Source organism: Leucoraja erinacea, chromosome 1 (assembly GCF_028641065.1).
Source record: "Leucoraja erinacea ecotype New England chromosome 1, Leri_hhj_1, whole genome shotgun sequence".
In the NCBI taxonomy this organism is placed as follows: Eukaryota; Metazoa; Chordata; class Chondrichthyes; order Rajiformes; family Rajidae; genus Leucoraja; species Leucoraja erinaceus.
In genome coordinates, this window is record NC_073377.1 from 98,937,981 (window position 1) to 99,226,338 (window position 288,358).

Here is a 288,358-nt window from a genome sequence, read left to right on the forward strand (position 1 = left end):
AACCATTATAAAATTGCTGTACTTGCATTGCCTCATGTTTTCCTATTATATGTCCCTTAATTCTGAAAATTTATGTGGTGACCTAAATGAGATGTACAAGATGGTCAAGGGAGTTAATATGGCAGTGAAAAACTATTTCTTAGAAAGTAAGTCCAGAACAAAAGCAGCATATGGTGATGTCAGACGCACATCCTCACAATGGTAACAGAAATCTTGAACCTCAACCCACAAAAGATTACAGCCAGATTTGGGTAGTAAATGATTGAAGAAAAATAAAGCAATAGCGAAATTAAAATACACATTGATTCTAATTAATCATCAGGGTTCTACGGCCCACGTAGAACTGGCCCCTGTTAATGCATATTAGTGGAAATGCACACTGTCAGTTAGATCCTCTCTTAAGCAAAATCTTCAAGTGTTGATTATAGTGTTTCAATCTTTTTAAAAGTGGTATGAAACTATCTTAAATTGTTCTGGATAATTACACACTCATACAAAAATAATTGTTTTTTTCTTTATTTTGAAAATGAGATCTGAAATCATGAGATCTGCAATACAGCATTCGCATCTCATCAGACAGACGAGTGGTTGGGTCCAAGCTAAATGTCTTAATGATAGAAACTTGCATTTCTGCTTGCAGTAATAACCTTAATACTATGCACACAATATAGAAAACCTGCAAAATGCAACAGATTACACAGATAAAGCAAACAATTGAGAAAATCTGCAATGATGCAACACTATAAAACTAAAAAAGGAACTTTCGAAAAACAGTTGTCTTCATAATTCAAACAGGATTAGTAATTAACAGGAATTTTACATTATACAATGAATGTATTCTGCACTTTTATTATGCAGTCAAGGTAGATCAATGAAAAATTATATTGCCTTGTTAAAGTATATAAACCAAACGGTCAATGATGCTCCAAATATACATTTCACAGTCTATTCTGCCATAAATTTTAATAGGGGAGGTAAAATACTATTGTTATTATTTCCGCAGTTCACTATAGGGTGACTGTGGTTCCATGCGGCCAATGGGTATTCACAAATCAGAAATAGGACTATTTTCCTGAAGCTCTTTCTGTAACACATGTACCCGGTAAGCACAGTTTCTCCTGTGGTTACACCCATTACAGAATAATTCCTTATATACATGCAATATAAAACTAAAAATCCTCATTTTTAAAGCACAATCTAAATTTAAATTGATCGTCAATTACTTAGGACATTCAAGCTTATAAATGATTATAAATGTTTATACTCTTGCATTTACATACTTACATATTATATACATGTTGTGCATGCCATCTACCATAAGGTTATTCCTCAGAGCTTTACTAAACTCAATGTTGCAAATTAACACATTTTTTTATATATAAAAGCTGTGCTCATTCTAAAACACAAATAACAGATTCCTCACATTTTGCAGAACTAGAGATAAAAAAAAATGCTATTTTGCAGCCATTAAAATCATATTCTAAAATTACCCAATGTCAATTCAATTTCATATACAAATCCGATGCAGTTACATTACCAGACCCATAGATTATTTACACCCTTCACAGTAGAATTCATGCTCAAAAAGGGAGTGTAAATATCTGCATCATGTAATCTTGAAATTAGTATATCCCTATGTCAATGCATTTTAGTTGCCCTGGTGTCATACTAAAAGATATAGATTCAGCAATATTCCTTCAACAATAAAGAATTTACCTTGGATCCTAATATTTAAAAGAATGTTTAATTTAATTCACATATGGTATATCAAAATCAAAAGACTGCCAATCACATGACAATACCCGCTTACTTGTTGAAATATTAAAGTATTTCAGAGTATTAAATAGTGTCAACAACAAAGTGCTGGGCAATGGGATTAGTAATGAACAACCTTAAAGTGTCCCAACTTGGTTTCAGGAAGCTTTCACCACTCTGATGGAGGAAAGTTGCTCAAGTGCGACAGTCCATTTATTGCTCAAATGCTCCTTTCTCTTCTAGATGAGATTTCAACATGTTGTAAATAAGAAGCTGTTGTTCTGGTTGAAGTACCAAGAGTTGCTGCAAGACCTTACTTGGATTTGGTCCTCTGCAAAAGATTAGAATGAAACAAAAAATACATTAGATGCAGATACTGCTACATTTACAATTAGATTATAGATTTCAAAAACTGCATAATGGTTGACAACTGCAGGTTCCTCTGCACTGATCAAGAAAGTACATCAGCATACTTACTTTCTTAGGCATCCGAGAAGATCCACAAGTCCATGAGGATTCTCTTAATTTTCTACAGATGTGCTATAAAGAATATTCTGACTGGATGCATCTCAGCCACATATGGCAACTGCCCTGCTCTTGACTGTTCTGCGCGACTGCTTGAACCCAGAGTGGTGAACATCCCAATTCATCACAGACTCGTCACTTCCTTCCATCCAAACCATCTTCACAATGCGTTGCATTAGAAAGGCTGAAAGTGTTGTCAAAGATGCCTGCATTTCTGGCCATTTTGTTCTTTCTCTTCTACCATATGGGAGGAGAATCAGAAGCTTGAAAGTCCTGACGACCAGAATTAAGAACAGTTTCTGCCCCATCTACCCAGAGGTTATGAGGTTATGGTACTTCAGACTGCACTATAATCTTCTCATCATACTGCTGCTTTGCATTCATCATTCTATATATACTGTCAGGTTATCATGCATACATCATGATACATGGATACAAAAGCATGTACCACCAGGTTCTGGCACTGCCTCTTCCTCTAATATCAGGCTACTGAATGGTTCCCCCCTCACAGCTTGGATGTTATCCTGATTTCTCAACCTACCTCATTGCAGTCTTTACACTTTTTAAAAATATCTGCACTCTCTGTAATTGTAAGACTAAAATGCTATAACACTATATTCTACATCCTGGTAATTTTCTCTTTGCACAGTTGTACTTAACGTTTTTTCAGGTACTTGACACTCTCTGGATATTGGTCATACCTTATATCCCCTCAAAATCTCTTCCGCCATGCCGTAAATATTTGTCCTCTAGTTTTATCTCCTACTAATATGGGGGAAAAGTTTCCCCCAGTCTATCATATCTTTCATTAAATACTTCATTCATGTTGCCCCGTAACCTCCTCCACTCCAAGGAGAACAGACCTAGCTTCCCCAGTCTCTTTACACAACTGAGCTACTCCATCTCAGGCAACACTTGGCGAATTGCCTCCGTATCCATTTCAGCGCGACTACATCCTTCTCGAACTATGACTTGAAATGCACACAGCATTACCAATGTGGTCTGATTCAGATTTTATAAAGTTAGTGCATAATGCCCCTGCTGTTGTATTAATTTCCCAGCATAAAGACAGCTAGAATCCCATATACCTTCCTTTTTTTTTTTTTTTTTTTTTTTTTAATTTATTTTTTATTAGAAGTACGGTAAATTACAATCCTACACAACACATATATCTTAATACATTTTTTGTACCGCTTCATTTTTTTTGAGCTTTAAGAAAAAGGTAGAAGTAAGGAAAGTAAAGAAAGTGCAAGAGAGTCGTGCAGTGCAAGAGTGTTGGGAAAAGAAAGCCCCTTAGGAAAGAAGTTAGAGAAGGAAGTAAAGTGAGAAAATAGACCCTAGAAAAGAAAGAGAGAGAAAATAGAAACAATCGCTCTATTATAACATTAAACTCCGCAGAAAGGAGACTACCAACCAAGTCTGTTTTTGTTATTTTACCTCCCGTTACCAGGTCCTGATACCACTTATTTATATATATATATATATTTTTTTTAATTACTATTGCACCTCATACTTGTAATAGGTCCAGAAACATAGACCACGTCTTTTGGAATTGGTCTGCTTTACCTGCTAGGAGGAATCTCATCTCTTCCAGATGTAATGTTTCAAACATATTTGATATCCACATTTTTATTGTTGGTGTCGGCGCATTTTTCCAGAATTTAAGTATAAGCTTTTTTCCCATTATTAGCCCGTAATTAAATAAATTCCTCTGAAACACGTTTAATTCAGGGTTATCTTCCGATATTCCGAAGATAATCCATTCTGGTTTTGGTACCAGTTTTATTTTGATCAATTTTGAAAAAATATCAAATATTTCATACCAGAATTTTTGGATTTTTGTACAAAAAACAAAAGAGTGCGCTATGGTAGCTTCTTGACACGGGCATTTATCACAGATTGGTGAAACATTAGGGAAGATTTTATTTAATTTAGTTTTTGAATAATATAATCTATGTAATGTTTTAAATTGGATGAGCGTATGTCGTACGTTGATCGAACATTTATGCACCTGTAGTAAATGATTATCCCAGGTCTCTTTTGAGATTTTTATAGCTAATTCTTGTTCCCAATCTTTTCTAATTCCATCTGTTGTGGGTATTTCTATGTTTAAAATGATATTATATAGGTACGATATTAAATTAGCTGATTCCGCCTTGGTCTTCATTGCTTCATCCAATAAGTCGGAAGGCATATCATGATAGTCTTTTGTGTGTTTTTTCAGATAATCACAAATTTGAAGATATTTAAAATATTGGTTATTTTTCAAATTATATTTCAGTTGTAGTTGTTGAAATGATAGTAAATTCCCCAATTCATACAGATCTTCGAGCGTTTTAATTCCCATTCTTTCCCATTGTATAAATGATTTGTCTATGATTGATGGTTTAAACGATGGATTATTGACTATTGGTATTAAAAGAGATAGGTTTCTTAATTTTAAATTCTGTTTTATTTGTTTCCATGTTCTTATTGTGTTATGTATAATTGGATTTTTATTATAATTTTTATTATTCAAATTTATACAAAAGTGAAATTATGTCGATAAAAACCAAAAGACTCAACACATCTTCGGAAATTTCCCTTTAAAATAGCTACAGAAAAATTCAAATATTTGGGAATTGAAATTACTAGAAATTACCAGGATATGTTTAAAGCCAATTATAATCCCTTACTCAAGAAATTGAATAATTTGATTAAATTCTGGAAAACACTTCCGATGTCCTTAATAGGCAGAATAAATGCTATTAAAATGGTTTTCTTACCACAAATTCTATACCTATTTCAATCAATACCTATATATCTCCCAAAAAAGTTTTTTAAAAAATTGGACTCAGACATTACAAATTTTATATGGGATTATAAATCCCATAGAATACAAATAGCACACCTTAATAAACGAAAAGAGCTGGGGGGTCTAGCGCTCCCTAATTTTATGTATTATAATTGGGCAGTAAATATTAAAAATATGATTCACCTGCTGGATAATTCTGCACAGCAGGCAGACTGGATGGTAATGGAAAAAGGGGACTGCTCCCCGAGTAATATAGGAGCGACCATCCTCTCACCCATATACCTTCCTAACCATCTAATCAGCTTTACCACCTTAAAGGAGCTAGAATTGCACGTGATCTCTTTCATCTGGAAGGACTGCTGCAGTCCCTGGACAGAAGTGAGGGAGAAGATATAGGGACAGGTGTTACATCTCCTGTGGTTGCAGGGGAAAGTACCTGGGGAGGGAGTGGTTTTGGTGGGAAGGAGTTGCTGCGGAGTGGCGGAAAGGGGAGGAGATGGGAAGATGTGACAGATGGTGCGATAACATTGGAGGTGATGGAACTGTGGGAGGATGATGTGCAGGATGCAGAGGCTGGTGGGGTGAACGGCGAGGACTGGAGGATTGCTGGGGTCTCTGGATGGAGGTGAGGGAAGAGGTAAGGTAGCCCCTGTACATCAGCAAGACAAAACGTAGACTCAGCAACTGTTTTGCCGAAGAAGCGCTTGATCTTCCAAGGCCCATTACCAGAGTGTGGCCACACGCAAACTGGAGGAACAACACCTCATATTACACTTGGGTAGCTTACAACCCAACGGTGTGAACATTAAATTCTTCAGTTTTAGGTAATTACAACACCCGTCCCTTCTACCGCCACTCTTCCTTTCTTACCTCCCATCTTTCCCTTGTGCTCCCCCAAGACTTGCACCTATTTCTCCTCTCCCCTTACCCTTCCACCTGCACTCCTTCCTCTATCTAGCTTCACTATTCGTCACTCTTCAATCCTTTTGTCTTTTCATCTCTTTCTTTCAACCATCTGCGTATCAAAAATCCCCCTCGTCTGTATCCATCTATGACCTGCCAGGCTTCGTCCTGCTCCTCCTCTCCTCCAGCCTTCTTCCCACTCCCCTCCCCCACAGCTATCCTCCCAATTGAGAATGAAGGGTTCCGACCCAAAACGTCTCCGATCCACGTTCTCCAGCAATGCTTCCTGAGTTACACCGTGTGTCTTTGTTTTTTTTAAGCCGCCTTCAAAGATCATTGGTCTCATACTGCAAGGAACGTCTTTTTCTTAATATTCCCCAACACTCAACCATTCCCAGTATATATTCCAGCGTCATTAGCATTCCCAAAATTTATCACCTCAGAGTTGTCTAGATTAATACATCTGACATTTTCACCATAACATTGACACCTCTCTGCCACCCACGATCACTTTCCATACCACAATCTCCACCAATCTTTGTAAAATTCACAATCCCATGTCCACATCAAGGCATTCACATATATTACAAATAGCAAGGGTTCCAGCACCAATCAATAGACAATAGGTGCAGGAGGAGGCCATTCGACCCTTCGAGCCAGCACCGCCATTCAATGTGAACATGGCTGATCATCCCCAATCAGTACCGATTCCTGCCTTCTCCGCAAATCCCCTGACTCCGCTATTTATAAGAGCCCTATCTAGCTCTCTATTGAAAGCATCCAGAGAACCCGCCTCCACTGCCCTCTGAGGCAGAGAAAATCCACAGACTCACCACTCTCTGTGAGAAAAAGTGTTTCCTCGTCTCCGTTCTAAATGGCTTACTCCTTATTCTTAAACTGTGGACCCTGGTTCTTGACTCCCCCAATATCGGGAACATGTTTCCTGCCTCTAGCGTGTCCAAACCCTTAACAATCTTATATGTTTCAATGAGAAACCCTCTCATCCTTCTAAACTCCAGAGTGTAGAAGCCCAGCTGCTCCATTCTCTCAGCATATGACAGTCCCGCCATCCCGGGAATTAACATTGTAAACCTACACTGCACTCCCTCAATAGCAAGAATGTCCTTCCTCAAATTAGGGGACCAAAACTGTACACAATACTCCAGGTGTGGTCTCACTAGGGCTCTGTACAACTGCAGAAGGACCTCTTTGCTCCTATATTCGATTCCTCTTGTTATAAAGACCAACATGCCATTCACTTTCTTCACTGCCTGCTGTACCTGCATGCTTACTTTCATAGACTGATGTACAAGGATCCCAGATCTTGTTGTACTTCCCCTTTTCCCAACTTGATGCCATTTAGATAGTAATCTGCCTTCCTGTTTTTGTTACCAAAGTGGATAACCTCACATTTATCTGCATTAAACTTCATCTGCCATGCATCTGCCCATTCCCCCAACCTGTCCAAGTCACCTACACTCTCATAGCATCCTCCTCACAGTTCACACTGCCACCCAGCTTTGTGTCATCTGCAAATTTGCTAATGTTGCTTTGAATCCCTTCATCCAAATCATTGATGTATATTGTAAATAGCTGCGGTCCCAGCACCGAGCCTTGCGGTACCCCACTAGTCACTGCCTGCCATTCTGAAAGGGACCCGTTAATCCCTACTCTTTGTTTCCTTGTCTGCCAACCACTTCTCTATCCATGTCAGCACTCTACCCCCAATACCGTGCCTATTTTTTCCCACTAATCTCATATGTGGGACCTTATCAAATGCTTTCTGAAACTCCAGGTACACTACATCCACTGGCTCTCCCATGCCCATTTTCCTAGTTACATCTTCAAAAAATTCCAGAAGATTAGTCAAGCATGATTTCCCCTTCGTAAATCCATGCTGACTCGGACCGATCCTGTTACTGCTAACCAAATGTTCGGCTATCTCATCTTTTATAATTGACTCCAGCATCTTCCCCACCACCGATTTCTGGCTAACTGGTCTATAATTCCATGTTTTCTCTCTCCGGCCTTTCTTAAAAAGTGGGATAACATTAGCTACCCTCCAATCCACAGGAACTGATCCCGAGTCAATAGAACATTGGAAAATTATCACCAATGCATCCACAATTTCTAGAGCCACTTCCTTAAGTACCCAGGGATGCAGACCATCGAGGCCCTGGGGATTTAGCAGCCTTCAGTCCCATCAGTCTATCCAACACCATTTCCTGCCTAATGTGGATTTCCTTCAGTTCCTCCGTCACCCCAGATCCTCTGGCCACTACTATATCAGGAAGATTGTTTGTGTCCTCCTTAGTGAAGACAGATCTAAAGTACCTGTTGAACTCATCTGCCATTTCCTTGTTCCCCATAATAAATTCACCTATTTCAGTCTTCAAGGCTCCAACTTTGGTCATAACTAATTTTTTCCTCTTCACATACTTAAAGAAGCTTTTACTATCCTGCTTTATATTCTTGGCTAGCTTACCTTCGTACCTCATCTTTTCTCCCCGTATTGTATTTTTATTTATCTTCTGTTGTTCTTTAAATATTGGCCAATCCTCTTGCTTCCCGCTCATCTTTGCTACGTTGTACTTCTTCGCTTTAATTTTTATACTGTCCCTGACGTCCCTTGTCAGCCACAGTCGACCTTTACTCCCCTTGGAATCTTTCTTCCTCCTAGGAATGAACTGATCCTGCACCTTCTGTATTATTCCTAGAAACACCTGCCACTATTGTTCCACTGTCATCCCTGCTAGTGTATCTTTCCAGTCAACTTTGGCCAGCTCCTCCCTCATGGCCCCATAGTCGCCTTTATTCAACTGCAACACTGAGACCCCCCCGATCTAACCTTCTTCCTCTCCAATTGTATATTAAACCTGACCATGTTATGGTCACTGCCTCCTAATGGCTCATTAACGTCGAGGTCCTTTATCAAATCCGGTTCATTACATAACACTAAATCCAGAATTGCCTTCTCCCTGGTAGGCTCCAATACAAGTTGTTCTAAGAATCCATCACAAAGGCACTCTACAAAGTCCCTTTCTTGGGGTCCAGTACCAACCTGATTTTCCCAATCTACCTGCATATTGAAATCTCCCATAACAACCACAGCATTACCTTTACTACATGCCAATTTTAACTCCTGATTCAACTTGCGCCCTATGTCCAGGCTGCTGTTTGGGGGCCTGTAGATTAGTCCCATTAGGGTATTTTTACCCGTACAATTCCTTAGTTCTATCCATACTGACTCCACATCACCTGTTTCAATGTCACCCATTGCAACGGACTGAATTTCATTTCTCACCAACAGGGCAACCCCACCCCCTCTGCCCACCTGTCTGTCTTTTCAATAGGAGGTATACCCTTGAATATTTAGTTCCCAGCCCCTGGCCCTCTTGCAGCCATGTCTCAGTAATTCCCACATCATACTTGCCAGTTTCTAACTGAGCCTCAAGCTCGTCCACTTTATTCCTGATACTTCGCGCATTCATATACAGCACTTTGACCTTGTATTCACTTCCCCTCTTGCACCGCTCGCAATTGGCCCTGACCTTACTCTGTTGTCCCTTCTCGAGCTTTCCTTCCCATTAATTCGAGAATCTTTTGTAATTTTTCCTGTAGTCACTTCCCCTTCAACTCCATCTTTATACTCCCAATTTGTCAATCCCTCCCCCCCACTATTTAGTTTAAACCCTTGTGGAACACACTAGTCACATGCATCTAATTGCATTAACAATCCTCTACCATCACCATGTCTCACATTGCCAAGCCCGCTTTGGATCCAGTTTGCCAACTTGCCCTTGGACTCATGAGCCCCAACCTTTTGAACCAGTTTCCCACCTGGGGCCGTGTCAAAGGCCTTGCTAAAATCTAGGTAAATCAATCCAGTCCTTGTTCTTGTTACCTGTTCAAAAAATTCCATCAGATTGGGGATACAGGATCTGCCCAACAAAGCTATGCTGGCAGTCTCTGATTAGCCTTTGCTAAGTGATATTAAACCCCGTCTTCAGAGATTTTATCAGTATCTGCCCTACCACTGATGTTAGGCTCACAGTTCTATGATTGTCAGGCTTTTCCTTGCTGCCTTTCTTGAAAAAGGAGGACCTATATGCTTCGGAAACTCGGACTACCTAGAGTTGGTACCTCAAGTTGTTGAAAAGATACCAAGAATATCTCCACAAAATTCACCAAATTCACTGAAAAGATAAATCAAACCAATATCAATGTTCTCTTCCTTGTATCATCCCCAGTTTTGAGACCGCAGTTACATTCACTAGGCTACACCAAGTTAGTTATTCACATGCCCAATACTAGATCCCTGAAATAGACTATCAAAACACTGTCACTGGACAGATTAACAGACTGGCAGATGAAAAAGGTTGGCCCGTTGAAATACTCCAGCACTTTGTGTCTATCTTAGATGAAAAAGGTTCATATAATCTTAATATGGAGATATCAACTGAGCACAGCATTGTGATTATGTCTTTACACCCAACTTCTTTACTCACAAAATCCTTTAACATAACATAACATGTCTTCAGTAAAGAAGTTATCTTTTACTTGGATTCTTTCAAGGACATTTTATCATATTACTCTTTTCTACAAGTGAGAACCTCCAAAGAGACATCCATGTGTATTGATACTGGTTCTTTCATGCATTTGGAATGTTCCAACATTTACAGGCAACAATACTGTTGTAATATAGGCAAAATGGAAGCTAATTTACACACAGCAACGATATACAGAGGCAATGGAATACATGACAGTGAATTTAGTAAAGAGATAAACATTAGCTGGGGGGTCAGAAAAAAAATCTATTGCTCTTCAAACTGGTACCATGGGTCTTTATTGCTCATTGACAGGAAACCACAAGCCTCAGTTTAGCATCTCAATTAAAAGTTGCCATGCAAATGTTACCTGTCACTTTCAGCCTATTCATGGTGGAATCAGCAGTAAACAAACACAGCTTATGATGGAAAGAAGGCTTGGCTGGGATATTTCCACAAGGAACTTCAATAGTAATCGCCAGAGACCACCAGCAATCGTCTCAGTGAAACTAACATCATCTTTCATTGGAACATGCTGCCAGGAGTACTGATGGAGCCAATTATGACAGTGGCGTCTAAGAGGCTGTTAGATAGGGACATGTATATGCAGGGAATGGAGGGGCATGGACAATGTGCAGGCAGCTGAGATTTGTTTAACTTGGCATCATTTCCAGCACAAACTTTGGGCTGAATGACTTGATCTTGTGCTATGCTGTTCTACATTCTAATTCAGCTACGAGAAGGAATTATCCTCAAACTATTTATATTAGTCTTACTTAGACCCTTAATACCCCAAACTGTAAAACAAAATGCACTTGTGACTTTGGATTTGTGAAACTCTTTGTGAGTACCATGGTCAGAGGGCATATAGTTAATATAGGAATTATTGATATAAACAATCAAAATTAACCACAAATACTAGCCTTCAAATTTCTTCCAAATGCACCTTAGAAGCAGTTAATATATTTTCAATTATAAGGTGCAAATGTATAAACAAAGTATATTGTGTCATGATAGATTAGTTCAAAACTGGGACATGCCAATAGGGGCATTCTGCTATGGGTTGGCCAAATGTGCAGGGAAAAAAATAAGCCACAACGAGAAAGCAGACACAAAGGGCCATTAGATTCAAATCCTCCTTGAGAGGAGTTGAGAGGATCAAGAGAACTGGAATACAAAAATAGAGATATAATGTTGAGGCTCCATAAGGCGCTGGTCAGGCTGCATTTGGAGTACTGTGAACAAATATCTGAGGAAGGATGTGCTGTCTCTGGAGAGAGTCCAGAGGAGGTTTAAAAGAATGATTCCAGGAATGTGGTTTAGCATACGATGAGCGTTTGACAGCACTGAGCCTCTACTCGCTGGAGTTTAGAAGGTTGAGGGGGGACCTCATTGAAACACAAAATAATGAAAGGCATTGGATGTGGAAAGGATGTTTCCACTGGTGGGAGAGTCTAGGACCAGAGATCATAGCCTAAGAATTAAAGGGTGCTCTTTTAAAAAGGTAAGGAGGAACTTCTTTAGTCAGAGGGCAGGTAATCAGTGGAACTCATTGCCACAGAGAGCTGTGGAGGCCAGTTAGTGGTTATTTTTAAGGCAGAGATATACAAATTCTTGATTAGAACAGGTGTTAAGGGTTATGGGGAGAAGGCAGGAAAATGGCATTAGGAGGCAGAGATCAGCCATGATTGAATGGCGGAGTAGACTCGATGGGCCGAATAGCCTAATTATACTCCTATAACGTGAACTTGAGAGACATTAAACCTCCAAGCTACAATACAATATCAGTATGAAGGAGAGAACACAAAAATATGTTGGTGTTGGAAATCTGAAATAAAAAATACAGAAATGTTTGAAACACTCAAGAAGTCAGCCATTACAAGTTGGAGCCCTTTCATCAGATATCAATGTACCATATAGACAGGTGAATTGTACTGGTTAGTTGTTAACAGTCATTGGTGTGGGAAAACCATGGATGGATGTTCTAGACATTAGAACCATAAATTATTTAATGTAAAGGTGTTTTGTATCATTGCATCAGGCATTAACATTTGACAGCTTGGAGCGGAGGCATTTTCACCAATTAAATAAATGGAAATACAATAGATGAAAAAGTTGTGTCTCTGACTCAAGCATGGACAATTGGATGTTCAAGACTGCCTTATTTCTCACCTGGTCATATAAAACTTGGTCATGGTCATATCTAATGGCTGTTAATAACCTGTCATTATACCTACAAGGAACAAACTTGGTGTATTTGAATTTTTGAGTGATTTTTCCACTTGTTTGCGTGTACTAAGTAATGGTAAGTTATATCTGCCCTCCAGTATCCAAGTGACTTTTCAACCACAACACATTTCCCTGCAGACAATGAAAACACATTGGGAAAAAATGGTACTATTATCCTAAAAAAGGTAGATTCTAATTTAGTTTGATCATTTCAAATGATAAATATTCTGTGTGTGATTTGGAATGTAAACCTGCAGTTTTACTGCAGGAATCCCACATAATACTCCTGCTCTATCTGACATTCGTATAATTCCAACAGCTTTTGTTAAAGTGTTTCAAGAGAGTAGTCATACATTTAGTTAAACCCTTGGCCAAAATGATCAGACTGGGTTAAATTTAACCTGTGCCAAAGGAATTTTTGTTCATGAACACATTATCACACTTAGCAATTGTAGATAACCCCATTATGACTGAAAATATAGATTTACCTGATAAAACTGGTGATATAAACATGCACAAAGGTAGCCATGAGGTATTGACAGTCAAAGCGGTCCATGATCCCACCATGTCCTGGAATTGTATCAGCAAAATCCTTTAGGAGATACAAGAATTGTATTTATCAGGCAGAGATAGGTAATGTTTTGAGTTTTCAAATTTGTCAGTAAAGTCTAACAATATATCTCTTATTTTATAGATATATCTGTAGGAAAAATATAACTTTTATAGACCATGCTCCTCTCTCCTATCTACCCAACACCTTCTCTGCATTCCCCACTTCCTCCCTCAAACAACATGTTGAGATTAAAGAGGGAAATGCACAGGCACAAAGCTACTTTCAATTGTGTGCACAGACTAGCTTCAGTGTTCCTTTATTTCTCTTCATTCAGAATTCTATCACAGGAGCAAGTTTATTGGAACTTTGCAACATACCAGTTAATTAATACACATCAAGACACCACCATTATTAAAATCTGCAAACTCAACTTAAAATACTTTTTTTGTTAAATGAACAGTTAAGACATTTTTTAAACAACACAAGAAAATAAAGACAACCAGCCAACGGGATTTTAGCCAGGACAGGTTTAATTGCTGATTGCCACACAATATCTACACCACACTGGACTTTATGAAGAACTGATGAAGTGATATATACATTACAGCCCAGTTAATAACACTTTGCAGATAGATTAATTGAATATGCAGTTAACTAAATTACTGCAATCTTCAATGTAATTATCTGTAAATGACGTGTACATAATAGAGCAGTTGATACTTCACTTCTGAGCAGTTGATACTTCACTTCTGCTCATGAAATTATGAGTTGTAAAATGTACATTATTCATGAGCTAAACAAACTACAAATCTAATACTTACTTTAATTTTGAAAGCCCTCTTAAATCCACTTGCAAAAAAGCCTCCAAAAGGCCCTATTAAAGATGCAAACGTGGAGAGAGCAATGCTGTGTATCTGGAATGGGAATAAGTGCACCGTTTTCTGTGTGGAACAAGGTAAGAACAATTAGGCTTTTTAAGACCAACAAGCTTTTAAACTTTGAATCTTAAGATTAAAATTTCTTCCCACTCAATAGAATATGTATCCTCTTTAGTTCCTGCTTCCACGACATGCCTCTGAGCTTCACTGCATTATTCTTCTACATGCTTGGACAGGATACATTTGGTGGCAGTCCAATCTGGACTATTTGTTTATTACTTTTTAAGCTGTTTATTCTCATTTTCTACAGACAATTGTTTATATCCAATTTTTGCATTTACACCCTGATTTTCTCACCTTTACATCAGGATGCTATTAATTTTACTACAGGTCAACCTTCACCACCACGAAACTGAATAAGTTCATCTCAGTGGTGCCACCTCGATCAATAGCACTGTTGTTAGCCGGATCAACAACAATGATGAGGCAGAATACAGGAAAGAATTGGGAACCTTATATCATGGTGTCAAGACAACCTGGAATGTCAGCAAGGTGAAAGAGTTGGTTGTTAAACTAAGGAAACAACGCAGTAACACAACCCTGCAATCATCCACAGAGCAACTGTAGGAGTGGTTGCCAGCTTCAACTTCCGAAGCTTCCATTTCAGCAACCTGGTCCCTTCACATTAATGCAGTGATCAAAAAAGCACATCATCATTATTACTTTAAACATCTTGAGAAGATTCAGCATGAACACAAGATTTTATTGAATGTCTACAGCTTTGGTATACTACATATTCTGATAGGATGCATGGTCTGTCTCAGCTTGGTCTGGCATCTGCTCTGCCCTTGACTGCCTGAAACTGCAGAGAGTGGTGAACACAGCCCACTCCATCACATAGGAGAAACAAGGAATGCTGGTTTACACACAAAAAAAGGCACAAAGTGCTGGAATAACTCAGCAGGCAGCAACCCTGGAAAAAATGGATAGGTGATGATTTGGAACATGATCCTTCATAAGCTCATCACTTCCTTCCATCCAATCCATCTTCATGGCGAATGCATCAGAAAAGATGGAAGTATCATTAAGGATGTCTGCTATCTTGGCCACTCCTTTTTCTCTCTTCTTATTTCTGGGAGAAAATACAGGACCTTAAAAGTTCGGCCATCCAGACTTAAGAACATCTTCTTCCCAACTGATATCAAAACTCCTCAACTCTTTCTCACTATCTTTTCTTGGAGTTTCTGCCATGTACCCTCACTCTCAACTCTATCTTATTTGGTTATTCCTTTATCGCACATTAGCATTTTAGTTTGCACTATTTCAGATTGCACAACGATCTTTGCACCATTCTGCTGTTTTTGCAGTTGTTGTATTTATTGTTGTACCTGTCATTATTGTGCATACTGTATACACCATGAGCTTCATGCAAACAAGGAATTTAATCGCACCCTGCGTAAACTAATGTAAACTTAACTTGAATGCCCACATTTCATGCCTTCAGTTCTTTTAAAAGTACTTGAATTACACCTCTTTGTGAAGGAGTCTGCAATGTTTACTAGCACTGCTGAATAAATTTCATTTGTTTGTGTTTGTGTGTGTGTGTGTGTGTGTGTGTACATGCATTATATATATATATACACACACACACACACATATATATATACACGTACATATGCACACACACATATGTATATATACACATACATATGCGCACACACACACATACAATATATGCATACATACATATATATACATACACACAAATATATATAAATATACACAGATAAACATATAAATATACACATATACTTACTGAACTTTCTTTTGTTATTTATTATGTTAAAGTAAAATTTTCATTATTCCCTTTCAGTTATGTGACAATAAACACTTTTGACGCGACTAATGTTTAAGAAAAACACATCATCTTACCCATCCAAGGATAGATTGCAGTAAAGATGGAAGTGTATATTCCTGGAGGTGGAACAGGATCGAAGGCTCACAGTCAATAATGAAGCTATTGGTTTCACTGCTGTAATCGACCGGACAGACAAAGTAATTGTAGTTCGATAATGCGTACGCAAACTAGAAAAGGATAAATATGAGCTTGAAATAACAAAATCTTTTTAAATGTGCATAAGTTCATAAGTGATAGGAGCAGAATTAAGCCATTTGGCCCATCATTACCTCTGCCATTCAATCATGGCTGATCTAACTCTTCCCCTTTAACCCCATTCTCCTGCCTTCTCCCCATAACCCCTAACACCCGTACTAATCAAGAATCTGTCAATCTCTGCCTTTAAAATATCCATGGACTTGGCAATGAATTCTACAGATTCACCACCCTCTGACTAAAGATATTCCTCCTCATCTCCTTCCTAAAGGAATCTCCTTTTATTTTGAGGCTATGGCCTCTGGTATTGACTCTCCCACTAGTGAAAACATCCTCTCCACCTCCACTCTATCCAAGTCTTTCACTATTCAATGAGGTCCCCCCTCATTCTTCTAAACTTCAGCGAGTAGAGGCCCAGCGCCGGAAAACGCTCATCATATGTTAACGCACTCATTCCTGGGATCATTCTCGCAAACCTCCTCTGGACCCCCTCCACGCCAGCATATCCTTCCTCAGATATACGGACCAAAATTGATCATAATACTCAAAATGCAGTCTGACCAGCACCTTATAAAGCCTCAGCATTACATCCCTGTTTTTGTATTCTAATCCTCTCAAAATCAATGTAAATATTGCATTTGCCTTCCTTACTACCGATTCAACTTGCAAATTAACTTTTTTCCGAATCCTGCACCAGCACTCCTAAGTCCCTTTGCACCTCTGAGTTCTGAATTATCTTCCCATTTAGAAAATAGTCTACGCCTTTATTCCTACTACCAAAATGTATGACTCCACACTTTACTATGCTGTATTCCACCGGACACTTCTTTGCCCACTCTCGTAACCTGCCCACGTCCTTTCTCTAAACTCATTGACCTATCTTCGTATCATCTGCAAACTTGGCCACAAAACCTTCAATCCCCTCATCCAAATCATTGATATATACCGTGATGAGTAGCGGCCCCAGCACCACCCCCTGCGGAACTCTGCTAGTAATTGTGTCAACCAGAATAAGCCACTTTTGCCACTCTTTGTCTCCATCCAACCTGCTATCCATGCTAGTATCTTCTCTTTGATACCACCTCACCTTGGGGCTCTCACCTTCTTTCGCAGTCTCATGAGTGACATCTTATCAAAGGCTTTCTGAAAATCGAGGTAATTAAAATCCACTAACTACCCTTTGTCCTACAAAATCATATTGACTTCGGCCAATTTTATCATGAACTTCTAAGTACTCAGAAAGCTCATTCTTTACAATGGACTGAAATCTTACCAACCACTGAAGTCAGGTTAACCAGCCTATAGTTTACACTCTTCTGCTTTGCTCCCATCTTGCATAAAAACTGCCTTGCAACAAATTTATCTCTATTCAAATATTAAATGCATTTAACCGGTTAGGTTTTGGCAAGATTTTTTTTTTTTAATTTCCTCTTTAGAATTATTTTTAAAAAATCAATTTGAGAGATAAACTTATCCCTAAATAAAATCTGTGGCAAACTTGTAGTCACACAAAGTCAAAAGGCATTTGTGCGCAGAGAAACAAAACAAAAATATTACTACTTTCTTTTACGAGTTGGTGATCAATAAATTGTTTGTCAAATCACTAAATCTTTAATCTTCTTTTGCTTGGAAAAATACCAGCCACATTATTTACTTAAAGGAAAGTATGGACAAAAGAAAATCAACACAGACTATACTGCTAAAACCAAGTAAAGAAACCCCCAGATTTGGCAGTTGAGCTGAAGAATCACCATTTAATGGGAAGCATAGATTATATGTAAATTACAGAATTCAAAAGGTGCCTGAATGATCATAAATTCTTTAGATTTGATATAGGTATGACAATGATCAGTGGTATTATGCTCATCCATATTAGAGTTTATAGTTCAATTTAGATAAAAGAAAGGAACAAACTGGAATTCTTCTGGTACTGATTTTGAACAGTTTGCAGATCAACACTATATCTCAGTGGAAAACATATGCTGACATTTAGTGACGAAACATCAGTCAATAGGCATGCAAAGCCGCTAATAGGTGTACTAGAACACCCTTATTGGGCTTTTCAACATAATAAAGTATTTACGGTCATCCGGGTATTTAAAAAAAACTGATAACATGGGAGATTCTGATGCAATTCTATGATCTTCCCAATCAGCTATTAAACACATGATAGAACACGTGATCAAATATTGATTAATAAGACATTTTTTAATATATGAAAAGGAAACAGGCTGATGGTCATGGGAGGACCAAGTTCACAGAAATTATGTGAACTCGTTCTGGTCATAAATTAAAATATATTCAACCTACCAGAAATCCAAACACAACAGTTGCAAAGAAACCACCAATGAAACCCTCCCAGGTCTTCTTTGGAGACAGCTGTAAAGCAGTATAAATTAAGATATTAGTCAACTGCTACAAATACATTATTTCATTTGAAGTGATCATAGAGTGTCTGTATTACAGATGTCATTTTAACTTTTGATCAGTCGATCCAAGCAATTCTTGTTAATCATTCCTCATTCTCCTGGTTTATTAATGCACATTAAGCACTAATGATAACTACGATCAGGCATAAAACGTCAATATTCCCCATATGACTCAAGTCGGTGTGTAGCCTACTGATGTGTAGTTACAATTAGATATCATCTCAACAAATCTGTAGTTTGGAATAAAGCCTTCAAATTCCTAAACAGATTTCAAAAGAATAGTCAAATTAATTCAACGTCAAATCATAGCACTAATATGAGAGCCTAGTTTTTCAAACGATTTCAAGAAAGCTCCCAAATGACTAGTGAGATTGTTACATTCTATTGAATGAACTCCATGTGCTCCTGAAACTATTAACTCTTTGGAATTTAGTACCACCAGTACATATTGGTACCCCCAGTGCCCATTATTAACACATCACCTTGGTTATGAATATCAATAGGTATTTGACCATAGAAGATGCATGTTCAATTCACCTCTGTGCTTCTGTATCAAGGAGGGAAATCTAGCAACCATAGCCAAAAATCAGACAATTCAGCACCAAAGAGGAAATCAGAACGTTCTGAACTTAGAACATTCATGCTCCAGGATACACTGAAAAGGACACTAATCCCTGAAAATATTGTTATGGCAATGAAATAGACAGAATAATACAGTAGAATTTTTTTAGAATTTCAATAATGTTCAACATTAGAGTTGTTCAGGTCTCGTAGTATTAGGCCTGTCCATTAAGTATCTCAAGGTCTTGAAATTAAAGGAGAAAACTTGCATCTACTTGTATGAATAACATAACAGTGGCAAGATTTAAAAACAATTCAGATTCAGATTCAAACTTTATTGTCATTGTGCAGTGTACAGTACAGAGACAACGAACTGCATGAGACATAAAGCATGTCCCAATGTGTCTCCTGTGCATACGGCTTTGAACTTTGAACATTATACAAACAAAATGATTGATGCACAGGTGGATACAAGTGATCAAATGGTTATATGAGTCTTTTTACAATACTGAAGAGATTTTGAGGAACGAGATTATTATTCAGGTTTTTACACCAATACACTGTTCTCAACAAAAATCTACCCATCATGTGAAACCTTACAAATAACAGATATAAATTAGATAACTTCAAGCGAAAGACAAAAACTTTTTTCATATCAGACATTTGTTTGATCTTTTTGATCGATTTGTTTTTCATCGTTTTACCACCATTTTGAACATCAAAAATGTGACAATAAAAACTCTACCACATTTAGTCATGAATATTTAATTCATAAATAAACTTCATATGGCCCCTAGTACATATACGTTTTGATAATGATCTAGAGAAATATCTTCAATACCAGGAGAAAAATACAGTAACATGTCTGGTATTCCGCCTAGCAAAGATCCCGTAATGGTCGATGTGCTTAGTGTCCATTGTCACAACGACCGTTATCAGGGTCAGTACCTCTAGTTTAATCACGGAGGCTTCTTCTTCTTCTGTCATATGTCTTTTAGACCTGCAGCTCCGTTGAGGCGAGCCAGGCCAACGTACCATCGTCCAGGTCAATCAGACCCCGTTCACCATTCGGTGGCAGGTGTTTGGGGCAACTGGTGACTATGTGCTCCACTGTCTGTGTTGGGTCCCCACCTGTCTTGACCCAGGCAGCCTTAGAAGCGTCAGCCGGAGTTGTGCAGAGCAGCTCTTGGGCTTGCGTGGCAAAGGGGTACCGTGATTTGAGGCGCACTCGTCGTGGTGTCTCTGTGACGATCTGATGGAGGAGGTGGGATTCACTGGTCTGCGCCTTTCGAGAGAGGGCCAGCATGACTGCTTCTCGTCCGATGTTGGCTGGGGCGATGCCGGTGAGGACGGGCAGTTGGTTTACTGGGGTGGTTCGTAGGCATCTGGAGACAGTCCGCAGGGTGCTGTTGAGGGCAGCATCCAGCTTCTTGGCGTGAGGGCTACGGCACCAGACCGGGGCGCAGTACTCGGAGGCTGAGAACACCAGGGCCACTGTGGACATGCGCAGTGTCTTCGTCGTGGCTCCCCATGTGGAGCCGGCTAGGCGGCGTATCAGTGTGGCACGGGCGCTTGTCTTTGCCTTGGCACCTTCCAGGTGTTGTTTGAATGACAACGTTCTGTCCAGCTTCACACCGAGGTACGTGGGTACGGGCTGGGACTGTAACTGGGCATTATCCACCATGACGTTCATCTCGCGGGTCGCTTCCCTGTTTTTGAGGTGGAACATTGAAGATGTTGTCTTACCCATGCTGAGCTTAAGGCGCCAGTTCCTCAGGTATGAAGACAGGATGTTCATGTCTTCAGAGAGGCCCTATTCTGCTGCTTCCCAGGATGGCTGACTGAGTAGGATGGCCAGGTCATCAGCATAGCCATACTTCTTTGACTGGGTTGCAGGCAGGTCATGGATGTAGATGTTGAACAACAGCACTGACCCTTGTGGGACGCCGTTCTTAAGTTTCCTCACCCTGCTGCATTGCCCGTTGCTGGTGTGTAGCCTGAAGCTGCGGTTGCTTAGCATCTCCATGATGAAGCTCACCATGTGCTTGGCTGGGATGGTTTCCAGGAGCTTCATATGTAGTCCACGCAGCCAGACAGTATCATATGCAGCTGTGAGGTCCAAGAAGACAGCGCCAGATTTCTCCCCTGCTTGGAAGCTGTCCTCTATGTCTTGGCACAGGAGGGTCACCAGGTCCACCGTTGACCTACCGCTTCGGAAGCCAGCCTGTTCTTTAGGCAGCTGGGGGTCGATCACTGGATTGAGACGTGTGTGGAGGAGACGTTCCAGGAGCTTGTATGGAACACACAGCAATGAGATGGGTCGGTATCCCTTGGGGTCATCGCTAGGCTTGTTTGGCTTCGGCAGAGCGATCACATTGGCACGGCGCCAGGTCTTTGGCTGCTTCAGGCAGAGTAAACACGTGGAGAGGAAGGAGCACAGCCATTCATTTGCCTTCTTGCCTTGGTGTTTTATGTATTCCGGGTGGATGCCGTCGGTGCCTGGTGCCTTACCGGTTTTCAGCCGTCGGATGGCCTGCTCAATTTCTTGTGTTGTGAAATCGTGGGATAGGTTGGAGTCGCAGCTTGGGGCCCTGTGTGGCTCGTGGACTCTTGTTGATGTTGTTCTGGTGAAGTCCTTGTCTGCATTGGGGAAGCGGCCATTGCTCAGCAGTAACGACGCGATGGAATTTGCAGTGATGGGGCACTATGCTGGGGTTGTCGCTTATTCATGGATTGCCACGTCTGACGGCTGGAGTGTGTGAAATCAATTGATCCCACTGTCTCCGTCCATCTTTGCCTACATTTCTCATTTAGTCTGCAGATTAGGTCATTCGCTGCTTTGTCCCTGTCTTCGCTGGTTTGTGATACTGTGTGGGCACAAAGTAGGTCTTCACAGTTGTCATCCCAGCAGGGAATCACGGAGGCTCCAAACCTCTACTGCTTTTCACTAACCCCAACGATGTATCCTATGGTAGTAGTGATTTTTGAGCGCGTTAATTATTTTTCTTATATTCACATTTAATATATCAAAAACATTGTGGTGTCAAAAATACAACGACCGTTTATGATATATTTTCCGACTTTTTAAAGTCAATAAAAAACAATTGGGGGCATAAATTGGACATCAAAACTAAGAAACTGAGCCAATCTTCAATTTGGAAACACACGGTCTCTTGTTTACCTTTCGTACGGACCAAAACGCTAACTTCATTCCTTTGTGTCAACCTCCGGAAGCTCCACAACGACCGTTACGGAGACATTTAACTTGCTAAAAAATCAGCCCAAATTAAACCTTCCGACGAATCATCGGCCATTGATATAACTCAAATTCATAAGGTAATGTACCGTTTAAATCACATTGGTGAAAATGTTTGGTTTTCTCTAATAATGTAACTTTTCGGTTTCTGAGACACCAAACCTTTGAGCGTCCGCCACAACGTACGTTTGTGTGTATGATCGTGTAACGCACGTTGCTATACATCACGATGATTCATGACTCAGGTGGATGTAATATTCTACTACATGATCAGGTGAATGAAGTGGAAACGGTGTTTGCAATTTTATTGTTCCATGTGGTATTCATAAACATATAAAGGAATAAGAAATACGTGCACTTACTGTGCCACCCAGGTCACTGGTGGACACCACGCGACAACCGTTACACAAAATGTATTTATGTATTCTGATGTCATTTTCGGAAACCTGCCATCAATTTGCTATCTTTTCATATATTTTTTGTTGATACTAAGTTAATCATGTACCCAATAAAGTGCTTGTCAACTTTGTTTGAAGGAATTTGAAATTTGACCCCCTTTGCACATTTTTGTGTGCAATTTTGTAAAAAGACATATATTACATCCATTTAAAAAAAAGTTATCTGGAGGACCCCTGTGAAGCAGGTAACAAATGAACACAATGAATGAATAAATACATGGACCTGTCCTCAACAATCAATCTTTTATAGATGTATCTTTTCATAATAACCTAGTACAAGTTCTTTGTGGAGATACTTATAGCAAAAACATGCTTGAATCTCAAGGTTCAGTGCATCAATCTACCATAACAATCATACATAAGAGTAGACATACAAATGAGATGCCAAAGCTTTTACATAGTACATCTATGCTAACCAGTATAAATTACATGCAACGGAAAGAGCTAAAGAATGAGATTAAAACATCTTTTGTCCTGTTAAATCTAATTATGAATGATGTTGTAAATTAAACAACCAAGCGCGCGCGGCACATGGCTCCAAGAGCATCCCCATCCTCAATATTTATCGAGTCAGATATGAACGTCAAGGACAAGACGGAAGCACTTGCAGCCAAATATTCGGCCAGAAGTGCCAAGGAACAAGTTCCTAGGAATAAATTATCGCCAACAAATTGTCCTGGACAAACCAAACTGAAGCTATGGCCAATAAAGCACATCAACACCTCTACTTCCTGACAAAGCTAAGGATGTTCGGCTTCTCTCTGACAACATTCACAAGTATGGCATAGGGGTAGAGTAGAGTTACTGCCTCATAGCCCCAGAAACCTGGGTTCGATCTAGACTACAGGTGCTGCCTGTGTGGTTTACATTTTATCCCTGTGACCACCTGGGTTTTCTGCAGGTGCTTTGGTTCCCAAAGATTTGCAGGATCGAAGGTTAAATGGCTTCTGTAAAATAGCCCCATAGTGTGTAGGGTCATGGAACTAGTGTACAGGTGATCGATGGTTGGCATGGATTTGAACAGGCCGAAAGGCTTGATTCCCCTCTGCATCTCTAAACTCTACAAGTCCTTACTAACTTCTACAGATGCGCTATAGAAAGCATCATATCGGGATGCATCGCCGCTTGTTTGGGAACAGCTCGATCCAAGACTGCATGAAATTGCAGAGTTGTGGACATAGCCCAGACCATCACACAAACTGCCTACCGCAAGAACAGGAGTACGGAGGATGCCATCTCAACGGCACTTCACTCCACCCTCTCCCACCTCGACAACAGAGACACTTACGTAAGAATGCTGTTCATCGATTACAGCTCAGCATTCAACACCATTATACCATCAAAACTGATCACCAAACTCGGTAACCTGGGCATCGACCCCTCCCTCTGCAACTGGATACTGGACTTTCTAACCAACAGACCCCAGTCTGTGAGGTTAGACAAGCACACCTCTTCAACCCTCACCCTGAACACCGGCGTTCCACAGGGCTGTGTGCTGAGCCCCCTCCTCTACTCCCTCTTCACCTATGACTGCACACCTGTACATGGTACTAACACCATCATCAAGTATGCAGATGATACAACGGTGATTGGCCTCATCAGCAACAACGATGAGCTGGCCTACAGGGAGGAGGTCCAGCACTTAGCAGCATGGTGCGCTGACAACAACCTGGCCCTTAACTCCAAGAAGACCAAGGAGCTCATTGTAGACTTCAGGAAGTCCAGAGGCGGCACGCACACCCCCATCCACATTAACGGGATGGAGGTGGAACGTGTTTCTAGCTTCATGTTTCTGGGAGTCAACATCTCCGATGACCTCTCTTGGACCCACAATACCTCTACTCTGATCAAGAAGGCTCATCAGCGTCTCTTCTTCCTGAGGAGACTGAAGAAGGTCCATCTGTCTCCTCAGATCCTGGTGAACTTCTACCGCTGCACCATCGAGAGCATCCTTACCAACTGCATCACAGTATGGTATGGCAACTGCTCTGTCTCCGACCGGAAGGCATTGCAGAGGGTGGTGAAAATTGCCCAACGCATCACCGGTTCCTCGCTCCCCTCCATTGAGTCTGTCCAAAGCAAGCGCTGTCTGCGGAGGGCGCTCAGCATCGCCAAGGACTGCTCTCACCCCAACCATGGACTGTTTACCCTCCTACCATCCGGGAGGCGCTACAGGTCTCTCCGTTGCCAAACCAGCAGGTCGAGGAACAGCTTCTTTCCGGCGGCTGTCACTCTACTCAACAACGTACCTCGGTGACTGCCAATCACCCCCCCCCCCCCCTCCCCCCCCCCGGACACTTATTATTATTTATGCAAATCGTTTGCTATGTCGCACTTCCAGGGAGATGCTAAATGCATTTTGTTGTCTCTGTACTGTACACTGACAATGACAATTAAAATTGAATCTGAATCTGAATCTGAATCTGAAACTCCATCTACACTTTACGCTGCCTCAGTATGGCCACCAGCATAATCAAGGACTAGTCTCACTCCCTTTTCTACCCTAACCCATCAGGCAGGAGATACAGAAGTTTGAAAACACATACATCAAGATTCAGGAAGTTCCAAGCTGTTAACAGGCAACTGAACCATTGGAAACATGTAACTTTCTTTAATTGGACTTTATCAACTTCAATATTCTATCTTTGCACTAAACGTTGTACTCTTATCCTTTAATTTTGCATTGTGGACAGCTTGATTGTATCCATGTATAGTCCTTTTTCTTGACTAGATAGCCAAGAAGCTTCTCACTGTATGTCAGTACATGTGACAATGTTGAACCAAACTAAATTAAATTCTCTAACCACATCAGCATATTATTTCTAATTCAATGTGCTCTAAACTTGTCCAATCTCCTCTGTGGGAACATGAAGGCCTTCCAATCATCCAAATAGACAACATCCACTGATTCCATTTTATCTATCCTTTTAGCCACATCCTTAAAATAACAAGTGTTTCATCCCAGCTGTTATGAGGCAATTGAATGGTCGTCTATCAGCTGGAGTGTGATCCTGACATCTCATCTACCTCATTGGAAGCCGTTGGACTTTCTCTAATTGGACTTTATAGGATTTCAATGTTATATCTTTGCACAATATGTTGTGCCCTTTATCCTTTACCTATAACTGTGCACAGTGGCCGGCTTGATTTTATTCATGCTGTGCATTCTTGGCCATAGCTTCGATGTGGCTGGTTCAAGACAAAATGCTGGTGATATTTATTCCTTGAAACTTGAAACTTTCGGCCATCTCTACCTTGGCACCATCAATGTACAATGTATCGATGTAGGAGGTATAAATAACAAGTTTAAAGATGACACACAAATTGTGGCATTCGCAATAGCGAGAAGGATTGTATTAAACAATATCTAATATTGATCAGCTGGAGAGTAGGGCAGAAGGGATTTAATCCAGCAAAATGTGAAACCATGCTTTATGAAAGGTTAAATAAGGTTGTGAGAGGTACAGTAAATGATAGGCCCCCATGGGAGTGTTATGAGCAGAGGTGCACGTCCACAGATCCTGAAAATGGCAGCACAGTAGATAGGGTGGTGAAGGTATATTCAATGCTTGCTTCATCAGCTGAGAATAGAATACAAGAGTTGGGATGATATGATACAATTTTATGAAACATTGGTTAGACCACACATAGAATAGTGTGCGCAGTTCTGGCTGCCATGCTATCAGATGTGACAGCACCAGAGCAGAGGAGATCTGCCGGGACATGGCCTTATTTGCAATATTTATAAACAGAGATTGGATAGGTAGAGTTTTCTTTTCCTGGCGGAGAGGAGGTCGAGGGAGGGGTAGGCAACTGATAGAGGTATACAAATTATGAGCGTGATTGAATGGGTATATAATAAGAATCTTTTCCCCTTGGTGGGAGTATCTAATATGAGGGTAGAGGTATTTGCCAGAGACAGGAGGTTTAGAGGGGATGTAAGGGGGAAGTTTTTCACACAGTGATAGGAATCTGAAACATTATTTATTTAACATGTTAAAATTGTATAAGGCATTGGTGAGGCCAATTCTAGAATATGGTGTACAATTTTGGTCGCCAAATTATAGGAATGTCAACAAAATAGAGAGAGTACAGAGGAGATGTACTAGAATGTTGCCTGGGTTACAGCACCTAAGTTACAGAGAAAGGTTGAACAAGATGGGTCTTTATTCTTTGGAGCGCAGAAGGTTAAGGGGGGACTTGATAGAGGTCTTTAAAATGATGAGAGGGATAGAGTTGATGTGGATAAGCTTTTTCCATTGAGAGTAGGGAAGGTTCAAACAAGAGGACATGATTTGAGAATTAAGGGACAAAAGTTTAGGGGTAACATGAGGGGGAACTCTTTACTCAGAGAGTGGTAGCTGTGTGGAATGAGCTTCCAGTGGAAGTGGTGGAGGCAGGTTCGATTTTATCATTTAAAAATAAATTGGATAGGTATATGGACGGGAAAAGAATGGAGGGTTATGGTCTGAGTGCAGGTAGATGGGACTAAGTGAGAGTAAGTGTCCAGCACGGACTAGAAGGGCCGAGATGGCCTGTTTCCGTGCTGTAATTATTATATGGTTATATGTTACCTGAGGTGCCGGTGGAGGCAGATACTTTCACAACATTCAAGAACTGAGACTAACATTGTAACTGCTAAGACATGGAAGGCTACATACCAAATGTGGGTAAATGGGTTTAGTTCAGACAGGTATTTGATGGTCAACAAGGACTTAATGGGCTTGTTTGTGTGCTGCATGACTGACAACAAAGTCTTTGTAGTTGTTGGCCGTTCATCCTACCTCCAGAACTATGCTGCAGCATTCTTAGGGCAGCATCCTACGCGAGACCCTGTTCAGCTGCTTTCATCGATGATCAAAAGTGGGATATTTGCCAATCACTGCACAATTTCTATGTTTCATTCACAATTACATAGCAAACGGGACAGCCATGCCTGCAGGCAGCAAAACCCTCACCACATTCAGGCGTGCACTGGCAGGTTGCAAGTAAGTGTTAGACAGTCTAATAATTACAGTAAAACTCTAATAATCTTGGCATCCAAATGTTCAGAAATCCAGGTAATCTGGTATCTGGTTCACTCTTTAGTCCAGAATGTGAACCAGGTATCCAGAGTGTGAGCAGGAAGCAAGATCATGCTGGAATTGAAGTCCAGAGCATCAGAAAGTGTGGTTCTACTTTGGATGACCACGCTACAAGACTGTGTCTCGGAAATGGTAATGAACAACACAGGGGACGGTCCTCTCTCCCTTCCTGTTCACCTACACCTTGGACTTCGGATACAACTCGGACTCTTGCCACCTGCAGATGTTTTCGGATGACTCTACAATTATGGGTTGCATCAGGGAGGGGAGGGAAGCTGAATAGAGAGGTGTAGTCAATGACTTTGTTGAGTGGTGTGGGCTGAATCATCTGCATCTCAACACCGACAAGACTAAATGGTTAGTGGTGGATTTAGTAGGAGAGAAACACCCCCGTCTCCATCAATGGTGTGGGTGTGCAGTTTACCAAGGAGTACAAGTACCTTGGAGTCTACATGAACAGTAAACTGGACAGGTCCAGGAACACTGAGGCACAGTACAAGAAATGACAGAACCAGATGTACATTTTGAAAAGGCTCCACTCCTTCAAAATCTGCAGTAAGATGCTGCAGATGTTCTACCATCCGGTGGTGGCCAGAGCCATCCTCTTCGCTGTTGTGTGCTGGGGCAGCAGCGCGAAGGTCGTGGACGCCAACAGGATTAACAAGCTCATCAGGAAGGCTGGCTCCATCCTGGAGGCAGAGATGGATTCATGGAAGGTGGTCAAGGAGGGGAGGATGTTCCTCAAACTGTGGAGCATCCTAGACAATATAACTCACCCCCTCCATGGCACACTGGTCAACCTGAGGAGTATATTCAGCAACAGACTGGTTCCACCAAGGAAACAATTTGTTCATACAATACATGATTACAATTGAGGAGATTTCGGGTTTCGGCCCGAAACGTTGCCTATTTCCTTCACTCCATAGATGCTGCCTCATCCGCTGAGTTTCTCCAGCATTTTTGTTTACCACATGATTACAATTGATCCATTTACAGTGTATAGATACATAAGGGAATAACGTTTAGTGCAAGGTAAAGTCAGCAAAGTCCGGTCAGCAAAGTCCGATCACACAATACCTTGATATTCAGGCACTGTCTTTGAGGTTAATGTAGACAAATATACTTTGATTGACAGTGACATTAAAAATCATACTATGGTTCCCCAGTGGTAAATGGTCATTAATCTCATTACCTAATAGTTAACCATGATTTAATATATTTTAAATTGAAATATTTATCAATGCCCTCCAGAAAGATTTGAACTTCAGCCTTTATTGTGCATTTGAGCAAAACCTGAATAGTATATTTAATGTCAAATCATAAAATGCCACAATTTCATGTATAAATGCTTCTAGGCATATTGCCTTATCCACACCCAAGATTACAAAAATCATGTTAAACAATGTGGACTTGCGTAAATAACACCCTCTGCTATTAGTTCAATCGAGCATGCAATCAGGCAGTCATAAAATTATCAGATTACATTGGGCAATTAAAAGTATAATTTACCTTAATTAACGGAGTTCGTCCAAAGAAGAAACCAAATAGGTATGCCATGATATCGTTGCAAATTACAATTGAAATTGGTACTATAAACCTGAAAATAATTGTTTTCATGGATTAATTCACTGAATGTAATGTAACTTGAAAATCTTTACAATTTTCATTTAATCAACCATAACAAATATTGCACAATTTGTCTAACAGGTTTAGGACATAGAAACATAGAAAATAGGCGCAGGAGTAGGCCATTCGGCACTTCGAGCCTGCACCGCCATTCAATATGATCATGGCTGATCAGGACACAAGAGAGAAATGTCCATTTCCTCTGGTGGTGGCCCGTCGGTAACGACGATGGCGGGTTGTGCAGTCTCAACTCTGGTGAGTTCTGTAGAGAAGAGGGCTGCACAAAAACCTGTGCGTGAATGAGTTTAAGGTGGAGAAGCTGTTGCACTGTAACAACCCCAGTGGTATGAAAAATAATCACAGCTGGAGACTTCTTGGCTGCAGTGGATGGCCATATCGTCTTTAGTGCTTTGACTAGCCTTTTGCATTCTACAGTGCATTGCTGCATCACCTTTCATAAAGATCTCTTCCGGCTGGTCCGCCAAAGCAGACTTTCCATGAAGGATGAGCATGTCCCACTGGTTGAACTGGACTACTTGGAACCAGTTGCAAGGCTACACCTTGACCTGACAGTAATTATATTGCTAAAGATACATTTCGAAAACCAATCAACTATTTCATGAACAACTTGGAAAAGACAGTAAACATAGACAACCTTACCTGCCATAAGATCAGCTGAATTCAATGATTCAATAAATTATGGGGGTAGTGGGAGGAAGATGGGTGCAGAGAAAGGAATGGATGGAAGTCAGGAAAGAAAAAAACACAAACCAATATTGTTTTCTATAAAAATAGCATTATTTCTTCAGGAAAACAAAAAGAACAAAATCAACACAATTCACTTACCAAATCATGCCTTCAAATAAATTTTGGATCACCAGATGAGACTGAGTAACAATGATTAGTAGCGTTACATGAGTCCAGCCAAACTGTTAAGTATAATCAAACCACAATTACTTATTTTGTAAATTATACCTTTAATCAATTATATTTCAGCTTACTAATCACATTTGTGTTTCCAATGTAAGGCAACAAATGCCTGTTTGAAATTTACCACATAATCTCATTACATTTGAATTTATAATTTAGAAACTCATTTATCTCTACTAAAAATCTTTTTTTATTTAGTTTCTTGTTTCTTACTCAAAACCAAGTTACGTCCCCATTGTTTTGATAAGGAAAGTGATATGGACATAAGTAGAGATTGTCACCAAAGTTTATAATATTGAGGGTATGGAAAACTGAATCAAGTTCTTCCTGATGAAAGGTCACTAATCTGATATTGTAATTTTCTCTCCACATATACTCTGACAGTTTCCAACATATTCAAAGGAGACTGAACAAGTATGTGACGTTCAGCTAGATATAGTTTAGTAGAAAAGGGTACAGTTTAAGAAACACAGATTAGATTTCTAAGTTAGACATCATCTGCCTCCAAAGCCTGTCATAACGTACAAAATTCTTAAGGGGTTGGACAGGCTAGATGTAGGAAGATTGTTCCCGATGTTGGGGAAGTCCAGTACAAGGGGTCACAGTCTGAGTTGAGGATAAAGGGGAAATACTTTAGGACCGAGATGAGGAAAAAAAAAATTCACACAGAGATTGGTAGATCTCTGGAACTCTCTGCCATAGAAGGTAGTTGAGGCCAGTTCATTGGCTATATTTAAGAGGGAGTTAGATGTGGCCCTTGTGGCTAAAGGGATCAGGGGGTATGGAGAGAAGGCAGGTACAGGAAACCGAGTTGGATGATCAGCTATGATCATATTGAATGGCAGTGCAGGCTCGAAGGGCCGAATGGCCTACTCCTGGACCTATTTTCTATGTCTATATTTCTATAAAAGTTCACTGTTTTACCAATGATTCCCTTCTACCTCCCCAGTCAATTGCAAGATTAAATAAAATATTCTGTTGAACTACAAGTAGAATTTCCAATTCCATATCCTCATCACAAGAACCACCAACGTCCATCGCTCGCATTATACAAATCATGATTACCCAGTTAAAATAGTACTCATACATCTTTCTTAACTGTAAAGAGAATTGTTTCAGTATTCTGTATAGTATGCTTTGCATTTCATTGTCTTCTATGCAAGAGATCATCCAAATACTGTTCATTTCCTAGCTGTATAAATCACTACCTCAAACATATTTTTAATTAAAACTGATTCAAATGAGCATTTGATTCTTCAATACCTCAAATTTGAAATTCATGCAACCCAATTTAAAATCACTGCATTACTTCCACGAATCTTTCTCCTGTCACACCCATTTGTTTGACCCAGTCTCTTCTGTAACAATTTTTACTCCACAATGGGGAAATGTATCTTTAATTGCCTAGATTCCAGTCTCTAAAAATGCCTTTAAACCCAAAATACAGATCTCTTTAGCTTGCAGCCTTAAGGGGCTGTCCCACTGCGGCGACCTAATCTGCGAGTTTAGAAGAGTTTGCCCTTGACTCGAACTCGCAACATGGTCGATACATGGTTCTAGGAGGTCCTATGAGGTCACTGGAACTGTCATGCTTGAGGGAAGTTCTCGCCTACTCGCGGCCTCAGTTAGGTCGCGGAACATTTTTCAGTATGTTGAAACATTTTCTGCGAGTAAAAATTGGTCGGCTTGGTTCTTTTGAACTCGTAGTGCAGTGGAGTTGGGTCGCTATGTAGTTACAGGCAGTCGAGGGCAGCCGTAGACAATCTCTTTCGCTGACCAGGCATTTGAATTGGCTCATTGGAGTTTTCAGGACCAAGGAAAAAACGATCGGTAATGTAAAATGCCAGCTAAACTTTATTATAAGTTGTCTGGCTTCTTAGTGTCTCCACCCATTCTCCCTGCCGTCTCTCCCCTTCTCTCCCTTTCTCTCCCCCCCCCACCCCCCCTCCCCGCTCTCTAAAGGACTTACCATACACTGTGCAGCCGGCCTTCTGTTCATTGCGGGTGTGAATTTCAGACAGCGCTCCCCCGCTTTCCCTGGCCCCTACCTTTGTGATGTGTTTGCATGTGTGCGGTCAGTCGATCCAGCTCGCGGTTTCATCGCTGGCGGTCGATTCAGCACGAGGTTTTTCAGGCGAGTGCCCTCGAGCTTGAAAGTCGAAGACAGTCGCTGAAAGGTCGCGTCAGTGGGACAGGCCCTTTATCACCCACAAAAGGGACTGAAAGCTTATTTTCTCCAAGAAAGACAAAAAAAAATCAATTTCAATAATTTTCCTATATTCTTTCCATTCCCATAGTCTTAGCAGAGTGTCTCCGCTGGCACTCATGGTCTTATCCGCGTATTTAATTATTCATGTTAAATATGAATATTAAATCTAATCACTTCTTGTAAATAAAGGATGTTTTGATAAAAGTCCATTGAATATTGAAAGCACTTCAATGCGTTACAAAGATGATCTAAAACAAAGAAAACATTTCATCCACATACAGGGACTGTCACAGGTTTTATTTAGATAGCTGCATCCAGTTTAGTGCGAAAAGTACTGGAGAAAGGATCATGATAGATAGATAAAGGAATGAATATGAATATCCAATTTAAGTCTTTAGTGTTAAATTTCTAAAGTTGGTCCACCAATTCTTTGGGGGAGAAATGTAGCCTTTTAACAAGATGATTAAGGTACAGAAAAATACTCATGGTGTTCGACTGAGAGAGAAATTTAGAAAGACAAAGCAAAAAATTGCTAATGGCTGCAAATACAATATACATTTGTTTGTTTATAATCAATTGTACAATTCAGTGACAGGTCATTTGGGGATACTTGCCATTAACAATAAAATTCTCATGGAGAGAGCAGGAGGATTTAATATTGCAGATGGTTTAATTTCTAAGTACAAGACATGTTAAAAGTATGCCATAGTGCACAAATCCAAGAGTAATGGACAACAGTCTCAAGACGTTAAGAGTATCAGCAGTTGGATAGATGTTCACATTACGAAAAAGTATAATGTGGAATCAATGTAATGATGCGTGTATTAAGTCCAGTACTAACAAGTCTTGTAGAATTAGGACTATTTTCACTGAAGCAGATAGCATGATAATTCAGTGGCAGTGTTTAAAAATAGTTTGGCAAAGAAGAACATAAATGCCTGGCCTTGATTTTGCTAAGTTTTGATGACAACTCTAAACAAAACTTTTCTCAGTAAAAAGACCATTACATTCTATTTGCGCAAGATTCCACTATCTGCCAAGTGTTGACGGAATTCAGCGTGTCAGGCATCTATATAGGGAAATACACAAACATTTCAGGTCGGGATCCATCATCAGACTGATCCCAACTCAAAGCATCTGTCCATTTTCCTCCACAGATGCTGCCTGACCTGCCAAGTTCCTCCAGCACTTTGTTTCTGTTCATTACGTTGCAAGATTCTCATCCAGAGGTCCCAAACTTACTGAGCAAGACTATCAGTTCCATTGATAGTTTTCTCAGCTCCACTCTATGTTTGGATTCTCCACTGAAGTGGTTTGATGAGATTCTTCCGCCCTTATGCCGAGTGCATCTGCCCGTCCATACATTTGATTGGTGATTGTAGGAGAGTAAAGAAAAATATTTTTCTTTTGATTCAGCATTTTTTAGGGTTTAAGAATAATATTGATGTTTAATAATTAATGTTAATTTTATTTCATGTTTTTATAACACTCCGAACACCACAGTGTTGATATTAGGAAAAGGTTTCCCTGAGGTTTGAGGATAGATCTTGATCTAACTCATCTACGTCACCCTTTACCTTGTTGAGACCCAGCAGCTACTCAGCTCTGACAATCTGCAGCACAAGATCAGTCTTCAGAATCACAAGGTACCAATTTCAGAAAAATGTAGAACACAGAAAAAATGTATTCATAAAGAGTAAAAGAAGATAAGCAAATGAATTAAATTAGGCAGAAGCACATACAAAACGTTCTGATATTTCTGACTTATTTCCATATGAAGCAACCTCACTAAGCACACGCCAAACAATTACTGAATATATATTAAAATGCAGAATGTTTGATAACTTTACTTATGTTTGAAGCAACCTCATTAAGCACACTCCAATTACTGAAAATATATTAAAATGTAGGATGTTTGATTACTAGAAACTAGAAAAAACAAACCATAATAGATAAATACATCTCACAAACATGATTTACACATCAGAACTACCTACTGAAAATTATGGTACCATAACACACTTTTTACTAAATAAATATTTTGTGCCAGATGCATCAAATTGTAAGATGCGTGATAGATTTATTGGAAAACTTGTGTCTTCTGTCATTCAGGTAGCCCTATAATTATGTAACTCAGCTATTGGCTCTCTGCCACTTTAATTCCCCATCCACCTCACACCTCTGAATGGGGCTTCTCACATTGTTACTTTGAGGCCCAACACAACCTCAAGAAACAACACCCCCAATTTCATCTAAGCATGTTACAGAGTGCAATATTGAAACTCGCCAGCTTGGATACCATGCTTTTTTTCTCTTTGTATCAGGACTGGTCATTTGTGCCTCCTTTTTCTTTTCATTTCTACATTCTGGTCTGCTGGGCACAGCCCAGTTAGCCAGACAATATAACATTACTTAGGCATCATAACATAAGCAACAAATTCCACAGACATAAGAACATTTCACAACAAAACGACCCAATGTTCATGGCTATATTATTTTAGCTTGTCACAGGAATTGCCTTTGGTCACAGAAATAGGCTATTCGGCCCTTTGAGCCAGCACCGCCATTCAATATGATCATGGCCGATCATCCAAATCAGTACCCAGTTCCGGCTTTTTCCCCATATCCCTTGATTCCCTTAGCCCTAAGAGCTAAATCTAACTCTCTCTTGAAAACATCGAGTGAATTGGCCACCACTGCCTTCTGTGGTGGATAATTCTACATATTCACAACTCTCTGAGTGAAACGGTTTTCCCTCATCTCAGTCCTAAATGGCCTACCCCTTATTCTTAAATTGTGACCCCCTGGTTCTGGGCTCCCCCAACATTGGGAACATTTTTCCTGCATCTACCCTGTCCAATCCCCCAAGAATTTTATCTGTTTCTATAAGATCCCCTCTCATCCTTCTAAATTCCAGCGAATACAAGCCCAGTCGACACATTCTTTCATCATACGTCAGTCCCGCCATCCCGGGAATTAATCTGAACCTACGCTCCTCAAATTAGGTCCATCCATTACTCTCAACACCTTCCCTGCTACCTAGACGAACTGTTTTTTTCTCTTTTCAGTTCTGATGAAGTCTTCAATCCAATCCATCAACTCTTTCCACAGATGTTGCCTGGCCTGCAGAGTTTTTCCAGCATTTTGTTTTTATAATGCAAACAAATTGTTGAGTGATTTTGGTTAATTCATCTCCACACATCCAAATAAAAAATGAGTAAATGTCCTTTTGTGAAAAGTTGTGTATCAAGTCCTAAGGCGCTGTCTCCTCTTAAAACTGTGTTCAAAGTTAAACATAAATTGTTTGGAAAGTGTTAGAGTATCCCACCTCTGTAAAAAAATTATCAGTATGATTATGCTATAAACCCCATATCTGAGGAGAACTGGATTCAGTGTTCAAATGTAGAATTCTTAGCATGGTACAATGAAACATCTCTATGGTAATCTTAGACCAAAGTCTGTCTTCTTCCATGGAATATTGCCAATTATATTTTAAAATAAAGGATCAGAACATTATTGGCAATGCCACATTTTATAGACCAACACTAAAAAGGGTCCCCAAAGGCCAAGTTAAAAAATACACAATACTGGATCAGAAGAGGTAAGGATGGCAGCTTCCCTACCTTAAAAAAGGTGCTAGAGAGCCAGATGGGATTTTCAGACATTCCAGCAGTTTCATTGCCACCATTACTGACACTTGTCCTTTAATTCTTACTTCATGGAAGTAAGAATTCCACAGTTACTGAGATTTGAATGTCTCTCATTTATTTGTCCATTTATTTTATTCAGAACTGATAGTCCAGCAACAGAACCAATCTGACACCACAAACACTAAATCTAAATATGGTCAATAATAAACTGCAATAAATATTTATAAAACTGGTAGCAATGTGGAAAGTCCCTCCACTTATATTAATAACTACAAAGGAAATATGGATACACACCATGTAAAACTGCAGTCGGTAATGTTTCTTCACTAAACTCAGTACAAACATGCAGAAGCCTGAAAAGTGACAGCAGGAAGTTTATTAGCCTTCTTAACACAAAATACAAACGAGTTATGGTGAAAGCCATTCTAATGTACTGGCTCATGCATCCTCCCTGCATACTTGCAAAATCCCATAAAGTAGTTATTATAAGCAATTGCCATACAATGATGACTTGAAAGTCTTCAAATCAAAACTAATAACTTGACAATATCATATATCTTGCAGAACATACTGCAGCATAATATGCTGACTAACGGCAGTCTCCCGTATCACACACATTTGAATATTAACGGAGGAAAGATTATGTGTTCATTTTTGATAAAAAAACTAGGAACTTCTCTCTTCCCTAGAAATTCTAGAATCAATATTTTTTTAATTATATGGAGGAACAAATTGTTGTTTCAGCAAAATGATTCAATGTTCATACATCTTATAGAGAAATACAACCAAAATCACTAAATTTGTAAATGTATTTTTTTATATTTTTCTGGACTGTCACGTCAGTTCAGGAATTCATGCCTGTAATTCCTTACATGGCATATCTACAATCTCAGCTGTGCCTTCATGTGAAGGTGGTCATAAGGAGCTTATTGCATTCTTTACAGTGAAGGAGGTAGGGAAGAGGAAAAATAAACTTTCAGAAAGCAACTTTAAAGCAAGACGGCTGATTTAGCTGCTCAATCAAAACACTGGAAGTTTATTTAACTTTCTCCTGGCGACCACGCTAATCAAACCAAAATGAAATGGCGGAAACATTATTTAAAACCTGTAAGATTAAACGATTGGCCCAGAAGATTATTTGATGAATTTGAGTGCCCAATTGATAACAGGAGTGTAGGAACATGTTCCTGCCTCCAAATTAAAGGCAAACACAAGTTACCTTCAAATTAAACTGTAGCTCTCCCTTGCTACACAATATTTACCGTTTTGAATAATGTTCATATAAGTATTTTGAAAACTCATTTTAAAACAGCCAATGGTAATAATAAACATGTACGAAGGTGTCCCAAATAAAGTGAAATGATTGGACATTCAGAAGAAATCTATTAGTTATCATTTGTGTCACTTTAATGATCATATGGATTTACAATGTTTATTCCAATCTCCTCTTACATTTACCTTCTGGAAAATGTACAACCGCATTGTGTCTTAAACTTTTAAACATTTGCAGCATTGGGTAAAATCACAAATTAAATCAGTGTACCATTTTAGGATTCCACAGAGAGGTTAACGTAAATTCAAATTTTCGGTACCTTTGAAATTTCAATCACAAACATATGCACACTAATTTCAACACAAATGACGTCAGTTTTTAACTGAATTTATCAATTACATATCAAAATACAATCTTTAAATATATTAACAAAAACAAACAACAATACATTACTTGATAATCAGATGTTCATGCACACATGCCAAACACCTAGGTAGATTAATTTCAGTTGATTGATTTAATTCAAGATTGAACAAAATCATTGAACTGGTCAAGAAATAAGCAAATTAAGCATGAAATCTTAGATCAAAGAAAATGCTATTTGCTGATATCAATTAAGTAACAAACATCTAATTCTTGCATAATATTACAAGTAATAACATCAATAAGAATGTTCCAAGTTCCCATATTTAAACCAAATATGTATTTTGACAAATAGGCAAAACAACTTAGTTGTGATTTTGGAATTTACAGTTACAATGCTATGTATTTTGAAAATATCAAATAAAATAAAAATAGAGTGCTATCCAATTATTTCATGTTTTGAATAAATAGTTTTCATCCCCAAAATACTCAAAAACAAAAAGGATTATCTTCCTTTTCCCTAAAATAATAGTGCAAATTAGTAACATTGTAATTCAAATAATCTGAAAATGTAGGGACATGCTATTTTTTTTAACATGTACCATTTCAAGAGCAGCATCTGATACTTTTTTTCTACAATTACATTTGTACATGATTTTCTATTTGGTGTGTTTAACACTATTGCATCCTTTATTAAACAGGTATAAAAATAATGGTATGAGAACATACATGGACTTATCTTGGAGTAAATGCTATCAGGGTCAGTTCTGCTTTGCTAGCAAGGATCTGATTCAGACACAATAGGGGACATGGCTTCTATTTGTATTTTAACTCAAATCACTATTTCCAAAAGACCAAAAGCCTCATGAATTTTCCTTTCCGTCCATGGATTTCTTTCTGCTATTAACATATCAACTAAATCATGGAACCAAGTAAATGTCTATTCTATTCTATGTCTATTCTATCGAGCAGAGCTGCTTCAAGAATAAAAATATTGAATTGGAAGAAAAATCATTGTGCACAGCACAATTTAAAATTCTCTTTGCATTTACAACCAACCGTCTTGCTACATATTTCAGCAATCCAGTGTATTATTGCCATTTTTTGATAGTGTGCAATCGATGTACATGAAAAACACCAAAAGGATGCCGAACAATGTTGCATTTTTGCACTGCCAAGAGTACACATTCCAAAGATGTGCAAGTTTGTTAATTGTCTATTGCAAATTTGGCTATTGTCTAATTGTCTAGTGTAGGTTCTTGGCAAATAGGAACAGAAAGGCAGTAGATAATCATTTTTGAGTGAAAACAAATTGCAGAGATACACGGATTCACAAAGAAAAATGACACTAATGGATTGCTCTTCTGGATGATAAAAACTTGAATGAGCAACATATTTTCCGCCTGTGTCATGTGAGCGTTGATAGATGACTGCAAGCACTTGGATAATTCGAAGAAAATACACTTACAACTGTAGTAACACCTCAGACTTGCATCACAAGAACCAGTTCCAGCAATAAAATAAGTAAATTAAAAACCTAAAACTGTTCGTAAATATATGCTGAACATTTACTCACCTGCTAGGTACATGGCAAAAGAGATGAAGCGGTGATAACGGGCTAGGAATTGAAGAGGCACTTCCTTTCGCACTAGACCACCAAAGTAATCAGCAACAGTTTCCCCGTAAAAGAAATAATTTACACCTAGTAGAATGTACCTGCCAGAAAGAATTTACATTAGGCATCAGACCTGCAAATAATATACTCAAAAGAAAAATCAAAGTGGCATTTGATAATTTCAGTATGGCAATATTATCAACTATCAATTTCTATAATTTCAAGTAACTATTAAAAAAAAATTAAACTAGTGCAATGTATATACAGTTATAATGGGTGAGTTCAATCTACATATAGATTGGGTGAATCAAATTGGCAAGGGTGCTGAGGAAGAGGATTTCTTGGAATGTATGTGGGATAGTTTTCTAAACCAACATGTAGAGGAACCAACGAGAGAGCAGGCTATTCTAGACTGGGTATTGAGTAATGAGGAAGGGTTAGTTAGCAGTCTTGTTGTGCGTGGCCCCTTGGGCAAGAGTGACCATAATATGGATGAGTTCTTCATTAGGATGGAGAGTGACATAATTAATTCAGAAACAAGGGTTCTGAACTTAAAGAAAGGTAACTTTGAGGATATGAGACGTGAATTGGCCAAGATTGACTGGCAATTGATTCTTAAAGGGTTGACGGTGGATATGCAATGGAAGGCATTTAAAGGCTGCATGGATGAACTACAACAATTGTTCATCCCAGTTTGGCAAAATAATAAATCAGGGAAGGTAGTGCATCTTTGGATAACATGGGAAATCAGGGATAGTATGAAAACAAAAGATGAAGCATACAAATTAGCCAGAAAAAGCAGCCTACCAGAGGACTGGGAGAAATTCAGAGTCCAGCAGAGGAGGACAAAGGGCTTAATTAGGAAAGGGAAAATAGATTATCAAAGAAAACTGGCAGGGAACATAAAAATTGACTGCAAAAGTTTTTATAGATATGTGAAGCGAAAAAGATTAGTTAAAACAAATGTAGGTCCCTTGCAGTCAGAAACAGGTGAATTGATCATGGGGAACAAGGACATGGCTTACCAATTGACTAACTACTTTGGTTCTGTCTTCACTAAGGAAGACTTAAATAATCCGCCGGAAATAGCAAGAGACCGGGGGTCAAATGAGATGGAGGAACTGAGTGAAATTCAGGTTAGCCGGGAAGTGGTGTTAGGTAAATTGAATGGATTAAAGGCCGATAAATCCCCAGGGCCAGATAGGCTGCATCCCAGAGTACTTAAGGGAGTAGCCCCAGAAATAGTGGATGCATTAGTGATAATTTTTCAAAACTCTTTAGATTCTGGAGTAGTTCCTGAGGGTTGGAGGATAGCTATTGTAACCCCACTTTTTAAAAAGGGAGGGAGAGAGAAAACGGGGAATTACAGACCAGTTAGTCTAACATCGGTAATGGGGAAACTGCTTCTAACAGAATCAGTTATTAAAGATGGGATAGCAGCACATTTGGAAAGTGGTGAAATCATTGGACAAAGTCAGCATGGATTTATGAAAGGTAAATCATGTCTGACAAATCTTACAGAATTTTTCGAGGATTTAACTAGTAGAGTGGATAAGGGAGAACCAGTGGATGTGTTATATCTGGACTTTCAGAAGGCTTTCGACAAGGTCTCACATAACAGATTAGTATACAAACTTAAAGCATACGGTATTGGGGGTTCAGTATTGATGTGGATAGAGAACTGGCTGGCAGACAGGAGACAAAGAGTAGTAAACGGGTCCTTTTCACAATGGCAGGCAGTGACTAGTGGGGTACCGCAAGGCTCAGTGCTGGGACCCCAGCTATTTACAATATATATTAATGATTTGGACGAGGGAAGTGAATGCAACATCTCCAAGTTTGCGGATGGGTGGCAGTGTTAGCTGTAAGGAGGATGCTAGGAGGCTGCAAGGTGACTTGGATAGGTTGGGTGAGTGGGCAAATGCATGGCAGATGCAGTATAATGCGGATAAATGTGAGGTTATCCACTTTGGGGGCAAAAACAGGAAAGTAGACTATTATCTGAATGGTGGCCGATTAGGAAAAGGGGTGATGCAACGAGACCTGGGTGTCATGGTACACCAGTCATTGAAAGTAGGCATGCAGGTGCAGCAGGCAGTGAAGAAAGCGAATTGTTTGTTAGCATTCATAGCAAAAGGATTTGAGTATAGGAGCAGGGAGGTTCTACTGCAGTTGTACAGGGTCTTGGTGAGACCACACCTGGAGCATTGCGTACAGTTTTGGTCTCCTAATCTGAGGAAGGACATTCTTGCCAAAGAGGGAGTGCCAAGAAGGTTCACCAGACTGATTCCTGGACTTTCATATGAAGAAAGACTGGATAGACTCGGCTTGTACTCGCTAGAATTTAGAAGATTGAGGGGGGATCTTATAGAAACTTACACAATTCTTAAGGGTTGGACAGGCTAGATGCAGGAAGATTGTTCCCGATGTTGGGGAAGTCCAGAACAAGGGGTCACAGTTTAAGGATAAAGGGGAAATCTTTTAGGACTGAGATGAGAAAAACATTTTTTACAGAGAGTGGTGAATCTCTGGAATTCTCTGCCACAGAATGTAGTTGAGGCCAGTTCATTGGCTATATTTAAGAGGGAGTTAGATGTGGCCCTTGTGGCTAAAGGGATCAGGGGGTATGGAGAGAAGGCAGGTACATGATACTGAGTTGGATGACCAGCCATGATGATATTGAATGGCGGTGCAGGCTTGAAGGGCCGAATGGCCTACTCCTGAACCTATTTTCTATGTTTATATGTTTCTATATCATACTGACATATGTATTTTGGGAAAAAACACTCCCATCAAATGTGACCGAGCAAAATTTTGACAAAGTTTTGCAACCATCAGAGTGCATTTCAGAAAGTTGCCAGGGTCAAGAGAGTGGAGATTCTGATGATGACTGAGTGCGAAATGGAGAACATTTTTGTTGATTTACTATTATTGTTGGAAAACGAGTCTAAGAATTGAGAGAGATCAGGATAATTGGTAGAAAGGTTAAATTATGTGCTTCCAGTGTACTTCATAGGAATATTATCAAATAAATATTGATGACATTGCACACAAGATGATAATAATGGCAATGGTCATATAGATGCATTCTACAGAGCCCAAAAGAAGGAGGAGTTAGGGAAAGATATGGAGAAGAGGCCTGGAGAGAAATATGGAGCATAGGACTTAGTAGCCGTAGGCATCACCATATGGGTGGAATCTAACTGCAGTGCCCTCCATAATGTTTGGGACAAAGATCCATAATTTATTTATTTGCCTCTGTACTCCACAATTTGAGATTTGTAACAGAGAAAAAATCACATGTGCTTAAAGTGCACATGGTCAGATTTTAATAAAGGCCATTTTTATACATTTTGGTTTCACCATGTAGAGATTACAGCAGTGTTTATAGTCCCCCCAATTTAGGGCACCATAATGTTTGGGACACATGGCTTCATGGGTGTTTGTAATTGCTCAGGTGTATTTACGTTGAGGGATTACGTGCTCTCCACACCCACCCTCTATCATAAAGGTCAACTGGTATTCTAGTTTCTCTTATCTTACTATGTTTAGTTCAATAACTGTTGTCTGTGATTTCACACCGCTGCTTTGAAGATTGACACGCATGTGTACTGGCAGGCTCTTCACGTAATCCCTCAACGTTACTCCTCATAAAATAAAGATCAAACTTCAAACTGGTAAGTTCTCGTTTAATCTTACAATTCTCTGTAACAACTAAGTTTCAGTGAACATACAGAACTTAATAGCAGTGTTTAAGAAGGAACTGCAGGTGCTGGAGAATCGAAGGTAGACAAAAATGCTGGAGAAACTCATCAGGTGAGAAAGCATCTATGGAGCGAAGGAAATAGGTGACGTTTCGGGTCGAGACCCTTCGAACTTAATAGCAGTATTATTTTTCAATATGGTTAACAGAAGCATAGAAAATTTACAACTTGAAAGACTGCTTGGCCCATGTTACCAATGACATTTGAAAAGAAAATTACCCAGCCTGGCCTCACCTTCTATCTCTGGGTCTGTATCTCTGCAGGTGAAGTTCCCATCCAAGTTCTGCCTCTATCAGCTTCTCAAGCAGTGAGTTCCAAACTCCTACTATCCTCCTCACAGAAACCATTTCCTCTCCACTATAATACTTCTAATAATTACTTTAAATCCACAATCTTTCGTTCTCCAAGAAATAAGTCCCTCTTATTTTTGATATGAAAGCATCTCTTAAAATGTTAAAAAGTCTCCTGTTCCACAGAAAACCTAGCTTATTCCGTCTTCCCTGATTGCTGCAATATTTAGGTGCTGGCAATGTCTTCATAACTCTTCTGCATCTTCCGTGGTGTCATGAAAACTTCTGTTATGCGACAACCAAAACTGCATGATGTACTCGAGCAGTCATCCACTAACAATGTTGCCAGTAGTAACAATACCTATCTATTCTATGCCTTCACAAATAAAAGGGACCGTTCTTAACCACTTCATTGACCTATGTTCTACTTTAAAAAAGTAAAGTGGACATGTATTTTAACTTTTTTTTGTTCCACCACACCTCCCATTTATTGCGCATTTTCTTATTACATTGTACCTACCCAAATGTATGATCTCACATTTGTCAACATTAACTTCCATTTGCCATTTTACCTCCCAACTGACTATATGATCTCAAATCACCCTGCAGTTTTGTGCTTTACTGCAAACTACATAATAAATGTTTGAATCATCTGCAAACTTCCTTCTCCAGCTCCCTTTATTCAAGGGAAAGTCATGAATATGCAATTACTAAAATTTGCTGAAGGTGCAGAAGAGTTATGAAGACATTGCCAGCACCAAAAAATTGCGGCAATCAAGGAAGATGGAATAAACTAAGTTTTCTGTAGAACAGGAGACTTTTTAACATTTAAGGAGATTTTTTGTGAAAAGCTTGAAATTAATTGATTAATGGCTTTACATATTCTGACAACTGCATGGAGAGGATTTTATATTTATCCATTCAAAAATACGACTTTGTATTGGTGCAAATCAATGGTCACCATGAAAGGATTTAAATTTGAAAGTGCAATTTAAAAAAATGCTGCCAATTACAAAATAACAACATCTGTCTATTCAAACCAACTCCTATTGCAAGGCTGAGATTTTACCCAACTTTACAGTGAAGCTCCAAATTAAACGAGAACAAAGTTTTTCCTGGAAATGAACTGCACACTGATACAAGAGATCCACATACTGGACTACATACATAAAGACCCCCCCCCCCCTTTTACCCTGTAAAATAGTTTAAACTCAAACTCACCAGCTCAAGGTTCTGAACCACGGTAATTCATAAGAACGATAAACTCTGTAACCAATTGTGATGATCTCATGAAAACACTTGATTTGAACATAGAGAACCTGAAAGAAATGTAGATAATGTTACTGGCCAAGGTAAAACTTCAGTCAATGAACATCAAAGTGCAAAAAAGAAAACACTCCAGTGATTGGAGTCATATCCTTCACATGTCATGATATACATTGTCACAACTCAGTCAACCCTGATCGATTTGACCAGAAGCACAACTGGACCAACCATATCCATGTTGTGATTACAAGTGTAGGTCAGAGGTAGTATCCTATGACATAGTATCCTATGACACCACTTGACACCTCGTGCCCATTCCACCATCTATAAGGCACAAATTATTCTTCATCAGCATGGACGAGTACAGCAACAACTTTTAAGCTCAACACAAATATAATATTCATCTTGCTTGGTACCCCATTAACCGCCTTAAACATTAATTCCCTCCGCCACTGACTCACAGTGGCTGCAGTGTGCACTTTTTACAAAAGCACACTGCAGGTATTCTCCAGGCTACTCTGACAGTACTCCTCATACATTATGCCTTTACCATCAAGAACAAAGCTAGCGGGTGCATGAGAAAATCATCACCTGCAGATTTTCCTCCATGTCACATTATCTTAACCTGGAAATGTATCACATGTCCTTCACTGTCATTGGGCACCCACCACCCAAACGATTAACCAGAAGTACTGCAGCAGTTCCAGACAGTACTTCATCACCATCTTCTCAATAGCATTAGGGATGGAACACAAACGCTGCTCAAACGTAACAGCTCAAACAGATACCGATTCTCTCTTAAACCACCATAAATTAGTTTGATGAAGATACAGTGTTGTTGGCTGGGACGATCTTGGCTATTAACCCCCAGCAACTTTTCAGAAATGGCAATTACAGTCATCTCAAAACAATGCGATATATGGACAGACACTTGTAAATATTGTACACACATGCAGGTTCAGCACCCAAATGTTACAAAGCAGAATTCCAAAACTAAAGAGATTGATGATACAACTTTTTGCTTTTTCCAGTGAAGCTGACCCAAAGTCAACACAAACGCCTAGAAAATGGCCTGACTTACACAATTGTAAGTTTTGGACAAAGTTATGGAAACAGTCATTCTATAAGGTGCAAGTAGTTTCCAAAATTCACACCAACATTTCTATAAAACTGTAATTTGTGCATTTCTAGCTGAAATTGGGCAACATTTTTGGCTCTTGGAAAATTGGTCTTCCACAGCAAAGTACATTTTGAGAATTGTAATGGACAGTCTTGAGATTTAGTAATCGACTCATCCACTGATGTGCATGTCGGCAGTTGGCTACAATCTGAAGATAGCCTTCAGACAGAGACTGCCTCCGTTTTTTTTATATACCTTTTTGTCATGTGATGATGTTGTGCTGCACAAGCAGGAAGCTATCAACTATCACAACTAGTGGTTGACAGGAAGAGACTCATTTCTGTGTTCTCTGTGACACTTTCTATAGCTCTACAAAAAGCATTGTATCCGGAGATTAAACATTTCTAAATCAGTGGTGAAAGAAATCTGTAACCCTGTCACACAGAAGTCAGGAGGTCTGGCAACATCTTTGGAGAACATGTTTAGGTGATATTTGGGTCAGGACCCTTCTTCAGACTGATTTGTAAGGGGGTGGGAAGGGAGAGAAGAAACCTGGATGAGAGGAGTGACAGGACAAAGCACTCCCCTAACCTACTCTAACACATCAACTATCTCAACATTTCCACTCCGCTTACCAACTCTAACCTCACCCCCTCTGAACGTACTGCCCTCCGCACACTCTGCAGCAACCCCAACATTATCATCAAACCTGCCAACAAGGGCGAGGTAGTCTTGCGCGCTGACCTCTACCGGGTTGAGGCCAGGCGACAACCCTCAGACACCTCCTCCTACTTATCCTTGGACCCTGATCCCACAGAGCATCAGGCCTTAATCCCACACACCATTTCAAATGTCATCACTTCTGGCTGTCTGCCTTCCACAGCTGCCAACCTTATCGTTTCCCAGCCCCGCACAGCCCAGTTTTACCTTCTCCCCAAAATCCACAAATACAACTGCCCTGGAAGACCCATTGTTTCTGCCTGCTCCTGTCCCACGGAAATGGTTTCCATGTAACTTGACTCTATCCTATCCCTCCGGGCCCGATCTCCCGACCTATGTCCAAGATACCTTACAAGTCCTTTGTCTCTTTAATGAGTTCCGCTTTCCGAGCCCTCATTCCCTCATCTTTACTATGGACGTTCGTCACTCTCCACCTCCATCCCCCACCAGGAAGGCCTTAAAGTCCTCTGTTACTTCTTCCCCGCAAAATCATCCAATTTCCCATTGCTAACACTCTACTCCGCCTAGCGGAGCTGATCCTCACATTCAACAACTTCTTCTTTGACTGCTCCCACGTCCTCTAAGCCCAAGGTGTTGTATGGGCACCCGCATGGGCCCCAGCTATGCATGCCTCTTTGTCGAGCACATTGAACAATCCCTGTTCCAGGCGTACACTGGCCCAATCCCCGAACTCTATCTCCGTTACATTGATGACTGCATCGGTGCTACCTCCTGCACCCATGCAGAACTCTTGGACTTCATCAACTTCACCACCAATTTTCATCCTGCACTCAAACTTACTTGGAACTTCTCACTCCTCCCTCCTCTTTCTTGATCTCAGTCACCATCACAGGAAATAGACTATTGACTGACGTCTATCACAAACACACTGACTCCCATAACTATCTCGACTACACTTCTTCACACCCTGCTTCCTGCAAAGACTCTATCCCCTACTCCCAATTCCTCCGTCTATGCCGCATCTGCGCCCAAGATAAGGTGTTCCATACTAGGACATCCTAGGATGTCCTTATTCTTTAGGGAACGGGGGTTCCTCTCTCCCATCATAGATGACACCATCACTCGTGTCTCCTCGGTACCCCACAGCTCCGCCCTTGCTCCCCTTCCCCTAGTCACAACAGAGACAGAGTCCCCCTACCTTCCACCCCATCAGCTGTTGCATACAACACATATTCCTCCAAAATTTTCGCCACCTCCAACGGGATCCCACCACTAGCCACATTTTCCCATCTCCACCCCTTTCCACCTTCAGCAGAGACCGTTCCCTCCGCACCTCCTTGGTTAACTCATCCCTTTCCACCCAAACCACACCATCCCCAGGTACCTTCCTCTGCAACTGCAGAAGATGCAACACCTGTTGCTATACCTCCTCCTTCGACTCTGTTCAGGGACCCCGACAGTCCTTTCAGGTTAGGCAGAGGTTCACTTGCATCTCCTCCAAACTCATCTACTGTATCCGTTGTTCAAAATGTGGACGTGCATAGGCGAGACCAAACGCAGAGTGGGCGATTGTTTTGTGGAACACGTTCCATCAACCTGCCTGAACCCACCTGATCTCCTGGTTTACTTTAACTCTTCTTCCCATTCCTACACAGATCTTTCTGTCCTAGACCTCCTCCATTGTCAGAGTGAGGTTAAACACAAAGACGTTGTACGCCGCGTCGTGTGTGTGTGACGCCTCAGGCCGCCCCCTCCCCTCGCAACCGCGGGAACAGACCCAACGGCTCTGTACTTGGTCTAGTATATATTATTATACTAAAACTCTTCCCTTTGATTTCGTGTCTGTGTGGACCAGGGTTGTGTCAGCTTTCTTTTAATCCCCTTAATTTCTATCTTCTTTCAAACACTAGGCCACAGCCTTCCCATTTTCACACATGCTACTCACATTTTTTCCGCGGACCGGATAAATAGCTTCCCGTCGCATTTCAACCTATATTTCGCAAGTTACAAACTAACCTTTAAAAAACAGCTTCAAAATATTAAAGTTTTCCAAGCTCTCATTTTGAAGAAACAATCAACTCACAAGGCAGGACAGGACACAGCGCGACGCCTCAGCCCAGCTGGGATCCCTCGCCCTCTCCATCTCTACCCGCCTCTCACTAACCCCCTCCCTCTCTGCCCCTCTCCCTCTCTAACCCCCTCACCTCCCCCTCCCTCTCTACCCCCCTACGGCACTCCAACCGGCTCGGCCCCGCTGGGACCCGTTTGGCCCCACACACTGCGCTCCACTCGGCCGCTGGGAGCTGTTCGGCCCCGCACGCTCGGTCACGCCGGTACCCGTTCGGCCCAGCTGGGACCCGTTCAGCCCTGCACGCTCCGCTTGGTCCCGCTGGGACCAGATCGGCTACGTTGGGACCCGCTCGGCCCCGCACGCTCAGCCTCGCTCAGAACAGCTACATCGACTCCGCTTGAGGGATTGGGGGAGTGGAGGAGAGGAAAAAAATCCTGGGGAATTGAGCAGGGAGAATGGGGGGGGGATTTAGGGAGAGGAGGGGGTAGGGAGAGGAGGGGGTAGGGAGAGGTGTTCAAACGTCTACACTCCCTCACGCCCCCCCCCTCTCCACCCTCCCTCCCCCCTTTCTTCCCCCACTATACCCCCCCTCCCCCGACTCTACCTCCCTCTCTCTAACCCCCTCCCTCTCTGCCACTCTCCCTCTCTACCCCCTCCCCCTCCCTACTACCCCCCCTCACCCTCTCCCTCACTCTACCCATCTACCCCCTACCTCTCACTCTCTACCCCCACCCCCCTCCCTTCCTCTCTAGCCGCTCATGAGCAGTTAGGGGCTATGCGTGAGTGGATAGGGCGGGGATGGGGGAAATGGAGCGAATGAAAGTGTTACGAAATTAAAGAAATCAACGTTCAAATCTTGGCTTGTAAGCTGCCCAAGAGAAATCAAAGGTGCTGTTCCTCCAATTTGCATTTGGCCTCACACTGACAGCGGAGCAGGCCCGGGACAAAAAGGTCAGTTTTGGAATGGGAAGGGGAGTTATAACCTGCTCCATGATAATACATTTGACATCAGCACTACATTTGTAAAGGTCCCAGAACCTGACTGCCGTTAAGGCAACACTCCCAGGTTTAATATATTTAGATGAAGTCTGAAGACTTCAATTTGAATTTGTGTTCTGATTATGAAGTAAACAATGGAAAATCAGTTTGAAGAGAACCATAGACAAGGTTCCAGAATGTGAATGGAAGCAAGCAGATGGGGAACTGATATCTTATAGTACAAACCTTGCAGCACCATCCACCTTTGACGCTGAGGATTCCATGCTCATTTTGTGACAAAGCCACTAATTTACTTCAACATTGAATATTTTCCAAATTGGAATTATCAGAATTACTCCACAGGTCAATGTTCCTGATCTGTAAACTATGCTTGATAGTGCAGGGAACCAGAGAGAGGTGTTCAAATCCATCTAAGGCATCTGTGGGATTTAAATCTAACTAACTAAATAAATCTGAAGAAGGGTCTTGATCGAAAATGTCACATCCATGTCATCCAGAGATGCTGTCTGACCCACTGAGTTGCAACACCTTGTGTCTTTTTTGATAAACCAGCATCTGCAGTTCCTTCTGTCTCTCTCTTGATTAAATATTAATTATAATATAATATAATATCAAGGGGGGGGGGGGGTTAGGGGTGTGTGTGGGGGAGAGTGGGGGAGGAGAGGGGGGGGGGAGAGAGGGGGGGGGGGGGGGAGGGGGGGGGGAGAGGGGGGGGGGGGAGGAGGGGGGGGGAGAGGGGGAGGGAGAGGAAGAGGGAGATGGTGGGGAGAGGAGGGAGAGGAGAGGGGGAGAGAGAGGGGGGGGGAGAGAGGGAGGAGGGGGGAGAGAGAGGGGGGGGAGAGAAAGAGGGGGGAGGGGGGGGGGGGGGGGAGAGGGGGGGAGAGAGAGAAGGGGGGAGAGAGAGGGGGGGGGGAGAGGAGGAGGGGGGGAGAGAGGAGGGGGGAGAGGGCTGGCCCTGGTGCGGACCAGCAGTCTGGGAGAGACAGGGAGAGAGCTGGAGGTGAGGGGGGAGAGAGGAGGGGGAGAGAGGAGGGGGGGAGAGAGGGGGGGGGGGGGAGAGAGAGGAGGGGGGGGGGAGAGAGGAGGGGAGGAGAGAGGAGGGGGGAGAGAGGAGGGGGGAGAGAGGAGGGGGGAGAGGAGGAGAGGGGGGGGGGAGAGGAGGGGGGAGAGGAGGGGGGGAGGGGGGGGGGGAGAGGGGGAGAGGAGGGGGGAGGGGGAGGGGGGAGAGGGAGGGAGGGAGAGGGAGGGGGAGGAAGAGAGGGAGGGATAGGGATAGAGAGGAGGGGAAGAGAGGAGGGGAAGAGAGAAGGGGAGAGAGAGAAGGGGAAGTGAAGGGGAAGAGAAGGGGAAGAGAGAAGGGGAAGAGAGAAGGGGGAAGAGAGAAGGGGGAAGAGAGAAGGATGGCGAGCGGGCGGCGGAGACTCGATGGAGGCCGCGGGCGGGCGCAATCTGGGGACGGTCAGAAGTAGTGGAGGGTCGGCCAAACGTGGCTTCCGCGAGGGGAAGCCCACCCACCCGCGTGACAGACAATCAAGCGGGGGAGACGGAGAGGAGGTTGTCTCCCATGACTGCCAGAGATCGCTAGGTGGGATCAGGATCACCAGCGAGGAAAAGGTGTCACGAATCTCCGAGTCCCTGCGATCGACAGAGGCATCATAGCCGGCCTCTCCCAGAGGGAGTAATGGCCGCCACGGCCATCTTCCCATCGCGCTGCCCCGCACCCTCTCCCGCGCGCCGATAACGGCTGCCGCCACGTTCTAGAATTTCAAGGAGCCCAGCGGAGCGCGCAGCACGACCTGAGGAGCAGTTTAAAAACGCTAAGTGACGAATTTAAAGAAGTAAAAGTTAAGACGTTAAGAAGTCAAGAAGTACAGAAGACAGAACAGGAGTGACGTCACTCGCAGCGCGAGCAGAGGCGGGCAGTCAGATCCAGTGACGTCATCAGCGAGACCATCTCGTTTATAATCTAAATTATTTGAGATTTGTGAAAATTTTCATAAATAACTCGAGAAATAATGCATGAAATTTTTAGATAAGGCGGTTTTTGACATCATGGCGTAAATCTCTATTGGAATATGTAAAAATGTCACTGTTAGCATGTCGTGTTTTCGAGATGTGAAACGCATACGAACATCATACACACACACACAAATGCACACACATCCAAGAACAGAGTTTTATAAGTATTGAGATATTAAAGATTTTGATCTGTGCAGAGTTAAGCATGAGTATGCTCCCGTTTGGCATACGGTCTGTTATGTTTTAATTTAAAAATGTAACAACAGTATTAAAAAAAAAGATACCAAAGTTATTTTAGTGTGCTCTCTTTAATAAATTTTTTTAAAAGGCGCTTTCTTTGATTCTAGTGTGCTGTTTAAAAAAATATGGTGTTTTCTTTCAATGTATGTGTGCTTTTATTGAAATGGTAGATTAATAGTTTATTTGAAGTATAAACTATATGCCAAAGGTACATCAAATGTGAGCTGTTGAGGTAAACTGTACTTTCTTTCCAGTGTGTGAAAAAAATGACAAACTGTCAATTGATATAAATATGTGTGCTTTCGATGAAAAATGGGAGAAAAAATGCTTTATTTCAAGTGTGCTTGTTGATGTCAACATTGTCAAGGCAAATTGAGGTTTTTTTCCAGGCCTTGGAGTGAACATAAAAGAGACAAAGGAGATGATGAAACAATTTAAATGAATATGAATTGAATTTGGTTATCATCTTAAAATCACAGAGTGTTCTTTTACTTCTGTGTTTGTGATTCAATGATTCAGCAAAAATGACATCTCCGGGGAGCAGATGGTCAAAAAAGTTGGATGAAAGTGTGATTGTTTTATCTGTGCCTCTGCCTCCCTCATGCAGCAGATAAAAATGAGATAACTCCACATTATTTTACTCCTATCAAAACTTTGATGGTGTTATGGTGTTTATGGCGCACACCTCTAAACTCGTAGGTCTATTACAAAACACTTCGAAACAATCTATAATCACTGCCACACGCTTTCCAAATGTCCGCTGAAATTGCATGGGCATGGTGTTTTTAACAGCACACAAACTGACCATTTTGATGGTATTTTCTTGGTAAGAACGTACGGGTTGCGTGTGTGACGAGTGTATGCCGGAGGCTTGCCTGTCCTCCAGTACGCTTAAGAGACTCCATGGGTCACACACTTTGACCTTTTGACCCACCATGCAATCAATCTATAGTCTTGGCAAACTGCGTTGCTGGTTATATTTCAGCTGCTGATCTGCAATAGGATCTTAAATTCTATGGGATAAGGGCAATATTTTTGCTTCGCCTCTCACCGCTTTACATAGTCTGGCAACTAAAGCTAGGATTACAATTGTCAATGGATCACCAAAAAGCAATGAGTCACCAAAATACAGCCTACTAGAAAAATGCCACGAGGGTCCACGATGAGATTCCAATGGCTACAATGATAAGGCATGGGAGGAGGAGGTGGTAGAGAGGCCAGTGTAGGGGAAAAAGGAATCGGTGGATGAAATGGAGGACAACCCACACCTCACTGAAGATCCTCTCTGAACATTCTAACCTCATGATATAAGTTAGGTGCAAGGAGTTGGTGAGGTAAAATGACTGGTCACCCTACCTACATTAGTATTGTGCAGACACATTAAACTTGTGTTCTGGCACGTTTTCCCTCGACTACTTCTTTCGTGTGGCGTGCACAGCCTAAAGTTGTAAGGCAACTTGTTCTATTTGATCTTCCGTTTGTGCACGTTGAGTTGATTGCATTAGTCGAAACAGGGTGGACCACATGAAGGTTGCAATCTTCCACCCCTGCCCTCGACTCATACTTACAGCATGGTCGACACGAGGTCGTAGGTCTTTGTAACTCCCCTTCATGCTCGAGAGTAATCAAGAGTAGTCCCCGTGTACTCGAGGCCTCAGCTAGGTCGCAGCATATTTTTCAAAATGCCCACGAGTTAAAAAAAGGTCGCCATGGAAAAAATCAATACATTTTTACTCGTAGGTTTAGTCGTAGTAGGTCGTAGAAGGTCGTAGTAGGCTGGCATGTTAGTCGTAGGTAATCGAGTGTAGTCGAAGGTAATTGACGATAGTCACAGATAGTCTTCATCATAGTCGAAGGGAGGTCGAAGTAGGTCGTATTCACTCTCCACTATTTGGTGTCCAATTTTCCCGAAGTTAGTTGTATCTAATCGAAGCTAGTCTTCAACATAGTCGAAGGAGGTCTTCTACATAGTCGAAGATGGTCTTCAACATGACATCTTTTCAAACTCTCCTAAACTCTTCTAAACTCGCCAATTAGGTCGCCCAACTGGGACAGCCCCTTTAAGGGCCTGTCCCACTTGGGCGACCTAATCTGCGAGTTTAGACGAGTTTGCCCTGGACTCAAACTCACAGCATGGTTGACACAAGGAGGTCCTATGAGGTTGTTGGAACTCTCCTGCATGCTCGAGGGAAGTTCCCGCCTACTCGCGGCCTCAGATAGGTTGCAGAAAAATTGTCAGGATATTGAAAACTTTTCCGCAAGTAAAATTTGGTCGGCATGGGTCTTTTTCACTCGTAGTGCAGTGGAGTGGGGTCACTATTTACTTACAGGCAGTCGAGGGAAGCCGTAGGCAATCTTCTTCGCTGACCGGGCATTTTGATTGGCTCATTGGTGTTTTCAGGAACTAGGAAGACCTACCAGTCTTCCTAGGTCCTGAACTGAAAAATGTAACACATTTGCACAAAGCTTGCATCATGGTTAACCAGCCTCTGCTGAGGGAAACAACATTGCTTGGTCATCTATATTGCAGTAACTCAAAAAGAGTCTCAACTCAAACAACTTGTTCAGAAGGAGAATTTCACGAGCAGCTGGGCTCACGAGAATTTTTCAGCCAACACAATTTATTCTGCTCAAATTGTTTCATTGAGGACCCTTACATAAGTGTACTGTGACTAAAGTTTCTATATCCCACAAAGAAATAATACCCATTCAAGTTCCAAACAATGCTAGCCAACTCCGGAAGGTTTCAAATCTAAGATTCTTAGCTCAATCATGGGCTCAAAAGATCCAATGTCATTATATTTAACTGGCTATCAGAGTGCAGCACCAAAACCTGACGAATTCCTTATGTGGGTACTCAAATGAACCCCTCTGCAAGTCACAAGAAAATCATGTTGCTGAGAAGGGAAAGCCAGCAAATAAAAGAGTAATCAGAAAAATCAAGTCTACCTTGAAGAATTCAATACTAGAATTTGGGCGGCTACTATGTGTCTGAACAGAAAGTAAAGTGTTGTTCCTCAAACTTGTCAGTTCTGATGAAAGGTATGTGAAACAACAACAATTTTTCTCTTTCCACAGTTGTTAACTTGCGTACCAAGTGTTTACAGCATTTTCTGGTTTTACTTTCTTGATATAACTGAAAATAAGCTTCTGTTAATCATGACCCAGGGCAATGCTTTGCACTATATCCCCATTTTGATAATATGGGGAATGCATATCTCAGATTTATGGACCTTCAATAGGTCCCAATGCGAATTCATAATCTGATTCATTAACTGTTTTCCTCTCCACATTCTGTGCCTGACACGCTACCTGTGTATTTTATGTTTTTATTTCAGATTATAGTACAGGTGCACAACCTTTTATCCGAAGATCCAAATAACGAAAAGCTACGAATAGCGGACATTTTTTCAGTCCTTGAAGAAAGGTCCTTGAAGACGTTCACCGGGGGCGGCCCGCAGAGGTGACAGCGGAACCTCCGGTCGGTCCTCGAAGAAAGGGGAATTAAATCCCCATTCATAAAAGAGGTGAGGGTATATTGCGCGGGAGGGTTAATAATTGACAATCTGCTGCTGCCTGCGCGCTGAGTTAAAAAGTTCCCACGGTAGACTCACAATACACAGTGTATCGTGAGTCTTGCGTGGGAACGTTTTAACGGGCAGGCAGTAGCAGATTGTCGCTCCCTTCAGTTTCACCCCACCTACACCCCTCTGCTTCCCGGCCATGTGTGTGACCCCTTCCCTCCCCTCTCCAGTTCCCCGCCCATTGCACCGGCGCGGGGGCTTTGCACTGTCTTCACGTCGGCGATCCAGCCAGCAGGTCAGTACCAGTCACCGGAGACGTCAGGACCAACGGGACACCGACCCCCAGGCCCACTACAAGCACGGAGATCCCAGAGACCTACAGCCAGCAGCAGCCCAGTCCCGTTCCAACTCCAGAGGAACACGCTTCCCGTAGGGACAGAAGCTGATGGTGTGCAAGGTACGTCTTGTTCTTGGGGTTGCAGATGAGGGGGCGCAGCTCGGGCTGTGACGTCTCCGGCCCCCCCCCCGTACAGGAGCTGAGACTGGGAACTGTACCGCCCTTGCAGGTGAGCAGGAGAGTGGGGTTGTTTGCAGTTGCAGAGGGAGGGGGCAAGGGCGGTACAGTTCAGTCTCAGCTCCTGTCCAGGGGGGTGGCCAGAGACGTCAGGACCAACGGGACGCCGACTGCAAGCACGGAGATCCCAGAGACTCACAGCCAGCAGCAACTCTAGCCCAGCCCCGTTCCAACTCCAGAGGAACCCGGGTTGCGGATGAGGGGGCGCAGCTCGGGCTGTGGGCGAACTGCCACTTGTCGCTGTAGCGGCCCATCGGGGAGTGGGTTCCTGTTGGTCCTGACGTCTCCGGCCACCCCCCTGGACAGGAGCTGAGACTGGGAGCTGTACCGCCCTTGCCCCCTCCCTCTGCAACGGCAAACAACCCCACTCTCCTGCCCTACGGAGACCACCAGAAGCCGCTCCCCGATGGGCCGCCCTACGGCGACAAGTGGCAGCCCGAGCTGCGCCCCCTCATCGGGACACCGAACCCCAGGCCCACTGCAAGCACGGAGATCCCAGATCAACAACTCCAGCCCAGCCCCGCTCCAACTCCAGAGGAACACGCTCCCCGTAGGGGCAGAAGCTGATGGTGTGCAAGGTACGTCTTGTTCTTGGGGTGGTGCAGCTCGGGCTGTGGGCGAACTGCCACTTGTCTCTGTAGCGGCCCATCGGGGAGTGGATTCCTCTGGAGTTGGAGGGACAGGGAGACACAGCGGCTTTTGAGAATGGTGGGCAATCACTTCCAAAGTTCTGCCCACACAGTCAGTACACCTTTCCTATACTTGTCTCCCGCACTGAGATCATCTCACAGAGAATGATCCCAGCCTAACCCTCCCTATTCTCTCCTATTCTGCAAGAAAAAACTACATTGAACTCAAACTCGCGATCGAGTAACTGCCGGGATCGAGGCGCAAATTCGCGACCTTGCGGATATGAGCCGAGCACTCTACCACTGAGCCAGCCGTTAAAATCTACGCTAAAAATCTTCCAATCCGAAAGCCGAAAAATTCCGAATTACGAAAAGTGTCTGGTCCCAAGGCTTTCGGATAAAAGGTTGTGCACCTGTATCTGCAGTTTCTTTACCATTCAAGTCAAATACTTTTTCAATTTAAAAGTATTTAAAATTTCTAATAAAGAAAATTAACAGTTCTAAAATTATTTACTAACCACAAGCATGAGTACAATGGGTCCCAAGTAGATGATGAGAAAGAAAAATGAAATCATGGCAAGTGACAAGATCCCTCGAATCCACCAGTTCTTCCATCTGTAAAACAAAACATCATGACATCAATAATTGAATTGAAGTAAGCCAAATTTCACAAAATAAAAAATCTTGCAAAAATGATTTTACAAATTTCTACTTTACAGTAAAGTCTTGCTCATAACAAAGTTGTTAAAAGCATAATGTCATAAAGAAAGTTATCAACCTAAAAAACTAATATTCATAACAAAAATAGATTGGAATAGAAACTGTAGTACAGAGGCTTAAGGAAACATAAGGATAATAGAACAGTAAAACATTTCACCCATTTGTAACAGTGAGATTTTCAGGCACAAAAGGGAATAGAAATACAGAGAAATTACAAGACATTTGGACAACATGTTGATATTTATCATCATGTGACAAAAAATTTATACTTCTTCACCGTATTTCCAAACCTTCAAGTCCATACATCCACAATTGTATTAAACTTTGAACTGTATTTTTTGCCTCAACTCAATACAAGAGGTAAGCCCAAGAAATAGTCATTAGGCAAGTAGTTGACTGTTTTTCAAAATCTACTACCCTGACCTTTATAACCATGCTCCCTCAATTGAGTCAAAGTGGAATTAGACCATTTCTCTGCACTCAATGCCATCCTTTCATAATTTAAACAATCTTCAATATCAAACCTATTTTGTTGCATATCCTTTGCATGCAATGACTGCTTGAAGTCTGCAATTCATGGACATCACCAGCTGCTGGGTGTCTTCTCTGGTAAATTCTAAAGCCACACATTGCATTGTATATCATCACATCAAGTAGGACTGTATCAAAATTATCACACCTAAATAAAGCTTCAACATCTCTCAAGAGATTTATGCTGCAATAAAAGTCAGGGGCTCAAGGTTTCCTATCAATTGAATATTATCCTTTACTTTCTATAACCTTTAACTCTGAAATCCAAAACGAGTTAACTCTTAAATACATACATAAAAAATACAAATATAACAGATGTTTGGAGGATCGCGAATCCGGCTGGAAGGGAATACTCGTTTTATTCAATGGTACACAAAACATACTCACGTATAGATTATTTCCTAGTGAATACAAAATTAATCCCCTATACTATGAACCCAAAATATCACAACAACATTATTTCAGACCATTCCCCGCTAATTTTCTTTTTAAAACTGGAAGGAATGTCTAACAATAAATCGTTCTGGAGGTTTAATCCTCAAATTTTAAACGACCCACAAGGGAGTATATATTTAAAACAACAAATAGACTTTTTTTTCCCCCGAGACTAATGACACACCAGATATTTTGCCCACTTTATTATGGGAATCTTTCAAAGCATTTATTAGAGGAGTTATAATTTCATATCAAGCTTTTCAAAATAAAAAGAATAAGAACGAACAAAGACAGAAGAACAAATCAGACAATTGGATATAGATAACGCTAAAGACCCAACTATGGATAAACATAATAAAATATCAATATTGAAATTTAAATTAAATAAATTACTATCAGCAAAAGTTATAAAACTATTCCAAATTACAAAACAAGAACATTTTGAATTCGGGGATAAACCGCACAAACTTTTGGCATGCCAAAAAAGCGGGAAAAAGAACACGCAATTTTAAAGATTAAATCAGATAGAAGGGAATTGTTAACATTACCTAATGATATCAATAAAAGATTTGCTCAATTTTATCAGAATTTGTATACATCTAAAACGTTACAGACAATAATAAATGTACAGAGTTCTTGGATAATTGTAATCTTCCAAAACTAGAGTTGAAGGAACAAGTGGAATTGGGAGCACAAATTTCAATCAAGGAAATAGAAGAAACAATAAACTCATTAAAGAATGGAAAAACCCCAGGACCAGACGGACTCAGTAATGAATTATATAAAAGTTTTTATGATATAATTACACCACATTTACATAAAATGTATACATATGCTTTTAAAGAACAAATTTTACCAGAAACACTAGCTGAATCAACGATTACATTAATACATAAAAAAGATAAAGATATAGAAGAACACGGATCATACAGGGCCGTTGCACTGTTAAATACAGATCAAAAAATACTAGCGAAAACATTAGCTAGAAGACTAAATAAATATGTTAGTAAATTAATAAATGCGGATCAAACGGGGTTCATACCCAAGAGACAATCATGTAATAATCTGAGACGTCTGCTCAATATAATGCATTCACATAAAACTGAAGAACAAGACTTATCAATTATCTCATTGGACGCAGAAAAAGCATTCGATCAAGTGGAATGGGACTACCTTGTTAAAGTATTGCAAAAATTTCAAATGGGAGAGAATTTCATCTCATGGATAAAACTATTGTATAATAAGCCTACTGCTAGAATATTAACCAACAATATATTGTCTACGAAATTTCAATTATCAAGGGGCAATAGACAAGGATGCTCACTATCACCGCTGCTATTTGCTCCTGTAATTGAACCTTTAGCTGAAAGAATCAGAACACATCCGAACATCCATGGTTATAATATAAAATATTCAAATAATAAAATATCTTTATACGCAGATGATGTACTATTGTACATCACAAAACCCCAAATTAGTATACCAAACATATTACCTAATAAACCTAATAGAGGATTTTGGATCTTTTTCAGGATACAGAATAAATTGGAATAAAAGTGAAATTATGTCGATAAAGCCCAGAGACTCAACACACCTCTTAAAATTCCCTTTTAAAATAGCTACAGAAAATTTTAAATATTTGGGAATTGAAATCACTAGAAAATATCAAGCTATGTTTAATGCAAATTATAGTCCCCTACTCAAGAAATTAAAAGCTTTAATCAAATTCTGGAAAACGCTTCCGATGTCTTTAATAGGTCGAATAAATGCTATAAAAATGATTTTCCTACCACAAATTCTATACCTATTCCAGTCAATTCCAATATTTTTTTTAAACTGGACTCGGACAGTACAAATTTTATATGGGACTATAAATCCTATAAATACAAAGAACACACTTGAGTAAACCAAAATAATTTGGTGGTTTAGCACTTCCTAACTTTATGTACTATTACTGGGCAGTAAATAACAAAAATATGATTCACCTGCTGGACAACTCTGCCCAGCAGGTGGATTGGATTGTAATGGAGAGAGAGGACTACTCCCCTTTTAATATACGAGTGATCCTCCTCTCACCAATGAACCTGAATAACACAAAATACAATAAAAATCCAATTATACACAGTACAATTAGAACTTGGAAACAAATAAAACATACCCTAAAATGAAGAGATCTATCCCTTTTATCTTCAATAGTTAATAACCCATCGTTTAAACTTATTATAGATAAATCATTTACACAATGGGAAAGAATAGGAATTAAAACGCTCGGAGACATGTATGAAACTGGAAAATTATCATGCTTCCAACAATTACAATTAAAATACAATTTGAGAAATATCATTATTTTAAATATTTTCAAATATGTGACTATTTGTAAAAATATACACAAGATTATTATAATTTGCCACACTTACTGGACGAAGCAATGAATACAAAGGCCGAATCAGCTAATTTAATATCATACTTGTATAACATCATTCTAAATATAGAAATACCATCATCCGACGGAATTAAAAGAGACTGGGAACAAGAACGAGCTATAAAAATTTCGAAAGAGAGGTGGGATAAACATTTGCTATATGTGCATAAATGCTCGATTAACATAAGACACACTCTAATTCAATTTAAAATCTTACATAGATTATATTACTCAAAAATTAAAATAAGTAAACTTTTTCCTAACGTCTCCCCTATCTGTCTATATTACTAAAAGTCTGATCTTGACCGCTTTTGTTTTACTATGCTGCGATTTCCGAGAGAACGCCGCCACCTACGTCCGTCATTTTTGGTCACCTCGCTCAGAGTCCCCCTCCACATTCCTGGACCAGAGGATTTTTCCCATTGATGAAAAATCAGAGAGATATTAATGTTTTTTTTTAAAATCACCATTCTCTCTGCTGCCCCTGCTGGAGGGAGGGGGAGGGGGTATGAAACCAGGAAGTGGTGTGCCTCACTCAGTCTCTGCAAGATGGAGGAAGCCAGAGGGTCACATCTCTCTGAGATCCGAATAACACTGAACATATGTCTACTCAACTGTGAGTGTCCTTAATGTGGTTTGAAAATGAAAATATGGTTGGTTTGAAGTAAAAATTCACTGTAAATGGTTGTTTGGGTTGAAGTAAAAATGCACTGTAAATGGTTGTTTGGGTTGAAGTAAAAATGCACTTCAAATGGTTGTTTGGGTTGAAGTAAAAATGCACTGCTAATGGTTGTTGAAGTAAAAAATGTTTGGGTTGAAGTAAAAATGCACTGCAAATGGTTGTTTGGGTTGAAGTAATAATGCACTGGGTTGAAGTACAAATGCACTGCAAAGGGTTGTTTGGGGGGTTTGGGTTGAAGTAAAAAGGCACTGCAAAGGGTTGTTTGGGGGGGGGGTGGGTTGGGGTGGGTTTTTGAAGTGAAAAGGCACTGCAAAAGGGGTTGTTTGGGAATGGGGGGTTGAAGTGAAAATGCACTGCAAATGGTTGTTGGGAAGGTTTTGGGTTGAAGTGAAAATGCACTGCAAATGGTTGTTTGGGTTGAAGTGAAAATGCACTGCAAATGGTTGTTTGGGGGTTGGGGGGTTGGGTTGAAGTAAAAATGCACTGCAAATGGTTGTTTGTGTTGAAGCGAAAATGCACTGCAAATGGTTGTTTGGGTTGAAGTAAAAATGCACTGCAAATGGTTGTTTGGGTTGAAGTGAAAATGCACTGCAAATGGTTGTTTGGGTTGAAGTGAAAAGGCACTGCAAAAGGTTGTTTGGGCTGGTTTTGGGTTGAAGTGAAAAGGCACTGCAAAGGGTTGTTTGTCTAAGCTTGACAACTTCCTGTTTTGGTTTTAGGTATATTGATTATATATTGATTTTAGGTAAAACGCCAACACTTACGGCTGTGATTTTTGCCCATCTTACTCAGTCCCCCTCCGCTGATCAGGTGCAGAGGATTCTTCCCATCAATGAAAAATAAAAGTGTTATTAGTGTTTAAAAAATGTTGAGAATCTCTCCCCTGTCAATCACGTCATGAAAGCCACACCTTTCCTGATGGAAGGAGGAGGGATTATAAACCCAGAAGTGTGGGTGTGGCTCAGTCTCTGCTGATGGGGGAAGGGAGAGGTCACAACTCTGTCTGAGCTGTGAATCAACTGAACACACTGAATGTCTACTGAACTGTTTTATTAAGTTGTGTATGTGTGTGGGTGGGGTGGGAGAAACATGCTTTGGTCTCTTCCATCGGGGGATGCGACCGTTTCTTCAGCCGTATTCCCCGTCCCCTTCTCCGTTTGCGCCGAGGCCTAATGGCGGAGCTGGCGGGATCAGAGCTGTAGCAGTGGCAGCAGCAGCGGAGACCCAACTCGGCACCGAAGCTGTGGCGGAGGCAGCGGAGACCTGACTCGGCCCCGAAGCTGTGGTGGAGGCAGTGGAGACCTGACTCGGCCCTGAAGCTGTGGTGGTGGCGGCAGCGGCAGCAGCAGCGGAGACCTGACTCGGCCCTGGAGCAGTGGCGGCGGCAGCAGCAGCGGAGACCTGTGTCGGTCCTGGACCTTTGGCGGCGGCATCGGAGCTGTAGCAGCGGCAGCAGCGGCGGAGACCCAACTCGGCACCGAAGCTGTGGCGGCGGCAGCGGAGACTCGACTCGGCCCTGGAGCTGTGGCGGCGGCAGCAGCAGCGGAGACCCGACTAGGTCCTGGAGCTGTGGCGGCGGCAGCAGCAGCAGTAGAGGAGACCCGTCTCGGCCCCGAAGCTGTGGCGGAGGCGGCGGAGACCTGACTCGGCCCCGAAGCTGTGGCGGCGGCAGCGGTAGCGGAAACCCGACTTGGCCTCGGAGCTGTGGCAGTGATCACCCGCGGAGTTTTGAACCGTCGCCTCAGCGCAGAGGGAGAACAAAGAGGGAAGAGACAGAGACTTTAAGATTTTACCTTCCACCACAGTGAGGAGGTGTTTGGTGAACTCACTGTGGTGGATGTTAAATTTGTGTTGATTGTGTGTTTTTGTCATTTTTTAAATTATATGTATGAGTGCAGGGAAACAAAATTTCGTTCAGACCAAAAGGTCTGAATGACAATAAATGAATCTAATCTAATCTAATCTAATCTATGTGTGTGGTGTTTTGTGTGGTTTTATGGTGGTTTCACCTTGCTTGAAATGGTATGAAACTGCATTTGAATGTGGTGGCCTTACACCCTGCATGAAATGGTATGAAACTGCATTATAACGTGGTGTCGTTGCACCCTGCATTAAATGGTATGAAACTGCATTTGAATTTGGTGGCCTTGCACCCTCCTTGAATGGTATGAAACTGCACTTGAATTTTGTGGCCTTGCACCCTGCTTGAAGAGGTAAGGTAAGAAACTGCAGTTGAATTTGGTGACCTTGCACCCTGCTTGAAATGGTAGGAAAATGGATTTGAATTTGGTGGCCTTGCACTCTGCTTGAAATGGAGGAAATAGCCATGAGTCAACTGCCAGCCCACCAGCCGTGAGTGAGCTGCCAGCACATCAGGCTTGAGGGACTGAGCTGCCACCCCAAGAATCCATTTGACCCACAATGTCCATACTAGCCCTCTAGAGACCAGTAGTCCCTGCAGCCAACAGCACCCATACCAGAGCACCAGAAACCCCCCCCCAATATTGGAATTGGAGAAGTGGAATATTGCATCGGGGACCAGCCCTCCCTGTGAACATGGGACCCAACGGGTCCCACTTAGTCTAGTTTGTGATAAATGTCTATCCCAAGAAGCTACTATAGCGCAATCATTTGTTTTTTGTATAAAAATTCAAAAGTTCTGGACTGAAATTTTTGAAATCTTCACAAAATTATTTAAAATAAAATTGATACCAAAAGCAGAATTGATTATTTTTGGAACAATGGAAGGCAGCGCTAAACCAACTGTGTTTCAAAATAATCTATTTAATTATGGGTTAATAACGGGAAAAAAGCTTATACTTAAATTCTGGAAAAACGCCCCTATAACAACAATAAATATGTGGATTTCAAATATGTTCGAAACATTACACCTGGAAGATATGAAACTCCTTCTTGCAGGCAAATTAGATCATTTCCAAAAGACGTGACCCGCATTTATCGACTTACTACAAGTATAAGGTGCAACAGTACTCTGAAAAGAAATGGTTTCAGGATCTGGTAAGGGGGGTGATGAAAAATACGAAGTTGGTCTATCCCTTTCTGCTCGGTCTTCATAATAGAGCTTTTATTTCTTTTTCTCCTCTTTCTTTTCTATGGCCTATTTCTTAACATTTCTCACTAACTCTTTGCGTAATGGGTTTTTCTTTTCGATCACTTTTTCACACAATCACGAGTCTTTCTCACTTTCTTTACTTTTTTCTCTTTTTAAAGCTTAAAAAATGAAGTGGTACAATAAATGTAATGTTATATTTGGCATGTATTATTGTAATGTACTTTACTTCTAATAAATAAAATTATATTAAAAAAAAACCCAAAAAACTCTGATAACCTTTAAGCTCAATATTACTCAAGGTCTGAACGAGGTGCATGGTCCACGTGAGCTTTTGTTAGTGTACTAAGACATACAGTGCCCTCCATAATGTTTGGCATAAAGACCCATCATTTATTTAATTGCCTCTGTATTACACAATTTGAGATTTGTAATAGTAAAAATCACATGTGGTTAAAGTGCACATTGTCAGATTTTAATAAAGGCCATTTTTATACATTTTGGTTTCACCATGTGAAAATTACAGCAGTGTTTATACATAGTCCCCCCATTTCAGGGCACCATAATGTTTGGTAAACAACAATGTCATGTAAATGAAAGTAGTCATTTTTAGTATTTTGTTGCATGTCCTTTGCATGCAATGACTGCTTGAAGTCAGCAATTCATGGACATCACCAGCTGCTGGGTGTCTTCTCTGGTGATGCTCTGCTAGGCCTGTATTGTTACCTGGACTGGACCTCTGATGGTGGAACCACCTGTGGGGTCAATGCCTGCGTTGGTTTTCAGCGGTCGTGGCGAGGCGGCGACCGGACAGCAATGGCGACCAGAATGCAAAGGTAGGGAGAAAGTAGCCGACGCAGGGTGGCACATGCGCACAACCACGGCCGATGATGTGCTGTCTGTGGTTGTGCATGTGCAGGGGGAGGATGTGCAGGCCGCGGCAGTGCGCATGTGTAAGGCGGACGGCCGTGCCGGTGGAGAACGGACACGGATGGGGAGGGGGAGGGGGAGGGGGAGGGGGAAGAGATTCCCGCTGAGAGTTGAACGCCAGTTGTCCCGGTTGCTTGCCAAGCTGGGCAAAATGGCATGGCATTTAGGTTGCCCTGCGGCACTTTAGGTCGACAATGGTACCCGGGCAACCGCTAATTTCGAGCCCTGATACATGCCCAGGCCATAACAACCCCACCACCATGTTTCACAGATGAGGTAGTTTCCTTTGGATCTTGGGCAGTTCCTTATTGCCATCACTCTGATATGTTCATCTTTGTTGAGATCTGCCCACAAGACCTATTTCCAGAACTGTGGTTGCTGTTTTAAGTTCTTATTGGCAAATTGTAACCTGGCCATCCTATTTTTGCAGCTAACCAGTGTTTTGCATCTTGCTGTGTAGCCTCTGTATTTCTGTTCATGAAATCTGCAGACAGTGATCATTGACAAATCCAAACCCGATTCCTGAAGAGTGTTTCTGATCTGTCGGACAGGTGTTTGAGATTTTGTCTTTATTATAGAGAGAATTCTTCTATTATCAGTTGTGGATGTCTTCCTTGGCCTGCCAGTCCCTTTGCAATTAGTAAGCTCACCAGTGCTCTCTTTCTTCTTAATGATGTTCCAAACAGTTGATTTTGCTAAGTGTAAGGCTTGACTGATGTCTCAAACAGTTTTGTTTCTCAGTCTCATAATGGCTTCTCTGACTTTCATTGGCACAACTTTGGTAGTCCTCATGTTGATAAACAGCAATAAAAGTTTCCAAAGGTGATGGAAAGACTGAAGAAAAGACTAGGTGTTAAGAGCTCCTATGTATCTGCATTAAGGAGGCAATTAAACACACCTGAGCAATTACAAACACCGTGAAGCCATGTGTCCCAAACATTATGGTGCCCTGACATGGGGGTGACTATGTATAAACACAGCTGTAATTTCTATTTGGTGAAACCAAAATGTATAAAAATACCCTTTAATAAAATCTGACAATGTGCACTTTAACCACATGTGATTTTTTCCATTACAAATCTCAAATTGTGGAGTACCGAGGCAAATAAATAAATGATAGGTCTTTGTCCCTGTAGTTACAAACTCAGCAAACAAAATGATGCTTAAAAATAAAATGGGATTTTATGATTATGTATCCTATTTTCTTCATAATATATTTAAATAAGAGATTTTACAGTTAAACAAACAATATTTCAGCCTCTGCTTGATAAGTTTGATGCCATTACATTTTAATACTTCAAGCATTAATCCAAATCAACGTCCTGCTTGCACATTTGATTTGGGAATTGTTTAATATAATGGACTGCTCAGCCACCCTGACCGTCAGGGGGTATTAAGAATCCAACTAAAAAACACTGCAGCAGGAAACATTGGAAAATGGGAAATCTTCAGCGTGGATATCATTACATCCTTGAACTCGTTTTGTTAATGTCATTGGCAAGTGTTGCTTCACTTCAGAATTTGTGGTCAGCAAGTTTGCAGTGATAAATTTTATACCCTTTTAGACAGAACCTAAAATTCAATTTCTTGAAAAACAGCCTCACCAAACAGAGGTATTGTAATTAAAGAGTACAACTAATGCACATTAAAAAAATATAGCAAATCACATTTATTCAAACTGAATTCAAACCATTATTTTTTTTCCTCCACTCCATCAATATTATTTGTCAGTTATACAGCATCTTTACAGTTAAATATGGCTTAAATAATTCAGACGGTTATCAAGCAAGATTCCATCTTTGAAATGCGTTGCTGCTTCTAACTTTTAGCTAAATTTCAAAGAACGTGACATTTTCCTATCAAAGATGAGCTAACTGCCTTGTAACTGTAGATCCGTGTCACTCATGTTATGAGTCATACTTTGTAGCTACGCCCACTAGTTTAACAGAAAGCTTCTCTGCCCGTCTCCCTCAATTTTGAGTTATGTGCTAAGATGAAGTTACCTATGCTGTAACATGAATAAAGTCTTTGGATCTTAATCACTGTGCATGACTTAAGTTATTCCAACTGCAGAAGCTCAACATAATGTCAGAGTGTACGGATTCACTCCTTGCTTAATTATCTTGCTTTTATTTTAGTTTGTTGTTTTCTCTGGTATGTATTACTATGGCTTCTGCTCTCAGAAAACCAGAGATCCTGGTGTTTGACGAGGACCTCGCAGAACGGTGGCACGCATTTGAAGAAGACTTCTCAATTCACTTTGAAGCGGCTCACCCTACATTCTTCTTAATCTAGCAGACACAGAAGCTGCTCGATGTGCCAGAAGATTTCATTGTGAACCGGTTAGATTTGACCCGGCTGGTGTCCAGATCGCTCCCGCTGAGTCTATCCGAGACCCTGACTGCCTACTACGCAAATTCCGACAGTTATGTGAGTTACGTACGAACTTGGTCATGGAGAGGCATTTGTTCTTTTCAAAAAGCTAGAAACAGGGTGAACCTGTGGAGATGTATGTCAGTGCGTTGAAGCACATAGCCAATCGATGCAATTTCAGGGATATATGTGACAGCCTAGTCCGTGACTGCAATGATAAATTACGCAACGAGTTACTGCAGGATGCTGAGCTTACTGTAGAGACTGCTGAACACCGCTGTCGCATTCCTGAAATGGCTGATGCTCATACAAAAGTTTTAGGCCATTCTGCTGGTCGTGAAATTAATGTTGTCGGCATGTCTTATCAAATCTATTGCCGTTCTCCTCAAGTGCCCGACTACTCTATCGTGAGACTAATAAACAATTGTTATAACTGTGGCGGTTCGCATGCTGCTGCTAATGACCGTTGCCCTGCGTATGGAAACTTATGTCGGTTTTGTAACAAACGGAATCACTTCATCAGATGCTGTCTTTCGCGTAGCATCAGATTTCAAACAAGGCAATCTGTTCATTCACTTGGCCACGAGAACTTGCTCTCGGAATGCTCTCAACCAGCTCCCACGGATTTGCAGGCTACTAGCGAAGGTTTTGACTTTGATGTGCATTCCTTGTCTGATTTAATGCACAAACAACTAGACCCAAGGTCGCTTTGCTCGTTAATGGCAAGAACTTTTATTTGAAAGTTGACACAGGGGCCAGGAGCAACATGATCTGTCTAGTTGTGTTGAAAAAGTTACAAAAAACAGAGACTGTCACTCCTACGGCTGCCTCCCTTCTCCCATTTGCAGGAGGTCCAGTGCACCCTATCGGCCAAGTCGAGCTACGCTGCTGTCTTAACTCACGTGTCCACAACCTGAGTTTCTATGTTGTTCGTGAGGATGTGCCGTCTCTGCTGGGTGCCGACACATGTCAAGACCTGGGACTTGTCTCTTTCAGCCCTTCTGTTTGTCATCTGTGACCTGTGACTTTAGCCAACAAATCCTGACACAATACAAAGCTTTGTTTGACGACAAGCCGGGCAGGTTGCCTGTAAAGTACATAATTACCATTAACCCCGAGGTAATTCCAGTTGTCCGTCCAGCTCACAAGATTCCCCATGCTATGCGGGACCATGTTCAAAGTGAACTCAACAGAATGTTGTCTCTAGGTTTGATTGCTCTCGTCGCTGACCCCTCGGATTGGGTTTTCACCATGGTTGTGGCAACGAAGAAGAATAAGGACCAAATACGGATTTGTATCACAGCCATTAAACAACCTCACTATCCCATGCGCACTGAGGACGAGATTGCAGCGCAGATGGCTGAGGCAACTGTATTCACTGTTCTAGATGCCAAGAGTTCATTCTGGCAGATTCTGCTGGAACACAACTCCTCCAAGTTAACCACCTTCAGCAAACCGTTCGGACGTTACAGATTTCTTTGCATGCCTTTTGGCATAAGCTCTGCTAGTGAAGTATTTCAACAAGCTATGGAGCAGTTGTTTGCAGGTTACCCATGCTCCATTGTAGTGGATGACATCCTCGTTGCTGGACGAACTGTCGAAGAGCACGATGCTAATCTGACAAAGGTCCTGGATCGTGCCAAGGCCATTAACCTCAAGCTAAACCCTCAAAAATGCAAATTCAGGGTAAGTGAGGTGAAAAACACAAGCCATGTGTTCACTCAGGACGGCCTAAAAACTGATCCGGAGAAAAACAGTGCCATCAATGAGCACCCACAAATATCAGCCCCGTTGCACCAGCTTACACACAAAGACACTGCTTGGACCCGGCACGGGCAACAGCGGAGGGCATTCGACACTCTTAAGCAGCAGATGCCTTGTGCTCCTACTCTCGCTTATTTCGATCCCAAACGACCGGTCACACTGACACACACGCGTGCACCCCGGGAGACCTGTGAGGTTCCGTCCTCACCGGCGGATGATTTTACCGTAATGACTGTCTTTTATTCCCTCGTCCTGTGTGGAGGACACTGCTGCTGACAGTACTTTACAGTCGCTCGCCTTTGTCATTAAGCGCAGCTGGCCAGACAAACATTACAACGTTCCGCTGCCAGTTCGGCCTTTCTTTGCCGTCCGTGATGAGCTAGTGCTGCAGGATGGCATTATTGTGAAAGGACACAAGGCTATGGTCCCTGCTTCGCTGCACAGCAAGTATTTTGATGCTGTCCATGCAGGGCACCCAGGCTCTGAAGCCACCATCCTACGGGCAAGAAACATGTTTTACTGGCCTGGTATGTCCGAATACATCACCGAGAATGTGACATCCTGTGCAGTGTGTAACAGCCTGGCACCTCATGAACAAAAGCAACCACTTCTTTCACATCCGGCTCCTACCCTCCCGTGGTCTACAGTGGCAACCAACATATTTGCATGGCATGGCAAGCAGTACCTGGTACTTGTCGATTCGTATTCTGGATGGTTTGACTGATTTTCTTAGCAGCCCCACTTCTCGCGGGGTAGTTTCGAAGCTTGCTCGCCATTTTGCAGACCACGGAGCTCCGTGCATACTGTTATCTGATAACTGCAATCAATTTACCAGACAACATTTTAAGGAGTTTGCTGCAGGCTGGGGCTTTCGCCACATCACCAGCAGCCTTGAATATCCACCATCGAATGGGCTAGCTGAGCGGGCTGTCAAGAGTGCCAAACAGCTCATGGAACATTCTTACAGAGCTAATTCTGACGTGTTCCTGGATCTAGTCAACATGCAACATCTCCCACGACCACCATTTTGGGATCACCTGCTCAATGTTTATTGTTGAGGCAGACCCAAGCCACGGTGCCTGTGGTGGATCAGGCATTGATCCCACAGGTGGTTCCAACATCAGAGGTCCAGTCCAGGTAACAACAAAAGCGTGACATTCAAAAACAGTGGTATGACAAAACAGGTAGGCCGCTGCCACCATTAACCAAGGGGCAGGTGGTTCGTTTGCAAACTGACAAAGGCCATGACTGTATCGGTGTTATTTCTGGAACTGCTTCTGAGCCACACTCAAATCTGATCAGTGCCGATGGCGGCACCTACAGGTGTAACAGACAACATATCCTGCCTGTGAATGAGCCAGCTCCACCTCCGTATTATCCAGACTGTACAAGTGTACTTCCATCAGTGTCCAGAGGCATAGATCATTGATCATTGTCTACACCAGCACAACAACCCACTTCTGGAACGGCTGCTTTGCCAGTGGCGACTCCGCCTCTGCCTGTGCCACAGTCCCCGTTTCATCACCGGGCTTGCTGGTTCAATCTCCGTCACCTGTGAAGCCACCGGCTCTATCCCCGGTGGGGAAAAACGGAGGTGGTCTTTATCGCACACGTGCTGGTCGTGCTTGCAAGCCCATAGTGAAGTACCCGGGCTATGTTTGACTTTCCTCCAGCTTATTATCAACTGCTATGCATGCCATATTTAGTCAATGGCTTTGTACTGACATTTTATTCTTTAAGAGGGAGGATGTAGATCAGTGTCACTCATGTTATGTCATACTTTGTAGCTACGCCCACTAGTTTAACAGAAAGCTTCTCTGCCCTTTCTCCCTCACTTTTATGTGCATGACCAGTTATTCCAACAGCAGAAGCTCAACAGTAACTGCTCAACGGTCAACATAAACAAAATAGACATATCTTTGCAGACTGGAGTCAAGTTGTAAGTGGGTGTGAAGTGGACTCCAGTCTGCAAAGATTTCCGGCTTTTCTGTCTGCTGAATAGCTTTTCCACCTTCTCAATTGTTATTGTTAGTGATGGAGAAGTGGGCAGACTGATGGTGGGCAGAAAAGCCGGAAATCTTCAGGACTGGACAATGTTTCCCCCTCTATCCTGAAGCTCTGTGCCGAACAACTGGCACCAGTCTACACAGACATTTTCAATCGGTCCCCGCAAACCTGCACTGTCTCTGCCTGTTTCAAAGCCTCCACTATTGTTCCTATACCCAAAAAGTCAAGGATTACTGGTCTTAATGACTACAGGCCTGTCGCACTGACATCTGCAGTTATGAAGACCATTGAAAGACTGGTGCTGGCCCACCTGAAAAATATCACAAACCCCCTGCTGAACCTGCAGTTTGCATATCGGGCAAATCGATCAGTGGATGACGCTGTCAACCTAGGCCTGCACTTCATCCTCCAGCACCAAGACCGCCAGGGGACCTATGCAAGGATTTTAGCTCTGTATTCAACACCATTGTGCCAGAGATACAACACACCAAATTTTCCCAGTTGACTGTGCCTGAACCCCTCTGTCAGTGGATCACCAACTTCCTGACAGACAGGTAGCAGCATGTGAGGCTGGGACAGCACATCTCGGACCCATGGACCTTCAGCGTAGGAGCACCGCAAGGCTGCGTATTCTCCCCTATCCTTTAATAGACAATAGACAATAGGTGCAGGAATAGGCCATTTGGCCCTTCGAGCCAGCACCGCCATTCAATGTGATCATGGCTGATCATCCCCAATCAGTACCCCGTTCCTGCCTTCTCCCCATATCCCCTGACTCCGCTATTTTTAAGAACTTATTTTTAATCTCTCTACACCAACCACTGCACCTCTACAGACTCCTCTGTCAAGCTTCTCAAGTTTGTGGACGACACAACCCTGATTGGTCTGATCCAGGACGGGGAGGAATTCGCCTACAGACAGGAAGTGACACAGCTGGCGTCCTGGTACCATCGCAACAACCTGAAGTTCAATGCTCTTAAGACAGTGGAATTGATTGTAGACTTTAAGAGAGTTCCCCATCCCCTCCCCCACTCACCATCAACAACACCACAGTCATGTCTGCATAAAGAATCTTGACTCATTTAATTGTGCCTTGACTGTGTTAACTCATAAACAACTAAAGGAATGCATTTCAGTTGTTAAGAAATGCAAGCAAACAACAATTGATGCCAGATCATTAAAATTTAATGTCAGATTGAATGACCTTTTGTTAACTGAAGGTAATAAGATATATGGGTACAAGGCAGCTGTGTTGAGAGACGGATGAGTTTTAAGAAGCTGAATGGCCTACTAATAGTTTGAAGTTTCCTGACGAGAATTTCTTAAACTATGTGAACAGATTTTCTGGTATAGACAAGGGAAAAGTCTAGAGTTTAACAATAGCAATTGATATCATCTTGAAAACCAATGAGACATGCTGAGACTTACAGCCATTGAGACATAGGCTATTACAACAATGCACTGCAGTACTGATCATACTCAAGATGAACACAAGCAGTAGAAAATGACCTACAATGAAGGTAGGGCGATTTCATCAGCAAATTCCAAGTGCAGAAATCAATCCTCATCATTGCTGCAATGCAGTCTCCAGGCCTGATTGACAGGCCAAATATCTCAAGTTCTTCTGGCCACTTATGTTGGTGCAACTCCACCTCGTACAATCTGTTTTAAACACTCAAGCCATTGACAACATTTGAAGATCTTGCAGTTCCACAATTCACATATTTAAATTCTCTGTGATAATTGTACATAATTTTTAGGGTCCTGGAGGATAGATAGGCTTGACAAGAATTACTATTAACATCTTGAGTACATGTATTACAAGGAAAATATCTTATGCTCTCCATTTTTTTGCTGATATGGTTTTCTGACACCTGATATAACCAGGGAATAATAAAACAATTTATTCCTGTAATCATTGAACAAACTGTATGCATTAAATTGTGGCGGTCCCTGGGGGTTAGGCCACTCCTTGGATCATCCCACTCGGCTATTGTCAGACAGGGGCGTTGGTCTGCCACGGGGTTTCCCGAGGTCCCTCGGGGTGTGTACTCTCGTGATGTGATTAAAGACTACTGTTTGAACCTGCCTGACGTCTGGCCTTATTCACCACGTTTGGTGCCGCTACATTGGTGACCCCGACTATCCAAATTGAAATTTGGATCTCTCCCGACGCACGCAGCCTCGGGAAACCTGATGTCTGCAGCCGACTGCCCAGCCCAGCAGAACGACGCTGCCGCCAACCCGGCCCTATCCTAAGGTATGCCGCAGGCCGCCCAGGTCAAGGGGGGCGGTCCAGTGACAGTCCTTGTGTGACCGCCGCCAAGCTCTCCCGCATGACCTGCCCGGAGCCGAACAGCGGAGCGGAGAGGTTGTGGCTGCCGCTGCTTCCCCACCAGCTGCTGCTCACCGGAGCTGAGAAGCTGCGGCTGCCGTCGCATCCCCACCAGCCGTCGCTCTTTCACCAGCCTGCCGCTGCCCCACCAGCTGCTGCAGGAGCTGCGAGTGTAGCAGCCTCCTGCCCCCAGCATCACCGACGCACGCCCGACGGCCATGGGAGTGGGGAGAGAGTGGGCCCGCCCATTTACCCGCCGGCCGCTGCCCAGGGCCTACCACCCGATAGGGCAGGCTTACCTGGAGCGACTGCCGAAGACGCCCTTCTGCTCCTCACCGGCGCGGACCCCGAAGATCCCTGGGCGCTGGCTGTCTGTCTAGCCTAGCAGCGAGGTCTTGAATCTCTGGTTAAGGCCGCTTCAGCCGGCCAGCAAAATGGCCGCCGCGGTCTACTGAAACAAGCGGCCCCCCCGACTACAAAATTGGCCGCCGCGGCCGGCCGGAAGAGAAGTTCGACCTTCCCTGATTGCCGTCCACAGTGCCACCTTCCAGCCGAATGCCGTCCCTGCAGCCTGACCATCGGCAACAACGACACCCACAGGTCGCCACCCGCCGTCCGCATGTTCCCTCTGCTCTGGAGGGCTGCCAGTTCATCTTCCTGCACAGGGATGCTCATTGGACACCCTTCCAGCGGCCGTACGAGGGTCCCTTCCATGTCCTAGAGCATGGCTCATCTACATTCGTCCTGGACATGGGAGGGGGGGGTCGGCATGAGACTGTTTCGGTTGCGTGGCTGAAGCTAACGCATATTGACATTGATCGGCCAGTGCTGGTAGCGTGGCCCCGTAAGCGAGGGTGCCCTCAGTCTAGGGTACCTCCCCCTCTGGCTACTCCATCCGCTGCACCTGTTGGTCAGTTGCCTGTTCCTGTGCTGGGCATGCGCGCTGGCCGCCATGTACGCCCTCCTGTCCGTTTCATGCCTCTGGTACCGGGGGGGGGGGGGGGTTCCCTGTGGCGGTCCCTGGGTGTTAGGCCACTCCTTGGATCATCCCGCTCGGCTATTGACAAACAGGGGCGTTGGTCAGCCACGGGGTTTCCCGAGGTCCCTTGGGGTGTGTGCTCTCGCTGTGTGATTAAAGACTACTGTTTGAACCTGCCTGACGTCTGGCCTTATTCACCACGTTTGGTGCCGTTACAAAATGATTGTATAACAAAACACCATTGTCCTCACACCAGATGAACAATTATTCGTGTTTATTTAAAAGCTTTTTAAGAAAATCTATTCAATGCAGATTCATAGAATATGAAGACTGGCCTTTGGGCCAAACCCATCCACACAAACCAAGCCCATCAAATCTAATCCCATTAGCCTGCATTTCTCCCATATCCTTCCAAATCTTTCCTATCCAGGTACCTGTCCAAATAGCTTTTAAAATATTGTTATTGTACTTGCCTCAACCACTTTCTCTAGCAGTATGTTCCACAAATGGACCATTCTCTTGTGTTCAGCAGTTGCCTCTCAAGTCCTTTTTAAATCTTTCTTCTCATTCCTTATACCTATACCCTCTAAGTTTTGACTCTCGTTCCCTGGAGACTGTGGCTATTCACCTTATTTACGCCCTTCATGATTGTATACACCTTTACAAGTCACCCCTCAGTCTCCTGTGCTCCAATGAATAAAGCCTGCTAAACTTCGCCCTTTCACTGAGGCTTTAGAGTCCAGGCAACATTCTCATACATCATCTATTCAATCTTTCAACCTGAATGTCTTTCCCATATCAGGTTGCCCTGATTGATGATGACCAGCATGCTGAATTCCTTTTTCACCACTTATCCATCAGTAATACCACTTTCAAGAAATCATGTATGTGCGCTCTTAATTCGCTAGGTTCAACAAATCACCCCAGGGCCCTACTATTCACTGCATAAGTCCTGCCCTAGTTTTACCTCCAAAAATGCAAGACCTCATTTAGCTGAATTGTACACTATTTGCCCTTGCTCCTCCAACTTATCAGGACGATTAAGATTCTGCTATAATATACTGAAGATAATATTGTGTATGACGATAGACAAATCTCTGGGAACTGATCAGATATATCGGAGGACATTGGAAAACCAAAGGAAATTGCAGGAGCCCTGGTTGAAATTTACGAGTTGTCCTTCAATACAGGAGAGGTGCCAGAAGACTGGAGGGTGGCAAATGTTGTGCCTCGTTTCAAGAAGGGCTGCAGGGAACTATAGGCCGGTGAGCTTAACACCTGTAGTTGGAAAGTTACTAGAGAGTATTCTGAGGGATAAGTTATACAGGCATTTGGATAGGCAAGGACTGATTAGCACACGGTATTGGGGGTTCAGTATTGATGTGGATAGAGAACTGGCTGGCAGACAGGAAGCAAAGAGTAGGAGTAAACGGGTCCTTTTCACAATGGCAGGCAGTGACTAGTGGGGTACTGCAAGACTCAGTGCTGGGACCCCAGCTATTTACGATACATATTAATGATTTGGACGAGGGAATTGAATGCAACATCTCCAAGTTTACGGATGACACGAAGCTGGGGGGCAGTGTTAGCTGTGTGGAGGATGCTAGGAGGCTGCAAGGTGACTTGGATAGGCTGGGTGAGTGGGCAAATGCATGGAAGATGCAGTATAATGTGGATAAATGTGAGGTTATCCACTTTGGTGGCAAAAACAGGAAAGTAGACTATTATCTGAATGGTGGCCGATTAGGAAAGGGGGAGATGCAACGAGACCTGGGTGTCATGGTACACCAGTCATTAAAAGTAGGCATGCAGGTGCAGCAAGCAGTGAAGAAGGCGAATGGTATGTTAGCATTCATAGCAAAAGGATTTGAGTATAGGAGCAGGGAGGTTCTACTGCAGTTGTACAGGGTCTTGGTGAGACCACACCTGGAGTATTGCGTACAGTTTTGGTCTCCTAATCTGAGGAAATACATTCTTGCCATAGAGGGAGTACAGAAAAGGTTCACCAGACTGATTCCTGGGATGTCAGGACTTTCATATGAAGAAAGACTGGATAGACTCGGTTTGTACTCGCTAGAATTTAGAAGATTGAGGGGGATCTTATAGAAACTTACAAAATTCTTAAGGGGTTGGACAGGCTAGATGCAGGAAGATTGTTCCCGATGTTGGGGAAGTCCAGAACAAGGGGTCACAGTTTAAGGATAAGGGGGAAATCTTTTAGGACCGAGATGAGGAAAACATTTTTCACAGAGAGTGTTGAATCTCTGGAATTCTCTGCCACAGAAGGTAGTTGAGGCCAGTTCATTGGCTATATTTAAGAGGGAGTTAGATGTGGCCCTTGTCGCTAAAGGGATCAGGGGGTATGGAGAGAAGGCAGGTGCAGGATATTGAGTTGGATGATCAGCTATGATCATATTGACTGGCCTACTCCTGCACCTATTTTCTATGTTTCTATTAGGGATAGTCAGCATAGTTTTATACATGAGAGGTCATGTCTCACAAATTGGATTGATTTTTTTTGAAGACGTGACCAAAAGGGTCGATGAGGGCAGAGTTGTAGATGTTGTATACATGGATTTCAGTAAGGCATTTGACAAGATTCCACATGGTAGGCTGCTCTGGAAGGTTAGATTCCATGGGATCCAAGAACAGATAGCTGCATGGATAGCTAATTGGCTCCATGAAAAGAAGCAGAGGGTGATGGTGGAAGGATGCTTCTCGGACTGGAGGCCTGTGATTAGTGGTGTGCCTCGGGGTTCGGTGCTCGGCCCGTTACCGTTTGTTATCTACATCAATGATTTGGATGAGAACATACAGGACAAAATTAGCAAGTTTGCCGATGATACAAAAGTAGTTGGTTTTGCAGATAGAGAACATAAGTTCAAGGTGAAGCGGAAAAGATTTAATAGGAATCTGAGGGGTAACTTTTTCACACAAAGGGTAGTGGATTATGGAACAAGCTGCCAGATGAGGTACTTGAGGCAGGGACTATCCAAACGTTTAAGAAACAGTTAAGACAGGTACATGGATATGAACAGGTACATGGATATGACAGGTTTGGAGGGATATGGACCAAGCGCAGGCAGGTGGCAGGCATGCAGATGGTAGATGGGACAGTTTGGCCAATGTGGGCAAGTTGGGCCGAAGGGCCTGTTTCGACACTGTATCACTCTATGAATTGTTGATAACGTCCTGGACCGTCAACGATACTCCCCGTCATCTGCGAACTTACTAATCGCACCTTGTACATTCTCATCCAAACTGTTGATATAAATGCCGAGTAACAATGGGCCAAGCATCGATCCATGCAATCTTACCTTCCAGACTAGCCTACCATGCAAGACGTTGTGCAAGGCCTTGTTAGTGTTCATTTCGACAATGTTCACTGCCCTGCTCTTACCAATTCTCTTGGTAACTTCTACAAAAAAAAAATCAAACACAATTTCCCATGCAGAAAGCGTGCTGAATTTCCTTAATCAGTTATGTCTATCCAAATACTGATAGATACTGTCCCTCAGGATTTCCCACGGTAATTTATCTCCAACTGATGCAAGTCTCACTGGCGTGCAGTTCTTGGTTTGTCCATTCTGCTCTTCTTAAATGATAGTCCAACAATAATCATTCTCTTTTGGAACATTACATGTGGCTAGTGATGATGCAAGTATCTCTGCCAGGGCCTCTGCAATTTGTTCCCCATCGTTCCACTTTCAAGCATGCACTTGGTCTAGCTATAGGGATTTATCCACTGTGGGTTGGGGATGTGGCTGAGTCAACAACCCAACACTCACAGTAGGGTAAGCTCACATTATATGGTTTATTCATAGTTAATGCCAATAGGAACAAGGTCACTGTGGGGGCGCAGTCATAGAGTCATACCGTGTGGAAACAGGCCCTTCAGCCCAACTTGCCCACACCGGCCAACATGTCCCAACTACACTAGTCCCACCTGCCAGCAATTAGTCCATATCCCTCCAAACCTGTCACATCCATATATCTGTCTAACTGCTTCTTAAATGTTGGGGTAGTCACTGCCTCAACTACCTCCTCTGGCAGCTTGTTCCATACATCCGCCACCCTTTGTGTGAAAAAGTTACCCCTCAGATTCCTATTTAATCGTTTCCCCTTCACCTTAAACCTATGTCCTCTGGTCCTTGATTCACCTACTCTGTGCAAGAGAATAGGAATACTATGTCACATGTGACTAGGCACAGTGACATTCTTTGCTTGCATACACAATGTATACAAACAGCAGACATCTACAGCACTGGCAAAGTTACAAAGCACGGCGGATCCTCCATTTGTCACCCTCCCCCCACGCCGGGTCCCCATTGTCCTTTGTTCCCCCCCCTATTGTCCTCTGTGCATCTACCCGATTTATTCCTCTTGTGATCTTATACACCTCTATAAAATCACCCCTCATCCTCCTGCACTCCAAGGAATAGACTACCACCCTGCTCAGCCTCTGTCTATAGCTCAGTCCCTCTGTAGTCCTGGGAGCATCCTCAAAACTCTTCTCTGTACCCGTCCAATTTGACAACATCTTGCCTATAACACAATGTCCAGAACTGAACACAATACTCAAAATGTGGCCTTACCAACATATTATACAACTGCAACATGACCTCGCAACTTCTATACTCAAGACTCTGGTTGATGAAGGCCAATGTGCCAAAAGCCTTTTTGTCCACCCGATCTACCTGTGACTCCACCTTCAGGGAGCTATGCATCTGCACTCCTCGATCTCTCTGCTCCACAACACTACCCAGAGCCATACCATTCACTGTGTAGGTCCTGCCCGTTAGACTTCCCAAAATGCAACACATCACATTTTTCTGCATTAAATTCCATCAACCATTCCTCTGCCCACAGCTAACTGATGAAGATCCTGCTGCAATTATTCACAACCATCTTCACTAGGTGCAAAACCAACCACTTTTGTATCATCTGCAAACTTGCTAATCTTGCCGTGTATGTTCTCATCCAAATCATTGATGTAGATGACAGACAGTAAAGGAGCCAGCACCAAACCCCGAGACACACCACTAGTCACAGGCCTCCAGTCCGAGAAGCAACGTTCCACCATCATCCTCTGGTTCCTTCCATGAAGCCAATTTCCTATCAATTCAGCTCTGTCTCTCCTTGGATCCCATGCGATCTAACCGTCCAGAGCAACATACCATGAGGAACCTTGTTGAATGCTTTACTGAAGTCCATATATACATTTACAACTCTGCCCTTATCGACCTTTTTGGTCGCATCTTCAAAAAGCTCAGATTTGTAAGACACGACCTCCCACGTACAAAACCATGTCAATCATCCATATTCAGCCCTTGTCTGTCCAAATGCCTGAATATCCTATCCTTCAGAATACCCTCCAGTAACTTTCCAACAACAGATGTTAAGCTCACGCCTATAGTTCCCAGCATTTTCCCTGCAGCCCTTCTTGAATAATGGCAACATTTGCCACCCTACAGTCTTCCGGCACCTCTCCTGTATTTAAAGATGGCTCGTAAATTTCAACCAGGGCTCACACAATTTCCTCTTTGGTTTCCCACAATGTCCCTCATTGTGCACGTGAGGAGGCTTTGGCAATCACGCTTGCCCGGCAGCTCAATATTGACCTTGAAGAGGAGGCGATGACAGTCTCAGGCGTGTACTGGCGGCTCGGACTTGGCTTCAAAAAGTACGCCGGCTGTCGCGGGCTTATCCAGCCGCTCAGTCCTGGTCTTGAAGGAGGCGATGCAGCGATCTCAGGTTGTCCTGGCGGCTCTGCCTTGGCCTTGAAGAGGAGTCACTGGGTTTCGGGTTTGTCCTGGTGGCTGTCTTTGCCTTAGGGGAAGTGCAGGTATTCTCAGTCTTGTCCTGGCGGCTCAGCCTACCCACTCCTGGGGGGTGGGGGGGGGGATGGGTTGGGAGAGGTGGAGGGGCAGGTGAGGAGGGATTACCGGTTTCAGACATGTGCTGCTGCTCAGTCTTGGTCTCAACAGAAGTGCTGTTGTTCTACTCTCACTGATTGACACCCCAAGAATATTTTCTCTGAGACTAATGTTTAAAACAACCCCACCCTACCTTTCCAACATACCTTTATCATAGCTGTAACATTTGTAACCTGGAACATTGCGCTGCCAGCCCTGCCCTTCTGTCAGCCACAGTTCTGTTATGGCTATGACATCTCCGTCCCCCAAACCAATCTACAGCCAGAGTTTATCCGCCTTACCCACAAACTGTCTTGCATTGAAACAAATACAGTTTGAACTACCAGTATCTTCCCTCTCTTTACCATGCTTCTCTGACCGTCATATCTACTAAACATGACTGCAGCATCTGCTCCTGGCTTCTCATGCGCCTCAATGACCCACCCCCAGGCCAATATAGTTTAAACCCTTCCAACTTATCTTCCTCCCAGGATATTGGCTTCTCCAGTTCTGGTGCCCTCATCCTGATGGAAAATGGACAAAGGAGAGCCAGTGGATGTAGTGTACCTGGACTTTCAGAAAGCATTTGATAAGGTCCCACATAGCAGAATAGTGGGCAAAATTAGAGCACACGGTATTGGGGGTAGAGTGCTGACATGGATAGAGAAGTGGTTGGCAGACAGGAAACAAAGAGTAGGGATTAACGGGTCCCTTTCAGAATGGCAGGCAGTGACTAGTGGGGTGCTGCAAGGCTCGGTTCTGGGACCGCAGATATTTACAATATACATCAATGATTTGGATGAAGGGATTCAAACCAACACTGGCAAATTTGCAGGTGACACAAAGCTGGGTGACAGTGTGAACTGTGAGGAGGATGCTATGAGAATGCAGGGTGACTTCGACAGGTTGGGGGAGTGGGCAGATGCATGGAAGATGAAGTTTGATGCAGATAAATGTGAGGTTATCCACTTTGGTAGCCAAAACAGGAAGGCTGATTACTATCTAAATGGCGTGAAGTTGGGAAAACGGGATCTGGGGGTCCTTGTACATCAGTCTATGAAAGTAAGCATGCGGGTACAGCAAGCAGTGAAGAAAGCGAATGGCATGTTGGCCTTTATAACAAGAGGAATCGAATATAGGAGCAAAGAGGCCCTTCTGCAGTTATACAGAGCCCTAGTGAGACCACACCTGGAGTATTGTGTGCAGTTTTGGTCCCCTAATTTGAGGAAGGACATTCTTGCTATTGAGGGAGTGCGGCATAGGTTTACAAGGTTAATTCCCGGGATGGCGGGAGTGTCATATGCTGAGAGAATGGAGCAGCTGGGCTTGTACGTTCTGGAGATTAGAAGGATGAGAGGGCATCTCATTGAAACATATAAGATTGTTAAGGGCTTGGACACACTAGAGGCAGGAAACATGTTCCCGATGTTGGGGGAGTCCAGAACCAGGGGCCACAGTTTAAGAATAAGGAGTAAGCCATTTAGAACGGAGACGAGGAAACACTTTTTCTCACAGAGTGGCGAGTCTGTGGAATTTTCTGCCTCAGAAGGCGGTGGAGGCAGGTTCTCTGGATGCTTTCAAGAGAGAGCTAGATAGGGCTCTTAAAAATAGCAGAGTCAGGGGATATGGGGAGAAGGTAGGAACGGGGTACTGATTGGGGATGATCAGCCATGATCACATTGAATGGCGGTGCTGGCTCAAAGGGCCAAATGGCCTATTCCTGCACCTATTGTCTATCCCTTTTGTACAGATCATATCTGCCCCAGAAGAGATCCAAATGATCCAAGAACCTGAAGCATTAATAATTTAGGAAATAATTGAAGTTCCTGCAACTTTCACATATAAATATTGCATGGAGCATTTTCCCCAACTCTAACTAACTTTAAAAAAATCCAATGATAAATTCAAGGCAAATAAAACTTTAATCTTCACTGCAACTGAATTAAACTTGAATGTTATAGCGTCAAATTAAATGAACACCAAAAAATGTAAATCTGAATTGAGGTCCAAGTATTGTAACACCATACATAAATGTTTGCTTTAAAAAAATTAGATGAACATATGATAATATCGGAATTTAAGTTTGAACGTTGTTAGGTCAAGTACCATTTCAAGAATCACAAATGTTTTGGTTGACATCTAAATGTAGCACTGAGGCCTGATGTCCTTTCAATGAATCTTTAAACTGAGGCCCCATCTGCTGCGAGGTGGATGTACAAGCTACCATGGGAGTATTTTGAAGGAGAGCAGAAAAATAATCCCTCATGCCCAGCCCCTTGTATATCCCTTGAGGAACACCACAGAGCAAGCTATTCGTGAGGGTTTACAATGCACAAATTGAGTGTTCTACATTATAGTAATGGTTACATTTCAGAAGTGCTTCAATGGTTTCAAGGTAGTGACATTAGTTAACAAAAGTTCATTTATAGAAATGCGAGTACTTGTCTCATGCTACTACCTGCCCAAATGTAAAATTATGAAATTAGAAAATTATGCCATTATTGTCAGCATTAAATGTTCACAGAATATAAATTGCCTGTTAATCAAAAATCCACATCATCTTCAACATCAGCCATCAACTGCAAACCTTTAACTTTGGACAATCTTCTCTTTAGTTCCTATACCCACTTCGGTTGGTTTCTCCAAGTAGATCTTATTTATTAATGTAAGTTTATTGATCAAGTATTCACATACAAGGAATTTGCCTTGGTGCTCCGCCCACAAATAACAACATGATATACAGTGACAGTTACGAATGACTCAGAAAACACTAAACATTAATAATAATAAAACATTAATGATAAAACACCATTGATCAAGCATGTGAACCAACAAAATACCAGGTCAAAGGGAAGCTACAGATTTTTGGCTGTTGAGTAGAGCAACTACTCGTGGATAAAAACTGTTTTTATGTCTGGCTGTGGCAGCTTTGACAATCCGGAGTCGCCTTCCAGAGGGAAGTGATTCAAAGAGTTTGTGGCCAGGGTGAGAGGGGTCAGAGATGATCTTGCCCGCTCGCTTCCTGGCCCTTGCAGTGTACAGTTCATCAATGGAGGGAAGGTTGCAGCCAATAACCTTCTCTGCTGATCGGACGATTCGCTGCAGCCTCCAGGTGTCGTGTTTGGTGGCTGAGCCAAACCAGACCATGATGGAGAAGGTGAGAACAGACTCTACGATGGCAGTGTAGAATTGGACCATCATTGCCCGTGGCAGATTGTGCTTCCTCAGCTGCTGTAGGAAGTACATCCTATGTTGTGCCTTTTTGACTGTGGAGTCCCCTAAGGCCCCCACTTAAAGTCCTTGGAGATGATGGTTCCCAGGAACTTAAAAGACTCCACAGATGTGACTGTGGTGTTGTTGATGGTGAGTGGGGTGAGGGGAGGGGGATCTCGCCAAAGGTCTACAATCAATTCCACTATCTTAAGAGCATTGAGCTCTATATTGCTGCGATGGCACCAGGATGCCAGCTGTGACACTTCTTGTTTGTAGGCAGATTCCTCCCCAACCTGGATCAGTCCAATCAGGGTTGTGTCATCCGCAAACTTGAGAAGCTTGACAGAGGTGTCTGTGGAGGTGCAGTCGTTGGTGTAGAGAGAGTAGAGGAGAGGAGAGAGTACGCAGCCTTGCGGTGCTCCTATGCTGAGCGTTTGCGGGTCCGAGATGTGCTTTCCCAGCCTCACATGCTGCTTCCTGTCTGTCAGGAAGTTGGTGATCCACTGACAGAGGGGTTCAGGCACAGTCAACTCAGAAAGTTTGGAGTGTAGTAGCTCTGGCACAATGGTGTTGAATGCAGAGCTAAAATCAACAAACAGGATCCTCGCATAGGTCCCCTGGCGGTCTAGGTGCTGTAGGATGAATTGCAGGCCGAGGATGATTGTATCATCCACAGATCTATTGGCTCGATATGCAAACTGCAGAGGGTCCAGCAGGGAGTTTGTGATATTTTTCAACTTGGCCAGCACAAGCCTTTCGAGTGTCTTCATGACTACAGAGGTCAGTGCGACAGGCCTGTAGTCATTAAGACACTTAATCCTTGCCTTTTTGGGTACAGGGACAACAGTGGAGACTTTGAAGCAGGCAGGGACAGTACATGTTTGCAGGGACTGGTTAAAAATGTCTGAATAAACAGAATATTTTATGCTCATGCACAGAAAGCTGGGTTACATTTGCCCACGTTTTGAATTAATAAAATCAAGACAAGTCATGGATAGTCCATAGACACCACAGAGAATTGTAAAACAAGATTGATCAGTTATGCCAAACTTTAGTTGTCACACAGACTCTGAGCACAGAAACAGGCCCTTCAGCCCACGCAAACTATCGGCAACTCAATTTACACTAATTCCATTTGATTGTTCCCTCATTCCAGCTATTCCCTTCAAATCCTACCACTCACCTGCAACTCCTCTCAAACCCTATTACTTACTTGCACTCTAGGAGCAATTTAGAGTGGTCAATTAACCTGTGCAAAAGTAAACTGACGTACCTGGAGAAACCCAAGCAATCACAGAAAGAATGTACAAACTCCACAGACAACTCCTTTTAGGATCTAAGAAGGGGTGCTGTGGGTGTGTGGCAGTGGCGCTACGAGCTGTGCTACTGTGATATCTGACACATTTAAGAAATAAGAGCTAAAATAAAAAGTGTAGTTAAAAGTTTAAGTAGGATACTGGAAATGGAAAGAAAGCGGCGACTTAATAAGCAGCAAAAATGCCAAATTCACAGAAGCACTAAACAATGCAGTATCATGCATCAAGAGAAGTTGGAGGCTACAGCCAGGTGGAATTGTCTAAGATAATCACTAGCTCGTTCTAATTTTGTCAGAGATTAAAAGATATTTGAGAGTGAATCGTTCAATTATCCTTCCATTGCAAGATATATTTTTGGTTTAATAACTGTAATGGTGATGTTAATAAAACAAAGCGATAGAGTTGCTGCCTTACAGCATAAGAGACCCGGGTTCGATCCTGACATTGGGTGCTTGAGTGTACGGAGTTTTGTATGTTCTCCACGTGACCTGCGTGGGTTTTCCCTGGGAGCTCCGGTTTCTTCCCACATTCCAAAGACGTACATGTTTATATGTTAATTGGCTTGGTAAATAAAATTGTAAATTGCCCCTGGTGTGTGTAGGATAGTGTTAATGTACGGGGATCATGGTCGGCATGGACTCGGTGGGCCGAACAGCCTGTTTCCGCGCTGAATCTCTAAACTAAACATTGAATACATCCATATTTGTCTTACACCTTAAGATAGAATGGTTTGGGTAGAGAGAGTGGAGAAAAGACAGTAGATTGACTAAATATTAATACATTTCATACACCACAAACCAAAATGGTTACCTTGATGATAACCCTGATAACGCCTTATTGAATACTTCTGGAGTGCTGTCATTGGAGGGTGGAACATCAGGAATATCCAAATCACTTTTTACATGTGTATCACCAACTTCCAGACCTGCTCCATCATCCCCATCAATCTCCTGAATCACAAAAGGAAATAAAAAGTTATCTGAGAATTTTACGCAAGGATTCAGCCATTGAAATAAAATGTGCATAGACATTAACTCATAATTATTAATATCTTGGAGACTACTTGGGAGTTAGTTCTGTGATGTTCTTTACATTTTGTGTGAATCACAAATATTTTATGTGCGAGATTAAAAGGCATCCTATGACAATAATGCGCTGTGAGCAAAGTACAACATTAAGGAAAGTTAATGCAGAGATGTAGAACTAGTGTGAAATCACATAGAAAATAGTATCAGGGAGACTACTCTGGACCCTCAAGATAACTCTGCCATTCAATAAAATCCAATTGTAGCTTCAGCTGTGCATTTCTGTCTACCCACCGTAACCTTACACCACCCTTCTTTATCAATCCAACTCCCTCTTAAGAATACTCATCATTTCTATTGATTTTTGAGAAAGGAGATGCCAAGGGCTCTCATCCATTGAGAAAGCATTTCAGATCACCTGTCGTCAATGGGCGATCCCTTATATTTAAAAACTGGAGCTCTAGTTCTAGATTGTCCCAAAGAGGAAAAATTCTCTTCACATTAACCCTGCCAAGGCCTCTCAAATCACAAAACAAGGGAAGCAGCTTACATCCCAGGAATAAGTTCACCTGAAACAAAAAACACATAAATAACCTTGTATAACTAAACAGAGCAGTGTTGGAAGGTTTAAATTAAAATGCAAAACACAAAGAGCTGAGTACCACAGTGAGTCAGGCAGCATCTGTGGAGGGAATGGACAGGCAATATCTGTCTTCTGAAAAAGTGTCCTGACCCAAAACATCCGCTACATATTGATTTCCGCTACAGATACTGCCTGCCCCACTGAGTTACTCCAGCACTGTGTTTTGTTCAAGATTCCACCATCTGCAGTTCCTCGTACCTGTTTAAAGTAACTAGGCTAAGTGGGACCCGTTTGGTCCCATGATCACACGGAAGGGCTTGTCCCCAACGCAATATTCCACCTCTACAATTTCAATATGGGGGGGGGGGGGGGTTCTGGAGCGCTGGTATGGGTGTTGTTGGCTGCAGGGACTACTGGTCTCTAGAGGGTTAGTATGGACATTGTTGGCCAAATGGATTCTTGGGGTGGCAGCTCAGTCCTTCAGGCCCGATGTGCTGGCAGCTCACTCACGGCTGGTGGGCTGGCAGTTGACTCACCGCTATTCCTTCCATTTCAAACAGAGTGCAAGGCCACCAAATTCAAATCCATTTTCCTACCATTTCAAGCAGGGTGCAAGGCCACCAAATTCAACTGCAGTTTCTTACCTCTTCGAGCAGGGTGCAAGGCCACAAAATTCAAGTGCAGTTTCATACCATTCAAGGAGGGTGCAAGGCCACCAAATTCAAATGCAGTTTCATACCATTTCAAGCAAGGTGAAACCACCATACAACCACACAAAACACCACACTCACAGTTCAGTAGACATTCAGTGCGTTCAGTTGATTCACAGCTCAGACAGAATTGTGACCTCTCCCTCCCCCATCATGCAGAGACTGAGCCACACCCACACTCCCGGGTTTATAATCCCTCCCCCTTCCATCGGAAAAGGTGTGGCCTTCATGACGTGATTGACAGGAGAGAGATTCTCAACATTTTTTAAACACTAATAACACTTTTATTTTTCATTGATGGGAAGAATCCTCTGTACAATCAATGGAGGGGGATGGAGTAAGATGGGCAAAAAAAATCACAGCTGTAAGTGGTAACGTTTTACCTAAAATCAATATATAATCAATATACCTAAAACCAAAACAGAAAGTTGTCAAGTTTAGACAAACAACCCTTTGCAGTGCCTTTTCACTTCAACCCAAAACCCGCCCAAACAACCCTTTGCAGTGCCTTTTCACTTCAACCCAAACAACCATTTACAGTGCATTTTTACTTCAAACCAACCATATTTTCATTTTCAAACCACATTAAGGACACTCGCAGTTCAGTAGACATGTGTTCAGTGTTATTCAGAGCTCAGAGAGACGTGACTCTCCTGCTTCCTCCATCTTGCAGAGACTGAGTGAGGCACACCACTTCCTGGTTTTATAGCCCCTCCCCCTCCCTCCAGCAGGAGCAGCAGAGAGAATGGTGATTTTTATTTAAAACATTAATATCTCTTTGATTTTTCCTCAACGGGAAAAATCCTCTGGTCCAGGAAGGCGGAGGGGGGCTCTGAGCGAGGTGACCAAAAATGACGGCCGTAGGTGGCGGCGTTCTCTCGGAAACCGCAGCACAGTGAGCCAAAAGCAGTCAAGATCAGACTTTTAGTAATATAGATATGGCTGGAGCGAGATATTTGAGACCAAAGATAAGGAAAAACCCAAAGTAGCATCATTACTAGAACTGAAGCAGATGATTCAGCAATTAGAAAATTCAGGAGAGGGTAAACTCTGTAAGTAATAATGCTTGTCAAGACCAGAGCTGAAATTCAAGGATGACAATAAAGTTCAGCATTTCAAAACTCTGAAGTGGTAGACTGAACCTCGACCGAGATGTTTGCATATGACTAATAAAACATTCAAAATCAAAGCAACGTTGAAAGCTTTAAAAATTGTGGATGGAAAGGATACAGGATTCCGGGTATATGGTTTGGGTAAATCCAAAAGCAATATTCTTGGCTGCATCAACCAGTCCAATTACAAACGGTGAATATAGAAAAATGGTATACTAAGACATGGGAGGCAAATAAGAGATGGAATCAGAAAGGAAATCGGGTGTAGACACAAAATGCTGGAGTAACTCAGCGGGACAGGCAGCATCTCTGGAGAAAAGGATTGGGTGACGTTTCGGGTCGAGACCGTTCTTCAGTTCCTTCTTCAAGTAAATCGGGTGTATGTGAGAGAACACCACCAATATAAAGTATCCCAAGTTAAAAAGCTATTCATGTGATGAGGGGAAATCTTTTTAGAAATGCTATAGCAGTCAACACATACTGTACATTCCTAGCATCATAAGATTATTAGCAAAACAATTGCGATTTCTCTCTTCATTGTAAATGAAATGGATGATGTGGAAAAACAACTGTTTCACTTGCATTAAAATTGACATTTTATCATACAAGCAGTACTAAGTTGTGCTAAGTTGTACGCTCCCAAGCAACTATTAATTTTTTGAATAGAACAGTACAGCACACAGACATGCCCACAATGGTCGTGCCAAATATGATGCCTTTAAACAAATCTACTATTTCTGCATATAATTCATATCCCTTCATACCCTCTACATATCCATGTGCACATCGAAAAGCTACTTAAATGCCGTTATCATATCTCCTCCACCACCAACTCTGGCAACATTCTCTGTGTGAAAACACTTGCTCCACACAACTCTTTTAAACTTTCCCCCCTCTAACCACCTTTGGAAAAAGGTTCTGAATATCTACCCTCTATGGCTCTCATAATTTTATGTGCTTCTATGAGGTCTCCCCTCAACCTCTGATGTTCCAGAGAAAAATCTTCTGCATCTTCTCCAAAACCTCCACATCCTTCATGTAATGGGGCAACCAGAACTGTGCATAATACTCCAAAAGCAGCCTAACCATAAAACCATAGTCCAATAGAGATGCTACATGACTTCCCGACTCTTATGCTCAATGCCCTGACCAATGAAGGCAAGCCTGCTATATGGCTTCTTTATCACTCTATCTCATTATATTGCCACTCTCAGGAATGATGGACTTCAACCCCAAGATCCCTCTGTACATCAATGCTGTTAAAGGTATTGACATTAACTGTATACTTTCACTTTACATTTGATTTCCAAAAGTGCAGCACTTCACACTTGTTCAGACAAAACTTAATTTGCCATTTCTGCTGTTTTCATGAATTCTGGCATAAATTCAAAAGAGGAAACCACTGGATCATTTCAATATCATCCACAACAAAATCTTCAATCCCTTCTCTTCCTTATTCACACTTACTTTATGAAATGAAGGTACCTTCCACCTCAGAACTGAGTGACATACTAGCTGCTAATGAATTTCTGCATTATTAGTATTGGTTTATTATCGTCATGTGCTCCAAGATACAGCGAAACACTTGTTTGCATGCTATCCAATCAAATCATATTAATACATGAATACAATCAGGCCATAAACAAGTGCAACAGATAGAGCAAAGAGCACAATGCCAGTGTTCAGAATATAATTTCTCAACATTGCAGCATAATAGTTCCAGAGAAAAAAAGTTCAATGTCCGCAACAAGATAGGTTGGAAAATTAAGACAATACCCTAGCTTATGGAAGAACTGCACAACAGTCTAGAACACAGGGGGAGAAGCTGTTCTTGAATTTGGTGGTACATGTTTTCAGGCTTCTGCCCTATGGGAGCAAGGAGAAGAGGGAATTACAGCAGTGGGAAAGGTACTTGACTATGTTGGCTGCTTTCACAAGGCAGTGAAGTGTAGATGGAGTGGGGAGTCCGGTCTGTGCAATCCAGAGCCATTTTCCAAACCAAGCTGTGATGTAAGCCAACAGTATGCTTTCTATATTGTATCTGTAGAAATTGCTAAAAGTTGTTGGAAATATAGTGAATTTCATCAGTTTCATGATCTTGGTGTACTTTTTAACCGTAGCTTCAATGTGGTTGGTCTGAGACAGATTGCTGGTGATATCTACAACTAGGAACCTGAAACTGCAAACCATTTTAATTTCAGTACCATTGATGCTGATTTGGACATGTACTTCCTGAAGTCAATAACTAGCTCTTTCAACTTCAAGGGGATGCTCGTTGTCCTGATACCAACATTACTGAGCTCGCCGTCTCCTTCCTGTACTCTATCCCATCATTGTGCGTGATCCAGTGGCGTCATCTGCAAACTTGTAGATGAAGTTAGAGCAGAAGATAGACACACAATGCTGGAGTAACTCAGCAGAACCGGCAGCATCTCTGAATAAAAGACGTCCAGTCTAAAGAAGGGTCTCGACCTGAAACATCACCCATTCCTTCTATTCAGAGATACTGCCTGTTAAGTTCCTCTGGGTACTAAGTTACTCCAGCATTTTGTGTCTATGTTAACTAAACCAGCATCTGCAGTTCCTTCCTACATGTTAGAGCAGAATCTGGCCTCTCAGTAATGAGCATATAGGAAGTATAATAGGGAGCATAATAGGGAGTTGAGCCAGAGATCCTTGTTGGGTGAACTATTAAAACAGTAGACAGCACAAAGGCAATGCAGAATTTTTAATCTGTAATAATATCGCTCACAAACAGAGATTAAGGAAGAAATCAGAACAAATCTATTTCAATATTATTGTGTAATACACTTTTGTAGATTCTATAATGCAACATTTATGGATTATTTTAATCATGATGCTCGTGTAAAGGAGGAGACAAACAATCTTCCTGATATAGTAGTGGCCAGAGGATCTGGGGTGACAGAGGAACTGAGGGAAATCCACATTAGGCAGGAAATGGTGTTGGATAGACTGATGGGACTGAAGGCTGATAAATCCCCAGGGGGAAGCGGCTCTAGAAATCGTGGATGCATTGGTGATAATTTTCCAATGTTCTATAGACTCAGGATCATTTCCTGTGGATTGGAAGCTAGCTAATGTCATCCCACTTTTTAAGAAAGGCGGGAGAGAGAAAACGGGGAATTATAGACCCGTTATCCTGACATCGGTGGTGGGGAAGATGCTTTAGTCGATTATAAAAGATGAGATAGCCACACATTTGGATAGCAGTAACAGGATCGGTCCAAGTTAGCATGGATTTACGAAGGCGAAATCATGTTCGACTAATCTTCTGGGATTTTTTTAAGATGTAACTAGGAAAATGGACAAGGGAGAGCCTGTGGAGTGTACCTGGACTTTCAGAAAGCATTTGATAAGGTCCCACATAGGAGATTAGTGGGCAAAATTAGGGCACATGGTATTGGGGGGTAGAGTGCTGACATGGATAGAGAAGTGGTTGGCAGACAGGAAACAAAGAGTTGGGATTAACGGGTCCCTTTCAGAATGGCAGGCAGTGACTAGTGGGGTACCGCAAGGCTCGGTGCTGGGACCGCAGCTATTTACAATATACATCAATGATTTGGATGAAGGGATTCAAAGTAACACTAGCAAATTTGCAGATGACACAAAGCTGGGTGGCAGTATGAACTGTGAGGAGGATGCTGTGAGAATGCCGGGTGACTTGGACAGGTGGGGGAGGGGGCAGATGCATGGCAGATGAAGTTTAATGTGGATAAATGTGAGGTTATCCACTTTGGTAGCAAAAACAGGAAGGCAGGTTACTATCTAAATGGCGTCAAGTTGGGAAAAGGGGAAGTACAACAGGATCTGGGGGTCCTTGTACATCAGTCTATGAAAGTAAGCATGCAGGTACAGCAGGCAGTGAAGAAAGCGAATGGCATGTTGGCCTTTATAACAAGAGGAATCGAATATAGGAGCAAATAGGTCCTTCTGCAGTTGTACAGAGCCCTAGTGAGATCACACCAGGACTATTGTGTGCAGTTTTGGTCCCCTAATTTGAGGAAGGACATTCTTGGTATTGAGGGAGTGCAGCGTAGGTTTACAAGGTTAATTCCTGGGATGGCGGGACTGTCATATGCTGAGAGAATGGAGCTGGGCTTGTACACTCTGGAGATTAGAAGGATGAGAGGGCATCTCATTGAAACATATAAGATTGTTAAGGGCTTGGACACACTAGAGGCAGGAAACATGTTCCCGATGTTGGGGGAATCCAGAACCAGGGGCCACAGTTTAAGAATAAGGAGTAAGCCATTTAGAACGGAGACGAGGAAACATTTTTTCTCACAGAGAGTGGTGAGTGTGGAATTCTCTGCCTCAGAGGGCGGTGGAGGCAGGTTCTCTGGGTGCTTTCAAGAGAGCTAGATAGGGCTCATAAACATAGCGGAGTCAGGGGATATGGGGAGAAGGCAGGAACGGGGTACTGATTGGGGATGATCAGCCATGATCACATTGAATGGCGGTGCAGGCTCGAAGTGCCAAATGGCCTACTCCTGCACCTATTGTCTATTGTAAAATAAAGGGATTTGTTAATGCTCTTCAAGGGATAATAGATCTTTCAGTTTTATTGTCAAGAATTCTGACGCATGTACAGGTACTATGTAAATTGGGTCATGTGCTAACTGAGTACACTCAAATAGCCAGGTGTAGGGTGAAATACCAGAGTGCAACTGAATCCTTCCAGACTACCTGTTGTATCCAATGAAACAATTTAAATGCAGTTAAATTATCAATGAACCAAGCACTTTGTGAAAACAATTGCTACTTTAAAAAAGTGAACATTTCAAAGGAGATTCTACAAATAAAAAAGCCAATTCAGCAAGAGCCTTGCTCACAACAAAAATAAAACATTCCAAAGTGAATTACCTACAAGTAGCTGGCGACTAAATACTTAGGCATTTTGAAGGACAGAAACAAAACTATGACAGCCACAGTAAATTCATAACAAAATCTATGCATGATATCAATATGTATATGAAAACATCAAATTATTCACCTCTAGCATGAGCAAAATGAGGCAACGGCAAACATGTCCCTTTACATCTTCAGTCCTTATGCAAGATGTTACAGGGAAATATAGTGGGTTTTCTTCAACTTGCATTTAAATAACTTCAGAACACAAAGTCTGGAGTAACTGAGCAGGTCAAGCAGAATCTTTGGAGGACATGGATAGGCTACGTTTCAGGGTGGGACCCTTCTTTGTCCCAACACAAAATGAAGGATCCCGACCCAAAACAGCACCTGTTCATTGTCTCCAGAAATGCTCCAGACCTACTCCAGCACTTTGCATTCTTCACAAGATTCGAGCATCTACAGTTCCTTGCGTCTCCTCTTTAAGTAGGTTTACTTGGTTTTAAATGCTAATGGAAGTCCAGCCCGCTGAGTGAAAATAAAGTTAAAGGCCTGTCCGACTATGGCGACCTTATTGGCAAGTTTAGGAGACTCTGCACTTGCCACAAGCTCGCAACATGGTCGACACATGGTCGTAGGTGCTCTCTGGTGAGTCTCCTTCATGGTCGAGAGTAGCTCCCGCATAGTGGTTACTACTCACGGTCTCAGTATGGTCCCGGAACATTTTTCAACTTGTTGAAAAAATTTCTGCGACCAAAATTGGTCGTTATGGAGAAAATCGATACATTTGTAGTCGTAGGTTTAGTCGAAGCAAGTTGTAGTAGGTCAGCATGTTATCGAAGATAGTCGATAGTGTTAGTATATCGCCTTTGCTCGTTTCAATGGCTCGTTGATAGTCGAAGCTAGTCTTCTACATAATCGAAGTAGGTCTTAGGAGGTCTTCTACAGAGTCGTAGGAGGTCTTTTACATAGTCGAAGGAGGTCGTAGGAGATCTTCGACATAGTCAAAGGAGGTCCACATAGTCGAAGGATGACAACTTTTCGGCGATTCAACAAGACCATGACAAACCCCTAAACTTGCCAATAAGGTCGCCATAGTGGGACAGGCCCTTTAATGTCATTTCTCACAGATATTTCTAGGATTTGACTGTAAATGAGGTATACTTTATCAACTGACAGCATCTGGGTATGGTCAATGTAATAAATTACAAAACTGGCGAGTAAGCATGCAGGTACAGCAGGCAGTGAAGAAAGCAAATGGCATGTTGGCCTTCATAACAAGAGGATTGAGTATAGGAGCAGCAGGTCCTTCTGCAGTTGTACAGGGCCCTGGTGAGACCACACCTGGAGTATTGTGTGCAGTTTTGGTCTCCAAATGTGAGGAAAGATGTTGCCAGAACCAGGGGCCACAGTTTAAGAAAAAGGGGTAAGCCGTTTAGAACGGAGATGAGGAAACAGTTTTTCAATCAGAGAGTTGTGAGTCTGTGGAATTCTCTGCCTCAGAGGGTGGTGAAGGTCGGTACTCTGGAAACTTTCAAGAGAGAGCTAGATAGGGATCTTGAAGATAGCGGAGTCAGGGGATATGGGGAGAAGGCAGGAACGGGGTACTGGTTGTGGATGATTAGCCATCATCACATTGAATGGCGGTGCTGGCTTGAAGGGCCGTATGGCCTACTCCTGCACCTATTGTCTGTTGTCTATTGTCAAATGAAAAAGATGCGCCAAAATGACAACAGGCAGTACTATGCCGTCTTCAGCCAGCGCTTAGTATCATAGTCATATAGCATGGAAACAGGTCCGTCGGCACAACTTGCCCATGCTGACCAATCTGCCCCAGTTAAACTAGTCCCAACTGCCTGCATTTAGCTCATATCCCCCCAAACCTTTCCTATCCATGTACATGCCCAAATGTCTTTTAAATGTTGTTATAGTACCTGCCTCAACTACCTCCACTGGCAGATCATTCCATATACCCACCACCATCTGCGTGAAAAAGTTGCCCCTCAGGTTCCTATTAAATCGTTCTCCTTGCCTTAAAACCGGTGTCCACTGGTTCTTGATTCCCCTACCCGTAGTAAAAGACTGTGCATTCACCATATCTATCCACCTCATGATCTTCTACACCGCTATAAGATCACCCCTCATCCTCCTACGCCCCAAAGAATAAAGTCCTAGACTGTCCAACCTTTCCATATAACTTAGGCCCTAGCATCATATTTATAAAATCCCCATTCTGGGTGGGTGCCTGCATTCAGCTACTTAAACGTCCTATTTCTGCACATTGCTGTGAAATATGGAAGCCCAGGATTTGGAAGATAACATCTCTCAGATCTCTCCAAATCCAAAGACAGAGCTGGAATTCATGCAATATAAAAAATTATATTATTTATTTTGAACTTACGCATAAACGTACCTGCATGTTAGAGACATTTAAACTTTAAAATCAATTAAAACTTTTACAGCTGGCAGAACCCCACCTCCAGCATTGTCTGCTGTCAAAGGCAATCAGGGCATTTGGGAAACGCAGAGCACTAACTGATGCCCTGTCACCCTCCAAATCATGTCACTCAACTCTGAGCACAAAGGGCCAGCGAGATAGACTGCAGCTGACCAGGCAAAAAATAAAATAGGTGACAATTCCAGCCTCTGGAATTAGGCCAACACCATTTGGCACAACATAAAATTGAGCATGTATAAACTCCGATGTTATCTTTCCTGCACAGTAGTGCAACAGGTAGAGCCGCTGCCTCACAGAACATTTAACATGCAGAGATCCATTTCAATCCTCAGATGCTGTCTGAGGAACTTGTACATTTTCCCTGTGTCCACATAGGATTCCTCCAGGTGCCCCCTTTTAACTCAAACCAACCCTTAAAAGAACATTATAATTACAAGCAGCATAAGATATATCAAATACTTGAAATATCAAAACATTCCCTCCATCTTGATCCATTTGTGTATTTTTACAATACTGGAGAGTTTTTGACGAACAAGATCAGTATTCACTTTTTTACGCAAATACACTGTTCTTAACAAAAATCTACCAATCATGTGAAACCTTATAAATAGCAGATATAATTTAGATAACTTCAAGACCGAAAGTCAACGTTTTTTTTCCCTCATAATTGACACATTTTCATTGTTTTCCCACCATTTTGGACACCAAAAGTGTGACATTAAAAATTCTGCCAGATTTAGTCATGAATATTTAATTCATAAATAAACTTCATATGGCCCTTCATACATATACGGTTTGATAATGGTCTAGGGAAATATTTGTATCTATACTAGGAGAAAAATACAGTAACATAAAGGAAATACAGTGAAGATCCTGCAACGATCGTTGTGCTTGGTGTCCATTGTCACAACGTCTGTTATCGGGGTCGGTACCGCCATAATTTAAATCACAGAGGCTCCAAACCTCTAATGCTTTTCAAACACCCAAGGAGGTATCTTATGGTAGTAGCGATCTTTGGGTGTTAATTATTTTTTTCTTATTTTACCATTTAATATATCAAAAACATTGTGGTGTCAAAAACGCCACATCTTAGGGATGTGGGAGGAAACCTCATGCTTGCAGGGAGAATGTACAAATTCAACACAGACAGTGCCCGAGAACAGGATCATACATAGATCTCTGGCGTGTGAGGCAGCAAGTCCACCAGCTGTGCCACTATATTTTATTTTCCAACACACAAAAAATGATACGTTGATAACTTTGGTAACTAAAAATGTAAAAAAAAACTATCCATTTTCAGTCTTAAATCTCTAAGTGACGCTATGTCCCCCTTTACAGCTACAGTATGTTCTAATTCAGTTCAAGACTATGGGGCAGTACATTGGCCATAAAGTTGCTGCCTAAAATTGCCAGAGACCCAGAATGATGATCCTGAATATGGGTGCTGTCTGTATGGAGTTTTGTTTTCTCGTTTATAACATTGTTTACATATTCTGTAGTGCTGCTGCAAGTAAGGGTTTCATTGTTCTAACTGGGACGTGAGAGAATAAAACCCTCTTGACTCACGTCGCTAATGTGTGGGATAGAACTAGTGTACGGGTGATCGGTGTGAACTCGGTGGGCCGAAGGACCCGTTTCCATGCTGTATCTTTAAATTAAATTAAAAACACTAAAACCAGTGGAAATTTAAAGAAGGGTCTCTACCCGAAACGTCACCTAATTTCTTCTATCCAGAGGTGCTGGCTGCTCCATGGAGTTCCCCCCGCACAATTAAAGCATGGAATAGTCTTCACCCTACCAAAGGTACCCAACCAGGCACAACTAAATTTAAGCTAGCCCTTTTTTTCCCCAAGAGCCCATTTTTGCTTAATAATAATAATAATAATAATAATTTTATTTATAGAGCACTTTAAAAACAAACATAGCTGCAACAAAGTGCTGTACATCACTAATCATTGACAAAAAAGTTAATACACACCAAAAAATAACAATCAAAAGAAATAGTAGGAAAAGACATGTAAAATAAAGAAACATCAAAAACACCACAAACAGAAGCAAAGCCTCAGGCATGGTCAAAAGCCAGGGAGTACAAATGCGTTTTAACACTGGATTTGAAGATGGACAGTGAGGGGGCCTGTCTGATGTGCAGCGGCAGGGTGTTCCAGAGTGCCGGAGCAGCAACAGAGAAGGCTCTATCCCCTCTGAGCCTCCGACTAGACCTCGGTACCTCCAGGAGCAGCTGACCAGCTGACCTGAGGGACCGGGCAGGAGTGTATGGGTGGAGCAGCTCAGAGAGGTAAGGCGGGGCGAGCCCATTCAGAGATTTAAAAACAAATAACAGTAACTTAAAATGAACCCGAAAGTGCACCGGGAGCCAGTGTAGGGAGGCCAGAATTGGCGATATGTGCTCCCTCTTTCGAGTCCCTGTTAAAAGGCGAGCAGCAGCATTCTGAACCAACTGGAGACGAGCCAGTGAAGAACGAGCAACACCAAAATAGAGCGCGTTACAGTAATCCAGCCTAGATGTAATAAAGGCATGGATTACTGTCTCAAAATGCTGCCGCTCGAGAATGGGCTTCACCTTCGCCAGCTTCCTTAGGTGAAAGAAGCTGGACTTAACCACCGCGCATATTTGGCGATCTAATTTAAAGTCACTGTCCATCCTAAAACCCAGGTTCACAACTGTTGGCTTCACGTACCTTGACAATGGACCTAAATCAACAAATGGAGGTTCACGGCAGCCATTGGGATCAAATAAAATCACCTCTGTCTTCTTTTCATTAAATCCAAGAAAGTTTAGGGCCAACCAGGACTTAATGTCATCAAAACAAGACAGAAGCGATTTTACAGAAAAGGCATCTTCCCCCCTCAGCGGCAAATAAAGCTGGGTATCATCTGCATAACAGTGGAAGGAGATGCCATGCTTTCTAAGGATGGAACCCAGAGGCAGTATGTACAGAAAGTTATGTTAAGTATGTATGTTAAGTATGTATGTTAAGTCCAAATCAAGAGTCAAGAGAGTTTTATTGTCATGTGTCCCAGATAGGACAATGACATTCTTGCTTGCTGCAGCACAACAGAATATGTAAACATAATACAGAACAGGAGATAAAAGTTCAGTGTGTCTATATACCATAGACCATATTTATACACAATAAATAAACAGATAAAATGCAATAGGCTGTTATTTTTCAGAGTATGGAGTTTGGTTGTGGTGGGTCCACTCCAGTTTAAATTCCATTTGGAATATTTTTGGAGGACCAAGAAACCAAGAAGCAAGAGTTACTCCAGGGAGTTACTCCAGCTCCAGGGAGTAATTCTGCGTTGGTTTTCAGCGGTCGCGGTGACCGGACAACAATGGCGGCCAGAATGCAAAGGGAGGGAGAAAGTGGCCGACCAGTTGCAGTGGCAGTGCGTATGTGCAGGGCGGCACACGTGCACAACCACGGTCGATGATGTGCTGGCCGTGGTTGTGCGCATGTGCAGGGGGAGGATTGCAGGCCGTGGCAGTGCGCATGTGTAAGGCGACCTGCTGAGCCGAGAGACGGGACAAGGACACGGACGGCGGGCGGAGACAGAGAGAGAGAGAGATAGAGAGGGGGCCCGCTCAGAATTAAACGATAGGTGTCCCGGGTGCTTGCCAAGCCGGGCAAAATGGCATGGCTTTAAGGTTGCCCGGCGGGACTGTAGGTTGCCATTGGCACCCGGGCAACCGTTAACTTTGAGCCCTGCACATGGCTACACGGGTGTTTGTAATTGCTCAGGTATCTTTAATTGCCTTAATGCAGGTATAAGAGAGCTTTCAGCACCCAGCCTTTCCATCACCTTTGGAAACTTTTATTGCTGTTTATCCACATGAGGACCAAAGATGTACCAATGAAGGCAAAGAACCCATTATGAGACTGAGAAACAAGAATACAACTGTTAGAAACATCAGCCAAACCTTAGGTTTACCAAAATCAGCTGTTTGGAGCATCATTAAGAAGAAAGAGAGCACTGGTGAGCTTATTAATCGCAAAGGGACTGGCAGGCCAAGGAAGACTCTACATCTGATGACAGAAGCATTCTCTCTAAAATTAAAAAATCCCCAAAAACCTGTCCGACAGATCAGAAACACTCTTCAGGAGTCAGGTGTGGATTTGTCAATGACCACTGTCCACAGAAGACTTCACAAACAGAAATACAGAGGCTACACTGCAAGATGCAAACCACTGGTTAGCCACAAACATAGGATGACCAGGTTACAGTTTGCCAAGCAGTACTTAAAACAGCAACCACAGTTCTGGAAAAAGGTCTTGTGAACAGATGAGAGACGAAGATTAACTTATATCAGAGTGATGGCAAGAGCAAAGTATGGAGGAGAGAAGGAACTGCCCAAGATCCAAAGCATACTACAGGTGCACAACCTTTTATCCGAAAGCCTTGGGACCAGACACTTGTCGGATTTCGGACATTTTCGGATTTCAGAATGGAAGATTTTTAGCGTAGATTAGGTAGGTAGCGCGGGCGGCTTGAAAAGTCTGGAGCAGCTGCCTCCTCCCCGGAGACCGGGAGAATCATTGCATAAATGTTAGTCAGTTAGTTTGGAGGGATTTTATGTGGTGGTGGTGGTGTAGGGGTGAAGGGGGAAACTTTAATTCTTAGTCCCCTACCTACCTGGTCGGCGACTCCCAACCTCGCGGAGCTGGGGGCTCCATCCGGCCGCGGGCGGCGCCAGTTGTAGCTCCGACCCCGGCAACTCTACCCCTGGCTGCGAGGCGCTCCAAATCCAGCGCGGCCCGCGGCCGGACGTCCCAGCTCCGAGAATGTCGGGAGTCGGCGGCGTCGCAGCCAAAGATCCTAGAGGAGCTCCGCTATAGGATCTTTGGTCGCAGCGCTGGGATACCAGCGGGGAGCGAGCAATGCCTTACCGGGTCGCCGTGCGGCAAGCTCCGGAACGCTGTGGCCGCCTTCTTCCAACATTCGCGGAGCGTCGCTGGATTTGGAGCCGCGGAGCTGGGGGCTCCGTCCGGCCGCGGGCGGCGCCGGTTGGAGCTCCGACCCCGGCAACTCTACCCCTGGCTGCGCGGCTCCAAATCCAGCGACGCTCCGCGATGTTGTGTGTCGGCGGCCACAGCGCTCCGGAGCTTGGCATTGCCCGCATCCCAGCGCTGCGACGTCGCCGACTCCCGACATTCGCGGAGCTGGGGCGTCCGGCCGCGGGCCGCGCTGGATTTGGAGCGCCTCGCAGCCAGGGGTAGAGTTGCCGGGGTCGGAGCTACAACCGGCGCCGCCCGCGGCCAGACCGGCCACAGCGCTGCGGAGCTTACTGCACAGCGACCCGGTAAGACATTGACCGCTCCCCGCCTCTCCGACCAGGTAAGGGACTAAGAATTAAAGTTTACCCCTTCACCCCCCTTCACATAAAAGCCCTCCAAACTAACTGACTAACATTTAAGCAATGATTTACAGATGTTTAAGCGTCTCCCGGTCTCCAGGGAGGAGGCAGCCGCTACAGTAGTACAGACCTGGGTTGACCGTGGGTCGTTTTGGGTCAGGTTTGGCGCCAAACGCGAGCTTTGGTGCGCAGACGACATCCGGAAAAAATGGCCGGTTTTCGGAGCTTTTCGGTTTCTGGAACACCGGATAAAAGGTTGTGCACCTGTACCTCATTTGTGAAACACTGTGGTGGGGGTGTTATGGCCTGGGCATGTATGGCTGCTGAAGGAACTGGCTCACTTATCTTCATTGATGATACAACTGCTGATGGTAGTAACATAATGATTTTTGAAATATTTAGACACATCCTAGCTGCTCAAGTTCAAAGAAATGCCTCATTGGCTGGCGGTTCATTCTACACAGCAAGACAACGATCCCAAGCATACTGCTAAACAAAGGAGTTTTTCAAAGCTGAAAAATGGTCAATTCTTGAGTAGCCAAGTCAATCACGTGATCTGAACCCAATTGAGCATGCCTTTTATATGCCGAAGAGAAAACTGAATGGGACTAGCCCCCTAAACAAGCATAAGCTAAAGATGGCTGCAATACAGGCCTGGCAGTGCATCACCAGAGAAGACACCCAGCAACTGGTGATGTCCACGAATCACAGACTTCAAGCAGTCATTGCATGCAAAGGATATGCACCAAAATACTAAACATGACTACTTTCATTTACATGACATTGCTGTGTCCCAAACATTATGGTGCCCTGAAATGCGGGGATTATGTATAAACACAGCTGTAATTTCTACATGGTGAAACAAAAATGGTTAAAAATGGCCTTTATTAAAATCTGACAATGTGCACTTTAACGACATGTGATTTTCTTATATTACAAATCTGAAATTGTGGAATACAGAGGCAAATAAATAAATGACGGGCCTTTGTCCCTAACATTATGGAGGGCTCTGCACATACATGCAATTACATATTACTCCTCCATTCTATCCAAATGAAGCTACAGCACACGGTAAAATTTATGTTTTATTTTGCAAATGCATTACTTCACATAATCAAACATGAAAAATATTTTAATTCTTCAGGCCAGTTCATTGGCTATATTTAAGAGGGAGTTAGGTGTGGCCCTTGTGGCTAAAGGGATCGGGGGTATTGAGAGAAGGCAGGTACAGGATACTGAGTTGGATGATCAGCCATGATCATATTGAATTGCGGTGCAGTCTCGAAGGGCCGAATGGTCTACTCCTGCACCTATTTTCTATGTTCTATGTTTCATCATGAACAGTCTAAATTAAGCGGTTATGTATTAACTGCCAATTAAAAGCTTTATTGAGCCCATATCCCAACTGAATAGCAAGGATCTTAAAGCCTCTAAAATGTATACGCTGCTATTTCATTTTAGTAAACCCCCCCAAAATAAGATGTCTGTTGATTTAGTGCATTGCACCCAATGTGTTATCTTGCAACAAGGACAGGCTCATAATATAATTCTGAAAAAGAAAAAAAAGAAAATAAACTGAATGACTAGTGTTTCCAGTCCCCCAAATGTTTTACAGCTATTGTGCAAGATCATGCTGATGGCCAGTTGGCAGTTCTGTGGATTAATGCTAGCTGCAATGCGTGCGTCAGCTGGATTCTGACTTCCACGCTTGAGCATTGCAACACTCCCAAATTCAGGAGCAAAACTCAGTTTTACACAGCAAATGGCCAAGAAAACTTTGTACCTGCCACTCTGCTGCGCATTTTGTGCAACCCATTCAAATGAATTACCTCACTGGTCTGGGTTGAAAAGATCATTACAACTTTATTTAATCCTAATGTTTCTAATTACCATTCACAATATACAGTATGTAAAAGTAATTTCAATTTAGTTATTTCAATCCAATTCAGTTGTCTTTAATTATTTCTAATCATCACTGTTGAAACTTCATGGTATTCTGGAGTTAGGTTTATTGCTATTTACTAACCATTCCTCATTAAGCAGGACAGTTGCATTGTGATACCAAGAGCTGGATTTGACCCAGAATCCTGCAAAAGGATTGTGGCAAAGAGAGCAAAATTTATATGAAGTACTGAATTTCTTTGCGTGAATATTTTGATGAAACTAGGAATCTGATTGTGGACAAGAGTTTAAGACATGGCCCAAAATGTTACAAACTGAAAATAATATTATCAATCCTGTCACCCCAATGGCAATTTTGAAAACAGGGGTGTTAAAAGTTGCCTTCTCACTTATGAGAATTATTAACTAGCTTGCATATTTCCAATTAAATAAATCAAAAGAACAAATAAAATATAGAGCTGGAACTTGCATGGAAAAGTGGGTAGTTCTGCACTGAATTTCCAAGCAGAATAACTTAGATTGTCTATATGCTCCAACACTGGACTCTAGATGGAATCAAGCGGCAAAATGAACTTGCTGAAATTTCCCTGCACTTTTGCTGGGGGATCTGGCCACTGAAAATGCATCAGATTTAACGTAGCCCAGAAAGTGTGAGCCTATTTGTTAAACCCCTTTTTCACGGGGCGACTTGACACAAGAGTTAACCAAAGTTGAACATCGTGGGAACCTCTTGCGATAACCGTACGGCATTCGTGGACCACCGTGGCGCTAACGGCAGGTACTCGTGTAACTTGGTGACTCGGGGGAAATTCAAACAAGCTTGAATTTCTCCAAGAGTGACTTGTACACTTGTGGTTGAACATTGCAACATTATATGCACGTAGTGGCCAGTGCGACATCCGTACTGACTCTTGCGTGTACTGTGGGAACTCCTGCGAACGGTGAACCCGGAAGCTGGACAGAGGGGACAGAAGGAGAGTAAATATTGTCTTCTGTGGGATTGAATTTAAAAAATAAAGATTTGCATGCGCATATGGACATCAACTTATTCATGAGTTATGTTAATGAGATTCAAGAAAATAACTATAATCTTTAAAAGGGACTTTACTGAAAGGTCCCGCATTTTTATGGTCCGTGAGAAATATTTCACGTACTTCTTTGAGAGATACAGCTCGGAGTCCTCGCCGACCAGCGATCGATGCCTTTCCGAAGCAGGGTCCGGAACGCTACCAATCAATGTTCTCCAGAGACCCGTGTAAAGGAGTGGACTGCACATGCTGGTTTAAAACAAAGCCAGACACAAAAAGCTGGAGTAACTCAGCGAGTCAAGCAGCATCTCTGGAGAAAAATAGGTGATGTTTCGGGACGAGACACATCTTCAGACTCAATTCCGATTAGGATGTCTGAAGAAGGGTTCCGATTCGAATCGCCACCTATATTTTTTCTCCCGAGATGCTGCCTGACACGCTGACTTACTCCAGCTTTTTATGTTTTTCTTCCCAGATCTGACTTACCTGCTGAGTTACACCAACATTTGTGTCCGTGTTCACTATGAACATTGAATTATTTAATTTTAGGTAACTTACACTCTCTCTCTTCCCCCCCCCCCCCCCCCCCCCCCCCCCCCCTCGCCCATGCAGTAAATGTCGGTTAACCAGTCCAAGGTTTGCAACGCTGGTTCCCTCTTGGGATCACACTATCCCTAGCCAACAATTGGCCTATCAGGGAACCAAATATAGACATAAAGTGCTGGAATGACTCAGTGGGTCAGGCAGCATCTCTGGAGGAAAGGGTTAGACGACATTGCGGGTCGGGACCCCTCTTCAAAATACCCTGCTGAGGTCATCTGTTGTTGGCCCTGATTTGTCCCGGTCATTTCTTGCATCCAGTTCGCCACTACAATCATCCTGAAGAAGGGTCCCGACCAAAAATGGAATCTATTCCTTTTCTCCAGAGATGCTGCTTGGCCCGCTGAGCTACTCCAGCATTTTGTGTTTAACTTGCTGATTCAGACAGTTTTTGATTTACTCTGAAACACACGTTGGAAATTTAAACTTGGGCGCAACTAACATCGTCTTACTACCGTGGGAACTCTTTAACTCAGCGGGAAGGCAGCTGTTAATTGTTGCTCCCTTCAGTTTCCCAGGGGGTTGGGACGGGACTGGAGTTGGGAGGGAAAGGTGGGGGAGTCGAGGGAGAGGAGGGGGAGACAGATGGGGGTGTCATCATTTACTGGCGGCGGGTGTCTGTCACTGAAACAGGCAGGTGAGATTTCACATCCACCTTGTGTGTGCTCTCTCTCTCTCTCCCTCCCTCTCACACAGGCTGAGAGACTCTGCCTCTGTGAGTGTACGTCAATTTCTCCCCCTCTCCCACACACAGTAAAGACCGAGTAACTGTGCTCACTCCATCTGTGTCTCCCACATACACAGTAAAACTCTGCTTTGTGTGTGTATATACCAATTCAACCAAGGGAGGATATTTATAGTGTGCGAAAAAAAAAAGTGACATCATTTGTGCCACGTGATGATTTAATTACACTTGACAGTTTACAATGTCATTCAAGATTTAACGGGAAAGCTCGGGAGACGGACAAGTCACTCGCACAAATAACAGAAATGCCGAGTACCGTGGGAACTTTGTCTACCCCCCCGTTATATCGTGTGCTATCGTGCTAGACCACGACCACTTCACTCTGGCTACATCTTGCGTCAAGTCGCCCCGTGAAAAAGGCCTATTAGAATAAAGAGGAATGGCTTTGAAGGAAAAGGGGACATTAATTTTTTTAATTAATTACATTTGTTTTAATGAATATAATGGCTAAGGTTTTAAGTTACTTGATTTATTTTTAACTGATTTTTTGAATAATTTGAAGTTTTTTGACTGGCACGAAGATTTAGAATGCATTCAAACTCAAATGGCTGGTGGAGATGGGACTAGTTTTCAAACATTTTTTCCCCCAGGCATTCTGCAGACAGGGCTTGTTCCAAAGCCCCCAAAGTGGGGTCGAAAACAGGGTCCCGATTTTTGATTGAATTTTGATTTTGAGAAGTTGGTTATGGGGCATATCAACTCCTACCTCGACAAGAACCTCGACCCACTACAGTTCGTCGACCGCCACAACAGGTCAACGGGGGATGCAATCTCACTGGCTATCCACTCCGCATTGGACCACTTGGACAATAAAAACACTTACGTCAAGCTGTTGTTTATAGACTACAGCTCAGCGTTCAATACCATCATCCCCTCCAAGCTGGTTACCAGCCCGCCTGCCACTTTTGCGGGCTGGAAGAGTCTGTGTACCACGTGTATATGGAGTGCGTGAGGCTGCAGCCACTGTTTGAATACCTAAAGGGGCTGCTCCTTGCTGTCTGGCTGCACTTCTCACCCTCCATCCTCATCTTTGGACACCCTGTGCATAGGGGAGAGGGTAGGGCTGAAGATGTCCTGGTCGGGTTGCTCCTGGGCCTTGCCAAGCTGGCCATCCGCAAGTCAAGGCGCCAGGCGGTGGAGAGGGCTTTACCCGAGCTGGCTGCCTGCCCCTTTTCCGGGGTTACATCCGTGCCCGGTTGGGGTTAGAAAGGGAATACCCCCTGTCCACAGGCACCCTGCTGGAGTTCCGGGACCGCTGGGCTCCGCAGGTTGTTGAATGCATCCTTGACAAGGAGTGTAAGATAATTGTACAGTAGTTTATTAAGGATATTTGTTTGTATTGTATTATGGAGGTGGGATCTGGTTTGTTTTATTGTAGTGTAATAGTATTTTTTTTAAATAATTGAATATTATTTTTTTATTTAAAAAAAAAAAAAACGCTGGTTACCAGCTGGCCATCCACGAGTCACGGCGCCAGGCAGAAGAGTAGGTATGTTGCAAAAGTTACCTTCAGCGGTGCTGTAGTTCTGCCGCTGCCCGTGTGCACGACTTTGGCGCCTTTGAGAGGGGGGCGGGTTTTTTTTTTATTTTTTTATTTTTTTTTTTTTAATATTTTATTTTATTAGAAGTAAGCACAGTCATATGGCACCAAAGTGCCTAATATCTATTTTCATAATACATTTTATGTACAACTTCTTTTTTTTTTGTTACATTGAAAAAAGATGAGAATAAGAAAAAGAAGTTAGATAGTAAAGGATAGAAAAATGTGAAATATATAGTGTGTGAAGAAAGAAAACGAGTAAATGAAGAAAGTTGAGAGAGAAAATAGTGAAAAGAAAAGGAGATCATTTATTTATAGTCTTGACCAACCCTCGTCCAGTCCTGAAACAGTTATTTTTTACAATTGCGTTGCACCATATGATTCCAAAAAAACGACGAATGGAGACCAACTCGTTATGAATTGGTCTGATTTATCCATTAGGAGGAATCGCATTTCCTCAAGATGAGCGGTGTCCAACATACTTGCAATCCACATTTTAAGCGTTGGTATTGATGTACCCTTCCAAAATTTAAGTATTAATTTTTTTGCTATTATTAAACCATAATTAAGGAATAGATTTTGAGACGCGTTCAATTTATTCCCATCTTCCATTACACCAAATATAATCATTTCAGTATTAGGTTCCATTCTTGTCTTGAATAATTTTGTAAGTATTTCAAAAATATCATTCCAAAATCTATAAAGTTTTATGCAGGAAACTAAGGAGTGTGTTATAGTTGCCTTTTGGGCTAGACATTTATCACAAGTGGCGGATATATTTGGATAAAATTTGTTCAATCTTGTTTTTGAATAATATAATCTATGTACAATTTTAAATTGTATTAGATTATGTCTTACATTAATTGAACATTTGTGAATATATATCAGGTATTTTTCCCATTTAACCTTCGTAATTTTTATCATTAATTCCCGTTCCCACTCTTCTCTAAGTACCTCTGTCGATGGTAGGTCTATATTTAGAATACTATTATATAAATAGGATATTAATTTTTGTGAGTCAGCTTCAATATTCATTGCTTCTTCCAATAAGTCAGGAGTTACTTTTTGATATCCTTGTATATATTTTTTCACAAAGTCGCAAATCTGAAGATATTTAAAATATTGGTTGTTTTTCAATTTAAATTTTAATTGTAGTTGTTGGAATGATAGTAGGTTTCCTATTTCGTACATATCCCTGATCCTTCTAATTCCGAGACTTTCCCATTGGTTATATGTCTTATCAATAAGAGATGGTTTAAATAAAGGGTTATTCGCAATTGGCATTAACAGTGATAGATTTCTTAATTTTAAAGATAATTTTATTTGTTTCCAAATTCTTATTGTACCATATATAATTGGGTTCTTCTTATATATTGTGTTATTCAGTTTTTTGGGGGAAAAGAGGATCGTTCCTATATTACAAGGATGACAATCCTCCTTCTCCATTTTTATCCATTCTGTCTGTTGTGTAGAACTATCCAACCAATAAATCATATTCTTAATATGCACTGCCCAGTAATAATACATAAAATTCGGAAGTGAAAGTCCCCCGACCTCTTTTGGTTTACATAAGTGTTTTTTTGTGATTCTATGTGATTTATAGTCCCAAATATAATTTGTAATGTTAGAGTCTAATTTTTAAAAAAAATATTTTGGTATATATACCGGTATTGACTGAAATAGGTATAGTAATTGTGGTAAGAAGATCATTTTTATTGCATTTATTCTACCTAATAATGATAAGGGAAGTGTTTTCCAAAATTTAATCCGTGTATTAAGTTTATTTAATAAAGGTATGAAATTAGCATTGAATAATGCTTTATATTTTCTAGTAATCTGAATACCCAAATATTTAAATTTTTCTGTTGCGATTTTAAAGGGGAACTTCAGTAAGTGTGTAGGTTCTTGAGGTTTTAATGTCATGATTTCGCTTTTGTTCCAGTTTATTCTATATCCAGAAAAAGACCCAAATTCCTCTATTAAGTTTAATAAATTTGGTATGCTCGTTTGTGACTTTGTAATATATAAAAGTATATCGTCTGCATATAATGAGATTTTATTCTTTGAGTCCCTGGTATTATAGCCCTGAATATTCGGATGAATTCTTATACTTTCAGCCAGGGGTTCTATCATAAGGGCAAATAGCAGGGGTGATAGTGCACATCCCTGCCTATTACCCCTTGATAGTTGAAATTTTTGAGATAACATGTTATTAGTTAAAAAATTCTTGCCATCGGTTTATCATATAATAATTTTACCCATGTTATAAAATTCTCTCCCATGTTAAATTTTTGTAGTACTTTATATAAGTATTGCCACTCTACCTGATCAAATGCTTTCTCTGCATCCAAAGAAATAATTGATATATCTTCTTCCTCTACTTTATGCGAGTACATTATATTAAACAGGCGTCTCAGATTATTAAATGAGTATCTTTTAGGTATAAACCCCGTTTGATCAGGGTTTATCAGTTTGCTAATATATTTGCTTAATCTACTTGCTAAAATCTTTGCTAAAATTTTCTGATCTGTATTTAAAAGTGATATAGCTCTGTACGAGCCCGGATCTTCTAAATCTTTATCTTTTTTTGGAATAAGCGTAATAGTTGATTCTGTTAGTGTTTCAGGTAGTTTGTTTTCTTTAAAGGCATGGGAGTATAAATTAAATAAATAAGGGGCCGTTATCTCCTGAAATTTTTTATAAAATTCATTATTAAAACCATCTGGTCCCGGTGTCTTACCATTTTTCAACGATTTTATTGTTTCACCTATTTCTTTGATTGTAATTTGAGCTCCTAGTTCCTCTTGTTCCAAAGGGTCCAGTATTGGAAGATTACAGTTATCTAGAATTTTTTTTATTTTACTATCTTCTATTTTAATTTTAGATGTATATAAGTTTTGGTAAAATTGGGCAAATCTATTATTAATATCTTTAGGTAGTATTAGTAATTCGCCTTTCTCTGATTTAATTTTGGTTATAGTATTTTCCCTTTCTTTTTTTTGTAATTGGCGAGCTAAAAGTTTATGTGGCTTGTCACCAAACTCAAAATGTTCCTGTTTTGTAATTTGGAATAGTCTTATTACTCTTGCCGATAAAATTCGATTAAGTTTAAATTTCAGTAATACTATCTTATTGTGTTTATCTGTCGTGGAATCTTTGGCATTATCCAACTCTAACTGTCTGATTTCTTGTTCTAACAACAATTGTTCTGTCTTATTCTTTTTATTTTGAAAACTTTGGTATGAAATTATAATTCCTCTCATAAATGCCTTAAAAGTTTCCCATAATAAAGAAGGCGAAGTACCTGGTATATCATTTGTATCAAAAAAAAGTTTCATTTGTTGTTTTAAATATTGATAGCCTTGCACGTCATTTAAAATATGTGTATTAAACCTCCAAAAAAAATTTTTACCCGCCATTCCCTCAAATTTTACTGAGAATGTCAACGGAGAGTGATCTGAGATACTACTAATGTGGTATGTTGGGTTGTTTGTATAAGGCATTAATTTCATGTCCACTAAAAAATAATCAATTCTTGAATAAGTTTTATGCACCGGAGAGTAAAACGAGTATTCCCTTCCAACTGGATTAGCAGATCTCCATACATCTATTATATTAGTATTTTTTATATATGTATTTAGAAGTTCGCTAGTTTTAGATTTTAAATTACTCTTCTTTTGTTTTGATGACTTATCTAGATATGAATCTAAAACACAGTTAAAGTCCCCCCCTATTATCACATTTTGGTAATTAAACTCTGATATTATATCAATAATTTTATCAAAAAATTGGGGGTTGTCAAAATTCGGAGCATAAATATTTATCAAAGTTAGTGGGGTTGCATAAATTTCACCCGAGACTATAGTATACCTTCCCTCTTTATCTGATATAGTATTCTTTAATTTAAAAGGAATACCTTTCCTAATAAGAGGGGCGGGTTTAAAACGAGATTTTCTCTAGGCTATTGAAATCGAGGTTGTTCAGCCTGCCTTGTTGCTGATGAAAAATCGCTGCGAGTTTCGTTCGCTGCCGCTATTTTTAAACTAAATTGGGTTATTTAATTGTTATAGTAGATTAAAAATCATCCTCTAAAGCCTCGAACGCCTACAAAGGGACGGATCTTATGTAGGGGACAAGGCAAGGTAGGTTGTTTATTTTTACATTAAAAAGGGCTTCTTAAGATCTCTTTATACAAAATGTTATGTTGCGAGTAGCTGACTTGGGGGCCCATTCAACCCCGCAGTATCTTTCATGCCATATGGGCTTCAAAGCCACCGTAATGGCAACATTCCAAACCAGCGCGTTCCACAAAATCCCACTCGCAAGCTGATTTAAATGACCATTAATTTACAGCAATTGAACACTAAATCCCTTCCATTTGGCCTATAAATTAATGTCAATGAGATTTAAAAATCATGTTTTATTGGGAATTCTTGTGTGAATGTTCTTTAGACACTTAGGCTATTTAAAAATGTTAATCTTTCCTTAAGAAATGGATAGATGTTTAGATCTAGTAATTGAATTTTGGAATTAGCTATAATTGGGTAACACACTAATTATATGCTTTAATTGCAGGTCATTCAAGTAAGATTGTTTAATATTTGTTTCAGAATGCTTCAATCTACAATAACTGAAAATTTCTTTCAGTTCTCTTAATTTTTAAGAAATTTATGGGCTTTTGACTGTCCTCGATCACAGCTTTTGTGTTGTCAATGGAAAAGCAATAGGGAACAAGATGCTCATTTCCGAGTATGAAAATGGCCATAACTTTTTTAATACTGAAGATATGAAAGTGAATTAGGTGTCAAATTAACTTATTTTTATGCTTTATCTGATGGGATAAATTGCAGACTTGATTTTTAAAATCTCAACATTTTGTAACATTGCTAAGAAGAGGGCTTTGCCCGAGCCAGATGCTTGCTCCTTTACCGGGGTTGTATAGTAGTTATTAGAATATTTGTAACATAGTTGTTTGATGATTTTGTAACATGGTGGTGGGTATGTCACCACAGTTTTTTTTTGGTTTTTATATCGTGTTGAAATTAAATAAATTATTTTTTGATACACAAAAAACTGGCTACCAGCTAGCCATCCGAGAAGATTCTGTCCAAGGCAGCTGCCTGCCCCTTTTCAGGGATTACGTCCGCACCCGGGTGGTACTAGAGAGGGACTACGCCTTGTCCACGGGCACCCTGGGGGATTTCCAGGACCGCTGGGCACCGAAGGGGGTTGAATGTATCCTGGACAAGGATTGCAATATAGTTGTTTACTTAGTATATTTGTTTGTCTTGTATTATGGTGGTGGGTTCAGTTTTGTTTTATTGTAAATACTATTTTAATATTGAATAAACATTTTTAATTAAAAAAAAAACCTGGTTACCAAGCTCTGCACATCCCTCTGCAATTGGATCCTCGACTTTCTCATCCACAGACCACAGTCAGTTTGAATTGTCAGAAACACTTCATCCTCAGTAACAATCAGTACGGGAGCACCTCAAGGCTGCATGCTCATTACTTTACTAACTCTATACCCATGACTGCATAGCCGGACATTGTGCGAACTCCATCATCAAGTTCACCGACATCACTACTGTTGTTGGACAAATCACAGATGGTGATGAGTCAGAGTATAGAAGTGAGATCGGCAGATTGACCAAATGTTGCCAGCACAACAACCTGGCTCTCAATACGAGTAAAACCAAGGAACTGATTGTGGGCTTTGGTAGGGGAAGGATGAGGACCCACAATCCTGTTTACATCAATGGGACGATGGTGGAAAACTTCAATTTCCTGGGCGTGCATATTTCCAAAGATCTTTCCTGGACCCAGCAGACTGATCCAATTATAAAGAAGGCACATCAGCGACTCTACTTCCTGAGAAGATTACAGAGATTCGGCATGTCAAAGAGGATTCTCCTGAACTTCTACCGGTGCACAGTTGAGAGCATACTGACGTTGCATCGTGGCCTGGTTCGGCAATTTGAACGTCCAGGAGCGGAAAAGACTACAAAAAGTTGTGACCATTGTCCAGTCCATCACCGGCTTTAACCTCCCCATCATCGAAGGGATATATCGAAGTCGCTGCCTCAAAAAGGCAGCCAACATAATCAAAGACCCACACTATCCTCACCACACACACACACACATTTCACCATTGCCATTGGGATGAAGGTACAGGAGCCTGAAAACTGTAACATCTAGGTTCTGGAACAGCTTCTTCCCTACAGCCATCAGGCAATTAAACGCGACAACAAATAAGCTCTGAACTGCAACAGACTATCACTATTATTGCACTATATTTGTTATTTATTGAGTATGTGTACATGTGTATACAAGATACATTTATTTGTCACATGTACCAATTGGTACAGTGAAATGTGTGGTGTATACACACACACTGAACTTTTTTCTTATCCCGTTATGTACTATGTTTACATATTCTGTTGTGCTGCAAGAAGCAAGAATTTTATTGTCCTATCTGGGACAGATGACAATAAAACACTCTTGACACAAAATGTAAAAAATATTTTAGCGAATTTGCACATAACACCACAATAAGTAGTATAGTGGACAGTGAAGAATAATATTTAGGTTTTTCATCAAATCTAGATCAGCTGGGAAGATGGGTGAAAGAATAGCAAACTGAATTGAACTCTTGACAAGTGTGGGATGTTTACACTTTAGTACGCCAAACTAGAGCACAGTAAATGGTCGAGCCCTGGAGAGTGTTGTGGAATAGAGAAATCTCAGAGGTATATGATTCCCTGAAAATAGTGGTTTGGGTGGACAGTTTGGTGAAAGCTGTGTTTGGCATGCTTGCCTTCATAGGAAGGGGTATTTAATAAAGTTGGGACATCGCGATACAGCTATACAAGTTGTTGGCTAGAACACTTGGAGTACTGCGTGCAGTTCTGGTCACCCATCAACAAGATGGATGTCATTAAGTTGAAAAACGTACAGAAGAGATCAATGTTATCAGAACTGGCGAGCTCGAGTTGTAGGGAAAATTTGGATAATCTAAGACTACTGTCTTTGGAGCGGAGAAGGCCAAGAGGTGATCTGATGGTGGCGTACAAAGTTATGAGAGTGCAAATTGAATGTTCACCATTTTTCCTTTTAAGAGGATACAAAAACTAGAAGTCCTAGCTTAAGGTGAGAGATTTAAGGGGACCCTCAGGGGCAACTTTTTCCATTCAGAGGCAGTTTGTTTCGGAAATTAATTGCCAGAGGAAGCTATGGAAGTTCAACCATGCACGGAGAGAGAATTGAAGAATTAGTCGCGGAGAAAATGAAATCTAAAGAACCAACATCTTAAATGGACTGCAAGCAAAGTTCTGACTGCTTGCTGAACGTTTAAACATCTGGAAAGCACATACAGGTGCACAACCTTTTATCCGAAAGCCTTGGGACCAGACACTTGTCGGATTTCGGACATTTTCGGATTTCCGAATGGAAGATTTTTAACGTAGATTAGGTAGGTAGCGCGGGCGGCTTGAAAAGTCTGGAGTGGCTGCCTCCTCCCCGGAGACCGGGGAATCATTGTAAATCATTGCATAAATGTTAGTCAGTTAGTTTGGAGGGATTTTATGTGGTGGTGGAGGTGGTGGTGGTGGTGGGGTATGAAGGGGGAAACTTTAATTCTTAGTCCCCTACCTGGTCGGCGACTCCCAACATCGCGGAGCTGGGGGCTCCGTCCGACCGCAGGCGGCGCCGGTTGGAGCTCCGACCCCAGCAACTCTACCCCTGGCTGCGAGGCGCTCCAAATCCAGCGTCGCCCGTGGCCGGACGCCCGCAGCACCAGCTCCGTGAATGTTGGGGTTCGGTGGCCCAGCGCTCCGGAGCTTACCGCACGGCGACCCGGTAAGGCATTGCCCGCTCCCCGCTGGTATCCTAGCGCTGCGACGCCGCCGACTCCCAACATTCGCGGAGTTGGGGCTGCGGGCGTCCGGCCGCGGGCGGCGGTGGATTTGGAGTGCCCCGCAGCCAGGGGTACAGTTGCCGGGGTCGGAGCTACAACCGGCGCCGCCCGCGGCCGGACGCCCGCAGCCCCAGCTGGGAGTTGGCAGCCACAGCGCTGCGGAGCTTACTGCACGGCGACCCAGTAAGGCATTGACCGCTCCCCGCCTCTCCGACCAGGTAGGGGACTAAGAATTAAAGTCTACCCCTTCACCCCCCCCCCCCCCTTTCACATAAAAGCCCTCAAAACTAACTGACTAACATTTAAGCAAAGATTTACAGATGTTTAAGTGTCTCCCCGGTCTGCGGGGAGGAGGCAGCCGCTACAGTAGTACGGACCTGGGTTGACCGTGGGTCGTTTCGGGTCAAGTTTGGCGCCAAACGCGGTCTTTGGTGTGCAGACGACATCCTGGGAAAAAATGGCCGGTTTTCGGAGTTTTTCGGTTTCCAGAACTCCGGATAAAAGGTTGTGCACCTGTACAAGGAAATAATTTCTTAAGGATATAAGAAAAAGCAGCAGTGAACCATACGAGGCTGTTCTTCCATTCAATAAGGCCATGGCTGATTCTGTACTCTGTCCAACTTTTTCCTTGACTTCCTCAGCACACAGAATTCCATCAAACACAGCTTAGATATATTCAACCACTCGACCATCCACTGCCCTTGAGAGAGATTCGCATTTTTATCCAAAAAGAGCAATTCTTTATCATGTCCGCTTATAGCATAATTCCAAATCTAAAGAGCTTCTTGGCGGCTACACTGTCAATCCCACTCAAACAGTCTCATTGAAATGTACAAGAATAAAACACTCTACCAGACTACAGTGAGTATAGGACAATCTTACAAACTCCTCAATGAATGCCTACATTTCCAGGAGTCATTTTGGTGAATCTATGTAGCACTGACACCAAAGCCAATATATCTTTCCTTAGAAATTTGCACAGTACTCCTGCCTTAAATAGTTGTAAAAATACCATCTTATCGTTTGAACTCAATATCTTTGCAAGGATAAACACAGCATTTACACTGCAAAACTGCTCAGTGCACCTAAAAATTTACTTTCTACATTAAAAAAAAATTACATCAACATCCTTTTAAACACCCATATGTTTTTTTAATTTTAGAAAATATTTGGCTTTTCAATCTTTCAAATCCTTTTATGTCAAAGATTCACCAGCAAATCTGGATATTTATAATGATTTAGATAACAAGACAATTTGAAAATGAGAATGGCTGCCGATTCCTGTGGCATCAAACAAGTAACAGCCTGCCTTTCAGAAAATGATATTTATTTCTGCTTTGTGCTTGAACGAACACCAACGATTCTAGCCTCATGGGCAACCATTTTCACAACTTAAGATATCTTTCAGAGTACAGAGACAGATATAGCCCATTTAACCAAATCAACCTATAATTGTTTAAGACAGGAGTTTGTGTGCAGCTTTGATCTCCAAATCCAATGAAATCCAAGGAATTATAATCTTCCAATATTTTTGCCACCTCAAATGGGATTCCACTACTGGCCACATCTTCCCATCTCCACCGCTTTCTGCAGAAACCTGTCCCTCTGCAACTCCCTAGTCAACCCGTCCCTTCCCACCCAAACCACCCCCTCCCCAGGTACTTTCCCTTGCAAACGCAGGAGATGTAACACATCCCTTTACCTCCCTCCTCGACTCCATCCAAGAACCCCAACAGTCTTTCCAGGTGAGGCAGAGGTTCACTTGCATCTCCTCCAACCTCATCTACTGAATCCGCTGTGTCAAGTGTCAACTCCTGTAAATCAGCGAGACCAAGCGCAGGCTCGGAGATCGTTTCGTTGAACATCTCTGCTCAGTCCGCCATAACCTACCCGATCTCCTGGTTGCTCAGCACTTTAACTTTCCCTCCCATTCCCAATCTGACCTTTCTGTCCTGGGCCTCCTCCATTGTCAGAGTGAGGCCCAGCGCAAATCAGAGGAACAGCACCTCATATTTCGCTTGGGTAGCTTTCAGCCCAGCGGTGTGAACATTAACTTCTCCCACTTCAAATAGCCCTTGCTTTTCCTCTCCCTCCTTCCCCTCCTCAGTTCTCCCACCAGTCTTACTGTCTCCAACTACATTCTATCTCTGTCGCACCAACTCCCCTGACATCAGACTGAAGAAGGGACTCGACCCGAAACGTCACCCATTCCTTCTCTCCAAAGATGCTGCCTGTCCCGCTGAATTACCCCAGTAGTTTGTGTCTACCTTCCAAGGAAATATTGATACAGTGCAGCACAGGTTCACTAGAATGACTTCTGGGATTGAAGTCAAGGGCCTGTCCCACTTGGGCGACCTAATCCGTGAGCTCTGGTGAGTTTGCCCTTGACTCATACTTGCAGCATGGTCGACACAAGGTCGTAGGAGGTCTTCGTAACTCTCCTTCAGTCTCCGCGTACTCGAGGCCTCAGCTAGGTCACAGCGTTTTTTTCAATATGTTAAAAAATGCCCGCAAGTAAAAAAAGATCGCCGAAGTAGGTCGGCATGTTAGTCGGAGGTAATCAAGGGTAGTCGAAGGTATTCGAAGGTAGTCTTCTTCATAGTCGAAGGTAGTCTTCACTCTCCACTATTCAGTGTCCAATTTTCCTGAAGTTGGTCGTAGCTGGTCTTCAACATAGTCGAAGGAGGTCTTCTACATAGTCGAAGGAGGTCTTCTACGTTATTTTTTCAAACTCTTCTAAACTCGCCAATTAGGTCGCCCGAGTGGGACTGCCCCTTAATTCACTCTGAGGAGATTGTGAGACTGTCCTGTACTCAATGGAGTTTGGAAAAATAATAAAATCTCATACCTTTCAATGAGACTGACTGATTTTCAGACTGGGGAACCTGACCCAAGCCCGAGCCAGTCCAGTAGCTTTAAAGCAACTGCAAATGCTTCACCTGTCATAGGGCATTGTTACTCCAAACATAAATGGCCAAACAACCCAAACAATTTGTACCAACAGAACAGTTCATTGGCTATATTTAAGAGGGAGTTAGATGTGGCCCTTGTGGCTAAGGGGATCAGGGGGTATGGAGAGAAGGCAGGTATGGGATACTGAGTTGGATGATCAGCCATGATCATATTGTATGGCGGTGCAGGCTCGAAGGGCCGAATGGCCTACTCCTGCACCTAATTTCTATGTTTCTATGTTAACCCATTATTTTCAAAAACATTTACTATGTATTTCAACAAGTTTCAAGTACAGGTGCACAACCTTTTATCCGAAAGCCTTGGGACCAGACACTTGTCGGATTTCGGACATTTTCAGATTTCAGAATGGAAGTTTTTTAGCGTAGATTAGGTAGGTAGCGCGGGCGGCTTGAAAAGTCTGGAGCTGCTGCCTCCTCCCGGGTGACCGGGAGACTCATTGCATAAATGTTAGTCAGTTAGTTTGGAGGGATTTTATGTGGTGGTGGTGGAGTCGGGGTGAAGGGGGAAACTTTAATTCTTAGTCCCCTACCTGGTCGGCGACTCCCAACCTCGCGGAGCTGGGGGCTCCGTCCGGCCGCGGGCGGCGCCGGTTGGAGCTCCGACCCCGGCAACTCTACCCCTGGCTGCGCGGCTCCAAATCCAGCGCCGCCCGCGGTCGGACGTCCCAGCTCCGGGAATGTCGGGAGTCGGCGGCGTCGCAGCGCTGGGATACCAGCGGGGAGCGGGCAATGCCTTACCGGGTCGCCGTGCGGCAAGCTCCGGAACGCTGTGGCCGCCGACACACAACATCGCGGAGCGTCGCTGGATTTGGAGCCGCGGAGTTGGGGGCTCCGTCCGGCCGCGGGCGGCGCCGGTTGGAGCTCCAACCCCGGCAACTCTACCCCTGGCTGCGCGGCTCCAAATCCAGCGACGCTCCGCGATGCTGTGTGTCGGCGGCCACAGCGCTCCGGAGCTTGCCGCACGGCGACCCGGTAAGGCATTGCCCGCTCTCCGCTGGTTTCCCAGCGCTGCGACGCTGCCGACTCCCTACATTTGCGGAGCTGGGGCGTCCGGCCGCGGGCCGCGCTGGATTTGGAGTGCCTCGCAGCCAGGGGTAGAGTTGCCGGGGTCGGAGCTACAACTGGCGCCGCCCGCAGCCCCCACTGGCCACAGCGCTGCGGAGCTTACTGCACGGCGACCCGGTAAGGCATTGACCGCTCCCCGCCTCTCCGACCAGGTAGGGGACTAAGAATTAAAGTTTACCCCTTCACCCCCCTTCACATAAAAGCCCTCCAAACTAACTGACTAACATTTAAGCAATGATTTACAGATGTTTAAGCGTCTCCCGGTCTCCAGGGAGGAGGCAGCCGCTACAGTAGTACAGACCTGGGTTGACCGTGGGTCGTTTTGGGTCAAGTTTGGCGCCAAACGCGAGCTTTGGTGCGCAGACGACATCTGGAAAAAATGGCCGGTTTTCGGAGCTTTTCGGTTTCTGGAACACCGGATAAAAGGTTGTGCACCTGTAGTAAAAATAGAAAATGCTGGAAACACACAAACAGGTGAGTCATTGCCATGTAAAGAGAAACATTGTTAACGTTTCTATCCGGTAACATTAACTTTGTTGCTCTTTTCAGATATTGCCAGGTCAGCTTAACGTCTCCAGCATTTTCTGTTTTAATTTCAGACTTTCAACATAAGCAGTTTTATTTTTCATTTAGCTTCATCAGGGACTTTGTTATCAAGATCTTTATCTCAGTATTTGATATTTAGAATAAATCGAAGCTAACAGATGCGTAAATTATTTGGCTTTTTTTTCATGTCTCCTATCGCTGACCCAGAGTTTGCTGCCATATAGTCAAGAGTGTTTAATTATTTGTACCAACAGAACAATGACATTCAAGAGTGTTTAATTATTTGTACCAACAGAACAATGACTTGCAGCCACATAACAGGCCTGCAAACACAATATCCACAGATAACATATAATAAATAAAATTCAATTTATAATCCTGATACGTGCAAAAAAAAAGCACAAAGCCTTTTGTGCAACCAAAGGCAATCCATAGTCCATATGTACAAAGATGACATGCATCTTGATATTTATTCTAAATTTTTACCACAATTGGCTGGATATGGTTCCAATGCAAGATATCACGAGACCAAGTCACCATTAGCAATACCTCCTGAACACACTTGGCTTTTTTGGATGAGAGAGCTGACAACTTGATCAGTAGGATGAAGAGGCAAGCAGGGCTTATGCACTGGCACCCTGTCCTACTTAACTTTAAAAAGCTTACTGCTTTTGCAGATTATGACCTGGTAGAGACATTTAAAATTAATTGAAACATATCAAAGAAAATATTAAAAACCCACAAATATTTTAATGTTTTAAAGTTAATATGATCAAGTACAATACTTGCCTCCAGTTCAGCATCCCCATTTGTCCCCCAGTCAAGCATGGTGGAAAACATAGAGGCCCGATACAAAGTGCATCAGGCTCAATGTAGTCTGAAGAAGGGTCTCAACAGAAAACGTTACTGATTCATGTCCTCCAGAGATGTTGCCTGACCCGCTGAGTTATGAAGTGTTCCTTTCCAAGGGACACCAGCACCAGAACTGAACCAGGCTCAGATCAAGGACTTGTTGAAAAGGATAGTCACTATTATATAATAAAAAACTAAACCAGTAACAGATAAACAGGTCCAGCAGGAGTATGGGCAGGAGGGGAACGTGGGGGAAATACCAAAAGTTAAAGAGGATTGAATAACAGCTCAGAAAGTTTAACGATTTAATGAACACTCTCAGAATAAACATAATAATGGGCGAAGTAGCTTTGGAATAAAAATGGAGTTAAAACAAACTAGGTTCATTGCATACTGCGATTCCTATTTTTAAAAGTTATCCAATTTAATTCCCATCATCTCTTAACTTCATCCGTAAAAAAAATGACGTAAATCTACAAAGAATGATTTCATTAGGTCATTAGGACAATAATCAGGTCTTTTCATCTAAGATCATTCTCCAATTAAAATTTAAATGAATCTTCCATCAATAGAAAGATAAAACTCTCAAAATTGAGTCCAACATTTCAGGAGAAAGCTTGCCAACATAAAATAATCAAAGCAAGGATTTACATTTTTACTTCTTTCACTCAAATTAGAATAGGACTTGTTAATTTTTTTGGTGATAAGGTATTATATTTAATGCGGGTCATTATGGATTAATTTTATGTTGAAGATCTAGTGCAATCAATGCCTGTAATTGCACTGCAGCAAGAAGATTGAATGGGTAAAGACAGCAATGCACAACTTGGGAAATAGTGCGGCAAAACAAAGCTGAAGGAATTAAAATTTGTCATGTAAAACAATGACAAATTGGAAGCCTAAAGATTATAGGAAAAGACACATTGTGTTTGATATTAAACTGAAGGACCATGAACGTCTCTAATTTCTGTGTGATTAACAAGATGATTTTGCTTGACATGTTATGATAAGAGCAACACTCAATGATCAAAAGATAAAAATAAAGAATCACATATTCTAAAAAAGGGCAAAGTAGACAATGAGGAATTGGAAGGTATAATTTCAGATATTAAAGCTTCCAATTTACAAGAGTTTTCAGTGTTGTATAACATCAATCAGATTGCAAATATAAATGGCAAAAGCAAGCAATATTGCCAACAACTTTCTTAGTCAGCCATTCAAAACTTTAGAAATGTTTCAGCTCCATAATTAAAAGATAAAACATAGATAGTTAATAAAGGCTGCATACTATTTGATTTCAGATTTAAATAAACGTTGAAATGTTTCAACTTAAGGTTTTATTTCTACTGAATGGTGGAAAATTTCCCAAATGCCAACCTCAATACCAAAATAGTCAAGGATGGGGAATAAAAAAAAAATTAAAAAACATCATTCATTGCTAGCATCCATTAGGTCCAATCCATCTGTATAGTTGGTTGGTATGTGCTTTAATGCGTATAATTTTCAGCCGTCAAAACAAAATGGTTTTAAAACTAGTTCGATTTTAAAATGTTTCACAATACAAAAAAAACACCACTAGCCATCTGATCATTTAAGTTTCAACATTCAAATTTCAAATTCATTCAAAAAAGTTGACAAGCACTTTATTGGGTTCATGACTAACATAGCAGAATATAAGAAAATATAGCATATTGATGACAAGTTTCCAAAAATAGCATCAGAATACACAAACACATTTTGTGTAATGGTAGTCGTGTGGTGTCCATCAGTGACTTGGGTGGCACAGTAAGTGCACGTATTTCTTATTCCTTTCTATGTTTATGAATACCACATGGAACAATAAAAATGCAAGCACCGTTTCCACTTCATTCACCTGATCATGTAGTAGAATACTGCATCCATCTGAGTGGACACCCAAACGCGCGTTACACATCATATATCATTCACCGATCTGGTTAAATTTAAGACTGCACAAATCATGTACAAAGCAAGAAATAATTTACTTCCAGGAAATATATAAAAACTGTTTATGGAAAGACAGGGTGAGTATAATTTGAGAGGGGAACATAATTTAAAAAAACTCAATGTTAGAGCTCTTAAAAGTATGTGCATAGCAATCTGTGAGGTGAATTTGTGGAATGGTCTGGAACAGGAGATAAAACTTAGCACAAACATAATTCAGTTTAAAAAGATGTACAAAAACACTTTTTTAAAACGATATTGGGATGAGGACAGATGATTGCGAGTGGAATATTTGTTAGACCGACTGTATTGGGAAGGGTAATTATAGGGTGATGGGTTGTATATATGACTAAGAGATACTGTATAGTATATGAAGGTTTTTTCTTTTCTTTTTTACCTCTCTTAATTTGTATGGCTTTGTAAATATTTGATTAGTATATAAATGCACATATAGCTGCTGGTGTACATATGGTGTACATATAGCTGCTAATTTTGTATAAGATAATTATAGGGAGGTTTCCACGGCAGCCGGGTCACGACCCATGACCCGTACTGTTGCTACGCTACTCCAAATGGATTACACGCGATGTACTGCAGGTAGGCACTTACCATTGTTTCCAGCGTAGCGGGTCCGTTAAAACCCACTAAAATTGTCAATTTTTGCGCTGTAAATAATTATGGAAATCGGGATAACCGTGTGAGACATTTAGCCTACTTCAGAATTCCAAAAGTGAGGAGAAATGACGGTAGATAGAAACGAGAGCTGAAGCGGAAACAACAGCCAGAGTGCTTTGCGAACATTGGTCGTTTGCTCACTGCATTTCATCAACAGTAAGGCATTATTTGTGTTTTCTCTTGATTCCTTTGGCATCTAAAAAGTTTCAGAAGTGATAAATCTGGCTGTAATTTTTTTAAATCGTCCATGGTTCTAGTGGGTTTTTACATACAAAATAAAAACGCATCTGAAGAAAAATTTACAGCCAGATTTATCACTTTGAGAATTTTTAGATACCAAAGGAATCAAGAAAAAACACAAATAATGCCTTACTTGATGAAATGCAGTGAGCAAACACGATAATTCCCAATATTTTCAATGTTTACCAAGCAATTCAGCTGCTGTAGTCCCTTCAGTTCTCGCTTCTCTATACCTTCATTTCGCTTCACGTTTGGAATTCTGAAGTTGGGTACGTCTCTCACACTTACCCCGACTCCCGCAATTTGTTTCAGCGCAAAAATCCAACATTTTGTCGGTTTTTAACAGGTAGGAAAGTACACGTTTCTAGCATTAATAACATATACCGGAAGTGACGGATGTCTTCCAGTTGGATTTAGCAGCTCCGTGCGTCGAGCCCTATGACCCAGTGACCTTTCGTGCAACCCCCCTATAAGCAGTTGAATATGGGGTGGGAATTAATAAGCTGCTCCTTTTCGGACACATACGATATCATTTATTTATAGATATTGTTTATGACACTTTATAAATATTCTTGTTTTGTTTTTTGTATGCTGTTTCACACTTGCTTTTTATTCTGTTCGAAATAAAGAATTAAATAAATAGATAAATAGATACATACAAACGTACGTTGCAGTGGACCCTAAAAGGTTTGGTGTCCCAGAAAACGAATGTTACATTATTAGCGAAAACCAAACATTTTCACCAATGTGATCTAAACGGTACATTTACTTGTGAATTTGAGCTATATCGATGGCCGATGATTCGTCAGAACGTTTGATTGGGCTAATTTTTTTGTAAATAAAATGTCTCCGTTATGGTCATTGCGGAGCTTCCCGAAGTTGTCTTGAAGTAATGAAGCTAGCAAGGTAAACAAGAGACGTGTTGCCAAATTGAAGATTGGCTCAATTTTTGTTTTGATGACCAATTTATGTCCAAAACATTTTTTTTTAATTGATTTTAAGAAGTCGGAAAATATATAGTAAACGGTCGTTGCGTTTTTGACACCACAATGTTTTTATATATTAAATTTGAAAATAATAAAAAACAATTAACTTGCCCAAAACTCCCTACTACCATAGGATACCTTGTTGGGTATTTGAAAAGAGGTATAGAGGTTTAGAGACTCCGTGATTGAACTTAGAGGTACCAAATCCGATACCGGTCGTTGTGACAATGGACACCAAGCACAACGACCGTTATGGGATCTTTACTGTACTGTATTATCTTTAAGTTACTGTCTTTTTCTCCTGGTATTGATGAAGATATTTCCCTAGATCATTATCTAAATGTATATGCATGAAGGGCCACATGAAGTTTATTTATGAATTGAAATATTCATGACTATATGTGGCAGAGTTTTTAATGTCACATTTTTGGTGTCCAAATTGGTGGTAAAATGATGAAGATTTGTCTGTCATGAAATAAGTTTTTGACTTTTGACTAAAATTAAGAGAACTGAATGAAATTTTCAGTTATCGTAGATTGAACCATTCTGAAACAAATATAAAATAATCTTACTTGGATGACCTGAAATTAAAGCATATAATTAGTTAGTTACCCAAGTGTAGCTAATTTCAAACTTCAATTACTAGATCTAAACATCTATCCATTTCTTAATAAATGATTAACATTTTTAAATAGCCTAAGTGTCCAAATAATATTCATAAATAATTCACAATAAAACATGATTTTTAAATCTCATTTACATTAATTTATAGGCCAAATGGAAGGAATTTAGTGTTCAATTGCTGTAAATTAAAGTCCATTTTAAGTCAGCTTTCTAGTGGGTTCCTGTGAACGCGCTGGTTTAGAACGTTCACATTGCGGTAGATTTGTGCCTCAAATGCCCAGAAAAATACTGCGGGATATAATGGGCCCAAAATGAGCTACTCGCAATATTAAACTTTGTATAAAGGGATCTTAAGAAGCCCTTTTTAATGTAAAAATAAGCAGCCTACCTTCTGTTATTTGCTCTATGCGACCCTGACAGCTGCCGGTGGTCGCGGGTTTAGAGATTGATTTTTAAACTACTATAACTATTATACGAGGCCTTTAAAACTAATAATAGCTATTGCGACGGGGTCTTCCAGCGATTTTTCGTTAATAATTAACTAGGCTGAACATCCTCGATTTGAACAGCCTAGAGAAAATCGCGTTTTAAACCCGCCTCCCTCTAAACAGCGCCAAAATCGCGCACACCCGCAGCGACAGATTTTCAGCAACGCTTCAGGTAGGCTTTGCAACATACCTATGTATTGGAGTAAAAAACGAATAATAATCTTGTTCCTCAAAATCTCTCCAGTATTGTAAAAAGACACATATGTAAATATATGTTTAGGACATTTGATAATAAAACTCTCGACTATTAAGGGCCTGTCCCACTTGGTGATTTTTTCGGCGACTGCCAGCATCATTGACTGATGAAAGTAGCGGCGTGATGACATAGACGCACGGTGTTTCCTCAAGTATCGCAACATTTCTTTGTCGCAGCTGGATTTTGAAATAGACAATAGGTGCAGGAGTAGGCCATTTGGCCCTTCAAGCCAGCACCGCCATTCAATGTGATCATGGCTGATCATCCCTAATCAGTACCCGTTCCTGCCTTCTCCCCATATCCCCTGACTCTGCTCTTTAAGAGCCCTATCTAGCTCCCTCTTGAAAGCAGTTCTTGAAAATTTTCAAGATCTTTTGGTGACCCTGATATGACGCAGGCAGTTGCCGAAAAAAATCAAGTGGGATTGGCCCTTAAGCCTGAAATCTGGTTCAGAAAACTATCAGGTTGACTTAAATATTTAACATACCACTTCAAAAGTCTAGTTCCAATGCACTATCAATAGAAATTTAACTTTTTTTTTTAAGCCTTCCTGATGCGCATTTGCATTCCTCTGCTAGGTAATCAAACCACACTCAATCTTTCTAGTTTCCTAGCTACAGTCTGTAATTTAGATTCTTTCCAATGATTTCTGAACAAGCAATTGCAATAAACAAAAGGCAGCAGCGTGTATATTAGATATTCCAATTTTCTGTTTGCCACACTATATTTACAGATAGATATTTGGAACATGGTTTTATATATGTTTTTCTTTTGCGAGAACATTTGATTAATATCAACACAAAGGTAGCACAACTGAAAGGAAATGGTGTATTACTTTGCAGAGAATATGCTTCAAAATGACTTAGCTACAAACTTCATCAGATATTACAAGTGATGTGACCAATGTTGTGGAGGATTAGTTGTATCTCGAGGACTGGTATTATATTCTTTGTTCACCTGCAAATAATATTTCCTACGGAGAAACACACAGATGCAGAAGAGTGAGGATGTAACAAGTAGAATGGATAAGGAAGAGCCAGTGGATGTGGTGTATCTGGACTTTCAAAAAGCCTTTGACAAGGTCCCTCACAAGAGTTTTGTGTGCAGAATTAGAGCGCGTGGTTTTGGGGGTAGGGTATTGACAGATAGAGAACTGGTTGGCAGACAGGAAGCAAAGAGTAGGAATTAATGGGTCCTTTTCAGAATGGCACACAGTGACTAGGGGGGTGCCGTAAGGCTCAGTGCTGGGACCCGAATTATTTACAATATATATTAACGATCTAGACGAGGGAATTACAGTAAATGTAACATCAACCAAGTATGCGGATGACACAAAGCTGGGTGGCAGTGTGAGCTGCGAGGGGGGTGCTATAAGGCTGCAGGGTGACATGGATAGGTTGGGTGAGTGGGCAGATGCATGGCAGATGCAGTATGTGGGTAAATGTGAGGTTGTCCACTTTGGTGGCAAGAACAAGAAGGCAGATTATTATCTGAATGGTGTCAGATTAGAAAAAGGGGAGGTGCAATGAGACCTGGGTTTCCCACCTTATACATCAGTCACTGAAAGTAAGCATGCAAGTACAGCAGGCAGTGAAGAAAGCAAATGGCATGCGGCCTTCATTGTGAGAGAATTTGAGTATAGGAGCAAGTAGGCCCTACTGCAGTTGTACAGGGCACTGGTGAGACCACACCTGGAGTATTATGTGCAGCTCTGATCTACTAATTTGAGGAAGGACATTCTTGCTATTGAGGGAGTGCAGAGTAGATTCACCAGGTTAATTCCCAGAATGGTAGGACTGAGATATGATTAAAGAATGGGTTGACTGGGCTTGTATTCACTGGAATTTAGAAGGATGAGAGGATATTTTATAGAAGAATAAGGGGTAGTCCATTTAGGACTGAGATGAGGAAAACATTTTCACCCAGAGAGTTGTAAATCTGTGGAATTTGCTGCGTCAGAAGGCAATGGAGGCCAATTCTGTGGATGTTTTCAAGAGTTAGATTAGCTCTTAGGGCTAAAGGAATCAAGGGATATGGGGAAAAAGCAGGAATGGGGTACTGATTTTGGATGATCAGCCATGATCATATTGAATGGCCTACTCCTGCACTTATTTGCTATGTTTTCTATTATTAAGTAAAACCACATGCTCTAAGTATTAACAAGTTTCTTTAAAAAAAAAATCAAAAATGCAATGAAATGCATGGTCAAAGAAAAGGAATGGAATTAAATAGGTAATTATTGATCAGTGGTGTAAAGGAAATACGTCTGAAATAAGGGATAACATTAGGTAACCAATTTTTTATTCATTTTTTTCAATACGTACATCACTGACTGGCAAGGCTATCATTTACAACCCAAATCTAGAGGCACAATCATTCTGAACTACTAATCAGAAATGTATTTGTGAAGGGCAAGACATGTTTAGCTAACTTCATAGACAAAGAGGAATACAGAATATGTAGATTTTCAACAAGTTTAATAGACAGATATAAATAAGTATTGCATGTATGGGGTTTATTAGGTCTTGCAGCAGGTCTTGCAGCAGTGTTAAAATAAATAAAGGATAGTACCAGAACATGGGTAATATTTAAATGTCCATTGGCATGGAAAACAGGAAGCTAAATTAACAAAGAATAGCGAAACATAATAAATAGCTGTTAATCTCAAGGGCAAGATGGGCAAAACTGGATAAAGATATAGCTCCCACCTTAATTTCAACAGCAAATCTAGGAGATTAATTTTGGCTTAGTTGTTGAAGAACTTTGGAAGGGTTAAGATTGTATTAGGTGCTAGATAACATATTCATGAGTCATATGCACAGGAACAATGAAATTCTTCGTCTTTGCAGGAGAATAACCAATCTAAAGTCTCAAAAGGACAGTTTCTTGGCATTAGCTGAAGTTTAGAGCAGTTATGTTTAGGGAACCAGTTATTAGTGCAGACAAGGTGCAGCACATTATCTTGGGAGCAGGTGCATTCAAATCTGTATACCTTGTACTCAAACAAGTCAAAACATGTGCAATAAACATTTGACTTGTTTAATATTGGATTCCACTTATTGATTCCATCATCAACATGCAGTAATGTTCCAAAAAAACCCACAGACGCATGGATACAGGGCTGGAAACAGGTCCTGCTACTCACTCTGCAAGCTACTTTGAAGATAGGAATCAGGGAAATAAAATGATTTATGTGAGAAAATAACCTGGTCCACACATACACAAAACGCAGCTAGGTTTAACATTTTAAGATGTGGAAATATAGTACCTGTAGTACTTTGAGCACATTTATAACTAAAAAACTGGAAAATACTGAAAAATATGGTAATAACTAGTTTCGCAGTTTTAGATTTGACAAAAAAGTGTGAACTAAGCTCTGCAGTATTGGATGATAGCAGGATAATTAAAAAAAAAAGCTGAATATGCAAGTAGTTGGATTTATCTGGATTTAAATGATACCCTAGCGACAACTCAAGTCAACCTTTGTGTAATTACCTTGGACTCAAGATAGAATCAGTTTACATCTGTATCATAGTGGTATTCTTCTTGCCTCATACCCAATAATTGTACTTATTAAATATTCATTTTTCAGCTACTGCCCATCTCCAAGTGCCCTTGAGAAGTGGCCTTCATGAACAGCTGCAGTTATTTTTTGTAAAGGTTCTTCCAGAATGCTGTTAGAGATAGACTTCCAGTAATTAGATAGAGCACCAAAACATGGGAAACATAGTCCCAAATCAGAATGGCATGCCACTTGACGGTGGTGATGATCCCATGCACCTGCCACCCTCTTTCTTCTTGGTAGTTGACATTGCAGGTTTAGTGAGGGGGTTGCTGTTGGGATAGCCTTGGTGAGTAACTGCAATGCATTATATGGATGGCACATATTGTAACTAATGTGCATCAGTGATGATGATAATGAATATTTAAGACAGTGGATAGGATGCCAGGACAAGGAACCTGCTTTGCCCCGTGCAGCATTGAACCTCTCGCGAGTTGTTGGGAGCTGCACTCATTCAAGGAATCATGGAATATTCAACCACATTCCGAATGTGTGCCTGGTGGATAACGGAGGCAAAACACTTGATTAAAGCATATCCAGACCATGGCACATCATCAGGGTTAGATTAGCAGTGTATAATGAGATGATTTATCACTTCAAACATTTGTATTATTAGAAATTCAAATTAAATCGAAGTTTCAAATATAATGCTGAGACTTCCAATGATTAGGATTATTTGGGTAAAGGATGCAGTTTTTCTCCTGCCTGCCCTGGATATATTTTCTCGGGCTGCCAGCTAATGCTGAAGAATTGTTCCGACCGCCGCTCTGTGAATTATATTATTTTTATTTATTTTTTTAATATATAAATTAAATCGCAGGACAATTTCAGCGCTGGAGTAAAATAAAAATCCGCTTCTAATGCCGTCAACGCCGATAACTGGGACGGATGTCACTTACAGGACAGCTAAAGGTAAGCCGTTTATTTTACATATATATGCGCTTCTTAGGATTACCTTAATCCAAATTTTACATTGCGAAAAGGTGATTTAGGCCCCATGCGAACCGGCAGTATTTTTCCTGCCGATTATGGGGTTTAAATTCACCACAACCACACCGTTCCAATCGATTGCGTTCCACAAAATCTCACTCGCAAGATGATTAAAATGGCCATTAATTTACGGGAATTAAACATTAAATTCCTTCCATTTGGCCTATAAATTCATGACAATTAGATTTAAAAATCATGTTATATTGTGAATTTGTGTGTGAATGTTATTTGGACACTTAGGATATTTAAAAATGTTAATCTTTTCTTAAGAAATGGATAGATGTTTAGATCTAGTAATTGAATTTTGTAATTAGCTACAATTAGGTAACTAACTAATTATATGCTTTAATTTCAGGTCATCCAAGTAAGGTTGTTTCATATTTGTTTCAGAATGCTTCAATCTGCAATAACTGAAATTTTCTTTCAGTTCTCTTAATTTTTAAGAAATTTATGGGCTTTTAACTGTCCTCGATCACAGCTTTTGTGTTGTCAATGGAAAAGCAATAGGGAACAAGATGCTCATTTCCGCATATGTAAATGGCCATAACTTTGTTTATACTGAAGATATGAAAATGAATTAGGTGTCAAACTTCTTTTTATGCTTTATCTGATGGGATAAATTGCAGACTTGATTTTTAAAATCTCAAAATGTTGTAACATTGCTACTGAAAGCGCTGAGTCTAGGTGCTTTGACTCTCTTGTTCCATATGGCCTTTAACTGCCACATTTGTGGTGTGAATGTTGCTTGCCACTTATTAGTTCATGATGTTGCAGGTTTGGGAGGTGTTATTGATGAGTATCCAAGCATGGACTGCCCAACTTGAGTACTTGCAAACTGAAATATACTTTGCATAACCAGTACTTCACTTCTGACTTTATGATGGAAGAAAGTCCTTGATGAAGCTCCGGTTCCGGTGGTGCTGCGAGTCGGCTGCCTCGCCTGCAGCGTGTTCATTGTCCAAAAGTATGTTTTAGTGTTTCTCTGTACGTCTTGAGTGGGGGGGGGGGGGGGGGGGGGGGGGGAAATAGGGGGAAACCATTTTTTCAGGCACCTACCTCGACGGAGATGCTACTTTCTTCCTTGTCGCTTCTTCACCCCACCATCCTCGTGGCCTTACAGTTGGTTTGGTGCGGCCTTTCCCGGAGTCGGGCCCAGAGCTTCAGCGGTGGCGCAGTGGGACTTTAACATCACGGAGTGGGGCGACCCCTTGCTGGGGGTCGTCTGAGAACCACTCCGACCGCTGGCCTGCAGCGTACAACATCTTGGAGCCTCGGTCTGTGGAGCTTCTGGCGGCAGGCGTGGAGCAGGCGATCCCTTGCCGGGGGTCACTGGAGAAGAGCTCCAACCGCCGGCCTACAATGTCTTGAAGCTGCGGTCTCTGGTAAGGGAGTGGCCGATTTGGGAGCTCCGGGCCGCGGGGTATGCTCGACCTGTCCCAACGTCGGTGTTCCGACCAGAGGGCATAAACATCGGGCCATCCGTAGCTGCGACTATGGGGGGGTCAGAGACCCGATCACGGGTGAACAAGGGGGGAGGAGGACTGTCTGAACTGCATTGCCTTCCACCACAGTGAAGAATGCTGTGGTGGATATCTGTGCTGAATTATGGTGTGTATTATGTCCTTTTTTAATTGTAACGCTGCATGGTAAATTAATTGCACTGCACCTTATGGTGCATGTGATAAATACATTTGAACCTTTGAAGTTGGATGAACCCATGGCATTGTACTGAGAAACTAATGTCATGTTGTCCCAGATCTAATATGATTAACCTATGATCACTGTAACAAAATTCCGTTGAACAGATTATGACTGACCACTTGTGCCTTTGATTCCTTGATGCCACGCTCATCGAATCAATACAATCAAAGGTAGTCACTCGCCTTGCATTGCAATTTAGCTTTTTGATCTATTTTGATGAGCAATGAACTTGAGCCAACTGGTCCCAGGAAAACTCAAAATGGGCATTGGCGAGAAGGTTATTGAGTTCAAGCTACTTGAAAGTGCTATCAATGAAACCTTCCATTACTTTGCTCATGACTGAGAATAAATTATTTATTGGGTAATTAGCGAAATGGGATTTGTTTTGCTTTTTGTAAACAGGACATACCTGGGCAATTTTATACATTGTCAGGTAGAGGCCAATATTGTGACTTTATTGGAGCACCTTGCTTGAGGTACAACTAAGCCTGGATTGCAGATCTTCAGTACAACTTGAAAATGTCGGGCTCATTACATTTCTGTATCCAATGTCCTCAGCAGTTTATTGATATCACACGGATGAGTTTCTGCAATAGCAGAGGTCACAGGAAAAAGTCTCCAACATTCACATATTTGGTCCTGCTATGAAGGATGGGGACATCGTTGGAGTATTCTCCCCATTAGCTGTTTAATTGTCTACTTTTGTCTAGATATGGTAGGAAGTTCACTCTGATACACTGGTTGAGAGGTCTTCAAATTCTGTCTGCATGCTATTTTTATTATTTAATACAACTTCATTAGGATTGCGCCTCATCATTTCTAAGTGTGCTGTTGGTCTTGGTGTGCTCTTCTGTGGTCTCTCAATTAACTAAGTTGACCCCTGTCAGGATAGTAATAGTATAGTTGGCTTATACATTTACAGATTATGGCAGTGTATATTTCAGCTGCTATTGATGATCCATGGCATTTATAGAAAGCTAGTTTTGATCAGCCAGAACTGCTCCTTCTATCCCATTTAGCAAGGTTGGAGTATTACACAACACAATAGAGGATGCCTTGTGTGTGAAGATAGAGCTCTTATCTTCACAGACACCACAAATTAGCCATTTCTATCAAAATATCAAGATGTTTTCACCTGCCAAAGATAGATTGCTGAGGAAAAGATTGCTTACGTCAGTTCCTTCACGACTGCTACAAACTCAGTCTGACACCCATGTCCTTCAGGGGCCAGCCAAGTTAGTTAATGCTCAGTGAACTCAGCTCTGGGGAGTGTTGTAGAGCAAAGGAATCTAGGAGTGCAGGTACATAGCTCCTTGAGAGTAGCATCACAGATGGTCAAAAAGGGTTTCAGCACATTGGCCTTCATTAATCAGATTATAGAATTTGGGATGTTATGTTACAGTTGTACAAGGCATTGGTGAGGCCGTATTTGGTGTGTTGTGTTCAGTTTTGCTCACTCGGTTATAGGAAACGTTTTGTCAAGCTGGAAAGGTTGCAGAGATGATTTAACAGGTGTTGTCAGCACTCGAGGGCCTGAGCTATAGGGAGATGTTAGGCAAGCTAGGACTTTATTCCTTGGAGTGCAGGAGGCAGAGGGGTGATCTTATAGAGGTGTATAAGATTATAGATACGGTAAATGCAGTCCCTTACCTCGAGTAGGGGAATCAAGAACCAGAGGACATAGGTTTAAGGTGAGAGGGGGAAAGATTTAATAGGAACCAGAGAGGCAACTTTTTCACACTAAGGATGGTGGATATATGGAACAAGCTGCAAGACAAGGTGGTTGTGGCAGGTACTATCACAACATTTAAACAGGTAAATAGAAAGAAAAAGTTTAGAAGCATATGAGCAATAAGGTGGGACTAGTATAGACGAGGCCTCTTTGTCAGTATGGGCAAGTTGGGTTGAAGTGCCTGTTTCCATGCTCTATGACTCTAATGGTGGTTCTACCCAGCCACACTTTGTGGACACCAAAGCCTTACCCTGAAACATTCTGTGTCTTTGGTCACTTCAGTGCTTCTTCCGGGTGTTGTTCAACATGGGAGGAGCACCTATGACTGATATTTGCTGCTATGTGAATGATATAAACACACAGCACCAGCCAATGATGAATCAGTTCATTTTGGTGCCAAAAACAGAATTCAAAATTATGTGCAATGTACATGTCAAAAATCAGTGATGCTGACACAACAGCAAATAATATATAAAACAATTAATTATGGCACATATGCAGAACCAATTTTAAAACACAAAACTGACTTAATCTGCTTTAAAAACTAATTTGCCTCCTGAAAATCTCCAAAACCTTACAAGTATCAGTATCAATCAATATTTTCAAAGTTAGATGTCTTTGCTGTGTGGACACAATATAGATATTATTTCAATGAAGAGCCTACATTTAACATTACCCAGTTCACTTTATTTAAAAACTATAACTTTCACGAAGCTAAACTTCACACACCTGCCACTCAAGACATTCATTTTTATAAAACCAACAGTGAACCAAATCAATCTCACCGACAGCTCTATAGCGAAATGCCAGCTAATTGCCATTTGTAGCTTAACACATTACAGAATTCCACACATGCCTGGCCAAATGTGGAAGTCTACAGCAAGCTGGCAGATGTTAGTGCACCGACTTGTTTAGCCGAGCACTAACGTACTACAAAAGGGAACTTCTCACCCGGCCCCTAAACTTCAGGCCAGGACAGATATCAACCAATTTATTTGTATAGATTGGCCAACCCTGTAAAAATGATGCGTATCTGAATTATGGCATTTTTAATTGTTTATTAGTAGATTGCAATCTAAATATTGAATACTTTTAATTCAAATCGTTAAATACTATTGTTAAACATCTGGGATATGTATGGGTTCGTCACCACTGAGCCTCTCTGTCTCTCAGAACTTTCTCAGGGGACACCTCTCGTGTGCAGACGGCAAGGTTGTTTAACTGTGCATCTTCACAAATGGCAAGCTCAGGGGGGTAGGCCAATCTGGGCAGCTGGCTGGCTGCAGCTTAATCTAAACTAATGTTTTTTTTAATGATTGGAATATAACTCTTACGATTAATGGTAAAGGCTCAGAGCTATTATTAATATGTCCTCTTACTGATTATTTCCTTATTAATTATAGAATAACATCTTATGTCATTGTATAATGCAAAAATTCTCATTCTGAATGCTGCTGAAGGTTCCCAGAGGGCGCTGCGGCCTGCAGGGTAAGCCGCTGAACGGGCAAACAGTGGCAGAACACAAGGCCCTGCGGACCGTGCGCCTGCAGGGGGTAGCCGCCGAGCCGGCCCATGCTCGGAGGACCACAGAGTCACTGCTGCTTGCCCCCCCAAAGACCAGAAACTGGGAGGATGCAGCTGGTGATGACAACGAACGTGACGGGAGAAGAGTTAAACCAGTAGGAGAGGGGAAGGAACCGAGGTATGGCCAATAGCATCTTCGAGATCACAGTAGGCCAGAGAAGGCACTTCCAGGAAACAAAAGTGGATGGGAAAGGTATGACAATACTCTACTGAACGGTTTGTTAGAAAATAATTTCACTATGCATTTGCACATGTGACAATAAAGCACCATTGAACCATTAAAACGCATGTTGTTTTATATAGATGGTCCTACTATAAGAGAATCTTATCTAAAAAAAAACGCACACAAGCATAAAACAATCCTTAACCAGATTTTTTAAATCACAAATTATAATATCACCCCTTATATGGATTTCAATTATGTTTCTCTTCTGGCACATCATCAGGGTTAGATTAGCAGTGTATAATGAGATGATTTATCACTTAAAACATTTATTGAATTTATTAGAAAGTCAAATTAAATCGAAGTTTCAAATACAATGCTGAGAGACTTCCAATGATTAGGATTATTTGGGTAAAGGATATTGATAACATTCTCCAAGTTTATAAAGTTATTTACAATTCTATTATAAATTTATTATTTAATAAATATATTTAATAAAATCAACTTTCTATAAAATATGGTGCTGACGGTAAAGTGTAATAGACCTCATGAATTTGAACCTAGCGGCCATGAGTACATGGAACCATAAAACCGCACAGATGATTCATGTAGATCTAGATTCATGTAGTTTAGATAGGTACACCGTAGCCAACGTTGTTTGACATTTGAAATGATACAAGTTTACCAACATCGATGTTACACTGATTTATATCGCCGAATTCGTTGCACAATACTGAACTGACAGGTGACTTGCCTTATTCAGCAAGTTAAACCAGTTTACAGACGTGTTCTCAATCAGCACATCGTCTAGTTTTGACAAGCGACCTCTAAGCACATTACATTGTTAATGCCTGTGCTTTCGGCTTCAGTAATTAATTGCGTGCATCACTATAGTTAGCACCACTATTTGCTTTGAAAGCATTTTCTCACTTTCACTTTATCAGCAACGCCGGGGAGGTTTTAAACCCCAGCGTTATATCGGTTTTCATACCTGGTCACAGGCAATAATAATCTCAGTCTACGCTTGTAATCCTACACTACCTTGTCGCTGAGGTTCTCCGGCTCCTTCGCTGCCTTCCTCCTCTTGAGTTCCGTCATTGCTCGCTGTCTCTTATCCCTGGAGCAGGGTTCGCCCCTCGGTGCGCCGCCGCCGCCGCCGCCGCCTCCGCCTCACTCCCCTCACTCTCGACGCCGCAGCCGCTTCTCCGTCACTCCCCCTTCTCCCCGGCCACCTCGGTGTCAAGTAACCGCTAGCTCGCTCGCTCGACCCCAGCCCGAAACACAGCACGCGGCGTGAGGCGGGGCTTCGGCTCTCAGTCTCAACCGCCCCTCCGCGCGGCGCGGGCTCGATGCTTCCCCCGCCCCCGTGATGACGCAGTCGCCCTGGTAACCCGGGAGCGGACCGCGCTCGAGCCGCAGATCCCCGCCGGCGCGGCCTTAACCGCGTGTGTCCCCAGCCGCGGCGAGACCTTTCACCATTCATTCTTCCCGGTTTGTAGCAGAGGCTTTATTCAATGCCGTTGATAAATCGATGATCGCACCTCATGATCAAACAAAAACATGCCCCCCCTCATACCTAATGGGGGCCGTTTTGGCTCTTTCTGTGTTCATTTCTGGAAAAAGTTATTTGAAGATTTAGACAATTTCCACACTAAGAGATGTAATTTGCTCACTTCTTAAAGGCAGGGCTTTTCAGAAAACATTGGCCTTTCATTGTTGCACTCCATTTGACGTATTGCAGCATATAAGGATAATCTGCTTTGCAAATGCAGATTTGATTCCCTGGGAGTAGGGAGCCGCCGGAGGGGAAAAAGACAGTTGTTAGAAGCGGACAGAACAGCAGTTGGAGTAGTAGGGAGATATTGTATCGGCCGACGGCCTGTATTAGTCCGGTAAACGGTGCTCTGGCACTATTCCCTGCTGTTACAAAATGATAGGAGAGGGGTCTAGTGGTATGGAGGCCAGTGGAAGAGAGGATAACGAAGAAAGTGTTGAGAAGGAGTGGGAAACCGTGGGAGCACGGGGTAGTCCCAGGAAGAGCAGCCGTAAAAGAAGGAAAAACAATACTGGTGGATCGGAGAGTGAAGACAAGGAACCAGAAAAGGAAATTTCGTTAAATGTAGTGGTGAGGTTTGAAGAACCATATAACCATATAACAATTACAGCACGGAAACAGGCCATCTCGGCCCTACAAGTCCATGCCGAACAAATTTTTTTCCCCTTAGTCCCAACTGACTGCACTCGTACCATAACCCTCCATTCCCTTCTCATCCATATGCCTATCCAATTTATTTTTAAATGATACTAATGAACCTGCCTCCACCACTTCCACTGGGAGCTCATTCCACACCGCCACCACTCTCTGCGTAAAGAAGTTCCCCCTCATATTACCCCTAAACCTCTGTCCCTTAATTCTGAAGTCATGTCCTCTTGAAGAAGAAGGAGGAGTAAAGAAGATAGAGCCATTGAAGCTGACAAAAATAATCAGAGCCCAGGTTGGGGAAGTAAAGTATGCAAGAGTGCTGGAACATGGAAACATGCTAATAGGGTGCAACAGTGAGGCTCAAGTTGAAAAGGCAATGAAAATGAACAAGATTAACAAAACCAAAATAATCAAAGTAGTGAGAGTGGGAGAACGGAGGAGGGCAGGGTGTAAAGGGGTTATCTATGGAATCTCTCTCAAAGTTGATATGAGTGAACTGGTTCAGGAACTCAGGAAGAGATGTGAATTAATTATGAATGGCAAAAGAATGACCAAAGGAGCAAAGAAAGAGGAAACTGAGTCAGTTCTGGTCGAATTCAAGACGGAATCCCTTCCAAAAGTGGTCCATTTTGGATTCATGCGATATAGCGTAAGAGAGTACATACCCAAACCAATGAGGTGCTTCAAATGTCAGACATTTGGGCATATAGCTAAAATGTGCAAGGGGACGAGGAAATGCGCAAGGTGTAGTGGGGACCATGAATATGGTCAGTGTGGAGAGGGGGTCAGACCAAAGTGCTGTAATTGTGGAGGAGAGCATAGTGTGGCTTACTGGGGATGTGAGGTGATGAAATGCGACGCTGAAGTACAAAACATAAGAGTGAAGGAAAAGGTCTCCTATGCAGAGGCAGCAAAAAGGGCTGACCCTACAAAACAGATGAATGAAAGAAGGATCAGGAGGGAACAAGATATGGGCATAATGGAGACAATAAAAGAAAAAGAAAAGAGTATATGGAAAGAAAAGAAAAACCTGGTTATATTTTTAGCAGGAGTAATAAATGCGACAGCAGAAGTAAAATCCAAAACAGAAAGGATCCAAATCATTGTAAAGGCTGCAGTCCACCACTTGGGCATGGCAGGATTGAAGTGGGAGGAAATACATGATGGTCTCAGTATCCAGGCGAGCCAAGAGTCAACATGTGTGGGTTAATAATAATGTTAATCCTACAATGGAATGCAAGAAGCTTGTTAGCCAATGGGCAAGACTTTAAGTAATTCATAGACAGTAGGAAGGAAAAACCAGAAGTCATATGTATCCAGGAAACCTGGTTGAAACCAAGTTTAGATTTTGTTCTATATGATTATGTTGCAGTGAGATGTGATAGGGGAAATGGGGGAGGAGGAGGTTGCGCCACTTTCATTAAAAAAGTGATACCATACAGGGTATTAGGAATTGGGCAGGAACAGGAATATGTGGTAATAGAAGTGTGGTCTGAGAGGAGGAAAATAGTGGTAATAAATTACTATAATCCATGTAAGCGATTAGAGGTCAATAAGTTACAGGAAGTAGAAGGCCAGAGCAAATCTAATGTTATTTGGTGTGGGAATTTAACGCACATAATACATTATGGGGCAGTGGAAAGTCAGATAATAATGGACAGGTAATTGAGGAATTATTAAATGATGGTAATCTAGTATGTCTAAATGATGGAAAGAAGACCAGGGTAGATGTTAGGACAGGGAAGGAGTCTGTGTTGGACCTTACATTTGTTTCTAATAGGATTGCTGCTAAATGTAACTGGGAAGTATATGAAAAGGGTACCATAGGAAGTGATCATCATCCTGTGCTATGCAAAATAAATGTTACTTTAATTATGAGTAAAGAAAACAGAAGTGGACGATAGGTTTTTGGAAAGGCTAATTGGGAGAAATTTAAGGAGGAAAGTGATAAATATGTAAAACCAATACAAGAAGAGACAGATATAGAAACCTTTGAGAATAAAGTGACAGAAGGTATCAAAAGAGCAGCATTAGTTTCCATACCTCAAAGTAAAGGAAGATCAAAAAGGAAAGCTTTGCCATGGTGGGACAATAAGTGTAAAGAGGCAGTGGTGAATAGAAACAGAGCATTCAGATTATTAAAAAGAACTCATAACTACCAACACATGATTAATTACAAACAGGCTCATGCAATTGTAAGGAGGACTATAAGACAAACAAAAAGAGCATATTGGAGGAAGTATTGTGATTCAATTGGAAACACAACACAGGGAGGGGAGATATGGGGGATGATTAAAAAAATGGAAGGTGATAAAAGGGAGTGGAGTTATCCTATCCTAACAAATGGAGATCAAACTGTAGTCTCAAATAAAGACAAAGCAGAACTAATGGTTAACACTTTTAGTAGGGTTCACAGCTCTCACAACTTATCAGATGAAGGAAGAAGAGGTAGGGAAAGAACAAGTTGAGGCCTTACAAAGGAAAGGTATCACAGAGGCCAAGTACAATATTCCATTTAATTTGGGGGAGCTAAAGAGAACTCTGGTCAAGTGTAAGAACTCAGCCCCATGGAAGGATGATATTTGTTACATAATGATAAAGCATCTAAGTGAGGAGGGACTCCAAAAGATACTTGCACTATATAACAAGGTGTGGGAAGAAGGACGAATACCGGAGAGGTTGAAGGAAGCAATCATTGTGCCTATTAGAAAACCAGGGAAAGATGCAAGTAATCCAGTAAATTATAGACATATAGCCTTAACAGCACACATGTGTAAACTGATGGAAAGAATGGTAAATGAAAGATTAATGCATCTAATGGAAGAAAAAGGTATAGTGGCTAATTATCAGAGTGGATTTAGAAAAGGAAGAGGTACTAATGATCTGTGCTTGGAAGATGATATAAGGAAAGCACAAGTCAAAAAATAATCTGTAGTTACCATATTTTTTGACGTAGAGAAGGCTTACGATATGTTGTGGAGAGAAGGTCTTCTAATAAAGCTGCATTTAGTGGGAGTAGGAGGAAATATTTTTAACTGGATAATGGATTTTCTCAACGGTAGAAGTATACAAGTTAAAATAGGGTCAGACATCTCTAGTAAATGTGTAATCGAGAATGGAACTCCCCAGGGAAGTGCGATAAGCCCGATCCTATTCTCAATCATGATCAATGATATATTTACAAACATTCAACCAGAGATGGGGCGATCGCTCTTTGCAGATGATGGCAGCTTATGGAGAAGGGGGAGGAATATAGATTTTATCGTGAAAAAAGTACAGCAAGGGATAGTCCAGGTGGAACAGTGGGGAGGGAAATGGGGTTTTAAATTCTCTATAGAGAAGACAAAGATAATGGTTTTCACAAAGAAAAAAATTAAAGAGGATGTCCAATTAAAACTATACGGCAACAATTTGGAAAGAGTAAAAGATTTACGTTTCCTTGGAGTTCATTTTGACTCCAGATTAACATGGAGGGTCCACATTACAAAAATAATTGAAAAATGCAAAAAAGCCATCAATGTAATGAGATGCTTGTGTTCAAGAAGGAACTGCAGATGCTGGAAGATCGAAGGTACACAAAATTGCTGGAGAAACTCAGCGGGTGCAGCAGCATCTATGGAGCGAAGAAAATAGGCGACGTTTCGGGCCGAAACCCTTCTTCAGATGCTTGGCAGGTTTAGAGTGGGGAGCAGATGTACCATCTCTTAAACATATTTATGTATCACTGATCAGATCCAGACTAGAGTATGGCAGTATAGCTTATGGGTCAGCATCTAAGTCAGTGTTGTCCGAGTTGGACAAAGTCCAAGCGTTAGCTCTAAGAGTCTGTATAGGAGGTGTGCGGACGTCACCTGTATGTGCACTACAGGTGGAAACTGGGGAGATGTTGTTGAGACTGTGCCGCAGCCAACTAATGGCTAATTACTGGTTAAGCCTTAAGGGTCATGGAGAGAACCACCCAACAAAACAGGTAGTACAGGAGTGCTGGGAGAGAGGGGTGGCTCAGTCTGGAAGCTTCGGCTAGGTTGGAGGAGTTGTGGCAAGGGACATGGGAGTAGAGGACAAAGAGTTCTGCCCTGCAGTATTGTGGCCATCTGCCAATATGGTTACTGAACATCCCAAAAGTTGATCTGGAGATATGGGAGGCAAAAAGGAGGAACAAAAATTCAGACCTAAAGACAGAATATAATAGCCATATAGATAATAGATACAGGGAACACCTCTTAATTTTCACAGATGGATCAAAGGACCCAGTAGCTGAAACAACATGGGCGGCTGTGGTAGTCCAGGGGATGAATGTTGAGCTTTGCAAAAGAACAAATAACTATTTGACAGTATATACAGTGGAACTGTACGCTATTTTGATGGCAGTTCGGTGGATGGAACAGGTGCAACCATGCAAAGTATTAATATGTAGCGACTCATTATCTGCAATCCAGAGTATTGGGTCTGGTGCATCCCATAGGCGGCCTGACCTAGTGTATGAAATCCTACTACTATTAAGCCAAGTGACAAGGAGGGGCAGTGACGTGACTTTGTTATGGGTCCCAGCACACATTGGTGTTCTAGGAAATGAAAAGGTGGATAAATTAGCAAAGGCGGCTTTAAAAAAAAAGAAGCATAGAGGTAAACTTACAATTATCCAAATCTGAAGGAAAACACATTGTGTGGAAGAAAATAAATCAGGAATGGCAACAATACTGGGAACAGGAGACAAAGGGGAGACACCTCTATTCGCTACAAAACAGAGTGGGCATTACAGCAAGAAGAGGGGGGAACAGGAGGGAACAGGTAGTATTAGCAAGATTGAGGATAGGACACACTCACCTGAACAGCACATTAAAAATATTGGGAAAACACCCTACTGGGCTGTGTGAGGAATGCCATCAGCTGGAAACAGTTCAGCATGCCCTAGTTGCATGTAGGAGATATGAGACAGAAAGAGGAATTATGACCAGTGAAATGAAGAAAATTGGAGTGACAGAAATATCAGTAAAGAACATTCTAGAGTGTGGAGGGAAAGGAAAAGGAGTAAAGGTGTTGTTTGATTTCTTGAGGGCCTCTGGCCTTATAAAAAGGATATAATGTAAAGACATGAGTACTGTGGAATGAAGCCAGAAGGTGGCAGCAATGCAACATTGCGGATGCCGGCTGCCGTAAAACTCCAAAGAAGAAGAAGAACAACAAATGCAGATTTTGACTTTGATCAGCTTCTCAGTCGGAAAGGGCATGCATAAACCCAACCCCTTATCAAGGAAACTACAGTGCTAAGGTCGTATTGCTTGAGATGTTGGTCTGAATATACTTCAGCATTGAGAAAATAGTATTAAACTCGTGACGGTATAGTATATGCAGTAATTGCTTTTGATTACAAGTGAGCACCTGGAAGTCCATTTATTGCATTATTGATATTAGTACCGCAGGTATTAAAGGACATTCCATCGTCACAACATTGGAAGTAGATTCCTATGCTCAATGATAACTGCTTCAAGGGACTGCATCCTGAGGTATTTCATGCCACTGGCACAGGGCTGTCAACATTGGGTGAGAGTTGAGAGTGAGAAATTGCGAGGGAGCATAGTGACCGATTGCGGGGGGGAGGTTGAGAGAGCTTTTACATTTTTCAGCTTGAAATTGTGCAATCTGGTGCATACGGTAGAGAGTCTTTTAATTTACACTTCAATGCAACATTTATGCTTTAAATTGGATTATTAATTGTACCTACACGCCAGGGACAATTTACGGAAGCCAATTAGCCTACAAACCTGCACATCTTTTGGATGTGGGAGAAACCGGAATATCTGGAGAAAACCCATGTGGTTTTAGGGAGAATGTTCAAATTCTGTACAGACAGCACCCGTAGTCAGGATCAAATCTGGATCTGTGGTGCTGTGAGGCATATTTATAATTGTGTCACGTCAATAAAGATGAACACATGATTCTGATTCCTGTCCTAGTTGGATAGAAACATAGAAAATAGGTGCAGGAGTAGGCCATTTGGCCCTTCGAGCCTGCACCGCCATTCAATATGATCATGGCTGATCATCCAACTCAGTATCCTGTTCCTGCCTTCTCTCCATACCCCCTGATCCCTTTAGCCACAAGGGCCACATCTAACTCCCTCTTAAATATAGCCAATGAACTGGCCTCAACTACCTTCTGCGGCAGAGAATTCCAGAGATTCACCACTCTCTGTGTGAAAAAAGTTTTCCTCATCTCGGTCCTAAAAGATTTCCCCTTATCCTTAAACTATGACCCCTTGTTCTGGACTTCCCCAACATCGGGAACAATCTTCCTGCATCTAGCCTGTCCAACCCCTTAAGAATTTTGTAAGTTTTATAAGATCCCCCCCTCAATCTTCTAAATTCTAGCGAGTACAAACCGAGTCTATCCAGTCTTTCTTCATATGAAAGTCCTGACATCCCAGGAATCAGTCTGGTGAACCTTCTCTGTACTCCCTCTATGGCAAGAATGTCTTTCCTCAGATTAGGAGACCAAAACTGTATGCAATACTCCAGGTGTGGTCTCACCAAGACCCTGTACAACTGCATTAGAACCTCCCTGTTCCTATACTCAAATCCTTTTGCAATGAATGCTAACATACCATTCGCCTTCTTCACTGCCTGCTACACCTGCATGCCTACTTTTAATGACTGGTGTACCATGACACCCAGGTCTCGTTGCATCTTACCCTTTCCTAATCGGCCACCATTCAGATAATAATCTACTTTCCTGTTTTTGCCACCAATAACCTCACATTTATCCACATTATACTGCATCTGCCATGCATTTGCCCACTCACCCAGCCTATCCATTCCCTCGTCCAAATCATTAATATATATCGTAAATAGCTGGGGTCCCAAAACTGAGCCTTGCGGTACCCCACTAGTTACTGCCTGCCATTGTGAAAAGGACCCATTCACTCCTACTCTTTGCTTCCTGTCTGCCAACCAGTTCTCTATCCACATCAATACTGAACCCCCAATACCGTGTGCTTTAAGTTTGTATACTACTAATCTCTTATGTGGGACCTCGTCGAATGCCTTCTGAAAGTCCAGATATATCACATCCACTGGTTCTCCCTTATCCACTCTACGTTACATCCTCGAAAAATTCTATAAGATTCGTCAGACATGATTTACCTTTCATAAATCCATGCTGACTTTGTCCAATGATTTCACCACTTTCCAAATGTGCTGCTATCCCATCTTTAATAACTGATTCTAGTAGTTTCCCCACTACCGACGTCAGACTAACTGGTCTGTAATTCCCTGTTTTCTCTCTCCCTCCCTTTTTAAAAAGTGGGGTTACATTAGCCACCCTCCAATCCTCAGAAACTACTCCAGAATCTAAAGAGTTTTGAAAAATTATCACTAATGCATCCACTATTTCTGGGGCTACTTCCTTAAGTACACTGGGATGCAGCCTATCTGGCCCTGGGGATTTATCGGCCTTTAATCCATTCAATTTACCTAACACCACATCCTGGCTAACCTGGATTTCACACAGTTCCCCCATCTCATTTGACCCCCGGTCCCCTGCTATTTCCGGCAGATTGTTTATGTCTTCCTCAGCGAAGACAGAACCAAAGTAGTTATTCAATTGGTCTACCATGTCCTTGTTCCCCATGATCAATTCACCCGTTTCTGACTGCAAGGGCCTACATTTGTTTTAACTAATCTTTTTCTCTTCACATATCTATAAAAGCTTTTGCAGTCAGTTTTTGATGTTCCCTGCCAGTTTTCTTTCATAATCTATTTTCCCTTTCCTAATTAAGCCCTTTGTCCTCCTCTGCTGGTCTCTGAATTTCTCCCAGTCCTCTGGTAGGCAGCATTTTCTGGCTAATTTGTACGCTTCATCTTTTGTTTTGATACTATCCCTGATTTCCCTTGTTATCCACGGATGCACTACCTTCCCTGATTTATTTTTTTGCCAAACTGGGATGAACAATTGTTGTAGTTCATCCATGCAGTCTTTAAATGCCTTCCATTGCATATCCACCGTCAACTAATTAAGAATCAATCGCCAGTCTATCTTGGCCAATTCACGTCTCATACCCTCAAAGTTACCTTTCTTTAAGTTCAGGACCCTTGTTTCTGAATTAACGATGTCACTCTCCATCCTAATGAAGAACTCAACCATATTATGGTCACTCTTGCCCAAGGGACCTCGCCCAACAAGACTGCTAACTAACCCTTCCTCATTACTCAATACCCAATCTAGAATAGCCTGCTCTCTCGTTGGTTCCTCTACATGTTGGTTTAGAAAACTATCCCGCATACATTCCAAGAAATCTTCTTCCTCAGCACCCTTGCCAATTTGATTCACCCAATCTATATGTAGATTGAAGTCACCCATTATAACTGTTTTACCTTTGTTGCACGCATTTCTAATTTCCTGTTTGATGCCATCCCCAACTCCACTACTACTGTTAGGTGGCCTGTACACAACTCCCACTTGCGTTTTCTGCCCCTTAGTGTTTCGCAGCTCTACCCATATTGATTCCACATCCTCAAAGCTAATGTCCTTCCTTTCTATTGCGTTAATCTGCTCTATAACCAGCAACGCTACCCCACCTCCTTTCCCTTTCTGTCTATCCCTCCTGAATATTGAATATCCCTGGATGTTCAGCTTCCAGCCTTGGTCACCCTGGAGCCATGTCTCTGTGATCCCAACTATATCATAGTCATTAATAGCTATCTGCACATTCAACTCATCCACCTTATTACGAATGCTCCTTGCATTGAGACACAAAGCCTTCAGGCTTGTTTTTACAACACTCTTACCCCTTATACTATTATGCTGAAAAGTGGCCCTTTTTGATTTTTGCCCTGGATTTGCCGGACTGCCACTTTTACTTTTCACCTTGCTACCTATTTCTTCTACCCTCATTTCACACCCCTCTGTCTCTACGCTCACACATTTAAGAAACCCTTTCCCTTTAACTCCATCCTCCACTATCTCATTCAACACCCCACCCCCCTTATTCAGTTTAAAACCACCCGTGTAGCAGTGGCAAACCTGCCTGCCAGAATGCTGGTCCCACACCTGCTAAGATGCAATCCGTCCCTTTTGTACAGTTCCCCCTTACCCCAAAACAGATCCCAGTGATCCAAGAATCTAAATCCCTGCCCCGTGCACCAGTTCCTCAGCCACACGTTCAGGTCCCGTATCTCCCTGTTCCTGCTCTCGCCAGCACGAGGAACTGGAAGATAACAACCCTGGAGGTCCTGCTTTTCAGCATTTTTCCGAGCACTCTAAAGTCATGCTGCAGAATATTCATCCCCTTCTTTCCGACATCGTTTGTGCCGACATGCACTAACACTTCCGGATGTTCACCTTCGCCCTTGAGGATTTTCTGCACTCTGTCCGTGACATCCTGGATCCTGACACCAGGAAGGCAGCACACCATCCTCGCATCCCGTCTGTTGCCGCAGAAACACCTGTCCGTACCTCTCACAATGGTGTCTCCCACTACAATGGCGTTGCCTGCCTTAGGCCTTTTTGGTTTTGGCTCAACAGTCCTATTCGCATCGCAAGCCATTCCGCCGCTCAGGATAACACACACCTCCGGTCATTGTGTTTTATGGCTGGTTTTCAACCTCTTAAGTCTGAAGGTCTCGACCCGAAACATTACCCTTTTTCTTTCTCCAGAGTTGCTGCCTATCCTGCTGAGTTACTCCAGCTTTTTGTATCTATCTTCAGTTTAAACCAGCATCTGCAGTTCCTTCCTACACTCTTTTTTAAGTGAAAGAGGTTCTATTCTCATAATATTATTCACCTCAAGTATTTTCTTCACCTCCATTGGTGCAGAGAATACAATTCCAGTTACCAAAACTTCCTTCAGTGAAAAAAAATTCCAGCCCTACCAACATCTTCATAAATCACCCCTGGATCCTCTCCAGAGCAATCGCACCCTTTCTACAATGTGTCATAGTCTTACGGCATGGAAACAGGCTCTTCATCCCAACTTGTCCATGCAGATCAAGATGCCCCATCTAAACTGGTCCCATTTATCTGCATTTGGCCCATATACCTTTAAACCTTGTGTGTGTGCCAGTGTGTGTGTAAGGATGCATGTCAGTGCGTGTTAGGTTGTGTGTGAGACTGTGTGTCAGTTTAGCTTCAACACCACCCAGAGTGAGCGAAAACTTGGCGATGTCCTGGGAGCGTTTCCCTCTCTCCATCCCCCCCCGTCTCTTCCTCCTGCCCCACCCCCCCGCTCCCCCCAACCCGGGAATGTGGGCCAGCCCAGGTGCCCTGTGCCCAGCTGGGGTCAGGGGGAGGTGAGGGACAGTGACCCGGGGGTCCGGGGCAGGTGAGGGTCAGTGATCCGGGGCTTGGGGAGGGGAGCCTTAGCCCGAGATTCATCCCTGCGGCTCCAGAGGCGGCACCGACGACCCCACTCACCTCTCCGCTCCGGGCCCCGGGCCGGGGTTAAAACTCCATGGGTTGTGGACAGAGCAGCCTCCGGACACAGAGCCACCGGAGGTGAGGGTGTGAGCGGTGCCTCAGGGGTTGGTGCTGGGACCATCGCCGTGTCTCACCTATCACACCATCTGCACGTAAATGTGTAGTTTAGTTTAGACTAACCTACACATTTTGGTGCGGTGGACAAAAATGCTGGAGAAATGCTTGATTCTGAAGAAGGGTCTCGACCCTAACCATCGCCTAATCCTTCGTTCCATAGATGCTGGCTCACCTGCTGAGTTTCTCCAACATTTTTGTCTACCTTGCCACTTTAAATAGTGTGCGATGGGCTTAAGCCAATCAAATTGTTCTTTCTTTACGGGAAACCTGCCGACAGAAAACTATCCTCATTGGTGAGTGTGGAGAAGAGCTGGAATCCTTGGGCAAATTGAATTGTTTGTGACTATTTATTTATTTATTTTAAATAAAAAAATTTGAGCCTGTGAAATTCTGTGATCAGTGTGAGAGACAGGGTGATAATTTCGTGAAATGCGTGAGTCTTGTGCTCAATGCGTGAGAGTTGGCAGCCCTGCACTGGCATTAGAGAGGCAGACTACTTGGAGAGGAGGACGATGAAGGCTCTGTGGTTCAAGTATCACAGGAGCAGCAGCAGGGCATAAATGAAATAGCTTTCCTCAATCAAATCATAGCCAGGTGCCAATGTCCATGAAACAGGGAGCAATAGAGGAAGAGGTTCCATAAATTCAACTGTTTTTTAGGGTCAATGTTCAAGATGTTCTTGCTCATATATCTATGGTAATAATGTACAAGCCTCCATTGTACAAACATATTTGATTGTTTCAGCGCCACATCCAGCAAGCAAGGAGGCCTCCAGCGCCAAGGATTGGGCTGCATACACCAAACACCAGTGCAATAGTTGGGATCAGGAGGGAGAGAAGCTTAAATTAAAGTGTCGTGTCTCACACAGCAGATATTTGACACCAGTGGGGTGCACTTTATTTAAAGGATCCTGGAAGGGGTTATGCCAGTCCATCAAAGGGCAAGTTCATCCAGAGGTTCTGCTGGTCTAGCTGATGATAGTAACTATATGCATGTTGATATGCTTGACATATTTCCTGGCCTGTCAGATAGCCTAAAAGGAATGATGAGTGAACTTTCACAGACCTGCAGATCCCACTATAGCAACAGTAATTTTCTTGAAATACTCTATAGCTAAATATAATGAAAGGCTGCCTTCAGTTAATAAACGTTGATAATGGAATGCCAATGGCATGTGCAGCCATGAAAATCATTTCCCCCACTACTGCTTCATTGCATTGTTCTGGTTCCTCTAAAAACTCGCACGGACCTTTCACCCAAGAGAGACTTGAGGTCATGCTCTCGGCCTCAAGAGAAGGACCATGTCTTATCCATTTGGCTGCTCAGCCTCCTCCTTTTGAGAGAGAACTTTTGGTAAAAGCCTAAGCCTTTCTAATGTCAAGGTTGCTGTGCATGCAGCAGATAATGAAGAAATACCTAACTTCCTCTGTAGTGTACTGCAGGTTGTCCCAGGATGTGCAGATGCCAAAATAATTCCAAGGGAGCCTGATGGGACTCTCGGAATTCTGTGGGTTGCCTAACTGTCATGAAAGCAACAATCAGCTACAGTATCAAAAGCAATGACATGTGTCACAAGCCAAGGAAGAATGGATTGCCCCCCTGTCCCCTAACAGCTTGCTCTCTGTGTGGTGTGGCAGCTAAATACAACAAGAACAGCAGACATACATGTGAGAGTTCCCCAGATACATGGCATTGAAAGAAAATAAGTATTTTCTCGTGTGAATTAATGTTCTGGGAGTAATATAGCTTCTTGCACATCTCAGGGTTTCAAAGGAAGCCCAAAGCACTACAAATGCTGTCTGTTGCACCTTAGGAAGCCCACAATCTTCTCAAATTTGTTTCGATTGACTCTGTTTTTTCCTTAACCATCACTAGAATGATCTGGGGGCAGGAAGTTCAGAGTTACAGTAATCCAGATTCTATGTACAGAGAAGCCGCATCTAGATGTATGACTAGCTCCCCCTACAGATATTAGTTACCAATTATTTACAACTTAAATCTCTGGATATTTTTTTGTTAATTTGTTTTTCAAGATATGGATATCACTGACATGCCCATCCTAATCATCCTTGATCCTGGTGCCAGTTTTGTTCCGAAGAAATGTAATTATTAACTGTACCGATGGCTGTGAAGTCACATGCAGTCTGGCCTTGGTAAGGATGGCAAATTTCTTTCCCCGATGGGCCTTTATGCACCAAATAAACTTTTTTGCAATAGCCTATGGGTTTTTCATGATCATCATTACAAATGACTGTTATTTTTAAATTCCAGAGTTAATATAAATTTAAGTTTGGGATTATACGCAGGATGGCGGATTCAGGCCTCAGGCCTAATTCATAAACAACTGCTGCTTCACCATCTAACCGCAATGTTCCTCACAGGGCTAGAGAGAGAAGCATAGCATCCTGTAAAAACTTTTTTTTTCTAAACATTTGCTCCAATATACCTTCTTAAGCTCCTCCTATATGATCAACCATGTCTCTATTGCCTTTTTTGTGTTTCAAACATGTCCGCTACATAAGTGCCCATTGCATGGAAATAATAAGTAAATGAAGGTTGCCTCAGAATCTTCTACTTCCAGCATAGGGCTCAACTAAATTCAAGATTGGCATTCCTCAGATTAGGAAAGGGTGTCATTCCTGAGAATTTTGCAACTCAAATTTTTTGCATTGAGAAATGAACAAAAATGAATAAAATGTGCTGGAGAGGATCATAGAAACTGCTGAGTCGGGAGAGTGAGTTGGCGCTAGAAGAGTGGTCGCCAATAGCTTCACTGACTCAGTGAGTGAGCGCATCTGCTCAGTGCTCCCAGCAGGGGCACTGCGAGATGGCTGCCCTGCCAGCAGCGTGTTAGTCATTTCTACTTTTTTTTTAGTATGTCCAAATGTGTGTTTTAATGTCTCTCGGTGTGTCTTGTGGTGTGGGGAGGATAAGGGGGAAACCGCTTTTGGTCGCCTCCTCCCCTTTTTCCATGTTGCCTCCCTTGCAGCCTAACACCAAGGATTGGTGCGGGCTTTCCCGGAGTTAGGCCCGGAGCTTCAGCAGAGGGCGTAGAGCGTGACCTTTTTCCGATCGCTGTCCCGCGGACTGTTCAGTCTGAAGCCGCGGTCTGCGGAGCATCTAGCCGCAGGTGCGGCGTCCTGAGCCTGGGATTCCTCGTTGGGGACCCCCGGAGGAGAAGAGCTCGGACCCGCTGGCCCGTGGCCTACAATACCTTGAAGCCGCGGTCTGCGGAGCTTCTAGCTGCGGGCACTGCTGGGACTTACTTACTTACCATCCGGAGCGGGATTCCTCGCCAGGAATCCCTAGAGAAGAGCTGCGACCACCGGCCTGCGGCCTACGTCATCCTGAAGGTCTCCGGTAGGGAAGCACCGATTCGGGACTTACCTTCCAGACGAGAGGGCCTGTCATCGGCTGCGGAAGTTATGGCCCCGACCACGGGGTAAAAATGGAGGAGGACTGACTATACTTTGTGCCTTCCACCACAGTGAAGAATGCTGTGATGGATGTTTGTGTTATATTTTTATTGTGTATTGTCTGTTCTTTTTTGCTGGCAAGTTCATTTCACTGCACTTTATTGTGTATGTGATGAATAAATCTGATTGATTGGTTGATTGATTGTTTAGTTCAACCCAAACCCCTGTTGTTGTGGCTTGTTCATATGTACAGATGGCCATAAGCTGCATGCTCGTAAACCTGGATGGGCCTGTAACCCTTTAAATTCTTGAAAAATCTACTTCCTTGTGTTTGCAAAAAAAGTTTGCACATTCTCCCTGCGACCATGTGAGTTTCCTTTAGGTGTTCCTGTATCCTCCCACATTTTAATGACGTGCGGGTTTGTAGGTTAATTGCTGTAACTTAACCCTCATGTGCTGGGAGGGGTCAAGAAAGTGGGATAACATAGATCAGTATGAACGGGTAATGGATGGTAGATGTGAACTCATAATTTTTAAGGAGAGGCTTGATAAAATGATAAGTGGATGAGTTGTAAACAAGTAAATCATTTGTGTCATTTTTCACGCTGAATATAAATACTTGTTGGAGAATCTGTTGGAGAAAATTCCATTTTCAATGTGGAATTTTGGTTATTCTTATTTATTTTAAACAATATTAATGCTCTTAAATGCTCAATTTTAACTATACAGTATCCAGTGAGAATTGTCATGGGAGGAATTAATATTTGGATTTTCGTTTGGCAGCCCCGGTTCATTCCATTTCCACCTAGTGCCATTTCATCTTCCTCGACTTACTCTCGAGGCTCCCGCTGCAAGCTGTTTGGCCCAATGTTAAAATCAAATGACATGATTTGATATAATGCATGCTTTGATTATAAGTAAGGCCAGGACCTATTTTCTTGCAACATAGGAGACTGCTCAGCCCAATAAGACGGCTAGCTCTTGGAGCTATCCTATCAATCCCATTCCCTTCCCCACTCCTCCCTATTTTCTTGCAATCTATTTCCTGATACATGGCATCAACTTTCTCTCAATTTTTTTCCATCCGCCAAAGGGATTTATAGTCGCCAATTAACCTATCAACCAAACACATAGTTACAGAGAAAATGTGCAAACTCCACACATCATTAGAGGTTCGGCTCGAAACAGGTTGCTGAAACTTAGAAACAGGAATAGACCATTTACCTCCAAAACCAGGCTAATAGAGGTCACAAGTAAAAGTTATGTCTGGTTAGGTGATAAAAGGGAGGAGAAGTAAGTAAGTAAGTTTATTGGCCAAGTATTCACATACAAGGAATTTGCCTTGGTGCTCCGCCCACAAGTAACAACATGACATACAGTGACAGTTACGAATGTCTCAGAAAACACAAAACAGTAATAATAATAAAACATTAATGATAAAACACCATTGATCAAGCATGTGAACCAACAAAATACCAGATCATAGGGAGGCTACAGATTTTTGGCTGTTGAGTAGAGCAACTACTCGTGGATAAAAACTGTTTTTATGTCTGGCTGTGGCAGCTTTGACAGTCCGGAGTCGCCTTCCAGAGGGAAGTGATTCAAAGAGTTTGTGGCCAGGGTGAGAGGGGTCAGAGATGGTCTTGCCCGCTCGCTTCCTGGCCCTTGCAGTGTACAATTCATCAATGGAGGGAAGGTTGCAGCCAATAACCTTCTCTGCTGATCGGACGATTCGCTGCAGCCTCCAGGTGTCGTGCTTGGTGGCTGAGCCAAACCAGACCATGATGGAGAAGGTGAGAACATACTCTACGATGGCCGTGTAGAATTGGACCATCATTGCCTGTGGCAGATTGTGCTTCCTCAGCTGCCGCAGGAAGTACATCCTCTGTTTTGCCTTTTTGACTGTGGAGTCGATGGTAGCCCCCCACTTAAGGTCCTTGGAGATGATAGTTCACAGGAACTTAAAATACTCCACAAATGTGACTGTGGTGTTGTTGATGGTGAGTGGGGTGAGGGGAGGGGGAGCTCTCCTAAAGTCTACAATCAATTCCACTGTCTTAAGAGCATTGAGCTCTAGGTTGTTGCTACGGCACCAGGACGCCAGCTGTGACACTTCCTGTCTGTAGGCAGATTCCTCCCCATCCTGGATCAGTCCAATCAGGGTTGTGTCGTCCCCAAACTTGAGAAGCTTGACAGAGGTGTCTGTGGAGGTGCAGTCGTTGGTGTAGAGAGAGTAGAGGAGAGGAGAGAGTACGCAGCCTTGCGGTGCTCCTATGCTGAGCGTTTGCGGGTCCAAGATGTGCTTTCCCAGCCTCACATGCTGCTTCCTGTCTGTCAGGAAGTTGGTGATCCACTGACAGAGGGGTTCAGGCACAGTCAACTCAGAAAGTTTGGAGTGTAGTAGCTCTGGCACAATGGTGTTGAAGGCAGAGCTAAAATCAACAAACAGGATCCTCGCATAGGTCCCCTGGCGGTCTAGGTGCTGTAGAATGAAGTGCAGGCCCAGGTTGACTGCATCATCCACAGATCTATTGGCCCGATATGCAAACTGCAGAGGGTCCAGCAGGGAGTTTGTGATATTTTCCAGCTTGGCCAGCACAAGCCTTTCGAGTGTCTTCATGACTACAGAGGTCAGTGCGACAAGCCTGTAGTCATTAAGACAAGTAATCCTTTTGCTTTTTGGGTACAGGGACAATAGTGGAGACTTTGAAGCAGGCAGGAACAGTACATGTTTGCAGGGACTGGTTAAAAATGTCTGCATAGACCGGTGCCAGCTGTTTGGCACAGAGCTTGAAGGTAGAGGGGGAAAGAAAATCCAGTGATGGCACAAGAGAAAGAAATAATAGCTGCCACTCTGGGACTAAACAAATTTAAGGGATATTGTTACTTAGGGAAGGAAAAAATGTCCAGAAATTAAGGTTTCTTTTGTATATAAATAAAGCAAAAATACGCATGCAAATCATATAAATTCATCATGCATTTATGATAGAATTAAAAAACTACAAATAATTTGATACAGAATCCATGTAGTATACTAGATAAGCAGATCTTAAGTATCTAAATCAAACTATGATGATAAACAAAACGTAGTCCAATAGTTTGTGCTAGAATTGGGGAAAAAAAGAGAATGTTACAAATGCAAGATATCTAAAAGATTCAAATAATTAATTAATGTTGTTTCCCACTTGGTTAGTCTTTGCGTGACTCCAGTTTTATGTCAGATGGGTTATTTTAATGTCTTTGGAGAACATTAGTTCAAGTTCAAGTTCAAGAGAGTTTATTGTCATGTGTCCCAGATTGGGCAATGAAATTCAAGTCGTCAAGTTTATTCATCACATACACATACGAGATGTGCTGTGAAATGGAAAGTGGCAATGCTCGCGGACTTTGTGCAAAAATCAAACAAACAAACTACAAACAGAATAGAACAGAATCACATATTCACATATTACATATTGTGGGAGGAAAGGAAAAGGAAAAAAACAGTAATTTAAAAAAAACGGCAATTTAAACAAAAACAGTAGAATGGTACACTAAAGTTAGTCCCTGGTGAGATAGGAGTTTAGTCCTAATGACCTCTGGGAAGAAACTCCTTCTCATCCTCTCCGTTCTCACAGCATGGCAACGGAGGCGTTTGCCTGACCATAGCAGTTGGAACAGTCCGTTGCAGGGGTGGAAGGGGTCTCCCATGATCTTATTAACTCTGGAGTTGCACCTTTTGATGTATAGTTCCTGCAGAGGGGCGAGTGAAGTTCCCATAGTGCGTTTGGCCGAACGCACTACTCTCTGCAGAGCCTTCTTGTCCTGGGCGTAGCAGTTCCCAAACCAAATCGTGATGTTTCCGGACAAGATGCTTTCCACAGCCGCTGAGTAGAAGCACTGGAGGTATTTAAAACAGCTCACCCTGTCCACAGTATCCCCATTTATCTTCAATAGTGTGTACGTCCTCGGATGATGTGCTCTCCTAAAGTCCACGATCAGCTACTTCGTTTTTTTGATATTCAAGAGGAGGCTGTTGTCCTGACACCAGAGTGCCAGAGCAGCCACCTTCTCCCGGTAGGCCTTCTCATCGTTGTCTGAGATCAGGCCCACCACCACAGTGTCATCAGCAAATTTGATTATTGAGTTGGAGCTAAACCTAGCCACACAGTCATGTGTGTACAGGAAGTACAGTAGGGGGCTTAGGACGCAACTGTAGATCAGTGCATGTTCCTTTAACATAGTGACCTCACCACTACTAACTACTCCCCATTGTCTCTCGTATAATTGTAGTGTCCCCACCTCCAGCTCGCTCTCTAGCTCCAGTGATGACCACGGACAGCTATTGCATAGTGTGTGTTAGTGCTTATAATAAACTATCTTGAACAAGCCTATCCATGTCGCCTCTTCCCGTTTGCAGCGGATGATGCTGCAGCTCCAGCGTTTCACGTTCCAGATTGTGTACCGCAAGGGCAAAGATATGTTTGTGGCCGACACATTATCCCGTGCGCCGCTCCCTTCCGTTGCCCGCCACCCATACGAATCGTCTGACCTAATGGTACTGAACGTTAACATTGTTCCTTCCCAGCAGATGCAGTCCCTGGTCAAACACACTGCTGATGATCCTGCCCTGCAACAACTTGCGGTCGTTATCCGCCATGGTTGGCCTGACCGACGCTCTTCCCTGCCGGCTGGTGCCGTACCCTACTTCCTGGTTCGGGATGAACTGGTGCTACACGACGGCGTGGTGGTGAAGGGTCACAAGGTCGTGGTGCCGGCCGCTCTGCGGGATCACTACTTTCAATCTGCCCACAACGGCCACCCCGGGGTGGAGGCCACTTTGTCCCAGGCCCAAAGCCAGTTTTACTGGCCGGGTATGGCTCAAGACATCCGGGACAGGGTCTCCGCTTGCGCTGCCTGCAACAGTCTCCTGCCTCATCAGCAGCGCCAGCCTCTCCTGCAGCAGCCGGCCCCCGAGTTACCGTGGATGTCTGTTGCCACGGACATTTTCGAATGGCGTGGCAAGCACTTCCTGGTCCTGGTGGACTCATACTCCAGTTGGTTCGAGGTGGATCAGCTGCCTTCCATCACCTCTGCCGCCGTCATCGGGAAGCTTCGCCGCCACTTTTCGACCTTCGGATCCCCGGTGACCCTCCAATCGGACAACGGCAGCCAGTTCTCCAGCGCCGAGTTCCGTGCCTTCGCTGCCCGTTGGAACTTTCGCCACATCACTAGCAGCCCTGAATATCCGCAGAGCAACGGCCTTGCGGAACGCGCTGTCCGCAGCGCCAAGGAGCTGCTGGAACACTGCCGCCTTTCCCATTCTGACTTCTACCTTGCCCTGCTCAACCTCCGCAACATTTCCCGTGACCCCGCGCTCGGTTCGCCTGCCCAGCGCCTCATGTCCCGCACCACTAGACCACCTCTCCCTGTCTCACAACAGTCCCTCAAACCCTCGGTCCAGAACCCTGCCACTGTCACGGAGCGCATCATCGAGAAGCAAGCCATCCAGAAACGCTCCTTTGACAAGTCGGCCCGGCCGCTTCCTCGCCTGTTCCCGGGCCAGGTGGTTCGGATGCAGTCCCCCTCTGGACATCACAGGCTGGCCGTTGTAGTTGGTAATGCAGGCTCTCCCCGGTCATATATCGTAGACTATGAGGGCACCGTCTACCGTCGGTCACGCCAGCACCTCCTGCTCGTCAATGAGCCTCCTCCGCCTCCCGCGGACCCGTTTCAGCCACCTATCCCTTCCACTATGCCCCGAAGCTCCTCCAACCCCTGTCACTCCTCGCATGCCGCGGAAACTGCCCTCCCAGCTCTCTATGCCCCGCACTCACAAGCCTCTTTCCCCTGCCTCGCCTGCCAGTGTACCCGTTTCGCCTCGCTGTTCTCCTCCATCTCCGGTGCGTTCCTCGCCCAGCTCTCCCACCTCTGTCCCTGCCTCTGTCCCTTCTGCTCCTGCGGTTGAGGGGGAATGCGGGTTGCGCACCCGCTCTGGGCGGTTGGTCAAGCCGCCTGTCCGTTACGGGGAGCTCGCTTAGCTGTATTATGACACGATTAACTATTCCCGGTGCGGTTTGTAATCCTAGCGTATGAGCCGTGGTCGCTCTGTGTATTGCCATGCTTTTGTTTCCAAGAGGAGGGATGTAGATCAGTGCATGTTCCTTTAACATAGTGACCTCACCACTACTAACCACTCCCCATTGTCTCTCGTATAATTGTAGTGTCCCCACCTCCAGCTCGCTCTCTAGCTCCAGTGATGACCACAGACAGCTATTCCATAGTATGTATTAGTGCTTATAATAAAAAAAAAAAATGAAATGATTCAATTTATTGTCATTGTCAGTGTACAGTACAGAGACAACGAAATGCATTTTTAGCATCTCCCTTGAAAGGGAGACACAGGGCGTCGCGGTGTGCCCGCGCCTGCCGCCGTAATGTATCAGTAAAAGACTTTGTGTAGCAATCAAGTCATTTTACAGCAACCCTGGTGGGATCCTGTACTCAGGGTGAGGGACTTTGATGTATTTCCTCCCATCTTGACTACCTGGGGCCTGGTGGAGCGAAAGTCCAGGACCCAGGCACACAGGGGGGTATTGAGCCCCAATTCCAGCAGCTTCTTGCAAATTCTTGCTTTGCTTCAGCACAACAGAATATAGTAGGCATGAATACAGAACAGATCAGTGTGTCCATATACCATTATATAAATATATACATACATGAATAAATAAACAGATAAAGTGCAAATAAACAGATAATGGGCTATTAATGTTGAAAGTTTTGTTTGAGTTTAGTTTAATAGCCTGATGGCTGTGGGGAAGTAGCTATTCCTGTTGCAGTCTTCAGGCTCCTGTATCTTCTACCTGAAGGTAGCGGGGAGATAAGTGTGTGGCCAGGATTATGTTCAGAATCTAATGTGAAAGTGAAGGTGAACTCAATTGAACTATTCAAAATGATGACAGATTCCTGGTTCATTAAAATTAAGAGATTTGGGTTTGGTTCTAAAACCACAGGAGAAAAAGAAATTCTGTCTGGCTCCCATATGTGCAGGATTTTTTACATGTCAAAGATGATGACTAAAATAAGTGAATGATCTATGACCATATTGCAATTTTTTTAAGTACGCATTAAAGCTGGATGTAACCAAACTAAGCCATTTTACCATTTCTTCTGAATAATTTAAATTGCTGTCGAGCTGCAAGATGCTCATCTAATATTGAGAAATAGTAATTTTGCCTAATTCGCACATTCCCTGATACATTTTATGCCTGAAATATATATCAGAGAACCATAATAATAATGAACATATGCATTATCATGCTTTTTTCTCCTACATCTATAATGCAACTGAATTAGAGCAGTGGACTTACCTGAAATTACTCTTAATTTAAGGACGTTATAAGAGACAGGAGTAGAATTAGGCCATTCGGCCATCATCTACTCCGCCATTCATTCATGGCAGATCTATCTCTCCTATCCCCATTCTCCTCCCCATAACCCCTGACACCTGTACTAATCAAAAATCTATCTATCTCTGCCTTAAAAATACCCACTGACTTGGCCTCCACAGCCTGTGGCAAACAATGCCACAGATTCACCACCATCTGGCTAAATACATTTCTCCTCATCTTCTTCCTAAAAGAACGTCCATTAATTCTGAACCTTATGACCTTATGACGTTAATTTAAGCATTTATGCACCACAGCCAAATCATTTTTGTCCTTGTACAGAGAATAAACCTAAGGGATACAATAAATTCTAGCAGCAAGTACAAAATCAACTTTTACACACTGAAAAAATTGCAGCCAAATTTTAAAATAATACTATGTAAAGTAAGAATCTGAGGGGTTACCTTGCAGATGCATATCAAATTATGAAAGGGATAGATAAAATGTTTAGCTAGTCTTTTCTCCACGAGTTTGGGGGATCTAAAATGAGTTGGCAGAGGTTTAAGACAAGAGGAGAAAGATTTAAAAGGGACCTGAAGGGCAACCTTTTCCACACAGAGTGTGATGTTTACATGGAATAAGCTGCTAGAGGAAGTGGTAGAGACTGATAACAATTACAACATTTAAAAGACAGGTACATTGGTAGAAAAGGTTTGAATGGAAAATGGGACAGGGTCAGGCAAATAGAACTAAATATTGCAGGTGTGATGTGCTCCTTGAGCACTCAAAAATTAAAGGGACAACCTTAGTTAGTTTAGTTTAGTTCAGTTACCTTATCCAACATAAAAAGGCCTAATTATGCTGATTTGAATTGAACACCACAGCCATAAAATGCTATATAAGGGTAAGATGTTAATGATTGGTATATATCCAGGAGCTAATCTCAAATAACATACCTATAAATGCTACTCTGTCTTAATAATGGTGATGGGTGGTGTTCATTTGAGTACGATGCCAGGAATGGAGATGGTGTCCTGCCTCAAGCGAAAGCATGGAAGGCAAGAAACATCCTAGAAATGAAGGATGAAGAAAGGACAGCGGTGATCTTGGTGTCAATGATACCCTTAAATGGGGATATTTTTCAGAAATTGTGGGAATGCAATTAATGACTAGCACTGATTTGTGCAAATACACTATAAATAGTTTTTTTCGGGATATGAGTGATTTGAAATATTAAATATTGTAGATGTGATGTGCTTAGATTTTGTTTAGGTGTCATGGACTAATGGGAATGGAACTTGACTTTATATGACATTGTAAACTGGCTGTTAGTGAAAAACCAGATTATTTCTCAGCTTTCAATAATTATTTCTACTAAAGTAAAAAATGTATAAGTGATAGAGATCAGGAAACTGGCTAAATGAAATCAAGTCTGCCCAATCATAGAAACATAGAAAATAGGTGCAGGAGTAGGCCATTCGGCCCTTTGAGCCTGCACTGCCATTCAATATGATCATGGCTGATCATCCAACTCAGTATCCTGTACCTGCTTTCTCTCCATACCCCCTGATCCCTTTAGCCACAAGGGCCACATCTAACTCCGTCTTAAATATAGCCAATTAACTGGCCTCAACTACATTCTGTGGCAGAGAATTCCACAGATTCACCATCGTGTAAAAAAATGTTTTTCTCATCTCAGTCCTAAAGGATTTCCCCATTATCCTTAAACTGTGACCCCTTCTCCTGGACTTTCCCAACATCGGGAACAATCTTCCTGCATCTAGCCTGTCCAACCCCTTAAGAATTTTGTAAGTTGCTATAAGATCCCCCCTCAATCTTCTAAATTCTAGCGAGTACAAGCCGAGTCTATCCAGTCTTTCTTCATATGAAAGTCCTGCCATCCCAGGAATCAGTCTGATGAACCTTCTTTGTACTCCCTCTATGGCAAGAATGTCTTTCCTCAGATTAGGAGACCAAAACTGAACGCAATACTCCAAGTGTGGTCTCACCAATACCCTGTACAACTGCAGTAGAACCTCCCTGCTCCAATACTCAAATCCTTTTGCAAATCACGCAGTATCAGCACCTGCCCAAGTTCTAAAATATTTCATCATTGCAGATATAATGTATAAATGTTGAGATTGTTGTAGACCAAATGGTAGAGATTGTTCAGTATAATTAATTAACTATATTACCACTATTATACATCCACCAGGACCATAAAAAGTTAATTAGTCATCCATTGATCTGGGAATTACTACTATAAGATTTGCCTGGAAAATAATAGACATTTCTGAATAACTCAAAAATGAATCACTATGTTTGCAGTGACTGGGAAATGGAAGAGCAAAAGTGACCAAAAGGTAACCTAGATCCTGTCTCCATTTCAAAAGCTAGTAAATCTGACTATGGGTCTGTCGGGACCAAGTCCTTTTGTGTAGAGGTCTGAATTGTAATCTGAATGATCAAAGATTTGAAAACTATTAATCATTAATGTTTAGAAAAGCCTCTTCAAGTCTCTTCCCAGAAAAGGTTTTGCAGCAGATAATCACTGGTGGATTTTATGGTTTTCCAGCTTTACAAGCCACCTCCGACATCCCTACTATGATGCAGACATAGACACCATTATAAATAGGATTACTTTAACTTAATCCTGTATATTTTGGGAGCGGTCAATACCAGAGGTCACACGCAATATTTGCAGATACTTACACCAGGCCAGATACCTTTTAATTTTATGGGGCACGTTGGCATTTGGTTACATTCAAATTAATTCAAGGATATTATTCAATCCTCTTCAAGTTTAATTTGGAAAGCTACAATTTACAATCAGGTAAACTTATTATCATTATAGCTGCTAAATATGACAATACGTAGTAATTTAATGGATTTTCAGTAGCATATGAAGTGTACATTTCCTAATCATCTATCCCTAGACTCTTCGTCCAAGCCATCTCAACTTGAGTAGGAAAGAACTGCAGATGCTGGTTTAAATCAAAGGTAGACACAAAATGCTGGAGTACTCAGCAGAATAGGCAGCATCTCTAGAGAGAAGGAATGGGTGACGTTTCGGGTCAAGATCAGTCTGAAGAAGGGTCTCAACATGAAACATCACCCATTCCTTCTCTCCAGAGATGCTGTCAGTCCCATTGAGTTACTCCAGCACTTTGCAGCTGTTGGTCACATTAATATAAAGGTCTTTATTGTGTTTATAATACTTATTAAGCTTGAATTTTCACAGAATTACACCAATTTCATTTTACATGGTTACTACAGTTTAGATGCCGAAAAAAAGAAAGCATTTAAACAACAGAGACGTAAAGGAGACCTAAAATTTTACATAGAATAAAACATTGCAGAAATATTGATAAAGCCCATACAATAGTAACAAATACTACTTTGGAAGAAAGGAATAGGAGGTCCAGAGAGATTGTATTCTAGCTGAAGTCCCAACAGGGTTCTCTTCATCCCACGTGCAGTAATATATCTAGCACAGGCAAGTAAATTAACTTAACCCCACCAGGATATACCATGTTCTATAAATTCATTTCCTCCCCCATTTTCCCTCATCTTCATAGTCATCCAAGCAATGATAAATGCTCTTCCTTCCATTTCTCACCATCATTGTCAAAGTCTTGGGACTGGACCAATGGCATTGGACATATGCCCAGAGGGAAAAAATATAGAAGGGTTCTTTACTGCAGATCTTATGATAAACCACCTCCTCTCTACAGCACAATCACTGTCAGACAGACAGTGACAACCCATTCCTCACGCTCACACAGCCTGGCATGTCACACACGTTCAACAAATAACGCAAGCAGTGCCGTGAAATCATTTCACTAAATTGCCTTTTTGACATTTGGATGACAACTACCCATCACTGCAGACCGAGGTGCAATTCTTTTGGGCTCAGTCTGGAGAAAAGGTTACGTTCCGCATGGACATTGGAGTAGCTGTGCCTCAAGCCCTATGGTCTGCATAACAGGTTTTCAATATCTATATTGTTGAAATTAAAACAGGTATCAATCACTTTAGAATATAGAACAATAAAGCACAGGAGCAGGTTTGATGGCCCATGATGTCTGTGCTAATCATGTTGCCAATTTAAACTAATCTCAACTGCCAGCATATAGTAGAGTTGAATTGAATTGAATATAGTATATATTCCTCCATTTCTGCCTGTTCATGTGCCTGTCTAAATGCCTCAAACTATTGTAAACAGACCGTGCTTGTGGTATTGCCGTTCTACTGTTTTTATTGCAGCCTCACTAGGATGAGACTTCACACATCCCTAGAGGTCCATATGAATAAAAACAGTGCAGAGGGAGGAAGGGAAAAAGGAGCTGATGGGCAGAATAGATTTATGTTTACATGGAGAAGCAAGTCTCTTTGCTGACATAGATGCTAATTGCAAGCCTGCAGCATGTCATACTGCATTTTGTTATTTTGCAGGAACAGTATGAAACCACACTGCTCAACAGCTCAGTCGTCAGGGAGAGACAATTGGTTTCCCAGGTATTCACCAAGCTTGCCAGGCATCTGAACCCTAAATGTGATGGTGGAATATGGATCACAGCAAAGCCAGGTCCATCAGTCCCACGAGAGTCCCCATGGCACAATCTTTTAGTGTTCTGCACTCCTTTAGAATGTCAGGATTTCTTCTCCAGTCACAGTTTCTCAAGTACTGTTGGTGTTTTTTCCCATAAACAGATGTCCTTGACTGAAGTTACTCCTGTTGGGATACTGCAGCCAGAAGCTGGCTCATCCAGAACTAGAGTACATTGTGGGAAATCGGCATGGACATTTACTTCCATGGAAAGAGGGACATGTTCCATAAGCCAGGTGATAGTCACAAGGAGAGATGTGGGCAGCCAAAATAACAGCTGAATATGATGAGTTAGCATTAGTGTTCATAAAATAAGTTATATTGTGTAATATTTATATTATAATTAACTTTCTCTAAAAGGCCTTTTATGTTCAGATATATGTTTTCCATTTTTTATGCTGAATAAATCGCTTTTTAATCCACACACTAAATGAAAGGAATAAAACTGCAAGATAATGACCAAGTCATATCCCCGCAAATAGCAGAATGGCAATTGATGATGGATAAGCACAATGGTGGAGGGGGTGCAAAAGAGTAAGTATACTCACAGGAAAAGCAAACTCTGATTCCAGCTCTGACCTTTGCATTGTATTTCTGATAAAAAATAGAGGCTTCCAATTAAGAAGGGCTGTAAAGTAACAACCCAATGTACATATGTAAATCCAGTCTTGTAGTTTATTACTTGACCTTAGCATATCACAAGGAGAGGGAGAGCCCATCCCATGGCATCTCATGCCTCATTTACAGTACCCCCATCATAGAAACAATATGGTTAAGGGGAATCAACCCTTGAGGCACCACTGTAGTTTCATTCTCAAATGCAGTTCTATTATCCAAGGTCAAATGGTTCAAATATCTATGCTGCAGTATCAGAAACATTGAGATGGCCTTTAAGCATAACCTTGAGGAACATGAAGTAATCAGTTATACGACCTGAAGTGTTAACTTGTTTTTATTGTATTGTTTATATAAAATCTGCTGTAAGATGGAGAATCCCTGCATGTTAAACAATTTGGATTTAGTTTATGTAAGTGGACTAATAAGCTCAGAAACAAGTGGCGTGCTGATAAATCCTCTTAAGGATGACCTGGGAGCATAAAAGACCATAGCAGTTAACATATTAAGAGATAATGAACTATCGTAAGCAGGGGCCAGAGTGAGACACGGCTACATAGATGAATTCCAAATATTTGAAGACAGATGGATTTTAAAAAAATGAAGCAGATGACAGGGATAATTTACTACTAGAGCGCAAGAAAGGGAAGAAGGCCTGTGTAGGAATGTGGTAACTGGAGACGATGGGTCTGATCTGCGTACATCACCATAGTGACCAATGCCTCAAATGAACAAAGGAATGCTTTAGGCATGAGGATATCCAATTCTGTGGTCTGTAAGCATGAGATGATCATGCAGAGATGGTGGTGGCGAGAGCAACTGATCATATCTTCACCATTTGGTCAAGTGACAGCTGAAAGCTTGTCTATTGGTTAAGATGTTAATTATCTCTGAATATGCATAAAAATGCTATGCTTTGTACACTTGGGAAGTTTGTGCACCACACCTGTAAGGTAAGCAGGCCTCTCCTTTTCCATGAGGTGAAAGGTTGATTGAATACATGTGTTTCTGTTTGTTCTGTGAACACACAATGTGAGTGATTTTCTTGCTCCACAACAAATGGAAACTCAGCTCTTTGGCTCTTGCCTGCCTTGAAGCACATTCAGTTTGCAGCTATCTCTCTGGTGCTGCATGCAAATAGGAAACACAATTCAAGTGCAGGTGATTATTTACAAAAAAAACACAAATTCTTGGAGTAACTCAGTGGGTCAGGTAGCAAATAGGAAATTTGTAAATGAAACCCACAATCACAATGAAATATAGGAGCATGAGATCCAAATTTAAATAATCTAATGCAGCTCTAGATTCTACCATTGCATCTGTCCATTCGATTAAATGCAAATCTGAACCCAAGAGAATTACAAGCACTATTAGACGAAACTTACTGACTGGCACTTCACTTGTGAATTGACTTTTGCAATACATCTGTTAAACCAGTTGATTGCATGCCAAGCTTTCCGGTATCCCACGGCAGAAATGTGAATGGATGTTTAAGCTCAAGGGCTATTTGCAATGTAGGGACTGTGAGATAACACGAGCAGTGCAATGCTAATAGACTGATATGAATTTAGTGTGATATTCCAGGGTGCCATCAGAGAGAATTAGTAGATTAAGATAACATTGAGACATGTGTTCTCTTGGTATGTTTGGGTCTACCTGAAACAGGGTTAATTTATAGAGGCCACACACTGGGAAAGATAAATCTTGTGTTTAGGTAACACAAGGAACTGCAGATACTGGTTTATAGCAAAGATAGACACAAAGGACTGGAATAACTCAGCAAGACAGGCAGCATCTCTGGAGGACATGGGTGGGCGACATTTCAGGTTAGGACCCTTCTTCAGACTCAACTGACACTTATGTGCAGGTTGTGGCGCCACCCGGTGGTTAGGCCACTTATTGGGCAAACCCTCGGCCCTTGGACTGGTAGGGTCACATGACTAGGTTTGGCGGGACGAAGTCATCACGTGGCTTAGGGGTGTGTCCTGTTATATATATATAGAGCTCTGGGAGAACCCTCCCCAATCACGGGTGAGCTGTTCTTTGTTTAACTCAATAAAGATCACTTTGGTTAACAACATGTGTCAAGTCAAGTCAAGTCAAGTCAAGTTTATTTGTCACATACACATACGAGATGTGCAGTGAAATGAAAGTGGCAATGCTCGCGGACTTTTGTGCAAAAGACAAACAACAAAACAACCAGACAAATTATAAACACAATCATAACACACATATTCTTTTACATAATAAATAATAGAAGGAAAAACGTTCTGTAGAGTTAGTCCCTGGTGAGATAGGCGTTTACAGTCCGAATTGCCTCTGGGAAGAAACTCCTTCTCAACCTCTCCGTTCTCACTGCATGGCAGTGTCTCGCTATATTGGTGACGCCAACGATCCAAAACGGTTATTTTGGATTCGAAAAATGGAAGCAGCCAACGCTCAACCCCAGCAACCCGAAGTTGCCGTCGATCAAGCCCAGCAAAACACTGTCGCTCTTAAGCTGCCCATGTTCTGGACGTCGCAGTCCCAAGTGTGGTTTCAGCAGGCCGAGGCACAGTTCCACATTCGCCGCATCAAGGCTGATGACACCCGGTGGTATTATGTGGTCGGTGTGCTCGTCAGGAGACGGCCGGTCGCCTGGTCCATTAACTATGTGCACCACCAGCTGCGGATAAGTACAGAGGACTCAAAGCGCTTCTCCTGCGTATCTTCGGGCTCAGGTGCCGGAATCGAGCAGCACGGCTCACGCACATGGGCGGGCTCGGCGATCACAAGCCGTCGGTGCTCATGATCGAAATGCTCACTCTGATGGACGGTCATCGGCCCTGTCTCCTGTTCGAACACACCTTGCTGTAGCAGATGCCGGATAACATCCACCTGCTCCTCACGAAGAGAATTTTGAAGACCCCCTGCAGCTAACGGAGCGTGCAGATGAGCTGTGGCAGTCCAAGCAGCAGGGCGGTGGTTCAATCGATCGGGTGTCGATGGTGCCTTGGAAGGCCAAGCTACAAGGCCATGCATCCACCGGGAGTTTGGCTGCGCCGCTGGTCCCAGGAGAAGCCGGTAAAGGGAACGAGTTACTACCATCAATGCTGGGGTTCCGCGGCCTGTCAATGCCGCCCGCCCGACTTGTTTCCGGGAAATGCTGGGGCCGGCCGCCAGTAATCGCTGCGATTGTCGGCCAGATACACCGCCTCTACGCTTGTGACCGACATTCGGGATGATGGTTCCTCGTTGATACGGGGGCCGAGATTTGTGTTTTGCTCCCATCTGGGGTCGACACTTGCTCCGGAAAGCGGGGGCCCTCGTTAACCGCTTCAAATGGCAGCTCCATACGGATGTATGGGGTTCACACGGTCTAGCTTATCTTTGGCTCCTGCCATTTGACCTGGCCGTTCACGGTTGCCAACGTCTCCCTGTCTTTGTTGGGCGTCGATTTCCTCTGGGCTCATTCCCTGTTGGTGGATGTGAGGGACCAGCACCTCGTTCGTTTGCTGTTTTGTTTTCTAGGAAGGGAATCGACTATGATTATTATAACTAGCACAGCAATTGGCAGAGCAGCAGTACTGGCAGGACATAAGCTACGAAGTTGTATCTGTGGCTGGGAAAAGATAACATCAGAGAAGGGTCTGAAGATCCACCAGGGCAGGAAAAAGTGCCCGAGAGAGCTGGTGTGGGGCCTCGCATTGACCATCACTTTCTAAGAGGTAGGCCAAATCAGTCGAGTGAAGCCCAGTGGCAGGATAACCACCACAGTCCACAGGGTATCAGCACCCCAGGCGAAGCTCAACCAGGTACAGTACCACCAACGGACACAAGTCCAGAGCCCAACCAGCCACGGTCAGCGGTAGAGAAGAAAATGGACGGGAAAAAGCCTCAAATCATGTGGCCTAAATCCTGCCAGAGGAAAGAGTGGGAGACCACTAACACTGACCTCGTCCATCTCTGGAAGAATTGAAGGGATGTGTGGAAAGAAAACTGGAGAAGATGGGAGACACTATATACAACTATGGGGCAGAGAGATTTGGGGTGAAGGTCATGAAACAGAGGAAACAGAAGGAACCAGCACTCCAGTACAAGTCCAGGAGGCAGCAAGAGATCAAGAGACTGGTGAAAGAAAGGAGAGAACTGAGAAGGCCACAGGGGCAGAAAGGAAAGGACTCGAGGCACTGCAGGCAGAAATAAAGCAGCGCCTGGCAATCCTGCGAAGTGCAGAATGCCTGAGAAAGCAACCCGAGAAGAAAGAACGGGCGAGGACAAGTTTCTACAGAGATCCGTGTAAGTTTGTCAAAAGCCTCTTTGTCAAGGAGAAGAGCGGGATCCTGAGAGTACCTGTAAGGGAACTGGAGGAGCACCTGAGGAAGACATACTCTGACAACCGGAGGCATGAGCCAGTCACCATTCCAGATGACATGCCACCTATCCACCCACCTGAGCACCAGATGGATATAAGGCCTCCTACATGGAAGGAGGTGGAGAACACAGTCAAATGGGCAAGAACAGCATCAGCCCCAGGGCCCAATGGCATTCCATACAGGCTGTATAATAACACCCCTGGTGCCCTGAAATATCTTTGGAAGTTATTGGGGGATGGGGGAAAGGAATCATACCTAAGGCATGGCGAAGGGCAGGAGGGATCTTAATTCCCAAAGAAAAGAACTCCTCAACCATTAGCCAATTCCGCCAGATCAGCCTTCTGAACGTGGAAGGAAATATCTTATTTGGTGTTGTGGCTTAAAGACTCTCAGCATTTTTGCAGAGCAACAACTTAATTGACACATCAGTGCAGAAAGCAGGGGTACGTGGTTTCTCAGGATGTCTGGAACATGCAAACGTCATCTGGCACCAGATACAAACTGCCAAGAAGGAAAAGAGAGATCTGCATGTGATTTTCTTAGACCTTGCCGATGCCTTTGGTTCGGTGCCCCATGGGACACTTTGGGCAGCTTTTAATTTCTTCCAGGTCCCAGTGGTCATCACAAAGCTGGTAAAAGCTTACTTCCAGGACCTCCAGTTCTGCGTCACAACACAGGACAACACCACCGCCTGGCAGCGCCTTGAGGTAGTCATAATGGCAGGCTGTACCATTTCTCCTCTGGTTTTCACCATGGCAATGGAGCTCATCATTCGAGCATCATGATGGGTGGTCGGAGGGGAACGCTTGAAGAGTGGGCTGCGTCTTCCTCCAATCAGGGCGTACATGGATGACATGACCAAAATAACAACAACAAAAGCATGCACCAAACGCCTGCTAGATAAACTCCGGGAAAACATCAAATGGGCATGAATGGAGATTAAACCCAGCAAATGCTGCAGTATTTCCATCGTCAAAGGCCGGCTCACTGACGAAAGATTCCGCATCAATAACGAGACAATACCAACTGTCCTGGAGAAGCCTGTCAAAAGCCTTGGGCGATGGTACACCACGCACCTCAAAGATGCAGAGCAGGTGGAACAACTCAGGCAGGATACAATCAGTGGCCTCAAGCAAATCAACAACACTGCTCTCCCAGGGAAGCTGAAGCTTTGGTGCCTTCAATTCGGTCTACTGCCCCGACTCATGTGGCCAATTACCATCTACGAGGTCACTTTATCCCATGTCAACCAGCTGGAGAGACTGGTGAACTCACAAGTGAGGAAGTGGCTTGGGCTACCGAGATAGGGCTTTATGGGAATGGAGCCTGCTCACTGCCAGTCTCAAGCCTGGTGGAGGAATACAAATGTGCTAAAGTGAGGCTGTACATGACACTAACAGAATCCCGGGACCCAATAATAAGAGGTGTTGCTCCAACCCCAGCAAAAGGGAAGAAATGGACTCCAGCAGCAGTGGTACTGGACGCAAAATCCGCCCTCCAACACCGGGACATAGTGGGCCATGTCCAACAAGGCCAAGGGGGCTTTGGCCTGGGAGCAATGAAACCTACCTGGCAAAAGGCTACTCTAGCTGAAAGTTGGCACCTGGTGGTGGAGGAGGTGCGCCACCAGGAAGAAGCAGCCAGGTGTGCCAAAGCCATATCTAAAGCCAAACAAGGCCGCTGGATGACGTGGGATGGTATTGAGAGGAGGAAGATCACATGGAGAGAGCTGTGGACCATGGAGTCAAATAAGTTGAGCTTCATTATTAGAGCCACATATGACGTCTTTCCCTCCCACAAACCTAAATCTTTGGCTGGGAGAGGATCCAGCCTGCCCCCCTGTGTGCAGTTCCAGCAAACCTCAAGCACATTCTGGTCAGTTGTGAGACCAGCCTAACGCAAGGCAGATACACCTGGCGACCCAACCAGGTGCTGAGGTGTTTGATCACTGAACTCGAATGCAAGAGAGTTACCACCAACGCCATGCCTATCAATGCCCAGATAACATTCCTGCAAATACCATCCTTCATCCGGGAAGGAGAGAAATGGAGGACTAACCCCTTGTCTCTCAACTCATGCCCACTGAACGCAGCCAGGGACTGGGAAATACGTGTTCACCTAGGCCAGAGGCTTTCGTTCCCAGTTGAAATTGCAGTTACCAACCTGCGACCAGACCTCCTTCTCTGGCTTATGAAAGGAAAAAGCTTCGATATTCAAACCTTGCAGCAGAAGCAGAGAGTGGTTGGAGGGTAAGGGTGTGTCCAGTGGAGATGGGGTGCAGGGGCTTTGTAGCCAGTGCCACCACAAGGCTCCTGAGGGAAGTAGGAGTCAAAGGGCAGGCACAAAGGAGGGCAATAAAATAACTTGGAAATGCCGCCGAATGGAGCAGTCACTGGCTTTAGTTTAAATGCTGATTAAAGATAATCTTGGATTTCAGATTGTATGACTCAGTTGTTTACATGGTGTCAGTCAGCTTGGGTTAACACACTGCTTCTGTATATCGGGTTTTATTTTATTTTTATCAGTTTGCTTTCTGCTTTACGATGGCTCAATCTTGCAGAAAGCCTGCACAGCTCATCTTCGATTCCAACATCGGTGAGCGATGGGCGACTTTTGAGATTGATTACCAACACTACATGAACATCATCCACCGAAATAAACCAGACGCTGTCAAAGCTTCTCTTCTACTTAACCTCGCGGGTCCTGATGCCATGATGAGGGCTCGGACTTTTGAATACGCCCCTGCTGTCCTCAACGCCAACAACCAGGTAGTTACACCTGAAGAATCTGTAAACGATGCTAATGTTTTGCTGCGTAAATTTAATGAGATTTGTGACCTGCCCTCAAACCACATTTTAGAAAGAGCCAGATTCTTTGCTGGGCACCAACTTCCTGGCGAGCCTGTTGAGAAATGTATTTGCGACTTAAGATACATGGCCCAAAGGAGCCGTTTTGGGACTATGACTAATCAGCTGATAAGAGACATATTAGTGTCTGGGATGAATGATCAAAAGCTACGATTAGAGTTGCTGCGGAATCCTAATTTAGCGCTCGATGAGGCCGTGCATGCCTGTTATTTGGCAGAGCTTGTCGCCCCATTAAACGAGCCGCGTGAAACTGAAACAAAATCTATCAACTTGACTGGATTCACCGGACCGCGAGCACCGACAGACAACAGAAGATTTACGAATCCCGACCCTTCAGACTGGAGAAGGGTCTCGACCCATTCCTTCTCTCCAGAGATGCTGCCTGTCCCGCTGAGTTACTCCAGCATTTTGTGTCTATTATCTTCATCAAGCTCTTTAGAAACATAGAAAATAGGTGCAGGAGTAGGCCATTCGGCCATTCGAGCCTGCACTGCCATTCAATATGATCATGGCTGATCATCCAACTCAGTATCCTGTACCTGCCTTCTCTCCATACTCCCTGATCCCTTTAGCCACAAGGGCCACATCTAACTCCCTCTTAAATATAGCCAATGAACTGGCCTCAACTACATTCTGTGGCAGAGAATTCCACAGATTCACCACTCTCTGTGTAAAAAATGTTTTTCTCATCTCAGTCCTAAAAGATTTCCCCCTTATCCTTAAACTGTGACCCCTTGTTCTGGACTTCCCCAACATCGGGAATAATCATCCTGCATCTAGCCTGTCCAGCCCCTTAAGAATTTTGTAAGTTTCTATAGGATTTAGAAGATCCTCCCTCAATCTTCTAAATTCTAGCGCGTACAAGCCGAGTCTATCCAGTCTTCATATGAAAGTCTGGCCATCCCAGGAATCAGTCTGGTGAACCTTCTCTGTACTCCCTCAATGGCAAGAATGTCTTTGTACTGTTGATGCTCCCCAATATGCTATAATGGCCGAAGAACACACAGCAATGAGAAGCCATGGGATAACGAGGGGTTGGACCAGTACTCTTTCATCCCCCTCTATATCCATTTATCAGAGTACTGTATTCCCTGAGAAAAGATGTAGCCATGTGTGCTCCCAGGATGCTTTTCATTCACGGCTAGGGACATTGAGTGAATGGAAGCTCTTGTATTTCATGAAGCACTCTTGGTTCAGCAAGACAATTTGAGGTGCCATAATGACTGCCTGAATAGCCAGGAATGCAGTGATACTACAAACCCACTTGCCTGTTATGGCTCATCATGTTCTGTGTGAAAGGAGGCAAGGCAGTAATTTCATTTTTAGCACAGAATATCAATAACCTCAGCAGTGCTACAGGGTGTAGCAAACTGTAAGATACTGGATGGATTTTCTGCAGCCGTATGGAATAGTCCAGAAGCTTGAAAAATAAGAGTTAATGTGATTTCAACAATGACTGTCATAGCACTCCGGGTATTGATGAGAGCCTGGAGCTCAGACAGCAAAATATTGCAGTTCTCTCACAAATCACGGTATTGCTGACAGAGCTGCTTAAAGCGGTTGGTTTAGAGTGCAAGTCCCATTGGGGGTGAGTGGGGAGTAGCAAAGATCTGCAGTAATGAGCCCTTCTATATTTTCTCCCTCTGGGCACATGTCCAATGCCAGTGGTCCAGTCCCAAGACTTTGAGCCACCTTACTAGTAGCTTAAATTCTGAAATGGCAGTAAAGGTCAATAGATATGCCAATAGTGACTATGAGTAATAATATTTAAGAATTAACAGACAACCAGTTGTATTTAATTGAGTGGAGAAGTTGCAAATGAGACAAGTTACGTGTCTTTAAATCAGTCACAAGCTTGAAATAAAATGAGACTCAATTTCACATGTCAATGTTGAACAATGACATACCATGAGGAATGAGATAATAATGTGTACATCTGATTGTAAAATTGAACACCTTTGCAAGGATGAATAATTCCAGGTCAAGTATGCTAAGTTATAATTCTTCGTCAGTTATTGTATGTGAAAGTCACAAAACTGCCTTTACAGTGCTGGCTTTCTTTGAATTAAATGCATTCTTGCTGCAGACCCTTTGCAGCTTTTGGATACTCATCCAAATGTCTTCCCACGTAGTTTTAGTGAATGGGATCAACCTGGTTATTTCCAAAGCATAGAATCATTCCATGATTTTTTACACTGAAGATGCTATTAGTGAAAGCTGTTGTTATCCAGATGGCAGGGAGAGTTAAAGCTTGAAATATCCAGAGGAAAGCTGTCTGACCTTTCAACATCATTAGCTTGCTGCCATTACTACATGTGCCACTGTTTGTCTACAGCACTGAATAGTAAATTGACAACCAATATATCATTGTGTAATTGATTTCTTGGACATGTGGCACAGTGGGTATGTTTCCTACAGGTAACAAGTAACTTTTGCATAATTCAGATATAAAAATATCTATCTTTTCAAGATGGAAAGATGGAATTGCAAAATAATTCAGTGAAAATGAATGCCTCAACCTGATAATAGATAACACATCAACTTCATTTTTAGCACTTTCATATCTGTTCTTAATGATTTGCTCTAAAGTCATTTTTCAGACTCTTATTCAAAACTGTGCTCAATAAATCTGGTGCACCTTTTGTGTCACCCTAGTGTCATCCAGTGTTCAGACTAGAGTGTGCTATGTCTATGAAGGAATGCGAGACGTGAAGAACAAATATGCTTAGCCTCCTGTGCATATTATTTTCCATAGTGCATGTTAATCAATATGTTTAGCATGCAACAAAAGCTTTTCACTGTACCTCGGTACACATGACAATAAACTAAACTGAAACTAAACTGATGTTGCACCTGTTAAAAGGCACATTCCTGGGCAGTGATATTAATTTCCAAGTGATGAACCTTTCTTAAAAGTTCCTTCTGCTGAAGTTAATTGCAAAGATATTTCCTAATTTTATTTTTTAGAAGTGCACTGCACTCTAGTTGATGATGGTAGAAATGCAAATGTTGATAAATACAACATTCTGGAGATTATGTCAATAACATTTAATATACTTGATAATAAGCTGACAAATTCTGCCCGAGATTGTTGACAGTGAATTTAAACATATTTAATAATTATTTAGATCAAAATATTCACCAGCTAAAATGTTTTTACTGATACATTTCTGGGTGAGGAAAAAGTAGAAGATGGGGGAAGTTCAGGGGATGCCGAGTACACAGACTTCCAGAAGACTTTCTGATGGCACCTTGCTGGAAGTATTTAACTAAAATTACATAATTTTCAAATCATGATCACAGTATTATAACTAGTTTAAGGTTTGGAAGTAAAGTATCATCTGAGCAAGTGTCATCAGTGTAGATTGGTTACTCTATACTAACCAATTGTAGTGCCTTATTATTAGAAGCTCCACCTACTACACAGTTCATGTTATCGTGTTGTGCTGTTAGTCTATTTGCTGCTGCACAGCTGAAGCAACATGTTGTAGTGTACTCTAAGTGTCTTAATAAATTCTCTTGTACCATGTTTGTGAGAATGACTGGGTCATTTACATGGTGTCAAGAAGTGGTTCGTAACCCACTCCGTGTTTAAGTACATCGGTTTTTATTTTGTCCGCTGAGTTTTGTTCTTGTCTATTCACTATTGCTGCCATGGTCAGCTTGCTTCGCTGTCCAGTCCCTCTGATCTTTGACTCGGACATCGCTGAACGTGGCCGCATTTTTAGAGCACGAGTACAACCATTAGATTCGTGCTGCTCATCGCAATGCTGCACCAGACGTGCATGCTTCTATACTACTCAATGTCGCTGGCCCTGAAGCAATGAAATGCGCAGAGCATTTCGACTACGCGCCTGCCGTTTTGGATCACAACAACCAGATTGTCGTACCTTCTGAAACTATTGATGACCCTGCAGTCCTACTCGCTAAGTTCAGACAGCTGTGTGACCTTCGAGCCAACTACATACTTGAACGTACTACATTTTTTGCTCGCCTCCAACGGCAAGGAGAACCTGTTGAAAATTTCATTAGTGGTCTGAAACACATGGCTGCACGCTGCCGTTTTGGGGATCTGTGTGAGTATCTCATCCACGACAAACTAGTAGGAGGTCTGCTTCGTGATAAAGTATGAAATGAATTGCTCCGTGATAGTGAACTGACCTTGGCCTGAGCTGAGCATGCTTGCAGAATTGCTGAACTAACTGTTTCTCACAAAGTCTTTAGGCTCTGGGCCACATTCCTTGTAGTGTCAATGCTACCGACACCTCCTATTGTAACCAGCGTTCACAACCACACAGACCACCTTGACAGCCTCAGAGATCTATCAAATGGTGCTCTAACTGTAAAGGCACCCACGCTCCAGGTCGGGGATTCTGCATTGCTTTTGGAAAAATTTGCCACTACTGTTAAAAGATGAATTACTTCATGAAATGCTGTTGTTCGTGCATAGCTCGTTCGTTCCTAAGGCAATCTGTGCACCTGTTAAAACATGAACCTACTGATAACGAATACCAGGAGCTGGAAGCGCCATCTCCTGTTCGGCTCCCAGAGCATGAAGATAACAGTCTTAACATCCTCGCTGATTGCTTCCACTAACAAGCAACTTGACCCTGAAGTTTCTCTCCTCGTTAACAGCAACATTACCGTTGCAAAGATCGACATGGTGCTAAATGCAATGTCATGTCTTTATCTGAATTTAAACAAATCCGTAATGCCGAACGTATTGCAAACACTTCAGCCACTTTTCAAGCCTACGGGGCAGGGGAACTGCTCCCACTTGGAGAAACTGAACAGAATTTCCGCCTGGAGACACAAGCTCACAAACTGAAGATTTTCATTGTCCGTGGAAATTCTGCAACTCTCCTTGGCAGTAACGCATGCCAGGATCTAAGACTGGTTTCCTTTGGGCCTGCAGTCCATCAAATTTCTCCCACTGGGAACTCTACTCAGCAGAAACTTTCACAATACAAAGAACTATTTGCCGAGTAGCTTGGAAAGCTGCCCATCAAGTACAACATCGCCACTGATCCAAATTTCCTACCTGTGATCCGAGCACCACACAGTATTCCGCATGCTATGCGTGACAGAGTATACAATGAGCTCCAGAGGATGGTGTCCCTGGGTGTCAATGCTATCGTCGCTGACCCATCGGACTAGGTTTCCACCTTGGTGGTAGCAACAATAATAATAATAATAATATATTTATTTATTAAGCAGATTTAAAAACAACCCACTTGACCAAAGATCAGGTAGACACAAACAGAGCCAGGGCAAACAGGAGTGGCAAGAGGCAACGACAAGCAGCCCAACACAGCGGCGCGGCCATCGACCTGTTACAACCACATGAATAAAAAGAACACAACAAACGATAGATTTTAACATTAACATCCCCCACAGCGGAATCAATGTTTCCCACTGAGGGACAGGCAACAAAGTTCAGTCCTCTTCCACTTGTTCACCCGTGGTCGGGGCCTTTAAGGCCACCACATTTGCCACAACGGTGGCCTAATGTTTCAGGACCTCCCACCGGTATGATGGAGCGTTGGAACGGAGAACACTCTCAGCGGCTTGGAGTTTCCAAATAGGCCACTTCCTAATGGAGACAGCGGCTCCTGAAGTCCACAGGCCGAGCTGGGCGGAGATTCAACGCTGGCGATCCTCGGCAAAGATCCCAAGCTTCGCGATGTTAGAGTCCGCGGCTGGAAGCTCCGCAACCACAGCTCCACGATGTAATCAGCTGGCCCAACACTCCAGAGCTCAAACACGGCGACCCCCGATAGGAATTGCCCGCTCCGCGATGGTAACTCAGTGCTGCGCCGCCACTGAAGCTCTGGCTGTTCTCCGGCAGGAAAGGCAGCGCCAATCCAGATGGTAGGCCGCGAGGAGCGTGCGAAGATGCGGCTCGGAGAAAAGACGCAAACTTGACCAGGTAGCGACTGGAAAAAACTTTCCCCTTTCCCCCCACCACCCACATAAAAAAGACTAAAAGACCTCCAAAACAAACTTTTTAAACAGATTAAAAATAACAAAAAAAAGGTTAAAAGTGAGATAGGACAGACAGCTGCAACTTGTGACCTGCAGGGGCTCCACTCTACTCCACTCCAACAAAGAAGAACATGGAAGAAATCCGAATCTGCATCAACCCCAGAGACCTAAGCACAGCGATCAGTCGTCCACACTACCCGATGCGTACAGTAGAGGAGGTGGCTGCTCAGATAGGTAGTGCATCCGTGTTCTCTGTTCAGGATGCTAAAAGTTTGTTTTTGCTGATCCCGCTGGACAGTGACTCGTCCAATCTCACCATGTTCGGCACCCCCTTTGGCTGCTATAAATTTCTGTGGATGCCCTTTGGCATCAACTCTGCTAGTGACATTTTCCAACGCACAATGCAACAATTATTTGCGGGGTACACGTGTGCCATCATTATCGATGATATTCTCGTTGCCGGACGCAACCTGACTGAACATGATGCCAATTTGAAAAAAGTATTTGACCGTGCTAAAGACATCCATCTCAAGCTCAACTCTCTAAAATGCAGATTTTGTGTCACAGAAGTCAACTATGCCGGTCACATCTTCACCAGTGATGGCCTCAGACCGGACCCCTCCAAGACCACTGCCATCAACGAGATGCCAGCTCCCACTGACATTACGAGTTTACAGCCATTCCTGGGAATGGTCAACAACTTGGGGAAATTCATTCCAAACCTCAGCAATATATCTGCCCCCCTGTGGGAACTGACTCGCATGGACACTGCCAGGTCCTGGTACACACATCATCAGAGAGCTTTTGAAATCCTTAAGTTGCAACTGGCCAGTGCTCCAACCCTCGCCTACGTTGCTTTGAAGTTGCCAGTGATGCTCACATGATGTATCCCAATATGAACTTGGCGCTGCTTGCCTACAGACTTCCACTGAAGGTGATTGCAGACCTGTTGCTTACGCCTCCTGCACATTGTCTGAGACTGAACAACGTTATGCTCAATTCTACAAAATTAGAGCGCTCATACCGTGCTAAATCTGATGTATTCTTGGACTTGTTTAACTTAAGGAACATCGCCCGTGACCCGATTCTGGGGTCTCCAGCCCAACGCCTGATATCTCGGCAGACTCGTGCTGCCCTGCCCATGCCCCAGCAGCTGCTGCAGCCACAGGTCCATTGACCTCCTGTTATCCAGAAACAACTCCAACTGAAACGCAATGCACAGAAGCGATCTTTCTCTAGTGGGCAAGTTGTTCGACAAGGCCGTTTGGGTCACATCCACAGCCCTGCCAAGGAGCCATGCTCATACCTGGTGAGCGCCGATGGAGGCATCTACAGATGCAACCGTCAACATCTCCTTCCTGTGAAGGAACCACGTCCTGCGGTCTTGTATCCAGAAGCCAGTCGTCTGATGTACCCTTCTACCGTCGGACTGTCTCTTCCCTTGCTGTAGATCTGCTGCTTTAGATCAGCCACTGGCCATGCCCCCTACGCCCTCACCACAACATTCGGTGCCCCCTCGTAAGCTTCGCCGTGTTCACCCCACGGGTCTCCGGCGCTATCCCCGCATGGGTTCCCGGTTACTTCCCCGGTGAAGGGAGGAGACGCACGCTATACGCGCGTGCGCTGGGACGGGTTTGTAGGCCACCCCTTAGGTATGGGGAATTTGTTTAAACCATCTATACGTCCCTGTATCTGTCATTAGCGTGTCTGGTACTGTATTGCCCAGTCATCACATATTAATGTGTTTATTCTTATAGGCCACCTGCATTTAGATGTGCTTCACTTTTATTTCTACAAGGAAAGATGTAGATTGGTTTCTCCACACTAACCAATTGTAGTGCTTTATTATTCGAGCTCCGCCTTTTACACGGTTCATATTATCGTAACCCAGCTTGTGCTGTTAGTCTATTTGCCGCTACACATCTGAAGCAACATGCTGTAGTGTACTGTAAGTGTCTTTTAATAAATTCTGTTGTACCATGTTTGTGAGAATGACTGGGTCATTTACAATCAGTACAGTTATAAATAGGTCACTCTTATCCATCAGATTTGTGTTTGCAAGTAGTTTCTATGTATTATTTTCAACAATTATGACAATTTGAGTTTCTGTGGCATAATTAATGGAGCAAAAATGCATTTTAACAAAGTTTCTCTCCAGACAATATTTCAGCTATAACATCAAAGATATGGTCCAGAACCAAAGATGCTTCAACCTGGCTCTGTGGGAATAACCACATTAGGAAATGCAACAATCTAAGTAGGTAGGAAATTAAGGAATTTAAATACGATTTCCCAAATTTATGATCCTTTCAAAGCTGGCAGAAAGAACTGAAGGTTTCAGATTAAATTGAAGATTGTTTAACTAAATTTATTTTTAACAAGCAACATTTTGAAATCTCTGTAGATCTGTAAAATTGTAAAACAATTACAAGCTCCTAATAGTTACTTAAATTGCTTCACGTGACAATCTCAATAAAGAATCATGTAAAATTCCATTTGAACGAAAAGTAAACAATATGTATGAGCATAATTTATTTAAAGCCATGTGGTCATTTGCAATGACATTGTAGATTTCAGAATAATCAACCACTGACAGCAATGGACTATGAATAGGATGGCATTTTAATAACTGATCCATGCCACTGAATAGGACAACATTTTAATAATTGATTCATTTTTAAAATATTAAGACAAAGGTTAATAGGTACAGCAGGATTTTACATAATAACATTCTATTGTACAAGAGTTTATTTCCCAGTTTATTCAATGAATATTATTAAATCCACTCTTCATCTTGTAGTTATTTTACAATTACTACCGCAACACCAAAATCTGTTATTTTGTTTGGAACAATCATTTAACATGTCATAGGTACTGAGGACAGGCAAGTGGAATGAAGGATTTATCTGTGGTGGACAAATATGCTATTTCAGCGTATTGTTTCAGGGTGAGTGGGCGGATCAAGTGTTTTACTGAGGAAGGATGTGCTGACCAGAGGAGGTTTACAAAAATGATCCCAGGGATGAGTAGGTCAACCTATGAAGAACGCTTGCCGGCACTGGGCCTATAATCGCTGGAGTTTAGAAGAATGAAGAGGGGACACCTCTTTGAAACATACAGAATAGAAAATACAGAATAGAATAAAACAGAACATACAGAATAACTTGGATAGAGTGGATATGCAGAGGATCTTTCCACTAGTGGGAGAGTCTAGGACTAGAGGTCATAGCCTCAGAATTAAAGGACATTCTATTCTATTAGGAGACATTTTTTTTAGTCAGAGGGTGGTGACTAAATATGTGGCGTTCTTTGCCACAGAAGGCTGTAGAGGCCAAGTCAGTGGATATTTTTCAGGCAGACATAGATAGATTTTTGATTAGTACAGGTGTCAGAGGTTATGGGGAGAAGGCAGGAGAATGGGATTAGGAGGGAGAGATAGATCAGCCATGATTGAATGGTGGAGTACACTTGATGGGCCGAATGGCCTAAATCTACTCTTATCACTTATGACCTTTAATACCCAAATCATAACAATTGGTAAAATAACTCAACTCTTTCAGTAACTGACTTGTACACGATTTGACACTCAACAGATAATATTGCGATTTTAGAAAAATGTAATTAAAAATGTATCTTAAGTTAACAAAGAGGCAAAATTGAAACCTGACATAACACAGCAAACTGAAAATGTACTGAAATGTTACTGTAACAGTATCACTGAAATTGGAGCACTACACAATTATTTAAACTTAAAATTAAATGACTTGTAAAATATTTAGACAAAACTAGGAATAATTTTGATAGCCTAGGAATGTCATTTTCCAACATATTTCATATTCTGTAATAATACATAACCACATTACACAGTGCATTTCACTATTTTACAGCATCTAGAGGGTTATTTTGATACATTGAGCTTTTGAGGTATTTCAGGAATAAAATACCTCAAAAGGACCAAAGGAATGTTAAAATTCTTCAAATTTGTGCATATGAACTTTTAAAACAAAACCATAGAAATAAAAATATTTCTATGCTATATAATCTATAACACTGCTACTCTCAAGTCTCATTGCCAGAGATGACAGATTCTTCTTCCTCGCTCAACACTGATGTTCTTGGTTTTAGTCGACTAAATAACCACGTCAGAATAACTAGAGCAATTCGGACAATGATTCGTAAAAGAACAAACGCGAATGGAACAATAATTTGCATCAAATGGAAAATTTCTGTGCTAAACCTGCTTAAAATATATGTTAAGCAGAATGTAATAAATGCCACAGAAGGATAAAGTGAAAGTTTGGCAAACATAAATGCATGTTCTTTGCCGCCATAATGGATATGGTGATGTAAATTTTCCTTTTCATTGTGGAGAGCAGCAACCCATATTGCAAACTGAAAGAGACTTGCAAGAAAAATTATAACACAACTAATTTGAATTGCCTCAATTTCATTATGTGACTTGGCCGCAAATTCGTGAGTGAGCTGAAAGGCCAAAGGAAGTCCACCAATAAAAGCAAGGGAGACAGTATTCAGGAGGCCCATAAGTCTTGTTGATTTAGTGATGTAGAGAAAGAGTGAATGGTGAACAAACCAGAGGAGGCCAACTGTCACAAAAGAACCAAAATAAGCCAGAAATTCCGGACCATAATCAATTAGTGCATCAAAGAGTTTGCCATGGAACTTAACTGCGACTTCTTTAGGTTCAGGAACATTGTCCTCACTGAAACATCAAAACAATTGAAATGAGTGAGATACGAAGCATGATGTATTATACAAAGCAACCATGCACAAGGATGGAGAATAAATCACGGTATAAAGACAACGTAATTTATAAGTTATATTTCTATATAATTTAAACAAAATAGTGTATTCTTAATAAATAGGCATAATTTTACTGAATGGTAGAGAAGGCTCAAGAGACACCATGATGTATAATTATCATAACTAATGTAATACTAGCCTTCTCTTCACATTCAATGGCATTCCCAGTGCTGAAACCTCCATCCCAACATAGGTCCTCCCTGGCTTATGAATGCCTCATTTAGGTACAGCCCGTACATACGAGTGAACGTTTGGGAGACTGGTGGTATGAATTTCCCAGTTGCTGCAAGGTTACAATGTGGGAATTTGGTTTGTTGCCACATTTCAGACTTGCTAACAGTTTGGGTTCGAACAGTTTTCCAGAATGGAACCTTGCCATAGCCTGGGGATGGCCTCTATCTTGACAATAAATAAAAACATTTAACTAACCACCCATACAAATGCTGCAGAGACTGAACCAGTCTGCTTCCCCACTATGAACTCTCCCCGCTGATTACATATTGTTGTTGCAGTACTCAAGGAGCTTGATGATGTATTATCGTTGACCTGCACTTCCATTTAATACTTTAAATAAGCACTCCTGTGGCTGCAGTCCATACTACACAATGGCCTCCAGCAAACTGCCATGCCATCTTTGGAAGTACTTTTTAAACCTGGAAACTCCGCCAACCAGATAGGCAAGGGCAGCAGGGAACCACTTAAATTTCTTTTAAAAAATCATTAAAGATTATCACAACTTGGATACACCTTTCCTCCTTCACCGTGTAAAGCTCCTGTACTGCCCAACCAATTAGCATAATTGATTTACTTTCTTCTCACAAGCTGCAACAGTTTAGGAAGCTGATTTCAACAACAAAAGATAACTGGACAATAATTACTAAACAATCATTCACTTCTACAAATTATTCAATATTATAAACTTTTCAACCATTAATAATATATTCCTATCAATGATAATATGTCAAATAGCAGAGTTCAGTAAAACTCAGTCTTGGCCACACTGATTTAATTAAAACAACAATTAAAAACAAAATAAAGCCACAACTCTGGAAAATAAAACTTCCAGTACATGGCCAACTACATTAATTTAACTATGTTTTGATTCTGCGATCCTGTGTTTTTATTATAAAGACAGTTAAAAATCACATCAATTATTAATTTAAGCCTAGATCTGAAAATGACCTCTCAAATTGCCAGAATAGATCAGAATGTTGCATGAACAAACCGCTGTGTTGGATTATATTTTCCTAGATTTTCAGAAAGCCTTTGATAAGGTGTAACACAGGAGACTGCTCAGGAAGATGAGAGGCTTTGGTGTCAAAGGGTAGATACCAGCATGGATATCAGGTTGGCTGGATGACAGAGGCAGAGTGGCAATTAAGGGGGCATTTTCTGTTTGGCTGCCAGTGTGGAGATTGAAGGCTTTGTGGCCAAATTTGCAGATATACAGAAATAGGTGGAGGGGCAGGTAGTGTAGAGAAAACATGGACTGCAGAAGGACTTGGACAGGATGGGAAAGTGGGCAGAGATGTGGCAGATGGAATATAGTGTAGCAAATTCCCAAACAATTAATCTGCAGGTCGAATCAGCAGTAAAGAAAGCAAAGGCAATCCTAGCATTTATTTCAAGAGGGTTTGTATACAAAAACAAGGATGTAATGCTGAGACTCTATAAGGCACTGTACAGGCCACATTTGGAATATTGTGAGCAATTCTGGGCACCATATCTGAGGAAGGATGTGCTGGCTCTGGAGAGGGTCCAGAGGAGGTTTACATGAATGATCCCAGGAATGAGTAGGTTAACACGAGGAGCGTTTGACGGCACTGTTCCTGTACTTGCTGGAGTTTAGAAGAATGAAGGGGGACCTCATTGAAACGTACAGAATAGTGAAAGGCTTGGATATAGTGGATGTGGAGAGGATGTTTCCACTTGTGGGAGAGTCTACGACTAGAGGCCATAACATCAGAAAATAATGGAAGTTATTTTAGGCAGGAGATGAGGAGGAATTTCTTTAGTCAGGATGGTGAATCTGTGGAATTCTTTGCCACAGAAGGCTGTGGAGGCTATCGGTAGATATTTTTAAGGCAGTGAGATAGATTCTTGATTAGTACTGGTGTCAGAGGTTATAGGGAAAAAGCAGGAGAATGGGGGTCGGAGGGAGAGACAGATCAGCCACGATTGAATGACGGTGTAGACTTGATGGGCTGAATGGCCTAATTCTGTTCCTATCACTAATGATCGTATGGACATGATCAGTGAATCTAACATCCTGCCATGACAATAAACTTAATTTTACACCAAGGATGATTGACCATGATTAAAAAGATAAATGCAGGTAAGAGATTTGCTTATTTTTCTGCACTAGTGTTTTTATGTTTTAATTAATTTCTAGTGTTTTGAGCTTTTTAAACAATTTTTGTTTCTACACTTTTTAAACAAAATATTTGTAACTGTTTTTTAAGTGACTGACAGACAGACATTTAAAAAGCCTCTGACAGCTGTGAAGTGCTGAAAGGCCATCATGACATTCCAAGGCAGGGGTTCAGTATCCACCATTTGTGGCGTAGTTGCCATCACAGCCCACACTGCTTCACAGGAATGTCCCAGCATCTAGATTTCAAGGTCAAATGATATCGTATAGCCACAAATGGTAAGTGCAGCTCCATGGAAACAAGCGGGATCATTGGTCAGGTGGAGGGCGGGGGAAACAAGCCAAATTCAACACAATCCAGCCTCCGAATATAAAGCACTACTCTTTTAATTATAATGAAATCAGGTTTAGCAATGTGAGAAATCCATTGTTCAATGATAAATATGGATAATTAGCCCATTAATACTGCTATATCACCACATTAACCAGAAACTAGTTAAGAAAGCAAAAAATTGAAATGGTTGAAAAGTTTAATGATGTAGATATGTCTCTTACCATATGTCTAAAATAAGAAGTGTGGCAACAATAGCGAACACTCCATCACTAAAAGCTTCTATACGCTCTTTACTCAGTGGCTCATTTGGATGAAATGTGTAAAAAGACACTCTTTGTATTTCTTTTTGACCTTGGAAGGAAAAGAAGATATGTAAATAAACATTTGAATATTTTTTTACTTTCTCCATAATCCAATTTATTTTCCAATTTAGGCTTATTTACCACATTTGTCAAAATATGACAGCATGATCTGTAATATTTCCAATACTCACCCTTAATCTTGTTTCCGCACCACTGTGTACCCTGACTAATATATGGGAGAAAGATGACAAGTGCAAGCACTGCGTATGCCTGTGAAAAATAATCAAACCAAAATCAGATCACAGATATAAACTAACATCTGCAGTTTGGTGTTTCTACATTTTGTCTGCTCCACTGCAAAATCTCCTCAAGGTGTGCATACTTTTAAGAAGTTCTCTTCCTTTCTCCGACAGGAGTTCTGCAACATCATCTCTCTCAACGCTCCCCCTCCGTGATTCCTACTGCTCTCTGGGGCTTTTCATGCCTCCAACTTTTCACCCACCACCCACTTTCAGTCTGACGAAGGGTCCCGACCCGAAACATCATGCACCCTTTTTCTCCAGATTTGTTGCCTGACCCGCTGAACTACTCCAGCACTTTGTGTCTATCTTTAATGCAGCAAAAACTGTTAGTGGTAATCTAATTTACATGATAAAACAAGTCAAATGTATATAGTTATATAGCTCAGAAAAAGCACAGCGCATTATGTCTGGATGATATTAATACACACTCACACACACATATATATATATATCAACACACTGAATGGCATTTGACAATCAGCTGTCCACTAAAATATTGCCTTGCCTGGAGGGATCCCATGACACAAACATCATCTGGGAAGCCAGTTCTGACCTAATTGGCAAAGAACTTGCAGAGTGCAAGCCTTTCTGCAGTCAATACCAAAGCACCTCTCATGGTAATGCTTTGTGCCCTGAGTTTGCCATTCCTGCCAAAAAGATTGTGAATATGTATTTCACCTGCAACCAACAAGAAATATTTAAACACTATTAAAATTAAACACATTAAAATGGAATCTGATTTTACCAAAGCATCCATGTCAGTTCCCAACATAAAGGAATTTGCAGACACCACTTGAGGTCAGGATAAAATTCCTATGTCATATCAACCCATCGGCAGCCATTGAGTCTTTGCAGACGCTTCTGAAAGTTTAGATTCGACAGATATATTTCCCATCATGTTGTAAAAGCAGATTTGAGTTTCATCACTGGAGTCAATGATGAGTCAGGCATTAGCTACAGATCAGTCAGCAGCCACTAGCTGTAGTCGGACTTCAATACGACTTCAGGACTGATTGGTGTGGAGTCTCAAATTACAAGGGTAGGTACCAGCGATTCCATGCAGAATGCTGGCTTTTTAAATGGAAGATTTTGGCCATTGTCCTCTGTCACTTTACCTCTGTACCTGGAGTATTGCGTACAGTTTGGTCTCCTAATCTGAGGAAAGACATTCTTGCCATTGAGGGAGTACAGAGAAGGTTCACCTGACTGATTCCTGGGATGTCAGGTCGTTCATATGAAGAAACGCTGGATAGACTCGGCTCGTACTCGCTAGAATTTAGAGGATTGAGGGGGGATCTTATAGAACGTACAAAATTCTTAAGGGGTCGGACAGGCTAGATGCAGGAACATTGTTCCCAATATTGGGGAAGTCCAGAACAAGGGGTCACAGTTTAAGGATAAGGGGAAATCTTTTAGGATTGAGATGAGAAAAACATTTTTCACACAGAGTGGTGAATCTCCGGAATTCTCTGCCACAGAAGGTAGTTGAGGCCAGTTCATTGGCTATATTTAAGAGGGAGTTAGATGTGGCCTTTGTGGTTAAAGGTATCAGGGGGTATGGAGAGAAGGCAGGTACAGGACACTGAGTGGATGATTGGCCATGATCATATTGACAGTGCAGGCTCGAAGGGCCGAATGGCCTACTCCTGCATCTATTTTCTATGTTTCTATGGTACCTAGGAGCCAAAGAACATGCATGACTATGTACTACAATTTGAATGCAATATTGAATTTAAATCATCACGTTAGTGCAAAATCTGTACTTTCAAGTATTGGTGTTTGTAAAATAAAAATTATGAAAATTATCTGATCTTAAGATATAAAGATCTATGCAGTAAAGGTTGTCTGCCACATGCAGTAATTATAGTCATTTCTGCATTACATTGCAATGCAATGCTTTTATGGAACTTATCTCCACAGGACTAATCAATGGCAGCAATTGATCTGTATTCCACAATGAGCCCACTTACTGTAAGCAAAGTCAGTTTCTCTCAGTACAGCTGCTGCAAAAACCTGCTGAGTACTTGCAGAAATTTCTGCTTTTACAGAAGTGTACTCAGCATTTATCAGTACTAAGACCAACTAAGAATACCAGCTATTATGGGCTCACCACACTGAGAAACAGATAATCCAACCACCAAACCTTCACTCAAAGAGTTGACAATCTGTGGAATTCTCTGCCACAAAAGGCAGTGGAGGCCAATTCACTGGATGTTTTCAAGAGAAAGTTAGATTTAGCTCTTATGGTAAAGGAATCAAGGAATATGGGGAAAAAGCAGGAACTGGGTACTAATATTAGATGATCAGTCATGATCATATTGAATGGTGGTGCTGGCTCGAAGGGCCGAATAGCCTACTCCTGCACCTATTTTTTAATGTTTCTAAATCAATTCTTGCCCCAACAAAACTATCAGTCTTATTGCATTAATTAAAACAAAAAAAACCCAATTACTGTCAAGGAATTTTCTTCACTTTTATTGGTTCCCCTACCATCTGCTGCAAGCCCAGTCTGCAGCTATTTGTTCTGATGATGTCAGCTCACTCTTGGTCATCCTTCAACTCCAGGTTTGCACCATTTCCTTACAACCCTCAGGTGTTGTTTCTTTCAAAATGGGGGAGTACTAATTCATCAGATGAGGGAGCTGGTAATCAGCAGAAAGGTTTCTTCATTGGTTTGACTGGTGCCACAAGAGACATCATGGAGCCACCCTCTTCCAGCTGTACACTAATGAACTACCACTTCTGGTGGAATCATTACGGAAAACCTGAAATGAATGAGTCTGCATTTAATAGGTATGCCTGATAGTTCCTTCAATCTCCTGCAATGTAAACACAGCTCATTCAATTTAGGCACAAGGCATCAGATGCTTGCAAGACGTTTTACAGGATCTCGTGGGGTTTGTGTGCCTTTGTTATGTCTAAATAGAGATAGATAGATATAATTTATTGCCACACAACCAGGGTCGGTGGAAATTTGGGTTGTCAGCAGCAGTACAATAATAAAGAACACATAACCACAATAAAATCTGATGTGATATTAATGTTGGGTGGTCTGTCAGTTTTATTTCCATTATATTTTGAAACAGCAACGTTCAGAATTTTGTGGGGTGCCAGGTGATATCAAGGATTAGTACAAAATCAACTACATTTTTGTAGGGCGTGTCAAATGCAGCCCAGATTTGATATGAATGGCAAATACCCTTCCATGAAAGATGATAGTAAACCAAGTAAAATTTAAAGATGTTGAGATTGGTTTCATGGTTGCCTTCACTGAATTTGCCTTTTTATTCCAGATTATTTAATTAACTTTCTCAATTTAAATTTCCCAAATATATTGGTGACATTAAAACTTCAGATAATTCGCCTCAGCAATTGGCAGTTCTCCTGTAAAAGACCAATTAGGTAATAATGGTTCATCCATTTATATTAACAAAGTATTAAAACTTTTCAGTACAGGAGGTAATTAGTCAAGAAAGTAAACTCTCTCGGAGAGTGTAAACCTTTAGGACATCATGACTTTAGTGACATGCCATAATATAACAAACTAGACTAGAATAGAATAACGTTTATTGTCATTTGGACCCAAGTTCAAATGAAATTACGTTTCTGCAGTCATACAAACAAGACACACAATTAACACAAAGACAGTCAAAAACCAAGACACACAATTTACATAAACAACCATCACAGTGAATCTCTAAACACCTCCTCACTGTGATGTAAGGCAAAGTCTTGTCTCTCCCCTGTTCTTTATTCTTCTCCTGATGTTACAGCCCGCGGCGGGCGATGGTAAGTCCCGCGGCCGTTAAAGCCGCTGGGCGATGTAAGGCCCTGCTCCAGGTCATGATGCCGGAGCCCCTGGCGGGCGATGGTAAGCCGTTAAAGCCGCGCCGGGCGATGCAAGGCCCTGCTCTGGATTCGGGTGGGAGAAGTTGCCATTGCGAGGGCTCCGAAAAGCGGTCTCCCACCAGGGACCCGCGAGCTCCCGATGTCACTGTCCACCGGGCCTGCGGCTGGAGCCTCTGAAGCTCCAAAGGCGGGTCACAGCCGCGCGCCACCACAGCTCTCCATGCTCCGAAGTCGGCCAGCTCTGCGATGGTGAGTCCGCAGGCTCTGCGACTGGAGGCCTAGGTCGTACCGGTTGGAGACCGCTCCATGGTGCTAGGCCCCAACGACAATGGAGACCCGGCAGGGAAAAGGTCGGGTCCCCCGTACAGGGAAGAGATTTAAAAGTTTCCCCGACTCCCCGCCCCCCCCACATATATACACAGCTAAAAATAATATATAAACTACAACCAAAACATGCACTTAATAGGACAAAGAAGACAGACAGACTGCAGAGGCCGCTGCTGCGAAGCACCGCCACTTCCGGAAGTGGGGACCTGTTGGGTCCCTGTCACACGGGAGGCCTGGTCCCCCAACACAACCCGTTCCCTAAAGCAACATTCCACCACTCACCCGTTCCCCAAACGCAATATTCCACCACTCACATGTATCCGCCTCCCATCAAATACATCCCTCCCTGTCCCCCTCTCCCTCTACCCCACCTTGCCCATCACTCCAGAGCACCACCCCCCTCCCTACCCCCTGCACTTCATCACACCTCTACCCCACTCCCTCCCTCTTTTCCCCCCCCTCCCTCACTCTCCACCCCTCCCTCCCTCATCCCTCTCTCCACTCTTCCTCCGTCATCCCTCTCTCCCCTCTCCCTCTCTCTCATCCCCTTCCCCCCCCCCCCCCCCCCTCCCCCCCCCCCCCCCCCCCCCCCCCCCCCCATGCTGTGGGTCGGGCTGCGGCACTCCCTCTCTCCGTGTAACGGTGCAGTGTGTTGAGGCTGCCCCCGTAGTCTGTGCCCACGGCAGGAGCCGCTGGAGCGCTGCCCGCCCTGGAACCCTCGTTGTCCCTCACCAGCGGGTAGACAGTGAGGCTCGGTACTTCTCTTCTCCATATTTTGCTCTTGCAGTCACTGAAATGTTAATCTTCATCTCATCTGTCCTCAGAACCTTTTTCCAGAACTGTGGTTGCTCTTTTAAGTACATCTTGGCAAACTGTAACCTGGCCAGCCTATTTTTGCGGCTAACCAGTGGTTTGCATCTTGCAGTGTAGCCTCTATATTTCTGTTCATGAAGTCGTCTGCGGATAGTGGTCATTGACTAATCCACACCTGGTTCCTGAAGAGTATTTCTGATCTGTTGGACAGATGTTTGGGTTTTTTTCTTTATTTTAGAGAGAAATCTTCTGTCATCATCTGTGGAGGTCTTCCTTGTCCTGCCAATCCCTTTACGATTAGTAAGCTCACCAGTGCTTTCTTTCCTCTTAATGATGTTCCAAACTGTTGATTTTGGTAAGCCTAAGGTTTGGCTGATGTTTCTAACAGTTCTATTCTTGTTTCTCAGTCTCATAATGATTTATTTGACTTTCATTGGCACAACTTTGGTCACCATGTTGATAAACAACAATAAAAGTTTCCAAAGGTGATGGAAAGATGGGAGGAAAGACCAGGTGCTGAGAGCTCCCTTATACCTGCATTAAGGAGGCAATTAAACACACCTGAGCAATTACAAACACCTGTGAAGCCATGTGTCCCAAACATTATGGTGCCCTGAATTGGAGGGACTATGTATAAGAACAGCTGTAATTTCTACATAGTGAAACCAAAATGTTTAAAAATACCCTTTAATAAAATCTGACCATGTGCAATTAACCACATGTGCTTTTTTTCTATTATATATCTCAAATTATGGAGTACAGAGGCAAATAAATAAATGATGGGTCTTTGTCCCAAACATTATGGAGAGCACTGTAGAACAGTATAGCACAGGAACAGGCCCTTCGGGCCACAATGTCCATGCTAAACATGATGCCAAGTTAAACTAATCTCCTCTGCCTGCTCATGATCCACATCCGTTCATTCCATGAGTATTCATGTGCCCATCTAAATGCCTTTTAACTGATACTATCGTATTGCTGCTATCATAGACCCTGACAGTGTGTTCCATGCAACCACCATTCTCTGTGTAAAAAAAAAATTGCCCCAAATGTCTACTTTAAATTTTAGAAACAAAGAACTGTAGAAGCTGGTTTTACCAAAGATAGATATAAAGTGCTGGAGTAACTCAGTGGGTCAGGCAGCAACTCTGGAGAAAAAGGATAGGTGACACTTTGTATCGGGACCCTTTTTCAGACCCACGCTTTAAAGCTATGCTCTCTTGTCTTTGACATTTCCATCCTGGGAAAAAGATCTGACTGTCTACTATCTATATGCTTCTCATAATTTTATACACTTCTATCAGGTCTCCCCACTATCTCTGATGTTCCAGAGAAAACAATCCAAATTTGTCCAACCTCTCATACCTATACACTAATCCAGGCAGTATTCTGGTAAACTCTTCTTCACCTCTCCAAAGCCTGCACGTCCTTCCTGCATATCTGCACACAAATGCAGCCTAACTAAACTCATATAAAGCTGCAACATGATTTCCTGACTCTTATTTTCAATGCCCTGATCATTGAAGGCAAGTAGGCCATACGTCATGCTTACAGTATGTACAAATCTTACCTATAACGTTAAACATCTTAGTTTGAATCTTTTTTTTCCCATTGGTAAGATTATTGTAACAGCTTTCTGCTCACATGAACAATAACAATCAGCAGGCAGAATAATGGGGCTTTCTCATGGGGCGACTTGACGCAAGAGGTAATCAGAGTTGAACATCGTGGGAACCTCGTACGATAACCGTACGGCATTCGTGGACCACCGTGGCGCTAACGGCAGGTACTCGTGTAACTTGTTGACTCGGGAGAAAATTCAAGCAAGCTTGAATTTCTCCAAGAGTGACTTGTACACTTGTGGTTGAACATTGAAACATTATATGGACGTAGTGGCCAGTGCGATATCCGTAATAACTCTTGCGTTTACCGTGGGAACTCCTGCGAACGGTGAACCCAGAAGCTGGACAGAGGGGACAGAAGGTGAGTAAAAAAGGTGTTCTCAATATCGCCAATGGAACATGTGTCCATCGAGGACGTCCCACCTCATTGTCATTGTTGGAGAATCTTTTTCACTGGAACTCTTGCAGAGATGGCTCCCAGAAAAGCTCAAAGAAAGGGGGTAAAGCATGTCAGAAAGGTTTTTGCCATGCAGGAGAATGAGGAGGAGACGCAGCAAGAGAGACAGGTGGAGAGGCAACAGGAGATGCCACAGATAACACTGCCTGTGGGCTCCTTGGAGCAGGGAGAGGGTGAGCAAGGTGGATTTCAGATTGCCTCCCCAGTAGCCGTTGTAGGAATAGCCTCAACAGACACATATATAAAGGGAAGATGGCAGAAGGTAAGGCCATCTAACTTCACCAGGGAACAAGAGGGTGAACTTGTAGAATGGTACCAATTCAACAAAATTCTTTACGATAAATCCAGAGAGGATTACAGAAACAGGGAGAAAAAACGGAACCTGCTGGAGACGAAGGCTGCGGAGTATCCCGGGTGCTCATGTAAGTATATATAACGATATATTAGTACATCAACAGGAAAACCATTTAATGTTATCCATGATTTTAAAACATACATTGCTATTGATGTAAAAGTGCTGTTTTTGCAGTTAACTTAAACTTCTCTTATAAGTGTGGCTGTGCCCTGCAGCTGCAAAGTAAAAAAGTCGCAGACAGCTTTTACACGCTCTGTGTTTGAAGTTGGAATCATGTCTCCAAGAGCCATAAAATAAATTATGCATGAGGGCAGGCAATTTTCACTTGTAATGCTCGTCTTAAAAAAGGCCATCTGTATTTACAAACTTGTGCTCAGGTATTCTCTTTTTAATTAATCTCAACCTTCTGCCTTCACGCAAGCGTCCTCGATTCACATAGAGGGCTGCTGCATACAGCGCGTCAATGAAAAACACCACCATCCTGTACTCGAAACTACTTAGTACAGGCATGTCTCCAAATGAGCCAATTCAACCAAGGGAGGATATTTATAGTGTGTGAAAAGAAAGTGACATCATTTGTGCCACGTGATGATTTAACAACACTTCACAGTTCACAATGTTCATTCAAGATTTAACGGGAAAGCTCAGGAGATCTGTACTGTACACTGACAATGACAATTAAAATTGAATCTGAATCTGAATCTGAGATGGACAAGTCACTCGCACAAATAACAGAAATGCAGAGTACCCGTGGGAACTCTTTATCTACCCCCCGTTATATCGTGTGATATCGTGCTAGACCACGACCACTTCACTGTGGTTACATCTTGTGTCAAGTCGCCCCGTGAGAAAGCCCCATTAAAATAGATAAAAAGGCAATTAGCTCCTTGATATAAATCAGTGCATCAGCATAAACTGATCTAGTAGCTTTTAGCATATTACGTTCATTTATGATAGGTCATAATATAACTAAATAAATTACTGCATGTTCATGGATCTTTAGTCTGAAATTTGATTGCATGTACATTTTTCCAAACATGGTGCTAGATTAACCAGTTATATAATGATACACAAAACAGAACTTACCACTGGACAATAGATGAAAGACATGATTGCTGCTATGAGGAACATACCAGGAGCTTGTAAGGTCACCTTTAAGATTTGGTACTTATAAGAAGTTCGATCATTTGATGCACAAATAAGGGCATTCAATAAGTAAGGTTGGTGGAATCCGTAAATTACAATTATGGCCTGTTATGGAATTAAAGGAAGAAGTAAGCTCTATTAGTGTTTCACTAACAATTACCACTTGAATATACTAGTTACATGACACTTAAAAGCACTTAAATTGTTATTTTCCCAAATGTATCCTTGTTACATTTATACACTTTCATAAAGAGTAGCAGCATTAATGAGAAAGCCTAGATAGCAGGCCACCGACCCTTGAGGAAATTGTTAAATCTGGCATCTTCTTCACCAAGTTTACACTTCCATATTAACATTTAAGAACACTCATCAGGGGTGGAAACCATAGCTGTGATTTTTAAAATTCAAGGATACTGAGGAAAATTCCAGCATAAACATTAGTGCTGCAAATCAGGGAAATTGGCAAAAATGGTATATAAGTACATAACGGTGCAATTATCTATTAGGCAATCAAGTAATCCCAAGAAATTTCAAAAAATAAATGCATTTATCCTTTTCATTATCAATAAAATGTGATGTATCTTTTAGCAGAAAACTACACACATGGCCAAAAGGGAGTAATTGGATGGTACACTGCATCAACACATTGGTTCGCATCAGAATTTTCATCTCCGTGATAGCTACAAAGGCTCTGTGTGTAATGGAATTTGTCATCAATCCCTTTTGAAAATAGCTGATCCTGAATTTAGAAACTTCACCTGCAGATGCCACAACTTAAATAAAATGCAGAAATTCTGTATAATCTTTTAACCATTTTCTTCCAATACTTCTCACAATAGTGGTTCAGCTTTGAATTCCCTTTCAATCAATCAATTAATCAATTTATTCATCACATACACAATAAAGTGCAGTGAAATGAACTTGCCAGCAGCAGTACAATAAAAAAAGAACACAAAATACACAATAAAAATTTAACACAAACATCCACCACAGCAGTCTTCACTGTGGTGGAAGGCACAAAGTACAGTCAGTCCTCCTACATTGATACCCTGTGGTTGGGGCCATAAACCTCCGCAGTCGCCGCTGCGGGCGGCCAGATGTACAGGCCCTCTCGTCGGGACGGTAAGTCCCGAATCGGCGATTCCCTACCGGAGACCGCGGCTTCAGGATGTTGTAGGCCGCAGGCTGGCAGTCGAAGCTCTTCTCCGGGGATCCCCAGTGAGGGATCCCGCTCCGGAAGTTAAGTTCACGCCACGCCCGTAGGATGTTATCGGCCGTGGGCCGGCGGTCAGAGCTCTTTTCCAGCGAACTCCAGCGATCCCTAGCAAGGGATCCCAGGCTCCGGATCTCGCACCCGCGGCTAGAAGCGCCGCAGACTTCAGACTGTAACAGTCCGCGGGCCAGCGATCCGAGCACTCCCTTCTGGTGACCTCAGCAAGAGCTCACCCACTCCACGATGAAATGTCCACGCTCCGCCCGCTGCTGAAACTCCGGGCCCAACTTCGGGAAAGGCCGCACCAATTCATGGTGTTAGGCCGCGAGGGAGGCGACATGGAAAAAGTCCATGAGGAGGCTAATTCAACTTCTGTTTTGGAGAATGAGACTGCATAACAAAAATATTAGCAAATTGATTCATAGAGTCCTACAACATGGAAACTAGTGTTTCAGCCTACAGTATCTGAACCAGCCATCAAGTACAGTATTTTATCTTTAAAAATCCCATTTACATTACTGAACCTCAAGCCTTTTATGCTACAACATTTAAAAAGCTAATCCAAATACTTTAAAAAATATTATGACAGTACCTGCCTCCACCATCCATCTGTATAGTGTTCCAGATTTCAACCACTCATTGGATTAAAATATTCCTCTCAATTATTAATTCTCCTATTGCCAATATTATCCATGCCCTCTGGTTAGAGAGACCACTGCTCAGGGAAAAGATTCTCACTATCTACTCTATCCATGCCTCTAAATTTGTGTATACCTCTATCATGCTGCCCCCTCTTCCTGCTCTGCTCCAAGGAAAATAAGCCCAGCCTAGCAAGTCTCTCCCCGCAGCTGCAACATTATCTTAGGCACTGTCTTGGTGAACCTCATTTGCACACCCCAAATCCTATAATATGGAGCACAAAACTCCATACCGCTTGTCTGCAAATTGGTGGCCCAGACCAAAAGGGTTAACCTGGAAATTGTAACAGGGTCAATGTCAGTATTTGGTTTATGGATATTCCAGTGGTTGCTGATAAATAGCCAGAATACATTAGACTCACAATATTAATCCCTTTTTGCCAGGTTATTGGGTTATATTAAAATGTATTTATTTCATACCTGAATTAATCCAATGATAATGGCACAAACACAAAATGATAGAATTCCAAGTTTGTCATCTGGAAATGAGGCCATCAGGGAAAACTAAGAACAGAACAGTTAGAGTATTTATAAATACTGCACATAACATTTTTAAATAGCAGTTGAACCCCAATAATGATTTGTAGACATACTAAATTGCACTTTAAAATGGTTTTTAAAGTCTCGTAAATGCTTCGTCAAATTCAAATCTAAGGGCCATCATATTGTATAACAGAATATTTTACAAACTTTTTTAAAGCATAAGATTACCCATTTAAAAGTTAAAGATGGCAACATAATAAGCATTTTTATCAAAGCATCATGCTAAAATCTCCCATTCTGATATTTAGAAACTTGTCCCACTTAGAGTTATAGGCAATATAATATTTACTTACAGTATAAGGCAGGAAGGTTATGAGCATCATGCATGCCTAAAAAACATAAATATCACAACTATTTACCCAAAATACTTAGGGTGCAATTACATATTACATTTTATCTTCAAGGCGGAGTAGTTTAATGTACACAAAGGAGAAAATAGCAGTATACTGGTCTGCAGGGACTCAATTTCACCTCTGGATGTCTTGGAATACAAAAGAGCATTAAATAAATTGGAACAGCACCTCATATTTCATAGTTTGGATAGTTTACACCCCAGCGGTATGAACATTGACTTCTCCAATTTCAGATAGTCCTTGCTTTCTCCCTCCTTCCCTTCCCAGCTCTCCCACAAACCTACTATTTCCACCTCTTCCTTTCTTTCCCCCCCCCCCCCCCCACCCCCCGACATCAGTCTGAAGAAGGGTCTCGACCTGAAACGTCGCCAATTCCTTCTCTCCATAGATGCTGCCTCACCCACGGAGTTTCTCCAGCATTTTTGTCTACCTTAAATAAATTGGTACTCACCCTACCAACAGACTTCACATCAAATACAGTACAATTTCAACTCAGAGCAAAGTCCCACCTTAACAGTAACTTGGGGATTGTTTGAAATAGTATAAAGTCTGTTGAACAGAAGTGATGCTGCCGCTAGTCTAACTTCAAAATTTTACCACAAGGAAAGCATGGTCTCACTTATCTCCTAATTCAATTGAATTGGCCAGTTTCACGTGCTGATTCCTCATTACATTGCACAACATTTTGGTTGTTAGCATTTGATTCACTGCCTTCTCCTAAAAGCATCCAACCAATATGGAAGTAAGTAAGTTGTCACAAAGAGCGTTAAACACTACTTATACGTTTATTACATCTTACTGTTCACTCATTGATGGAGACTTGAAAGTGACTTCTTGAAAGACATCTGGGACTTACTGGACATTACTAAATATTCACAAATACTCAGGGGTCTGTCCCATATAGGCGACTCTTTAGACGAGTGCCAAGGACTAGTTTTAATGGAATTCACCTACGACACCTGGCGATAACCTACGACAGCACCTACGACAACCCCTACGTCAACCTACGACAACCTACAACAGCAAAATTTGTAGCCACTGTCCCCAAAAATGTTGCAACATGTTGACATTTTTGTGGCAGTTACCTGTAGTCGCCCTAAAATAATTGCCTAAGTGGGACAGGCCCATCATTGACACTATTTCTGAAATTTTCCCCAAGGATTTCACAATACATTAGTTGATGTTGCAATTTTCTACCTTGTTGGATACTTTTAAGAAGCCACAGGAGAAAGGGAGCTGGATAATGGGCATCTTCCTAGGGTTCTCCCTTGGCAAGCAAAACAATGGGAGAAGGATGAGAGATTGGCAGAGCCGCAAAAGAGGGATAGGAAGCAGAGGAGGTTTACTTGTGTTTTTGGCATTGGTTATTGCTCCTCCTTGCACCTCCATCACCAGGATCTCCTGAACTGGATCTGAGAAACCTGTACACCTTTGCATTCAGACTCTGGACTACTCCAAAACAAACCCCTCTCATTCCACTCAGAAGATGTGTTCAGCTGGAGTAGTTTGAGTGCTAAACGTGAAGGCATATATTTTAACACAAATTGTAAATACCAAGAAATCAGAAAGATAGTATCTAAGTTGCATGCAAAAAACAGATTTTCAAATGGGTGTGTTTTCAGTCAATAAATTTCTGCCCGGGGAAATGATTCTGATTGTCTATACGATCTATGCCTCTCATAATTCTTTGCACTTCTATCAAGTCTACCCTCAAGTGCAGAGAGCAGTGCAAACTTAGTCATTGAGTTCATGCAAACTGGATGTTAAGGGAATCCATATGATAATAGTGCTGGCATATGGAGTTCAGGTAGAAGATCAGCCATGACCTCGAAGGAAGACAAAGCAGGTTTGAAGGGCCAGTTGGTCTACTCTAAGTGTGAGATGTTGCACTTTGGAAGGTTGAATATAAGGAGAGAATATAGTTAATGACAAGAACGTTAACAGCATTGATGTGCAGAGGGATCTTGGAGTCTAAATTCACTGCACACTGAAGGTGGCAGCATAAGTAGAGAGGGTGCAAAAGAAGGCGGTATGCTTGTGAAGGGCATTGAGTATAAAAGACAGGAAGTCATGATATAGCTCCACAGGACTTTGGTTAGGCTGCATTTGGAGTATACGTGCTCCCCAATTTATGATGCTTCGACTTGCGATATTTCGACTTTATGATCGGCAAACGCTCGGCAGCAACAGTGTGCCGCACTCCACTTCTGGTCATGTGATCGCAATATATTAAATGCGTTTTCGACTTGCGATATTTTAGGATGGGTTTATTGGAACGTAACCCCATCGTAGGTCAAGGAGCAGGTGTTCTGCATGTAATTGTAGTTGCCCCATTACGGGAAAGGTGTGTAGGCTTTGGAGAGGGTGCAGAGAAGGTTTACTAGAATGCTGCCTGGATTAAAGGGGTTCAGCTAGAGGGAGAGGTTAGATAGACTTGGATTGTTTCACTGGTATGTCAGGGGTTAAGGGGAGACTTGATAGAAGTATGTTAAATTATGTGAGGAATAGGTAGGGTAGACAGTCAGAACCTTTCTCCAGAGTGGAAATGCCTAACACTAGAGGGTGTGGCTATGAGGGAGAAAGTTTAATAGAGACTGTCCCCCAATGCTGGGGGGGGGGCAAGGGCACGCGGAGTCACAGGGGAGGGCTGGTCCTCGAACGCAATATTCCACTAAAATATTCACATAGGTCCCGATATGCACCACTCCCCAGAGAGGGAGGTGTTAGAGAGGGGGGGTGGTGGTGGTAGTGAGGGAAGGGGGTAGAGAGGGAGAGGGGCAGAGAGGTAGGGGGTAGAGACCCTACCCTATCTCCCTCCTCCTCATTTCTCTCATCCTCCTCCCCTTATTCCTATTCCCTGCCCCAGGACCTACCCAGGTCGTAGTGCAGCGCCAGGGCCTGGACAGCTTGTGATTGGTGCACTGTGAGAGGCAGGCAGCTTGAGAGCCCATTATTACCGCTGGCAACGTCTCATTGTGATGTCATTGTGGCAATCGGCAAGCAGCTTGAAAGCCCATTGTGATTCGTGCACTGTGAGAGGCATTGTGACATCATCACTGGACGCTCTCTGAGAAAGCAGTTTTGGCATTTATTGAAACTTTAAATCATGAATAACTTCGGAAACATAGGTTGAAATGCGACGGGAAGATGTTTATCACTTCGACGGGAAAAATGTGAGTAGAATATGTGAAAGTGGGAAGGCTGTGACGTAGCGTTTGGAAGAAGATAGGAAAAAGCAGAGCAGAGTGACACATTGCCGGCCAAACAAAGAGTTTTAGTAACATAGATGTGTTAGAATAGTGGCGTTTAAGAGACTTTTGGATAGGCACATGGAAGTGCAGGCTATAGAGCGGGGGTTCCCAACCTTTTTCGTTCCGTTTACCCCTGGCACATAACAATGTTATTTCACTTATTTATCAACAACTAATGATGAAAAGATACCAGATAACAGATACCAGAACAAAACATGTCAATGAGAAAAAATATGTACAAATCCAGAATCAACAAATTTACCCCCTGGGTAGGTGAAATATACACCAGGTTGGGAACCCTTGCTATAGAGGAATATGGATCATGTACAGGCAAATGAGATCAGCTTACCTTGGCATCATGTTTGGCACAAACATTGTGGGCCAAAGGGCCATTCCAGTGCTATGCTGTTCTATGTTCTTTTTGCTTTCGGTCTAATAACCAATTCTCTAACCATGTCAGCAGATTATTTCGTATTCCGTGTGCTCTAAACCTGTTGCCCAACTTCTTCTGTGGGAGCTTATTGAAAACCTTCCAATAATCTGAATAGACAAAATCCGCTGATTCGGTTTTATCTAAACTAATAGCCACATCCTTAAAAGAACACCAGTAGTTTAGTTAAAAACGTTGTTAAATCAAAAAAGCTGAAGAAACTCAGCGGGTGAGGCAGCATCTATGGAGCGAAGGAATAAGCGACATTTCGGGTCAAGACCCTTCTTCAGACTGATGTCGGGGGTGGGCGGGAAAAAGAAAGGAAGAGTCGTAGGCTGTGGGAGAGTTGGGAAGGGGAGGGGAAGGAGGGAGAAAGGCAGGACTATCTGAAATTGGAGATCAATGTTCATACCACTGGGGTGTAAACTCCCCAAGCAAAATATGAGGTGCTGTTCCTCCAATTTGGGCCTCAATCTGGCCATGGAGCAGGCCTAGGACAGAAAGGTCAGATTTGGAATGGGAGGGGTAGTTGAAGTGCTGAGCCACCGGGAGATCAGGTTGGGAACTGAACGGAGGTTGGGCAAAGCGATCGCCAAGCCTGCGCTTGTTCTCACCAATGTAGAGCAGTTGACACCTGGAACAGCGGATGCAGTAGATGAGGTTGGAGGAGGTATAGTAGGATATAGTAGGAACAAGTTTCCTGAATGTTTAGTATAAAGTCCATCCTCTTATATATTTATGTGAGGAAGTCAATGATAATTTGGAGCTCAGCCTCCACATGTGCACAGACATATTGAAAGATTGAACAGTTTTTGTTCATCCTATAGACGCACTCCAGCTGGGGGTGTATTACATATAAAATACATTGTTGGTGTTTGGTCAGTCGAGGGCTTGAGCAGCATAATAGTAAGATTAAACGAGAACTTACCAGTTTGAAGTTTGATCTTTATTTGATGAGGAGTTACGTTGAGGGAATACGTGAAGACCCCGCCAGCACGCATGCGCGACATTCTTCAAAGCAGCGGTGTGAAATCACAGTAATATTAAGTGAAATAAACATAATAAGATAAGAACTAGGATACTAGTTGACCTTTATAATAGAGGGTGAGCGTGGAGGGCACGTATTCCATCACCGTAACTCCTCATAAAATAAAGATCAAACTTCAAACTGGTAAGTTCTCGTTTAATCTTACTATTTTACTTTGGAGTCATGTGAGTGACGACGTGAAGATTTTAAAGATCTGTGATTTCATGCCGTGGAACTAGTCCATGCTTCACTCACTGCCAAAGTCATCCAAGGGAGGAAGTATGTTATCGTATTCAGACATGAATCAAATTCAAACAATAACAATTTATATTAACAAGATTAATGCTCCCTTGGGCTAAATATATTACAGAATTCAAAATTGATTCTGCAACACCGCAGGTTTGGTTATTGGCTTATTATAAAAGAGTTGGAAGGTCTTCTCTCTAGACCACCCTGCTGTTGCCAGGATATGGTCCATATGCAATTCCATGTCTCTAGCTGCCGATGTTGCTGCTGCCCTTGTGGAATGAAATTAAAAATGTCAGTATCCACCCCAGCAGCTCCCAAAACCTGTCTGAGCCATCTAGAGATGATCTGTGCTGATTCCCGGCCATGAGGCTGTTTATAGCTGACCCATAGCGCCAATTCTCTACCTCTTAATAATTTTAGTAGTGTTAAGGTATAGTGGAAGGTGTGTGATACACACAGTCGGGTGTCAGATGGGTATGCCTGGAATTCCAATTCTGTCCTGATGTTCCTGGTCTTTTTTGTTTAGCCAGCTCCAAGATGCGAAGTTTATCTTTTCTGTAGATACCATCATATTGTCCAGTTTCAGTTTATGTAGAGACCGGACCCTTTGAGTTGAGACCAGTGCCATCAGCATACTGATTTTAATGTGAGCTTTTCCAGGGACAGGTACATTGCTGGTGACCAACCCCTTAGCAACATGAGTACAACACTGACATCCTAGATCTGGGAGTACCTCGCTCTCGGAGGGTTAGTGTTGTAAATAACCCTCATAAGTTTGGCAACTAGAGGGTGAGATCCCATGGAGCTGTCCTGGTGCCTGTCTCCAGTAAGCTGACAGGGCACTCCTAGCGCAATTGATAGCGCTGCAGCTCAGTCCTTCATCAATATGAAGGCTGGGACAGGAATTCCAGGACGTTGGTGATTGTAGCTGTATTATACGCTACACCAGTCTTTGAGCAATACAACTCCAATATTCTTATGCTGGAGAGGTACTGCTTCTTTGTTGACTCGTGATAGGCCGCCGTGATCATATTCATGGTCCTGTCCGTCAGCCCAGATCTAGCATGATGGACATATATGGTTCAAAGACCATGTCAAGGACCACAGGGAACCATGGCTGTGTAGGCCAATCGGATACTACCAAGATACCTGATGCTGAGTCCATATGTATTTTGCGTAGGACCCGACTGATGAGGCAGGAGGGGGAAAAGGCATAGAAAACAATTTTCCCCAAATCAGCGAGAAAGCGTCCATTGCTGCTGCCCCAGGCCTGGTTCCCAAGGGACATAAGTCGGTAATTGGTGATTGAGTCTAGATGCAAATAGATGGATATCTGGTGTACCATATCGTATAGTAATATCAGCAAATATTTTGTGGCCCAACATTCGGTCGATATCTGGTGTACCATATCGTATAGTAATATCAGCAAATATTTTGTGGCCCAACATTCGGTGCTGTCATTAACTTTTTCGTGACCTGGTGTCTACCACTGTATTGAGCTTACCTGGTAGGTAAGTTGCTGATAGCCAAATATGTCTATTGACACACCATTGCCAGATTGTATTGGCTAGATTGACACATGATATCGATTTTATTCCACCCATATGATTAATATATGCCACCACTGTGGTATTATCAATTTGTAGGCGGACATGCAAATGGTGCATTGTGAACAGTAGGCTTTTAGCCCATGAAACGCACCCAACATTTCTAAATAATTTATACCCAGTGTTTTTAGTAATGATGATTCCTGATGTTCCATCTACCACCAGTACTGGATATAATGTTAGTAGCTCCCCAGCCATGATTGCTTCCGTTTGTAATGTGAATGATGGTTTACTAATTATGATGGGCTGGAACTGTGCCAAATATTTCCCTTCCACCATTGTATCTTAGTGCTTGCACCTCTGCCCTTTTTTTTTTTAACTTTGATAATGCAAAGGTCCAAACTGAGTAGCTGGAAATGCTGCTACTAGTTTCCTAATTTCTCTTGCCACCTAGAATGAATAGATGGTTTATTTGCAACAATCAATTTGTTGCAGGCTTCCACAAAGTCTGCTGCTTTATTCTTTGGCAATGTTACAGACATGTGGATAGTGTTAATTGTGAATCCCAGATAGTCCATAGTTGTGGATGGCGTCAACTTAAGATTTATCTGGATGGATGATGAACCCCAGAGTTTCAAATAAATGTTTGGTAGCTAAAACTGCTGATTTAGCTAGTTCCAGGGTTTTCCCCACAATTAATATATCATCAAAATGAGTATACTTTACATAAGTATTCAGTTTTGTTAAGTCAATGATGATGTGTCATCCACCATCTTTTTTGGTTTTCGTAAATATATTGGATACAAATTTTAAAGAGTCATGTGCCAACCTCTCTATTATACCATTGGTATATAACCTTTCCAGTTCTGCCTGTCCTTCCAATTTCTCCTGTTGTGAGAGTACAACTTTTGGTTAGGCACATGTTGAACTGGTGGCATATCTTTTAGATGAATTCAATTTCGTATCCCTGAATACTCTGCAGTATATTTTATTAAAATCAGTGGTAATAAACCTCCATGCTTCCCAAAACAAGTGTAACGTTCCCTTTGTTAGTACAGGTCCTACACCTCTTGTGTTCCGGAAGAAACCAGACCCACCTACCTCCATGGTTGCCGGTGGTACGTTTACTTCTTCAGCTTTTGCCTCTTCTGTGGATGAGGCGCCAGAGTGCGGGGTTGGCACATTTTCCATGGGGTTCGCTCTGGGCCTTGGCCTAAAAAGGACCTTTGTGGTTGCTGCGTGGGCCCTCATGCTTTCACCAGCGTCCTGGTGTTGATGCCTGCTGGTGGATGCATAGGGATGCTGCCGTCTGAGGTGTGGTCTGCCCGTTGATGATGATGCCCTCATGAGCCGGACGGCTTTAAACTCTTCGTCGAGCTCTTTGACTTGTTTAGACAAGTTTCCCCCCTCCCCCAAACAGCAGTATCTGCGGTTGTGTTGCAGCTGTTTCGCACAACCCTGCAAATTTGGGGTTTAGTGCAGGTTTTATTGCACTCTTTCGCAAGCAATTGATTTCATACTGTGTATTGAGGAGCAATGCCAGTGTGTCCTACTGAGTGTCCGTCATCTCAGTACCATCGACTGAACGAGCAAACAATGTTATGCCCGCTGTCAGAAGTTTTAGATTCTTCTGTAGTTTGACCTCCTGGGTTCTTATGCCAGTCCCATTGTACCCCCAGATCGCATTGTTTACTGCAGGCACTTTTAACAAAGTAAAGTTCACAGGAAGCATGTACATCTCCGTATTTTCGTTAACTACCTGTTCCTGCAGAGGATGGAAGGACAGGTAGTCGATGCTGGCCGCCAGCTTGGTCTGCAATGGTACTCCTGACCACAAATTTGGTGACCACTCCCAGTAGCTCCTTAGGATCCTGCACCCCCAGCACACTGCCGTTTTCTTCAGTCACGTCCCCTTCTTCAGGACCAGCCCAGTCCTGGCCCGCAATGCTCCCCTCTGTCGAGGGAGATGCATTGGACAGCCCTCGATAAGGTGCTGTTATGGGAGTGCGAAGACTCCCATAGTGAGCTTGCTCCATCTCCCGGAGCAAGTCACGTTGGAGCATTTGCTCCATCAACTGCTTTATGTGGGAGAGGTGGCACCTCTGCTGCACTCGGGCAGTGCGTCCTCCCAGCCGGACTCATCTGAGTATATCGGCTGAACCGACTCCTGCTGGGCTTTGCCTCCAGCCCGCTGCGCTGGTTCGGGCTGTACAGCTCGCGGCGCTGGGCTCAGCTGAGCAGAGTTGATGTCGGTGACTGGACTACAGCAACTGCTCCAGACGGTCACTTCCACTGGCCTGACTGACTTCTGCTGGGCTTTGCCTCCAGCCCGCTGCGCTATTTCCGGGTGTACAGCTCGCGGCGCTGGGCTCAGCTGTGCAGAGTAGACGTGACTGTGGACCGCAGACTCTGCGGTCCAGGTGCCGCTGGTCGCCCCCGGCTGCCGGGCTGTCGGAACTTTCACAGTTCCCCGCTGCCATTGAGACACGACCCATTTTTCTTCCCCTTGTCCATGGTGCTACAACACAAAGCACAACAAGGGGAAGAAATACGACCTTAGAATAAAAATTCTTACCTGTAGGTCTGTTTGTTCAATTTTGCCGCGGGAGAGCTCTTCCCCCGCCCGTCGCTGGTGCCATGCGTGAGACGCTATGTCGCGCATGCGTGCTGGCGGGGTCTTCACATAGTCACTCATGTGACTCCGAAGTAAAATAGCAAGGGAGAATCAGAAGAAGGTTGTTGTGTTGACATACCTTTGCTTGACTTAAATACGGGATGTGTAAATGACCTGGAATTGGTTGGAATAGTGCCTTGCACATCTTGGGTAGCAGACATGGAATAGCCACTAGGTTCTGAGGGTAGACTTATTTGAGAGTGGTCCCTTATAATCTTCCGCAGTTGATGGAATCAAAGGCAGTTGTGCTATTGGAAATGCCATGTACAGTGGCTGGTGCTTTACTCTGTGTTTTGTTGGATTAGCCGTGTGGTGAAGATCATATTAATTGTATGTCTTGATGAATGGATCTGCACTGGCATTATGGAAGGAAATCTCTGGTGACTGGGAGGAGATAGTTGTGTTGACCTTTTCTGTGAGACAAAAGGGAGACCAGTCTGTAAATACGGAAACCGGTATCCTTCTTTGAAAACAATCACATAACAGTACTTGGATTGGCTTCCTCTTCCCCGATGAGTGAGACGAGGTCATGAAGTGCCTCTCTGACATGTGTTTTATGCAGTTCATTTTCTCCAACGTTTTTGCTGTTTTTTCCCCTCATTTCCAGTCCCTGCACCCTCCTCCACTACAATCAGCCTGAAGAAGGGTCCCGACCCGAAACGTCACCTATTCATTTTCTCCAAAGATGTTGCCTGACCCACTGAGTTACTCAAGAATTTTGTGTCTATCATTGGCATAAACCAGTATCTGCAGTTCATTTTTATTACACTTGGATCAAGAAGATTGATGCTTGGCAAGTATGTACTTGCTTCTCCATGAAAGCAGGGTATTGATTGGTCATGACAAATTCTTATCCAATTGTTTTGTCAGGAGGGATTGCTTTGCATGATTATGCAGGCAGAGGTAATATAACCTGCATCACTTATATTTTCATACTGTGGGAGAGATTAGCAGCAGAGTAACAGACAATGTTCCCAAACCTGGATGCTGTGACTAACTGTAGTGTCCTTTATTATTACTATCAAAGCTTCAATCAACTAACTCTAGCATAGTCAGAGTATTCAACCTGGAGCCTTCCTCATTTCTGTGGTATAATTACACACCATCGTCAGATATCAATATGAAACCTAAAGTAATATACTATGTCTTACATCAAATGTAATATCAAATATACAAAAGTGCAATGTCCGTACTGGGAAATGTGTTAATGTGTAATATAAAAGAATAGTAAGATTAAACGAGAACTTACCAGTTTGAAGTTTGATCTTTATATTATGAGGAGTAACGTTGAGGGATTACGTGAAGAACCCGCCAGGACGCATGCGTGTCAATCTTCAAAGCAGCGGTGTGAAATCACAGATAACAGTAAATGAACTGAACATAGTAAGATTAGAGAAATAGGATACCAGTTGAACTTTATGATCGAGGGTGGGTGTGGAGGGCACGTAATCCCTCAACATTACTCCTCATAAAATAAAGATCAAACTTCAAACTGGTAAATTCTCGTTTAATCTTACTATTTTACTTCGGAGTCACGTGAGTGACTACGTGAAGATTTTAAAGCTCTGTGATTTCATGCTGTGGAAATAAGTCCAGGCGTCATACACAGCATCAGTGGGCCAATGATGAGTGAACATTAATATTGCATTCAGACATGACATTGATATAGACATGTTGATGCTATTAATGAACAATAGTGGGAATCGTAACCTCCCTCAACCTGGAGGAAGTATGAACCATACCTAACAGAGCTGGCAAATACCCCCGATCTGGCAATGGGTTTATTCTGAATATTTGTACAGATTAATGGTTTGACCATCCTGCAGCCGCTAGGATGTGGTCCATAACCCTGCTGCTGAGGTATAGCGGTCCTGGTAGAGTGAGACTCAATTTCAATGTACACTCCTGTATATGCCAGACCCATTTAACCCTCTGGAGAAGGTTCGTAGTGATTCCTTCTAACGAGGTTTAATGTAACTAACAATATTGCTAATCAGAGTCTATGAGGCTCTTAGGGACCTTGACATACTAGTATAGATGCGTGATCACACGCTACCCAAGGTCCATGGGATATGCAACATCCAGTTTGGTCTGTGTCCCTGTCTACTCTGCTTGACTAATCATAACAAAACATGTTATTATAGTACACAGATATGATCATTCTATCCAGTGTAGCAATGACTGGATCCGTAGCGCTGTACTCAGTGCCATGGCATAACCACTGGTACGTGAGTTAGACCAAGGACAGGGATGTTGCTGGTGCCTAATGGCGAAGTGACGTAGCACAATGTTAACAACCCATATCTCTGCATCCCTAGGCCTAGGAGGTTTTTAGTTGACGATACCCTTCATAATCTAGACATCAGAGGGTGAGACCGGACAGAGTGGTTTGTATTCTCTGCAGCCAAATGATGAATAGGTATTTGAGGCACAGTAAATGGAATTTTAACTTGATGTTATAATCCCATAAAACTGAATTTCAATGTGTCAGTCATCCGTGCCGAGTTAAACGTAAAGAAGAATAAACAATACTTCCCATCTCCTATGCGGTTTGCTGCTATTTGGTGCTATCCCTGCAATCTGCAGTGAGCACTCCTAGTGCTTATGGTTTGACAACCCGAGCCGCAGGAAACGGTCTCTCAAGAGTCTGTAAGTCTAAGAATTGATTATATCATGCAGAGGATGGTTTCAACATCACAACTGAACCAGCATCTTTTTTGTCCGGAAATAACCATGTAAGGTTTTATGCTCATTCCCCACATCAGCGGGAACCATGGGTATATAATCCCACAGGCACTATGAAAACCCAGAAGCGGGAATCTTGCTGGATTTTGCAAGACCAGTCTATTGAGGCCAAATGGAGGAAGACATAAAAGAACATTCCTCCCTAGTGTAGCGAGAATGCACCCTTCGCCACCAATATGCCTCGTATTTTTTGCAACTGTTGATTGAGCCTGGATGCAAGCATCACAATCGTTAGTGTTCCATCGATCCACAATGTCATTAAATACATTGTGATCACTCATTCATTCTGTGTTGTCATTGATTTTGCATGATAATACACCAGTGCTAAATGCAGTTAGGTAAAACTATCACCGGATACTTTGATTTGGTTGTACCTTTGTGATTAACATATACCACAACCAAAGTGTATCACCTTGGACTTGTGCATGCAGGTTATGCCTATCCACACGCCCTTTAATGCACTGAATGCACCTGGTGTCCATTGGCAGTTGATACCATGACTGAACACTTGATAACTCATGCTAATCCCATCTGCCTCCATAACTAGAGATGGTATTAGTAGATTTCCCATCTTTGGGCAATAGCATCAGTTTGGAAATGACTGAAGATTTACAGATGAGAGGTTTTTAGTGGAGCAAAGCTGAATACTGTTCGTCCATCATTGTGACTTTGTTTGTTTCAGCTGAGAATAGCAGAGGTCTAATCTTTTGTCTCAGAGCTAATCACAGACAAATAAATGGTTTGATTGTATCCTAATAATCAATAGTTTCAGTTGGTATCAACTTAATTGGAATTTAACTGGATGGGTGAGAACCTCAATTTCTCAAATATAGCTATGTGGCTGATAAGGCAAATTTAGTAAAATACAGTATGTTCAATATCATTCAGATTGGCCATGCCACTTATTTGTTAGTTCTGTGCAGTCGAAGCACTGATTGTAGTGATTTGGTAAATAATCTGGAAACTGAAGTTAGCCCATTTTGCAACGCTTCTGAGTGTATCATTGCCTCATCCAGTTAAATTTCAAATATCTTCAACCCTGTGAGAGGAAATGATCACATGGAAGTTATTCAGAAATGTCTATACTGCACATGCGGGTTGAGGCTGTTGACAATGATCAGACTGCATCCCATATTGTGAACCTGCCTTGAAAGGCAACTCCAACCATACCTGTTGTGCAGTATAAACTAATCTTATGTGATCCCAAACCTGTGTAAATATTCAATCAGTTTGAGTATTACCAACTTGTATCCGTGACAAGAGACATCATCGATGCGGCCCCATACCTTTATCCAAATGGGAGGACTTATGCAACCCGGCCCAGGAGCTGCCTCAACCATGTGTGCATGATTTTGCACTTCTGCTCCTGGGAGGTAGAGGAGCTCGAATACGGGGTTGGCGCATCTTCCAGGAAGGCCATTCTGGGCTGTGGCCTAAAAAAGACCTTTGTTCTGGTTGTACGGCCTTCAAGCTTTCACCAGCTTCAGTGCATCGCGGTTTGCTGGTGGGTGCATAGGGGTGCTGCCGCCGGAGATGTGAGGTCTTGTGTGATGATATGGCCTTCTTGAGCCCGATGGCCCTCATCGAGCTCTTGTTGCTGGTTGTGTTGTTCCTGCACCCCCTGCACACTTGTGGTATCTTCAGTCAAACCCCTGTCTTCAGAGTCAGCCCAGAAGTGACTCCTAATGCTCCCCTCTGTCGAGGGAGATGCATTATGCAGCCCTCAATAAGGTGCTGCCTTGGGCGTCCTAGGACCCCATGGTGACTAGACTCCATATACCGGAGCATGTCACATTGGAGCATCTGCTCCATCAACCGCTCCATGCGGGATATGCGATCACAGTGCTCCCACTGGCGGTGAGTATTCACAGCCCGACTTGTCCGAGTCTTCGGCCTGTCTGACTTTTTGCTTGGCCTTCCCGCTAGTCTGTGGTGTCGATTCCAACTGTGCAGGTGCCAGGTCGGAGACTGATGATCGATTAGCGGTCCAGGTGTAGCCAACCGCTGCTGACTCCCGCACTCCCGCGGTCCTCCGCAGTCAGTCTCCATTTGGACTTAGTCCATGGTTCCTTTCCTGTAACACATCCTCACAGAAATAGAACTTAACAACCTGAGAGTAAAGAATTTACCTGCAGGTCCTGTTTTAAACCTTCTGCTGCGGGGTCTCGAGGTCGGGGCGCCTCTCCGCCCCCCCCCCCCCCCCCCCCCCGCCGTGCTGAGTATCGGGGTATCCCCGATGTGTTTCCCCAGGTGCCACGGAGGGTGCTGGCTCTAACGCCAGCGGCCCGAGAGGCGAATTCACCGCCGCCCGCCCCCGCGGTCTTAAAAGCGGCTTTTGTCGCGGGGTATCCCCGCTGTGTTTTCCCAGGTGCTACTGGCACCAGTATGAAGCCGCTGGCTCCAAACGCCAGCGGCCCGATAGGCAAATTCACCACCGCCGCTCTCGCATTCCATGGTCTTAAAAGCGGCTATATGTCAGGGTATATCCCCGATGTTTTCATGTCATGAACATTTTATACTCACCAAATTGAGAAGGGCAAGAACATCATCTATTTGTTCAATTACTTGGAATAATCTATAAAAAATGAATATTTAAAAATTAGTTCATATTCAAATGCAATACGAATTTTTTAATAAACTGTAACCAGGAAATGATTCCAAGTCAGAAAATATTATGTCATCATATTCATTCCTTGGTGAGTCCTGAACAATGAGTACAAGACAGTTTGGCATAACTTACAGAAAGAAGAGCACCAGCACTCACAATAACCGTCTGCTTAGCACAATCACTTGCTTTCCCTTAAGATAACATTTAAATGCAGTGATTACATTTAAAATGCAGTGCAGTGCAAAAAACAATATTTACCTGATATGCGACGCCCAAGCCACAGTCACTATTAAAAACGTCATTATGTAAACAGCTATTTTGGTTGCAAGAAGTTGCTGCAGACTTGCTTCCAGTTCCTTGGGTTAGAAAATATAACAACTAAGTTATGTGGTTTTAAATCAAGTGAATACAAATACTATATAGCATACAAGTAGAAAATGCTGTGAAAATTCAGCAGGTCAAGCAACTACATTGGATAAAGGGACAGAGCTAATGTTTCAGATTGATGACTTTTCATCATGATAGGCAGACCGGGAATGGAACACCAGAATGGTGATGGTAATTTGTGAGTAGGAATAAAGAAAATCCTAAGTGACATGTCGCCTGTATGGTCGTGAGTAGTCGTCCAAAGAATCGTACCTTTTTCTGGTCGCCGCTGGATTTTTTAAACTTTTTGAACATTTTCGGCAACCTGCTGCGACTATGACGGGTGCCGGCAGGCCACCGAAAAAATTGCGTAAGTGGGACATGCCCTTAAGGCTTTTTATACATATACTAAAAACAAGAGGGCAACCAGAAGGTAGAACCGCTCAAGAATAAAGGAGGGAATTTATGCTTGGAGTCAGAACATGGAGTAAATGTGTACTTTGCATCATAGTAAATGTGTACTTTGCTGTTCATAGACTTCAGTTCAGCCTTCAACACGATAGTCCCCACCAGACTGGCCGGGAAGCTACTGGAATTAGGGCTCAACACCCCCGTGTGCCTAGGCCCTGGACTTTCTCACCGCCAGGCCCCAGGTAGTCAAGATGGGAGGGAATACATCGAAGTCCCTCACCCTGAGCACAGGATCGCCCCAGGGTTGCATCCTCAGCCCCCTATTGTACTCCCTGTACACACATGACTGTGTGGCTAGGTTCAGCTCCAACTCAATAATTAAGTTTGCTGATGACACTGTGGTGGTGTGCCTGATCTCAGACAACGATGAGAAGGCCTACCGGGAGGAGGTGGCTGATCTAGCACTCTGGTGCCAGGATAACAGCCTCCTCTTGAACATCAAAAAAACTAAGGAGCTGATCGTGGACTTTAGGAGGGCACATCATCCGAGGACGTACACACCATGAGGATAAATGGGGATACTGTGGATAGGGTGAGCTGTTTTAAATATCTGGGTGTCCACATCTCTGAGGATATGACATGGATATCACACGCCACAGCACTCGTGAGTAAGGCAAGGCAGCGCCTTTACCACCTCAGGCAATTGAGGAAATTCAGAGTGTCTCCGAGGATCCTCCAGTGCTTCTACTCAGCGGCTGTGGAAAGCATCTTGTCCGGAAATATTACCATCTGGTTTGGGAACTGCTCTGCCCAGGACAAGAAGGCTCTGCAGAGAGTAGTGCGTTCGGCCGAACGCACTATGGGAACTTCACTCGTCCCCCTGCAGGAACTATACATCAGGAGGTGCAACTCCAGAGCCAATAAAATCATGGGAGACCCCTACCACCCACGCAACGGACTGTTCCAGCTGCTACGGTCAGTCAAACGCCTCCGTTGCCGTGCTGTGAGAACGGAGAGGTTGAGAAGGAGTTTCTTCCCAGAGGCCATTCGGACTGTAAACTCCTATCACACCAGGGACTAACTTTACTGTACGTTTTTCCTTCCAATACTTAATATGTAAAAGAATATGTGTGTGTTTACGATTGTGTTTATAGTTTGTTTGGTTGTTTGTTTGTTTGTCTTTTTGCAGAAAGTCCGCGAGCATTGCCACTTTTCATTTCACTGCACATCTCTTATGTGTATGTGACGAATGAACTTTACTTGACTTGACTGTTCACCAAGGAGGCCATGAGAGATAGTGAGATCAGTGTAGACAATACTAATATGCTAGAGCAGTTTGAAATTAAGTGGTGTTGGGGTTCTTGAAGAGCATTAAGGTGGCCTAATGGGATCTATCTAATTTATGGAGCGAGGCAAGAGAGGAGATTGCAGGACCATTGATTTAGATCTTTATATTTTCCCTAACCGCAGATGAGGTCCCGGAGGACTTGAGCGTAGCCAATGTTGTTCCTTTGTTTAAGAAGGGACGTAGAGATAATCCAGGTAATTATAACCGGTAAGCCTCACTTCAGTGGTAAGGAAGCTATTGGCGAGGCTTCTTCGGAATGGGATTTACTCGTGTTTGGAAGAGAGATAAATGAGAGAAAAAGAAGTTCAGTATATATATATATACACACACACACACACACACATACAAATACTCACAAGTATATGTATTGTAGTATTGTACTTCCGGTGGCGCTGGTGCCAGCAGCCTCCACCTACAGCCCGGTATCTTTTTGTTTTTTTGTTTATTTATTTAGTTATGTTAAAGTGTGTTTTTTTTGTGTTTTTTTTGTGTTTTTATGTGGGGGAAGAGGGCACGGTGCGGGGGATACCGTACTTCAGCCGCTTCCTGGTGAGGACGCGACTATTATTCGAGTCGCGTCCTCCCCCCCCCACAGCGGCCTACCTGCCTGGATTGGCGCGGCCTTTCCTGCCGGGATCGACCGGAGCTCCAGCAGCGGCGGGACAGCGCTGGAACATCGCGGGGCTGGCGATGCCTTACCGGGGGTCGCCGTCTGGAGCCCGGAGTGCTGGACCTGCTGCACCAACATCACGGAGCTGCGGTTTGCGGAGCTCCCAACGCGGGCGGCGCTGACTAATCAACGCGGGGTCCTGTGACTCTGCCCGGCTCGGCCTGCGGACTCAGGAGCTGCAGACTCCGGCAGCGGGAGGCGGCTGATCAGAAGGTCCGGGCCGCTGAGGAGGAGGATGTTCACCGTTGGGGTTCGGCGTCGGCGTTCCACCAGCCCGGCGTGAGGGCCTGAACATCAGGCCACCCGGGGCGGCGACTGCGGGTGCTTGGAAGGCCCCGTCCACGGATGAACACGGAGGGGAGGCTGGCTGGACTATGGTGCCGTCCTCACCTGGGTGCCATTTATGTTATGTTGTGTCGTGGACTTCTGTATTTGTGCTTTTTTTTTTTTAAATTTTAATTCAATTTCAATTTTATTTTTAATATGTTTTATTATTTATTTATTATTTATTTTTATAATTTCTTTGTGATTTTTTTAATGATACTGCCTGTAAGGAAAATTCATTTCGTTGTCTCAAATTGAGACAATGACAATAAATTTGAATACAATACAATACAATACAAGTACACACACACAAATATATATATATATATATACACATGCATACATACTGAAAAAACAAACAATAGTAGTGCAATAATAATTGTCTATTGTAGTTCAGAGCTTATTTGAGGTTGTAGTGTTTAATAGCCTGATGGCTGTAGGGAAGAAGCTGTTCCTGAACCTGGACGTTACAGTTTTCAGGCTCCTGTACCTTCTTCCCGGTGGCAGTGGTGAAATGAGTGTGTGGCAAGAGTGGTGTGTGTCTCTGACAATGCTGGCTGCCTTTTTGAGGCAACGACTCTGATAAATCCCTTTGATGGTGGGGAGGTCAGAGCCGGTGATGGATTGGGCAGTGTTCACAACTTTTTGCAGTCTTTTCCACTCCTGGACTTTCAAGTTGCCGAAACAGGCCATGATGCAATCAGTCAATATGCTCTCTACTGTACATCTGTAGAAGTTCAAGAGAATCCCCTTTGACATACTAAATCTCTTAAATCTTTTCAGGAAGTAGTCGTTGATGTGCTTTATTTATGATTATAATTGCATCAGTGTGCTGGGTCCAGGAAAAATCTTGGGAAATATGCATACCCAGGAATTTGAAGTTTTTGACTCTCTCCATCATGGTTGATATAAACAGGATTGTGGGTCCTTATCCTTCCTCGTCCAAAGTCCACAATCGGTTAATTGGTTTTAATCTTAGAGAACCAGGTTGTTGTGCGAGCAACATTTGGTCAATAGGTCGATCTCACTTCTATACTCTGACTCATCACCATCTGTAATTCGTCCAACAATGTTGGTGTCGTCTGCGAACTTAAAGATGGAGTTTGCACTATGTCCGGCTACACAGACATGATTATAGAGTGAGTAGAGCAGGGGGATGAGCACGCAGCCTTTAGATGTTCCCGTACTGATTGTTAATGAGGAAGAAGTATTTCTGCCAATTCGAACAGACTGTGGTCTGTGGATGTGGAAATCGATCCAATTGCAGAGGGATGCGTAAAGACCCAGTTCCGTGAGCTTGGTAGCCAGCTTTTATTTTTAATCAAAAAATTATTCAATTATTAAAATAATATTTACAATAGAATAAAACAAAACAGAACCCACCACCATAATACAAGACAAACAAATATACCAAAAAAATTACAACTATGTTACAATCCTTGTCAAGCATGCATTCAACCCACTGCGGTGCCCAACAGTCCCGGAAATTCCCCAGGGTGCCCATGGACTGCACGTAGTCCCATTCTAACACCAGCCGAGCGCGGACATAACCCCAGAGAAGGGGCTGGCAGCCGGCTCCGGCAGAGTCCTCTTCCGCCTGTCACCGTGACACGCGGATGGCCAGCCCAGGAGCAACCTGTCCAGGACATGTTCGGCCCTACCCTCTACCCTACACACAGGGTGGCCGAAGATGAGGATGGTGGGTGAGAAGTGCAGCCAGAAGGCAAGGAGCAGCCCCTTTAGATAATGGAACAGGGGATGCGACCTCACACACTCCATATACACGTGGTACACAGACAGTTCCAACCCGCAAAAGTGGCAGGCGCCTGGCGAGTCTGTGAACCGCAAGAGGAACAGGTTGCAAGTGACTCCTCGATGCAGTACCCTCCACCCAGGTCCCCGATGTAGAGGGAGAGAATCCCTGCGTAGAGGGACCTCCATCGGGGGGCTCCCTCATGACCAGAAGGCAACACCGTCCACCAGGGCAAGGAAATGCAGGGTGTGGAGGAGGAGCCCGTACCGGAGACGCTTCCCTGCGTCTCGGAGGGAGATGAAGGGTGTAGAGGAAAGGCGGCTCAAGTTGTGTGGGACCGGCTCCTGGGAAGGATTACAACACGTACTTCTGGCTGAGTGGGGGTTTGCTCAGCCGCAAGTACTCCACACGTTTGAGCCCCCCCCCCCCGACACCTGGTGGGGCGGGACAAGGGACAAGGGCCGGCTGCTCTCATGCCTAGGGCTGTCGACCTCCACCGGTGGAGGGGGGGGTGGGGCCCCGGTCGACGGCAACCAGGTTCCAGACTCTCAACAAGTCCCGGTAGGCCGGGTATCCTCAGCATGACAGCACTGCTGACATCCACCATCGTGATCCGCCTACCATCTTGACGGCAGTGGCCCAGTTGGAAAAAGTGCATCGCCAGCACGTGCCACCTGGGAGGACTGAGGAAGCACTGAGGTGACCCGACCAGCGCCCCAGCCAGGTGACGACTTTCATCGCCAGCCAGTTCGCCGGCCAGGTCTCCGCAACGGGACTCAGGTAGACTCCCAAGTCGAGGAGGTGCGTGGTGCTCCACATGAAAGACCTCATCTCCTCCGGGAGGGAGTTCACCTGCCAGGAACCCACCAAGAGTCCAGAACATTTCCCCCAGTTTATCCTGGCAGAGGAGGCGGCTGAGAAGACTCATTGGCACACGCGCTTCCTATGCAGGTGAACGGGGTCGGTGACCAGGAGGAGCACGTCATCGGCGTAGACCGAGAGGACCACCTCCATGTCCAGCTCATGTAGAACTATGCCCGTCAACTTCCTCCAAAGCTGACTAAGGAATGGCTCCACGCAGATTGCGTACAGTTGGCCTGACATGGGGCAGCCCTGATGTACTCCTCTGCGGAAGGGAATGGGGGCCGTCAAGGATCCGTTTACTTTGATGAGGCACTCCGCGGCGGCGTATAAAAGCTGGATCCAGGCCACAAAGTGTGGTTCGAACCCAAACACCCGCAGAGTCCTCAGCAGATACTTGTGATCCACTTGTCAAAAGCCTTCTCCTGGTCGAGGGAGAGAAAGGCAGTGTGTACACCGGTCTCCTGAGCCAGGTAGACCAGGTCCCGGACCAGATGGATATTGTCCTGGATGGACTGCTCCGGGACCGTGTAAGACTGGTCATGGTGGATCACTTGGGCCAGCACTGGGCCCAGACGGTTGGCCATTGCCTTTGCAAAGACCTTGTAGTCAGTACAGAGGAGGAAGACCGGGCGCCAGTTCTTTAGAAGGTGGAGATCGCCCTTCTTGGGCAGAAGGACCACGACAGCCCTTCGCCAAGAAAGGGGCATCTCTCCGATCGCCAGGCTCTCTCTCAGGACCATGGTGTAGTCCTCTCCCAGAATGTGCGGAGGAACTCTGCTGTCACGTCATTCACCCAGGGGATTTGCCCCTTCAGAGCTGATGGAGGGCCAAGGTTATTTTGTCCAGTGTCTAGGGGGCGTCCAGACGCTCGGCACTCTCTGGGCCGACCGTGGTTAGCCCTTCCCACAGATCACTGCACGCGTCCCACCGCCGGAGCTACCCGGTGAGAACAAGGTCCCATAAAAGGAACGAACGCTGTGTTGATGTCTTCTGGTTCGGTGACAGAAACATTGCATGTGGGCCTTGCCCACTTCCCACCATAGTGGCAGGGAGTGAAATCCTTCCCGCTTCCTCTTCTAGGTGGTCCAGAACCTCTTAAATAAGTCCCGGAAGCGGCCATCCTCCCGCAGCTGGTTGTTAAAGTTCCAGTACGCGGATCCTCTCCGTGTGCGCAGCGGGATGAACTCCGCCCACACCAGGTGGTGGTCTGAGTACGGCACTGACCGCATGGAGGCCGCCGAGATGCGGGAGACGTACGCCCAAGAAATGTACAGGCGGTCGATGCGAGAACCACCCCCCTCTGACCTCCTGGAGAAGGCTCTACAGTCGGGGTGGAGGTTCCTCCAGGGGTCTACCAAGTCAAAGGAGCCCACGAGCTTGTTTAATTTCTTCACCGACTCCTGGCTGTACTGGATACCGGAACAGTCTCCTTCCTCAAGGGTACAGTTGAAGTCTCTCCCGAGGATCACGCAGTCGCCAGAGTCGATGAAGCTCAGCAGGGGAAACACCTCCCGGAATAGGCATGTCTGCAACACGGCGGGCTTGAGAAAACATTGACAAAATGCAATGGTACGCCATCTAGGCAAATGGCCATATGAAGCAAGCGGCCTGGCACCAGTTCTTGGACCTTTAGGATTTCTGGCCAGAAATCCAGGGCCAACAAAAAGGCCACCCCACTGGAAATGGAGCTGAGGTGGCTCATGAAGACTTCACAACCCCAATCCAGGAGCAAGGTTGACTCTGTCCTGGAATGATGTGGGTTTCCTGCAGGAAGCTCACCGCATATTTCCCGTCCCTCAGGGTTGAAAATGGTTAAACCTGCCGAGCAGTCCTCCAGCGTCATCTGGGGGGGGCAGGTAGCACCAGATCCCATGCTCAAAAGGCACGATCTTCATGCGGAATCAGGCCCCAAGAGGAGCACCCAAAGAAGCTGAAGCATGCGCCTTTGCATAGCTCCTGGAAGGCCCTGATCCCCCAGAACACTGACCCTGCATGATATCAGGCGCAAAACACTTACACAAAATACCAAACAGACACAATCACAATCATACTTTATTAGCTAAGTACGTTTTGCAACCCACGAGGAATTTCATTTGCCAAATCAGTCGTACAAATAAAAAGCAACGGAACACACAAAACACATTTTAACATAAACATCCATCACAGTGACTCTTCCACATTCCTCACTGTGATGGAAGGTGAAAAAAAGTTCAATATCTTCCCTTTGTTCTCCCGCAGTTGGGGGGCTTTGAGCCCTCCGTTGATGGCATGATCTTGACTCCAGTAGCCAGCAGCGGGCCCTCGGCGTCGAGACGAGCAGCTCCTACATCGGGGGGATTTCAGCTCCCCTGCGCCGGACGATCAAACCCCGTGTCGGGGTTGGTCGAACCTTCTGCGACGTTCCTTCCTAAAAATGAAAAAAGGATGAAAAAACAAACAAGACTGTTGGCGGGGCTGTCAATCGTGCAGTGCCCCTGTGGTGGTGGTGAGTCCAAATGGCATGAGGCCAAGTCCACGCACACAATCAAATATGGAACAGTTCGAGTGAGGGAGATGAGTGGTGTTGCCTCGGAACGACGATAATGGCGGTCCCCAAGAAAACTGCCGTGTCACCACCTCTTCGCCCGGCTATCTCGGTTCACCTGCGTTCCCTGGCGAGCTGCAGTCTTTGGCAGACAATCCCAGCTGGCCTTCGCTGCTCCTGCAGCAACGAAAGGGATTTTCTTGCAGTCATTGTTGTTGGAAGCCTCCTATCTCTGCCGGTCTTGCCAACAGAAAGGAGGCTCCATCAGCTCCAGGTTCCAAGGCTACAGAAGAAGGTCGACAGTGCAGTACCGGTGTGCCGTTTTCCGGTGGCAAGTGTCAGCCCAGTAGTGGGGGCTTCCATTTTTGTGAAACTGCACACAATACTCTACATGTGGTCTCACTAGGGCTCTGTACAACTGCAGAAGGATCTCTTTGCTCCTATATTTGATTCCTCTTGTTATAAAGTGTTATAAGTGACATAAGTGTTTTTATTGTCCAAGTGATCCAGTGCGGAGAAGAGAGCCATCTCCTTTGACCTGTTGTGACGGTAGACAAATTGTAGTGGGTTAAGGTTCTTGTTGAGGTAGGAGTTGATATCCACCGTAACCAACCTCTCAAAGCACTTCATCACCACAGACATTAGTGCCACTGGTCGACAGGCGGTGAGAGGGATAATGTTGAAGGAGATCTGCAAGTCAAGTGAATGCCTGGAATGTTCAGCTAGGGGTGGTGGTGGAGGCATATATGATAGGGGCATAGAAGAGGCTTTAAGATTGGCACATGAACATGCAAGGAATGTAGGGATACGAATCATGTGCAGGCAGAGGAGATTAATTCAACTTGGCAAAATGTTCGGCACCGACATTGTAGGCCAAAGAGCCTGTCCCTGTGTTGTACTGTTCTACGTCGATAATCACAGTCAAATTAGCTTCATATTTGATATGAACTGCAGGTAATTTTTTTAAAACATATATACAGATTCCACTTTTACATATCTGTTCAGGATGTGTACCTATGGCTTGTATACTTGTATCATTTTTATATATATTGTCATTCACCCATCTCTTGGGAATACAGGCTGTTCGAGCCGGCACTGCCATGATCATATTGAATGGCGGTGCCGGCTCGAAGGGCCGAATGGCCTACTCCTGCACCTATTTTCTATGTTTCTTTTTCTTGAGTAAGGAGTGGATTCCATTCTTACAGATGTTCTTAAGTTGAATTTATCCACAAGTTGTAAAATATTCACTCGATACGGTAACCATTCCTCACCAGTATTGTAGTGAATACAATAAAAGCACATATAACTGATAAGAAAGAACAATTCCTAAAGGTGCAGGGTGAGAAAACAAATTCTGCCATTTATAGATATTAATGTATGTATATGTCATACTTTTGAACTCAGTAATATTATGTGTATTTATTCATAGAGTTATAGTATGGAAACAGGCCCTTCGGCCCAACGCCCACACCCACCAACATGTCCTTGGTACACTAGTCCCACCTCCCCACGTTTGGTCCATATCCCTCCAAGTCTGTCCTATCCATGTACCTGTCTAACTGTTTCTTAAATGTTCGGATAGTCCCTACCTCAACTACCTTCTCTGGCAGCTTGTTCCATACACCCACCACCCTTTCTGTGAAAAAGTTACCCCTCAGGTTCCTATTAAATCTTTTCCTCTTTACCTTAAACCGAAGTCCTCTGATCCTCGATTCACTTACTCTGGGCAAGAGGCTTTGTGCATCTACCCGATCTATTCCCCTCATGATTTATTACACCTCAATAAGATCACGCCTCATCCACCTGTGCTCCAGGGAATAGATTCCCAGCCTACTCAACCTCTCCCTACATCTCAGACCCTCTAGCCCTGGCAACATCATTGTAAATATTCTCTGTACCCTTTCCACCATATTCGTATACAACACTGCCACACATGACAAGTTCCCATTATATTATTTAGTTTAAAAGTATGATGTATGTACATAAGTTCATTCCTACAAATGGCAGAATTAGTTTTCTCTCTCCACCTTTAGTAATTGTTCTTTCTTAACAGTCAAGTGCTTTTGATAAGTCCTACATTCATAACCGGGTAACACCTGTAAAAAAATGTCGACCCCCAGAGAAAGTTGATTGATAATAGAACAAATAACCATCTTAATATAATAACTGTTGCCAATGCAAATCATGTTGTGTACAGCGAGGTGTAAGAGTAAGCTGTAATTTAGTCATGTGATTGAGCACGGTGGGTGAGAAATTGCAGCTTTCACGTCCACCAGTGGGGGTACAGGGTCTTTGTTTTCAAGTTTCATCTGAAAGCACCACTTCCTTCAATGCACTGGTCCTTGAATTGCTGCACTGAAACACCAACTTGAATTAAGATTAATTCTGGTTTTATTAATCTTAAACCCATACATTTCTAACTTAGCAGCAAAGGGAATAATAATGTACCAAAGCTATTGCAAATTTAGTGTATTTTCTCCACTATCCTTCCTTATTAGAAAGGGGAAAAAAATCCACAATTCCATTACTGCCATTTGTTCCATATTTTGTTTTTTATCCTAACATAAAGACAACAAAAATAAAAAATAATTGTCTATTAGCGCCAGCCAGATAATTAACATGAATGGACAGAACATTATTATTTTGAACAAATATATTCAGATTTTAAGATATACAATACCTGATCTGTTCTAATTTTTGTATGACATACAGGCAAAATCTGGAAGAAAACACAATTTAGAAAATTTAAATTTAAATGTGGATATTGCTTTGTCAAAAGATGTTAAAAACTGGGAACAAAAACTAGATTACATTGTTGCTTAATGTTTCTGGTATTCCACCAGCTGTGCTGGTTAATGAACAGATAAACGACAGTACATCTTCTTTCCCTCTACGGTCTGATCAGTTCATCATTACACCGTGAAAGAAAATAGGTGGTGTGCCTAAAAACTATGGGGCAAATCCTGCTGCAACAGTACATTTTGCAATGCATGTTAACAATTACAAATTTATTTACAATCCCTCGACTTAATGTTTTACATGGTAACTGCAAAATGAAAGATCTGATAAGCTGTGATAAGAGCAAAAGGACACTTGGTACCTTAGGGACGCTTTGTCCTTAACATATGTAAATAAAAGACTAAAAGAGTAATAAAGGGCCAAAATGGTCAATTGGACCAAGATGTGTAACAAAACATGCAGTATGCATTTTTAACAATTCCAGCAATGTAAAGTTTATAACCAAATCAAGAATAAAAAGAAATATATTTTAGCTGAGAACTAATCATAGTTTGTAAAGGTTTAGACCAAATTTCTTGACTTTGTTTGTAGTCATTTGCCACCATTAACTGCCCAGCTATTTTCAATGATTTTCAACAATCAACAGGACCTTCTGTTTTGCACACCTCAAATTAGATTGTACTGTATTTACACCCATCAAACCAGGCATGTGGATTCACCTAATGGTGATACACGTAATCACATCCTGTTGCGATCATTCTCACTATTTAAGTTTTGCATCAGCTGCTGACTTCAGAATTTTACTTCATGTTCCTAATGAAGACCATTTATTTTTTGTTCCCTAAGGAGATTACACTACCACAAACTTCCCTCTCGTCAGAAATACAACTGCTACCTCTACTCTCCACATCCAACCCTTTGTCAATTATGGACCAAAAACAGCACTATCTCTTTAATCCCACATGATATATTGCATATGTGTGGTGCCTGATCAGATGTTCTTGCAATCCCATTATATAGACCATTGCCTTTAAACATAGTTAAGTGTATGAGATTAAAATAATATCATTAAGATTATACAGTAAGATGATATGGAGAATGTGCCAGATGGAAGTAGAAATTGGAGATATTTAGTAGAAAGTATAAGAGGGAATGGAGTTGATTTGCTCAGGGTAAATTCTACAGAGTTTTGGAATTTGGAAGATGACATTTAGGAATCTTGCGAATGACACCACTACATTGACCTGGCATTTCTGTGAAACATGAATTTTTGTGGAGCAGTGGAAAACAGACCAGAAATTCAATACATATAATGTTTTAATACGAGTTCTATCTGAGTGGTAGACACCTAGAATCTGTTAGCAGGAAGGGGATGAGCAGACCACGGGGCTGAGAAGCATAGGAAGATGAAGGGGTGGTGGTTACTGTTGCAATGGATATGCCTGGTTTGTAACTTCCTAAGATTTTAAGTTTTATATGATTGGATTGTGCATGTGCAACATTTGTTCCTCGTGCTTGCTTCATTTTTTTTACTTAAAGAGGCATATGGAAAAGTAAACAATGTACTTACTAACAACCAACAAAAAAGATAATAATAAAAGTTTACAAGATTGAATCCATGTGTTTATTTACATGGAAAAAGTCTGTGTAAACCCTCCTTTTGGACAAATAGGTCTTCACTACAGAGTGTCACAAACTGACATCGAAAAGGTTCATATTTACCCTTAATCCTTTAGGATCTCCGCTCTGTCGTATCCCATAACCCCCCCCGGAGAGGAGGCCATCTCCATGTCCTAATTTGTTCCCGAGTCCTTTGCTCCAAGATCCCAGCTGCTACCCCGCCCAAACATGCTTCTGACAACACCTGCAAGGCCCAGGCACACACAGCAGGCCTTGATCTCTATGGCCCCTTCCCCTCTGCCATTAATCTAATAAGGGGTCGGCAACCTACGGCCCCGGGCCGAATGGGGCCCGTAACCCGAAATCATCCGGCCCGCAGATGTATTTTTTTCCCCGGTAATTACCCGGCCCGCAGACTTCCGTCGTCTCCGGTACCTCCCGGGCCCGAGGCCACGGCACCCAGGCGTGGTGACGCAAGGAGGCCAGTGCTGGCGGCCGCAATGACGGAGCCGCCGTGCAGGCCGCAATGACGGAGCCGGCTGTACCGTGCAGTGCCTGGGCTTCACTGTCGAGATTGGGGTTTTCAATAAGCCGGGGACGAGCGAGTGTGAGTATTTGAGCCACCGTCTTCAGGACAGAGCCAAGGCAATGATTCGTAGGTAAGCCATGTTCGTGAGCTCCCGTAACTAGGGGCCAGTGCTCCGGGTGGCGTCCTCGAAGGGGCGGGATGTATGTGAACACGTGATTTGATGCCTGCCATCCGGGACGGGGGCGGGTGTACACAATAAACAATAGTGCAGGAGTAGGCCATTAGGCCCTTCGAGCCGCACCACTATTCAATGTGATCATGGGTGATCATCCCCAATCAGTACCCCATTCCTGCCTTCTCCCCATTTCCCCTGACTCTGCTATCTTTAAGAGCCCTATCTAGCTCTCTCTTGAAAGTATCCAGAGAACAGGCCTCTACCGCCCTCTGAGGCAGAGAATTCCACAGGCTCACAACTCTCTGTGTGAAAAAGTGTTTCCTCATCTCCGTTCTAAATGACTTACCCTTTATTTTTGTATGGATGTGGCTCGCCATCCGCACAGACATGCGTTCTGGCCCCTACGCAGAACAAGGTTGCCGACCCCTGATCTAATACCTCATTCTTCTGCACCCCAGTGTTGAAGTTCCCCACCATCCTGGTTCTCGCTAGCATAATGTCACCTCATCAATCTGACCGTTTATTTTGATCATCTACATAATCCCATCCACAACCTATAGCCGCTGTTTCTTTCCATCCACCACCACCCTCCTCCCCCGGCTGCTCACAAAACATTCACTGACTACAAAAAGTAGCTACCGATTAGTTGCTCGAGAATTTTTGGATACTAATATTTTACATATATTGTGTTAATATATAATCTGCTATTTGGTTGGTGTGATTCTATATTTTTAATGTCACTGAATATTTACAAGTGCTACCATTTTTCAGGAAATAATAGGAAATTGCGTGAAATGTTAAATCTGAAAGCTTGACCAATTTCCTCTTTCTAACATTGAGCAATGTAAGCACTGCATTTTGTAAAACATGTGCAGCAAGGGATTCAATCAAACGATTGTCGAGACTGACAATAGAAATCATGGACTAAAATGTTACTTTCTTTTTAACGTCGACACGTATGAACAAATATTATTGTTGGAACAAATCTAATTTGTCTAATTATTGCTCAGTTCTGTTCTGTCTAATTTGTCTCAGCTCAGTTCTATTCTGAATTATCAGCAAAATGGTGGAATGTATCGTTAACTGCACTAGCAAATAGAGTTACTCACAAATAAACTGTTCGAAATCAAGGGATTGTCTAGACGCGATTATTTTTTAAATCATGGATCAGAATATTATGGGGGGTTTTAAATCAGCATGTCTGCAATTAATATTGTTAGGACAAATCCAATTAGGCTAATTACTGCCTAGTAATTACTGCCCTATTCCAGATTGGATTTTGTTCAAGCCACTTGGCCCCTGATCTTATCAAAACCTTGGTCCAAATTATGAACCTGAATTCCTGAGCTAACCTGAGAGTGACTATCCATGACATCAAGGTAGCATTTATCTGTCTCTGGCATCAAGGAGTCCTGGTAAAACCGAGGTCGATGGCCATCCAGGAAAACACTTGAGTTACCCCATAAAGGCAGAAAATAGGTGATGTAATGGTCGGAACCCTTCTTCGGTATAAACCAGCATCTGCAGTTCCTTCCAACACACAATGTTTGAAGCATAATCATTTTCATCAATGAATTACGATCCATCATAGAATCAGAATTGGCAGTTTCACAATAAGAGGGTTCACTAACAGTTGCATATGAATTCCACAAAATTCATGATTCTACAAAAAATGAAACAGTCCATGCCACAAGCAAAAAAAAAAAAAGACCCATTCAACTGTGGGCTAATCAGTGGCAAGGGAAATATGTATCTGTCGAGTGCTAGGTAATTACTCCAATATAAGAAGGCCTAACCTCCTCGTCTACCCTTGACATTCAATGGCATCACCACAAGGAAGTCCACACCATCAACTTTAACAGAAACTCATGTGGTCCAGTCACATAAATATTGTGTCTAGTAAAACAGGTTAGCTGCCAGGGTACCTATAAAATAGGCAAAGGTTAGCTGCTAGGATACCTAAAAAACCTGTGACCTATTATTAAGAGGGTCAAGGGTTTCAGTGCATAGAAACAACACCATTTGTATGTTCCCCTCCAATGTGGAAATGTGTTGTCATTCCTACAGCCTACCAAGCCACCTTGATCCACTGCAATTCACCTACCGCCACAACTGGTCCGGGGCTGATAGCATCTCCCTGTCCTACATTAATTCCTGGAACAGCTGGTTAAGAGAGATACCCAAGTCAGACTCATATTCATAGTCTGCAATTCTGCTTTCAATACCACTATCTCATTCAAGCTTATCTCCAAACTTGTGGAACTTGGTGTTAGCACTCACTCCGCAACTGAATCAACTTCCTGACCAACAAACCACAATCAGTAAGGATAGGTGACAAATCATCCTCGATAATGATCCTCATTAGACATTTCGTTGTCTAATGCATTTCGTTGTCTCTGTACTGTACACTGACAATGACAATTAAAATTGAATCTGAATCTGAATCTGAATCAACACTGGTGCCCCACACGGATGCGTACTCAGCTCCCTGCTATACTCCTTATATACAATGACTGTGTAGCCAAATACAAATCCATCTCAATATGCAAATTCGCAGACGACACCACCTTTGTATGCTGGATATCAAATAATGAAACAGAGTACAGGAAGGAGATTGAGAACCTCGTAACTTGGTACCAAGACAACAACCTTTCCCTCAATATCAGCAGGACAAAGGAGATTGTGATTGACTTCAGGAAGCGAAACGGTATACATTGACTGTGCCAAAGTAGAGATGGTTGACAGCTTCAAGTTCCCAGGAGTAATTATCATCAGCAATTTGTCTTGGGCCAGCCATATCGAAACAATGGCCAAGAAAGCTCCCTGCTATACTCCTTATATATAATGACTGTGTAGCCAAATACAAATCCATCTCAATTTGCAAATTGCAAAGGGAAATTGACGAGGGTAAAGCAGTGGATGTTGTCTATATGGACTTTAGTAAGGCCTTTGACAAGGTTCCTCATGGAAGGTTGGTTAAGAAGGTTCAACTGTTGGGTATAAATGCAGGAATAGCAAGATGGATTCAACAGTGGCTGAATGGGAGAAGCCAGAGGGTAATGGTGGATGGCTGTTTATCGGGTTGGAGGCAGGTGACTAGTGGTGTGCCTCAGGGATCTGTGTTGGGTCCTTTGTTGTTTGTCATGTACATCAATGATCTGGATGAAGGTGTGGTAAATTGGATTAGTAAGTATGCAGATGATACCAAGATAGGGGGTGTTGTGGATAATGAAGAGGATTTCCAAAGTCTACAGAGTGATTTAGGCCATTTGGAAAAATGGGCTGAAAGATGGCAGATGGAGTTTAATGCTGATAAATGTGAGGTGCTACACCTTGGCAGGACAAATCAAAATAGGACGTACATGGTAAATGGTAGGGAATTGAAGAATACAGTTGAACAGAGGGATCTGGGTATAACCGTGCATAGTTCCTTGAAGGTGGAATCTCATATAGATAGGGTGGTAAAGAAAGCTTTTGGTATGCTAGCCTTTATAAATCAGAGCATTGAGTATAGAAGCTGGGATGTAATGTTAAAATTGTACAAGGCATTGGTGAGACCAAATCTGGAGTATGGTGTACAATTTTGGTCGCCAAATTATAGGAAGGATGTCAACAAAATAGAGAGAGTACAGAGGAGATTTACTAGAATGGTGCCTGGGTTTCAACAACTAAGTTACAGAGATAGGTTGAATAAGTTAGGTCTTTATTCTCTGGAGCGCAGAAGGTTAAGGGGGGACCTGATAGAGGTATTTAAAATGATGAGAGGGATAGACAGAGTTGATGTGGACAAGCTTTTCCCTTTGAGAATAGGGAAGATTCAAACAAGAGGACATGACTTTAGAATTAAGGGACAGAAGTTTAGGGGTATTATGAGGGGGAACTTCTTTACGCAGAGAGTGGTGGCGGTGTGGAATGAGCTCCCAGTGGAAGTGGTGGAGGCAGGTTCATTGGTATCATTTAAAAATAAATTGGATAGGCATATGGATGAGAAGGAAATGGAGGGTTATGGTACGAGTGCAGGCAGGTGGGACTAAGGGGAAAAAAAAATTTGTTCGGCATGGACTTGTAGGGCCGAGATGGCCTGTTTCCGTGCTGTAATTGTTATATGGTTATATGGTTAAAGCACACCAACACCTCCACTTCCTTAGAAAGCTTAGGAAATTCAGCATGTTCCCAACAATTTGGCATGTCCCCAACCTCTGCAGATGCGCAGTAGTAAGCATTTTGTCGGAATGCATCGCAGCATAGTTTGGGAACAGCTCCACCCATGACCGCAAGAAATTGCAGAGAATTGTGGATACAGCCAAGACTATCACGCAAACCAACCTCCTTTCCATTGACTCCATCTACACATCATGCTGCCTCAGCAAGCCCACCAGCATAATCAAGGACGAGTCTCACCTTCTTCTCCCCTCTCCCATCAGGCAAGAGGTACAGAAGGTGAAAATGCCTACCTTAAGATTCAGGAAGTTTCTTCCCAGCCTTTATCAGGCAACTGAACCATCCTAACACCAACTGGAGAGAGGTCCTGACCCTGGAAAACGTCCAAAGTCAGTGGCTGTCACCGGACCTGTCCGTGGCCTACATGGTACACAGCCCTGGAACTCACCCGAAGTTGGTGGCAGCTGCTGGGCCTCTTCTGCCCCTTTGCCGTGGCTGCACGGCCCTGGAAAACGTTCCAGGTAAGTTGACACCTGCTGGTTAGGCTTCCAGCTTTCGGTTGCGTTCTTCGGTGACACTTACTTACTGCCCCACTTGTTTTCCTTGCTTCCTGTTGCGACCTTTCTTTTCTTTGGCGCCAATTCAAAAACATTTGGTACCCAAATCTTTCCATGCTTGGTGCCGTTCCACTTTGTTTCCAAACACAACCTCTTCTTTTTAACTTTTTTTTTAACTCTTGACAGCTCTTCTTCTTTCCTTTTCTGTTCTTTTATCCTCGTCGCCAATTGTTGTGTGTTTTGGTGTAACAATTAACCTAAAACTTGTACTATTCAGCTTGAGGAATTCGACAAAAAAAACTCAGTCTAAAATGTGTAACAATCCGAAGGACGACATCTTGCCATGTAGACACAACATAGAGATAGCCTGACAAACTTGCCGACTTGTACAGCTGATGTTTTAAACTACAGTCCCCTGCATAGAAGGATCTGCAGGCCTCTCATGTCTAGCTCGCAAACAACTGCGACACAACCCCGTATCTACTGTTTAAACTGTTAAACCGTCCCATCCTCGTCGCCAATTGTTGTGTAATTGGGTGCTTGGAACCGACTTAAAAGAACACTCAGATACGGGAGTAAACTAACAAGCTTCTTTATTCCAGGACGCCACCTTGAGTCTCCCCCAACGCATGTGTCCCCTCGCACAAGACATAACATATGCTAATTATATCACATACATCACACTGCTCCCCCTTTAACTTGGTGGCAGGTAATACCATTTACATTATATGCATTACACTTGTGTTAAGTAAATGCTTATAAATGTTAACGGAACATATTATGGGCATTTCAGTACAACCTATTACTGCGCCTGGAAAAATTGCTTTGAAAATTGAAGACATGTATCCTCAATGACATTATAGTAAAAAATCATAAGCGTATGCTTATAAATGAACCACTATGCCACCATTGAACACATATTCTACAGTATGGGCTGGCTTCATCCCTCAGTTCCATTGTGAACTGACAACTAGCTACAATGAATGGGTTAGCTTGTCTCTGACTTCTGTACCTGTGCATTGAAATATAGAAGTTAGGTTTATGTATCTGACCTCCTATCCACCACTGGACTTCGAACTGTCGCCAAAGGCAGAGCACAGATATCCTGATCTTAGGGTCAGATGTATTTTGTACCAACCCAGAGCTTTTGCACCATATGATGTGTGTGACCCATTTTATTTGCCGATCTAAAAAGTGCATATATTCTTTCTTTATTTTACTAAATCTTAGTTATTAACAAATTTCTAGCATTTAAAGTTAATTTAAAACCTTTATTTATTTTTTCTTTGATTATTCATTATTTTCAATCTGTCTTCATATTTTTGATCCAGTCAGAAGATAAGGCATCAGGATTCATCATCTGAAGCCCAAATGCTCTCCAGGGTCCCACTCTACTTTTCCTGACTACTGTTGAGCAAAGGTAGACTCAAAATGCTGGAGTAACTCAGCGGGACATGCAATATCTCTGGAGAGAAGGAATGGGTGACATTTCAGGTCGAGACCCTTCTTCAGACTGTAGTACTGAACTATACTGTAGAACAAGATGTGTATATCGCCAATTAACTGGGTTTCATTCTTTGTATATACCATTGGATGCTCTCTGCACCCTTTCCCCCTTAGATTTAAGTTAACCGCAGTGATTTTACCCCCATCAGTCTGAAGAAGGGTTTCGGTCCGAAACGTTGTCTATTTCCTTCTCTCCATAGATGCTGCTGCACCTGCTGAGTTTTTCCAGCATTTTTGTGTACCTGTGATTTACAATTAGTTGGGTTAGTTGGGTAATTCCTGAGTTGGCAAGATCTACCTACTGAGAAATATACCAGTCTGTGCGAAATATTATTCAAATCATATGTCCATTGGTAGTATTTAATATACATATCTTCAAATTAAGTAGTATCGTGTTGTACTTGGGGGGGGGGGGGGGGGGGGGTGTTTAAAAGATGATTGTTCTGTTGGGGCAATGACACAATAACAAAGATGTGCTGAGTTCAACAAAATACCTTCTCCAGACTTCACCACAAAGATTGTACTTGCTTTGTCATGTAGTGCATGTCAATTCCTAACCATGTTTTCGAAATTGTTCTAGCTAATGGTTCTTGGTTATGCGGAAGTCTGCAAAGGCGGCGTCGCTGCTTTTTCTGCCTGCGCATCGATTTAAATCAGAACTGAAACGCAGCTCAACCCTAATGATGCCTGGCACTGCCCCTCTTACCATGACAGTGGCTACGATAGAGATCAGCGCATCGCTGTACGCCAGCAGCCGGTGCGACGACTGCAGCCCGCCGTGAGTGGGATGCCCCCGCTCCCGGTGCCGGCTGCCACCAGACTGCAGCGGCTCGTCCGCCGTCGCGGACCGGACCAAGGGACTGGCCTCGACCTCCATCACCTCCTCCTCCTCCTCCACGGACGCCCCGTGGCCGCGCCGCAGCACGGACATCGCGCCAGGTGCCGGAGGGAGGGGAGAGTCGCCAACCGTCGGCCCGCTGACCCGTTGCTGCTGCTGCTGCCGGCGCCGCCGCCTCCTCCCGTCTCCAGCGGACACTCGCCTCGGGTCAGTGCACGCGCGGGGCGTGAACGCGCCTCCGAACCGTGCACGCGCGGGGCGGGAACGCGCACGGATCAGTACGCGCGCGAGGCGGAGCAGCCGTTAAGGAGGCGGGGGCGCGCGCGGGTGCTCATCAACCTGGTCCCCCCCCAGGCAGTGTGTTGGGTGGATTAACTGATACTTTCAAAGATAGACACAAAGTGCCGGAGTAACTCAGCGGGACAGGCAGCATCTTTGGGGAGAAAGGAATAGGTGACGTTTCGGGTCGAGACCCTTCCCCGGACTCTGGAGACCTTAGTCTTTCCTCAGGGCTCTCACTAAACTTGTTTTTGCTGTTGCCAGCTGGGCAACCTAGGCAGCTTTTTAGGTTGCCGAATGACAGTTTAGGTGGTCATTTAAGACGGCTTGAATGGCGTGTGCGATAATGTGCTCGGAAGAAGTGTGTAGTTACCAGTCGGAATAATGCTCAATGAAACATTCACATATTATTTCTGCTTCAAATAAAGTCACAAACTAAACATATTCACCAATCAAGACATGATATATATCACAATGGCATGCAGCAAAATTATAATACAGTATCTCAGGTAGACAAAAATGCGGGAGAAACTCAACGAGTGAGGCAGTATCTATGGAGTGAAGGAAATGGGTGATGTTTCGGGTCGAGACTCTTCTTCAGACTGATGTGAGGGCGGGGCGATATGAAAAAAGGAAGAGGCGGAGACAATGGGCTGAGGGAGAGCTGGGAAGGGGAGGAGAAAACAGGGACTGCCTGAAATTGGAGAAGTCAATGTTCATACCGCTGGGGTGTAAACTACGCAAGCGAAATATGAGGTGCTGCTCCTCCAATTTACAGTGGACCTCACTCTGGCCATGAAGGAGGCCAAGCTTTCCTTCGCTTGCCAAGCCAGGCAAAATGACACAGCTTTTAGGTTGCAATGTTGCACCTCGCCTCCAACAAACCTCTTGTGGTGGGAATAGAGCTAATCTTCAGAGGTACCACAACCACTCTGCCAAACCAAGGTGGCCCGACTTTAGCAATCATGCTGCGGCTTGTGAACAATCTTTCCCATACAGAGAGGCCAAACTCTAAAAGAGCATTCACTGTTCATTGAAGGATTCAGGAGAATGGGCTTTCATTATCGTTAAGAACAATGTCATCCATCGTCCTACCCTGGCTGCACAATGCTACCCTATAACAATAATGGTTGATTGCGAGACCATGGAAAATGTTCCCAGTCCAATGGACCTCTGTCTAGGGTCCCAACTCTGTCCAGGGACCCCGACAGCCCTTTCAGTGTAGGCAGAGGTTCACTTGCACCTCCTACAACTTCATCTACTGTTTCCGTTATTCAAGATATGACTGCTATACATCGGCGAGACCAAATGTAGATGGGCCAATCTTTTCTCTGAACACCTTCGCTCAGCCCGCGTGAACCAACCTGATCTCTTGGTTGCTAAACACTTTAATTCTCCTTCGCATTCCCACACAGACATTTCTGTCCTAGGTCTCCTCCATTGTCAGAGTGTGGCTAAACGGAAGTTGGAGGAACAGCTAACTTCAGGTAGCCATGGCATTCCCTCTCTATCCCAACCCCACCCAAGTCACACTAACTTCCTGTTTTCACCCAACAAACAGCTAACAATGTTCCTTTATTATCATTACGTTTTTGCATATCTTTCATTCATTGTTCTTTATCTCTCCACATTATCGTCTATATCTCATTTCCCTTATCCCTAACCAGTCTGAAGAAGGGTCTCGTCCCGAAACGTCACCCATTAGATGCTGACTGTCCCGCTGTGTTACTCCAGCTTTTTGTATCTATCTTTGGTTTAAATCAGCATCTGCAGTTCCTTCCTACGCACATGGAAAATATGGTGCTCTTTCCACTGAGCCATATCTTGATGAGGGCTGTGTCAGCACAGGATTTGGTAAATCAAACAAAAAGGTCTCTGAAGATCAAAATTGCAAAGTTGGAGCCACACGGAATTGAAATAGGTCATTTGGCCCACTAGTAGCGCCTATCTGTATCAATATCATCTTTCAGCACTTGGCAGTGCTTTCTATGCCTCGGTAATTTAAATGCTAATTTATTTACTTATTAAATGTTGTAGGCTTATCCAGTCCGAAGAAGGGTCTAAAACATTGCCCATCTATTTCCCCCCATAGATGCTGCCTGACATGCTGAGTTACTCCAGCATTTTGTGTTTTTCTCAAGGTTCCAGCACCTGCAGTTCCTTGCATCTGAATAGCTGGGACACTGGGAAGGGGAAGAGGGGTGGGGGTGGGGTTGAGGGCAGAGAGAGAAAGGAAAGGGGAGGGAGGGTTGAGGTTAGTTTCCTAAAATTGGAGAATTCAATGTTCATACCATTAGATTATAAACTACCCTAGTGGAATAAGAGGTACTGTTCCTCCAGTTTGCGTGAGGCCTCACTCTGGCAATGGTGGAGGCCCAGGACAAAAAGTCAGTATGGAAATGGAAAGGGAGTTACAATGGTTAGCAATTGGGAGATTAGCAGTAGGCCTTGGCAGACCAAGTGCGAGTGTCCAGCGAAAAGGTTGCTGAGTCTACGCTTGCACCACTGATGCTAAAGGTCCTGTCAACTTCCTCCAGCACTTTGTGTCTTGTTCAATATTCCAGCATTTGTGATTTATTGTGTCCCCATCCACTGTCATGTTGAGACCAGTGTAAAATCAGGTAATTTGGAAACAAATTGATGAAGAAAGGATAATTCATTATCATTATTGAACATTAACACAAGAAAATGTATTTCGAGACATAGAGAAAAATCCCACAATAAAAGTAATAAAATTGCAGATATGATCTAACCTCAGAGTTTGACCTCACAATCTAAACTAATATTTCAACACACTAAGATAAATATATCTTATTCAAAGTGGAAATCTTTAAGCACAATCTCAAATAATAATCATATTTACTTGTTTATAAGGCCCTTAATAGATAGTTTGTGAACACGAGGAAGTCAACTTCTTATTTAATCATTGATTTCTCCCAGTTAAGTCTTACAGTGATGTTGTTATCTCAGGAATATGCTACCTGTTTGCCAAAAGCAAAATTGAATTGTATGACAGCAATTAGGTGAAAACCAACAAATCATTTTTATTCCTCAATCAACAAATCATTGTTGATTGAGGAAGGTTTGTTGCTGTCCTGCTACATACCAAGGTTTAGCGATCATGGTTTATTCCGTTCACTAAGTTTGTTGGTCTTGACAAATTGCTTGAACCATGTTGTCTCCTTGGAAGAATGTTTCTAAGTACGACACACTGAATTTCATCTACAGTGCCCTCTATAATGTTTGGGCCAATGACCCATCATTTATTTATTTGCGTCTGTACTCCACAGTTTGAGATTTGTAATAAAAAAAAACACATGTGCACATTGTCAGATTTTAATAAAGACCATTTTAATAAATTTTGGTTTCACCATGTAGAAATTACAGCAATGTTTATACATAGTCCCCCCGTTTCTGGGCACCATAATGTTTGGGACATTGCAATGTAATTTAAATGAAAGTAGTCATGTTCAGTATTATGTTGCATATCCTTTGCATGGAATGACTGCTTGAAGTCTGGTAATCATGGGCATCGCCAGTTGCAGGGTGTCTTCTCTACCAGGCCTGTATTGCAGACACCTTTAGCTTATGCTTGTTTTGGGGGCTAGCTCCATTCAGTTTTCTCTTTACTTATAAAAGGCATGCTGGGTTTCGGGGGGGGGGGGGGGGGGGGGGGGGGGGGGGGGGAGGGGGGCGCACTATGTATACAAGCTCAGCTGCTCCATTCTCTCAGCATATGACAGTCCCGCCATCCCGGGGATTAACCTTGTAAACCTACACTGCACTCCCTCAATAGCAAGAATGTCCTTCCTTAAATTAGGGGACCAAAACTGCACACAATACTCCAGGTGTGGTCTCACTAGGACTCTGTACAACTGCAGAAGGACCTCTTTGCTCCTATATTCGATTCCTCTTGTTATAAAGGCCAACATACCTTTTGCTTTCTTCACTGCCTGCTGTACCTGCATGCTTACTTCTTAAATGCTTACTTTCATAGACTGATGGTGGGCACTGTATCTGTAATCTCTTGCTGGGCATGATACATTCCTATCATTAGGTAAGGTTCTCTGAACAAGCCATGTTTCTTGGCTTTCAAAATCTAAATTGCTTGCAGGGCCATTACTTTTCACTGTGGGGGGAAAAAAAATCGACCTCCAGTCTTTTTACCAGGTTTAGTGGGGTCAAGGCAAGAGCGTCATGTCGTAGCCCTGTTTCCACCAATCTTTCCACCACCACGCACAAGAAGCGACAAGACAGACACCATTATATACAGATGCCGAGAAGTGTGTTCAGCACTGGCTGAACAACTTCTAATATTGTTTAAGAAAGAACTGCAGATGCTGGAAAATCAAAGGTAGACAAAACTGCTGGAGAAACCCAGCAGGTGCGGCAGCATCTATGGAGCGAAGGAGATAGGCGATGTTTCGGGTCGAGACCCTTCTTCAGACTGATGTCAGACACATTAGTCTGAAGAAGGGTCTCGACCCAAAACATCGCTGATTTCCTTCGCTCCATAGATGCTGCCTCACCCGCTGAGTTTCTCCAGCATTTTTGTCCAACTTCTAATCTTGTGTGTGGACTCGATAAGAATAAGACCAGGTTTAGTGATTAATTACAAATGCAGAACTTGATACAAATGGTGTAATGAATCAGGGACTGGACATTAAGGTTTTGATATTAGAGAAGTAAGGATGAAAAACATCTAGTTGAAGGTCACCAAAGGTGTAGAGGCTGTCATTTCTAATGAGTAAAAGATTAAAAGTAGGGAGTATTTATTTTATTATTTTTGACTGAATGTAATAGTTTTGAGGAATATGATTAATATTGGGTTGCCCAGCAAGTTACATTGACCTGGGTTTGATCCTGACATTGACCACGTCGGAATCCACGAGGTACTTTCCATTATAAAGCCATTATAAAGAGGTCCATTAAAATGAGAGCTTACTGTCTAGTATTATCCCATCTGTTTGTACATCAAGCAAAACAAAGCTTTTCACTGTACCTCGGTACACGTGACAACAATAAACTGGCAGATTTGGAAACATTGCATTCCATACCCTCCCACGGGTCATTAATGTGAATAGTAAACAACTGAGGGCCAAGAACCAATCTCTGGACGACTCCACTACCGGTAGTTAAATCCCTCCAACCTGAAAAAGACCTGTTGTTCCAACTCCCTGTGGGCTGGGGAATGTCTAAAGGAGAAGATTGAGATTTAATTGTGGGGACTTTTTACATCAAATGAATGATGTCTTATTTCCAAATTCATGTGATAGAATTAATAGCAATTGATTTTTTTTTTTTTAAACAGATTTTTCATGTACCTTTCTGTAGGGATTAAATTATTTTGCATTTTCCATTTAAATGTAGCAATTTTCTTTATTTATCCTTGGGAAATCTGCATTGTTAGCGCTGAATTCTTGACACCAATGTCTATTGTAAAGACTTGTGATGGGCAATTACAGTGTGAATTTCAAGTGCGAACTTGTTTGTTATTTATTTTTTCATGGGAATTGTCATAGAATCACACAGCAGAGAAATAGGCCTTTCCACCCACCAAGAACCTCCCATTTACCAGGATTTAGAAATTCAAGTATGTCTAGATATTTCTTAAATGTTGCTTCATCTCTTTGTTTAAGAGTGAATTAAAGCCTTTTTCAAATATTTTTTGCTATTGAGATTACTGAACAATCCAAACTCATCACTTGTTAGCATCATACATGACAGGAACAACTATAATCCACATGTACAACTCACAGCTGCCGTCTCCCGAGTGTAAAATCCATGCCACACTGTTTTCCCTAGTGCATTTGAGAGCTCACTGTCACACATGTTTCTGACAGCAGCATTAAAAACACACTCTCATAACATTGTTTTTTTTACGTGAGAGATATTGCTTGTGCCTGAATTAATTTTATTGTTAAGGAACATGTGGATAACAAGTTTGTCACTGTAAATTGTACCAATGTGCATTATATGAACACAACAAAATATTTTATGACTTTCATCATGAATCATAATGCACCAAAGGCTACTCTACTATACCTCATACATTTCCATACAATATTGAAGAAAGGTCATTTATGCCCATCGAGAAAAGCGTAGAGAAATCCCATCAATCCCATTCATTTCCTAGATCTCATTTTTTTTTAACTTATGACCATTAAAAATTCCTCATTGAATCCAGCAACTTAAATTGATCATATCCATTACCCTCTATTGTAATAAAATCATTTTTTAAATGAACTTTGAATAGAATTTTTCAGTAAAGTTTAAAATTTTAGTAGTTTTGTTGACCTTAACCCTTTCAACCTTTCATGGGAATTAACAGTCATGTAGTATGACTAGAATATGTCAAAGATCCATTTATGTGTGTGCCACTACAAGTTCTACAGGTTTAAAATCTCTGCAGGGTATTACCGCACTAATAATCCTCTAAATGAAAACAAGGCCAACTCAGTGGTGATGCTTAACAGAGATCAAAAACCTTCTATTGGCCAATAAAACCATATGTTCTGTCTTTATTAATGGTATTAAGCAATGAGACAGAGCATCGTGCATTACATCCTCTATTTGTGAAGAGTCAGTATTACCATGGGGTGCATTACTGGTAGAGATGTCGAGGCCTGGGGAAAGGAATTGGTGCTCAGCCTGACAATACTTCAACCTGAATCAGTTTAAAAATGAGATTTTATAGAGACTCAAGGTTGAATAACTAAGCTGATTACTGGTTTAAAAGTGCTTTTGTCACATTCAGCACTATGTGGTACATAAATTTAAGCTTTCTCAAGTTGTAGCTGCTACTATACAGAGCGTTCTTGCTTACTCCCCCGTCATCCTAAAGTGTCAGAATTAGCCAGAGATCACATTTCTTCCGTTTCACTCAACCAGAAACTTCACTCCCAATTACACTCATCATCATCTACCTGACCATTACCACAACAAACCAGTCTTACCACATATCCCACCACGATCATCTGTCCAGCAAACTATGCCGATTGACTATCAGAACTGATTATTTCTCTACAATTCTCTCCAATAATCCATTCCCACCCTCTGTATCTGACAGTAAGTAAAGTATTTTCCCCATTGTAAAATTAACAGTTATTTAGAAAATGTTCATGTTAAGTGAAGAAACACATTTCATTATTCCTGTGAATACTGTATATGACCTCCTAAATGGATATATTTAACGATCCCTCCCATTTTATCTTCACTCGGACAGAGGCTTTAGTAAACTATCTTCATGATACTGGATCTTTCCTGTCTGATTTTCCTCCATTTGCAGCCTCTGATGAAAGTGATCATACCATTATGTGAAATAGTACCCTGGGTAAATACTAGATGCTTCCAAAACTATTATTATCAGGAATTATAAAGTAAAGTACTAAATAAAATTTTCCCCACACCATCCCTTTCATCTGCACTCTTCCCCACACTAACACTCAGATATAGACACACACACACACACGGACGCACACACACAGCTGCTCACAGCTCCAGAAACCGATGTTCAATCCTGACCTTTGCTACTATCAGTATTGAGTTTGCACGTTCTTGTGACAGTATGGGTTTCCTCCAGGTCCTCTGGTTTACTTTAGATCCATGCTGTTTTATTGCTTACTTTGCCACCGTAAATTGCACCCAATGTAAAGGTGAGTGGTCATATCTGTGGGGAATTGATGGGAATGTGGGAGAATAAAATGTTTTTTACAATATCAACATGAATTGGTGTATGATGGATTAAAACTTAACGGACTAAATAGCCTGGTTCTTGTTGTATGGCCATGACTATATAATCGAAGAAAAGGAATTGGAAAGTAAATCAAATGTTACCAACATCCTCTCTGCACTCAATTAAGTGTGTAATGTAGCTAGAAGTGTTTAAAAACCATATGGTCTCATCTGGACCAACCCAATGCAACATAGAATAAGTTTGTTCGTAAAAAGCTGAGATTTGCTCAAAAAATAATGCCTACATATATCTTTCTTAATTCATTAATAGGGTCACATACAAATCAAATGCAGTATAAATGGCAAATTTCACAGCCCGAGTGATAGTAATGAACCTGAGGTAATAATATGAAATTAGCCGTGTTATATATCTTGTTTAGTAATCTTTGGCATCTTTATTCCGGAGTTGTGCACTTAATTAATTTGAATATCTGAAGGTCGAATTTGAACACATATATCTGATACCAGTTCAGTTACTTAATGTCTATGTTACCATACAAAAACTTAAGGGTCTGTCCCACTTGTGCGTCATTTGCACGTCATTTACGCAACATCATTTACGTGATGCGCGCATGGCGTGCATGGTGCGTGGTAATGTAGGCAGTGCGGCGCCCCAGGATTTGGGGATTCACAAAGTATTTGCACACCACCTGCGTGACACGCAAATGACGCCCAAGTGGGACAGGCCCTTTACATTATCCGGCTTGTGTTGCTCAAAAGTATTTCCAATTTAAATTATATTTAAGTTTAGACAAACTTAAAAAAAACATCTCCCTTTCAGTCATTGTATTTTATACTTCTAATGAAGAAGAAAAAATAGATCAATTTGAGCAAATTCAAATCAAGATTTTCTCACTTTTAAGTGAGAACTAAAAAAATATGAAACAAATAAATATAGAACCAAATTGTCTTGGACTTATCCCATTGTCCAGATTCCCCTAGTCTTTGGTGAAGCCCTCACTTTCAGTTGTAGAGGGCCTGATGACCTGACCCTCTGTGCCAGACGGACATCCAGCTTGGTAAAATAATTTAAGAATGGTGAATAGGTCATGCTGAACTTGTTGGGTATCAAACACAATGTTTCTTACAGTCACGAGGCTTTGAAAAACTATTCCATTTTACACAGCTAATGTAACATCTAAATATCAGGTTAGTTAACCAGGATTTTTAAACCCCATTCATAGATCGGCATTCACGTGCCACTTGTCCCTGATGTGAAGCAGAGGGCAAGACAGAGCATGCATCCGACTCACTTTTCTCACATCACTGATCCATCGCTTGGACTCAGTTGTAAGACCAACGGCAGAACAGATCCACTGGCATTCTAAACATTAGCATTTCCTTTCTTATGGTTAAAATAAATAACTTAAACACTGGCAACATCCAAAAGCACAATGTTTTATATGTCACATTCAGACAAAAAGGTCAAATTTAAAAATACTAATTTAAAATGCCTTAATGATACTATTATAGGCATAATTTCAAAGTTCAATCCCACTCATATTGGATTAACATAATTAAAAAGATATGCTTCATTGAATTGTACCTTAAAGAACTTCTTTAAAATATCACAGCCACGTTCAATATGTCTCTGAAGAATTTTCCCCCCAAGACATATTTTCTGTTCTCCAGCCTGAGATCCAATGCTTTTAAGGAACATCTCAACTTGATGAACTTTCAATTCAAGCTTTTACATTTTAATCATGGGCAAACATTTAATCGGATATAAGGCATGAGTGAACATTTGAAAAGTGTACTAACATAATCTGGAATTTATTTTCCTGACAACTTAATATGAATCCACTGAAAACTTGATAAGCTGTAACGGGTATAGCTTGGACCCAGTAGCAGCACAGAATCAGGCAGGTATAATTGGTAATGTACTTTATTACGATACTGTAACACAGAGTAGTAACACAGGAGTGGGTACATCGTACTCACACAGAGGCTCAGGATTGAGCGAGTGTTCCGAAGTGGGGCAGGCAGGAGACGTAGTCAGGGTAGCGGAAGATCCGGTAATCAGGAGATCCAACACACGATGCAAACAAACCAGCGAGGGACAGATGAAAGGAGAGTCGAAGCCAGGCAGGAAATCGAGCCGTTGCAGGGATACACCAAACAGCCCAGGAGAGAGGCAGACAGAAACCAGGGGGTACGGGACGAAGGCCGTGGTCAGGGACAGAAGGCCGAGGTGATATCCGGGAAGACGACAGGATGGAATGGTCAGGGGCAGGCAGGTTCGAATCCGTGTAGGCAGTCGGGAAATCGCTGGAGAGTCTTGCATGAATGCTGAGAACAATCTGGCACTGTGTGAACGGTGAGGAGAGTCTATATACCGGGTTAATTGGTGATCAGAGGCAACTGAGTGCAACAGGTGAGGAGAGTTGGGCTGATGAGAGGGGAGTGGCAGGCAGGCAGGTGAGGAGAAGGAGTGGAAAAGTACTGGTAGGTGAGGTGGATGAGAATGAGGAGAGGGCAGACTGTGACAGAACCCCCCCTCAAGGGACGGCTCCTGACGTCCCAAAAAAACAAAAAAACAATAAAGAAAATAAACCCAATCCCACGCAGAGTTGGGTGGGAGGAGGGGGACCGGAGGAGGGCTAATATTCGTCCGAGACATCCATGTCCGCATCCTCCTCCATGGCATCAGAGGAAAGCTCCGTCTCGTCGTCACTGGGCACCTCAGACGGAAGAGGGGACAGAGTCTCAGGGGCGGCGACCCCTCTAGGAGTGGCGGACTTGGACGGCTGGTCGGAATGACGACGGTGAAACTCCCTGATGAGGGAGGCGTCCAGGATGTGTCGAGCAGGAACCCAGGACCTCTCTTCTGGACCGTAACCCTCCCAATAGACCAGGTATTGGCGACCCCTCCCACAACGGCGGGAGCGCAGGAGGCGGTGGCCTCCGTCAATGAGACGAGGAGGAGGGACTGCGGGGACCAGGGAGCTCTCCCGGACTGGCTTTACTCTGGACACGTGGAACGTAAGATGGACCCGCATGGAATGAGGCAACTTGAGCCTCACAGCCGCTGGGTTGATGACCTTCTAGATCTCAAAGGGACCGACGAACTTGGGTGCCAACTTCTTGGACTCCACCCTCAAGGGAAGGTCCCGGGTCAACAGCCACATCTTCTGGCCCGCGAGGTAGGTGGGGGCCTGAGCGCGGTGACGGTTGGCAGCCGTGGCGTAACGGTCCACGGAGCAGAGAAGAGCCGCCCTGCATTGGGTCCACGTCCTGCGGCAGCGACGAATGAAGGCCTGGACGGACGGGCAGGAAACCTCTTTCTCCAGCGCCGGAACAGTGTAGGCTGGAACCTGTAGGCACACTGGAAAGGGGAGAGCCCAGTGGCCGAGCTTGTCAGGGTGTTGTGGGCGTACTCCACCCACAACAACTGCTGGGACCAGGAGGAGGGATGCCTGGCCACCATACACCGCAGCGCCGTCTCCATCTCCTGATTCTTCCTTTCCGTTTGGCTGTTGGACTGGGGATGAAATCCGGACGTCAGACTCACGGTGGCCCCCACAAGCGTGCAGAACTCCCCCCAGAACACAGAGGCAAACTGGGATCCCCGGTCGGAGACCACATTGACGGGGAGACCATGGAGCCTGAAGACGTGGAGTAACATGAGCTCGGCAGTTTCCTTGGCTGACGGAAGCTTGGGCAGGGGCACGAAGTGAGCCATCTTGCTAAATCTATCGACCACGGTCAGGATGGTGGTGTGACCACTGGATGGGGGCAGGCCGGTAACGAAGTCCAGGGAGATGTGGGACCATGGTCGATGGGGTACAGGCAGTGGAAGCAGATGACCCGCAGGAGCTTGGTGTGAGACCTTGTGCTGGTTGCAAACGGGACAGGCGTTGACAAACTCCCGAGTGTCCTCCTCCAGCGATGCCCACCAGAACCTCCGTAGCACCATCTCCTTGGTCCGCTGAATGCCGGGATGACAGGTGAGTCGAGAGCTGTGGGCCCACTGAAGGACGTCGGACCGCAGGGCAGAAACCACAAACAGGCGATCAGGAGGGCATGCGCTGGGTCCCGGCTGGTTCTCCAAGGCTGCCTTGATCTTCTCCACTTCCCAGGTGAGGGAGGCAACCCTGTGCGAGGACGGGAGGATGGTCTTGGGGCCAGAGGCAGGCTTCTCCTTCGCCAAGAACTGCCGAGAGAGGGCATCGGGCTTCACGTTGCGGGACCCAGGTCGGTAGGAGAGGGAGAAGTTGAAGCGGGTGAGGAAGAGAGACCAGCGGGCCTGACGAGAGTTGAGCCTCTTGGCTGACTGGAGGTATTCAAGCTTCTTGTGGTCAGTCCAAACCAAGAAAGGCTGCTCGGTTCCCTCCAACCAGTGACACCATTCCTCCAACGCCAACTTCACCGCCAACAGTTCTCGGTTGCCAATGTCATAATTCCTCTCAGCAGGGGTCAGGCGTCGGGAGAAGAAGGCACATGGATGGAGCTTCTGGTCCCCGGCAGCCCGCTGGGACAGAACAGCTCCCACCCCCACGTCGGAGGCATCCACCTCCACCACGAACTGCCTCTGAGTCCGGAACTTGGAGAATTGGGGCCGATGTAAACCGTGTCTTGAGTGTCTGAAAAGCTTCGTCGGCCGCGGCAGACCACCGGAACGGAACCTTGGAGGAGGTGAGGGGTGTGGCCACAGTACTGTAGCCACGGTTGAACCGTCGGTAAAAATTGGCGAACCCCAGGAACCTTTGGAGCTGCTTGCGGGAGTCAGGAACAGGCCAAATGGTGACAGCAGAGACCTTAGCGGGGTCCATCTTGATGTTCCCTTGGCCAACGATGTATCCTAGGAAGGAGACTGACGGGGAGTGAAACTCGTACTTCTCAGCTTTAACGAAAAGCGAGTTCTCCAGGTGCCGATGTAGAACTGCCTGGACGTGGTGTACGTGTTCCTCCTTGGTCCGTGAAAAGATGAGGATGTCATCAATATAGACGAACACGTACTTGTTCAACATGTCTCTGAGGATGTCATTGACCAAAGCCTGGAAGACGGCCGGGGCGTTGGTGAGGCCAAAGGGCATCACCAGGTATTCATAATGTCCCGTGGGAGTGTTGAAGGCGGTCTTCCACTCATCTCCCTCTTTGATGCGGACCAAGTGGTAGGTGTTGCGTAGATCCAACTTCGAAAAGATGGTGGCCCCCTCCAGGAGCTCGAAAGCAGAGGAGATGAGTGGGAGAGGGTAGCGATTCTTCACCGTGATGCCGTTGAGCCCCCGGTAATCTATGCAGGGACGCAGAGATTTGTCCTTCTTCTCCACGAAGAAGAACCCAGCCCCAGCAGGAGACGAGGAGGGACGGATGAGACCAGCAGCCAAGGAGTCGTTTATGTATTTCTCCATGGCGCCTCTCTCAGGGGCGGACAGGGAGTAAAGGCGACCCCTAGGAGGAGCGGAACCAGGCAGGAGGTCTATGGCGCAGTCATAGGGCCGATGAGCAGGAAGGGAGGTGGCCCTAGACTTGCTAAAAACCTCCACAAAGTCATGGTACTCGGCTGGGACCCCCGTCAGATCTGGAGCAGCACTGGAGCAGGTGGCTGGTTGAGGAGATGAGGCTTGTTTCAGGCACACTTGGTGGCAGGAAGGGCTCCAACCCAAGATGACCCCCGTCCTCCAGTCGATGTTGGGGTTGTGTCGCCGAAGCCAGGGGTAACCCAGGATGAGGGGAAGACGGGGAGACTGCACGATGTGGAACTGGATGGTCTCATGGTGATTACCAGACAGGAGCATGCGCACTGGGACCGTCTGGTGAGAAACAGTCCCCAGGAGATGGCCGTCGAGGGCGTTGGCGGGAACAGGTTTAGGCAGGGGAACACAACTGATGCCTAGCTGGCGGGCTAGTTCCATGTCCATAAGATTAATGTCACAACCAGAGTCTATGAAGGTGGCGAGGGTGTGAGAACCATCAGACAACAGCAGACGGGCAATGACAAAGAGGGCGTCGGGCAGAGGAAAGTTCAGAGGTTCGACTCACCAGTAATTCCTCCGCTACTGGCGAGTCTGGCCATTTACTGGACACTTGGAGATGTAATGACCCGCCAGGCCACAGTAGAGACAGAGGTTCCCCTGACGCCGACGTTCCCGTTCCTCGGGGGTGAGACTGGTGCGACCCACCTGCATGGGTTTGGGTTGCCTCGACAGTTGCCCCGACGAGGGTAGTCCAGTCTCCGGAGGAAAACGAGCTTGGGTGGATAGCTGGCGGACCGCCTGTCCCTGTCGCCTCTCCCGACGTCTCGCCAGGATGCGTCGGTCCAGACGGGTCATTAGCTCGATAAGCCCATCCAGAGAAGAAGGAAGGTCGTGGGACACCAACTCATCCTTGATATAGTCATTCAAGCCCAGCAAGAAAGCGTCACACTGGGCCAGGGCGTTCCAATCACTGTGACGGGCCCTGGTGCGAAAGTCGATGGCGAAGTCAGCGACGCTCTGGTTCCCCTGGCTCAACCCCAGCAGACCTCCCGCAGCGTCCGGACCCATCGAAACCTCACCGAACACCTTGCGAAGCTCCGCGGCAAAGGCCTGGAAAGAGGAGCAAGCCGGCGTGCGTCGCTCCCATTCAGCCGTTCCCCACAGCCGAGCTCTGCCAGTCAGGTGATTAATGGTAAACGCCACTCTTGCCGCTTCCTGGGCGAAGGTGTAGGGCTGTAGGGTGAAGAGAATGGAACAGTTCGTGATGAATGGGTTGCAGCCCTCCGGGTCTCCAGCGTAGCGCTCCGGGGTTCCCACCCGGGGCTCAGGTGATGGTCCTGGTGGACCGGGAGCTGGTGCTGTCGGAGCCGGAGGCGAAGCATGGGGTGTAGCCTGGGCGAGGGTGGTCGTCAGCTGTTGGACCTGGGTGGCTAGTGCAACCAATGCTTGCTCTTGGTTTGACACAGCCTGTCGAACCTCGGAGCTGGAGGCAGTGAGCATAGCTTCGTGCTGCAGGAGCATGTGCTCAATCCTCTCGAAGCGGTTTGACGGAGACGTTGTGTGCGCCGAGTCCATTGTTGGCCTGATTGGACTGTAACAGGTATAGCTTGGACCCAATAGCAGCACAGAACCAGGCAGGTATAATTGGTAATGAACTTTATTACGATACTGTAACACAGAGTAGTAACACAGGAATGGGTACACAGTACTCACCCAGAGGCTCAGGATTGAGCGAGGGTTCTGAAGAGGGGCAGGCAGGAGATGTAGTCGGGGTGGTGGAAGATCCGGTAACCAGGAGATCCAACACACGATGCAAACAAACCAGCGAGGGACAGATGAAAGGAGAGTCGAAGCCAGGCAGGAAGTCAAGGAGCCGTTGCAGGGATACACCAAACAGCCCAGTAGATAGGCTGACAGAAACCAGGAGGTACGGGACGAAGGCCATGGTCGGGGACAGAAGGCTGAGGTGATATCCGGGAAGACGACAGGACGGAATGGTCAGGGGCAGGCAGGTTTGAATCCGTGTAGGCAGTCGGGAAATCGCTGGAGAGTCTTGCATGAATGCTGAGAACAATCTGGCACTGTGTGAACGGTGAGGAGAGTCTATATACCGGGTTAATAGGTGATCAGAGGCAACTGAGTGCAACAGGTGAGGAGAGTTGGGCTGATGAGAGGGGAGTGGCAGGCGAGGAGAAGGAGGGACCGGTGGAAAAGTACTGGTAGGTGAAGTGGATGAGAATGAGGAGAGGGCAGACTGTGACATAAGCAAAAGAAAGTACCTTGAGTGAATTTATGCAAGCAAATTTAAATAGCCCTTACAGAAACATTTGTTTAATAAAGTTAATCAAAAGATGCTAAGCTTTTCCAAATGATAGTCAGTCTTGTCACAACATCAAATATTTATCTGAACTAAATAGCTTACACTAAATCAGAACACCAGGAAAGGAACATTTTGCATTGTTTAGAAAAACAGTCTGAAAAACAGTCCCTGTTCAAAATGATTTGTGAAAAATAATGCAAAATAGAAGTTCTTAGTAAACCAATAAAATCTGCAGTGGTAATAAATGGAGAAATGTAATTTCCTCTACCGTTTAGCTTATGTTCTTGTTCCAAACTACAAACAAAATTTAAGGGAACTGATGGAGCAGAGTGGAGTGCAGATGATTTAAAATACGGTCGGCTGAAGATAGTATAAGTATCTTTATGAGAGGAAAGAGGAAAGGAGATGGCGATTTGAGAAAGGAATCTTACAGTTTAAAGTTTTATTTGTGCATGCCAGTCTAATAAAAATGGTGGAATGAATAAAGTCAGAACAGATAAAGATCAGAATTACAGGAATGCATGTCCAAATATAATGTTAATTGAATGACCAAAATTGAATGAAATTATAATCAAGACTTGTCGGAGAGCTTTTACAGACAGAGAAGGACACAGCAATGAAGTCCGGGATGAGTATTTTAAAGCAGGCAAACGTGTCAGTGAACACGGTGGTGGAAGTGAACAAGACAAAGTGAAATTAGGACAAAGTTGACAGTGTCTGACAGGCTTCTGCTAATAAGTTTGAAATAAGGGAAGTAAAATGTATGCAATTTTCAACAACATGAATAGTGCAGGGATCTGAGTCAGGAGGAGGCAACATTGGTGGTGCGAGTACAAATGGTAGAAACTCAGTCTAGGATTAACGAGAATGCCAAGGTTGTCAAACACACTGGTTCTCCTTCCGACAGGGACCAATGAGAGAGATGGATAACAAAAGAGGTCTAAGATAATGTTATATTCACAAATAGAACATACAAAATGGCGAGATCTGGTGTTGGATGGAACTGCAGATGCTGGTTTAAACCGAAGATAGACACAAAAAGCTGGAGTAACTCAGCGGGTCAGACAGCATCTCTGGAGCAAAGGAATTGGTAATGTTTCGGGTCAAGACCCTTCTTCTGGAATTTATTTTCTTGACAACTTTATAATAAATTTCTTCATTTTACCCAGTGAAAGGTAAAATATTCATAAGAATGGTTAAAATTGATTTTGAGAGAAAACCTGCATGTAATATCACAAAAGAAAACATTTTGATGAATTTAAAAATAGGAAAAAGGCAGCTGGGACCTCAAGTAAATGAGGCTGATGAATTAATAATAGGAAACAAAGAAATTGCAGATATGTTAAATCATGTTTTTGCAGCAGTCTTTACATGGAGACCAGTGCAAATATCCCTGAGGTAACAGATGGGCTAATTTCAAATAATGGGGAGGAACTTGTAAAAATCCCAATAAGCGAGTTCGGTATTCCGAAAAACGCAAGGAATCATGGGATTTGTCATAGGTAGACAAAAATGCTGGAGAAACTCAGCGGGTGAGGCAGCATCTATAGAGCGAAGGAATAGGTAACGTTTTAGGTTCTCGACCCAAAACGTCACCTATTCCTTCGCTCTATAGATGCTGCCTCACCTGCTCAGTTTCTCCAGCATTTTTGTCTACCTTTGATTTTTCCAGCATCTGCAGTTCTTTCTTAGAGATGAAGGAGGTGACCGGAGATGAAGGAAGTCGGCGGGCTGAATAAATCCGGGATAAAAAAACCACCTGTCATTGCCGACCCCTGCCCTAGAAGCACAGCGACAGGTCTGTTAAATGCAAAACTACCTTATTAATTAGGAAGAAATTATTAGTGTGACCAGCTCTGCAATAAATTCTGCTGCTCGGTGTGATTCAGCTAGACTGGGATATTAATATGTCACAGACTATAATTGGACATTGAAAGACTCTTGAGTTGCTCAAGGTCATCCTCAAAATCAACTGCAGTATTCCCTGCTGAAAGTCAGCATCCTTCCACAGCAGTGTTGAAACAATTGGTGTGGCATTGCATAGATGTGGATAGGCAAAGAGATTTAGATGACAGGATCTGTACTTGATTTTTAAATGTTACTAGACCAAGTGGGACCCGTTGGGTCCCGTCCCCTCAACGCGCAGTTGCGGAGGGGGGTGGGGGGGTGGCGACCTGTGGCATCACACACACACTAACCGCCCCCCCCACACACACACACTAAACACCCACCCACACAGACCAACCACCCCACTTGATATTATATTAATATTATTAATTTGCTCCTTTTACCCTATCCCCCGCCCTATCCACTCACGAATAGCCCCCAACTCGCAGGTGCGGTTAGAGAGGGAGAGGGAGGGGGGTAGAGAGAGAGAGAGGCAACGAGAAAGAGAGGATCAGAAAGAGAGAGAGAGAGAGCATCAGAGAGAGAGAAAGAGAGAGAGGGTCAGAGAGAGTGAGAGTGAGGGTCAGAGAGAGAGAGGGTGAGAGGGGGGGTGAGGGGGGCAGAGAGAGAAGGGGGCAGAGAGAGGGGGCAGAGAGAGGGGGCAGAGGGAGGGGGGGAGGGGGCAGATGGAGGGGGGACAGGAGGAGGGGACAGAGGGGGGGGGGGGTAGATGGGGGGAGGGGGAGGGGGGGGGGGCAGAGGCAGAGGAAGGGAAGAAGGCAGAGAAGGAGCAGAGAATGGCCGGTGGAAGATTGCAACCTTCACGTGGTCTGCCCTGTTTCGACTAATGCAAACAACTCGACGTGCACAAATGGAAGGTCAAAGAGAACAAGTTGTCCATCTACTTTAGGCTGTGCACGCCACATGAAAGAAGAAAAGCAGAGAGTTTGAGCAGAGAGAGGGAGCAGAGAGAGGGAGAGGGAGCAGAGAGAGGGAGAGGGGGCAGAAATTCATTAGGGGGATTCATTAGTCGCGGCCTCAGTATGGTTGCAGCAAATTTTTCAACTTTTTTAAAAATTTGTTGCGACCAAAAATTGATTGCCATGGAGAAAATCGATACTTTTGTAGTCATACGTGCAGTGGTAGTGGGGTCGCCATGTTGTTGTAGGTAGTCGAGGTAGCCCTAGGTAGTTTTAGTTAATCTCCTTGGATGAGCGGGCATTTTCCTTGGCTCATTGGGGGAAAAAAAACGTAAGCACGAGTTTTCAGAACCAAGAAAAACCTACCGGTAATGTTAAATGCCCGTCAAACTTCACAGCTGTGTATCTCTGGCTAATTAAAAGTTGGCTGGCTACTTAAAAGTGTCTCCACTCCTTCTCCCCCCCCCTTCTCCCCCCCCCCCCCCCCCCTGCTCTTTTACCGTACACTGTGCTAGCCATCTTTAACCTTCCTGTGCATCGCGGTGTGTGTCTGTATCACCGTGGCATTGCACCATGAATTTCAGACAGTGCTCCCCCACTTTCCCTGGCCCCCCGCCTTTGTGATATGTGTTGTGTGTGTGTGTGTGTGTTCCGCTCTGACGGTCGCCGTTCCAGTTCGCGGTTTTTTTCACACACACACACACACACACACACACACACACACACACACACACACACACACACACACACACACACACACACACACACACACACACACACACACACACACACACACACACACACACACACACACACACACACAGAGCTTCCTTCACTAGCCAGTTATGCAGGCGGGGGACAGGGCAAGCAGGGAGAGCTCTGTCTGAGTGAAATTCATACGGTGCAAAGCCAATGTGATACAGACACACACCGCGATGAGCAGGAGGTTGGCGCTGTAATTAAGATGGTGAAAGCACAGTGTACGGGAAGGGTCACGTAAGTCCTTTAAAAGAGGGGGGGGAGAAGGGGGGAGGGGGAAACAACTTTTAAGAAGCCAAAGATACACGGCTGTGAAGCTCGGCAGACATTAACATTACAGGTTGATCCTTGGTTCCGAAAACTACTGCTCACGTTTCCCAATGAGCCAATGAAATTCACCGGTCAGCACCGGCAACAACCTATGACAACCTATGACAACCTCCGATCTCCTGGCAACCCACTACCACTGCACCTACGGCACTAGAATTCTCGCTATTCTCCATGGCGGCTTTATTCTGGTCGCCGCTAATTTTTCAAGCCACGACTAGTTCCGAGAATGCGGGAACTACTCATGACCGACACACCGGCAACCACCCGCAAACATGTGGCAACCGCAGAGTCGCCTTAAAAGTTGCCTAAGTGGGACAGGCCCATTAGTGTAGCATTTTTAAAGCAAAATTGGAAGCCAAAAGCAATAACTGGACTCACTAAGTATTGAATTGAATTGAATAGTTTATTGCCACAGTGAAATTCTTTGCTTACATACCTAAGGTCCCTCACTTGTTCCTGCCTCGCCAGCAGTGTCCTCACTTCCACGTGTCTGTCATCATCCATTGGTCGGCGTCATCATCGACCGCTGCACCAACCTCTCCACTAACGCTGCCGGGTCCTCTCCAGCCACCTCTGTGTCGCTAACCCAGGCCCCAGCGGCGGACTCCACAGACTCGGGCACCGACGGCCGCGGGCTTTGTCGACCCGTGATGCTCTACCTCTGACTCGCGTCTGGAAGGCGTCCAGAGTGGTGGTGGGGAGAAATAAAATTAACCGGCAGTCTGAAGTGGTGGGAACAAAGGTGAGGAGCTGGCCCCACAAAGAATAAAAGTATATATTTTGCATTGTTCCTGTTAAGTGCAAATGTTATATATGTAGATAAATTGTGAGTAACTTGCAGAAATCAATTCAAGAAGATTTAGAATTAGAATTCAGAAGATTCAGAGTGCCACCTCATGGCCTTAGCTTGGAATTGCACACAATAAAAACAAACTTGTCTGAAAATTGGTTTGGAAGACAATGTTTTTATGTACAAATGATTTCATTTCAATGAAGAATAATATAATTGAATATTAGTGATTCGTTGCAACTTATAATAAGCCTGCAGTTTCCTATTGTTTTAGCATATCTCCTATCTACAAGCTACACACAGGTTAAGACATTCAATAATTTATAACATGTGTCTGCAAGGAGCTTCTGAAATTCTCATTGATGTGTATCTAGCACCAACGTTCCATTAACCACTCACACAGAAGAAGGCATTTATAGCGCTTGAAAGGCCTGATTCACTGACCTTTGTACTAACTCCTCTGTAAACCTTGTTGAATGTATGCTGTTGAATGTGAAATAATGCTACATCCTCTGACTACATATGCCATATGCAGACCAATGAACTGGATTGGCCTGGAAGCTAAGGTTGTGCCACAAAGTGCATGTAGGGATCTTGTGTCAATTATTTCAGCTCTTCGCTCTCATTTTAAAATGCCTTTAATAACTTGTTTTGGACCAGTTATGCTGTGCTAGATGAAGAGCATTGCTTTTGAAAGGTATATGTTTCACAGAAAGGTTAGATTTGATCCAAGAGCCAATTGGAACGATATTTACTTGTCTTGCATTTTGCTAATATACTTTAGATTTACAGTAAAATGCAAGAAACATTGATGTGGTTTTGCTTTCACGTGTGAGATGTATTGACCTAAATTGGAGCTTTAAACTCTAAACTATGATTATCATGGAATAATTCCAGTAAATCTGGGAGAGCATCACACTAGTTTACAGCTTTTCTATATTTTCAGTGGGACAGGTTGCTGTTGTGAGGAGACCTAAGTGATTTCAGTCTGCCTAAACACTTTCCAAAATACTGGGTGGTTGCTTAAACTTACAGTGAGTGTTTTCACCAGCATTTAGAATCTGAGATATTTATTTCATGAATATTTTAGTAATCAATCTGCTAGCAGTACTCTGATATTGTAGACCTTTTAATGGCCATGATCGGCCATTCAGTGTGTGCCAGGGAGCTTAGTCAGGGAGCCATGGAGATGCCCATCACTGAAGATGCTATTTACACATATTTTTCAGAGAAACTTGGATCTATGTGAAGAACAATGTATTGACTATGCCCCTAGTTCCAAATTCTCTACGAGCGGTGTGAGCTAATATTCAGCAGTTATAGAATTATGTGTTAGGTTAGGAGATATTTATTAAAACAACAATCTTTAAAAAAAAAAAAATCATGCAATATTTTAACCTGCACTGATATTTTAAGGCCAGATTCAGGAACACCTTATCAGACTGCTTGGGGTGGAAGATTGCAACCTTCACGTGGTCCGCCCTGTTTTGACAAATGCAATCAACCCAGCGTGCACAATCAAAATAAGATTAAATAGAACAAGTTGTCCTGCAACTTTAGGCTATGCACGCCATACGCAAGAAGATCAGACTGCTCAATGATCCTCTCATAAACTAAGGATGAAGAACAGATCTTCCAAGCAATCTCATTGTGGTCCTTGGACTTTTTTAATCTGTACTTTCTCTGTAACTATAACAGTATAACACCGTACTGTGGGGTATTTTTCTGTTTGCACTATCTGTTTTACTTTTGTATGGCTTGCTTGTAATCAACTTTGATAGAATGCACACACAATGTTTCATTGCATCTTGGTACATGTCATAAGGCAATAATCCAATACCAATACCAAGGCCATTGAAAGCAAAGTCAGATGTGGGGCATCTAATGGGCCTGTCCCACTTCGGCGATTTTTCAGGCAACTGCCAGTGGCTGTCAAGTTGCCGGCAGTAGCCTGAAAAACCGGCGACTGGCAGAGTGGAACACAAACAAACATGTTGCTTCCTTCACCAGCCCGTTATGCAGGCGGGGGACAGGGCAAGCGGGGGCAGCTCTGTCTGAGTTCAATTCACACGGTGCAAAGCCAATGTGATACCGACACACACGGAACAGGAAGGTTGTTGCTATAATTAAGAAGCTAAAAAGCACAGTTTACGGTAAGTCCTTTAAAAGAGGGGGGGGGGGGGGGGGGGGGGGGGGGGGGGGGGGGGGGGGGGGGGGGGAGAAGGGGGAGAAGGAGGAGTCGAGACAACTTTTAAGAAGCCAGAGATACACGGCTGTGAAGTTTGGCGGACATTAACATTACTGGTCGGTTATCCTTGGTTCTGAAAACTACTGGTTACGTTTTTTTTCCCAATGAGCCAATGAAATTCACCAGTCAGCACCGGCTACAACCTATGAGAATCTACGAGAACCTTCGACCTCCTGGCAACCCACTAAGACCTCCTGGCGACCCACCTACGGCATGAGAATTCTCGCTACTCTCCATGGCGGCTTCATTCTAGTCCATAATGAGGCTGTGACTAGTTCCCAGAATGCGGGAACTCCTCACGACCATGAAGCCGACTCCCTGGCAACTACCCGGGAAACATGTGGCGATCATATGGCTACTGCGTAGTCTCCTGCAGTCACCTAAAAAGTTGCCAAAGTGGGACAGGCCCATAATTCTGTACCATTGCAAATACTCAGGGGAAGATGATGAATGAATGTTCATGTTAATTGGTCCTTCTAAAAATCTTCATGATGAGATCAGGAAGGAATTAAGCGACTATCTCCTGTATTTACACATCGTTAAAGGCATTTTCCTGCAGTTCAGGACATGACTGTTTAGTCTCTTAATAATCTGCTGTTTTATATTCAGTGAACCATTCCTCGACACTAAAAAAAGAGAGATGGTTTGGGTTTCTGGTATTTTGCACTCAAAATCCTCTCAGACCAGCCACGGATATATGAATATTCCAAGGGGTCTACCAGTTGGGATGTGCTTGTTGCAAGGTAAAAATGTAATTCTGCAGAGGTTACCTGTCTACCCTCAAAATGTTAAAGTTAAGTGAGTAATTATAGCCATTAATACTAGCTATCATTTATTGTTGTTTATTTGTGTTAAAAAAAGTATAAAACATTGCGATACTGTTGAGTGTGAGGAGAGAAAAAATAAAATCTTCATAAGGTCTGTTTGTGAGGAAGAAAGACTTTTATAATTACCATCTTCAGTTTCACCTCTGGCAATTTCACAATGTTTGTGGGTCCATCTTACTTGGATCTGTTGATGAACAATATTTTGGCTATGTCCCATCCTGACTCCTGCCCCTTTCAAATCCCTTTAGTACTTTACATGGTTCACTGAACACTTCACATGCTTCTAATCCTGAACAACCATCTGCCTCTCTGCTCAGTTGTTCCCCATTAGAAAACCCCTTCATCCCAGGAATCAATTCAGGAGACATTGTCTCGGCAGGTCAGGCAGCATCCATAGAGATAAATAAATATTTAACATTTCCAGTGCTAGGCTTGTCAGAAGTGAGCCCTGTCTGTCCACCAGAATTTAACTTCTGTTTCCTCTTTATATTGGTATAGTCTATCCTGCAGGAATGCCAGATTTCCAGTAAGCACACGTGAAAATTGAAAGTAGACAAAAATGCTGGAGAAACTCAGCGGGTGAGGCAGCATCTATGGAGCAAAGGAAATAGGCAAGTTTTGGGGCAAAAACCCGAAATGATGTGAGGGTGGGAGGAGAGGGGGGGGAGGGGCAGGAAGTAGTAAGGAAGAGGAGGAGCCAGAGGGCTGAGGGAGAGCTGAGAAGGGGAGGAGACAGTAAGGACTACCTGAAATTAGAGAAGTCAATGTTCAAGCCGCTGGGGTATAAACTGCCCAAGCGAAATATGAGATGCTGCTCCTCCAATTTCCGGTGGTCCTCACTCTGGCCACGGAGGAGGCCCAGGACAGAAAGGTCAGATTTGGAATGGGAGGGTGAGTTGAAGTGCTGAGCCACCGGGAGTTCAGGTTAGTTATTACGAATGGAGCAGAGGTGTTCGGCGAAGCGATCGCCAAGACTACACTTGGTCTCACCGATGTAAATCAATTGTAGAAAATTGAAAGTCTAAGTTTCAAACATTTCCAGTTGGCCAGGACTGCACTCTGGCACTGATCCTGGAAAAGGATTTCTTGTAAAAATAAAAAAAAGTATAGTCCTGAAAACAAGAAATTAAAAATATTTAATTAAAAGTTCATGTACAAATTCATTAATACTTACTCTTGTCCCCTGCAAGTTGTTTATTTCCATTAGAATAAATTAAATTACTGTTCTTATTTAGGTTAATCTGGCAGAGGTTCAACAAGCTGATTTTCTGCTGTAGATTCTAAGGAAATTCAACAACGTTGGTTGGTGTTAACAAGTATTTTAACACGAGCCAGCCAATTGAAAATGTTTTCAGGAATTAAAAGTGCCCATTCTCTCTATAAATGTTGGTCAAGATCTTGCTAGGAAACAGTGGCAGTTCTAAACTATTAACAATTCTCTGTCATGTTCAAGATTCCCATGTGAATGAGGAAAACACAGATTTGCTGGCTGACCCTTGCCAGCAAATTCTCAATTAAAGCTATGCTGATATTGTATTCTGTTTATAAATATAGTTTCCTAAAACAGCCTGCTCCAGATATTGGATCAAGCAAGGCTGGTTGAAGAAATTGTCAGTCAACAATAAATGGAAATGAGATTTGTTGCAAAACTTATTCAGGGAAGGCATTAGGCACTAATCTTAGGTACTTGTTAATAAGAGAATGGCAGAAATGCCAATTAAGTATAATTTTGCTTTAGTTTTTGTAGAGGAAGTCCGAAGTCAGATTACTAAACTGATAAAGCACTGATTAAGGTAGGACATATAGTACACAATTTAAGAGTAATTTCCCTGTGACTACTGCCTTGCTTCAAGAATTGGTGCTGGGCTCATTGTTCTTTGTCATCCTTATCAACACTTTGGATGATACTGTACAAGGCATGATTAGTAAATTTGTAGATGACATTAAATTAGGTGGTATTGTAGACACTGAAGGCTATATTTAAGAGGGAGTTAGATGTGGCCCTTGTGGCTAAGGGGATCAGGGGGTATGGAGAGAAGGCAGGTACGGGATACTGAGTTGGATGCTCAGCCATGATCATATTGAATGGTGGTGCAGGCTCGAAGGGCTGAATAGCCTACTCCTGCACCTAATTTCTATGTTTCTATGTTTCTATGTTATAAAGAGACACAGCAGTGTCTTGATCAGCTGTACAAGTGAGCCGAGGAATGGCAAATGGAGTTGAATTCAGATAAGTGTGAGGTATTGGATTTTAGGAAGTCAAACCACGGCAAGACATTCATAGTAACTGGCAGGGCCCTTGGGAGTTGCTGCAGAGCAGAGGGATCGAAGAGTACAAGTACATAGTTTCATGAAAGTGGCACCACATTTAGATAGGTAGTGGCCAATAGCCTTTGGCATATTGGCTTTCATCAGTAAGGGAATTGAGTATAGAGGTGGGACGTTATGTTACAGTTGTACAAGGGGAGGTGGGATTTGGTGTACTATATTCAGTTTTGGTAATCCAGGTAATTAAGTTAGTAATTAAGTTGTAAATAAATTTTATGAGGATGTTGCCAGGCTCTGAGTTATAGGGAGAGGTTGGGAAGGCTAAGCCTTTATTTCAATGCACAGGAGACTGAGGGATGATCTTATAGAGGTGTATGAAATCATGAGGCGAATAGATAGGTTGAATGTGCAAAGTCTTTTTTCCATGGTAGGGAAATGAAGAACTAGAGGGCATTGGTTTAAGGTAAGATGGGAAATATTTGATAGGTGTGGCATCACCTGGTGGTCAGACCACTTACTGTCGAACCTTCATCAGTTGTTCCGAGGACTGTCACATGACGTCATGGGTTAAGGGGAGTGTCTTGCTACATCAGCAGACCTTACCTAGAGATCATTAGTCAACAGGTAGCTGAGCTCGAGTCAACACCCTCGCTCAGCAGCAGCAGCAATTACTTTTATGTTAGAGAGTCCCAAACGCACATGTATGTTAAACTTATCTTGCTAATAAAGTAAACGTTTCATCACAAAGTTTGGATTCCCTACATAGGAACCTTTTTTGCAAAGGAACATCCGTTTCACAAAGGGGCATCTTTTTCACAAAGAAGGTGTTAGGTATATGGAACGAGCTAGCCAGAGGACGTAGCTGAGGGAGGTACAGTTGTGGCAATTTGAAAGACATTTGGACTGGTACATGGATTGGAAAGTTTTAGAGGGATATGGACCAAACACAGCTAATTGGAACTAGCTTACATGGGGCATCTTGGATGGCATGGACAAATTGTACCGAAAGGCCTGTTTCCGTGTGGTATGACTATGAGTACAGAGAAACAGAGCGACCTTGGTCTACATGTCCAAGGTTCTTGAAGGTGGCAGCCAAAGTAGATAAGGTGGTAAAGAAGGAATGTGGAATATTTGCCTGCATTAGCCAAAGAGTAGAATAAAAGAGCACAGGGTGTGGTGTTACAGCTTTATAAATCATTGGTTAGTATATAGCTTATTACTGTGTACAGTTCAGATCACCACACGGCAGAAGATCAGGATTGCACCAGAGAGTGTGTAGAGGAGATTCACAAAGATGTTGCATGGGATAGAATGTTTGGGAGTCAGGAGCGATTTAATAGGCTTTGTTTATGTTCCTTTGAGCAGAAGAGTCTGAGAAGGAACTGATTGAAGTATACAAAATTATGAGGGGTATAGATCAGTTAAATAGAAGGAAACTTTCCCTATCACAGAGGTATCTAAATCTTGGGGGGTATATCTTTAGGAAAAGTGATTTAGAAGGGACCTGAAGAGGAACATTTTCATCTAGAGAGAGTTGGAATTTGGAATATATTGTCTGAATAGGTGGAGGGACAAGCACTCACAACATTTAAGAAGTATTTGGACAAGTATTTGAATTGTTAAATAAATGGGATTAGTTTAGAAAGGTATCTGGTTGTCAACATGAACCCACAACCCAATCAAATCCAGGCAATATTCTGATTAATTTTTTCTGCATTTTCTCCAGTGTAATCACATACTTCATATAGTGCAGCGATCAGAGTACATTCCCGTAATCCAAGTACGGTCTAAATACTGTTTTTTAAAGTAGTAACGTAATATTCCAATTTTTATCAGCTCTGGCCCAAAATATGAGGACAAGCATGCCATATGCTTTTATCAGCTCCCTTTCTGCAGCTATGTAGTGGAATCCTAAGATCCTTTATTATACATGTCTTATTTGTCTCCCTAAAGTGCATCACATCTGCTAGCTTTGCTAAATATTCCCTCTAATCTGTATCCTGCTGTAGCATTGAAGGATTCTACAAGATGCAAGGAATAATAGGATGCAACACTTACTGGATAATGTTTGACCTAATTGTCAATATTGACCTTGGTCATAGAGTGATAAAGTGTGGAAACAGGCCCTTCGGCCCAACTTGCCCACACCGGCCAACATGTCCCAGCTGCATTAGTCCCACCTGCAAGCATTTGGTCCATATCCCTCCAAACATGTCCTATCCATGTACCTGTCTAACTGCTTCTTAAATGTTGGGAGAGTCCTTGCCTCAATTACCTCCTCTGACAGCTTGTTCCATACATCCACCATCCTCTGTGTGAAAATGTTACCCCTCAAATTCCTATTAAATGTTTTCCCCTTCAACTTAAACCGATGTCCTCTGGTCCTTGATTTACCTACTCTGGGCAAGAAACCCTATGCATCTACCTGATCTAGTCCTTTCATAATTGGATACACCTCTATAGGATCACCCCTCAGCCTCCTGCGCTCAAGGAATAGAGACCCAGCCTACTCAACCTCTGCCAATGGCTCAGAATTGCTAGTCCTGGCCTCATCTTCGTAAATCTTCACCCTTTCCAGCTTGACAACATATTTTCTATAACACAATGCCCAGAACTGAACATAATACTCTAGATGTGGCCTCACCAATGTCTTATACAACTTCAACAAGACCTCCCAACTTTTATTCTCAATATTCTGGCTGATGAAGGCCAATGTGCCAAAATCCTTTTTGATGCAGTCGTCCTGGATGAATTTCTAATCCACAAATCAGCAGTTGCAACATAAATTTGCAACTGCTGGGAAACAATAACATATTCATATCCCTCAAAGGTTTTGAGGGGTATGAATAGGATTAAATATATATTTGTTCAGAATTTAATAAGATCAAAAACTAATATCATTATTGACCAAAAACATTTATGTTTGGGAATGATATTGTTGATGCTTCAAGGTCATCAACAATGTAAACCACATTCCACATGTGATCCATCTTTGCAGTGATATAACTGAGAGATTGCACCACTAGATGGTGCATAGAAACCTTTACAGCTTAATTTCAGTGATCTTATTACTTACACAGCATATTTGAAAACAAATGCAAGAGCAAATACTCTTATAAACCAGTCCAATTTTGCAACAGCAGCAAATATACTCTGATTCAGCTAACCAGTCATTAGCCTTTTTTTTTACTAAGCATTGGATCACTCAAGTATATCAATAAATTAAGCTTTCATTAGCTGATGAATTCTTTCAGAATGCTGTGCACCCCTCCATGTAATGCCAGATATAACAGACTCAAAGTCCGAACTGTAAATCATTTTCAGTGCTCTTATCTCACAAGGTTAAAGTTACGATTAAATTTTGAAATGTTCTGTGAAAATATCTCTTTTGAAATCGAGTTTATGTATAGGTTGTAGGATTAGTTTATTATGCTTGAAAGTCTGTCGAAAGAAATTAAATTGATCTTAAATACCATTTTCACAAGGTTTATGTTAATATTTTGCTTTTGACAAATGGTTTCTGTAGAATGGTTATTGCATGTGAACCAATCAGAGTAGTGTAGCATCATTAACCTCACCTTACTGTACACTTTATATTAACATCCATTTCCTACATTAAGTAGTCTTGGAAGTGGTAGCGATGAACTAACAACCTGCTGAACCGCTACTATGTGTTATGATTAAAGATGATTTAAACTTCAGACCTGTGTTCAGTAAATCATTTACATGGTGTCAGAAAGCGTGAAGTGACCCACTGCGTCCGTATATCGGGTTTTATTTGCGTTTTATCAGTTTCATCTCTATTACCATAGCTCACTCGTGCCGCAAAACACGCAGCTCATCTTTGATTCAGGCATCGGAGAACGATGGAGGTTCTTAGAGATTGATTACGAACACTACATCAACATTGTCCATCGAAATGACCCAGATGAGGTCAAAGCTTTGCTCCTACTAAACCTGGCGGGGCCAGAGGCTCTGATGAGAGCGCAGACCTTTGACATCGTGCAAGCCGCTCTTGATGGTAACGGCCAGGTAGTTGTACCAGCTGAGACTGTCCGTAACCCCAATGTTCTACTGCATAAATTCCGTGAACTGTGCGACCTATCCTCTAACCGTATCTTGGAAAGAGCAAAATTCTTCGCGAGGCAACAGCTTCCCGATGAACCTGTTGAACGATTTATCTGTGATTTGAAATATATGTCTCAGCGATGCTGCTTTGGGGATATGTCAAACTAGTTAATTTGAGACAAACTTGTCAGTGGCATGACTGATCAAAAGCTAAAGACTGAGCTACTACGGAATGCTGACCTAACTCTTGAAAAAGCTGTGCATACCTGCCGCACGTCTGAGATTATGGCCCCACTGAGTGACCAGTTTGACGCTCAGAAAAAGAGTATAAACTTGACGGGCTTCAACAAACGAGCCACACCGACAGCTAACAGAAGATTTATGAATGAACCGCCGCAAGCGGCTAATCGTGGATTTATGAATGAACCACCGCAAACGTGTTCGGACTGTAACTATTTCCACAACAAGGGACAGATGGTCTGTCCAGCGAATGGCAAGCCATGCAACTACTGCAAGAAGATGAACCATTTTGCCGTTTGCTGCAGGTCCCGTGGGAACAGAAATTCTAGCTCAGCATCTAATCTGCACCTGCTGCAACAAGACCAAACATTTTCAGACTCCCAAGACCAGCTTGAAGCAGCCCACGAGGACGATCCAATTAGCTCATATGAAGAGTCCACTGTTCACACTCTCCTCCACACAGCTGGTACGTTTTTGGATCCCTCTGTGTCAATGTTAATTAACCACAAGCCGGTGAAGGCCAAATTGGATACTGGGTGAATGTAATATCTCTGCATGTCAACAAAATGATAAGGAATAATGAGACAAGGTTTCATGAGAGGGGGGGGGGGGGGGGGGGGGGGGGGGGGGGGGGGGGGGGGGGGGGGGAAATGTAAATGTGTACTGGAAAATACTACAAGAAATCTGACTTTCTATATCCTAAAATCGGACTCTGTGACTATAGTGGGCATCTATGCATGCCAGGACCTTGTGCTAGTCTCTTTCAATCGCTCCGTTCACAAGTTACTAATATCTGAGGACCCGATTAAAAGTTACCCTGATCTGTTTGATAGCAAGCTGGGCAAGCTGCCTGCGACTTATAAGATCGCCGTTGATCCAGCTATCCATGCCCCCCACCGCGTGCCACATGCCCTGTGCGAAAGAATCGACACTGACTGAAACATATGGTTTCCATGGGTGTACTGGTTGAAATCAGCGAACCCACAGACTGGGTCTCCACCATGGTTGTCACGCAAAAGAAAGACAAAAACGAGCTCCGCGTGTGCATCAATCCAAGAGACCTAAACACTGCTATCAGGCGCCTACATTATCCGATGAGGACTGTCGAAAACGTCGCGGCACAAATCGGTCGCGTGACATTGTTTACTGGATGCAAAAAGCTCATTCTGGCAAATAACTCTAGATGTCGAGTCTTCAAACCTCACTACGTTTGCTACACCATTTGGCAGATTGAAATTTCTCAGAATGCCATTTGGTATCAACTCGGCTAGCGAGTTTTTCAGAGAACCATGGAACAGCTGTTCACTGGCTTCCTGTGTGCATCATTGTAGATGACATCCTGGTGTATGGCAAAGACATAGCGGAGCATGATCACAACCTCAAGCAGATTCTAAACAGGGCACACGAGATTAACCTAAAGTTCAACCCTAAGAAATGTAAGTTCCGCGTTCCAGAGGCCACCTATGTCAGACACATATTCACTTGCGATGGTCTGAAGCCAGACACGAAGAAAGCTGTAGCCATCCGAGAAATGCCTGCCTGCCCCTGTCGACGTGCTCAGCCTCCAATGATTTCTGGGCATGGTATCTGGGAAAGTTCATACCGCATCTCAGTGAACTCAGTGCACAACTGAGACAGCTCACCCGCAAGGACACTGAATGGACCTGGTAGCAGCAACATCAACAAGTATTTGACTTTTAAAACTACAGCTGGCCAGCACTCCTACCCAGACATACTTCGATCTGAAGCGACCCCTCACATACCCTGCGATGCCTCACAATATGGGCTGGGCGCAGCCTACCTTCAAACATCTGCCGCAGGGATTGTACTACCTGTATCGTATGCCTCCCATTCCATGACGGACACTGAACAGCGCTATGCCCAGGTCAAGAAAGAGCTGCTAGCTGTGGTCGTCACTTGTTCTAAATTTAAGGATTTCATCTTTGGGAACACTTTCACAGTCGAAACCGACCACCAACCACTTGTAACCATCCTGAACAAACCCATCTACGAAGCACCTGCATGTTTGAAAAGTTGGTTTGAGAATGCAAACATTGCCTTGCCTAATTGAATAGTTGGTTTGATAATGCAAATATTGCCTTGCCTAATTGAAAAGTTGGTTTGAGAATGCCAAAGTTGCCTTGCCTAATTGAAAAGTTGGTTTGAGAATGCCAAAGTTGCCTTGCCGTCTATATAATTAAAACCTTGACCACTTCCTGTTTGCGCTGTATGTTGATTTTAGGAACATCTCTACCACGTACGGCTGTGATTTTTGGCCATTTTACTCAGAGTCCCCCTCCGCTCATCAGGTGCCGAGGATTTTTCCCATCAATTAAAAATAAAAGAGTTATTAGTGTTTATTAAATGTTGAGATTCTCTCTCCTGTCAATCACGCCATAAAGGCCATGCCCCTTCTGGTGGGAGGGACTATAAAACCCAGACGTGTGGGTGTGGCTCACTCTCTGCAAGATGGAGGAGGGAGAGGTCACAACTCGCTGTCTTTAGTGGCCTTGCGCCCTGCTTGAAATAATATGAAACTGCACTTGAATTTGGTGGCCTTGCACCCTGCTAGAAGTGGTAAGAAACTGCACTTGAATTTGGTGGCCTTGCACCCTGCTTGAAATGGAATTTCAAGAAATAGCCATGTGTCAACTGCCAGCCCACCAGCCTTGAGTGAGTGAGCTAGCCAGCACAACAGGCTTGAGTGACTGAGCCGCAAGTCCAAGAATCCATTCTGACCACATTGTCCATACTAGCCCACTGGAAACCAGTCCCTTCAGCCCACAACACCTATACTAGTGCTCCAGAAAGATCCAACTGAGGGAGCCTGTGGATTTAACATCTTGGTGCTGGCGGTCCCTTTGCGAAGGATCGACCTCGAAAGCTCCACCAAGGGAGCCTGCGAACTTTAACATTATGGAGCTCGCGGTCCCTGGTTATGGACCGGCTTCGGGAGCTCCGTTGCAGGAGCTTAGACCACCCCGATCACGGGAGCTTCTATCACCCCGACATGGGAGCTTCGATCGCCGGCTGCGGGAGCTTCAATTGCCTCAACTGTGGATGGTTCAATTCCCTCGACTGCGGGACAAAATGGAGGAAAGAAGATAAGACTTTGTTGCCTTCCATCACAGTGAGGAATGTGGAGGAGCTGCTGTGATGGATGTTTATGTGGTTGCGTGTTTTGATGCTTTTATGGTATGACTGTATGGCAAATCAAATTCCTTGTATGATTTACATACTTGTTTTGTTTTCATACTTGGCTAATAAAATCAATTACAATTAAATGGCCTACCCCTTATTCTTAAACTGTGACCCCCTGGTTCTGGACTCCAACAAAATCGGGAACATGTTTCCTGCATCTAGCCTGTCCAATCCTTTAAGAATTTTATATGTTTCTATAAAACTTGGAAATGCAGCAGTGGGTTTAAAGAAGTGCTTATGTAAGTGCAAGCTTATGTAAATCACCTATTACAAAAGCCAGAGAGTGCCTGTACTCCATGTAGGTAGACAGCAGCCTAATTGAAAGTGTTCTAATTGAAAGTGTTGTTATATTTCAACATGATTGCCATCAGCAAACCAGTCGAGACACACCACCAATCTGCTGTACAGCTGAAAATTTACATCCACACTAAAAAGAGTAATTACTCTTTAATTTTCTAATATTGTGGGTGGGTATGTCATATATAGTGAGGTGAAGGTGCTTGCAGTCATGGCATTTATGAAGACTGAAATACATTTGTGCCAATTGACAGATGAATATGTATCTATTGAGGCATTTTGTATGCTGACAGATGTTAATATTTTATAGCAGCAGATGGTACCTTTGACACCATGCATGAAATGAAGCATATTATTAAATTGTAATAATTCTTAAACTGAGTTTTTTTCAACAATAACACTCCTAACGCTGAATTATTTCACAAATAAGCATTTAGTGTATTTCCTGAAGAAATTGAAAGGTCAGAATATGTTTCACAATTTATTGTTTTTTCTATATATAGCAACAATTAAACAGAGTATGTGCATCCAACAGAAGACATTTTAAACAGCACTGTTTCCTTTTTGCTAAATCATACTTCCAAAAATTATTGAATATGACAGTAGCCTTGTCGGTCTTTATGTTAATGTATTTCGATTAAGCTAATTTTCTTGAGGATGGAATTCTGCTGTACATTCTTAAGTGTCTTCTGGTTAATAGATTCAATCAATTTCTGCCATGTACTATTTCTAAGCTATTAACCCTTTTTTAAGTGGGTTGATTATTTAACTAACATCATATAGGACTTTGATATAGAAGCACACTAAATAGTTTGTAATATATTTGGAAATCCATAGCCTTCAGTACTTTAATAACCATGATATTTTATTGCAGCAGGGTTGGTACATTTCCTTGCATAAATGTACTGTCCTGCCCAAAATGGAATACTGTTAACATATGTGTAGAGGTTATCTCAAGGAATCCAACTGCATCTCAAAACCTTTACTGAATTCCTTGAGGTGCAATCTAATCTGCATTTCAAATATTCTGAGTTGTACCTGTGTACCATGAAATTTGAATTCCCTCTGATATCAACCTGGATTCAAAATGCATTTTCTCAACGTCAGTTTACGCCTTAGGATTTAAATTGACAGGTTTATTCTGAAATCAATTTTGCAACATGAGGATGTATTCCTTTGCTTTGTTCTTCCAGAAAGATTTCAGGTACTGTAATATTGCATTCTATTTGAGTTTTTGCTCCAAAAAAATCATAGAACAATTCATTCAGTGGGATGATATATTTTACTGGTCGAGTCGAGCAGTCACTTCTCCGATTAAAACAGGAAAATTATGCAATTAGTAGAACCTTGGAACATAACCCAGGCTCCCAAATTTTGACAAGTGATTGGAACACTTCAATGCCTCATGGGTTGCTCCTGAGTGCCAAGCAAATTCTTGGGCAGCAGGAGTACATTAATCATTGTCAATTTTGTTTTATGCATAAACAGCTCTATTCAATGGTGCCTGGTTTTGTGTGCTGCTAAAGTTTGGTCTCACTCGTAATAGAGGTCCTACAGTTTTGTGGAAATCATCATCTCAAGGACACACATAAGAAATTCAAATAACCTAAACAACCTCAGAGCAGTCTGCTGAATGGTACATACCTCGAGCCTTCTGTGTCAATGCATTGAAATGCTTCTTTGTTGCAGCTACTCTCACTCATCACACTGCTGCCATGACTTCACTGAAATGGCGACATAAGTCTTTGAGATGCCAGAGTGCAAGCAGCTGCAAGAAAACTTCTAGTCTGGAATATGTCCCACACGTTTTTTGGTGTATTTGTTTAAAAAAAATTAGGTTATGCACAGCCTGCCTCCTAAGATTTACAGGCTGGGCTATTCGTCTAGATCTGTTGATACAGCCTGATCTTATCTTACATACCTATTTCTTCCTACTTTGGTCCCTACTTTATGACCATACCTTGGATATTTTCGATACCCTCTGCCACTTTAACAATCTCCAGCTTCTGAGTCTCAACCTGTCAACTTTCGCCACAGATACACATTCCCTCTGCACCTGTACTCTGCACCAGATGGCATGAGGATCTCTTGCTTCTATCTTCAACAGAGGTCAAAAGACCAGCAGGGACATTTAAGTACTGCATTAATGCTCCTGATGTGCTTCTGCTTTCTTACATTGAGGAAATCCAATGTGCATCGAATGACAACTTTGCAGGATACCTCCATTCAGCCCACAAACATGAACAATTAAAATGTAGAAACAAGGAACATCAGATCTGAACCTTTAGTTGCCTGTCACTTTAATTCTCCACTCCATCCATACTTTGAGTCCCTACTTCAGCTTTTTATGCTGTTCCAGAAAAGACTATTGGAAGTTTGAGAAACAACATGTCATCCAGGATGACCGTTTACTGTTCTTAGAATACTGCTGTGCATAGAAGAGGGCAAATCAAATGAGGAGTCATCCCTATGAGAGACGCAATGTGCTAGAGTAACTCAGTTGGTGAAGCAGCATCTCTGGAGAAAAAGGATGGGTAATGTTTCGGGTCGGGATCATTGCCAATATTATCCCGCTGTACAGGAAAGGAGCAAAGCAGAGTAGTGGGAACTATACGACGGTTAGTCTGACTTCAGTGGTTGGTAAAGGGCCTGTCCCACGAGCATGCGACCTGCATGTGGCAAGCGTGACCAAACCGGAAGCGGGGGCCGCGCGGTGGTCGAGTGATCCCCGTACAGGGCTGGTCCCACCAGCATGCGCCTGCATGCGGCGAGCACGACCAAATCAGAAGCGGGGGCCGCACGGCGGTCGAGTGAGTGACGTGAAGTTCTAGCGAAGTCCGGGGGAAGTTCGCGCGTGACGTACGGCATCGAGATGCTGCGCACGCCCGTCGAGGCGGTGCATACGCCGTCGAGGCGACTGTGGGCCAGCAGGCCATTGCTGCGTGGAATTTTTGAACACGGTCAGTTTTTCGGAGCCCCGCGCGATGTCGGGACCAGCTCCGCACAACTCCATACGGCTCCGGCGATCGAAGTGGGACTGGCCCCACGAGGCCGTATGGCTCAAACTACCACGTTAGGACGCATTTGCCTGATGCAGTCGCATGCTCCTGGGACGGGTCCTTATAAAGGATGAGGTTATGGAGTACTTAGAAGTTCATGATAAAATAGATGGAGGGGCAGGTAGTGCAGAGAAAGCAGGGACTGCAGAAGGACTTGGACAGGTTGGGAAAGTGGGCAGAGAAGTGGCAGATGGAATATACTGTAGCAAAGTGTGGAGTCATGCATTGTTGTAGTAGGAATAAAGGCGTAGACTATTTTCTAAATGGCGAAAGAATCCAGAAATCGGACATGCAAATGGACTTGGGAGTGCTGGTGCAGGATTCCCATAAAGTTAATCTGCAAGTCGAATCGGTAGTAAAGAAGGCAAACACAGTGCTAGCATTTATTTCAAGAGGGCTTAGATACAAAAACAGGGATGTAATGCTGAGGCTCTATAAGGTGCTAGTCAGGCCACATTTGGAATATTGTGAACAATTTTGGGCACCATATTTGAGGAAGGATATGCTGGCTCTGGAGAGGGTTCAGAAGAGTTTTACAAGAGTGATCCCAGAAATGAGTGGGTTAACCTATGATGAGCATTTGACGGCACTGGGCCTGTACTCACTGGAGTTTAGAAGTAATGAGGGGGGGGACCTCATTGAAAGGTACCGAAGAGTGAAAGGCTTGGATAGAGTGGATGTGGAGAGGATGTTTCCACTAGTGAGAGAGTCTGGGTCATAGCCTCAAAAATAAAGGACGTTCCTTTAGAAAGGATATGTGGAGGAATATCTTTAGTCAAAGGGTGGTGAATCTGTGGAATTCTTTGCCACAGAAGGCTGTGGAGGCCGCAATGAATATTTTTAAGGCAAGGATAGATAAATTCTTGATTAGTACAGGTGTCAGAGATTATAGGGAGATGGCAGGAAAAAGGGGTTAGGAAGGAGAGGTAGGTCAGTCATGAATGAATGGCGAAGTAGACATGGGCCAAATGGCCAAATTCTGCTCCTATGACTTATGACCCTATGGGACCCTTCTTCAGACTGAAAGTTAGGGGTGGGCGGAGTGGCGGGGGTAAAGAACTGGAGGTGTGAAAAAACCATTGCCAATCAGGCCAGCCACAGGTGACACAGCGGTAGAGTTCCTGCCTTACAGCGCTTCTGCAGAGACCTGAGTTCGATCCCAACTACGGATGCTATCTATACGGATTTTTTGTACATTCTCCCCGTGACCGCATGCGTTTTCTCCATGATCTTCGGTTTCCTCCCACACTCGAAAAATGTACAGGTATGCAAGTTAATTGGCTTGGTATAAATGTAAAAAAATGTCCATAGTATGTGTAGGATAGTGTTAATGTGTGGGGATCGCTGGTCAGTGCGGACTCGATGGGTCGAAGGCCCTGTTTCCGCACTGTAACTCTAAACTAAACAAAACAAAACAAAACTAAATGACCTCGGGCAGGGTAATGCCCTGGTGGGCCCATTGTTGGCTAGAGAATGTCTGTACTCAAGAGGGATACAACATGGATAACTATGGAACTGGTTAAACAACTAGGGAGAAGAAAGGGGACATGGGGCAGTGGTGAGCAGTGTAGGTGGAAGTTACTTACAATTAGAGAATTCAACGTTCATACCACTGTATTGTTCATAATGTCTCAATACCTATATTTTACACAACAATTTATGAAGGTAAATCTGCTGTTTGCTATCTTCACCATCCTGTCTGTAGATCAAACAGTATTGCTGATTTGAGCCGTCTGCTTTTGCTTGCTGATCTGATCCATAATCCATGTCAGGTTTCCACACTACCACCTGGTGGAGTGCGGGCAACCATGTGGGGGTTAGTTCAACTTATGACTCCGAGCCTGCAGTACGCATTTTGATGGTTTCTGTATGTATCCAAATTAAAGTATCAATAGTATCAATAGTACTCTGTATCAATAGTAATTTGCACACTGTCTACCTCTGTGGCCATTTTCAGAATACTATATATACAAGAATTCCAAATTCCCTTTGTTCATCAATATTCCTTGTGTCCTACTGTTTTCTCTGTCTGTCCAACCTCCATAGCACTTCCCAAAATGCATCACCTTGCATTAATTTCCATCTGCCAATGTTTCACCTGACTTTCTAACTGATCTAGATCCTGCTATAACCTTTGACAAAAGATTATGTGTGATCCACAACACCATCTGCAAATTTACTAATCATTCCTCCTACATTCAAATCCAAATCATTAATAATATATATAACAGTATATATATATATATAATGGTCCCAGCAATCAATCCCTTTGGTTCACCATTAGTCACAGACTTCCAATAAGGAGAATATCATGATTCAGTGCACAGGAGGCTGTGGGAAATGCTGGACGCATTGTCACTCTAGGAAAGACTCACATCGTGGTGCAGAGGGCAGATATTATGTGGTATAGTGGTAATGGTCTATCAGATATTGTAAGGCATCTGAGGAAGACTAGATACTGTTAAAGGAGGCAGATTGATTTGAGATCCAATGAGAGACTTGGAGGTGTTTCATTCTTAAAGCAATGTGTATGCTTTTAATTTTTGCCATTTTCTAATGAATATTGATGAATTTGCAGTTTTACTTGCTCATTATGGGGTTCCAAATTTAACTTATTTGCTGAAAGAAAATAAAGGCAGAGAAATAGCTACTCTGCACATCTTGAAATGGCATGAGAGAGTTAGATTTAGCCCTTAGGGCAAAAGGAATCAGGGAATTAACAGGTCCCTTTCAGAATGACAGGCAGTGCCTAGTGGGGTGCCGCTAGGCTCGGAGCTGGGACCGCAGCTATTTACAACATATATTAATAATTTAAATGAAGGAATTAAAAGCAACATTAGCAACTTTGCAGATGACACAAAGCTGGGTGGCAGTGTGAACTATGAGGATGCAGGGTGACGGATAGGTTGGGTGAGTGGGCAGATGCATAGCAGATGCAGTATATTGTGGATAAATGTGAGGTTAACCACTTTGGTGGCAAGACCAAGAAGGCAGATTATTATCTGAATAATGTCAGATTAGGAAAAGGGGAAGTACAATGAGACCTGGGTGTCCTTGTACATTAGTCATTGAAAGTAAGCATGCAGGTATAGCAGGCAGTGAAGAAATCTAATGGCATGTTGGCCATAACGAGAGGATTTCAGTACAGGAGCAAAGAGGTCCTTCTGCAGTTGTACAAGGCCCTGGTAAGCCCACACCTGGAGTATTGTGTGCAGTTTTGGTCTCCGAATTTGTGGAAGGACATTCTTACTATTGAGAGAGTGCAGCGTAGGTTCACAAGGTTAATTCCCTGGATGGCGGGACTGTCATATGATGAAAGAATGAAATGACTGGGCTTGTATTCACTGGAATTTAGAAGGATGAGAGGGTATCTTATAAACACATTTTAAATTATTAAGGGATTAGACAATCTAGATGTAGAAAATATGTTCCCAATGTTGGGGGAGTCCAAACCAGGGGGCACAGTTTAAGAATAAGGGGTAGGCCATTTAGAACTGAGATGAGGAAAAAAAATTTCACCCAGAGAGTTGTGAATTTGTGGAATTCTCTGACTCAGAAGGCAGTGGAGGCCGGTTCACTGGATGCATTCAAAAGAGAGTTAGATAGAGCTCTTAGGGCAGGAGGAATCGAGGAATATGGGGAGAAGGCAGGAATGGGGTACTGATTGGTGATGATCAGCCATGATTATATTAAATGGCGGTGCTGGCTCGAGGGGTCGAATGGCCTACTTATGCACCTATTTTCTATGTTTCTATCTATGTTTCTATGATAAGGGGAAGAAGCAGAAACGCAGTACAGATTTTGGATGATCCACCATGATCATATTCAATGGCGGTGCTGGCTCGAAGGGCCGAATGGCCTACTCCTGCATGTATTTTCTATGTTTCTATGACACTATCGTTTCTGACAAGTTCTGCACGAAGATTATAAATGAAGGTCGAGTAAACTTCATGAATGAGAACATTGCATTGGCTGCAATTAAAATTATTCATGGATAAATTTTACTGATAAATTATAGTATGTATGTAGCTGCAAATAACAGCAGTAATAACACTCTTAAGATTAGTAACTGCACAGTAGGCAGGGAAAGGAAATTAGGCATGATCAACAAAGAATGCATTATTTTTCCCAAACATAGACAGATGCTGCAGCATTTAAAGTGGCAGGTTTCTTGGGATTTAAGTGGCCGATCTTAAAGAAATAATGCACCTTATTATAATAGCATAATCATTCCCCAACAGAGTATATGGCAATATTGTTTAAATTTAACATCTGCCAGGCAGGTTTCTCAGGGTTTAGGAAATACCACAATGTAATTACTATGGAACAACCTGAGAAGGGACTGCTGTTATTCACAATTTACATTACAATTTAGATTTAGACTGTGGAATCAGGGAGGCGGTACAGGAACCTCAGGTCTCGTACTAGTAGGATGAGGAACAGCTTCTACAACAACACTATCACACTGCTGAACTCGGAATCCCGCCGATAGATTTCTCCAGTTTCTCCGTCCACATTGTTTGCTTACTCTGTATTTTAATTTCTATATTGCACTATTACTACGGACTGACGCTAAACTGCATTTCGTTGTAGCCATACTTGTATTTGTGCAATGACATTAAAGTTGAATTGAATTGAATTGAATTGAATTGAATTGAATAGCACTACAATTTCCAAATATGTCCCTCATTAGGTTGGAGGGTTTAGTTATATAAAGGAGCAATGAAACAAAATGACAAAAGGCATCAGTGAACTATTTAATTAGTAAATACATTTCAGTGTAGATAAGTATGAGTTGGCTGATTTTATTAGAAAAGTAAGGAACATTCAGATTCAGATTCAATTTTAATTGTCATTGTCAGTGTACAGTACAGAGACAACGAAATGCATTTAGCATCTCCCTGGAAGAGCGACATAGCAAATGATTTGAATAAATAATAATAAGTGTCCGGGGGGGGTGGTGATTGGCAGTCACCGAGGTACGTTGTTAAGTAGAGTGACAGCCGCCGGGAAGAAGCTGTTCCTGTTCCTGTTCCAGACTTCTTGGGTAGGCACGAGTCTAAAGGAAGAAGAGTAAAAGGCTCTGAAGACACACTGGATACATCATTAAAAGTAGAGACAAGGATTAATAAGATCAAGAGTGTACAAAGTGGAACATTTTACTATATGAAACGTTGTTAACCTACATGGAGTAATGTGATAATGCAAATAGTTGAATATCCAAAAAAAAGTTTCATCTTCTAGATGAGAGCAGTAATGGATGAATAGAATAGAGAACAGTACAGCACAGGAACGAGTCATTCGGCCTACAATGTTTGTGCCAAACATGATGTGAAGTTAAATTGATCTCATCTGCCTGCACATGATCCATATCCATCTATTCCTGCACTTCCATGTGCCTATCTAAAAGCCTCTTAAACACCACTATCGTATCTGCATCTGGCACCACTCCTGGCAGTGTATTGCAGACCCCACCAATACCTGCGAAAAACACTGCACCACAAAGCTCCATTAAACTTTCCCCCCCCTTACCTTATAGCTATAGTGTTGGACATTTCCACCATGGGAAAAGGGTTTTGATGTCTACCCTATCTATGCCTCTCATAATTTTATATACTTTCTATCGTCTCCCCTCAACCTCTGATGTTCCAGAGAAACATATAAAACAGAAACATAAAAAATGGTTGATAAGGGGGAAATCTTTTAGGACCAAGATGAAGGAAAACATTTTTCACACAGAGAGTGGTGAATCTCTGGAATTCTCTGCCACAGAAGGTAGTTGAGGCCAGTTCATTGGCTATATTTAAGAGGGAGTTAGATGTGACCCTTGTGGCTAAAGGGATCAGGGGGTATGGAGAGAAGGCAGGTATAGGATACTGAGTTGGATGATCAGGCATGATCATATTGAATGGCGGTGCAGGCTCAAAGGGCTGAATGGCCTACTCCTGTGCCTATTTTCTATGTTTCTATATTTCTATAAATAATTAGGGGATTCAAGGGAAATATATTTACTTGTTGGTAAAATATATTAAATGTTTTAATTCGAGAAGTGGCTGAGACAGGTAGCATAGGTGCTGTAAGGGAGTACTTGAAATGAAAGAACTTTGTGGCATATAGTGGCAGATGAAGATGGATAGGAGAAGGCTCATGGGAAGCATAAACACCATCAGAGACTAATTGAACTGAGTGGCCTTTTAATGTGCTGTGAATGCGATATAATTCAATGTCTTATAATTTGGAATTTCCATGCTAGATTAATTCAGCAGCCTATGACTTGGTAAATTAGTGAGTGAATTTCTATGGATAATTATTCCTGGTACTTTTAATCCAAAACTGCAGAAATCCCAGAAGATATCCTAAATACTTTTGCTGTTTTTACAGAGTTTCTATGAGACATTTGATAAAAGTATTTCAAATGAGTGGAAATAGAAGCACCCACTTTGTGAATTAATGAAGTTATGATTTTTCCAAAGAAAGTTTATGGTCTCTAAAATTTGAACAGCAAAACATATAATAACAAGATTTTTTAATAAAATGACAGGCAGGATAATCTGGATGAGTAAAACTGAACAAAATAACTAAATTATATAGTTTTCACAAGTTCACTCTTTTATATACAATATATTTATGTATTTAATATTTAATTGACATGTCACAAATAAATCTTATCAGAAGACAACATTGGCTCATGAATCAATATGAATAATAAAACGATTTCCACTGACATTCTGGGAAAGCTGGCATTGTCATCTTCAGCACCTTTCTCCATGGATGTCCATTAGATGGGTTGGTGAGACGTAATTAACTAACTTTACCTTTCCCCCCTAACATCACTAGCATCAAATGAAAATAACTCAAATGAAAATCCATAAAAAACACTTCCAGTTGCAGAAAATAAATTCTACTTTAAAATAGCCAGATAGGTTATTTAAGAAGGGTCTCGACCCGAAACGTCACCCATTCCTTCTCTCCAGAGATGCTGCCCATCTCACTGAGTTACTCCAGCATTTTGTGTCTGCCACAGTCTATTTAAAAGGTCTGAAGTTCATTAACTGGCTCTAATGTAACTGTCCTACACATTTTTATGAAAGTATTGATCAGGCTTAATTAATCATTCTTTGCACAATTCATATTAAACATTTTATATAGAGCCAGAATATACTCCATCATTAGTTCATGAAAATAATCCTCATCAGAACAATGCTTTTACATTCAAGCTTTATTTCTGTAAATGAAGAGTATATTCTGCTTCGATATAAGTCTGAATAAGGATCCTGATTGAAATGTCATTTGTTCACTTCCCTTCACAGGTGATGCCTGACCTGCTGAGGCCCACTGGCAGTTTGTACCAGTGTCTACAGTTTATTGGCCTTTAACGTCTAAAATTACCCATTGTATACATATATTTCATGACACCTATCATGTTTTTATGACAATGCGAAAACAGGCAAAATGTCGTTTATTGTGTATTTCAACTATTTGCTTGATTTGGTAAGGCACTCAACAATTCACTAATATATTTGATTGAAGAAGTGAGAGAGTAGATAGTCACGAGTAACACCTATGGATAACTAGCATTTTTAGGTGCTAATGAAAATGACCAGTGTCCCATTGGGTGTATAGTAATTAGTCTGCTCGTAGAATGTCAACGGAGATCAATGCGGAATTGTATTCCTGCTGGAAAGCACATGAATGGATGTTGGAGAAAATGGAGTCACGCTTAGTGTTGATGCCTCTATTGATAAATAGCACATCAACAATCAATCTCTCAACCCAATAGTGAAAGTGCACATTTGGATAATGTAATAGATGTTGCTGACTTATGCAAGAGCAATTATATTCTTGAGAGACGTAGGAGAGGAAACCGGAGGGAAAGACATAGACAATTGTTTTGCTCAACAATAGGCAAACATATTAAGTATTTTGTTTAATAATATTATTTTCCTTTAGGCCAAGCACTCAGAGAATTGCTTCCATCCTCTCTGAATGGCAGTCCTGACACACTAGCTTGAGTAATGAATTATGCTGAGAGTTGTACAACGGTCCCATTTAATTATGTTTGATGAAGTCAGATAAAAGACGCCGCATCAGCACTTAACACAGTCAAATCAAATTTATGGTTTAATATTGATCTCTGCCAGAAACTGAAAATGACGAGAAGAGGTCATCTTGAAATACTGCAGCCCTGGTGCTGAGAAATGTTCATTTGTGATCAGCAGGCACCGAGATGTAGGGCATGGAAAATTAACGATTGAAGTTTTTGTTTTGTGGGAATACAAAGCGATGGTGATGATTTTCACCTTCACTCCCCGATTAGTAATTTGGATGTTGTAGCATTCATCTGATTCATGGTGATGTTCTATAACAGCTGGACAGATTGATCTGGCAAAATAGTGAAAGTGAACATTTCTCAGATCATAATACTTGTCACGGTTCGGAGAAAGCCTATGTGCATTACGAGCATTCTGTGTCAGGAAGATAAATGATCAATTGCCAAAATCCCAGACCCCAGTTAAAAAAATATAACATACTGGAAATTCTCAGGATGTCATGGAGCATCTGTGGGGCAAGAAATAGAATTGACCTTTGAGTCTGATTACCTTTCATCAGTTAAAACAATATTTCAATAACGGTAGTTGGTCAGCAGAGAATAACAGGAGAGGGAAATTAATAATTGAAATATCAGAGGGTAGGGGGAAAAAGAGGCAAAATGCAAATAAACAGTCAAACCTGGCATTAATCAAAGAAATCTGTTCATTGTGATTAGAAATCATAGTCATACTTCACAGAAACAGGTCCTTTGGTTTATGAAGCCGATAGTCATCATCAAATACTCATCTGTACTAATCCCATTTATCAACACTTGGCTTGTGGTCCTCTTTGCCTTTTCAGTTCAAGTGTTTATCTGGAATAAATGTTATGAGTCGAAGATCAATGGTAGGACAGTTATTGAAAAAAATTCTGAAGGGCAGGAATGATCTGCACTCACGGACCCGTGCCAAGTACAACAGGTAGAGTGAAGAGAAAAAAAACAGAATGCAGAATATAATTTCTCAGCAATGTTCAATCAATTATGTTTACTAAACTGTTCCATAGATAACAGGTGCAGGAGTAGGCCATTCGGCCCTTCAAGCCAGCACTGTCATTCAATGTGATCATGGCTGATCATCCACAATCAGTACCCCGTTCCTGCCTTCTCCCCATATCCCCTGACTACACTATATTTTAGAGCCCTATCTAGCTGTGTCTTGAAAGTATCTGAGAAATGACCTCTACTGCCCGCTGAGGCAGAGAATTCCACAGACTCACAACTCTCTGTGAGAAAAAGTGTTTCCTCGTCTCCGTTCTAAATTGCTTACCTCTTATTCTTAAACTGTGGCCCCCGGTTCTGGATTCCCCCAACATCGGGAACATGTTTCCTGCCTCTAGTGTGTCCAAACCCTTAATAATCTTAGGTACACAAAATTGCTGGAGAAACTCAGCGGGTGCAGCAGCATCTATGGAGCGAAGGAAATAGGTGACGTTTCGGGCCGAGATTCTTCTTCAGACTGATGGGGGGTGGGGGGGAGAAGGAAGGAAATAGGGAGGAGGAGGAGCCCGAGGGCGGGGGGATGGGAGGAGACAGCTCGAGGGTTAAGGAAGGGGAGGAGACAGCAAGGGCTAGCAAAATTGGGATAATTCAATGTTCATGCCATCAGGACGCAAGCTACCCAGGCGGAATATGAGGTGCTGTTCCTCCAATTTCCGGTGTTGCTCTGGCAATGGAGGAGACCCAGGACAGAGAGGTCGGATTGAGAGTGGGAGGGGGAGTTGAAGTGCTGAGCCACCGGGAGTTCAGGTAGGTTATTGCGGACTGAGCGGAGGTGTTCGGCGAAACGATCGCCCAACCTCCGCTTAGTCTCCCCGATGTAAATCAGCTGACATCTAGAGCCTTAATAATCTTATATGTTTCAATAAGATAGCATCTCATCCTTCTAAACTCCGGAGTGTACAAGCCCAGCACTCTATTCTCTCAGAATATGACAGTCCCGCCATCCCGGGAATTAACCTTGTAAACCTACGCTGCACTCCCTCAATAGCAAGAATGTTCTTCCTCAAATTAGGGGACCAAAACTGCATACAATACTCCAGGTGTGGTCTCAGTAGGGCCCTGTACAACTGCAGAAGGACCTCTTTGCTCCTATATTCAACTCCTCTTGTTATGAAGGCCAACACGCCATTCGTTTTCTTCACTGCCTGCTGTACCTGCTTACTTTCATTGACTGATGAAAAAAGGCCCCCAGATCCCGTTGTACTTTCCTTTTTCCCCAACTTGACGCCATTTAGATAGTAATCTGCCTTCCTGTTTTTGCTACCAAAGTGGATAACCTCACATTTATCCATATTAAACTTCATCTGCCATTAAGGGGTTGGACAGGCTAGATGCAGGAAGATTGTTCCCGATGTTGGGGAAGTCCAGAACAAGGGGTCACAGTTTAAGGATAAGGGGGAAATCTTTTAGGACCGAGATGAGGAAAACATTTTTCACACAGAGAGTGGTGAATCTCTGGAATTCTCTGCCACAGAGGGTAGTTGAGGCCAGTTCATTGACTATATTTAAGAGGGAGTTAGATGTGGCCCTTGTGGCTAAAGGGATCAGGGGGTATGGAGAGAAGGCAGGTACAGGATACTGAGTTGGATGATCAGCCATGATCATATTGAATGGCATTGCAGGCTCGAAGGGCCGAATGGCCTACTCCTGCACCTATTTTCTATGTTTCTATGTTTCTATGCCATGCATTTGCCTAATCACCCAACCTGTCCAAGTCACCCTGCATTCTCATAGCATCCTCCTCACAGTTCACACTGCCACCCAGCTTTGTGCCACGTGCAAATTTGCTAATATCACTTTGAATCCCTTCATCTAAATCATTGATGTATATTGTAAATAGCTGCGGTCCCAGCACCGAGCCTAAGTTCCATTGGCACTTTTACCATATCCTTGACTACATTTTCAAGATTAGCCCAGTATTGCTTCCTCGCTGACCCTACCATCTACATATTGGCTCAACGTTCTCCTGGATGCACTTTAAAAATGTCATGCACATTTGACCATTCATAAGGTTAGGCAATGCCAGTTTTTTTTAAAAACTCAGCACGTCAGACAATACCTGTGCAACAAGGAACAGCTATATTTTAAGATTAAGAAAATTAACCTTTTCGCTGTCCACAAATGCTGCTTGGCCAGCTGACGATTACCAGAATTTTCTGTTTTATTTCAACGTTTCAGAAGCTGGATTTTTAAAATGTTGATCCTCGTTCGTAATAGTAAAAGTTGAAAACCCCGAATACTTAACGTAATTACTGCTACACCTCTCTGTGATCTGTCTACTCCTCCATCTCCAGCTGAGTCTTGGGGTCGGACCTGTGGATGACCTAGTTAAAGACGTTGGAGGTATCAGGAAATCCAGTGCTGCAAGGCAAGATGTAGAGGATAATATGATTATTTACTACTAGACCAAGTGCAGACCCGTTGGGTCTGCCCCCCCAATGCAGCCGTTCCCTACCCGTAGCCCCCACGGGAGACGTGGTCCTCCAACTCAAGCCGTTCCCAAACATAAGATTCCAGCACTCAGCTGTGCGGCTGTTTTTAAATGGTGTCTTTGAGGCGAGAGGCGGGCGCCAGCAGCCGTTATGGTCGCTGGCCAGCAGGAGGCGACAAAATGAGTGAGTGGGGGGGATGGGGGGGGAGGGGTAGAAGGATTTTATTAAAAATGTGTACAAAAACACGACAAAATTTAATCAGGAGTGGATACTTGGAATGAAAAGTGAAATCTCTACCGAAATGGAAAATATTTCGGCGTTTCTGCTTCTGGTGTTAGCGTAGCAATGAATCAAAGGCTGGCACCCACAAGTCAGGCAGAAAACACACACACACACACACACACACACACACACACACACACACACACACACACACACACACACACACACACACACACACACACACACACACACACACACACACACACACACACACACACACACACACACACTTTTAATATTATAATAGATGTGTAGTCTAGGAGAAGATTTTGTATTGGTTATGCATCATTTTGTTATAGTATCAAAATGCAAAATATTTACCCGCATCAAGGATGCTGGTGTAGAGAAAGATGGTTTGAAATGTTACTAGAGATAAGAAATATCACCCTAACTTTTGTTGTTAAGAATAAAGGGGCATCACGGAGGCACAGCGGTAGAGTTACTGCTTACAGCGCCAGAGACTTGGGTTCACCCTGACTACAGGTGCTGTCTATAAGGAGTTTGTACATTCTTCTTGTGACCTTGTGGGTTTTCACCAGGTGCTCCGGTTTCCTCCCACACTCCAAAGACGTGCAGGTTTGTGGGTTACTATGGCTTCGGTAAAATTGTAAATTGTGCCTAGTGTATAGGACAGCGCTTGCGTACGGGGTGATCGCTAGTCGGCGCAGACTCGGTGGGCCGAAGAGCATGTTTCTGGGCTGTATCTCAAAACGGGGTGAGAAGAAGTGTAGTCTAGATAGCTATGATAGTCAGTGGGTTTATAATAGATGTCAGTGGATAGTTTGTCTCCTGTGATGGAGACAGTGCGATCAAGAAATGATGGTGAGATCAAGAAATGGTAGGGAGATGTCGGAGATGGTCCAAGTGAATTTGAGTGCAGGATGGAAATTAGTAGTAAAGTTAATGAAGTCAGTGAGTTCTGCATGGGTGCATGAGGTAGCACCGAATCAGTAATCAATGTAGAGGAGGTAGAGTTCGGGGATAAGGTCAGTGTTCGACAGGAATAGTGATTGTTCGACATACCCTACAAAGAGGCAGGCATAGCTGGGGCCCATGCGAGTGCCCATAGCTACGCATTGGATTTGGTAACAAAGACCAGATGATCTCTGTGGATTGAGAAAATAATTTTATATTTGGTTGATCGATTTTCACCTTCGGATAATGGCCAGAGTCTTCAAATAGTTTACAGTACTTTCCAGCTGTAGCGCCTGAACTATTTGCTTTTCATTCATTATTAACCAACATGCTTGGGGACCTGACCAAAGAGGATCTGTTTTTTAATTTGTTTTTGGTCCATTGTTGAATGGCAAGAAATAGAAACTAATATAATTGTAAAGTGTGCGTAGTCTGCGAGCAAATTTCTATTGGTTATGCAGCGCTTTATGATAGAATTGTAATATAAATGATTTCCTGAGTAATGGATGCTGCTGTAAAGAAAGATGGCTATTTTTCTTTCTCCCTTTTTAGGTTTTGAGAAAAGCTGAAATACCTCTGTGAGTCACCTGCCCACCATTCCAGAGCTCTCCCAAACCCTTTTCAATGCATCTTTTCTCTGACCAGATATTCTGGAAGCTCGATGATGGTGGGCATTTGCTTTGAGAAGTTGGTCTGTTTCTGAAACAGCGGTAAAACTGGACCCAAGAGTCCATCCAAGACTGCTGAGTGGCTGGTCAATTTGTTCTGCTGGTGTATTGTCTGACATTTATCCTAAGAACTAATTCATCTTCAGTTATGACGCATAAACACACACACAATGCAAACACATCTGATTCATCAAATGTTGACATCATACACTTGTTTTCCAATGCAATGCTAATCTTCAGATGACGAAAAGATGTTTTAAATGTATTGTTAAATCTTCAAGTTCAAGTTTATTGTCATGTGTCCCTGATACGACAATGAAACTCTTGCTTTGCTTCAGCACACAGAACATAATAGGCATTGACTACAAAACACATGAATAAATAAACCGATAGTGCAAAATGACAGATAATGGGTTATTAATGTTCAGAGTTTTGTCCGAGCCAGGTTTAATAGCCTGATGGCTGTGCGGAAGTAGCTATTCCTGAACCTGGTCGTTGCAATCTTCAGGCTCCTGTACCTTCTACCTGAAGGTAGCAGGGAGATGAGTGTGTGGCCAGGATGATGTGGGTCTTTGATGATACTGCCAGCCTTTTTGAGGCAGCGACTTCGATAAATCCCCTCGATGGAAGGAAGGTCAAAGCCGATGATGGACTGGGCAGTGTTTACTACTTTTTGTAGTCTCTTCCTCTCCAGGGCACTCAAGTTGCCGAACCAAGCCATGATGCAACCAGTCAGCATGCTCCCTACTGTGCACCTGTAGAAGTAAGAGAGAGTCCTCCTTGACAAACCGACTCTCCGTAATCTTCTCAGGAAGTAGAGGCGCTGATGTGCTTTCTTGATAATTGCATGTGTTCTCGGACCAGGGAAGATCTTCAGAGATGTGCACGCCCAGGAATTTGAAGCTCTTGACCCTTTCAACCATTGACCCGTTGATATAAACGGGACTGTGGTTCCCACCCTACTCCCAAAGTCCACAATCAGCTCTCTGGTTTTGCTGGTGTTGAGGGCCAGGTTATTGTGCTGGCACCACATGGACAGTTGCTCAATCACTCTTCTATACTCAGACTCATCCCCATCAGTGATACGTCCCACAACAGTGGTGTCGTCAGCGAACTTGATGATGGAGGTCGCACTATGACCGGCTACGCAGTCATAAGTATAGAGTGAGTACAGCAGGGGGCTGAGCACGCAGCCTTGAGGTGCTCCCGTGCTGATTGTTATCGAGGATGACACATTTCCGCCAATACAAATAGACTGTGGTCTGTCGATGAGGAAGTCAAGGATCCAATTGCAGAGGGATGTGCAGAGACCCAGTTCTGCGAGTTTGGTAACCAGCTTGGAGGGGATGATAGTATTAAATGCCGAGCTGTAATCAATGAATAACAGCCTGACATATGAGTTTTTGTTGTCCAAGTGGTCCAGAGCGGGTGGAGGGCCAGCGAGATCGCATCCACCGTTGATCTGTTGTGGCGGTAAGCAAACTGCAGTGAGTCCAGGTTTTTGTCGAGGTAGGAGTTGATTTTCTCCATGATCAACCTCTCAAAGCACTTCATCATCACAGGCGTTAGTGCCACAGGTCGGTAGTCATTGAGGCACGTCACCTTACTCTTCTTGGGCACTGGTATCATTGATGCCCTTTTGAAGCAGGTGGGAACCAGACCTCAGTAATGACAGGTTGAAAATGTCCGTAAAAACTCCAGCCAGTTGGTCCGCACAGGTTTTAGAACACGACCGGGTATACCATCAGGTCCAGGTGCTTTTCGGGGGTTCACCCCTCTGAAGGATTTCCTGACGTCGGCCTCTGTGACTGAGACTGAAATACCATCACAGCAAATGGGGGCTCGAGAAGGCACATCAGTATTCTCCCTATCAAAGTGTGCGTAAAACGCATTGAGCTCATCAGGGAGTGATGTTTCGCCGACATTCGAGCTGCCTCCTGGTTTCGCCTTGTAGGAGGTGATTGCATTCAGTCCCCGCCGCAGCTGCCGAACATCTGTCTCATCCTCCAGCTTGGAGCAGGTCCCTTTTAGCCTTTTTGATGGCCTTACCAAGGTCGTATCTGGATTTCTTGTAGACCACTGTATCATCTGACATGACTGCCCGGTGTCTGGTCTTCAGAAGAGTGCGGATCTCAAAGTTCATCCAAGGTTTCTGATTGGGAAAACTCGGAAGGTTTTGATGGGGATGCAGTCCTACACACATTTCTTAATGAAGTCCGTAACGACTGTGGCGTATTCATTCAAGTCCGTTGCCGAGACCTTGAACATTTCCCAGACTACAGACTCCAAACAGTCGTGGAGTTGTTCCTCTGCCCCCCCCCTCCCCCCCGACCAGCTCTGTACTGTCCTCACCTCTGGGGGTGCGCTCTTTAATTGCTGCCTGTAGGCAGGAAGAAGCAGCACCGTGGTATGGTCTGATTTACCGAAATGAGGGCGAGGGATAGAACGATATGCATTCTTGATGGTGGTGTAGCAGTGGTCGAGGGTGTTTGGTCCTCTGGTGCAGCAGGAGACATGTTGGTGGAAGTTGGGGAATGATTTCTTTAGGTTTGCCTTATTGAAGTCCCCAGCCTCGGGGTAAGACGTCTGGTGTTTGTTGACCACGGGTTCTGCGGACCTGTGCAGGAACGGGGATTCCCTCACAAATCTTGTCAATGTAAAAACTTGTTCAGCTACTTGTTTATTTGTCATTAAATCTGACTGTGGCAAATTTGGCTTCAACTCCAATTTCCTAACTTTACTCCATGTTCTAGCATATTTTTACCCTGCAAAAACATCTATCAATCCTTGGGCTCATGTCTAGTTGACCCAGCATCCAAAACCTTAACAGAGGACTGAGTTCCTCATTTCCTTTTTGTGGAAATACAGGGAGACAGTTCATCTTTACCTATTTGATTTGAATATCTTCCATCATCTTAAATGCCTGAATCAGCTTGCAGAACTTAAACGAACACAAGCAAGTCCATGAAATCAGTCAATTAATACTTTATCCAATATATATTGCCAATATTTCCAATGAATTAATATCTAGATATATTAAATGGTATAATACATTATTTCAGCATTTTATGACTGTACAGGATTTCTGGTGATAAAAGTCATGTGTATCGTCAACATTATTTCAAGTTTGAAGAAACTTAGTTGGGATGCTATTTATGTTCTTGTGAAGTTAAATATTTGTCTTAATATAAAGATTAAATAGTATGAAATTAAATTAAAAAAATCTTACACATTTTACCATATTTTTTTTGATGATCGTAGCCCAGGCTATGTATTTCAATGTCCTGATTTAGATAATACGCTGAGCACAGACCTAATGATGTTTTTGACCACTATTTGACCTGTCGCTATAGACAGAGAGTGCATATATTACTGTTTTATTTATGGTATATGGTTATCTAAAAGGATTTCATTTCATTTATATTTCTGCAGTAAATGAACGCTGAGATTCATTAACTATTCACTAATTTCAGCAACTAAATTTAGATTTCACTCATTTATTAATTCATCACAGTTGGAATTTGACCTCTCTGTAGACATAAATCTTTTATATAATCTTTTCATTTTCAATCTTCAAATTTCATTTATGTATTTTGTTTTAATGGAGATGGAAGGTGATTTCCATCACTTTTTGTAGGGGAATGGAAGAATTAATTTACAGTTTTTAATTGGAGTTTAAAGATTCCTCCTCCCTTTTCTCTTAATTTCATCTCATTTCATTTCTACAAAATAAAAATCAGCCAATGCAAAACTAATGCAGAGCTCTAATGACTTGATCATGCATCCATTTTCATTGTATTTGTTTTGCTTCCACCTCTACAACGGAACGGAACACAATCTGCATCACCAAAACACAATCAATATGACTTGGCAGCAACACTTCCTACTCGATAACCATCAGCACAGGAGCACCTCAAGGCTGTGTGCTCAGCCCCTGTTCTACTCACTCTCCTTAATGTGTTTGAGATAGTTGGCCAATAACTTTGAAGACTCTTCCAAGGCAGCTCCCTCTTTCCACTTAGAGAAAACCCAGAGAAACTGCCAAAGCAGCCCAGGAATATGACAGTTCCTGTGTCCACTATTCATAAGTAGACACAAAATGCAGCGGGTCAGGAGCACCTGTGGAGAAAAGGAACAGGTGACCTTTCGGGTTAAAGGTTTTTGACCTGAAACTTCACCTATTCCTTTTCTCCAGAGATTCTGCCTAACCCGCTGAGTTACACCAGCAATTTTTATCTATCTTTGGTGTAAACCAGCATCTGCAGTTCCTTCCTACACTATTCATATGATTATCTTGAAATATTAGGCATGAATTTTGATATTTAAGATACTAACAAATTGCTAAATATCCTATGTCTTTCTATCACATTTTGATACATCATTGGTGAAACTCTGAGACTTTACAAAAAACATTAGGTGTGTGTTACTTGGAGACAGACATGAGGAAATGTTTTTTTTTCCTATAAATAAGAAGCATTTCATGATTTGGGTAGAATTGGTTGCTAAAATGTTACATTTAAAATTGTAGCACATGTATTCATTTAACATCTGGCCACGGGAATTGATTATAGACACAAAGAGCTGGAATAACTCTGCGGGTTAGGAAGCATCTCTGGAGAGAAGGAATGGGTGACGGTGAAGAAGGGTCTTGACTCAAAACGTCACCCATTCCTTCGCTACAGAGATGCCGCCGGTCCCGCTGAGTTACTTCGGCTTTTTGTGTCTATCTTCGGTTTAATCCAGCATTTGCAATTCCTTCCTACACATGGGAAATGATTGATTGATTGAAAGATACAGCAAGGGAACTGGCTATTTGGCCCACCAAGTCCACACCGGCTGTTGATCACCCGTTCACACTTATACCACTTTCACGCCCACTACCTACTCGTGAGGGGCAATTTACAATGAATATACAAACACGCACCTTGGGATGTGAGAGGAAACTGGAGCACCCAGAGGAAACCGATGCGGTCACAGGGACAAGGTGCAAACTTTGCATCTGAGGTCAGGATCAAACTCGGTATTCTGGTGCCGTGAGGTAGCAGCTCTACCAGCTGCACCATTGTGCTCCATTGTGAAATTGTACTAATAAGTTGAATGGTATGATGTGCTGCTCGAAATAAAATTGAAAACTGAAAAGCAGTAATTGACCTTGATCTAATCTTGACCACTATTCCTGTTTAGACAAAAGCCTATCTATCTTACCCTTGAATGTATTTATTAGTTCAGCCTCCGTGACTTTTTGGGATGGAGAGTTCCAAAGATTCACAAACCTCTTGGAGAAAAAATGGATAATCACTATTCTAAAATTATGCCCGCTAGTTCTCTATTGTCCCTGATGAGGAAATATGCTAACACCATCAATCCAGACAAACTTCCCTTGGACTATATTTCACTAAGATCACCTCTCAGTAAACTTCAACAGAGAAGAATTCCTGATATTTGATCATTGACAAATGAACCTGTCATTTATCTAATGGTGTAAGAAGGAACTGCAGATGCTGGTTTAAACCGAAGTTAAACACCAAAAATTGGAGTAATGCAATAGGTCAGACAGCATCTTTGGCGAAAAGGAATTGGCGGAAATTCGGGTCGAGATCTTTCTTCGGACTGCGGGGAAAGGGAAATGATAGATATAGATGGTGATTGAGAGTGATATAGAATAAATGAATGAAAGAAACAGCAGGTACAGCAAGCAAAACCAAGGAACTAATTGTGGACTTTGGAAGGAGTAGGATGGGGACCCACAGCCCCGTCTATATCAATGGGTCAATGGTTGAAATGGTCAAGAGCTTCAAATTCCTGGGCGTGTACATCTCTGAAGATCTTTTCTGGTCCGAGAACACTAATGCAATTTTAAATAAAGCACATCAGCGCCTCTACTTCCTGGGAAGATTACGGAGAGTCGGTTTGTCAAGGAGGACTCTCTCTAACTTCTACAGGTGCACAGTAGAGAGCATGCTGACCGGTTGCATCATGTCTTGGTTCAGCAACTTGAGCGCCCTGGAGAGGAAAAGACTCCAAAAAGTAGTAAACACTGCCCAGTCCATCATCGGCTCTGACCTC

General features: G+C 43.0%; 2 protein-coding genes across 2 annotated transcripts; both read right to left on the reverse strand.

The window, feature by feature from the left end:
- Positions 1-503: 503 nt before the first annotated feature.
- On the reverse strand, positions 504-137,083 carry cds1 (CDP-diacylglycerol synthase (phosphatidate cytidylyltransferase) 1). Its single transcript, XM_055640119.1, has 13 exons — positions 136,927-137,083; positions 86,431-86,570; positions 57,447-57,543; positions 45,027-45,124; positions 39,713-39,852; positions 36,795-36,853; positions 30,558-30,640; positions 29,595-29,682; positions 18,608-18,676; positions 16,117-16,269; positions 14,128-14,247; positions 13,242-13,345; positions 504-2,086 (listed from the first exon to the last, which is right to left on the reverse strand). Exons 1-13 carry the CDS (start codon positions 136,981-136,983, stop codon positions 1,969-1,971), a joined length of 1,326 nt encoding a protein of 441 aa, XP_055496094.1. The 5' UTR covers positions 136,984-137,083; the 3' UTR covers positions 504-1,968.
- Positions 137,084-180,336: 43,253 nt separating this feature from the next.
- Positions 180,337-232,464, reverse strand: tmem175 (transmembrane protein 175). The gene is made up of 10 exons (XM_055640132.1): positions 232,126-232,464; positions 222,813-222,851; positions 212,128-212,225; positions 211,785-211,836; positions 197,279-197,314; positions 196,863-196,946; positions 194,472-194,636; positions 185,852-185,930; positions 185,580-185,709; positions 180,337-182,552 (listed from the first exon to the last, which is right to left on the reverse strand). The coding sequence occupies exons 1-10, from the start codon at positions 232,348-232,350 to the stop codon at positions 181,892-181,894; spliced, it is 1,569 nt and encodes a 522-aa protein (XP_055496107.1). The 5' UTR covers positions 232,351-232,464; the 3' UTR covers positions 180,337-181,891.
- Between the last annotated feature and the right edge of the window lie 55,894 nt (positions 232,465-288,358).

What these genes read in the sequence shown, in the direction of transcription:
- cds1 (XM_055640119.1), bottom strand. Translation starts at nt 136,983, where the DNA reads ATGACGGAACTCAAGAGGAGGAAGGCAGCGAAGGAGCCGGAGAACCTC. An exon ending in TTATCAGGGTTATCATCAAG is followed by an intron (nt 57,544 to 86,430) that starts GTAACCATTTTG and finishes TTTGTTTTACAG; the next exon opens with ATGGAAGAACTGGTGGATTC. An exon ending in AGAGGGCTTTCAAAATTAAA is followed by an intron (nt 13,346 to 14,127) that starts GTAAGTATTAGA and finishes TATCTCCTAAAG; the next exon opens with GATTTTGCTGATACAATTCC.
- tmem175 (XM_055640132.1), bottom strand. Translation starts at nt 232,350, where the DNA reads ATGTCCGTGCTGCGGCGCGGCCACGGGGCGTCCGTGGAGGAGGAGGAG. An exon ending in TAACCTTCCTGCCTTATACT is followed by an intron (nt 196,947 to 197,278) that starts GTAAGTAAATAT and finishes TTCTGTTCTTAG; the next exon opens with TTTTCCCTGATGGCCTCATT. An exon ending in CTTTCATCTATTGTCCAGTG is followed by an intron (nt 185,931 to 194,471) that starts GTAAGTTCTGTT and finishes TATTTTTCACAG; the next exon opens with GCATACGCAGTGCTTGCACT.